This window comes from Gallinula chloropus, assembly GCF_964237585.1.
Source record: "Gallinula chloropus genome assembly, chromosome: 4".
Lineage (NCBI taxonomy): Eukaryota > Metazoa > Chordata > Aves > Gruiformes > Rallidae > Gallinula > Gallinula chloropus.
The window spans coordinates 39096028-39373544 of record NC_140088.1 but is presented as its reverse complement, the minus strand read 5'-3'; the positions used below and the strand labels follow the sequence as shown (position 1 = coordinate 39373544).

Genomic DNA, 277517 nt, shown 5'->3' with positions numbered 1-277517 from the left:
GCTTTGTTGTGGGTGAGGGCTCTGCCCGCTGCGCTGGGAGGTGGCCCGTGGGCTGAGAAGTACCAGGCAGGGCAGGTGGCCCCAGGGGGCAGCAGCGGGATCCCTAAAACCGCCTTTCCTTAGGCACCGCTTTTCCAGCAGCTTCCCCGCTGGGAGAGCTCAATGAAGCTGCTGGCATCGCAGCCGGCACCAGGCTCGGCCAAATCTGGAGCTGGTGCTGGAAGGGCCTGATGAGCCACTGTCGCCCATGCCATCCCCACTGGGGACACCAGTCTGGCCCTGCTGGGGGATGCTGGAGCTGGCTGATGGTGTTGGCTCGGCAGCAAAATGCCAGAGGGTTTTGTTTCTCTGGCAGTGGCTGAGCTGTGGCCGTGGGTGTCGTGCGGGGACCACGAGGAGCTGGGCCAGGTGCTGGAGCCCCAAGTGCTGCTGGTGGAGTACAGGCAGGTCCCCGCTTTTAGGGGAGCAGCCTTGGTACTGGGGTTAGGTGCTGGCTGGGGGGGTGCAAAGGCCTTGGACAGTGTCCGAGGTGGAGGGAGTGAATGTCAGCCCAGAGCTGTAGGGCTGCCCAGCTGTGGGGTTGAGCAAGGGGTCCCGGGTGGGTGAGGATGGGAGGTTCCCCGATGCCTCTGGGCTGAGAACAGGCCAAGCATGACAGCAGTGGCCTGAGGGAGGGAGGGTGCTGTGCAGCCTCCTGCCCTTGGCTGGGCTTTGCCGGGGGGTCGCCTCTCGGCAGCCCCAGCAAGAACTGGGTGTGGAGCCGGGGCTGCGGGGCTGGTGGAAGCGATGGCCCCCAAACTGGTTTGGCCCGTTTGAAACGCTCCCTCTTGGCTTATCTGGCTTCAAAGGGCTCCTGCTCCATCCCACGCACACAAACATGCTCCCTGTGAACCCCTGGGGCCCATGGAGGCCCCCCTGCACCTCAAAACCCGCCCCCCCCCTCCCCTTTCCCAGCTCTGTCTCCCCTCCTTCGGCAACCCCAAAACACACCTTGTTGCACCTATGGGTGCCCCATGCCAGAGGGGGGTTCAAGGTGAGGTGGGGATAGGACACGTTGGACCACAGCAGTGGTGGGGGGGGACGGGCTGTGGGGTTTTGTGGAGCATTGCTGAGATGTGGCTCCATGACCTGAGTGGGAGCAGGCAGGACCCCTCGGCACCCCGCCAGCATCTCAGCCGTGCCGAGGCTTTTCACGGAGCTGCCGCAAGCCCCGAAAGCTCCAACTTGGCTGCGAGGCAAGCGGGTTTCGAGCGCACATGCAAAACAACGGCGAAGAGACTGGTTGGGTAAGCTCCTGGGGCGGGCCGCGCCGTGGCCCCACACCCGCTGCAGACGGCATCGCCCACCCTGTGCCGGGGCACCCGGCACCCGTGGAGCACCCAGGGGTGCACCCGCCTGCCCGAGAGGATGCTGGAGGGCAACGGCCCTCCGGGGCCGCCCCATAAGGTACGTGCCGGCCGGTCCCGCGCCTGTCAGTGTGGCTGTCCCCAATGCAGTTCTCCAGGGAATGCTGGTGGCACCCGTCCCCACACGCCAGGTGGAGAGGGACAGCGGGGATGCTGGGGTCTGGCAGCTGCCTGCTCCTGCCTGCCTTTGGCCAAGAAGCTTTTTTTCTTCCTTTCCTCGTGCCTCAGTTTCCCCAGCGTGGCTCTTGGCACACGTGCGCTGTGGCCAGGTTGTGTGGTGCCGCGACGGCCACTCCCTGCTTGAAACGCCGATGGCACCGGCACCCATGGGCTTCCCCAGGGACCTGGTTTTGGGGATGGATGGTTGGTGGTGCTGAGGGAGTGGGAGAGGACGAGGCGCACCCGGGAGCTGGGGTCCCTGCCTCTGTCACTCCACGGAAGGAGGGATATGAGTGCCTCCAGGCTGAGTAGGAGGGGGCTCAGTGATGGTTTTAGGGATCCCACCCAAGTTTGTTGAACCCCACATTGCCCTGACGGTGGCTGGATCCTCTGTGGATCCCCCATTTTCCTCCAAATTTGGGGTTTTTTTGTATGATTAACTGCTTTTGAAACGTCCCCGCTCATCCCCACTCCCACGCAACCCTTTCCCCTATTAACCAGCTGGTTTTAGAGGCTGTTTTTTGCTTCAAACCTGCCTCAAACCCTCCCCCCCAAGACCCCTGGTTCCATCCTTCAGCCGCAGGGCAGTGTCATGCCAGGGGGACAGGGATGTGGAGGGGAGGCAGAGCCCGGGGGAAGGTGGCTGCCAGTGAGCTTGGGGATGGCCCTGGGGACAGATGGGCTCCCAGGGACAGAGAGGCTCTCAGGGGTGTCCCCAAGCCCCTGTGTGCCTGGTGCAGGGAAGGTGGGCAAGTGTTGGCTTGCACAGGGAGCAAACCGCCCTCCCCGCCTGCTCCCCGGGGGGGGAACCCGTGATTCATATGGGCTTGGAGGGTTGGGAGCGCCCCACTGTGCTCTGCCAAATTTGGTGCACCCACTGACGCTCCCTGCGTGGGTGGCGCCAAGGTGGGAGAAGGGGGGTGAGGGGCCCTGGGGTTATCCTTGGGTGCCGTACCCCAAAAAGGTCAGGTGCGACCCCTAAGCGAGGAGGGGGCTGCCGGTGAACTTAGGAAGTCCCTAAGCACCCCCAGAGCAGGGAAAGTGGGTGTTTCCTCCCTGCATCGGGCGATGGTGGCACCAGGGTTTGGGGAGGCCATCGGAGCAGAGACCGTCACCCCAAAACGCTCTCCTCCAGCTCCCACCACCCCGCCCTGGCCTCAGCTGATGCTCCTGCTGACGGCGGTGCATTCCTCTGGGACATCCACCCTCTCCAACACCTATGCAAGCACTATATCCCTCCTGGCATTGTCATCGCCGTTCCGGTATTGTCATACTGGGTGGCGTAAGGCCAGGCCAGCTCACCGGCCAGCAAAGCCCGTGATGCTTCTGCCGGACAGGTTGGGAGCGGCGACGCCGAGTGCTGAGCCAGGGCTCACCACGGAGCCCGGGCCGCGTCGCCACGCTCACCTTCAAACAACCACCGCCAGCGCCGGCTTCCAAGCGCCGATGCGCTGACACCGCGGGCCGAACGCCCCATACCCCCGAGTGGGGGGCTGAGCCCAGGCAGGGCTGAGAAAGGCACAACTCATTTCAGGAGTGAGCAGCTCAGTTAGTGAGCCAGGGGCCAAGGCAGAGTGGCATGAGAGGGCACAGCGGGGATTTTAGGAACTGTTCTAGAGCACACCGGGGCTGGGGTGGGGGGGTAAGTGGCGTCCTCCGCCCCGGCCATGCTGGAGTGGGTTGGCCAGGGCGGCTGCGCGGGTGGGGCGAGGTTAATTGGTACCTGTGCAGTGACAGCAGCTGAGTCACCCCGTGTTCATCGCTGCCGGGCCGGCTGGCGCTGTGCTGCCCTCCTTTTTCTTTTTTTTCTTTTTTCTTTTTCTCTTTTCTCTTTTCTCTTTTCTCTTTTCTCTTTTTTCTTTTCTCTTTTTCTTTTTCTTTTTCTTTTTTCTTTTTCTCTTGTTTTTTTTTTAATTTATTATTATTATTGTTGCTTTTAATTCCCTGGCTGATTTGAAAAGCAAAGCAGGGAGGGCCCACCAGTGATTGCTCCCAGTTAGCCCCCGCTCTGGCCCTTTGGTGGGTTGGCCCCCCGCACCAGAGGGGTTTGCTGGCCGGGGTGGTGGGTAGCCCTGGGGGCTTAGGGAGGGGACGACTCCCGCTGGGGTCCAAGGCTCTCCCAAGAACAGGCTCAAGAGTCTGGGGCACCCTGGGGAGGGCACCTGGGCTTGCTGGTGGGGCAATGTGGGGGTCTGGGGCTGGCTGAGGGGCTTGCCTAAGGGGTCTGGTGCTTTTTGGGAACCATGTGGGGGAGCTGCGGGGCGCTCCTGGGAACGATGAGGGGGGCTCCGGGGCACTCCTGGGAGGTTGCTCGAGGGTCCTGGGCTCAGTGGAGGGACACTGCAGGGGTTTGGGGCTCAGTGGCAGTGCCACGGGGATCTCTGGGGGTCAATGCAGAGGCTTCCCCAGGATCTGAGGCTCTCTGGTGGGTCCATGTTGTAGGGCTCCAGGGCTCTCCAGAGCAGCCACTGCTAGGCCTGGGGCTCCCTAGCGTGGCTGCCCATGACTCGGGGGGATCATGATGGGCCTGCCTGCGAGGCTTTGGCTCTTAGGGCGGTGTCTGCAGGTACGACCACTCCAAGGCACCCTGGTCCCCGTGAGATCGCCCCGTGACTGCGGCGGCGAGGCCCGTTGTGATCCCCTCCCTCCCACCGGTGGGAGCGACCGAGGCGTGGCAGCAGCGGCGGGGCGGGACGGGTGCCTCCCTACAGCTCAGGGGAGCAGCCACCGCGCTCACCTGCGCAGGGCGGCCTGGCTCGCCTCAGCCTCCGCGCTATGGCCACCATGCAGGAAACTAACACCTTCCTGCTGTCGGCCCTGCAGCCCGAGGCCGGCGTCTGCTCTCTGGCCTTGCCCTCGGACCGGCAGCTGGACGGCAGGAGCCGGGAGACGGCTGAGGCCCAGCGGCTGCGCAGCGCCCGTGTCCAGGAGCAGGTCCGCATCCGCATGATGCTGCGGGGCCAAGCAGCCACCCGCCCTGAGGGCCTCAACCACACCGACGGTGGCAGAGGTAGGAGATCCCCCCCGCGCCTCTCTGGCGTGCACGTTGAAACGGGCGTCGGGAGTCCCTTGGCTAGCACTGGCCTTTGGCCATGCCCTGGCTAGGAGGGGTGCCCCCCATCCCAGCTGAGACCCCCCCAAGCATCCTGCTGCACCACCAGCACTGGGGATGGGAGGGTATGGCCCAAGCATGGGCTCGTTTCACCCCACTCAGGGGTCGTGCCTCAGTTTCCCCACCTGCCTCCTGGGGAATTTGCACTGGGGAGTGGTGGTCCCTGCCACCCTGCTTTGGGCTGGGGGGAGGCTTTTCTCGTCCTGGCAGATTCCCCCCGTCCCCGTCAGCCTTCAAGCAGCACTGCTGGCTGGGCTCCAAGCTCCTCCATTTAATGTCTGCGCTCGTGGTCTCCGCCCTGCCACTGCGCCTGGCACCAGTTTCTCCTGAACGCCCCCCCCCGATCCTGGGGTTCTGGTGGACCCTGGCAGTGGGGAGAGAACCCCTTCTATCGGCACCCGGCGGGCTGCCCTGGGTACCACCGGGTGTGAGTCATGCTTGGTCGGTTGGGGCTGGGCGTCCTGCCCATCCCCGCCGGCGGCCCTGGGGCGGTGGCGAGGCAGGAGGGCAGCATGGGGTGCGGTGGGGCAACCAGGTCCCTCAGTGCTCCTGGCCCAGGCATGTGGAGCTGGGTCTGGTTTGGGGGGGGACACCTGGGCTGCCCCTCTGGGTGCCATGGAGGGGAGTGAGCTGAGCTGCCACGTCCCCTCCGAGGTGGGGATTACTCCCCGTGCCATCAGGTGATGTAAGGCAGGGAGGCCGCTCTCAGTGCCGCCATTCCCGGCTCCCCCTTGCCGGAAGCAGGTGAAAGCTCTGTCCTCCTACTCCCTCAGCCCCCTCAACACTGCTGGGGGGGTCCCCCAGGATGAGTTGGGGGAATCTTTGGTCCCCAGGACACCCCATTTGTCCCTGCAGTGCTCCTGTTGATCCTTCAATCTTCATCCTGCAGGTGCCCCTTATGGTGTGAACCTGCAGTCCTTCAGCTCGCGCTCCCAGGGCAATGGCCTGGACTCCAAAGCCTCGGTACGTAATGGGGGGACTGTCCCCCAGCCTGTGCTGGCGCTCATAGCCATGGATGCTGGGGACCCGGCTGCTGGCTGGGGCATTGGTTGTGCCAAGGGAGGCTCTTGGTTCTGTCCTCTCCTTTGCCCGCAGCTGGCAGATGGGCTCGAGGGCATCTCTAACCCCTCGCCTTCCCCTGCAGCTCTACCAGCCACTGGCCAAGAAGGATTTCGGCACGTTGAAGGGCAGCGGCTGGTCCTCGCGCTCAGCAGTGGACCTCACACCGCATAAGCGGATGGCGACCATCAGCAATGGGGGCGTGGCAAAGGGCCGGGGCTACAACGCCGGCTATGCCATGTCACAGGCTGCCAACACCTCGCCACGGCCCACCTCCTACCACGAGCGCAACTACCGATCCCGGCAGAACTTCGACACCCTCTCACTGCGCTCCCTACGCCTGGGTGATGGGCCGCTCCCGCCGACCGCCGTCGCGGACGACCGCTATAGTGTCATCTCTGAGCAGCTGGACCCCGTGGGGCACCGTCCCCTCTACAAAAGCCAAGGCAACGGCGGCTTCACCCGCTCCTACACCTTTGAGAGGCAAATGAGCACCGGCTCTGCCGCCAAGGCCGCTTCCGACTGGCTGGACGGCAGCGAGGTGCCTCAGAGCCGCACCATCCGGGCGCCCGCCATGCGCACCCTCCAGCGCTTCCAGAGCAACAACCGGTCACGGCTCAGCACTGGCTCCTTCAGCAGCATCCAGGCGGCCTCGCAGGCGGGTGTCGGGAGCTCCTACATGGGTATGGTGGAGCACAGCTCCCGTGCGCCCTCCGTGCGCAGCCTGGCCGAGTCCAGCCACCGCCTCGCCGACCAGCGCGCCATGGAGATGTACAACGGGCACAGCACGCTGCTCAGCCACCAGTCGGGGGGGTGAGTGCCAGCAGGACCTGGGTGGCACCGCTTAGTCCTTGTCCCACCTCTGTTTTTGTGGCCAGCTGAGGGCATCCTCTGCAGGGATGGGGGTAGGATCTGGCCCCCTCCACCCCCAGTGACAGTTGATCTCCTCAATTCCTTAGCTTCTCTCAGGGATGTGTCCTGAGAGATGAGGGTGAGAGATGCTCAGCCCAGCCGGGTCTGCAGGCCTGTGCCCTGAGAGCGGGGTTGGCGGGGGAGTGATACACTGACAGATCTCCTCCGAGGCGCACGATGCGCTGGGGTGCAGGGCTGGGGGACTCCTTGTGGAATGCTCTGCTTGGGCTCCTCACCACCTGCCTGTGGCTTCCAGGTTTGATGACATCGACCTGCCCTCCGCAGTGAAATACCTGATAGCCAGCGACCCCAACCTGCAGGTCCTAGGTGCTGCCTACCTCCAGCACAAATGCTACAGCGACAGCAATGCCAAGAAGCAGGTGAGCACCCAGGAGCCAAAGGGGAAGGGGCTGTCCACAGCCCCTCTGCCACGGTGGGGCACCCCCGGGAGGGTGGAGGAGGTGGAGGGAGCCCCAGCCCCCAACTGAATGGGAGTGTGGCTGGGTATCTCAACCCGCTGGCTCTTCCCTCTCAGGCCCGCAGCCTCCAGGCCATGCCCAAGCTGGTGAAGCTGTTCAACAGCCCCAACCAGGAGGTGCAGCGCCATGCCACGGGTGCCATGCGCAACCTCATCTATGACAACGCCGAGAACAAGCTGGCGCTGGTGGAGGAGAATGGCATCTACGAGCTCATGCGGACACTACGGGAGCCCGATGATGAGCTCCGCAAGAACGTCACAGGTTGGGCATGGTGGCAGGGGCGGGCAGGGGTCCTCCTCCCCCAGGGTGGCATGTGTTCCCCCCCCCCCCCATGAGTGAAGCTTGGGTGGCACTTCACAGAGGTTATGTGCCCTGTGCCATGGCCACGGGTGGTCGGCACAGAGGTGGGCTGGGGTGGATGCGGTCCGGTCCCCAGTAGTCCCCAGGACTGAGGATCCCCCTCCTTGCAGGGATCCTGTGGAATCTCTCCTCCAGTGATAACCTGAAGGATCGCCTGGCCCGGGACACGCTGGATCAGCTGACAGATCTGGTCCTGGTGCCCCTTTCTGGGCTGGGGGGCTCAGGTGTCATCCAGCAGAACCCCTCAGAGGCTGAGATCTTCTACAACTCCACAGGCTTCCTTAGGTACCTGTGCTGGGCTGGCTCCGGCTCTCCCACTGTGGGTAACGATTGAGGTGGAGGAAGAAATGCTGTCTGGGTGGTGTACAGAGGGAGCGAGGTCCCCAGGGCTTGTGTCTGGGGTCCCCCACCCCTTGCTGCAAAGCCTGGTCAACCCTGTGGGAAAGATGTCAGCTGCCCTTCCCGATGTGGGGCGTGCTGGAGCAGGAGGGGATGGCTGGGAGACACCTCTTCTTGTTGTGATGTACCCATGTTCCCCACGTAGGAATCTGAGCTCTGCCAGCCAGCAGACCAGACAGAAGATGCGCGAGTGCCACGGGCTGGTGGACTCCATGATCCACTATGTGAACAGCTCCCTGGAAGTGGGCAAGTCAGAGGACAAGGTAAGCCCCAGGAGGGTTTGTGTGGCCTCAGATGGGATGCTGCTCCCCCTCCCTCCCTCCCAGCAGCCACTTTAGCCATCATGGTGCAAAGGCGCGTTTTGATGTGATGGTGGGAAAACCAGCCTGGGTCAGTCTGAGCTTACTGGGCACCTCTGGTTTCATTGGGCTGACCACCGGCAGAGCCTCATGGGATCAGTCCTGGGGGCTGCACCAGTGGGAGACAGCTGGCAGGCAACACAAGGACTGATGCTCATGTGCTCTGTCTCACCCTGCAGAGTGTGGAGAACGCTGTTTGCGTCCTGCGCAACCTCTCCTACCGCCTGTACGACGAAATGCCCCCATCCTCCCTCCAGCGCCTGGAAGGCCACAGGAGGAACAACAGCAGCATGGTGACAGGGGAGCTGGTAGGCTGCTTCAGCCCCCAGAGCAAGAAAGCTCGAGAGGTCAGTGGCTGGGAAGCAGTGGGCAGCGTGACGGCCATGTCATCTGGGGCGGGGTTGGTGCCGAGGTGCAGCTGGCAGCAGAGGTGACGCCGGGGTGGAGGTGGACGCCGGCCTCAGCTGATGGGTGGGACATGTGGGTGAGCTCAGCGGAGGGTGAATCTGGTGTGTAGGGTGAATCAGGGTGCCGAACCCCTATTCTGCCGTGCCATGGAGCATGACACAGCTGGGGTGGCCTACCTGGGTCAGCGCCAGCTGGGAGCTGCCCAAGCGTTGAGGTCAGGCATGCAGGGAGAAGACGCCAGCAAGGGATGCTGCAGAGGGGAGGTCCCCTCTGCGTCTAACAGTGCCACCCCTATCCCTGCAGCAGTACCTGAATGCGGACATTGTCACCTTCACGGAGGTCTCCAAGGACCCCAAGGGCATGGAGTGGCTCTGGAACCCGCAGATCGTAGGCATCTATAACCGGCTGCTGCAGCGCTGCGAGCTCAACAAGCACACGACGGAGGCAGCCTCGGGCGCCCTGCAGAACATCACGGCTGGGGACCGCAGGGTGAGGGCATGGGAGGAGAATGTCCTCTGGGTTGTCCCCCCACCTGGTTGTCCCTACTGCTTGGCTGGTTATGGTTCTGCCCAGGGAGGGGATGCACCTCTCCGTGGGTGGGTACCAGCCTTTCCTGGGTGGGGGACGTGGCCATCACACTGCTCGGTGCCTGGGCACAGACCACCCCTGCCTGGCCCTGCTGAGCAGGAGGAGGAGGAGGTAGCAGGGTCCCCGATGGGTGTCTCTAAGCAGGTATTTGCCTCTGCAGTGGGCAGGAGTGCTGAGCCGGCTGGCCCTGGAGCAGGAGCGCATCCTGAACCCCGTGCTGGACCGCGTCCGCACCGCCGACCATCACCAGCTGCGCTCCCTGACTGGGCTCATCCGCAACCTGTCCCGCCACGCCCGCAACAAGGATGAGATGTGTGAGTGCTGGGGTGGGGCTGGCAGGGCTGGGGTTGCAGGGAGGAGCCTGATGAACGCCCTCCACCCTCTTCCTCCTCCTCCTCTGGCTGTCCCTCAGCTCCCTCCCACCACACCTTGGCACCTTCCTGCTTGCTGTGTCCCGGCTCACAGCTGGGTGTGCGGTGGATCCCCAGAAGCTGAACACCCCCCGTTGTGCTCTGCCCCAACCCCACTGTCTCGCTTGGCTTGTTCCCCGACTCCTCTCCCAGATGCCAAAGAGTCTCAGCAGAGACTCTAGAGAGAAAAGGGCTTGGAGACATCCCTGGTGCTGCCCTGCAGGTCCTTGTCTGGACCCTCTGCCCCTTGTTGGCCCGGGGAGGCTCTGAGGTTCATCCCCAGGCTGTCACCTGTCCCCTGGGTGTGGGCACCAGCCCTGAAATGATGTCTTTGCCCACCAGCAACCAAGGTGGTCAGTCACCTGATCGAGAAGCTGCCAGGGAGTGTTGGGGACAAGGCACCACCTGCCGATGTTATTGTGAACATCATCGCGGTTCTCAACAACCTGGTGGTGGAAAGCCCCATGGCTGCCCGCGACATCGTCTACTTTGATGGCCTCAGGAAACTTTTCTTCGTCAAGAAGAGAAGGGACAGGTGGGACATCCTTGGCTGCTCTGGTCACACCTGGGGTTTGGTCCTGCTCTCCCCTCCCTCCCCTGGTCTAGCAAGGTGGAAGAGGGTCATAACCAGTTTCCTTTCCCAAAGCGTGGGGTTGGGAGTCCCTGATCATCAGCCTCATAGCCACCTTCCAGCTCTTTGCCACCTCCCCACCACAGGGCTGCCCATCGCTGCAGCCGCCTCCTTCCCATCAGCTGCTCCTGGTCGCTCTTGCCAGAGACACTTGCCACCCTGCCCAGTGCTGTGGTCTTCCGCCTCTTCCCAGCAGCATTAGGTCCTCAGCTCCTCTGGGCCTTCTGGGGTGGTATCCTTGGGCTGGTGGGCACTGTCCCCTGCCTGGCAGTACCCAACGCTCATTATGTCCTGTCCCTGTCCCAGCTCAGACAACGAGAAGTCTTCCAGAGCAGCAGCCAGCCTCCTGGGCAACATGTGGCAATACACCAAGCTCCACCGGGACTTCAAGATGGTACGTACCCGCCTCCAGTGCCTTCTCCAGGTGGTGGGATCCTGGGATGGATCCTGAGGGTGGATCCTGAGGGTAGATCCCAAGGGAATCAGGGAAAGCCGTACCACCCAAATGCTCCCAGGCATACAATGGGCCCCAGCTCCATGCCACCCCCTCCTGAAGAGGTGGGTATGTACCTGAGCATCATCCCTATGGTGGCGTCTGCACCAGTGGGGTGGGGACAGCCACCTGCTGTGGGTGGGGACAGAGTGGCCCCGTCAGTGCTGGCATGGAGTGGGTTTGTGTTCGCATTCCCACTGCCCAGTGAGGTGTGGGCAGAGGTCTCCTCAGTCAGGAGCGGTGACCATGCCGGTGTCCCGCTGTGTGACGGATGGCCTGTCTCCTTACAGAAGGGGTACCGGAAGGAGGATTTCCTCAGCCTGTGAGGACGACTCTGGAGCCAGACTGCCCAGCCCCAGCTCTTCCCGCCAGGATGGTCCCTGCTGCTGGCTGTGCCCCAAGGAGGCTGCTCGCCACCGGACCCTGCTCCATAGCGTAATCCCTGACATCCCTTGTGCCTCCTCCCTGGGCTGAGTGCCCATTCCCTGGGCAGGGGGACACTTGTCTTCCCTCCTGCCTCAGCCTTAAACCCAGCGACTGCTTTTGGCTCTGCTGTGGGGCCCCGCTGGGACCCCAGTTATTGGGGGGACCACTCTATGGCTCCCAAGGGACCCTCTCTGCTCCTGGGGAGCCGGCTGCACAGCTCAGCTTGTCTCGCAGCTCAGCAGAGGGGCAGGAGCTACAGGGCTTGGAGGGGGGCCTCATGCAAAGCAATGCTGTTGGGGAGCAGGCTTCTGGGGGGTACCCTGCACCAGCTCCCTGAATCACCGTGCACTGGGGGCTGGGAGGGTGTTGCCACGCCGGCGCAAGGGACGCTATGGGTGCAGGTGCACTACCCTGGCTGGGTGGGAACGGGGCTTTGCGTAGCTCAGGGCATAGGTGCAAGGTCCGGGGCGGCTTCCCAAATGTCTACAGGGTGGCACCACGGCCACATCAGAAACGAGGGCTGGGTCTCCCCTCTGCTGGGATGCGGGGAGCTGTGCTTCAGGCTGTCCCTGCCTGTGCCGTGGGAAGCAGGGGGCTCTCTGAGCTGTGCCACCCCGGGGTGACTGGCCTTGTGCGTGCGGAGTGGCTGCTGCCACTCCTCGCCGACTGCTCTGTTCGGGGCCCGGCCCGGCCGATGCTGCATAAGCAGGATTTGGGCAGGGCCAGCCGGCTTGTGTTTGCTGGGCGGCGTCTCCCCGCAGGGTGGGGAGATGTCCGCTGTGCCCGGCGCGGCTGGCGCAGGTGGGGCAGCGGGTCCAAAGCTCTCCCTGTCGTGGCGGCATCCAGGCCGAGGCATGTGCGGGAGGGCTGTGGGGTGGCTTCAGTCTGCCAGCGGGTTTGGGGCTGCATGGGGAGACCCTGCTGCTGTGCTTGGGTGTGTTGCGCACCCCAGTTAGGAAATGAGGTAGAGTAGGTACGGGGGGTGGGAGGGTGGGGGAGAGCAGGCAGTGCTGCCAGGAGGGGCTGCAGCTGGGGCTGATGTGGTCCTGCCGGCAGCTGGGGTGGTCCGGGCTGGGGTGTCAGGGTGCGTTTGGCTCCCCAGCTCCCCATGTACGAGCTCCCTGAGCCCTGTGTATCCCCAAAATAAAGGCCTTGAATGGTGCCCATTTGTCCCCCTGCTTGGCCACTGTGCGGGGGGATCTGAGCATCCCACAGGACGCTGGCACGTGGGAGAGCTGCGGTGCCACCCTGCACACTGTAGCCAGATGTTGCTTGGAATCAGCATGGTGGGGATGCTGACACCTAGACTGGATGCAGCACAGGTACAGGACGTGGTACGGTGCTGCCTGCCCGTGGTGGGGAGAAATGTGCCTGTGCACCCCTGCAGATGGACGAGACCCACTCAGTGCAGCAGCATTTTATTGCCATGGAGGTTTCTGTTGGAGAAAAGGTGCTGCAGCCGCCCCCATCAGGTGTTTCCCAGCCACTGGGAGTGGGGCACGTGTCTCCTCAGAGAACATCACCTATCCCAACAATGTCCATGACATAGGAAAAATGTCCCTGCTGCCTATGGTGAGGGAGGGGGGGGTCCTGCACCCAAGGGTGCCAGACACTACGGGCAGGGGTGTCCCTTGGTGATGGCTTTCCACCATGGAGCACACTGCCTGAGGGAGTTGGCTTCTGTCTTTCCCACCAAGACCTTGCCTTTGGTCCCATCACAAAGTCCGGGCTCATCTGGTGTGATCTGGGTCCGGCGGCGCAGCAGGGAAGGGGCAATGCCACTGTTGCTGGCTGTGGCCCTGCTCAGATGTCATCCTCTGTCACCAGGCAGTAGAAGTCTGTGCGGGCACCGTAGTTGCGCAATCCCAAGTCCGAGACATCAAGGTCAGGTCTCTGGCTGTCCCGCGGTTGCGTGGCCTCTGTCACACCGGCAGCTGAAGCCATGGGGCCGCCGGGGCCGCCGATGCGGGGGGGCAGGGGGCTTCCGAAAATGCGCCCTCGGAGGCCTGGAAGGGGCAAGGAGATGGGTTTTAGGCAGTGGGGAAGGGGCTAGACCCAGTCCCCTGCTATGGGAGGGTGAAGCAAAGCCCAAAGGTGACCTGCGGTGCACATCACGCCCTCCCAGCCCCCCAACCCCCAGGAGAAGCAGTGGGGGACAAGGACCTGTACCAAGGTCCCCATCTGGGTGTAGGTCTCCACCACTGTCCAGGTAGGTGCTGTGCAGGATCAGCATAGGGTCCTTGTCCTCCTGCAGCTGAGTCTGTGGGTCCCCCATGGTCCCCTGGAAGGTCACCTTGCGGGGCAGGGCCAGGCACAGCTCTTTCCAGAAGTCTGATGACGGGGTCTGCGTGAGGCAGGGTGGAAATGAGTTGCATCGGGACCATCGCAAAGCCAAGCCCAGCCCCGCATGGTGCCTGGGGAAGGGGGACTTTGCAGGGCTTGGCTCGCTCTTCATGGCGCTGGGAGCTCAGCTGAGGCACAGGCTGTGCTCCCAGCGTGGCAGTGTGCCCAGACACCACTGGAGAAACCGGCTGGACCTGCTGAAATGCTCCCAAGGGCCCCAGCTCTACCAGCCTGGCCCGGGGACAGCTGGAGCAGCCACCTTGGCCAAAGCTTCACTCTGAGCCCTGCAGCTTCAGGCTGGCGCCGTGGCTGGGGCAGACCCCCAAGCAGCACAGGGAGCTGGGGATGGAAACAGGGGTGCTGGCAGGATGGGGTCCTGCTCGGCTCTCACCATGGAGCCAGCTCGCCACACCAGCAAGGTCACGGCACTCCGGTGCTGCTTCAGCAGGCTAATGGCAGGGTGGGTGATCTCCCGGTACTGGCTCTCAAAGACTATGAAGATGGGTTTCTTGGAAAGCTCCAGCAGTCTCCAAAGCCCTTCCCTGTGAGACAGGCACATGGCAGGGGGGCAAAGGACACCCCCAGCTCCTCTCCCCAGTAGCAGGCAGGAGCCACTCCTACCTAAAGCTGCTGTTGCACCAGTCCTGCTCAAGGTATGCAAGGGAGAGGACCACGATGAGACGCCGGCACCGGCTCACGTTCATGATCAGGTCGGCCGAGGGCTCTGCAGACAGAGGGATTTCAAGCCCCTGGGTGCCAGTGTGGCCCCTCTGCCTAACCCCGCGCCAGTCCAGTGCCTACCTGAGTTGGGCAGGATGGTTTGCTCGTCCAGGAAGAGCTTATAGCCATAGCGGTTCTCCAACTGTGGCTTCATGATGAAGTGGACAAACTTTCGGTCATCCGGCGCGGCAGCATGGGAGATGTAGGCATCGTACAGCTTCCCATCTGGGGAGAGACACGGGAAACAGTGGGGTGTAATGGCAGGGAGGGCTGTGCTTGTTGGTGAGCCCCTGGCCCAGGGAAGGCTATTCCCCACCTCTATGCCCTTCTCACCGTTGATCTCCAGCTCGCCATAGCGGTCCCGGTACCAGAGGAGCACGCTCAGGCGGCATCGGACATAGAGCCCAGCCAGAAGCATGAGCAGCGCCAGGACGAGGAGGGCTGCCAGCACCGCGGGTACGTGCCCTGCTGCCTCTACAAGGACAGGGAAGAGTACAGCGAGGGTGGCTGGTGGCCCCCAGCCCAGGTTCTCTGGGTTTGGGGTGGGGTTGCACCTTGATGAACTCCAAGGAGCAGCCGTTCCTGCCCCTTTTCTGTCCCCAACTTGTCCCTACCTGCTCGTCGCAGGGTGAAGGTGGCAGTGGTGTTGCTGACCCAGCAGGCAAACACCCCGAAGTCAGCATCATGTGTGAGGTTGAGCTGCAGGACACTGGCGAGGAGCCGCTCTGAGGCATTTTGGCCAAACCTGGGGAGAAATGGCACCCCCGTAGTTTGGGTCATGCAGCGACCCACACCAACAGACAGACAGACAGCTGGACATAGCCCCAGGCAGGCTCCTTACCAGGCAGTGTCCTGGCTGCTCTCACTGCCCAGCCACTGCCCATCTTTGGTCCAGACAGGGACAGGATCGCAGTGCTCGGCAGCCGCCCAGCGCACAGTGCAGTTCAGCACTATTTGGCTCCCCAGCACCAGATCCAGTGTCTCGTTGGAAGCCGGAACGAGGATTTCAGGGGGCACGCTGCAAAGGTCTAGGGGCACAGTGGGAAGAGGGTGTCAGATGGGAAAGCTGATCCAGCTCCCGGCTGGGCAGGCAACTCCTGTAGCCATCCCGGCTTCCCCGGAAAAACAAGCTCTGCCGCGGGGGGCTGGCAGCAAGTGGTGCTCACGGCTGTTTCGGAACAGGCCGAGCTGGTTTTTGGGGCTGGGACAGACCCTCACCCACCCTATGCACTGAAGCTGAGACAGCGAGCAGGACCCCCTCTGCAGATGAAACCTTGATTTCGCAGCCTACCTGCCATGGCGTGCTCAGGCGATGCGCGGGGCAGCGGCTGCCGGCATCGCCAGCCAGCCAGCTGCTACAGGACAGTCCCCACAGTGCACGTCTTCCGGGGGTGACAAAGTCCAACTGCCACCGCCACAGGGCCGGCTGTGCCTGGAATAGATGAGAAATGGCGTTGTGAGCACGGGCCATTCTGGGACAGGCTGGCACAGGCAGCGCCCTGGCCATCCCCCTCGCTCCGCGCAGCCATTCAGGCTGGGGGGCAGCTGGTCCCGTGCTGGGGTGAAGCCAAAGCTGTGTCCCAGTCACAGCTCGGTGGCTGTTGGGCCACCTGCCCTCCCTGTGCAGCCTGGCTTTCCTGACCGTGAATTAATGGGCGGGAGGCGATTAATGTCCAACCAGGGGTTGCGGGCCGTTAAAACCATGGCTTTGGCTCAAACCAGAGTCTAGTGAGGGGAAACAAGTCCTGGCTCAACTGTGGGGCATGCAACCCTAGCGAGCTGTCCCCACAGCTGCATCTGGGATGTGTCAGCAGGACCCCTTCATGCTATCAGCACCCCATCCTGGCTGCAGTGCCGCTCCCAGCCTGGCGTGCCCGTTGAAGTTGCCAATTAAACAGCGGGGTGATTATTTACACCACGGTGAGTGAGTGGCTTGTCTCCAAGCCAGGCGGGCGCAGCGCTCCCCTCCCCTTGGGAGCCTCGGCGCGTTGCTGCCCTGCGGCTGCACCCAGGCAGAGAGGTACCCACAGGACATGCGCCAGGACCAGGGGTGGGGGGCATGGCGCAGCTGGCAGCAGCGCCACTGCAATAGCTCCACGGGGAAAGAGGGACTGAGGAGGACACCCCGCACCCCACCGATAGGTCACAGTGGTGCAAAGGAGCACTGGGAGCAAACGGAAGCAGAGGTCCGTCACCAAGCGCCCACAGAGCCCCTGGTGCAGGTGGCGCGTCAGCCAGGGCTGATGTGGGAATAATAAGGACGTCATGTTTCTAAATGCATCCAGGGTAACTGCTGGGGCCAGGAGGGATGGAAGTCCCTCTCGGCTGCCCCTTTGCCCCAGAGCTTCGCTGTTCTTGGTTGCGAAGTGGTTTTTGGGTCGCAGCAGGGCTGCCGAGGCTGGGCTTGCCCCCAGGGAGACCATGTCTCTGCTGTTGGTCTGAAGCAGGAACAGGGATCCGCTGTGCTGTGAACAGGGAGGCACGTTGCTTCCCTGGCAGAGGAGCCCTGGCACCCGGCGTGGGGAGATCTGCGGGTCAAGGGACATGAGGGATGGGGAAAGGCACGGGGGTGTTACACCAGGGTGGCAGGAGGCTTCCTCTGCTGCTCTGGCTCTGCTTGGTCCTGCCCGGGTGGATCGCTTGTAGGACACTGAAGGCTGGAAGTGAGGAAGCCCTGACAAGGTGCAGGGTGCCGGGGGAGCTTGGGGAGGCCCTGAGCACCTGCCTGGCCCCCCTGAAAGGCACATACGGCCACAGCCCCGCTGCTCTGGGGCACGGAATGCCCAAAGGGGAGGGAGGAGAAGAGGTTAACGGGCAGCAGCAGCACATTCCCATTCCCCACATCTCGGGGCTGGGGGCACTCTGTTTGTGGCACTCCAGGTGCGGCAGAGGACCGTGCGGATGCCATGCAGTGGTGGGCAATGGTTGGGCTGTGGCACCCTCTGGGAGCTCGGCCATGGGAAAGCGAGGAGGGCAGGGCGGCATGGCAGCAGGGCAGCCGCAGGGCTGGGTGCAGCGGGGAGCGAGTGGGGCTGCAGAGCTGGAGGGGCTGCGGGGCGAGAGGGCAAAGCCCTGCTGGCCCTCAAGATGGACAGGACACAGGAAGGGAGGTGAAGGAGTGCTGCATTTACCTTCGGAGCTTCCCCCGGTGCCCTGGCCACAGGCGTCCTGCCAGCCGCCTCCCTCAAGCGCTGCTCCAGCTGCCTGGACCTGCCAGTTTGGTGCTTGGATTTTTAATTTTTTCTTTTTTGTGTAAAAAAAAAAATCTCTCTAGTTCCCCCTTCCCTGGTTCAGCCCCTGCCCTTCGCCAGGCTCTCCCATCCCCCCAATCACTGGGCGCCAGGCCTGCAGGAGGGGTTGGCCGTCCCTCCCTCCTGCTGCTCCACCTCCATCTCCACCTGAACCTGTAGGGAAAAAAAAATAAAAAAATAAATAATTATGGCTTTAGGGGAGGGGAAAAGGACAAAATAGAGAGGAAGAACAAGGAGGAAGGCAACCCACCCAGCCTGCTGTCCCAGCAGCCTCAGGGAGCCCAAGGGAAACCCCCTGTCTTTCCACAGCTTGGAAAAGACCTGTGGAAGTGTCGGGACAAGATGAAACCTGCATCCAGCGTCCGCTGCCACCTGTAATGCTGGCTGCCTGGGCCACGGCACAGCGGGGGGGCTTGCACTGGAGCACGCCTGGGGAATCTGGGGGTCTCTGCTGAGGGTAAGAGCCTGCATTGTGGGAGCCCCAATTTGCTGAGCACCAGCAGACTCGATACTCTCAGGCTGCGTGAAGGTGAGTTAGCAACAGGGGGAGGCGAGGCAGATGGTGCCTGTGCCTGCGGGTGCCTGAGGGTCCATTTCCTTCTCCTCCGTGGTTTTAAAATCCTCCTTGGAAGTCAAACCAGCACCGCGGGGCAACTCCTCCGGCCGGTGCTGGCTGTGGAGAGCCAGGCCACGGCCGCTGGTGACCAGCAGCTGATGGCTTGTGGTCATTATGGAGAAGGAGATGGTGCAGAGCCCAGCCATGGGCTGTGTCCATAGCTGCGGCACTGCTTGGCACTGCAGCCAGCCTCGGTGCCCAGGAGAAACACTGGCTTGACCCACAGCCACTGAGCAGCCAGAGCATCGTGCAGCACATGCTCCAGGGGCAAGGAGCAGAGGGACAAGGCAGCTTTGCTCCTGCGAAGCCCTGGCTCGAGCAGGATCAGAGGCCGGGGGGTCGTGCCAGCATCTTGGTGTTACAGTCACCCTAATAAAATCGCTTGAACTCTAGGTTATTTTGGGCTTAGTTTAGAATATTATTTTGATTTTAAAGGAGTTGGAGCAGCTATGAGAATATAAAGGCATGTTAAGGCCCATAGGAATAAGTAACTAGGACATTGTGTGTCTGGATCACTATTGGAATTGTTATGGGCTCTGAATCAAAACAGTGGGTACTGGTTATGGACCTTGAGTCACAGAATCACCAGGTTGGAAAAGACCTTTAAGATCATCGAGTCCAACTGTTCCTGTCCTATGCTAAACCATCCCTGAACACCTCATCTATCCAGGGATGGTGACTCAACTCCCTCCCTGGGCAGCCTGTTCCAGGCTCCAACAACTCTTTCAGGGAAGAACTTTTCCCTAACATCTGATCTGACCCTGCCCTGGCACAGCTCAGCGCCATTTCCCCTTGTCCCATCTCCTGTCACCGGCTGAAGAGACCATCGCCCACCTCTCTGCACCCTCCTGTCAGCTCGGTGTAGGCAGTGATGAGGTCTCCCCTCTGCCTCCTCTTCTCCAGGCTGAACATCCCCAGCTCCCTCAGCTGCTCCTCATATGATTTGCCCTCCAGTCCCTTCCCCAGCCTGGCTGCCCTTCTCTGGACACGCTCCAGGACCTCAATGTCCTTCTTGTAGTGAGTCAAAACAACAAGTACCAGAGCAGACTGCTTGTGGTTTGGGAGATCAGCCAAAGGTGAAACAAGCGTGCGCAAGGATGCGGTTCCATCAGTGAGAAGGGAGGGAAATCCTGATTAAAGTGCAGTCTGCTAAGAAGGGAGGGGTAGGGGGTGGTGCTTTCTGGCCGCACTTCTTATCACCCGACTCTGGTGTCACTGGGGGTGCAGGGCAGTGCCATCAATCAGAGTTTTCTGCCCTTTATTCCACGTTGAGTCTGTTCTGCCTGTGACGCTGATTGTGGAATGATATCTCCCCCTGTCCTTATCTCCACTCCTGAGCCTCGCAATACCTGTTTTCTCCCCTGTCCAGCTGAGAAGGGGAGTGACAGATCGGCTTGGGGGGTGGTGGGGGGGGTGTGCCTGGCCTCCAGCCGGGGCCAGACCACCACACCCGTGCCGGAACGAAGCGGCGCCTGCTCATCTGCTTCACGGAGGGAAGCTCTTCGCCGTTGCGGGCATTGGCGCCTCCCCGCCGCGGGGCCGGGACGGTGAGCGGCCGACAGGGAAGGGGTCCCACGGCTCCCCACGGCCCCCGGCCCGACACAAGAACGGGTCTGACCCCCCCCCGCTGTAAACGCGACAGAAGGAACGGGCGGAGCTACCGGGCCCGGGCAAGGCGGGCCCAGGCGCCTCCCACCCCGACCGGCCAGCCTCGGACCGCTCCTCGCTGCCCTGCGCGGCGGGGCTGGGGTCCCGGCGACCCCGTTTCGGGACGGCGGTCAGCAGCCCGTCCTTCTGGCACCGCGGTCCGGCAGCCCCCGACTCAGGCCCGAGGCCGCGCTGTTCCCATGGCAACCGGCGAGGCCGCCGCGCGGGGCACGCCGGGCTCTGTAGTTCCTCCCGCCGCTCCCAGCACGCCCCGCGCCGCGCAAGATGGCGGCGCCCGCGGGGACGTGGGCGGGGCTCGGGCAGTGGGGCCTTGGCGCCGGGTGGGGAGCTGCCGGGGTTAACCCCGGGCGCGGACACGGTGGGGGACGATGGGCGCCGGGGGCTGGATAACGGCGGGGATGGGGGACTGGATGCCGGGGACCCGATAACGGGGGCTGGATAGCGGGTGCTGGATAACGGGGACCGGATACCGGGGGCTGGATACCGGGAGCTGGATAACGGGGACCGGATACCGGGGGCTGGATAATAGCGGGGATGGGAGACGGGGACCGGGAGCTGGTTAATGCCGACCAGGGACTGGTAACTGGTGAGCGGGGGCTGGATAATGGGGTCCGGAGACTGGGGACCGGATACTGGGGACCAGGGGCTGGATAACAGCAGGGATGGGCGACAGGAACCGGGGGCTGGGTACCGGGGGCCAGATACCGGGGACCAGGGTCTGGATAACCGTGGAGATGGGGAATAGAGACTGGGGGCTGGATACCAGGGGCTGGATAATGGGGACCAGGGGCTGGGGTTGGATACTGGGGACGGATGTTGGATAAAGGGAGGGACGGGACATGGACACAGGGACTGGATAACGGCAGGGATGGGGGATGGGGACCTGGAGCTGGCTAATGGCAGAGGGAAACAGGACAGGGACCTGGGACTGGATAACGGTGGAGGGGATAGGACAGGGACTGAGGGCTGTATACATCTGCCTCACACCCTGATGGGAAAGCCTGGGGATGGGGGAGGACAGCGCTCGGTCCAGCTCTGTGCGTCTCGACCAGGCTTTGTGTCCTGGGCAGAGTGTGAGGAGGTGTTTTTCTGCATGGGCCCAGGTTAATGTGGAGAAACATGCTCTGCTCCAGCTCTTTAGTGTTTGTTCTGTCGAACATTGGTGACATTGTCCTGTCCGGGGGCCGGAGGGTCAGAGGGCTGGTGCTCTGGGAACAGCCCCTTGGCCCTGTGCCCTCGGCAAGGCAGCTGTTTGCATGTTCCAGGTGGCAGCTATTTAAGCAGCTCTTTTGGGGAGGGCTTCTCTGCTGTCAGCTACACTGTGGTCATGTTGATGCCTGGGCTGCAAAAGCCAGCATAGACCAGTTGGCTTGGTGGGATGATAAAGGACCACAAGGATCAGGCCCAGATCCTGAGGATGGTGAGGGTGCGAAGAGTCTCGGTTGCAAACTGGGAGCCGATAAAACTGTTCTTGTCCATTGGAGTTATTCCTGGGGGTAGCAAGAAGGAGCAGAGGTCTCAGTCACTGTGGCAAAAGGACAGAAGCTGGAGGAGGCTTGTTTCAGTTCCTGCCAGCTACTCTGCAGCTTTCCACATCCTTGGGAGCGAAGTGTTGAGGCGCAGTTAACCCTGGTGCCTGTCTCTGTGGTACGGGCTTGGGAAAGTCACCACTGGGACAATCACTTGTGGTCATCTCTGGCTTTCACCCACCACTGCCTGGAAGAGCAGGACCCTGGAGATGCTGATGGCATTATGGGCTGTGACCCTGCCCTTGCTTCAACAGGGTGGACAGCAGCCATCAGCAGCATGGCCGGGCTGTCCTCTGGCTCTGTGTCTGAGTACCCCATCAAAATCCTCTCAAGCTGCGGCTGTCGCCTTCAGACCCCGTACCACTCTGGGGCTCCTGAAGTCAGTCTGGCCTGCTGACATCCATTCTGCCACACCCCAGCCCGAGGTGAGTGTGTGCTGCTGGGGCAGAAATTGTTCCCTGCAAACTAGCGGAGGAATGAAGATGCCTGTGCAGTGTGAGCTCACTGAGAGCCTGTTCTAGATGCATTTAACAGCTTGAGCCTAATTAGATTTAAGCTGCTTAGAGCCACCAGGCGATGGTGTTCCAAGGCCATCGATGCTGTATGAAACTAGGCGTTGCTTCCGAGTCCCAGAAACAGGAATGTGGCTACAGGATGAGGTGCCATCTAGAAAGAGACTTTCAGTCACAGTCACTGCTCTGACGGTGCTGGCTTTGTGCTATTAAGCCGGGGCTGCTCTGACCCTTTGAGCAGTGAAGGAGAGAAAGTGGCGTGGCCTCTCGTGACACGTGCGGTGCTCACAGCGCTTTGTTCCCGCTGTAATTACAGGAAGAAGCATCGCTGTGTGGGCTTCTGTACAGCGGCCTGGCTCTAGCCACGGCAGGGACTCGGACTGGTCTGACCGTTAATTAACAGAACGAGGCACATCAGCCCTAATGAAATCCTTGTTCCTGACCTGTGGTGCTTGTGCTTGTCTGCGCCTTTCAGGGTTGGTGGGGCGGCTGTCACAGCCGTTACATGAGCACACACACGTGTCACGCCGTGGCACCCTTGTCCCTCCTGCGTGTCATCCTGTTTATCTCCCGACACAGTGAGGCAGCTATTGCTGCTTTAGAGAGGAGGGCATGAAAGGGCACAGCTCCAGGTTCAACTTACAAACTAGCCAAAAGTTTCCGATTCTTAGAGAGAAAAAAGATTGGAAAGCTTTGGAACACTCTAGTGGATTTGCCCTGGAGTTTACAAGGACTGTAAGAAAGTTGGAAATGGAGCTGCAGTCACCTGTCCCCCCCTGCTCCTGCCCTCCTCATTAGTGGAGATTGGGAAAAATTAAGCATAAAGCTATTTCCCCCTGCATTTGTGAACCCAGCTTGGCACGGCTTTGAGGACCAGAGGTAAGGTGTGAGGAATCATGGGGCATCAAAGGGCTGTTTGGGCGGTCGGTGCCCATGAAGAGTCATGTCTTTTGAGGGCACATTTTCATTCCTGGGCATTTGTTCCCTGAGCACAGATAACCGACTTGAGTCAGTGAGTCGCTTAAAGGTAGACCTGCAGAGAGGGAAACTGGGAGTGCAGGGTGGCAGTGGGGTGCGAGCCCCACTGCCTGCTCAGGCAAATGCCTTCTGTTCACGGTTGGGGTGCCCAGCCTGGCTGTGGCTGTAAGGGGAGAGGTGCGGAGATACCGGGCTGGCAGGGCTGGATTTAGGCTTGTGTTTCGGCGTGAGAGCTTGCCTGGCTAGCCATACTACTCAGGGTTTCTTGTAGCTCGGTATTCCCATTACCCTGGCACACTTCACAGCCAGTTTTCCTACCGTGCATAGTCGAAGTGCCAACCTCTTCTACATGTCTCACCAGCCAAGACCCACATCTGCCCCAGCTCCAGGCTACACATGGACACTTTGGCTCCAGCCTTTTGTTGCTATCCATGCTGGGACAAAAAATGGTGTCGGGGGGGTGATTTCTGGGGGTGATGTGGGTGGGAAAGGTGGGAGGCAGGAATGATAGCGGTGTGAATGCAGTGACTCAGCAGCAGCTGGAGATCTGGCTGCTCAGGTCTGTGACTTACCTCATGTTTTTAATAACATTTTTATTTCCCATTTTGTTCATGGTAGTTGAGCTGGGCACAACTGTTGAGGTGCTTAGGGCAGACACTGGGGCTTGTCTGAGCCCAGAGCGAAGTGCGGCAGGCTAACGACTGCATTTTCCCAGTGTCCGTGAGAAGGGTGGGTTGGAGCTGCAGCCGTGCCGCAGCCGTGCCGAGAGGAAGATTGTGCTGGCTGTGGTGAAAGAGCAAGGACTCGAGTTTCTCGGCTGTGCAAGAGCAGGAAGGTCACTGAAGACAAAGGGAAAAAGGGGCCAAAGTGCAGAAAAAGAGCCAGGGAGGAGGGAACCGGCTTTTCCCGTGACGCACGTCAAGGCCGTGACTGATGAGGAGGTGAGGCTGTCTGCAGACCAGCATCGCACTTGACGGCAGCTGGATGCTGCACCGTGGTTTGTCTCTGTTCCAAAGCGCTTTGCCAGCTCCTTGGTGGACTGGGAAGGCACCATCCCCAGCTCTGCTGTGACTTCCTTCCTCCTTACAGCCCTGCAAGCCGGAAAGCATCCCACTCCTGCGAAGCCACCGTCATGTTGTCGCTTCCCAGGCTCAGTAACCACCAGGGCACGTGGCCTGTCTCTGTGGTGGTTCATCCCACGTCCGTCGCACTGCCAGGCTGAGGAGGGTGGGGGGGCTTAAGTCCATGTTTCTCATTCTTCTCAGTGAGTGGTGGCTACACCTCGGTGGAGCATGCCATCATGCTGGGGGAGAAAGGAGAGGAGTGTCACAGGAGGGAACTGTCTGAATTGGGAAGCGATGGGGAGGTGCGGGAAAACATTGAGAGTGGGAACAGGGCCTTTTGCCAAAAATAAATGGAGAAAGAATGACCCAGTTTGTGGGAAATCCCAGTTTGTGGGACATCCCAGTCTGTGGTACATCACTCGGGCAGTGGGGCTCAGGCCATGAAGGACAGCAGCATCAGGGCAGCCCAGCCTGTGGCTCTCGGCTACACGGGTTCTGTTTCCAGCTGAAATACTCCATTAGAAAAATTATTTTAAACAAAGGTTAAATGGAAAATGTGGGCAAAATCAATCCTTGTTCTAACTCAGAGCTTTTCTTTTTCCAAAGGAAAACCCAGACCCAAGCACACCCTGTTTCTGGTCTGCTCTAGTACTGAATTGCCCAAGGTGGAACCCATTTCGCTGGCCTAAAAGCCGGGCACAGGGTCAGCATGTGAGGCCACAGGCACGGGGGGGGTGGGGATCCTCATTTAGAGAGGTGCCCCAGCACCTCCTGGGGCATCACCCACCTCAGCTCTCTCCGAAGGTTGCTGTGCTTTCTGTTCAGGAACGTGTTCTTGACTGACTGGGGGACATCAGGGACGTACCAGGCCGCGATCAGTTTGACGCACAGAGCTACGTGCTGCGGAGAGCAGAGGGAGCCATTGAGGGCGGTGAGGCCTGGCCTGGGTGAGCAGCACGCACCCAGCCCGTTTCCCTTTGCCACCATACCTGCCTCCCCCCAGTCTCCCCGGGCACTCACCTCAAAGAGGATGAGGAAGGCGAGCCGGGCTGCGAAGATGTGCCAGAACTGGGCGGTGTAGCTGTAGTCGTCAGCGTTTCTGTAATCCCGGTACCTGCGGGGCAAGGCTCTGTCAGTGCCAGCCCAGGCTCCCCCCATGCCAGGCGTCCCACCCTCCCTCACTGGGGTCCGAGGGACTCTCTGGGACCGGCTCTCCCACCTGCCCGTTCCCTGACTACGGGCTGGATATCATGGTGAGGGGCTTGGAACGGGGGACTGCTACTGAGCAGTGACCACAGGCTGCTGTTACCTGCATTCCGTGATCTCGTCCGTGGCGAAGTCTGGCAGCATTTTGGGCACCTCGGTGTGCGGCTCAAAGTCCTTGATGTGAAAGATGGACAGGCTGTGGTTGATGTACCCAGTCGAGCAGCTGTGGGGGGGAAAGATGGTGTCTGCACAGATAGGTGAAGGGCTCCTGGCTGTGCTGGGGGCTTGTGGCACGTGCAGCTCCTTTGCAGGGGATGGGATGTCCTCCAATTGTTGCAAAGCCTCTCTGCCTGCAGCTTTCGTTCCTAAGGTCTTCCCCAACGTGTGGATTCTCCAGTGACTGGTCGTATGGGTGAGCACAGACTGGATCCTCCAGCTTTGGGGAAGCCAGCACCTGTCTGGGGCTCTCCCTCCCCTCCCTTGCTACTGGTTTTCACAAACCCTGGGGGAAATGAATGCCCAAGCCTTCTGCTTGGTTTGACTGAACTTGGCCAGGGAGCCCAGGCTTAGAGGAGCCCAGGCTTAGAGGAAAGATGGGAACCCAGGAGATGGCACCCAGGCAGTCCCGCAGCTCTGCAGTGTTGTGCGGTGCTCCTTCCATGTTGGGGGACAAGTTTACCCACCGTGGGGGTGATGTGAGTAGGGGAACAGCTGGGAAACCCTTCCCTGTGTCCCTTTCCTCCCACCCTGCTGTGGGGGACCCTTCAGCTGCCTCATGCCTCTGTGCTGGTGGCACTGGGGCAGGCAAGGATGCTGCAGACAGAGCAGTAAGCAGCCAGCCATGGCACTCACTCCACGCTGGTGCTGTTTTCCATCGCGCAGGGGCTGTACATGTACTTGTAGACCTGCATGGGAATGAAGTCGGAGGTGATGGCGATCACCAGTCCATTGCCGATGACAGCCAGGATGCCAATGGCTTCTAGGACCTGCAGCCAGATTCCTGCAGGAGAGAAGCATTGGTGAGGCCCCTCTGACAACTCATGGCTGCCGTGCCAGGGGTGCAGACCAAGCCCCAGTGCAAGGACGGATTGGGCATGGGTAGAAGATGCCAGGGAAGGAGACCTCCAAGCTGCCCCTCAGCCTCTGCAGGTCTGAAATGGCTTCTCCTTGCCCAGCTGTCAGCTCTCCCTGTGCTCTCCCAACTCGGTGGCGAGGCAATACCAGTCCCTGGCACAGGGGATGCTCAAGGGCTTCGCACCGGGGAAGGGGCTTGACGCGCAAGCAGCAGCGCTGGGAGGAGGGTGCTCATCCGGCCCCGTCTCACCAATGTCGTTGGCCTTCCTGGGCACCATGCGCCGGGACAGCCGCAGCATCTTGATGGCATCCAGGCGGATCTCAAAGAGGTTGTTGAGGAACGCCAGCAGCGGGGCGAGGGGAAAGGCAGCGACAAAAATGGTGGTGAAGCTGTACTGGATCACTGGGGAGGAGGAAAATGATGGGTGATGGTGTGAGGTCATCACAGAGGGGATGTCCCACAGGGTCCTGACCACTACCTGGGTTTATCCTGCCCCTTGGAGGGGCCTTGCAGGAGTGAAAGGGGAGACAGATCTGTCTGGGGGATCCCACGCCTCCCAAGGAGACACCCACTGCTCATGGGGCTGTCAGGAGGGGGATCTGCTTGGGACCACTTGGGATTACAGCCATCGTGTGGATGATCCTGGGAGGGGAGGAAGGCCCCAGGGCCAGCATGGTGGCCTGCTCTCCCTTGTTTTGGTGTGCTGGAGCTCTTGGAGCTGAGCTAGGCATGGGGCTGGGTCTCAGAGCTCTCCCTTGCCCACAAGGGTGCTCCCCAGCAGTGGGCTCTGTCCAGCCAAGGAGGATGCGTGGCTCTGCGCCCAGCACCCCTCCTCGCTTAACCCCCTGCCCTACGTACCCATCTCCAGGAACTCATCAAACAAGCTGAAGACGTTGACCTTCCTGAGTTGATGGTTGCTCAGCCACTGGTTTTTGCAGGGGTCCTCAACCTCCTCCTCCTCTCCCACCATCATGCTCCTCTTCTTGGGGCACTGGGGCCTCTTGTGTACCTTGTGGGATATCCAGCTGCAAGGGGAGGAGGGAGCGAGTTGCATAGCTGTTTGCAGAGGACAGCGGACTGAACTGCTGCCAGGGACAGCCCTGGAGACCCGAAGAAGGAACGGGAGGGAATCCTGGCCCAAACTCCGGGGTTACTCTCTGTACGAGCTGTCCCGTGTGTGCAGGAGCAGGGGTGAGCGCTCCAGGGCTGGAGGAGAGCTTACGGAATGAGGTACTCGACCACGTTGCTGATGGTCTGCTTGAGCATCATGATGATGCCCATCTGGATGAAGAGGTCAGTGATGCAGCCGCTGGGGTGGCACTGCGAAGGGGCGAGAGGAGAGGTGTTGGGCCCTGCAAGCAGGGCAGTGTGGCCATGGCAGGCGGAGGAGGCTCAGGTTCCCAGAGCCTTGCTGGGTAGCAGGGGAAAGGAGAGCAGGAGTTGTGGTGTGGGCCCAGAGAGCTGCATAGCAAGTCCCTCACCTCCTCCAGCCTCCACTTGCCAGCAATGCGCACGTAGTTCCCTGGGTGGCCGTTGATCCTGAACAAGGAAGTAACAGAAGGGATGTTGCTGAGTCTCACTGCTGATCCCTGTGCAATGACCACCCAGGAGCAGGAAGGAGAGCATCATTCTTGGGGCACTGGGGGAGAGGTGAGGGGTTTTTCCCACCCACCATACCCACGGGGAGAAGTTGTGGCCTTCCTGAGGTCCCAAATGGGCTCTCTGTGCCTGGTGGGCAAGATGGAGGGCTGGGCTGTCCCTAGACCCTGGGGAGCATTGGGGAAGTGTGCCTCCAGCCCAGGCTGCTCTCTGCTCCCCCATGGGCTCCCCAGCCACCACTCACCGTCCCAGGAAAAAGGCGATGTAGATGAGTGATGAGAAGTGTGTGAAGAACTGGAAGGTGAAGAACTTCACAGTGAAATTGTTCTCGTGGTGGGAGAAGGTCCGTGGTTTCTCTGGGGAAGGGAGCAAGGCCCAGGGGCTTGGTCACTGAGCAGTGGGACCTTGCCCTGCTCACCCTTGGATGCAACAGCAGCTCTTTGAAGGTTGGCAGGGTGTCTCTGCCCCTCATGGAACCTTCTCAGTCCTTGGACAGGGCTGAGCCCAGCTAAGCAAGAGGGGTCCCTCAGAGCCATGAGCTGGGGGAGAAGGGGCCCTTCAGCTGGGGGCAACCATGTTGTGAGCTCTCATGCAACCAAGATGGGCTCTGCTCATGCCAGGTCTCAGCCCCAGGGTGATGGCCCTTCCAAAGCCCACTGGCAGCATATGTGTGAGGGTGCAGTGGGGATTTGTGTGGCAGGACCTGCCCAGTGGATGCTCTGTGAGGGTAGAAGAGGGGATGGGGCCAAGATCCCTGCTGTTTTGGGGACCAAGGGGTGCTGTGCTGACCAGCCAGTCCCTAGGTACTGCTGTGGGGTGTGGGTCACCTTACCCAGGTCACAGAGGAAGAGGGCCACTTGCTTGTTGACCTGCAGCAGAGGTATAAATAAAGGGTCGATGGTGGAAAAGTAGGAAGACCCACTGCCCACCCTGTGTCTCACTCCACACCTTGGTCATGATGACAATGGTGATGTAGTGCAGCACGGCGCCTGTGATCACGGCTATGGTGTTGGCCTGCTCGCGGACGAACTCCACTTCGCTCTGGGTGAACAGAGCCATCGCTACCACCCGGTAAATGACGAGCGCGTGTGCGGTGCCGATCAGCACGGCAATCTGTGGGGGAGCAACGGGGTGGTGAGAAGCTGTGAGTGGAGGGCATGGACTCCATCCCACCCAAGGACCACCAGCCCTTCGAACTCCGGCTCCCTTCACCAGAGCTCATCTGGACATGCCCTCAAATGCTAGCCTCAAATGCTGGTCTTCAGCTAGGGCCAAGAGGTCCTGAAGGTAGATGTCCCCATGGGAACTACTCATCTAGACCCTCTCTGTTGGCCCCAGGGGAGAAAAGAGGGCATCAAGTCTTTGCCTCTTCCTAGCCTCTGTGTTGCTGCTTTTATCCTTGCTGCCTGTCACTGCCAGAGCAAAGCCTTCAGCCCCGATCCCCAAAGGGTGGTTGGTCTCTCCCATCAGCACAGCAAGCTGTGAGAGCAGAGAGGCCCGTGGTTCCTTGTGATGGGCACAGACCTGCGCTGACAACCTGGTTTCTGCCTTTGCCCCAGCAGTAGGACACAGTGAGGTGCTGGTCTTGCAGCAGAGTAGGGTGGGAAGGGGGAAAGCCCATGTTCCCTTAAACCAGATCTTCCTGTGGTCACCCTGGTACTTACCATCACCAGAACCATGAGGAGTACGATGGTGCTGCGTAAGTAGGAGTGCTGGTACTTCTGGGGTTCGTGCTGCAAGTTATTGATCAGCTCCAGAGCCAGCTCCTCCTTAAAAAAAAGAATTTAAAAGAAAGTCAGAAAATGGGGAAGAAAGGATCCAGCAGAGCTGTACCTGGCTGGTGGGAAGTCCTGGGATCGTTGAGCTAATGGGCATATAGGATGAGCAGCACCAGAGAAAGATGGGGGTGGACACCCAACCCAACCCACCACAGCATGGCTAATCACAGAATCGTAGGGGTTGGAAGGGACCTCCAGAGACCCTTGAGTCCAACCCCCCTGCCAAAGCAGGGTCCCTAGGACAGGTCGCACAGGTTGGTGTCCAGACGGGGCTTGGATATCTCCAGAGAAGGAGACTCCACACACCCCTGGACAGCCTGTCCCAGGGCTCTGTCACCCTCATTGGGAAGAAATTCTTCCACATATCGGTGTGGAACTTCGTGTGCTCCAGCTTGAAGCCATATGCTCCTGATTGGGTTCATGGCCTTGTGTAGCCAGAGAGGTGACTAGCTGTGTGGAGAGGTGACTTGTATCCGCTCGCCTCTCTGGAGGGGCTCTGCCTCTCCCAGGGCTCCCCCAGGCCTGACAGGTGTTGGCTTTGCTGCTCACTGAAGGGTCCCCATCAGACATTTACACATGCAGAGCACTGAGCTGGGTGGGGGGCTGTGTGATGAACTTTTCTTTAGGTCATAGGTCCAAGGGACCACTGCCCTGAGGGGGAGGCACAAGGGAAGATGGCATCCTCACCTCTTCCTCATCCCATCTGTACAGGTCCCAGTTGGTGACCACGGTGGCTCTCTTCCTCTTCCACAGCTCTAGGAACACGGTGGCTGTGGGGAAAAGGAGGGATCACAGTGATGCTCGGGGAAAAGCTCTGGAGATGAAGTCACCCCTCCATCCCACGGGACCATCCAGCCTGGCAGCCAAGCAACCCGGACTGCCCATGAGGGACCTGCAGCCATGCGAGCGGCCCTGGGTGTGCAGCTGCCAGGCAAGCCTGGCCAGAGCAGGAGGTGGGGGCTCTGCAGGAGGGTGTGCTGGGGAAGGAGTAGAAGCTCTCAGGCAGGGTAGGTAAGGAGCGTTTGGGGAGCTGAAGGGGGCTGTTAGGGGGGATTTTGTCTGGAAGAGGAGACGAGTGGGACTGAGGAGCCCCTGAAGGGTGAAGTTGTGTGGTGTCCTGTTCCCTCCACCCACCCGCACCCCCCCCCGCCAAGCTGCAGCAGGCTGCCCCCCTCATCCAAGCTGCCATTCCTGGTACCAGGATGTTGCCACCTACCCCAGATCGCCATGAACATGGCAAACAAAACTGTCCCCTCGTTGTCAATCATGTGAGTGATCTGGAGAAGACCAAGGAAGAGCGTGATGGGGCTGTGGGTTATGGGGGCTGCAGCACCCCAGGGGTCTGGGGAGAGGTCTCAGCGGTCCTCTCGCCACCCTGGTCCCCCCACCCTGAGGTGGGTGAAGAGGCTGCAGGATGCAAAGTGTGTGAAGGGGACAGACTTTGGCCTTGAATTCCTCAGCGGTGATGGAGACCCGTGATCTGGCTGGGCCCCACACACATGATACAGGTTAGTGGGGGTTTCCCCAGTTTGCTGGGGTGGGAGCAGCACAGGTTGGGGGGTGTCTCCCCGTCCTTTGCTTTGAGGGTCTCGGAAAGGGCTGCCTACCTTGGCGTAGGTGCAGGTATCAGAGAGCAGCCAGAACGGGCACTTCTGGTCGCAGAGCGGGCACATGATGGTGGTTTTGGCCTCACAGATCTCCTTGCTAGAGTGGGGTGCAGAGGGGAGCGGAGGGGAGTGCCTGGCTCAGAGCCGCCTGCGTAGCAGAGGCTCAGGAAGGGGATGTGTACATGTGGCGTTCCCAGCTGGCGCTCCTTACCTCACCTGGCCGGAGCTGAAAACAGTAATCCCAGCTATGAAGACCACCAGTCCGGCCACCGCGGCGATGGCCAGCAGGCAGGTGTACCAGCCCAGCCAGGCGAAGTACAGGGCCACCTTCTCGCCGAAATAGCACCTGAAGGGAAGGTGAGAGGCGACGTGGGGTTGGGGGGGACCCCTCGGTAGGGAGCACTGGAAGATGCTCTTCCAGCCCCCAAGGGATATCGGCTGCAGGAGAAGCCCCCATGTGTTGGGGGCTCATTTGGCATCGGATTGCCCAGCCAGATGGAGCAGAGGGTCTGGGGGAACCACCACTGTGCAGCATTTCCCAGGGGATGCTGGCAATGGGATGCTGGCAGTGGGATGCACAGGGGGTCATGGCTGGCTCTGACCGCACAGCACGTGCATTGACCACACAGCACATTGTGGGCATTGCTGTGGGACCACGTGGCAAAAACATGCTGAGGGTGCAGCTCGGGCTGAGGGGTGGGCACGGGATGGGGAGCAATGGGGGCTGTTGGGGGGGGGCTGGCTTGCTTGGGGTAACGTCGGGCACTCTGTCCTGTGGGGGCTTCTCCTGTTCTTGTGGTGGCTGATGCAAACTACAGAGAGAGATTTGTATTTCTGTTTTGGCCTGCCCCCCCTGCTACCCCCTTGGCTGACACACCACAGGGAGAGCAGGTCCTGTGGATACCCACATCGTATGACCAGTCCCAAAGCACCGCTGCTGCTGCTCTGCTGAGGGACCCCGGGGTCTCACTTGAGTAGAGCTGCCTGTCTAGTCAGGGTGACGTGCAGCAGCTCAGAGGGCTGGGAAGGGTGGGGAGACCGAGCTGCCACCCACGTCTTACCGAGCGGTTTGAGACATGCCAAGCTTGGGGTGGGGTTGAAAATGAAACGGGGTAATTAAGCCCCGTGCCAGTGCGGGGGCTGTTTCGTGATGCCAAAGAGGCAGATGCTGCGGGGACAGCCCTTGGTAAGGGCCTTGCAGGCTTCGGAAGCAGCCTGGTGCTTGCGAGAAGAGCCAGGTTGGAGCTAATGATTTAGAAGGAAGCACAGGATCCTGGCGACCCGTATAAATGGGGGGTTGGACCTGATGATCTCTTGAGGTCCCTCCCAACCCCTATGATTCTGTGATTCTGTAAAGCCCTCGGCGATTCAGGAGGGGCCTCTTGGTTAGAGGGATCTGATGTGCCTCATCTGCCCGCATTACCTGATGTCCTCAATCGGCTGGGAGTGAAATATGTCCCTCCATTGAGCCCAGTTCTTGTCTAGGTTCTCCCAGACCCCTTCTTTCTGGAAAGCAGAGAGAGGTTGGTTGGGCGGAGGGTGTTTGGGCAGCCCTGATGCCCAGCTGAGCTCTGTCCATAGAGATCCCGGTGCAGACCCAATCACCCAAAGCTCTCCCCCCACCCTGTCTTGCTCTTCTTTTCCTCCTGACACTCATAATCTCGGCCTCACCTCGTGCAGGGGAAATGCTGCCCTGAAGACTTTCTTCTTGATCAGGTCTGGCAGCTTCTCTGGTGGCAGAGCAGAATGGAGGAGATTAGTGACTGGTGAGGATTAGTGGTTAGTGAGGATTGCTCGTGCTCCCTGACAGCCAGAATCACCCCAAACCTTTTCTGGAGCCTTTTTTTTTTTTTTTTTTGGGAGGGGGGGGGGGGAGTGGGGGTGGGGTGGGGGAGGAACCCAAACCAAAAATCCCTGCCTGGGAGAGGCTGAGCTGTAGGAAAGGGATCAGTGTTAATCCCTGCGGCTCTGCTGGCTGCCGCAGGCTGCCTTGCGGCTGGCCCTGGGAGCCAGCCAGCTGGGCTTGACTTTGGAGACAGCTAGAATCATGGACAGGTTTGGTGGGAAGGGCCCTCAGACCCACCAATGGCACCCCTGCCAAGGGCAGGGACAACCCCCCAGCCTGGGGTGCCCAGAGCCCCATCCAACCTGGCTTTGAACCCTGCCAGGGATCCTGTGGCAGCCCCAGCTTCTCCCACACCCCGTGCCAGGGCCTCCCTCCTCCCCAGGAAGGGTCCTACTAAAACCTGATCTGAAAAGCTGGCACACCACGCTGCCCTGCTCCTCCTGGGGTGTCACAGAGGGATGAGCTCTCCTGGGGACACAGGACAGCAGCAGGCAGCTGTGGTCAGGGGGCTGGGGACGGGGAGTGGAGGGCTGGTCCTTGCAGTCCCAATCTCCCCAGCAGCAAACTTCCTTGTCTGAGCTGCTCCCTGGCTTTCTCCCCACTTCTGCATCCTCCCCAGGGTGGTAAGATGCTGGGACACCCGTGCCCACCACAGGGCAGGAGCCTTGTTGCAGGTCCAGGCTGAGCATCATCCCTCCTGGCCCTGTTCCCTTACCTAGGTCGGGCGTTGTTGTGTTCTGCAGGATGAAGTTCACAATCCGTATCCTGAGCAAGGAGAAACTGTGGTTACAGGCTGCTCTGGGGATCCAGGTCTGTGTGGTGTGGCCCTGGGAAGCAGGGGAGGGAAGGAAGGGAGGAGGTGTGCACTGAAATCTGGAGAAGGAAGGGGGGAAGGAATGGGGAACAGGCTGGGAACAACAGGGAGCTGTTAACTTTGCACGAGGTGGAGCAGAGAACAGGGAGTGTGTGATGCTGGAAGTCAGCAGCCTGGCTCAGCACCCACCGGGTGGTCACTGGAATGTCCTGATGGTTGTCAGGGTTCTGTGGCCTGCTGTCAGGGTTCCTCAGGAGCCACTGGTACTTCTGGAAGATCTCTTTTGGGGCACGGACTCCATAATATAGCCGTTTGTCCTCAATTTTCTAGTGGGTAGAAAAGAAGGGCTGTTAGAGGGACACTGACAGAGCCAGAGGGCAGGGAAGGGCCATGAGCTACATGAATCCCAGGGCCACACGAATCCTGGGGCTGGGGTCTTCCCTGGCTGCACAAGCAACTTATTTCCCAGCACTGACAGCGTGATCAGCTCATTGTCCAGGTCTCTCCCATCTCCTGGGATGCAGGAGCCCAGACCAGGCTGGGCATCACAGGACAGCCAAGCATCCTCTGCCTTTTCATGCTCCAGCCCCTCACCTTGATGGTGAAGCCCTTCTTGCTCAGCTCGTCCAGGAACTTCTTCCTCTTGATCTCCTTCCAGCAGCCCATTTCATGGATGTTGCTTACCAGGACAAAATCCCACTTCTCTTCAGCCTGACCAGGGAAAATACCAGGGAATTTAAGGGGGTGGCAAACCAAGAGCTCCCCACCCTGGCTCCAAGCTCTCAGAGGTTTGGACCTTTGTCGTGACTGTGCAGAGGGTCGCTGGAAACTGCCGCTTACCCGGGGCGCAGCTGTGTCTGCATCTTCCTCCCGCCAGGGAGTCAACAGAATTTCATCCTGTGGAAGGCAAAAACCAGCAAAGGCTTCAGCAGGCTCACTGGGAGATCCCACATCCGGGCATGGATGCACGGAGCAAACCTCTCCCTGCAAACATTTGCATGGAGCCCATGTAGATAAAACCACGTCACAACGAAAGGTTGGGATCCAGCTGGCCTGGATCTCCCCTTCCAGCAGCCACAGAGAGATGCCAGGGAGCTGGATGTCTGAAGCCTTCTTCCGTGTGCTCCTGGTCCCAGCTCGGGTCTTGCCAAGCCAAGGTATGTCTCTGGGATCTGGGGGGAGACTGTGGCTCCTTGAGCATGTGCAGCCTCCTCAGGAGCTCCGGTAAAATGCCCTGTTTATGGGATGCGGGGGTTGCGTATGGGAGGGGGGAAACCTGGTTGTTCCTTGCAGCTCGGTGCTGTTGGCTTTTCATTGAGGGCAGGGAAGGGAGAAGGGGGGCACAGGCAGTCCTGCAGCAAAGTAGGGGAAAAGTGAGTACTTGGAAAGCACTTTGGGTGCCAAGGGACAGAGCGGGGACGATGAGCCACTGGCACTTGGCTTCTGCCTGGTCCCCTCCTGGGCACTACTGGTAGGCACCAAAGAGAGGGGCTGCACAGGGTGACCGCCATGGCTCCCCTTTGCTGTTTCATCCCGGTTACCCTCAGATGCTGCAGCCGTGCCACTCCAGGGCTGCGCAAAGTGATGAGGGGTCTGTGCAGAAGCAGCTGCCCTCTGCCCGCTGTGATTTCCCACAGTGAGCACCCTTGGGTGGCCTGGGCCCAGTGGGTACCCAGAATTGGAGCAGGTTGGTGTCAAACCACGTTGTCCCTGTCCTCTGTACCCAGCACCCCTGATGTGGTTGCAGCCTATAGAGGGGATTAGTCTGGCCAGTCTCCGGAGGGATGGCCAGGAGTGTGCTGGGCCTCACGTGCCAGCAGACATGACTTGAACACAGCCTTCAGTGCTGCTGGCCATGCTGTGATGGGGCAAGGAACAGATCCTGTCTTTAACCCAGCATTTTGGGGAGGTTTCTTGCAGTTCTCTGATGCACCTTGGGGCGCAGCCCCACAGAGAGTTATGCTGCCATTCCTGAGGGCATGGTGACACAGCCCAGGAGTGGGACGGAGCTGCCAGGGCATGGGGATATTGTCAGTCAGTATTGCCACCAAAGATGATGTGACCCGAAACAGTGGCCGGCCAGACAAGTTCATCCAGGTGTAATCTTGGGAGCAGAGCGACGGCGGTGCTGCAACCATGCCCTGATGTAAGATCTGGATCCCAAGCTTTCCCTGAGGGATGGGGCCAGCGAAGCAGGAGGGATCAGGGTGAGGAGAGGGCTGAATGCTCTGCCAGATCCTCCTGCACGGAGCTGCGGTCTGGCTCCCCCTGAAGCAAAAGGGCCATGGGGAGAGAGACCCCAGGAAGCCAAAGCACGAAGGCTTGAGCAGAGGGTTGCTTTCCCTGGGATGCTGTCATGGGGAGGACTGGCACCTCCCACTGCTGTGGTGTCCCACATTGGTCTAAGGGGAACAGAGGGGTTGTGGTGCTGTGCCCTACCCCATCAAAGCCCTGAGCAGTGGGCTCAGGGTGGGCAAGCGACTCGCTGGTGCTGGCCTGCTCACCGGCAGAGAACCCCTCTCTGGGAGCGAGGAGGGAGCAGGTGTCCCGTCGGGCCTCTGCCCGTTGTGATGCCCTGATGCTGGCACGTGGCTCAGCTGGCACCTCCTCTGTGCAGGTCGTGTCATCCCAGACAAGGTTGCCTGCTGGGGAGGGGCTGCCGGCCTCAGTGACCCCCACAGAGCTCAGGGTAAGAGGAATGGACCTGCCAGCATCACCACTAGTGTTCCCAGGCACTCCCCTCCCCTCTGTCTGTAGGCACAGTCCCCTGCACAGCACCCTCAGCATCCCAACCAGCATGTGCTGGGGAGGAAGCTGATGGGATGGCCAAGGCCCACTCTCAAGTGGGACCTACCCAGCTGTGGGGCTTGGGCTAGGTGGCTGGAGTATCAGAAGCCCCCAGACCCCTGCATATGCCTCAGAACCTCCACCTCACAGAGGGCTTGGGACTGAGCCTGCAGTGCTTCAGCAGAGCATCCTCCCCCACCAGCACGCCCAGTTGCAGCATTACTGGTCTCAGCCCCATGTGGCTGGATCCTGCCTATGGAACAGCAAGCACCAGTTTTGGGCCTGGGAGGCACTCTTTGCTTTCTCATCCTCCAACCAGGTTCCCCAGAGCAGTGGGGATGCTCCTCAGCCACCCACACGGCGCACTCCACAAGGATGCTGGCTACCGTGGTGGCAGGCTCTGGCTTTTCTCTGTGTTCCCATGGCGATGGAATTTACCGCCAGTACCCGCTCTTGCAGGCACAGTGAGCACCTCTGCATCGGGCCAAAAAGCAGGGAGGAATTAATTTGGGAATTATTTGCCGATTAGCACAGCCTGCTCCCAGTCTGGAGCAGCAACAGATGAAGATTGCTTTCAGCTGGAGAGGGGGATTTGCAAGCCCATGACGGTGGAAGAGCGGCGATTCGGCAGGTTTCGCTCATGGCTGGGGCCATTGGCATCCTCGCCAGGCTTTAAGTCCCGGCCACTGGCTCCGTGCTGCAGGAGCCCAGCCTGCTTTGGGGGCTGGATGTGGCTCATGCTCAGGGACAGCTGCAGAAGGCAGTGGCTTCAGGTCACACCTGTGTTTTTTTTGTCCCGGGAACTAGCGACGCCATCCGGCTACGCCTGCTTTACTCTGGCAGCATGAGGCAGTCGGAGCGGCCACCTTGGCTCTGTGGCCTAAACCCTGGACTCTAATCCCTGCTATCAAGGAGGATGATGCCTGTTCAGCTCTTTCCTGCTCCAGAGCCAGAGTGGAGTCAGGCTGTGCTGTGCCAAGGTGAAGGACGAGTAACCCACACAAGGAGAAGCGGTAATTTCAGTGTGAAACAGAGCTGTGTGCCCCAGAGTGCACCTCTCCCCCATTGTGAGCTGTGCCCTGTGCAAGGTTTCTGGGTCCTTTGGAGCAGTGGTGAGAGACCCTCGGGCTGGGGATGTAGTCATTTGTGTGAGTAACTCAGGCACGGGACCCGGATAGGATCCGGCATCCTTGTTTTCCTTTCTAATCATGGACTGGTGAGGGCTTGGGTGGTTCCCATCACCCACACTGAGATGATCAAACTGCTCTTATCTGGAGGATGTTTCTGTTGAACGCTTCCCTTGGAGCTCTTCCACTTGCCTCCCAGTTTCCTAAGAAGTGCAACTGCCTGTGATCGAGCAGGTAATGGACACCTGTTCATCTCCTGGCCGGCCCAATCCTGAGCATCTGCCTGGCTTGTCGAGTGACAGAGAACCACATCTTTTCTTCCAAGCTAGAGAAACCAATGCTCAGAGACACACACTCCCCCCCCCCCTCCCCTGAGCCCATCACTGACCTTCAAGTGCTGCTGAAACCCCTAGGGCTTCCCCTGGGAGTGATAAGCCCTGCTTCCTGGGTTTATGCATTAGAAAGACCTGGTCTCTGCCTAAACTAAAACATCCTTCTCTGGTCTGTGCCCTGGCACCTTTGAACTCCAGTGCTGGCATCTAGGGCCACACATGCTCCCCCATGGCCGGACCCTGCTGCACCTCGGGGTGGTACCCGGGGCTCTGCTCTGCCTTGCTGCCCAGCTGCAGGGAACTGTGGAGCCAGCAGCACTGCTGCTTTCCCAGCTGCACCTTTGTGGCAGGAATGGGGTGGCTGGCTGGGAAGAGGAACTGGGGTGCTGGGGGACGTCTGAGTGCTACAAGGGCTGAAAGCGCCCGAGCAGTAGAGCTCAGAGCAAGGAGCGTCCTGTGTCTCTGCAGGTGGCTCAGGGGTGCTGAAAAGTCGCCTCTGGGAAGCCGTTTCTGTTTCCTACCTGCATGGTGAGCCTTTCTCTGCCCTCCTGGCGCTCCTCCGGGCAGGTCTCCGAGGAGCCGTCCCTGGGGCAGGTGGCGAAGCCGAGGCTGCGGGCGGGACGAGCTGCAAGGCTCCGGGCTGTCTCGCTGAGTGTGGTTTTCCTTCCCCAGCTCCTTTGCCTGAGGTCTCGTGTGAACGGAGCAGGGACTTGACTTCCGTGTGGGACGCTCGCCTGCCCCGGGGAGGGAGCTGCCTCTGCCTGGCAGCGGGCAGATAGCGAGGAGGAGGTGAGGAAGCTGCCCTTCACCCTCTCTCCGAGGAGCGGCAAGCCCAGCACCGCCCAGCAGCGTTAGCAGCAGGTAACCCCAACGAGTTCCTCCTGCCAGCTCCTCTGCCCTACCGCCCTCGGCCTCCTCCTCCACGCCTCCCGGTGCCAGCACTGCTTGCTGTGCCCCATGGCCATCCCCAAAGAGGTGTCACGGACAGGGGACGAGAGGAGGAAGGAAGTGTTAGCAGAAGCTCCAGAAAGCGTTAAACTCTTTCTTACAAGGAGGAGGAAAGCAATCAACTGAAAAAGAGACAGTAAAGCCAAGCACTGTGGCACCAGCCTGGTTCTGGGGGGTCTGGGCTAGTGGGAGAGGCAGGAGATGGGAACAGCATGGCCTTTGACAGTGGATAGGATGGCATGAGGTTGTTAACAGTTGGGATGGGGAAAAGAAGCAAGGCGGGAGCTTCCCAAAAAGCATGCAGGCTCCGCTCCATGTTTCCCCCTCTTGAACGCAGCCCCCTCACTCCCTGGAACAGGGGCCTGGTTTGCTCTCCACCTCGTTGGTTTCTCTACATGACCTTCAGAAACCTTGCTGACAGAACCAGCTGGCCTGGAAGGCCTGGGCAGAGGCAGAGAACTCCTTTCTTCCCACCTCGCGATGCAGCAGCGGGAGTCGTGCACTGCTCCTCCATGCGCCACAGTGCTGTTGCATGAGGGTCAGCAGGGTTTGGTGGCACCGACTACAGGCATGGTGGTAAGGACCAGTGTCACCTCCCTCCCGGGCTACCATCAGCATGTGTCTGAGTGTCCCTCCGAAGTGCAGAGCCCTCCTGCTCCTGCCTCCCCTGCTCAGTTGTAAGCAGATGTGATTTCCTGCGGAGCGGTTAGAGCTTCAGCTGCTGCTTTCCCGACGGTGCGTATCGGGATGTGCAGTCATGATTGTAACTAAATCCCAGTTTAGTTATGGGAGACTGTCACTAAATCTGAGGTCTGCCTTTCTTTCATTCTCTAAGGCTCTATTCGTCCGGACCTGTGCCTGGGAGTGGAGTGTACCCCTCTCTGCAGAAAGGGTGATGAGAAGGTGGCTATCTGCCCTGTGGGGCTGACAGCTCCCTGGGCAGCTGTTTTCCTGGAGGGGGAGGTGGTGGTGTTGCTTTTGTTCTCTAGATAAGAAGAGCTGCCTTTCCCAGTGTTCTGAGGGGCTGTGGCCACTGCATTTCCTTGCAGTGGGTTGCTCTGAGATGATCCTGTGGAGTGATGCGGATGCATTTGGCAGGACCGGCAGCCGGTACTTCTAGAGTGGGGATCCCAGCAAGCCAGCATCACTCTGTGGCTTTGCCAGGTGCCTTCCACAGGCTCTGAATGGGCTCGCAAATTAAAAAAAGAAAAAAAGTATCAACTCCCAACTTCCCTGCTGCATGTGAAGTAGAAAGCAGAGCTGGGGCTGGAGCTCCCCGAGGAGACCCAGAGGAGGGAAAACTGTCCCCCAGCTCTTGTGGGCATTGGGGAATGTGGGTGTATTTACCTGGGGAGAGAGCGAAGCCTGGTGACAGGATCCACAGAGCTTTCTGTGGCTCCTGACAGGAGACAGAGGATCTCTGCACTGTGAGTGCTGCTGGGTTCAATGGAAACAGGGTTATAAGTAGGTTGGATGGTCATGCCATGTCTGTCTCATCCTCTGAGGAGGACTGGGAGTACTTTACTCTCCAGATGGGCCAGCTCATCGAAAGAAGGCATCCAGCAGCAGTCCCAAACACTCAAGGGCTGTACTAGCCTGGGGGGAAAACAGGCCTGAGCTTGCAGATTGGCTTTGTCCGAGGTGTCCAACCCCCTGCACCTCTTGTGGCACTCGGATAGGACAGTTGGCTTTTTTCTCTTCTGTTGTGGGGCCCTTGGCTTTGCCAGAGCAAGCCTTGTCCCCCTTGGCAGTGTGGCTGGTGACCAAACTGATGGGATCCTCTTGCATTTCTTTCCTTCCCGGACCCCGTCCCACAACCCACCGTCTCAGTGTTTATTGTTTGGGGGGGCCAGCGCTGACAGCAGCAGGGAAACCTAAATCGGGGAGGGAGATGATGTACCACCCAGTCTGCTGGTGGAAAATCGGCTTAAGAGGTGGAGCGTCGCGCAGCCCTGGCTCACACGTGTGTATTGCGACCGCAATGAGTGGCTGGAGTTATTTAGGATGTTATCACCCTCTGCTGTTCGTTGCCATCCTAATCCACCCATCGCAGCATCGCATCAGCCTGAGAGGCCCCAGACACTCCAGGCAGGGGTTTGACCTGCTAGGAGCATGTTGGCATGGAAGCTTTCCAGGTGCCCTTGAGAAAAGGTGGTTAAGAGGGGATCTTATTAATGTTTATAAATATCTGAAGTGTGGGACACAGGGAAAATGGCCAGCCTCTTCTCAGTGGGCTGTGGGGACAGGACAAGGGGCGATGGCCTCAAGCTGGAGCACAGGGAGTTCCATACCAATATGCAGAAGAACTTCTTCACAGTGAGGGTGAGGGAGCCCTCGGACAGGCTGCCCAGGGGGTGTGGAGTCTCCTCCTCTGGAGATATTCAAGCCCCGTCTGGACACCGACCTGTGCGACCTGTCCTAGGGATCCTGCTTTGGCAGGGGGTTGGACTCAACGATCTCTGGAGGTCCCTTCCAGCCCTGACAGTTCTGTGATTCTGACCTGGAGCCTTTGACCTGTTGTTAATCCTGGCTGGATATGGAAGTGGTCATTTCATGGTAACACTTTCCTGTACCAAACCACTTCACTTGGTGTTTCTGGACTGGGAGCTGCTCCTCCAAGTGCATGGAGGCTGCCTTGTCCTGCACACAAGCAACCCTGGTTGAGGATGGGGCTCAAATACTTACCTGCTCCTTTTGATCCTCAGGGCCTTGGATTCTATTTGATGGGAGAAGAGTTTAAAGGGTATTGCCTTCCTGTGTCTCTAGCTGGAAGGACATAAAAGAAGTCCTTCGGGAGAGGTTGTTTGGGTGTTTTTTTGGCAGCAAAACACAGTTTTCTGGTGAGTGGGGCTGCGTTTCCCTGAAGCACCTCTGTGTCATGGACTGAGCTGAGCCAAAGCAGAGGTCCTTCATCCTGCCCAGGTACGTTGTTGCTGCAGTGAAGGAGCTGGCTGCTTGTTCCTGTGAGAGCCTGGCACTAAGGATGTCCTTAGGGACCACAGAGAATGGCTGTTCAGTTTGTGTAAGGAGTGGGGAAAATAAATAAAATAAAATAGAAAAGAAAAAAGAGAAGAGAAGAGAAGAGAAGAGAAGAGAAGAGAAGAGAAGAGAAGAGAAGAGAAGAGAAGAGAAGAGAAGAGAAGAGAAGAGAAGAGAAGAGAAGAGAAGAGAGAAGAGAAAAAGAAGGGAGAAAAACATGTAGTCCTTTTTGTGTCTTGATTTTGAAGGTATCTGTCAAAAGGGAGATAGAAGTGTCCAGGGAAAATGAAATGGGTGGAGGAAAATGTGTGTAAGGCTTGAACACTACCTGCTACTGGGAAAGGAGAGGGAAGGCAAGCTCTGACAGCAGGCAGAGCTGCTGGATCAGTGTTGGCAGCCTGATGAACCTGTCAAACGTTAGGGCTGAGTCCTGTGCGTGCGTTTCTTGCCAGGCAGTGGTAATCCTAATTGTGGTGGTTTCTCCTGGCTGGAGGCCAACACCCACCAAAGTCAGTCTATCACTCTCCTTTTCAGCTGGACAGGGGAGAAAATAGATATTGAGAGGTTCAGGAGTGGAGATAAGGACAGGGAGAGATCATTCCACAATCAGCGTCATGGGCAGAACAGACTCAGTATGGAATAAAGGACAGAAAACTCTGATTGATGGCACTGCCCTGCACCCCTAGTGACACCAGAGTCGTGTGATGAGAAGGGCGACCAGATCTTAAAGCACCTTCCCCCCACTCCTCACTTCTTAGCAGATTGCTCTTTAGTTCGGATTTTGCTCCCTTCTTCCCCCCATTGTGGCACAGGGAGGGGCAGGAGGGAGTGCTCTGGTGTGTAGCTGTTCCCCGGCAATGCAATGCTGCTCTGGTTAAAGGGATGGGGGCTTTGCTTCACACACCCCACACACCCCCTCCCCAAGCCATAGAAACTTGAAGATCTGTTGGAAGGGGACCCTGAAGGTCTCCATCCAACCCGCAGCTCAAAGTGGGGGAATCTCCACTGCTGGGGACACGTTCCCCCCTTCCCTGGGTGACCTGGCAGTCCTGTACAACCCTCCTCAGGAAGAAGCTTCTCCGTGAGTCCCAACAGCTTGTGGCCTCTGCCACAGCCATTTGGCGTAGAGTTGAGCAATGGCGTGCTCCTCTGCGTTCTCCCAGAAAAATGGGGGGCTTCCAGCTGAGTCCCAGTCTGCTTGGACCTGTCAGCATCCCTGGAGCTGCAGCCCAGGCGTTGCAGCAGAGGATGCAGTTTGGGGTGAAGCCCTGCTTGTATGGGGGCTTGGGAGAGCAAATGTCCTTCCGAGCTGGAGGAAAAGACCTTCTATTGCTGCCACCTGCTCATGCAGGAGGCTCCGAGACCTTGGGGACCGCTCTTGTGTCCTGGTGCTTCACCCCCACTGCAGAAGCTCCTCAGGGCTCACCCCAACTCATAGTTTGTGAGGGATCTGTGGTTCCCACCCTGGGGACTGCCTACTTGTCCTGCAGGCCCAAACCCTGGCAGCATCTCACCACCTTCAGGGTGAAGAACATCTTCCTCATGTCTCATCTAACCCTGCCCTGCTCCAGTTTAAACCATCGCCCCTCGTCCCATCGCTCCCTGCCCTTACAAACAGCCCTGCCCAGCTTTCCTGTAGGTCCCTCAGGGACTGGAAGGGGCTCGGAGGTCTCCCTGGAGCCTTCCCTTCTCCAGGCTGAACCAGAGCAACTGTCTCAGCCTGTCTTTGTAGGAGAGGTGCTCCAGCCCTCAGATCATCCCTGTGGCCTCCTCTGGACCTGCTCCAAGAGGTCCATGTCCTTCTTATGCTGAGGGCTCCAGAACTGGACGCAGCACTGCAGGGGGGGGTCTCCCCAGAGCAGAGCAGAGCAGAGCAGAGCAGAGCAGAGGGGACAATCCCCTCTCCCAGTCTGCTGGCCACACTTCGTGTGATGCAGCCCAGGATGCCATCGGTCTTCTGGGCTGTGAGTGCATGTTCATGGCTTTTGTCCAGCCTTGCATCCATCAGCACCCCCAAGTCCTTTTCCACAGGGCTTCTGTCATCACATCACCCCCTGCCTGTGCTGGTAGGTGGAAAGCATGACCTAGATACTGGGAAGCTGGGAAGAGCATTTGTCCCCAAATAACTCGAGGCCTGTGTGTGAAATGAAGCCATTTTCTTTAATTATTGTTCTGTGGTTACTTTTGCCAAAAGATTTAGAGTTTTGATCAGTTTGCAAGTGCCAGGTTTACATGCTCACAGCACAACAGTACCATGTCACGGCTGAAGGACTGTTGTCCCATCACCTCCCTTCCCTCATTTTCTGGGGAAGAGAACAGCATCCCTCCACGTGTTTCTGCAACAGCCAAAGCCAGTGCCCACCGCCCCCCATGAAGGGATTTCCAGGGTTCACACTCCTCCATGCTCAGCACCCACCTGGGCCCTAGGCAGCCCCCACACCGTGGGCACCCACTGGCGGGATGCCGCGGCCTGGTGGGAGCAGTGATGCTGCGGATGCTCTTCCTCGGGGCTGGGACTGTGCCCCCGGGGGGCTTTCACGGCGGCTCAGGGTGGGACCGGGCAACGGGAGGCCACGGGGTCCATGCAGGGCAGAAAGCCGAGAGAGGCGGCTGCGTCTTGAGGGAGGGTGGCGGCCTGTGTCATGGACAGGGGACGTGGGACGGCCGGGTCGCTGCCGAGGGACAGGGGACGGCCAGGCCCCCTCCGTGGGACAGGGGAACGGCGGGGATCACTCCTGAGGGACAGGGGACGGCTGGGTCCCTCCCTGGGACAGGGGCACGGCAGGGATCTCTCCCGAGGGATGGCCGGGTCCGCCCCCGGCCGCGGCGGGCTGAGGGCAGGCGGAGCGGGCGGGCGGTTGGTTACCACGGCAACGGGAGACGCCCTCCCTCCCTCCCTCCCTCCTGCCCGTCCCGGGGGGGGAGCGCTCTGCGCTTGCGCCGGGCCCGCAAGGGAGGTGCGCGCTCTGAGCCTACGTGAGGTCGCGTCGGGGAGGGGGTGGGGGGGCGTGTCCCGTCTTCTCGCCTCGCCCCGCCCCCCCACGCCACGAGTCCGGCGGCGGGGCGCGAGCGTGGGGCTGCCTCGCGCGCCCTCTCTCCCCTCCCCCCCCTCCCCTCCCCGCGTGCGTGGCCGGTGCCGCCATGAAGCGCGGCGAGCGGCGGGGCCCCGGCGGGGCGCCGGGCAAGGCCGCCCTGGAGGAGCAGCCGCCGCCGCCGCCGCCGCCTCCGCAGCCCAACGGCGGCGCCCCCGGCGTGGCGGTGGAGCGGCCCCCGCCGCCCGGCGCCGAGAGGGACAGCCCGGGCCTGCGCCGCAGCACCGAGTCCGAGGTGTACGACGACGGCACCAACACCTTCTTCTGGTGAGAGCCGCCGCCTCGCGCCCAGGCCCGGCCGGGGCCCTGCGCCGCCCGCCCGGCTCCGCGCCGTGCCCAACGGGCCTCCGCCCCGAGCTGCCGTTTGCCCCCCGCGCCGGGCGTTTAACTCCTCCGGCGGGACGCGCCGCTTGTCCGGCAGCTCCGCGGGGAGCGGGCGGGCGGCTTGAGGGGTGGAGGGAAAGGGAGAGTTGCCGGCGGTTCGCCTGCCTGCGGCTCCGCGGCGGGAGATAGCGGTGCCGGCGTTGCAAAACCCTGGGCTGCGCCTGAAGGTGTTTTTCTGGTGTCGCCGTGCCGCTAGTCACCGTGCCCCGGCACTTCGGCAGAGGTTGGGGCAGGCTGGTGGCGGCGGGACGCTCTTCCCGCCCTCGCCGTTAGCCCGCACGTCGTGTCTCGCCGGCTGGGCGCTTGGGAGGGGGACCCACCGTCCCTCGGCTGGCTTTCCTCATCCTGGTGGGTCTGTCTTTTATGTGAACGCCACCTGCTTCTTCTCCCTCCCTCCTAGGACAGGCCTTTTCTGTCCGTGCTCTGCCCTGTGATCCTGAGCTGGAGTTGTTATCCCACAGTTCTGCTGGTCAGGTATTTCCCAGGGCTTTGGTCTGGGTCATTGGCGCAGAAAACCCTGGTGGTCTGTGCTGGGCCAGTGGGGACGGTCAGTCTTCTGTTAAATTTGGTCCTGCTGGGAGAAGGTATGTTTGTACCTAGAAAAGTGCTTCTGAATCCTGTCTTTGCTGGAGTTGGTCCAGAAATCCGCTTGAGCAGACACGTGCGTACATCCTCTGTGTGTTAAACGCACGTTCTGTTTGATTAAGGAAGTCGAGCTGACATTGAAGTCCCTTGTTTGGAATATGAGCCGAGGACGATATGATTTGGCTTGAGTTTGACATTAAGGAGTAGAAGAGGGAGGGCGCTTGGCTCGCACCCTGCCAATCTGGGTGGCAGTGGAGCAGGGGGGTGTTGATCTTGATGTCGCTGACTCTAGGTGATATTTCTGCCAGTCCATGCTGCAGAGAGACCCTCAGGTGCTGCTGGATCGCAGGGTGGTCCCTGCGGAAGCCTGACGTCGCGGCGGCATCTTGAGGGCAAGAGGTATTTCCCTGGAGAGCACATCAGCATTGCCACATGTAGGCTGACGGAGCAAGGAGAACTGGACCCTGCCGAGGTCTGCGGAGAAGTGCTGCCTTATAAATGGAAAATGGGTAAAACTGTTGCTTTCTTGCTGTCTAGCTAAGGTGGCTCTTGCTGGGTGCTTTGTGATGCCTTAAAAATCACCTAGTGCTGTTTTTATTGCATAACCTCACCGTGTCACACCGTTTTCCTGAGGCAGGGCCAGTGTGTCGTCCGCTGCTGGTACGGGATCATCAGCCCGCAGCATGGCTCTATCCATAGTTTATTTGTCCAGGGCAGTTGTTCTTTTGAAAGTCCAATTGTGCCACCGTTCTTGTAAGGGGCTTTGTCTCTGTCAGCTCGTCCCTTCGGGGAGTGCAGCGCAGACAAGTTTTCACTGACCTATTGGTTTTATTTTCCCTTGTAGTCTGTCGCTTGCACCGGTAGCCAAGAATTTATATGCTTGTTAAAGTTTGAAGGCTTTTCCTACCTTTACTTTTGACCTGCGTGTGACAAGCTTGAGTGTGTTAGTGTATCCCTTGGTAATGACTCAGTTCTTAGCAGCGGCCAAGAATAAAGATTATACAGTGGAAAGATTTTCTTCCCGTGACCCTTGGTACTCTCCTTGGACTGTCTGTTACAGAGGTGGTCACAGAAAATGGAAATGTAAGAGAGCAGGTGCCCTCTGTCTTTGCCCATGTGGAAAAGAGGAAAGTAGCTTTTCTCCTTGATGTTCAGGAGTGAGTGGATAAGGTTACCCCTGTGACCTGCTCGGTTTGGGGGAAGTCGGGAGTTTGGGACATGTAGACACAGTCCAGAAGTAAAGTAGTTCCATTTGCAAAGGTGACTTCACCACTGTAAATGCAATCCTTGGTCGCTCTTTCTAGTTGCCTGACTGCTTTTTGTACATCTTCTAAAAACTGTGAAAACCAAGTTACGTGCTGTCTAATACCCCGATGCTTATCCAGTCTCAGCAACTTGAAGCTGGAAAATGCTTTAGTTTAATTATGCTGTGCAACCTGCTCAGTCAGTACCCTGACAGCTCTTTTTGTCATTGGGAAATGTCAAGGAAAGGAAACGGGAAGAAGCTTTATGAAACAGTTTGGCGGCCTCTGTGTCTTTTATCCCCAAACTGATTTCAAACCACCCGTGACTACTTGGGAGAGCTGGGAATAGCCAGGCCTGCCTGGCAAGCTGCTGTTCTAGCCAGCACGGTCGCTGTTGTTTCCAGCACCTTTGATTGTTTCTTGCCCGTCTGCTCACAGAATTAGCTTTCTGAATACAAACAAAACACTCTTTGTGGCCAAGGTTTTGACTTTGATTTTTTTTTTTTTACAGTGTGTAGCGCAGTGAATCTGATATTTTTACTGAGCCAGCAGTAAAACCACCAGGTTTGCTTGGTTTAGTGTGTAATCCCCATGTAGAGCTTTCCACAATGCCTCTGTGGCTTCGCTGCTGTGGCCTGCAGAAGAGCCGGTGCTGATGTGTCGTTGTTTTGTGTGCATCTGACAAGCTAGGCTTTGTTACCTGTGAGCAGTAACCCTTCCTGATGCTTGAGGAGACTTAAAGCTGGAAAAAGAGGACATGGGTGTCTTTCTATGGGGGAGCAAAAAAGCCAAGTGAAACTGTATAATTGGTTTCCCCTAAATAAAAGAAATAATAAATGGTAGGTGTAGGGGTGTGCAACAGTTATTTTTTAAAAGTAAATGCCCCTCTTCCTCCTGGTAGCTGGTGAAAGGCAGTGGAAGGTGGTGTGGTGGTGGTTTCGTGCCAGCCCAGTCTTGGATTACTAGTTTGGGATCATCTGGTTAGATCTTGTGTATGATCTCCTAAAATTATAGAGCTAGCCCTGATTTCTGTAACTATCTCTAGCTGTATTTCACCATATCTTCTAGGAAAGCATCCACTTTAGATTTGAAGGTGTTGGGAGGTGCCAGATAAATCTTTGCCACCATATTACTTTGTGACTTCATGGTTTAATTGCTTTTACTAACCCTTACTTTAATTTGAATTTAATTAGCTTTAATGTCCTGTGTTGGCTGTTGATGTTTTTTTTTCTCTCATGCTAAATAATTCTATAGTGCCATCATGTGAATATGATGTTAGTTATTGAGGTCACAGTAGCAGCAGGAATCTGTGGAGCTCAGGAAGTTTAAAAAGGAAAAAGAATAGGAAAAAAAAAAAGTGAGATAGAAGACTCAGTGGGCTAATACAGCTCATGTAGGAATTTATTCAACCTGTTTGGTGCAAAAAGCAGAGAAATTGCAGCAAAAGAAGGCAGCCTGTGGATGCCTCTGCCTGGATGTTCCTCTCTTATTTGGAAATACAGGATTGGTGTTGACAGTATCATGTAACCGCTCCTTGCACGTGGTTTTTATCTCTCATAAACTCACCATGCGGCAGCGGGGGATTTTCTGAAGGGCTGTCTGGAGGAAGCGATGGTGACTTATCTCCAGAGAGGTTGGGGTGACAGATCTCTGCATCAACAAGAAGCTTTTTCTGTACCCTCTCTGAGGGCTGGTGGCACCACTTTCAAGGTGACATTCCTCAGGTGTGTTGGAAACTTAATCATAGAATCCCAGAATCTCCTGAGCTGGAAGGGACCCATAAGGACCATCAGTCCAACTCCTGGCTCCACACAGGCCCAGCCAATCAGAGTGTGGGACTGAGGGCATCGTCCAGACTCTTCTTGCCCTCAGCCCAGCTCGGGGCTGTGGCCCTTTCCCTGGGGAGCCTGTGCCAGTGCCTGACCCCCTTTCTCAGTACAGAATCTCTTCCTGACATCCAGTCTAAACCTCCCCTGGAGCAGCTTCACACTGTTCCCTCGGGTTCTATCCTTGGTCCCCAAAGAGAGAAGAGAGATCGGTGCTGCCCCTTCGCTCCCCCAGGCAGGAAGCCACAGACCACCTCAGTCTCCTCCAGGCTGGACAACCCCAGGGCCTTCAGCCTCTCCCCATAAGCCTTCCTCTCCAGACTCTTTCCCATCCTCACTACTTTCCTGTGGACAGTCTTCAGTAGTTTTATGGCCCTCTTGTCCTGTGGTGCCCAAAATTGCCCCCAGAACTTGAGGTGAGGCTGCACCGTTTGCTGGCTGGGGTTTTTTTCACACTATAAAAGCTTGCTGCTTTCAGGTGGGCCCTGGTGAGATCCTGTATTTCCGGATCTGCTCTTCTGATTCTCTACCTGCTCAGAACTGACCAGGTTTAAGTGCATTGCTTAACTTAAGCAGAGGAATCTTGCATCAGGCAACCGCTGTGTCACCCAGCCTGTGCTTTTGCGGTGTGTGGGTATGCCCTGGCAGTGTCCGGTTGCTTGAACATGCAGGAGGCGGTTGTGCAACCCTGTCTGGGCACGTTAACTGGGGTCACAGATGGGGGTGGGGAGGTGTGGGGGCTCTCCTGAGAATCACCTTTCCTGGAAGGAAGGATTACACAGTTCCTTCAAATAAGCTGGAAGTGTAGAGAAACATCTTTATGCAGAGACCTGGTGCTCCATGTGGGCTTTAGGCTTAGTTTTAATTCTCTGTATCTCCCATTTTTTGTGGGTGGGTTTTTTTTTTTCCTTTCTTTTTTTGAACATGCTCCAGGAGTTTTAAGGAGAATGAGGGGAAATTGTGGTGGACTCAGCTTAGGGTGCCTTGGGAGTGCAAAGACAGGTCCCTGCTACCACAAGCAACAGGAGTGAGGGCTCAGTATCTGGTGCAATCAAAAGCTCAGCATGCCAGGAGCACGTGGGATTAGTTTCACCCTGGGGAAATCACTTCCCATGTAATGGTGTGTCCTGTGCACAGGAGTTTGTGAGCATATGGGGATGGTAGGAGGTCTCTGCAGACTGCTTCTTCTGTGCAGGCACTCCAGGGAAGCTCATCAGAGCTGGAGCTTTGCAGCAGCTTAGGAAACAAATCTTCAATCCGAAAAACAGCTCCATGCTTTCATGTGGTTAAACCTGGCATAAGGGCACCTTCTTCCCTTTCCCGTTTACTGCTGTTGTTTTGAAAGACCCATTAAAAGTGTGTGTTACCTGTAAAGCTAAGTCACGCTGTCTCAGTGGAACTATTTGAACCCAAAACCTGGAACGAGGATTTCAATAGGCTTACATGTATAAAAATGTATATAATATTTAAACCAGACCATTTTGGGAACTCTGAGCTTGTGAACTTGGTGGAACTGATGGATGGAGACTCTGTCTTTTCTGCCTTCTTATTTGAAGGAACTCGACTCACTTGCTGAAACTTTGCTTTTTCGTCCTTTGTTTGGGCTTCTCTGCCATTCTCTGTCATTGTACTTTGCCTTCGGAGTGACTGTCTTGTGAGAGGCACCGACTTAGGGCAAGGAAAACAAACGTTACTATTTTGGAGCGTCCCAAGTATGTACAGAAATTTAATCAGTGTCGTGTACCTTTATAGATGTGCTGGAGACTTGTTGCTGCTCTAAGAATAGGTACTTTTTTATTATCTCCCAGGGTTTCAACAGATTTTCAAACGCAGCCTGCAGTGTAGAGCAGAGAGCCATGTTTCTGTGCGTTACAGAGGTAGCACTTGGAGCTTTCAGACAGCATCACCTATGGAGTACATACTTCGGTTTGGTTGCCACTGGTTATTTTTCTGTGACCTAGGTGGATGGGAGAGATGTTATTTCACAGACAGGCAGTTAAGCTCTCAGTTCTGAGGTGTTGAGGCCTGAGTGCTTGCTTTGGCCCTTTGCAACCAGAACATCTCAGTTTTGTGTCTCTGATCTTGGCTGTGTTATCAAGATTATGACCAAGGTTGTATTTTTGTTGAGGGTTTCTAAAAGCTCCAAATAGGATTGTTTCCCTGTTAGTTATGGTTTTGAATGTCAAAATATTGATCTGGTTTAAATTGTTACTCACTTTTGTTATATTTTTCCTGTACCTTATTCTTTACAAGAACTCAAATACTGCTGTTGAAATAGTAGATTTGTTGTACTTTTTGTCGTATTTTCTTATAATTCCCAGCATGTGTCAGGTGCTGTGTTGGCATATTGAGGGTAGGGAGCACTGCCATTCATTCATCTCTTCAGATCTCTTTTAGAAACACTTTTATGACTCTACCAATACTTGGAATCAAGAAAAAGAGATGCCTCTGAAAAAGGGATGGCAGGCTGAGATGGGACTGGGTGGTTTTGCAGACAGATTCTTTCCCTGGCAGTATAACTTTTTAAACCAAAGAGGCAAATTTTGCTGGCTGTTCTCAGGAATCTTGTTGTGCTTCAAGAACTGACAATAAGGTTACTAAATAAAACTTCTGTGTGGTGTTCCCATTGATTGTTATTGTTCTTCATGCAGTTATTGCATCATTTGTGACAAACAAGAAGGCTAATGCAAAGCAGTGGATGCTGAGGGTGTGGTCCTGTTCACTTGTGCTGGAGATTGAAGGAGGCCATTGCCCGCCTACTCTGCTGGGCTATCGCTGCCTCCCTCCCTCCCTTCCTTCCAGGGAGCAGATCTAGCTGAATCTTCCCTAAAAAGAGATGCTTCAAAGCTCTCCTGAGGTTATTTCTGTCATATATTTTGTTTGGAAAAGAAAAGCTCTGATAGTAATTTACTTGAAAAACCCACAGTTTGTAAGTGTGGTAGAAGATGAAATTGCCTGGATGAGAGAAGCTCAGTTGGAACACAGTCCTGTTCCCTGGAAAAGCCCTGGTCCCACTGGGGAGGTGTCCTGCCCAATGCTGCCTGTGGGGCTGCCTCAACTGCTGTCACTCAGTGCTTTGCTACATTAGCAGGGCGAGTATTTTTATACCAACAAAACTTGAATCATTTCCCTTAAATGCCATGGTATTTAGGCAGGGAAGGAGCTAGATGTAAGATTAGAAAGACTGAAAAATGCTAGTGGAGAAGAATAAGCTACTTAATGTTGCAGCTTTGTTGTGGTTTGGGATTTGTTATGAGTTCTCTTTGACCTTCCTGGCCTTGTGTGTGTGTAATCGTATACCTTTAGGCACTGCTTCTGATATAAATGCTCCTGGAACTGGCTATAGTCGGTCCCCCTCCTGTAGTGCCCAAACCCTTGTGTCTGTCCAGGGGAAGAGACCCGTCTGCTTTGCTTCACTCTGCTCAGGCTCCAGGCTGGGAGAACTTAAGCCTTTCTGCCTAATTCCTGTGTTGCTTACCTTGCCAGGGATGTTCTTAGCTCTGTTGTCTTCTTCTTGCTGTATTAACTTTAAAGCATATGTGGAGACTGAAATAATCCCTCTTTATGCAGTTGAATTCATCCTGACCAACTTCACCTCTTATAAGTACTTCTGTATGCTGTTTGGTTTTCTGGCTGCTGTGAATGCTTAACGTTTTGTTGTGTTAAATCTTTGTGGAGCTCCATTTTATTGTTTTGGCTTTCCACTCTCAAGCTATGGGAAGATACAATGTGTATCTGTGTGTGCTTCATTTTTCTTTGCTTGGACAGGTAGTTTTGCATGATGCTCTGCTACCCCTAACAGCTGTCACCGCTTTGTCGCCACATGCAGTTTTCTGCTTAGAGCTGCAAATCTGCTCTTTCCAGAAGACAAACCGATCTGGGAAGTCTTTCATCCTGGTTTCTGGATTTCATGCTAGACCAAAAATATGTTTACATGACTAACCGTCTTCAGAATGTGCTACGAGAGGGTCTGGCTTCAGTTGGCAAGGAAAACTGAGCTAAAAGGGAAACGATGAGATATCCAGCCTCTCATTTCTCATTAAATGGGGGAGCTTGTTGGATTTCAAGTTGATGATGCGGCACAAGAACTGACTGGTAAACGGGGTGTGTGAAGCTCTCAAACACCTGCCCTTTACTTTGCTGCAGACTCCCTGTGGGGATGAATGAAACTAGACCTTGCTGTAGTAGAGGAGTTTCCCAATGTGTTTATCGTCATGGGGACACACCAATACAATTTTTTGGCAATTTACGAGACAGAAAGTTAAAAAGCCTAGTTGATGTCATAGAGGTGTTGAGCTGGTAAGATGAAGACATGGATTCTGGTAGCCTCTTAGATACTCTTTTCGTGAAAATAAGGAATAAAACAAGGCATAAAATATAATGTGTAGCCTTGCAGTAAACGTAACCTTTCTCTGTGATCAACCTGTAGGCTGGTTTTGCATTGATTTTGTACGTCCATAAATGCAGTGAACAAGAGCGTGGTCTGATGTAAGTGAACGAAGCATTGAATTGGGTCCCCTACTGTACTGCCTCCTTCGAGAGGGCCGTATTTAGTTTTTTCAACTCCTGTAGGTTACAAAACAGGCCCGGAGTCACGTGGCTGTTAAATGAACGTTAAGTATGGGATGTCTGAATCACCTCTTATTTGGCATCCTGGGAGGCAAGTCCGAGAGAAAATGCATCTGTCGAGCAGGAAGCTTGCTGCTGCGAAGCCTCTGTGTATTAATTTTTGGTTTTTAAAGTGTTGATTCCTTGCTAATTTTGAGAATACTCGTGGGTCCTTCTCTTTTTTTAAATTTTTTTATTTCCCCCTCCCCGGAGCTGGTTAGTCTGTGTCCTGTGGACTGCAAGGAAGGATAGTGTTAAATGCCAGACACCTTTTTAGCAGTGGCAGAAGAGGATTGCATCTGCTTATGAGGTATTGCATGTATTTTCCTGTGGGATTAAAAGGATGCTGAGAGAAGTGGCGGTGTTCTGGATTGGGATGAAATTCTAGTTTAAAATAAGGCTTACCTTTGCTTTCAGGGCAATTTTAGGTAGGTTACTGGGTCTGATGTTTAAAGGTAGCTCAGTGGACTTGGAAATCCTCAGTGATCTCCGGTTCATTGTACAGTACACTAGACTTGAATATTTACAGACTTTGGCCTTTTGTTGTAAGATGGACAAGTAATGCTAGCTAGTATTGTGGTGTAGTATAGAAAGAAAATGTGAAGAAGGCCATTACTTGTCACATACAGTAATTTTCAGTCACAGTTTTTCTGTTCTCTAAGCTTGATTGCTTTGTTGCCTGTGTGATGTTGTTTGTGTTGAGGGGTTTTTTTTAGTTCTCTCAGCCAGAACTTTGTGACAATTTGCTCTCAAATGGCCACGCTTGCCGTGCTCTGAGCTGAGGTCAGATGAGTTTTACGCTGAAAACAATAAATGGCTTCTCACTAGGAAAGGAATTTTCAACTTTAATTTAAAAAATAATGCAGGTGGGGTAATGTAAGCGTATTACATGTCATAATCAGTAGGTGTTATGTGTATGCCTGTCAATGAGCTGCAGTAAGGTTGTCTCTTAACTCCCGGGCCTGGATGTGTGCTTGGCCCTGGTGCTTCACCTCCGTCACAATAAGCAGGAGGACTCAGGTGGATGGGGGAGCAAGGAGTTGGGTCTCCATGTATACTGTCAGTGCTTGGCCTGGACCAGTGCATCATGCCAGCAAGGTCACATGTTGTAGCAGCAGAGAACAGCCACCGAGCCTTACTGCAGAGCTTTGTTGGCATGGGTGTCCCAGGAGAAGCCCCTTGTGTAGACACAAACCTCTAGCAGTCTCTGCCTGCTCTCCAGGTCCCCGATGAAACCAAACTGAAGAATTGCTGGAAATACGGCATCTGGAGGCAACGTTGTAATTTTTACAATTGCAGCCTTTGTGAATTATTTTAATGACCAGTGTTTCTTGTAATGTGTAATTGCCATGTCTGGCGTGAATTCCCCTCTGTTTGGTCTTAAGGGTCTGTTTGGTCTGCTGCAGTTGTTATTAATAGGCTTTGCAAGAGAGCTTTGGGGCTCCACCATCACGGATATACCTGACAAACCAGGCGGGAAGTCTGGAGTGTTTCACATCTAGGTGTCAGCAGAGTTGGTGTCAGTTTTATTTTCAAGTTGCTGTTGTTCACTTGGTGTTTGCCCAGAGCTTCCTTATCAACAAGCGCCGGGTGGAGCATGAGGCAGACCCGTTCTTGTGGCAGGTTTCTGTCCTGTGCTGGCACGCAGTGGACCCGTAACTAAATTCAGTGCCAACGTAAATGCTGTTTTCTCTGCTGCACAATACATAAGACTTCTTTAGTATTCTTGATTGCTGTCTGTATCAGGCTTACTGAGAGGTGAAGATGCAAGTTTTACTGCTTTCTGATGTCAGCTTTCTCTCTTCTGAATTTTAGGAGAGCTCATACCTTAACAGTCTTGTTCATCCTCACATGTGCGCTGGGCTACGTAACCTTGCTTGAAGAAACACCACAAGATACAGCCTACAATACGAAGAGGTAAATATTTGAGAAAGCGTTTCTATAAGGTGTGTATTAAGAAAGGGTGGTTGTGTGAACAGGATAACCAGACACACTTAGACCTTGTGGTTAAACCGCCTCAAACGACCTTTGCATTCACTTGGTTAAATGCCTGAACCCTTAGAAAGTGACAAAACAGAGCATAAGTCTGAAAGCTCCTTTAATGCTGGTCGCTGAATTAAATTTCTAATCGGTTTAATGTCACTTGCTGTCACACCTGATGGCTGCTGTGCCTGTGATGTGAAAGAAACTCTTTCTAAAGTATCAAAGTATGGGCTCTGTTTCTTTGGTGATGACTTTGCCTCTTTTTCTTAAAATAACCTAACTTGGGAAATGATGGCAGCTGTGACTAAATTTTTCTGACTCAAGTGCTTTTTGTAAAATTATGTCCGAGTTTTCAGTACAGATTGTTATTTGTTGTTGGAAATGAACAGGAGAACTGGTAACCTAAAGGGAAACTTGGAAAATCAGAATGAGTATTAAGTGTGTAGTCCATTTCTACCATAATTTAAAGGGATTAAATGTAGTTGAACGTATCTTCTTTTAATTAGTAGGGACCACTATCTGTATATAACACTATAGTAGGGAACAAAAAGAGGGAAGAAAAGCAGTCTTTAAAAAAATCTAAGTATGTTTTAAAAATGGAGTGCTTACAGACTACAAAGCATCCCTTCCGTAAACATGACAGTCATTTGGGTTTCTACCAGTTTCTTAACTCTAGCTTGCTTTTCCCCCTTGCTGTTAAAGGGTTTCTTCCTAATTTTTTATTTTTTTTCATTTTTGCAGTGACTCAGGATATAGTATTCATAGTCATGGAGATGCAGGAATTGGGGGGTTTCCTGAGACAAACTTGGTTGTTATTTGGACAGTTACACAATCACTGTAGCGATATGATTCTGAGGTGTGCCCAGCTGAGGTCTGTGTCACTGCGTGGGGGTGAAATGAGTGGCTTGGGACACAGCAGTGCTCTGGCTGGAGCTGAGAGACTTTCTTAAAGGTTTTGGTGTGAACAAATGCTGTTCTATTCCAGTTATGACAACTGGGTCTAGGGAACGGATGGAGGCATGGCATTCTCTGGAATGGTGGTTCAAAATAAAGAAGAGGAAAACCTGAAAGAGAAGTGATGACATATCATTAGGGAGTAATACAGAATTAAGGTGACTCAGTGGAATATCGTATTATTGAGATTAGAGCCTTTACTGCTTCAATAAAAACAAAACCAGAGAAGATTAATCAGCAGATTAACCTTTCTTTCATGAAACAGAAGTTGCTTTCTACGTGTTCATGGCAGGGAATAATGTGCCCAGTTGTTGAAATCAATGTAACAGCATTGTTCCAGGCAAAGGGTAGCGAATGTTCTCTTATCACCTCTGCATCTCTGATTGTGGAATACTGCCTGCAATATCTAGATGCAGAAATACTTGAAAAGCAGTAAGCATCCTGGGAACTGTATACGGTCTTCTAAACTCTGGAGTTTGTTACCGGTTTTGAGGGGTACAGTTGTCTTTCCACTCATGCTGCACCCTTATGCTGTTGCCACAGTCATTCAAGCTCCACACCAAGTCCTGAGCTAACACAGGCAAATCCTTACGTTCTCCAAGCTAGAGATCAGTGCAGGCAAAATGCAAGAGTCCCGTGCACCTCTCCTGAGCTGTAACCTCTGTTGCCTTGGCTCCGGTGTACAGAAGAGATGGAGGTGCCTGTGTTGTTCAGCACACTGCTTATGCTGAGTCAATCAGTGGTGAACTCCTATCCGGTCTCAATTAAATCTCTTTCTAAGGCCTTTGAGGTAAGCGCTGTGCCAAGTTTAGCATCGCTAAGCATGGAGGATTCCAGGTCGATTCGTGTCCCAGCCGCTGCTCTTACCTTCCTTAGTGTCCGTGTGCCTGCTGTGCTCTTACATCTCACTGCTCCTGCCCGATTTCACCTGCCGGTTTAAGTGTATATTTGAATAAAAAGGGGTGTTTCAGAGCAAGAGGAAGATGCTCACAACATGTGTAGGTGTATCTGTACCCCAAATTTTTGCTTTTGTTTTTTTCTTCCATACCTTAAAATACCTTTTCCTACCCCGAGATCTTTCTCGATCTGATGTAGAGCTGTCAGGTGTTTTGATCTAAAATCTTGGTCCGCGCGAGGCTCTCACTGTGTGCAGATACTTCATGGGAACACTTGCCTGCTTAATGAACAGAAGTAGCTTTATTAACAGTGAGCAGTGCCTTGAGCTGTCATGCTTTCTTATTTCCAACTGCTGCACAACGACAGTGGAGCAGTGTTTCAGTGCCTAGGTGCACAGTCTAAATACGTGTTTGCAAACACTTCAACCTCCCCTGTTTCTGAGCTCTTGCCCAGAGTGCCTGTGAGCAGCATTAAGTGCTCGGACAGAACGCTCAGTCGAAGCAAAGTGTGCCAGCTGCTGTGCTGGCTGCTGCTGCTCTGGTTCCTGGGCTAGCTAAAGCCACGGGCAGTCAGCTGAGGCTCCTGTCTGCTTCCTTGTAAACGTCCTTCATCTAGGCACGTCCAGCAGCAGCTCAGGGCAGGGTTCATGCAGTAAGTCATCAGGAGAAATGATGGGCAAAACCAAATTAGAGCATGAACCTGTGAGATCATGGGGTGTGGTATCTATAGCTGAGATTTCTATTTGCATCTGTTTACGTGCTGGCATTTGAGTCCCATTTTCCTTCCAAGCAACATGCTAGAGCACTTAAAAGAGGGTTATTTTTTAAGGTACAATTTATAAAAATGTTTTATTAATCTAGTCCAAGTTCATTAGGATCCTACGTACAGATCATAGAATCACAGAATCATTAAAGTTGGAAAAGACCTCCAGGATCATCTAGTCCAATCATTCTCCTACCACCTATATTACTCACTAAACCATGTCCCTAAGTACCTCATCCAACCTTTCATTGAACACCCTGAGGGACGGTTGACTCCATCACCTCCCTGGGCAACCCGTTCCAATGCTCAACCACTCTTACTGAAAAGAAATGTCTCCTGATTTCTAACTTGAACCTCCCCTGGCACAGCTTGCAGCCATTCCCCCTCGTCTTATGTTGGTGTGATTGTGTGATGTGTGTGATCGGACTGCCTATGTTGTAAAGACAGTTGAAAATTTACTTTGTTAGCCAAAGAGCTGTTGTGCTGCAAAGCCTGTCTGATTGATGAGACTTTTTATTCACCCGGTTCCTGCAGCGTTCAAAGCGAAGCAGTATGTCCTGTCTGACAAGCGTCGGCTTCTCCTTGTCTCTTAAGCACCCAGGAGGAGCTGATGGGACTGAGCTCCAGCTCAGGATAGCCGAATAAATATTCAGGACCCTCCTTTGTGTAGAATGGCTGTGGAAGAAATCCACATCTCCTCAGTACTGTGGAAGCTGAGCAGGGGTTCTCTGGGAAGAAAGTTACCATTTTTTCCATATGAAAAGTACATTGAAGATTAAAAAGTCCTTTACACATCAGGGTCATATGTTGAGTTTCAATCCATGAACCGGTCTCTCTCCTAAGATGCCTTTGCGTGCTAGTTCTTGGCAGTAAGTGATCGCTGCTCAGCCAAGGTGACGTAGCTAGGTGTATGTCTATTCGCCTGCAGAGAAGCCACGGTGGCAGGGAGGGTAGAGCTCCATCTGCCACCTGACTCCACCGAGGGCACTGCACCAGCCAGCCCACTGTAGATACAGCCAGAGAAGGGACAGGGAGCTGGAGCTGTCTTGTTAAAAGCCTAGAACAAAGGACGATATACAGATACTCATAGACAAGCTTCATTGTCTCGCGTCTCTGAATCGACTCATAAAATAACGCAGACAATAGCTTGTTTGTGTCAGTGAAACTGTTGCTGTTTTCTCCTTTTCTTACTTGGTTAAATGCTAAGATTATTTTTGTAGGCCCACTTAACTATTTAGTATCTTTCTGATGTGCTGCTCAAGAAAATAAAATAGATTAGTTTAGGGAAATCGTTGGCCATGTCTCTCCAGACTGGGTGCGTGATGGTTTGAAGACACCCCTCAAATCCTGGAGAAGTCCTTCCCTCAAGCTGTGGGAAGCTAGTAGGCCAAGTGCTGGGCAGGCTTTAAAAGCTTTGTAAGAAGGCAGCGCGATGATGTTAAGGGGAGAATTTTAGCTTCTTTAGGGGGAAAAAAATAATGGAGCCAGCACGGTGGTCATACAGATCTGTGATTTTCTTCAAAACTTCCCATGGTGAACTTGAAGTAAAATGATCTCGCTGGAACTTCAGCTTACTTTGGTGCAGCTGCTGCACCCACAGTTTGGCTGGGAGTTGATTGTAGGGAAGGGGACATCACTAAGGTCCCACAGAGATAGAGATTCAGGTGGGGAAACACCCTCCCAAGGCCTGCAGCAGTGACCTTGGGCACCTTGGTCTGTAGCTGAGCAGAGCGGCAGCAAAGAGAGATGTGTAGTCTTATGTGGTACAGAATGCAGACTGGTCTCTGGAAACACAACTTTGTGGTCCTGGTATTTTAGAGACTAGTGACTCAAAAGGCAGATTATCATCATTATTTGAGATCAGCTGAGAACTTTCTTAGCATCTTTGTCTTTGAAAATCGTGATGGACTCTCTCTTTGCTGTTCCATTCAGCAGCTAATTCTGTTGTGCTTCCCGTTGTCATAAAACACGCAAAATAACTGGGTTACATCTGCCAGGTAAACCCCACTTTTATTTCCAAGAAGTGCAGACTTTTTATTCTCAGAGGTGAATGTCACAAAATAGTTTTCATAAATCCTCTTGGTTTTCTATTTTGAAATGTTTGAAGCATGAATAGTCTGCTATTGCTTCTGGTATGTAACGTTTCCTCAATAAAAGCAAAATGATGAGGTAATATCTCTGGCTCCTGCTAACAGCCGCTTTATTTACAATCAAGAGTTGCATCATTTACGGCAAGCATGGCCTACACTTACCCTGCAGAGTGGTGAGGTATTTCTCAATTATCTGCTCTTAAACTGGTAATATGAGAAAGCGTGGAAGTTCTGCTGGGAGCTTGGATGTAGAAAAAAAGCGGTTTTGGATTGCTTCAGACAATTTCATCCATTAGTACCTAAGGAGCACACCCAAAACAGAGACATGGCCCCTAGGTCTGCATGACAAACAAGTGGCGTCCCCTGGAAAAGGCTGGTTTGTGCACTGGTTTAAAGTCTCAGGAGGATTTTAAGTTCAGGCCTTTGAAGCCCAGTGCCAGACCTCACCCATCCTCCTCTTGGTCTCTGGGATGTGAAGCTGTGGTGTTCCCGGCAGCAAGGGTCGGGCATTCCCACATGAGGATTTGCTGATTCTCAGTTTTCTCTTACATGCAACCCAAAACTTTACTGAAGAACATACCACATCTAATTAGCAGGTTTCAAATCCCAGATCTCCGGTGCTGCCTGCTTAGTCTGACGTTTGATCAGTAAGCATCTCTTCCTGGAGCTTCTGGCTGCGCTCAAGGGCTCGTTTCCATATCTGCTTAAGCTGACAGCTTAGTCTTCATGGGAGCTGTGGTGCCCCTTCCCTGTGAGAGCTGAGCTGGGCCAGCTGGATATGAGCTGGGTTTTCCCTAGGCTAGCTTTCTGCGGGGTCAGTGGGTGATGTGCAGGAACGCTGCTGTGCCCTGGGAGGAGGCAGGTGCGGGGCAGGGGCAGTCCTGAGTTAGGTCTTTCCTTGCCAAGGTCTGGGCATGGGGGTTTGGAATGAAGTTGTGGGTCTTTCGGATACTTGGACTCATGGTCTAATAACTTTTTGGGTTTTACTTTTTCTTTCATGTTCTCTTCCGTTAGACTCTGTGTTATAGTTCCAGCTGCTGAAATAGCAGCAGTGCTGGTTTGGTCTTAGAAGCTTCTCTTTGTCTTTAGTTGACTAAGTAAATTTGTTTTGGAGTAGTGACAAGTTCAGCAGTTCATTTCTCAATTCCATGGGCGTTTTACTGGAGTAGTGTGAAGGTCTCTAACCCGAGAGCTTCCTCACTGCTGAACTTTGTGTTTCTGACAAAGTGACCATAAAAGCCTTTCAAGCTTTGTGCACCTCCTGATCACCTGCTAGCTAAGGCCCATCCTCTGGCCCAAGGAGCGGCTCGTTTCACTTGGGTTTTGCTGGATGAGTTCTCAGCCTGGCGAGGCTCCTCACCTCCCAGCAAAATGGGAGGAAGCCTGCAGCTGGTGGGGAGGGGAAGGGTGAACTTTAAGGGTTGGGGCGGTCTGTGAGGAAACTGTGTTGTAAAAGTGTGGGGAATTTATACCCCTTCCTCTGACATACAGTCTCCAAAAGGTGACTGATTATGATGGGCATCCTTAGTAGTTAAAAAACAAAGACCAGACGTGTTTTATTTTTTTTCTTACATCAAAGGATATAACTTGCAGTCTGATTAGGATATAAACAGTTTGTTCTGTTGTTTCACTTTCAGAGGTATTGTTGCCAGTATTTTGGTTTTCCTATGTTTTGGAGTTACACAAGCTAAAGATGGACCATTTTCAAGACCCCATCCAGGTAATTCACATTGCGTGGTTCATGGTGAATGTAAATATTTGTGTTACTTGTAGCAAAGGTAAGTTGTAATTTCAATAATGATAACATAGGTTCATTAACACCGTGTGCTTATTGCATAGCCTCCCAGCTTCCACCCAGCCTCTGAGCATAGGGTCTATTTTTTGTGTTTATCTCCTTGGTTTGGCTTCCTGTTGATAGGAAAAAGCTTTGTGTGGACTGCCACGTTCTTGAAACCTTAACTTCCCCTGTTCACCCCTTTCTTAATTACTATTTTTAACCTCCTTTCTGCAGTGGGACTGTGCTCCTGCCCATGTGTCCAATTGCTGGAGCACCATGCTCCCTTTTCTGTGTGTTGGTTACCCACAATAACTGGTAGATTTTGAAGCCCTCGGTTATGATTATGAAGATTTCTGGTAGGATTGTAAACCTTGAGAGCATTTGGAAGCATAGCACAAAACCTCTCCCATGTAAGGTTATACCAGGTAACATGGGAAGCTATTCATATATCTTCAATCTTTTGCCTATTTTTAGATGTGAGTTATTGAGAAATAAATTCCCTTAATTCTATAGGCTTACATAATACTGCTGAAAGCATCAGAGTCTCTACAGTTAAATAAAACTGTGAGTATTTATTATGCCAGAAATTTAACCTTCCAGTTCAGGAATGCTGTTCTGTGTTTGAAACAGCAGACATGTTAAAAACCTTGACTAAAGCAGGTAATGTTCCAGAGCAGTGCCCACAGCACACTGCTGCAAGCTTAAGGGCTTTTCAGAAGTTTTTTATTTCTTAGGTCTTATTAAATAGTGGGTTTTAGCTTTTCCTTTCTGTTCCAGTTAATTCTGGTTCCTCCTATGAGACAAATTACTCCTTTAAGGACACCAGTGATATTTGGGTGCTTTCAGCTTCACAATATCCAGGGGTTTTCTCTGGGACAGAAGTCATTTTTATTCCCTTGAACAAAGTGGTACAAACTGGATGGGTCAGAGCTCTCTGCAGCACACTTCTAGGGTAGGCTGAGCTGATGTCTGCCACCTCTGTACACTCCTGTCCCATAAACAGTTGGGACTGGGTATCTTTCAGCAGAATCAAGTTGTCCATGAACAGGGTGGTTGAAGAAGCTCCCGTGTGTTCAGTCACTCCAATAGTGAGTGCATTCACTTCTTTGGTTTTATAACTTCACCTAGCTTGTTTAATGGGATGATCTTCTGAAGAGTGGTTTTCAGGGGCTGTGTCAGGATAGTGAATACTTCCACAGTCACAAGATGACATTTAGGTGCCTGTTTAGAGCAGAATGGTGGTCCTTCCCTGTACCTGCCCCGTGGGGCAGCCCTTGCAGGCAGCAGAGGACACGGCACTGCACCTAGTGAAAGTCAGGTCTCCAGTTACGGGAGATGTGTTGGGAAGCTCCCATCAGGCAGTCGAGTCTCTGACCTTAGCCTCGTGCTGCTGTTCCAGGAGAAAGATCTCATCCCAAAGGAACTGCAGCGCAGGGCGCTGGTGCGCGCTGCTTCCATTTATAGGGCAGAAGGAAGCCTTCAGCTCCGTCGGGTCACTGCGGTCACACGTAGCCCCATCGGATCTGTTACGTGAACTCTCCAAGCTGTGTCTTAGAGGAACTAGGTTTTATACCCTGCTTATGTGGGGGGCTTTGGACCCCTGTTGTTCAGCATATGCGTGCCAATTTATGACCAGCTCAGAGGCGTTTTATATTTCTGTTTGCTTTTTGTGGCTAGTGGTGTTGTTCTATTTAAATAGCTGCTCTTAGGAGGTGTTTATCCCCCTGATGTATTTATACACAGCTCATGTTTGTCAACACACCATTGGTTTTGTAGAGCAAACAAATTTTGCTGACGCAACAAGTTTGGCTTTCAGTCTCCCCACTCAGTCTAAGTCTGCTTTCCCTGTAACGTTTCTCTTCCTGTGTCTTGCTCTGACTTTTCTTCTTGAAAGTATCTGTCCAGAGCTGTGTGGGGCACTGCAGATGTGAGAGTGCTTCTGGTTTTTGTGGCAGTGTTGATGCTTGCTGATGCCCCTCTGGCAGCACCCCATTGGCCAGCTCTGTATCGTAACCTTCCTGTTTCTGAACTGTGAAACAGCTCTTCTAGTCTGGTCCTTTGAGATCATCTGATTTTCTCTTTGCTGTCCCTGCCTTCCCTGCTTTGAGTTATTAACCTACTTTTCACTAAGGCCATTAGGGAAACTGATCTTTGCTGCTACAGAAGTGGTATCCATCCAAGATGGTTATTTTTTAGGGGGTTTTGGCCTTCCTTTCAGTATTATGGGCAATGACAGCTCTAGCCAATACCTCATCCAGTGTTACCAGTTTTCTATTGATTTCACAGTTCCCCCAGTTCAGCTGATAATTTACTACAGGGACCTACACCAGTTGCCTTGCTGTAATTCCAACTAGTAGAACTATCATGAAAATAAGTGTGTATGATTATTTAGGCAAGACTTCTGTGCAAACTTAGCCTGCTTTTTATGTCACTTGCTGTTTCCTTTCTGTAAAGCATTGCCTTCAAGGCCTCCATCCAAACCTAGCAAAGCAGGAACGCTGCCTAATCCCAAGGAACAATATTTTACAGGGGAGAAGTCTTACCCCCTCTGCTTGAGGGTCCATTTATTGGTGGGTAAGTGCCCACATTTGAGGAGCGTGATGCACATCATGGATTGAGTCTGCAGTCAGCATGCTAACACTTTCAGTAGTTGCAAATAAAATATGTTCTTAATTTTTACTGTCAAATCTTATTATGGAGCCTTGAACATGCCAATAGCCTGGTTTTGTAAGAGGTCAGTGATGCTGTATTGTCTTTGTCAAGGTAACATGCCCATGTTGTAACTGAAAATAAATTTTCCATGAGTTATTAACGCCATGAGAAATAGCTTTTAATATTCCCAGCCTTTCCCAGCAGTTGTTTTGCAGTAATGCACCGTGTGTGACAGCACAGAGCCATTTGGAGAGCAAACCATGAAGTTCTCAACTAGCCCATAGGCCAGAGGGCTGAGGGGCTGGAAACGAGCTGGCATGAGCTGGAGGTCTTCTGCCAATTCCTGGGGAGGAGGCATGGGCAGAACAGGCTGCTGGAGAAGCTGGATGGAACAGCTGGCTGTCTTGTAATTCTGTAAAGAAGAAATCCTTTTGTCAGAACTTTTTCCAGGGAATGCTGTATGATCTGCACCTTCCTGACAACTCATTTAGCAGTTTGGCAGTTTGGATCATCACCACTAGGTTTGCATAAATGTATTGGTCTATTGGGATAGTAATATTAATTGACAGCTTTTTCCCTGGCTGGGGGCAATAAATAACTATTTAAGGGTTGGACGAGCTGAGCTTGCAGCTCATATTTTTCTGTCCTGACATAGCATTTGACATGTCCTGGCGTCACATTTAGAAATACAGAAGTGCCAACACAGAGCTAGGACCAGCCTGAAGGACCCTCCTGCCACTCTTACTCTCAGTTGTCCCACCTCCTGGTCGTTGCAACTCGGAGGTCACAGGTGAAGCTTCTGAACCTGAGTGTGCAATGGAAAAACCTTGTACTCTGGGGTGGTAATCTGAGCAGGCCTGTGCCAACCCAGGCGTGTGCCAGCCCAGGCTCCTGCTGCTGTGCACGCCAGACAGTTCTCCCTGTCGTGTCCTGTGTGACTTCTGATCAGTGTGTTGCAGCTTCCACCCACTTAGCAGCTCTAAGAGAAGCACTTTGCTTGGGCACATAGCTTCTTTCTTTCCTCATGTAGCCTTTCAGGTGGTGTAGGTCAGACTCGACCCTCAGTTGGTAACTTGAGATAAGGGGCTGGTTGTGCGCTTGACACACTGGAAGAACAGGATGTCATCCAGAGGGACCTGGAGAAGTGGGCCCATGTGAACCTCATGAGGTTCAACAAGGACAAATGCAAGGTCCTGCACCCGGGTCGTGGCAGTGCTCATCATCGGTACAGGCTGGGAGATGGTGTGATAGAGAGCAGCCCTGCAGAGAAGGACTTGGGGGTTCTGGTGGCTGAGAAGCTCAACATGAGCCAACAATGCACACTCACAGCCCAGAAGGTCAACCATATCCTGGGCTGCATCAAAAGGAGCGTGGCCAGCAGGTCGAGGGAGGGGATTCTGCCCTCTGCTCTTGTGAGACCCCACCTGGAGCACAGTGTCCAGTTCTGGAGTCCCCAACATAAGAAGGACATGGAGCTGTTGGAACAGGTCCAAAGGAGGCCACAAAGATGACTGGAGGCCAGGAGCACCTCTCCTATGAAGACAGGCTAAGAGAATGGTTTAGGTGGGTCAGCCTGGAGGAGAAAAGGCTCCAAGGAGATCTTATAGCACCTTCCAGTCCCTGAAGGGGCCTACAAAAAAGCTGAAGGGGGCATTTTAGAAGGGCAGGGAGTGATAGGATGAGGGGCAATGGGTTTAAATTAGGACGGGGTAGATTTAGGTTGGATATTAGGAAGAAATTCTTCACTACGAGGGGGGTGAGACACTGGAACAGGGTGCCCAGGGAAGTGGTGGCTGCCCCCTCCCTGGAGGTGTTCAAGGCCGGGTTGGATGGGCCCTTGAGCACCCTGCTTTGGTGAGGGGTGTCCCTGCCCATGGCAGTTGGGTGGAAGTAGATGATCTTAGAGGTCCCTTTCAGCCCAAACCATTCTATCATTCTGTGAAGTGTTTGGCTTCTGGCTCCTGGCAATGGCAACAGTTTAGTGTTTGAGCACAGTGATCACTAAGCTATCAGGTATGTAGATGATCAGTTGAAGCCTGCTTAATCAGAAAGATCATCCTAATTTGAGAGAGGATCATAGTGACAGTGCGTTTAAGGAAAACAAGTATTAGAGGTATGCCAAGAATAACTTTATAACTAATGCTGAGGCCAGTGCAGGAAGAGAGAGAACACAATGTTAGTACAGCTTTGAAAGCATCTTGTTCCTGCTGTATGTGTACAAAGTAGTCTTTAAAACCTCTGGGGTACTTGTGTCAGATGGGGAGAAAGCTTGCTAGATTATAACCACATCTTATTTTTTTTTTGTTAGGAAGTAGTGCTGAGCATACTGTGTGGCTGCAGGTCATCTGTGGCCAGAACGTTGTGTATATGGGGGAGGAAAAGCTTGGAGAAAGATTTTAGATTTCTCTTCTATCTGAACTAGTCACATTTGTGTCTGTGAGTAATGTAAAATCTGTCACTAAGGCTTTACAGCTCAGAAAAACCTCAGCATTTTCAAGGCTCCTAGTCTGAAGGTGATGTCTTAAGGAAGCAATGTGCAGTTCTTTTTGGAGAAGTGCTTTAATGAAAGGTTATTTCTTCCTTCTGGCTTGAACGTAATGCTCGCTCTTCAAGGTATGCAGTCACTATAGGATGGGATAGGAAACACCTTATCAAATGCAAACCAGTTTTTCTAAACACTTAGAAATGCAGTGGTGGCTTTTTTTATGCTGCAGACTCCCAGTCAAAAGCCTGAAGTATTTTTTGGCAGCATGGTGGTGCTGGTTTGGGGAAAAGGTTCCTCTCTTCCAAATAATCCTTTACTGATGGAGGGGTGTTTTGCTTGGGCTTTTTTTTTTCCCTCTAAGCTGCACTCTAGAAAGACAGGATCATGCTCTTGTCACTCCTTCAATTGAAATTTGCCTCTGGATTTAAAAGTTTAATCAAACCTGAAGGAAATCCTGAAGTCCCAAGTCATGCTTTCTACAAGGTGTGTGTAAGGGCAGCAGCACAGGAGGCATTAGCTCTTGCCTCCCCAAGCAGAGGGTGGGCTCAGCTCCGCTTTCCCTTCCTCCAGGGAGACCAAGGGGCAAAACCACCTCGTAAGGTGTGTTCAGAGGGTTCTTTGGGTTTCCTAACGACTGACCCCTAAGAAGGCACTTCATTGTATTGCATAAAGAAATGACAACTTGATTTGTAGACTTTAAGTAGCTTAAAAGTTCCAAATTTCCAGTGAAAGCTGCTACAGAACTTCCTGTTACCCAGCCACAGCTGCCTTTCTTCTTTCACCTTTTTTCCCTGGAAGTGTAAAGTAGGCTGTTTTGATGAAATTAATTTAGCAGCTTTGCTGAAAAAAAGTCATACCTTCTCACTTCTCAGTCTATTTTAATGATGGTGTCAGAAGCAGGCTGTTAGATACTTCTTTTTAAAATGTGGAATTTTTAAAAATTTTTTTTTTCTTCCCTGAGGCTGAACTGGGCCAAGGTGACGTGTGGTTTTGTTTTGGGGGGTTAACAAGGGTCCGTGAAGCTTTGCAACACCGCGGCTAGTTGGTTTCAGGTTCTGACCTGATAAGTATAGTTTGCAAGCCTGGAGTTTGTGTTTAGTTCTTTCATTGTTCATGTCATGGTCCTGCTTTTAAACATTGACATACCTACATCGCCTTGGAGTTCAGATGGAGATAAATGCCCAAATTGTGTCTGAAGGTTCTGGGTCTGATGGCAAACCCTGTCCGTGCTCGCCGTGTCCTCAGCCATTCGGCTGTCCTGACCCAATGCTAACTATCTCCTGGACGCAAGCGTGAAAGGAGAGCTCTGCTTCGTAAGGGTAAACAGGAAACACCTGAAGGAAAGTCTATTAAAGTCATTCCAGAGCGATTAGTACGTGATGTTATGGAGGGATTGAAGTGCCCACTTGGAATGAGTCAAGCTGTGCCGAACTACCTCGTGTGAACTCTTGGATGTGGGGAGGCAGAAATGCTGGAGCGCTCTGTCTGTACATGCACTGGCTCTGCGTTGCTTCCTCTGCAGGAGCTTACAGAGGCACTGGATGAGATTGCAGAGCCCCCAGCTTGCTGTATGGCGTGAAGGCCAAACCAGTCTCTGGGTGGAGCAGGGTGAACCGGGGACAGTAATACAGCCTGTGGGCCACAGAGCTTGTGCCCAGGACAGTCAGAGCCCATTGCTGGAGGCGGTGGCAGAGATGGAAGTGTACAGAGGCTTCATCGGTGTACCCTTTAGGTTCAGGTGTTGCTTCTGGTGTACCAAGAGCTGCACTCACACTTCTGGGGAGGGTGAAAGGTGACTGCAGGCTCTGAAACAGCTGAGTTTTGTGTGATGTCTCTCTTACTCGGAGGAGTTTCGGATGATCTCATAGGTGTTGTCTAGCACCTGCTAAACCTTTGGTACTTTGTTTTTTTTTTTTAAATAACTAGTAAAAGTGAAAAGGTTTCCATATTTGGGAATGCTTTCTGCCCCTTGTGGAAGCGACCTTGTCTTCAGGAGAAAAAGATGTGCTCACAAAGTAAAAGTGAGAGGCTCCTCCTGCCCATCTTGGTCTTGCCTGTCACAGCAGTGCCTAGGCAGGAGCTGCACAGTGCTGTGGCCATGATAGGGCTGGGGATAAAACCAAAGGGGCAGGTCAGGTCACGTGAGATCATGGAGAAAGTAAGTATATTGGTTCAGGAAAGGTGTAATTCTGTTCCAAGGGCTGCAGGTGGCAGATATTGTTACCTCCCAGTTCTGAAAGATTGAGTTTGTTGGGTTGAAGCATACTTGTGGATCCTGCTCTGCTCTTACAGATCCTGGTCGTTTCCTGAGCAGTCCTGGCAAATGCTTGTAGCAGCCTGGCTGGGAGTCAAAGAGCCTTTCTGGGCGTACCCCTCTGGAAGGGTGGTGAATGCTTTACAGAGCGTTGGCTTATAATCTCTTGGTGGGAACATCCCTTCAACTGTTAGTTATATTACAGTAAATTAATCGTTGCTGTTCAGCTTGAGAGTTTGCTAACATCCCATTTGTCTGTTTCTGTAGCGTACTGGAGGTTTTGGCTGTGTGTCAGCGTTGTGTACGAGCTCTTCCTCATCTTTATACTCTTTCAGGTAAGTGGCTTAGACCTCTAGTCACTAAACACTAGTTCAGTGTGGGTACAGAGTGGTGGTCTTCAGGATTCTACGGGAGATGCTCTGCATTTCTGTGCAAGTGAATCATTGTGCTATTTAACAAGACCTCTAGGTTGGGGAAAAATTACAATGTTATAAAACTATTTCACCTTGTCTGACATCCATTTAGTCTCAGCCTAGGTTAGACACCTCAGTGAGCATTCTTAAATGAGTCCATAAGAAGGCAAGAGTTTTTCTAGGTTAGATGACCAGGAATTGGTGCTTCTTGTGTTTGTTCTCAGCTCTATTGGACTCAGGCCGAGAAGGACCTGGGGGTGTTGGGTGACTGAAGGCTAAATATGAGCCAGCATTGTGCCTGGGTGGCCAGGAAGGCCAATGGCATCCTGGCTTGTGTCAGACACAGCATGGCCACCAGGTCTGGGGAGAGGATTGTGCCCCCTGTACTTGGCGCTGGTGAGGCCGCACCTTGAGTGCTGGGTCCAGTTCTGGGCTCCTCACCATAAGAAGGACATTGAGGTCCTCGAGCGAGTGCAGTGAAGGGCAACCAGGCTGGTGAAGGGGCTGGAGGGCAAATCATATGAGGAACAGCTGAGGAGTTGGGGCTGTTTAGCTTGGAGAAGAGGAGGCTGAGGGGAGACCTTATCACCACCTACAACTACCTGAAGGGAGGTTGTGGAGAGGTGGGCGATGGTCTCTTCAGGCAGGTGACAGAAGATAGAACAAGTGGAAATGGCATGAAGCTGTGCCAGGGCAGGTTTAGACTGGACATTAGAAAAATTTTTTTTACTGAAAGAGTTGTCAGGGCCTGGAACAGGCTGCCCAGGGAGGTGGTTGAGTCACCTTCCCTGGATGTGTTTAAAAAAAGGGTACATGAGGTACTTAGGGATATGGTTTAGCTTAGGATGGGATTGGTTGGACTTGATGATCTTCAAAGGTCTTTTCCAACCTTGTGATTCTGTGACTCGTTGAAGTTGGCTACCAGCTGTTTGTTTCTCAGAGCCATGGATTATGGGGGAAATTCCTCTTGTTCAACTTTCTGCAGAAGTAGGGCTAGAATTCAGGGGTGTCAAGGTCTGTCATCTGTTGGAGTAGGGTGTTTGCTTTGTAAACAAGTTTTTAATATTGATAAAACTGTTCCAGCTAATCAAAGATTTCCTTTGGTTCCAGCACTACTACTTCTGCTTGGCTTTCCTAGAGCCTCCCTGAAAGTCAGTGCCAAGCTCTTCTAAGAACACAAAACTGTCCTTTTGTTTTCTTTTTTTTTTTTTAAGTCTTTTTTGTGCCTGGCTCATTGTTTCAGTGGGCAGCTGGAATGTGTTCTCAGTAGCATCAGTAAACAACCATGTGAGTTTCTGTCCCATTCTGTAACTTAGGGGTTCAGTGTAAACCCTTACGCAGGGCCCTAGTGTCTCGTTAGGATTTCTTTCAGGCTGCCTGTTGTGCTTGGAAGGGAGTGGAGTTCTGACCCTTTCCCATGCACGAGCAGCTCTGTCTTGCCTTTTTTTGTTGTTATTCCTCACCTCTGAGGAATCAACAACAAAACTCAGTTGAAGTTTATTCTTATGTTCTTACTGTTTGATGACACCCCACGCTTACTTTTTTCCCCGGTATCTTTGTAAACAATGCTCCTGACTAGCTGCAGTCAGACTGAACAATATGCTTTATTTTTATGTGCCAGCACTGTTGTAGTTCTGAATTTTAACAGAAAAGCCTGGACCTGCTTTGCTTTCCTCTGGCCGCGTGTTATGGGCCAGGATTTGGTTGTTAAGGACGCTCACTAGCTGTGGCTCAGCTCCCCTAAAACGATGGGATTACTTACACGGGTTTAAATGAGGTTACAGTCACGCTGATTCTGTACATGATTAAACTTCCATAAAAGTAAACCCAAGCTCGCTCAGTTAAACTTGTCTTACAGTTATATGTGACTTTAGTGGGCTTATTCTATAGTTTTATTATTGTTGCTATTAAGAAACTTTGGCCTTGCCCCATTTCTACTGTCTGCTAGTCTGATGTAGATGTCCCATTACTTGTGTTGTAAAACACTGACCACAGCAGTGAGCAATCTCTTTGAGAAATACTTACTCAGTGCGTGTGTGTGTGCCTGAGTTCCTAGTAAACTGCTGCAAGTTATGGTCGCTGTTTAGAACTAATATTTTGCTAATTTTTTTCCTTGCTGTTTCCTTCAAGTTTATTAGGGGTGCTGTCAGTGGGACCTCATTTGAAATGGCTGTTTATTCCTTGAGCTGCACCAGCATTTTTCTGCCATGAAACACAGTGTGTTGTTGGCTTGGATGGGGGCTGAGCACCCACAGGCGCTGCCCCTGCTAATGGTGCACCCCATCATCATGCTCAGCCCGCAGGAGTTGGCGTGCACTGAAACAAGGAGGTCCATACCACAGGGGAAGAAGGTGTTAATTGGGTCCTTTCCTGAGATGCAGCCTGCTCTTCCTTTACCCGAGCTCAAGGAGGGGAGAAGGGCATGAGGGTCAGCAGGAAGGACAAAGTGTTTGCCAGTTTGAGTGCTAAGCTTTGGGGAAGGAGGAGGTAGAGGAGTGGGTTAGAAAGCAGAGTTCAAGAACTCTCATTTTTCATCTTTAAGAAATCTTAAGGTCATTCTCTGGTCATTTGTTGCCTTAGCATTTTGCATCAGATGCCCAGGAAGTCAGGCGTATATGCTGTGTGATGCGCCGAGGTCTGGATGTTGTGCTGCAATACATCTAAAAAAAACCCCACACCCGCTTGAGGATACAAGGTTGATCTTAGTTATCTTCGTAGGGTCCTGTACATTAGTGCTTAATGAGGGAAACATGGGGTTTTGTTCCTTTTGCAGACTGTGCAGGATGGCAGACAGTTTATGAAGTACATCGATCCGCATTTAGGTGTTCCTTTGCCGGAAAGAGACTACGGTGGCAACTGCCTTATTTATGATCCTGGCAATGAAACAGATCCATTTCACAACATCTGGGTAAGAGACCAATAAAGTTCCTTGCTAATGAGGCTGATGTTTTTTTGGTGAAAGGTTGCTTAATTGAACTCTTCCAAGTGCAGTCATGAGTCTTTCTGAGCTGGGAATGAGGTCATGACTGACTCGTTAGCTTTCTTGTCCTCTTGATCAGATAGAGATGTGTCTCTCTGCACCCTAATTACATTGCCCAGGAGAGAGGGTGAACCCTTCCACAATCCTTGTTTCCCAGACTGCTGGTGTGGACCTTTTCCCTAGAAGTCTGGGTTTGTGTCCTTAACAGATCTCGCACTCGCAGCCACCTTGAGACACGCAGTTCAAAAGTTGTGTGTCGCCAAGCAAACTGTAAGTTGTACTTTTCAAATACCAGAAATGGTCAGGTTATTGTTTCTGGTTAGCAAACAGATCACTTGAAGTCATTTGGGTTACTTACAACTCGCTGACTGTTAGCGCTTGTGTAGCAAGGAGCACTGAAGCCTTGGGGTCTACCATGTAAGTCGTTGGTGCATCAGGAATAGCTTGAGAGCAATTACAGCTGTCCTTTCCTACCTAGCACCACAAGTAGGAAGAGACAAGACATGCTTTGCCCAGGGCTTTGTGGCAGCAGGGCTGGTGAGATTAAACGGCTCTGCAAGGTACAAGGTGGGAATCTGATGAAGGAATGTATGATCTTGCTCCAGCTTAGACCTGCTCTGCTTCTGTCCCCTTGGGAGGTGACACTGAGCATTGACAATCCTGATTCCAGTTTCTGCCCCTTACACTTTTTTACTTGGCTTTGAAGATAGCTTGTTTGTTCAATGAGAACAAAGAAACTCAAAAATGTTTCTATTATTTATATGAGGAACAATGGAAGTTTGTCGCTGCATTTTCTAGGGGAAAAAGTAAGGGTGAGTGGTTGTAGTGCATAGTGACCAATGTTCTCTTCTTGGTTTATAGGACAAACTGGATGGATTTGTTCCTGCTCACTTTTTTGGCTGGTACCTGAAAGTAAGAATGGGTCTTCTGTTACATTTCTGTTACAGTGCTATTCTGTTGTTAAAGCTTGACTGCTTCTTTTTCAGTAATGCCAGTCCTTGCGATCAATTATAGTAGGCAGTCATCTGTGAACTAGACCAAGTGTTTGTAATATGTGAAAGGCTTGTTTTTCCCCTCCTGACCACGTTAGGTCACCTCATTTCTCTCCAAAGGTACCTTGACGGGCTCCCTTTTCCACCCTAAGTCCTGAGCTCAGGTCAGTGCAAGTAATGATCTTTGCTCCCGTGGCAATGTGAATGCTTGAATGACCTTTGAACGTAGAGCATAGGGAAGATGGTGTTTGAAGGCAGCAGTGAAACTGCCACCACCCTGATGGCAGGGCATGGTGACACACTGCTGCTGTTCCAAGGCAGGCTTTTCCCAGTGGCATCTGAATCTGGATTTTAAATCATTAAATGTGTAGCACTTTCATGCTCGTTACTCTTGAGTTGGTACCAACCAACTGTGGAAGGAACTCCAGTTGTGCTTATCTCTGGCAGAACACATTCAGCACATGTTTTTCTGATTACTTTGGGCTGGATATTGGCCTTTTTGAGCCTTAGGAAACTTACTAGCTAAGTTTCTTTTGCCCTGCTTATCTTGGTGGGGTTTTTTTACCCCCTACAAGACCACCGTTATATATAATAAACTGAAAAAGCTCAGGCCAGTTTAAAAATAACCTAGAGCTGTTGTTTTGCTTTTCCTTTTCAAAAGCACAGATGACATTTATTTTCTCCCTTTCTGTAGACATTGATGATTCGAGACTGGTGGATGTGTATGATCATCAGTGTCATGTTTGAATTTCTGGAGTACAGCCTGGAACATCAGCTGCCGAACTTCAGTGAATGTTGGTGGGATCATGTATGTACTGCGTAGATTGTAATATATTTGCCTAAAGGGAAGTCTGTGCTTTAAAGGGAGAGGGTAGGAAGTGGTGAGAACTACGTTATATTGTGTGTGTGTGGCCTAGGAAGTGTGTGACTGCTGCAGTTCAGGAGCATTCTGCTTCTCCAGGCTGAATTTGTAATATCTGTGTTGCTGTTAGTATAATTTTGTGGGTTTTCAAACTATTGCATGGGATTAAATGTTGGGTTTGGTTCATTTTGCACCAGAGAAAGAATCTAAAGCTTTACCTGAACATTTTCAAATGTTTAGTGATGGTGCAAACCATAAAATCTGAAATTAAGAGAAAGGTAAAACTTTCTGTATGAAGTTTTGGATGGTGATTTTTCTTACCTGTTTAAATAAAAGCCCAGCCAGACTCGGTGCAATCTGTGTCCAGCTCTTCCTCCTGTGCAAACCTATCTTCCCTGTTTTCAGAAAACAGCACACGTTACTGTGTTTGGAATTTCTGGTGTAGTTTATAAAAGGGTTTTAAAAGATAAAGGTTTGGTTTATTGAAAAGCTGCGTGGTCTTTGCACGTGACAGTCAGTAACTGTTCTTGCCCTAAAATACTGCTTTTGTCTGTTTTTTCAAGCCAGAGGGACTACTGTGATCTAGTTTCTCTGGAAAAAAAAAAAAGCGAGTTCTGTAGCTTAGTGACACACTTTCTGCTCTTTTTTTTTAATTATTTTTTTGTGTTTTGCTATGAAATGTAAATTGGTTACCCGAGCAATCAGTTATCTGCATTCAGGGCACACAGCTATGGGTCTTACATTATTTTGGCTTGGCTTTATTCTTACAGTACAAGCTCTTTCCCAAGCTTGTAATGATTTGCTACATGGTTGTATTTATAAAAGTAAATGCATTATGTATGAAGACATCAAGCAAAGCTGTTTTGCCTTCAAAGAAGCTTCTTAAGAAATTAACAATGTGCTCTGCTGCTTTGAATGTGGAGGGCAGCTAATTTTTCTCCAGCTCAAGAGCTCCATCTCCAGAACTAATGCTTGGCAGTAACAGCATGGGGAGAAATCTCTTGTTTAATTTCATATCTTGGGCCTGGAGAGAAGTCATTTATTCAGTGGGCAACCCAAAGCTTATAGAGAGTATTTATTGAGCATCATAAAACCCAATCCAAAGGAACATGTTCTCTTGTGTGTGTTTCTGAAGTTCTCCCTTGAAGGAGTGGAGCTTGATAGTGGGAATAGGTCTGTTCTGTAACACATTAATACAGCAAAAGAGAATCTGTGGCCATCGTCTGTGGAACACTTTTACATTACTTGAATAGACTTGGGCAGCTGAGACTGTTTCTCCTGACAGCTCATGACCTCTTCTCTGGGAATGCTCTGTCCTTGTGACAGAGTGTTTGTGTGTACATGTACCTATAGTATCTTCCTTAGTGTTTCTTCTCCAGCATCACAGTGGTTTTCTCCTTTCAGTGGATAATGGATGTGATCTTATGTAATGGATTAGGAATTTACTGCGGGATGAAGACTCTGTCTTGGCTTTCTCTGAAAACTTACAAATGGCAAGGACTCTGGAACATTCCAACGTACAAGTAAGTTGGTGTCGAAAGTAACTCCACAACTGGTAGTACAGCACAAAGGTTGGGCCTGTCTTGGTTGTTGGAGGGTTGTCCTGTTAGGGGTACTGTGAATTAAAGAATTCATCTGCATTTAGGGGACCTGAGGTTCTTATTGCAGCGTGGAAGCTTGTCTGTGAGAGTTTTATTTAACTTGCAAATGAGATGGTTGGAAATACACCTGCCTGTCGGGAGCATTGCCTGATGCCTGGGAATAAGGGCATCTGGTGGAAATGAGCTTATTTAATGAACTTCTTAAAGGACATGTGGGAATCCGCACTGGGCTCATACTCTTTTATTCACAGCAAGGATCCATTTGGTCCTTGTGCAAATAATGCTTTCCCTACTAACCAGAACGTTGTAGTAATTGGGACACTGAAACTTGGAACTGTGATAAATCCCTTGTAGTCTTGTACGAGTAATGGACTACGCTTTTCTGCAGTGTGTCTCTGCTGAGCAAGGCAGAACTGGGGAACTGCTTACTCCAGTGGGTGTAGAGCATTAAAGTGTAACATGATAGCCCAAATAACAGGCTTCTCTCTAACTCAGAATGTTATTCTCGTTAAGTAGTAATTTTAATGGAGTAAATGGAGGCATTTTGTGTATGTGAATTGGCGTCTCAGATGGAAATGTTAGTAGATGTCTCTTATGTGCTGTTTCTTAAAGTTGCAAGAACATGTTCTGCTTTTTTTTGTTTTTCCAGAGGTAAAATGAAGAGAATTGTCTTCCAGTTCACTCCATATAGCTGGGTCAAATTTGAGTGGAAGCCAGCATCCAGCTTGCGCAGATGGCTAGCAGTTTGTGGCATCATCTTTGTAGTAAGGAAACTTCTATCTTTGCTATATCATTTGATTTGATGTTTTGTAGCACTGGAGCAACACTGCAAATGGTGCCTTAGGCTGGAACTCTGGTGTCTCAATTGAGGCTGAGTTCTGAGTCCTGCAGAAAAGGTGTCTGTTTCCGTGTCTCTGGTATGCTTGACAGACTCCTTGTGTAAATATTTGTTCTTGCTTGCTGAACAATGTTGATTGGCATGATGTACCCATAATTCAGCAGGTAACAGCTGCTATCAAAAACATTGGCTGCAGATGGAAGTGGTGTGTTTCTCTACTTGTGAGCAGACCCATCACAGCTGGAGAGGAGCTCAGGACTCTGCATCGTAGCCCTGAGCAACACAGCTCTGAAACACACAGTTTTCCCTCAGATAATATTTTTATACAGACTTAAATTTAGGTATTATAGGTTTTTTGGGGTCTTGTTTCACTGAACATGTAGCACTTGATAGTGTCAACAGTTTCCAGCCTGACCAGTTCAGGTAAAGTAGCCTCGCCCCTACAGACAGAAGAGAAAGTTGCCTTCTGGAGTCTTGGCAGTCTGGCTCCTCCCCCCAGCCATCTGCGTGGCTGACTTCATATTGTGGCAGCGTGTCATCTTGAATTCATAACACATTTTGCAGTCACAGGTATAGCACCCATGACACTGACATGGAGGATAAACCGGGCAGTTTCAGTGCTTTTTCCCCTCTCCTGCCTCTTGTCAGTGGGGAATTTGGCCTTTGTGGTGTCTGTGGGATGTCGCTCAGCTCTGTGCTGAGCAGTTTGGGTTTGTGTTGGTTCAACGTCTCTGGAGTTTAACCAGAAGACCCCCTGTGACACTTCTACTGATGCCAGAGACAATGGGCATTAACCAGTTGCTGTGGTACCGCTGCAGTGTGGTACCGCTGTGGTACCGCTGCAGTGCAGGATGTAGCTGTGTGTCTAACAGCTGCTAGAACAGTGTACCTTTAAACATCTCTGAACACGAGGAATAGGAAATCTGGCAGTGGTTTGTTTTGGGGTCTGTCCAGTGAAGTTCCCTGTTACGGTTTGCTGAGTGGGACACATTTTCAGCTTGGCAAGCCCCCACCGCCCCCCTCCCTCGCTCATAGTGACATTTGGACTTGTCCCGATGTCCAGTGGCTGACCCGAGCGTGCTTCAGGAACAATGCACTGCCTGTGGGCAAGCAAGCAGCATATGGCCATGCCAGCAACCACTGCCAGGCAGTTTGCAAGCTCAGTTCATACATGTTCACATCACCTGATTCCTGCTACATAAAGCATTTGCCATGTTCACATCCCACATCGGACTCTCTGAGGTTCCTGTAGTTTATGGGAGAAGCAAAGTAAATGTGCCCACGTAGAGAAGTACGTGTTTCTCCGAACAGTTACTGTGTCCATGCTCCCAGCTTCTGGCACCCTAAAGGAACCAAGTGTTTCTGGAACAGATTTTTGCAGCTCAGATTCCATTGAATTTATACTAGTTTTTGGTAGAACAATGTTTCCTTCAGCAAAGCCTAACTTCAGCTGGCAGTTTATAAGCAGCTTCAGGTATTGGCTCACTCTTTTGGATTAAACAAGACTTTATGCTGTTATTTCCTTTGAAGTGAGAAACGTGGGTCTACTAGCTCACCAAATCATGTTGCCAGGGCAGAATATTTTGTTGTACATGTATAACCAATTCTCCTAAGTTGGCTTTGGCACTGACATTTACATAACTGCATTAAAAAAAACCCCGAAACTGGGACCAAACAGAAACCATGGGATGTACTGCTTATGCCTCTTGTTATTTTGAGCTTCCCTCAGTCGTGTTTTAAGTGATAGTGACAGGACAAGTTGTTGCTTCTAGGATTTGTTACATTTATTCTGCAGGCCCTTCAAAGTCCTGATAAACTTGTTCATAATTAGAGGCAGTGCTTGTCCAGGTTTCTGTTGTGGGTTTTTTAATACCTCTTTCCAACACAGAAAATTTTTTGAAATCCAACTGTTCTTGGACATGATTGCAAACTGATGATGGTGCACCCAGTCATACTGAGTTGGAGAAACAGTGGGGGGAGTTGTGCAGGGTGAGAGGGAGATTCCAGGCTTCATTCAGTGTGAAGTCTTCTGAATGTAATTAAAATGTCTTTTTTTTTCAGTTTTTATTGGCAGAGATGAACACATTTTACTTGAAGTTTGTCCTCTGGATGCCACCAGAACACTACTTGGTCCTGTTACGACTTGTCTTTTTTGTCAATGTGGGAGGTGTGGCTATGAGGGAGATCTACGACTTCATGGACGACCCGTAAGCCAGTCCTCTTGTGTATATACCATGTCAAGCTTCACGTGCTTTATTTTGAATTTGCTCCAGCTTGTCGGCATCCATCCCAGGGCAGTAGTTCAGCTTGTCAGGGACAAAAAGACCTAATCCCAAAGCATCTGCTTTGTGTTCTTTTGTTTTGGAGGTAAAATGCTGACTAGTCCTGGTTAGAGAACGGCTGTTGTTAAGGGCATTCTGTGTGTGCTGTTTTTAACCTCGGTTTGTAATAAACCATCGCTCTTTTGAGAATGTCATGTGGAAATTAGCTGGGGGGCCACTGGTGTGTGGGCAGAGGCGTACTGAACTCCACTCTGAGATTGATCGCCAGGAACTACAGTCCATAGATGTGCTTTCTAAGGACAGCAGGGCCCAAACTCAAAAAAAAGTGTTTCTTAAAGGCGTTTCTTTTCTTGAGCTATCTTCCAAATGGTCCCTGGTCCTCTGGAGCTCTCACAGCACCCTCTTGCAGATCAGAGGACCCTTTATAGCGAAGTGCTCCCATACACCATAGTGCATGCACTTTCAGACTGTTCCTACTTAAGCATCATATTTGTCCTCACTGCTTTTGTTTCTGCAGACCATGTAAGACCTGAGAAAGCTTTGTTCTCAAAATCACATTTTAAGTTTTAGTAGTAATGTCACAAATTGCCTGAGCCCACATCTTAAGTCTAAGACAACATCTGGCTTCAAATTGTCTGTCACTGACCAACACAAAAAGTGTCTGTGTTCAGAATTCAGGGGTCCAACACTCTATGAAGATCAGTTTCCCTTGCAAGGCTTTGACTCCTAGACCTGAGAAGAAGGGTCAACCCACATTGCTTAGTCGGATTTCAGGACATCCTGCAGTGGCAGGCTGCCCCTGCCTTTGGTGTCGGACCTACTGGTTTGGGACCCGCCTCCAACTCAAAGGTAAGAAGAGGTCTCTGCCTCTCACTGGTGAGCTCCTCTCCTTAGCACCATTCACAATCTTCTGGTCCTTGTGTTTGGGTTGGAAAAACTCCTTTACCCTCTGTTCAACCGCACGATGTGGCATGGAAATTTAGGAGAATCATCAGTCACCGGTGCCTCATTGTTGGTTTGGTTTGTTGCTGTTCTTTCCATGAGCTGGAGAAGTTCATCCAGCAAGTGCTTATCCCGATCTACAAGTCTTCATCATCACCACCAGGACCTACTGTTCTGTTTTTTCTTGGTGGATAAGGTGATTTGCACCCTCACTTGAGAGGTTTATGGCTCTGCTTGATGTGCCACAGAGCTGGCCTCATCAGATTGTTCGTGCACAACAGCAGCACCTAGTATCTGGTCTTACCTGATACCTTCTCTGAGCAGGCTTTTGCATCTGGACTTCAATCACTTTGTGCATTTCGGGTCATCCAAGCAGAGATGATCTGCCCCCATTTTAGCAACTTAACTGGGCGTATTCTCACTTGCACATTGCTTTGAACCAACGAACCAGTTTGGATTCTTTCTGTTGCATTGCAGAGAGATGCTACTGGGGAAGAGCAGGCTGTACCAGAGGCTCACAGCACATGAGAAACCTTCCTGATGTTTCCCTTTTGAAAAGTCACTCAACTTAATGGACAGGGGTTGAGATAATCCATTGACGTTCCTTGTCAGAAACATGGCTCGTTGCCTTCTCTGTAGTGGCAGGGTTGCCTGAGATTAGCTGAAAAGATCCAGTCAGTTTACCTTGCAATGTTTAGAAAGTAGTGAAGTGCAAATATAGAGAGACTTGTTTGCCTCATTCAGGATTCTTAATACCTGCAGATGGCTTCTAGGGCTTTACTTTCAGGAATGTGGTCTGAGTGCGGTGACAAAGTATCTAGAATTGAAATACTCCAAGAAGAGGAGTGGTTCTTGAAGGCATTCTCCAGCTCTTCCATAATGCGACCCTATCATGACTGACACGCTGTTTGAGTTCTCGAGGACTGGCTATGTGAAATGTTCCTGACCAGAAATACCTTGATGCCAGAGTTTGTAGCATTTGACCTTTGTCACATCTTCCTGGTTTCTAGCCTTCAGGTCTCTTCCAAGGAGTCTGCATTGAGGCCATGAATTTTAATCTCACTCATCAAATAAGAAAAGGACTTTTCTTTAAAACCTTCCATGAGTAGAAGGGCAGGAAACCACCTCTCTTCCTTGGCAGCTTTAGGTTCTGGTGGGATTACCTTTAATTCTTTTTTGTCAGTGTGCTGTCATAGGCAAGTGAAAGAAAACGACAGCAAATGAGGAAGCAGATCAGCAAAGCCGAAAGCCGAGCTAGTCATCTGCACAGCTTGAGCTCACGAGCTCACAGGGAGAGCCACTGCTTCGCCTCTCCTCGCTCTCCCTTTCCACCCAGGTAATCTGTCACGGCAGATGAACCACCCGGAGCGGTTTCTGGAGTCCTTCTGTCTGAGCAGGTCTAGGCAGCGTTTCGTCTTAAAGTGGAATGCACTCATCCTGTCTGCATCAGCAGTGACCTACCCTTGATTTACTGCCTCATGTTTTATTCCAGTGTATTTGGATGATTTTGTGTAGTTTGAACTTGTGCACTTGTGTCAAATACGACTCTCTGACCTCACGTTTACAAAACTGGTTTGTGTGCTTGACTTGTGATGACTCCCCTGGGCTTGGTGGGGGGGCAGAAGAAGAGCAGCTCTGTTTGCTCTCTGCACTTGGACTCCTTCCCAGGTACCCAGAGTCCAAGGGGATGCAGCAGAGCAGATACTCCCAAGCAGTGGGAACACACCTGCTAAAGGAAGGATGCTCTCCCCAGTGTGGCTGCTGGTGTTTGAGGAGAAACTTGGGGGCAAATGTGCAGTTGCAGCTTGCTCTGCTGCAGCGCTTCTTGGGGTGCTCGGGGCCTGTTGTGATGTCAGGGGACTGGGCAGCATTCTGGCTGGAGGTGCAGGGTGTCAGGCAGGCTTGTTTCTCTGCCTCATAGAGGGATGTGTTAGCAAAGCAGCCCCTCTCCGAGGAAATCCCCATCGGGGGGTTGGCAGGTGGCTTCTCTTTCATCCCATGCATAGCAAAACCAGTGATATAAAGTGGCCCCAAGAGCTTACGTGGCTGCTGACCGACAGCTTTCATTCAGTAGGCCAATGCAGGACAGGAGGCAGTGCATCACAGCAGGATGGGACTTTCCCCCGGCTGCAATGCCCTGGCAGTACTGTAGAGGTCACCTCAACACTTGCTGTGCTCCCCATCTCCCTCTGGCCTCGGTAGTTTTGCTACTTTATGCTGTATTCTTCTGGGTGTGTGTCACTTCACACCTTATGGGGTGGCAGGAATGGAGCCACGCAGTAAGCTGAGCAAAAATGAAAGGATTTGGTAGGAAAATATACTTCAGAATGCCCTGTGGATAAGGGAGAGGACAAGGCCCCTGCCACATAGGTGCTCTGTGCAATTGAAGCAGAGACGTGCAGAGCAGAGGCAGGTTAAGGAGCAATTGAAGGCGAAGAGAAAAGTCGTGTTCAGTTTTGCTGGTGGTGTGTCTGTTGGCGTGGCTTACCTCGGGCGTCCTCAGAGCCCTGATAATACCTTGGTAAGGTAGTAGGCTTAGGGCTAACAGGAAAGTGCACTGAAATGCATGGGTTTTGAGTAAAAGATACTATCCAAAGGCTGTTGAGGAAAGTGAGTGGTGTGTGCTTGCTAGAGGAACAGTTGGTGACTGGGGTGGTTGAGGGTGTTGCTCTTCTCAGGTTGGTTCATCCCTGATTCTAATTAGTTGGATTTACAGAAAGATTTAATTGTGACATCTCTGGAAAACAAAAAAAAAAACCCAAAGAAAAGAAGGGGGGGAACACCTGCAACTCCTAGTAGCTTTCTCTTGGTTCTTCCCTGTCATGGGAATAAAATCCCATTTTACATGCAGAAGATGTGTGGTAGAAGAATAAAACCATGGCCCTACCAGGCAGGAGTGATGTGCTTGACTCTGTGCTGCTGGATAGCAGAGCTGTATGCAGTAGTACTGCTGGGGCAGGCAGGGCTCCAGTCGATCCAGCACATAAAAAAGGGCTCATTCCGTTGCCTCAACAGAACCCCCCTTGGTTATTGCCCTGTGAATCATCTGGTGTGTCAGGTGGACAAGCTGTAAAAATGTCAGGTCTGGGAAGGGTGGGAACAGACAAGGTCAAGAAGCAGAGGGTCTGGCTGGTTTAGGTCGAGCATCTCAGCCAGGTTTGTAGGAACACACTATTAAGTGATGAGGGTAACGAGGTTTCCTGGACGGCAGCGTGTACGTGTCTTGGGATTCTGTATTTCCCATGCAGTGATATGGGAAAAGTTTCCAGTCTCTCCTCCTGCAAGTAGAGCCTCTGAATAGATGTCTTGGTTCTGCAGTTTAATTTCAGGTAATCCTGATTGATGAGTCCTTCCCTTGACGGGTACACAGTGCTGCAGCTCCTTGTCTGGGCCTGCTTAGAGACAAACCCGGGGCTTAGATGTTAATCACCTATTTGCCCTAAGGTTGTGTTGTCCTAGAAGCAAAACACCCTCCTTGTGTCTTCCAGGATCTTGCCTGTTTGTTATTAAGCTTTTTTCTTCTAAAATCTGTTCAGAAATCATGACAGCTCACTGAATACCTTTTTGAGAAGAGACTTAAGTTTCAGAATGCAGTTGTACAGGGCTTAAAAATTATTCCAGCCGTGTGACTTGACATTTGCCAAGGAAATCTAGGCATAGAGCTGTTGCTTACTGTACCCTGAATCTCAGCGGATCTCAAGCTGGTCAGATAACTGTCTTATGTGGATTTACCCATACCCTGGAAATGGGGATGCTTCCTTGCATCATGTGATGATGAAGTTGAACTTTCTGTGCGTTTTCAGAGCCTCTGAGAGGGAACTTAAGTAACACCAACATGGAAGTTGTCAGCCTGTGTAGGCTTAGTACAATACATAGTCCAAATGAGGCTTTTAGAGTTGTGCAAAGCTGAAGGACATTATTACCTCTTGTCTTATGAATATTTCTCTGGATGTTTAATTATATAGCAATACCTTGGGGTTTTCTGTGTGTTTATTTTGCAGGAAGTTCCATAAGAAATTGGGTCAGCAGGCATGGCTGGTTGCTGCTATTACTGCCACGGAGTTTCTGATTGTTGTGAAGTATGATCCCTACACACTCACGCTTTCTCTTCCTTTCTACATTACCCAGTGCTGGACCTTGGGAATTATACTGGTGCTCACCTGGACAGCCTGGCGCTTCTTCATACGGTGAGCAGTGTTTGATGTGCTGCGTCCAGGTCTGGCCTGGCTCTTACGGGGTGGCTCGTCCTGGGCACCGTTCAGTGGTATGTCTGCAAATCTGTGCTGACATTGGCCTCCTGTGCATCCTGAAGAGATTGCAACTCCTCTGGGTGGCTAGGGCTGCAGTGGTTTTGTGTAAGAGTTACTAAAAAAATGTTGAGCTTTCAGCGCATGATCCTGGGCAGTTTTCTTTCTGAATCAAGCCTCTGGCAGCTTCAGTCTTTGGGGGCTGCTACTTGTGTTAGCACTTGCCTCTCTGAGTGATGACAGCAAATGCGATCAGCGTTTTGTTTCTCCTGTGCTCCAGGTTAGACTAAGATGTTTTGCAGCTTCAGGTGCCTATAATAAGAAAACTGGGGAAGAACTGTTACCAAGGGCATGGAGCGCTAGGATGAGGGATGATGGCTTTAAATTAGAAGAGGGGAGATTTAGGTTGGGTATTAGGAAAAAGCTCTTCACTATGAGGGTGGTGGATCACTGACACAGGTTGCCCAGAGAGGTGGTGGAGGCCCCATTCCTGGAGACATTCAATGTCAGGCTTGATGGGGCTCCAAGCGACCTGATCTAGTGAAGATGTCCCTGCTCACTGTAGGGGGTTGGGCTAGATGGCCTCTAAAGGTCCCTTCCAACCCATTGCAGTGAAAAATGGGGGTGTTCCCCAAGGGCACTTGTGTCCAGAATTGGCTGGTCTTACTGGTTGTGTTGTATCTTGATGCTGTTTGCTCACATGGTAGCTCACATCTGTTTGTGCTTCTTTGCAGTGACATCACCTTGCGGTATAAGGAGATAAGGAGACAGAAGCAGGAGCACAAATACGAAAAGGACAGATGCTTGAGCAACGGTGAAGGACACTCATCGATACTGGACGAAAAAATGGGAACAAACTAAGGGAGAGGAAACTTTGAGCAACAGACCAAGGGCTAGAAGGAACTCGTAGTGCTCAAGTTGGCCTGGTGGACAGTTTCAACCTTATCCTACCTAACGTGTAATTCTCATTGTTAGCTTTCCAATGTGTGAAAATCCTCTCGGGGAAAAGATGTCACTTTGACATACACACCCGTTCTCCTCGTGTACACCTAGTCAGAGCCGGAGAAAGTCTGTGTAGAGGGAAGTCAGAACCAACACCATTGCAACAAGGTGCGATCATCGCTCAAGCGTGTTGTACGTCTTCCTTGAGAACAAGGTTTGGAGACAAGGGGCTGTGAAACAAAGCGCAAAGGGAATCTAGCCAATCTGTTTCCAGTTAACTCTGAGATTGCCATTTTGATGTTTGGGCATTAGGAACACTTGTTCTGGAGTGTTACAGGTACCAGGCACAGGAAACGAATTAGGGTTGGTTGTTTTTTTTTGTTTTTCCTGCTGAAACTACCTTGAGCTGTGGAGTGAGAGTGTGTAAAGCGTTGGGCCATGGTTGACAGAACTGCAGCGGGATAAGCGTAGATACACTGAAGCTCATGAACAAATTGCGTAACTTGCACAGAACGTGATGCAGTACACTACTGTTCCAGCCCCTGCAATCCAGGGGCTATTGCCTTTCTCTAAACTGACTTTCAACATCCTGGAATAGCCTACACTAGTTTTATGTTGTATCACAGCTCTAGGGAGACAGGCAACTTCTCCTTAGTTCTTTTTTAATGTTTATTTTTATTTTCTTTTAGTCTTGGTCATCTCTTAAATGTAACGGAAGGTTAAACAAGAAAGGTCAACCTGCCTTTCCTTCACTTTGTGGAGTAAAACATACTACAAGCAGAAAAGTGGGAGTTCCTCTATCAGTCTTAAATTATTTGCCTTATTCTCAGCTCCTTTAGTTTGCTTACCAAGAGCATTTTGTTCTTGGTGTCTGCCACATGGGGCACATCCGGTTCCAGCACCCTCCAGAGCTGCCCCATTCCTCTCCAGGTAACTCAGACCAAGCACCCTCCCAGTCTAACTGGGACCGGTGATCTCTCTGGTCGGTCACGCACAAGCCAGCTGTCCCTGCCAAAAGAACCAACTGAGGCAAAGCACGTTGTTCTTCCCTGAGCTCTGCATAGCCACGGAGGTCCACAGGCCAAGCCACATCGCGCTTTTACTGGTGACTCAGCATCTGGGAAAAGAAATTGGAAACCTGGCTCGTGGAGGGTGTTTAAGGTTGTTATTCCAAAATGTAAGTGCCGCACTAAGCATCGATTTTGTAACCTCTGCTGTAAGCCTTCCATTGGCATCTCAGGCACTGACGTAATGGTAACCATATCACTTTTCAATCTGGCCAGTAAAAGGGATTTTTTCAGGCAAGTGTTTGTCCAGAAGAGAATGACGTAAACGCCACCAGTAAAACTTCAGGAGTGCAACCCCAAACTTTTGAAGTGGCTGGAGACTTGCAGAGCTGATGACTAGCAAACACCTGTGGGGTTTTGATCCCTTTTGGTCTTGTACCTGAATGACAACCAAGACCTGCGTTTCTCCCGTGTTTACAGAGTGACCCACATGCTCTCCGCCCCTGCGGAACGGGTGCTTAGCACTGGGGTGGTCCTTGGCTAACCCAGGACACCTCAGCTCGACAACCAAAGCAGGGTTTTTGGGCTGGGGCACTGCTCTGGTTGCTCATCAGACGCAGGGTGGCCAGTACAAGAGGTGTAGCTACCGGCTTCTTTCTCGGGTATGTACAACGTGCGGTGGAGAGATGCTCAACGGCTGCTCTTAGATGGTAGCGTTTGCCGCAGCGAGGTAGTGAAGGATGTTATGGCCGTGTGACAAGCTTGTAAATAGGCAGAGAGGGCCAAGTTGAGCCTCAAGTCTTTATTTTTATGCCTTTCCACCTGGAGTCGTTCTAGTTCCAGCTTTAGACCAGTCTTAGGAACTATAAACTGATCGTTTGGTAGCTCGTACCAGTGTGTTGTGCTTGTGTAGTCCCAGGTCCAGTGTATGTCCATCCTGTCTGTGCTGGTTAATGCTGTGTCCCCCGTCTCCGGGCTCTGTGATCCCACCTCCTGGTCTGTCTTGTGACCTGGGCGGTTGCAGGTACACATGGGGAGGGTCTGTCGCTTTACCCCATCCCTCCCTCCCCACCCAAGTCCCACTTACGTACACTTGAAACGACTGGTGAAGAAAACCTGTTCCCTGGTAACGATTCTGGAGCTTTGCCCTAATAAGTGAAACACTGATTTGTCTGTCTACATCTGTCTAAACAGCTTCCATGGTTAGTCTGGAAAACTGAACCGGTGTAATAAAGCCGTGTTTACTGGTGTGTTCTTTGGTACAACACATGTGTTGGCCTCGCTTCATGTCCTCGATGGCAAATTGAGGCACTCAGGGGACTTGGGCCAAGTTCCCCTCCTGGATGAAGGCTCCTGGCAGTGTGTTGGTGCTGGGCCTGAAGGTATGGAGCTTGTCCAAGTTTCTGGGGAGATGGGTGTTACGAGCTCTTGCTCCACTGCTGTAATTCGGAAATGCTTCCTACAGTGCACTTGCAAGGATCATCTTTCCACTGTGGACTTGGGCTGTGTGTAACCTGGTGAGTAACTTCCTCATTTCAGCAGTTTCCTTACGGAACAGTGTCCGGTGTTGCAGGTGGGCTCAGCCATTGCAATCTGGCTAGAGTCTGGGAGCCTTTTGATCCTCTCTTGGAGAGGTACTGGGAAGCAGCCTTGCGGGGAAAGAGAGGACAGCTGCTGAACCTCATGTAAGGAGCACGTGGGGTGGTGTAAAGCGAGGCTGTCAGTGGAGCTGAGAGGCAGCAGTGCCCTGCTCTGGTGCACATCTCTGTCTCCCTGTTCCATTGTCAGAAAACTGAGACCTTCCTCAGTTTCAGTTTGCCTTGAGGTCTAGAGGGGTGGTGTGTGTCCCCCAGCCTGTTTACGTGGACTGTCAGGCTGGTGAAGTCACAGCTTGAGGTGGTGGTCTCGAGTTGTTTACCCTTTGGTGGCTGCAGCTCTGAGTCTGGCCTGGTGATGCCATAGCACTGCCCACCCTGAGAGCCCAGGCGTTCCCATCCCAGGTCCCTAGCCAGAGGGGCTGCATGGAGGAGGAGCGGACCCTGTGGAGGTGGGTGAGGCGTCAAGGGGAACTGCTGCTCTGAGCATCTCGCATTGGCTTCGCTGAGTTGCGCAGTCGGACCTGCTGTGAGATCCAATAGCCTGGGTGGTGGGAGCGTGGCTTGGTGTGGTCCCTGTACCCTGCAGGACAGAGCTGTGATTCCCACCCATTCCTGGGACCATTGTGCTTCCTGCAGATGCAGCAGCTGGCTGGGCGACGTGAACATTTCCCACCCTGTGCTTGCCAGCCCGACACAGTCCATCCTTCAGCTCCAAGTGACACCTTTTGGCTTCTGTGTTTGCTTGGGGCTTTTCTAAAGATACAGGGTCTTCTAAAATTAATTTTGGATGTAAAAGGCTGCAGAGTGCTGGTCTAGATGGTGTTCCCTGCACCAATTCAGACTGGGGAAGGGAAAGGAAGTTGGGAGAAGGGAGCGTGGCTGAGGCAGGGGAAGAGCTGCCTACTGTCCATGCCAAGTGAGACACTTCCAGGGGGGTTTAGCCCTTTGGGAAAGGCCAGCCAGGCAGCCAGGCTGCTGCTGGGCAGCTTTTTCAGCAGTGTTTTGTCCAAGAACATACAGCTTTTTCCTGTGCAGGAGCCAGTGGAGATAGAAAACCATCTCTGCTGCATCGCCGTGGAGGTAAAAACCCAACGACCACCCAAAACCCCTTGAGGGGTGTGCGAGCCACCTTGCTGCCATCTCAACTTGTGTCTTGCTCTTTGGAAGGGTTTGTTTCTCACCCTGTGTCATCACGCTGCTGCTGTTTAATTACAGTTGCCTAAGGCCTGGCCCCCGCACGGGGTGATCACAGACTCATGCCATCTGTTAGCGGTGTTAGCCAATGTGTAACAGTGAGGTGGCATCTCTGTGAGCCTGGGCACATCGGGTGCCCAGTGGGGCCTTTGGAGATGACCAAGGCTCAGCCCAGCCCGGTCCCGTTTCAAACGGCTCTTGGGTTGGCTGCACCTGTCTTTGCCTGAGGCTGAAGCTGTGGGTGGGCCCTGAGGTGGCCCTGCAAAGGTGCTGGTGCCCCGTGAGGGTGCTGGTGCTGGACATGCCAAGCCCTTTGGGGACGCAACTTCTCATGTCCTGTAGATGGGTTTGGGGGACTGGGGAAGGAAGCCGTGGCTTGCTCTTTTTCCAACTGGATTTTACGCACCTTGAGCAAGAGCCACGTTTTGGGAAAGCCAGATTTGGGTGGTCTGGGGAGCCTACTGCTCTTGGGAAGAACCTTGCCTGCAGGATGAGGCTCTTCTCCCACACATGGAGCGTTTCTGGGTTATGGTCAGAATTCGGTCTGTCTCCCAGAAGATGAATTCCCTGCCAGGAAGACTGTGGAACTGTCTCGGGATCTCTGTGGCACGGGAGCCCTGCGGCAGAGCAGCAAGTACGTGCACTGGCTCTGCTGCACCATGGTGGGCTCTGTGGGGAAGAGAGGAGTTCTGGGCTGTCAGCTGCTCTGGGCCCACAAAGACCCCCTGTGCATCAGGGGTACTGGGTGGGGTCCTTCACCAACTTGGTTTTTCCAAGCCAAACACGTCCCTTGCCATGTGAGGTAGCGGTGGGTGGCAGCTGGGGCAGGGTGCCTAATGCCACGGTTGGGAAGCCAGGGTGAGGAAGAGGATGGTGTCCATCGCTGCCACAGCAGCAGTGTCGTCCAGCACGCTCCAAGCTGGTGGCCCCCAAGCTCCAGCAAGGGCTTTTTGGGCTGAGTCTTGGGCAAGTGTCACCGGTGCTGGGAGATGCAGCTTTCCCAGGAGAGCTGATGGGCAAAGCCCAGCCCTCTGTGGGGGCAGCCCCTGGGCCCCCCAGTGCTGGCCCCAGAGAGGTAGGATGGGGGGAGGGTGTGGGGGTGTGCACTGCCCTTCCCTCGGTGAGGGACAGTGGGCGGACCTTCAGCCCCCACCTGCCTCTAGGGCAGGAGAGCAGGCCCGGGGAGGAGAGGGGGGGGGACACGATGGTCCTGGGTCCTGGTTCTGGGTGAGCAGGAGGTGCTGCAAGGGGCGGCACTGGCTGGCCGCAGCCACCGCGCCGCAGGATGCTGATACTGTGAAGCCGGAACCCCAAACTGGGGGACGGGGGGGAAGGCGGAGGCCGTCCCCGCTTCACCCCGACGTGGGGGGGAGGGGGTGCCGGCGGGGCGGAGCGCTCCCATCCCCCCTCACCCCCAGTCCCGGGAGCCCGGGGAGGCACCGCCCGCAGTCCCCGCTCCGGCGGCCGCGTCCCCCGTGTCGTCCCCCCCGCCATCGGCCGGAAAATGCACGGTTTTCCCCAAAAAGAACGGTGAGTGGCAGCCTGTGGAGCGCCCGCCGGCCCGGGGTGTGTGTGGGGGTGACTGCCCAGGGAGGAAGGGGACAAGGGGTAGAACCCCCGGTCGTGATCCAGCCCCGGGGGCTGTGACACGGGTGACAGCGTGTGGAGGGGCGGGGGGGGGGGGGGGTGGTGCAGGCTGCCGGGGTTCGCCTTGGGGGGCCAGGGCTGCCCGCACGCAGCCGTGGGTCTTGGGGGGGGGGAGTGGGGGGCGTCTGGCAGCGTCCCTCCTCTCCGTTTTGGGGGGCTTGGTTTTGGTCGGTTGTTTTTTTCACGGCAACTTCCCAAGGGAAGTCTCCACCCAGGGGAGCCCAAGCAGAGCGGAGCCCCCTGTACCCCCTCCCCCGGCCCGCGAAACGCTCCCCGCACCCACCTTGCCTGCTCCAGCGGGACGGGGGTGGGGGGGCTTCTCCTCCCCCGCTTTGCCCAGGGTTTTTTGGGCCGGGTTGGAGCCTTCAGGGAGGTCTGGCCAGCCCGGAGGACGTGCCTCTCTCGGAGGGTGCAGAGACCGCCCAGCTCATCGCACAGGTGAGCAGGAGCTGCAGCCGCAGCCGGCGCTCGGAGGGGACGGAGTCGGATCCCGAATCTCCAACCTCCTGCGGCGGAGCATCCCGGCCTGTCCCCACCGGAGCGGGGGGGTGCGGGGGCTCTTCGGATCCAGTAGAGCGGAGCTGCACCCCCGAGACGCCGCCGCGCAGTCCCCCCAACCGTTCCCCCTCGGGGTTAGCTCGGAGGTTGCTGCATCCCCACCACCCCCCCCCCGGAACGGCTGGGGAGCGACTGGGCTGCTGCTCGTCTGATGCCGGAGGGTGCCGGGGGGGAGGGACACGGACACCGCGCTCTTCTGTGGGGAGCCCCAGGGACTGTGTTTTTCCTGCCCGCCGTGATTTTTACCCGCTCAGGTGAAATGCAGCGATCGGCGCTGGGAAGGAGCCGGGGGGGGGGGGGGGCGCGGGGGGGGGGGCGGGCGGGAGGGGGAGCAGGAGGGCGCGGGAGATGCAGGATGCTGGAGGTCCTGGTCTTTGGGTGCAAACCGGGTGGGATCGGTGCACTCACTGCTTCATCTTTTGCGGCTCCAGCGGCAGGATGGAGTAGGGGGGTGGGGGCGTGGGGGGAAACGGGTGAACGAGTTCGGGACCAAGCCCGGAGAAGAACCGACCCCCCCCTGCTGCATTCTGCCGGTCCGGGATGGGGGTTGCTGTGGCAGAGGTGCCAGCAGCGAGCTCGGTCTCGCTTCTCTGCGAGGCCAGGCTGGCACCCCCCAGGATGGAGGAGGGTGTGAAGGATGGAGAAGGGATCGGAGCCTTGGTCGGAGCCCCCTCGGCTGGGTGGGTGCCAGAGAGCAGCCGGGAGTTGCTGGAGGGCTGAGCTCACCAGTGAGAAGAGTTTAGCCTGGTCTCGGGTGCACAGCACAGCCGGGAGTTAGTGCCTGGGCTGGGCAAGGAGGAAGGGATGAAAGAGGAGATCGCTGCTGTGGTTTATCCCTCGGACTGTGAAGTGTGGGAGGTGCAGTGTTTGTGTGGCATGGGGCTGTGCCCGTGGTGGTCCAGGTGCTCAGGGACCAGGACCCTGGGCTGGCTTCTGGGAAAGCTGTTTCAGGCCTCAGATGGTGACGCCACCAAAACAGCAGCCAGGTGTCAACCCCCCCAGTCTGGGGGTAGCCCTCACCCCCCCTCTTCCAAAGGTGACCCGTGGCTTCATCCCCACATAGAGCCACGTTATCATCCCCCCCAAGCAGGAGAAGGTATTCTCAGCTCGGCAGCAGCTCCCAAGGGACACGGAGCTGCCCAATCCCTCAGCAGAGGGATGCTGCAGTGGGTTGGGGAGGGGGTTCTGCACCCCCTGAGCTGGGGAAGAGCCAGTTATCAGCAGTGGGGGAACTGTGCCTGTACCTTCTTCATCCCTCTGGTTCGATTTCCCACACAGGGATTTGAGAGGCAGGTTGAGGGACAGCGGCACCTTAGTGAAACGCTTGTGGGGAAGAGCTTAGTTAACGTAAAATACAACAAATCCCTTCCTGGAGCAGCTTGTGCCTCCGTTCGCTCGCTCAGGAGAGGCTGATGTTATTTTGCTAAGAGGAAAAATGCTCCCTAATTTAATTCCCGTGCTGAGTGCTGCAGTCAGTTCCTGGCTCTCTGGGTGATGCCTTGGAAATCTGCTTAAGTCGCTGCTCAGAGCTCGTTAGAAAAGGATGTGGGTTTTTTGGGGGGAAAGAGCTCTGAAAGATATGGAAAATGGGAAATTTCCGAAAGCAATTGGAGGGGCTTGTGAGGAATGGTCACCCTTCTGCAGGGAAAGTTGGTCTGGAAAACTTTGTGTTAAAACTTCAATGTTAAAAAGGAGAAACATCAGGAGAACCAGAGCCTCCTCACCGGGCATGGTAGTTTTTAAGGACATAAAAAGAGGCTGTCTTGGGGAAATCTCTGTAGTGTTGCACCATTAAGGTGTTAGCATGGATTTCCAGCACTAAACAGCAAGCTGTCCCTTATGCAGAGCTCAGCCCACCAGCGACACGACTTTCACACATTCTCAGCCAGGATTTCATCCAGGGTTTTATCCCTTGCATGCAGAGGTTTATGTCTGCAGAAGGAGCTTGAGGACAGGATGGGCAGCTCCCAGCCCCACTCTCATTTTTTGGGTTAGTGACTCAATTTCTTTGCAAAGAAACACTCTTCCTGCTGGTACCCAAAGGCAGGGGAGGGGCACATAGCCCTTGCAGAGGGGGTTCCCCAATGTGACTGATGTTTGATGCTGTGATGCACTGCAGCTTCCACCTTTGCCTATTAAAATCCTGGGCTGGATGAAGGGGAGAGGAGGGGAGCGGGATGCTTTTCCTCCCGTGTGATAAATGGGCTTTGGGGCAGGGTGAGTTTTGCGGGTCTGCAGGGCTCCAATAGGAGTTGGGAGATTTTTAGTGAAGACACATTGCTGGGCTTTGGGGTGCAGGGGTTGCAGTCTGTGGGCTCGCACTGGCAGACGGTGATCTGCTGGCACAGCCTGGGAGGGGGTGGGGGGAGGGGTGCAGGCCTGGGTCCCCTGGGATTTGCTCGTTGGGTGTTTGCAGGGGATCCCAAAGCCCATTTGCAGAGTGGGGGATACCTGGCTGGGAGAAATCCCCTCCAGCACCACGCAATGCCTTCCCTGGGGTCCCAGAGGAGCAGCCGCCTCTCCTGATGGATCTCACACACCACTCAACCTCTTCACAGAGGAAGGCAGATGAACTTCCCCGCTGCAGGAATCCATTCCTGGGGGGGAGAGCACCGGTGCCCTGAAGCCACCCCGAAATCAGGCTGCTCCTTTTGCACGTGGCCACTGCAGGGCGCAAAGGCAAGGTGCAAACCTCAAGGGGCAAAGGGGGTTAGAAAAGCAGCGGAGGGCCTGGAGGGCTGGAGGGGAGATGTCCATGCAAAGAGATAGTGAAAATGCCTCTTGATAAATACTCCTGAGGTGAACTGTGTAGCTCTGCATCTCGGTGTGGCCGTTCTCCCAGATCCTGTGGGAGGTTCAGTCCCTCCTTTAGCTCCTTTGCGTTGTGCCTGGAAGAGGAGCAGAGGGTAGGAGTGATGGTATGGGGGGAGCAGCTGTTTGGCACCCCTGCTAAAAAAGTCACAGTGGCAGCTCTTGTTTTATCCCCATCCCCCCCCCTTGATTCTAACTCAGTGTCTCACACGTTGCAGGCTCTCTGGCTAGCAGGGGGGGCTTTGCCATGGACGACGGTCACAGTGGCAGATTCCGCTTGAGCGGTGAGTACGTCCGAGTGAGCCCTGGGGAGGGGGTTTGGGGGCAGAGCTGCTCTTGGGGAGGGGGATGAGGGTGAGGGGACTGCTGAGCCTGGCTGCTTTCTCCAGGATGAACCCTTGCTGCACAAGCTGGGGTGGGGGGCTGTTTCTGATGCAAACCCCCAAGTGTTCCAATATTGGGCACTGTGTCCTAGAAAACAGGCGGGTATGAGTTGGAAGCTGGTTTCCAGGAGAGCTGGGATTTGTGCCTGGAATTATTCAGAAGTGGGAGCTAGTAAAGGGTTATTTCGCCCCAGTTTTGCACCCTCCCTGTGTAGCAGTGGCACCAAAAGCCTCTTGAGTGCCCCAGGGGAGCTGTGGCACTTCCTCCAGCACCCTCAGCCGGGATGCAGGGGTTAAATCCCATCCCCTGGCAGGTCATAAGGGGTTTGAGCTGTGTGGGAGGCGAGCAGGACCTGGCTCCCACCTGGAAGCTTTAACCCATGACATCCCCCTGGGCTGCTCAGGACCCTCGGCAGGGACTAAAATCAGGTGCTTTGGGTGGGAATAGTCAGCGCCTTTGGATAAATCCCTTTGCTGGCTGCTGCTGGAGGAGGTTTGGGGCGGGAGGGGAAGCAGCAGGTTGTCCTTCTGCTCGGATGTGCAGTGGGAATAAGCCCAGCGTGGGCTATTTCTGGCTCTGGAGCTGCTGCTGAAGGAAGGAGCGCCGCGGCGTGACGCGGGAGGACTCCCTGGCACCGCTCGCTAACGAGAAATCTCTCTGTTTTCCCCCCATTTTCGTGTGTTACACGGAGCGACCGGTGGCGGTTCAGCCGCCAGCGCGATGGAGGCTGGTGCAATGCAGCAGCAGCCGCTCAGCGCGTACCATCGCAGGGCTGCGGCGGCTGCCCGGCTGTGCAGCCGCAAGCCCGGGCTCCCTCCTCCCCAGAGCACAGCAGCAGTGGCTGAAGGGTTTCCCCCCCGGTTTCCAAAAGCTTTTTGGTGGGTCAGTTTGGTTTTGGGCTGGTGGGTTCGTTTTTTTTTCCTGTTTCTGGGATTTCTTGGCATCCCCAGCCGGCGGGAATGCAGGGAACAGTGCGGGGTCGTGGCAGACAGGGAGATGCAGACGTGTGCTGGGCACATCTGCGAATGGGATGGGTCTGGAGCTGGTGGAAGGATGCAGCAGCTGCAGGTCCCACAATCGCTGGTGCTGCGAAGGATGTGGCAGGCCACTGTTTTCCCTCCTTTATGGGGAACGGGGGTGAAGTGAGGACCATGATTTTTATTCTTTTGGCTTGTGAAGCTGCTGCCTGACCCCATCCCTGCCTGCACCAGTGGGATGTTGGAGTTTATCCCCTTCCTCAGGCCGAAACTTGGAGCTGAGTTCCCAGTATGGAAGCAGCAGGGGGTGAAACCTCTGCTTCGGGGAGGCAGGCAGCTGACGGTGCCTCTCTTCCCCCATCGCAGTCGCCACGAGCCCACCTCGGTGGGAGATCGGCATCTATGCTGCTGGCGCCTTGGCACTGCTGGGGATTGCAGCCATCAACCTCTGGAAGCTCTGGCGCTCTGGCAGCTACCCAGCACCGTCCCCCTTCCCCAACTACGACTACCGGTACCTGGAGCAGAAGTATGGGGTGGCGTATTCGGATGTCAAGCACAAGGTGAGAGGGTGGAAAGTTTGGCTCACCTCCTTTCCCTCTGCAACGTCAGCTGCCCGAGGGGCAGAGGTTTCTGTCTGGGGGCTGGGAGGGAAAAGCTGTCCGTGGCTATGTGATGCTGCTGGAGAGTTTGGGGGAGCAGCATGGGCCTGTGAATGGGGCTGGGGAGGTGCTGGCTCTGCTGCCGTGGCAGCTTGCGAACAACCTGGGGCTGTAATGCTTCCAAAATGGCACCGGCGAATCCCAGCTATCCCTGGGATTTGCCGGGGGGGGGTGGGGGACATGACACAACAACATGGGATTGCATCACTAGGTCTTTCCTTTCCCTGTTGGCAGCGAGGGCTGGCCCCGGGTTCGCAGAAGGCACTGGAGAAGACGTCGCCCATCCGCAAGCCCAGCCTGCGGTCTGACGACACCTTTGAGAGCATTAACGAGCTGGGGAGCCTGGAGCTGATGAGCAAAGACCTGGGCTTGTCCCACTATGGCCCCCTGAAGAAATCCATCTCTGCCGACTCCCTCAGCTCTGTCTCCTCCATCGGGAACAACTTTGGGCAGGACATCACGGTGGGGCAGGTGGAGGTCTCCATGGAGTATGATGGGAAGGCGGCCGCCTTGCACGTGACGCTGCTGCAGGGCAAGGACCTGCTGGAGAAGGAGGATGCTCGCTTCGAGTCCTGCTTCATGCGCATCAGCCTGCTCCCAGCCGAGCAGATCGTCGGCATCTCCCGGGTGAGACGCTTGACCACCACCCCCCCACCTCCCCACCCCAAATCCCTGCATGGGGAACCCCTCCTGCATGGGGCATCACTCACCACCATGTGCGTGTTGCAGCCTTTGCTTTCGGGTTGTGGATCCCTTGGCCGAGTGCCCCGAGTCAGTGGTGGGGCCCTGGGGGGGACAGGAGTCTCAGCCTTCTGCAGCGTAGAGGGGTCCCGACCAGGTCTGTTCATCAGGGACCTGGCAGAGGCAGGAATTTGGTCCTCTGGACTGGGATGTGTGATGACTCTGTCATCTCTGAGTGTGGCTTGTGGCAAGTTTTCCTGCTCCACTTCCTGGATCCGGGGGCTGGGGATGAAGGTGGAGGAAGAAGTGGTCTGGGGAGTGTTTTGGGCATGTGCTGCCAGCGCTGGGCTGTGTCCCCTCGTGCTCAATTCACCTGGCAAAGCCCGAGAGCGATGCCATGGTCACCACGCTTTCCCTCCCCATGCAGGACGTGGCAGCCGAAGATCTGGGTGGCTGCATGGGAACGGCCAGTACCAGCGGCATTTTGGGGTGAACATTCCCCCCCCACACACACCTTTTTAAGCACCCCAAAAGCTGTCATGGGGAAGCAGGAGCCTTGGTTTTCTTCCAGCAGTTGCTTGTTGCAAAGCTCAGGACCAGCCAGTTTGATGTAATCCAGATATTCCTGAAAGGAGCGGAAAGCTCCATCCCCTACAGAACCTTTCCCTGGGGGTGGGGACACCTCTCCAGCAGCACAAACCTGCTGCTTTTCCAGTGTTTCCACAGACTGATTTTTCCATCCAAAGATCAGGGTCTTTATTAATACTCTGGAGCTATTTATTATTTAGCATCACTATTTATAATTCACCAGCGCTGTTGACTCTCGGTTCTGTCCCAAGACAGGCCGTAAGGACACACTCAGTTCTCCTCCCTTAATGCTTTACAGCACTTACTGCCCGTCTGGCTTGAAATAGCAGCTACTGTCTCTGCTGCGCCTTTCCTCCAGAGATCCCAAAGCACAATGATGGGGGCAGCCAGTCAGTCATCAGCGCTGCAAAGCAGAGCGCTGCCCAGATGCATTCCCTTGGGATCCTTTGATCCCCTGTGCTTGGAAGAGATGAGGAAAGGACACCCCCCTCCCCCCCCCCCCCCCCCCCCCCGTGAGTGGCTTCACATCCTTCATCCCAGGGATGGAGCGTGGCCAGGAGCAGACTGACAGACAGATGTGATAAAGTCTTTGGGGAGAATTGAATCATCTCCCTCATCCTGCTGGGGAGCCCAGCAGGTCTTGGGGTGATGGAGGCCAGCAGGTCCAGGGCTGAGCCCCCTGTTCCACAGCAGGATCCCTTCCCACCGCCGTGCCTGGCTTTGGGTGGGTGGGAGGGAGCTGGGGACTCCACTCTACTGGAACAGGGGAGAAGCAGCACCCAAATCCATGCTCTCAGAGCAGTTTTGCCCCCCCTTCCCTGGGACTGGGCAGCAACCAGTACCCCGCAGGATGGGGCCCCACAGAGTTGCTGCTGTGTTCAGTCCAAGCAAATGATGTGATGTAGAGGCAACGCCTGGCCAAGAGTGGTTGGCATGCTTTGGGCTGGTGAAGCCCTTTGGGTCCAGATGGAGAGGGGCTGGGAGGGGGGAGGTTTCACCCCTTTGGCCAAACCCTGTAGCCAAACCCAAGCTGCCAGGGTGCGGGCATGCCCGGCTCTTGTCTGAGAGCACCAGACCAACTTTACATTGTACATTCAACCAACGGTGAGGCGATGGGGCAGGCTGCAGCCACGCCTTTCTACCCCAACTCATCGTGGAGCCGCCGCTGGGGTTGGAGGCTGGAACCCCCCAGCTCCCCCGGGATTTGGGTGCCCTTCCCTGCTACTCCAAAGCCACACGCTCCTCCACTTTCCATGAGAGAAGTGGGGCAGATGTCAGACGTGGCTGCAAATCCCAGTGGGTATCAAGGCCGTCCCCACCCCCTTCCCTGCGGCAGATCCAGCGGAGCGCCTACGCCGTGGCCTTCGACGAGCGCTTCTCCATCCCGCTGGACCCGGCGGCGCTGGAGGAGAACAGCCTGCGCTTCTCCGTCTTCGGCATCGACGAGGACGAGCGGAACGTCAGCACCGGCGTGGCTGAGCTCAAGCTCTCCGACCTGGACCTGGCTGCGCGTCCCTTCAACGCCTGGCTCTACCTGCAGGACATGAACAAGGCGAGCGGGGCGGGGTGCTCAGTCTCCCGCCCGGGGGTTTGGAGGGGTTTCCCCTCCCCGGGGGCTGGGCTCGATGGGTGACGGTGCGTCGTGTCCCGCAGGCGGTGGACACGGTTGGGGAGATCCTGCTCTCCCTGAGCTATTTGCCCACAGCTGAGCGCCTGACAGTGGTGGTGGTCAAAGCCAAGAACCTCGTGTGGTCCAACAGCAAAGCGACTGCAGGTGGGTGAGCGGGGGGTGCTGGGTGGGCGTAGGGGTCCCTCAGTCTTCTGCATGCTGGAGGGAGGTGGGGTTTCCTCATCCTTTATTCTATGGGGATATTTATCAGTGGTTCCCACTGACAGCCCCTAAAAGGAAGGTCCCCAGGGGTGGTACCCCCACCCCCACCCCCAGCTCTGTACAATGGGGGGCAAGGCATGACTAACCCTGGGGCTTTTCTCTCCCCTCCCGCCATGCAGATCCCTTTGTCAAGGTGTACCTGCTGCAGGATGGGAGGAAGATCAGCAAGAAGAAGACGGCGGTGAAGAGGGATGACACCAACCCTGTGTTCAATGAGGCCATGATTTTCTCAGTGCCCGCCATCGTGCTTCAGGTCTGTCCCAGCTCGGGGGGCATGTCCCTGCCTTTGGGGGGGAAGCGACACATCCCTTTGCTCCTTGAGATCCCCAAATCTCTGCGCTAGTGAGGACTCCCTGGGGTGGGGATAGGGGATTTTGGGGAGATTCAGGGGGCTGGGGGCCACCTGTCTGCACATATGGTCTGGGGGGGCGTAGCCATGGGGCAGGGGGATGCTTATATATGGGGGGTATGTACGGGGGGTTATGGCTGTTGGAGGGTTCCTATATACGGGGGTTTGGTATGGGGGGAGTATGGCTGTTGGTGTGGGCATGGAGGGCTGCACAGGTATGGATGTGTAGTTATGGGGTGAGGGATGCAGGGGGTGTATGCGGGGTCTGTCCATACGGGTCGTCAGCGACTGTGCCGTGCTGGGCCACGGTGATGTCCTTGTGCTGCCCTGCCAGGAGCTGTCCCTGCGGGTGACGGTGGCCGAGTGCGGCGAGGATGGCCGCACCGACAACACAGGTCACGTCCTGATCGGCCCGGCGGCCAGCGGGATGGGCATCACGCACTGGAACCAGATGCTGGCCACGCTGAGGAAGCCCGTCTCCATGTGGCACCCGCTCCGGAGAAACTAGGCTGCTGGCAGGGAGAGCCCACCGCGCCCTGGGTCCTGCACCCCGGCATCGGCTCTGCCCTGGGGACGGTGGGCAGAGGCGGGGTCTGCCCGGCCGGGGGGCTTGGCTGAGAGCCTCCGCGACACGGCATCTGCATCCAGGCAGGGGCTGGGTGAGACCCTGCGGCGCCGAAGAGGCAGAGCTGCCAACGCACCTGGGCCGGAGCATCTCGCTGCTGAAACGTTTGGAGGATGGAGTAACGCCCGGCTGTGGCTCCCCTCACCTGGGTCACCCTCGCATGCGCTGGGGGCTGAGAATGGACCCACCGAAATTGGAGCCCTCCCTTGGAATGGACCAAAACCTCCCCAAACCGCCGCATCCTGATGCTCCTGAGCATCCCGCATGCTCCCCAAAATTGATGGCGTCCTCAGGCGAGGACCCCGAGGGCTCCTGGGGAGCGGGTGGGTTTCTTTGGAAGACTTTTTTTTTTGGGCAAACAAGGGCAAAATGGAGGAGGGGGGCTGATAAAGTGCTGTCACAGTGTGGTTTCTCCAGGCGTCTGTGGTTTTTCTGTTGGGTTTTGAGGGATTTTGGCATGCTGCTCTGAGGTTGAAATGGAGTAAGAATGGAAAAATGGAGAAGAGTGAGCAGAAAGAGAAACTCTTACCACAGATGGCTTTCCCTTCCATCTTTTCCAAGCAGAAAGGCGGGTGTCTGGACTTGGGCAGTTTTGCAGACTTTTTGGGGTTGGATTTTTCCCTCCCTGGCCCCTTTTCCCAGGGGCTGCTCATAACAGCACGGCAAATTCCTGCTCACTCAATGCAAATCTTGTGTCCAGGATGTTTTTTTTACAGCCCCTGGAGTCATGCTTTGACCTGCTCATCCCAAGGCTGGCTCATTTTTACTGAAATCTGGGTGCAGGCATGAGAGCTCCCTAATTTCCTAACTCTGAAGCTGAACTTCTGTTCCAGAAGGAGGGGAAAAAAGCTCTTTAGATCCTGTCTGCTTACTGGCCCAAGCACCAGCCTTTGGGTGAGAGTTGGGGGGGCAATGACCGCTCTGTTTTTTTGGAGGGTGATGGAGGTAGGGCTCTGACAGAGCTGGTGGGCAAAGGATGCTCTGGGGATGTATCCATCCCGCGCTTGTGCCGGAGCCTTGGCTTTCCTGAGCCTGCCGAGCGCTGGCGGAAAGGCAGGCTGGGAGATCTGGGGGTGTTTGGGGCTGGGTGCCAAACAGTGTGCCGCAGGGCGAAGCACGGTCAGGATGCGGTTGCTTGAATGATTTGAGCAGGAAAAAAAGTGTGAATGAGCCATTTATCCCTGATTAAAGACAACGCTGTGGTGGCACCCTGAGCTGGCAGCCACTTCCCTCTCTGCTCATCTGTCTGTTCTGCCCGACCTTGGTTTTAGGACGAGGCTGTGATTTAGTTCTCCCCCTCCGCAGCCGCCGCTCTGGCTCTCCCCCCCCCACCTGCCATACACCCGTCACTGCTCACACAGATCTTCATCTCCCACGCTCGTCTCTTGCTCCACCCCACCATTCCCTCCAGGAGCCCCGGTGTCCCATCTGCTGCCATGCCAGCCGGTGCCATCCCTCTGTGGGCTGACGCATGGCCGGCCACAGGGACAGAGACGAGAGCCAAGGCGACGCTCGCAGCTGAGGGAGGTGTGGGCAGGATGGGTTTGCCCAGACTGGAGCTGCAAATGGAGGGGGTTTGCTGAAGGAGGAGATTTGCTGAAGGATGAGGACAGTTTTTGGAGGGCGTTCCCAGCCTGTGCCAACAGGCACTGAGATCTGGGGGCAAATTTGCTGATCTGCCTCATCTGGCAGAGAGACACAAAAACACTTGGCTAATGCTCAGCTGTCTTGTGGTCCCTGAGCCTTTGGCCAGGATGAGGTGAGTGCCTTCTGCTGGTGGTGAAACCACAGATGGGCAAGATAGGTGACACTGAGGCCCAAAATGATGGGCCATGTCTGGTTTGGGGCTTTTCTCTGTGCCTCTCTCCAGCTGTTCCTCTGTGGAGGCATCTCAGCACCTTCTCCGTCATGCTGGGCCCGCAGGTGCTACCCTGGGGACCAGGCGTGGCGGCCTGAGCTATTCCTGGGGAGGGTGGTGAACCTGTGGGATGCATCAGTGCCTGCTCGGACCTACTGTGGAGAGGGGACAGGGCACAGGCTGTCGGTGGATGGAGATGCTGTGGTGCTGAGGCTCAAGAGGCAGAAGGCAAGGGTGGGGGATGGGTTACTGTCGGGGGGACAGGAGCAGGGAAGGGGTTTGGGAGTGAGGGGCAATGTCTGAAGCTCGCAGGGCCGGCCTCTTTCACAGCTGATATCAGCTGTCAAGGAGCTGTGTGGGAAGGGCAGGACAAGGAAAGCGTCTCCTTGGTGGGTCTGGGACGCATACAGCAGAGGGACAGACCTCACCATGCTGCCCAGATGGAGAGCCACTGAAGGCAGGGGATGGTGGCTCCCCCAGAGCAGGGGGCTAGGTGTTTCAGAGCAGCTCACTGTGGTGCCAGCAAGGTAAGTGCTTGCTGCCTTGTGGGCCGTATCCCACAGTGGTGCACAGCTTGCACCTGGAGCCCCTCTGCACGGCGGGGATGGGACACAGCCCAGCTCTGCCTCCACCTGGACAGCAGCTCCGGGCTTTGGGTCTTGCTGGCTGCTGCATGGATGCACCAGTCCACTCCAACTGGAGCCGAGCTGCAGGGATCACCAGACTGGGAGAACGGAGCCAAAGGCATCTGTATTCCTCATCCCCCTCCCTGGGAAAGAGGGTCACTGGGACTCTCAGTCCTTCCCACGAGCCGTCTCACAGACACTTATCCCTCTGCTGCAGCAGGGACAGACGTCACAGTGACAGGCGACTGCTTTAGGTGTTTTAATACCCATCCTTCCTGGTGCTCCCAGCCTCTCTGTGCACACTCATTACGTTACCGATACGATCACGGGGACAGATAAAGCTTCTCTCCTTCCTGTTGGAGCCCTGTGCTTCAGGAGGCTCAGCACTGGTTTGCTGAGGCACGCTGGCTCTGTGCTGTCTGACCCCCAAAGCGAGAGCTCCTGCTTTGCCCTCCAGCACAGCGCAGCCCCGCAGCTTTAACAGCATCTTTGGTTTAGGTGGTCTGACCTGCAACTGCAGGGGTAAGGACAAGTTATCCGGTTTCATTTCTCCTTCTCTTTCTTCTTGCTCTTCCTCTGGTTGGTCAGTTCGTTCAGCTTCTTGTCCAGGCACCGTTGGAGATGGGCCCTCCTAGCTGGGTCCAGGGACTTGGTTTTGGAGCCGCTCCCGGGATAGAGAACCCCTTCTCTGCTGATCCTCTGCCGCGCGTGGGCCTTGGCCTTCTCCCCACAGCCGTGAACCTGGCGGAGAGAGAACGGACACGGGTGGCAGGCGGGACACCGACCTACATGGGAATTGGGTAATTATATTCCCAGAGCCTGGAATTCCTTGTCTGCCTGCTTTGCACCCACCCTAAAACCATCTCCCATTTGCTCAGAGCTCCTCTCTCAGGGAACAAAAGATAATTCCTCTCCTTTAGGAACTGGCACAGCCCATCAATCATCCTTTTGGATGATTGAACCGTCTCATTCCCAAACTCCAAACTGGTCTGGGGGGAACTCACACTCGCCTCCTGACCAGCTGGATCTCTTACGGCTCTCACAGGAGAGCTAGAAATGAACCCGAGCTCCCAGTTCCTAATGGTTTCCGCTAATACAGCACAGCTCAGGGGGGGAAAGGAGTGAGACAGGAAGGGTGACACAGGAAACAAGACCTTTTCAGCCACGTCTCTGCCTCTTCAGAGCCATCAGAGCTGTCTTCTGCCTCGGAGCAGTGCTGATTCTGCACAGGCAAACCTTCTCCAGAGCAAGTCGGTGCTGAAGCCCACACTGTGTTTCAGGTGTGTTCAACCCCATCTTGACTTATTTCTACCAGGTCTAACTTAAAGATCCTACAAATTTACCCCTTCTGCCCGGTACATCCCAAAGTTACCTGATGTTTCCATGCAGGTGAGCTGAGCTGAGGACCTCAGCCGTTCTTTCAGGGTTGTGCCAAGCCCTCCTATCCCTGCTAGCCCTGCTGGAGCAGGCTGCTGAAGGCCGGGAATAGCCACGCACAGCACCTGGCACACGGCTCCCAGCCAGGACTGGGATTTCTGAGCCAGCACTGGGATTTCTGACCCTGGTCTGAACCAGCCATGGCTACCAGACCCTCTGGACCAACTTCAAAACAGGCAGTAAGCTCTGCACCAGCAGGTCCAGGAGCGCAAGCTGACCATCATTCAATGGAGGCTGCTAAAGGGGAATGTGAGCTCCCCCTGAATGGGGTCTCCAGCCCCCCCGAGGGGCTCCAGGTACACGCTACCCCCCCAATCCCCACCCTGCCCACCCCCCCGGGCCAGGCAGGGTAGGAGGTCCTAGGCTATTCCAGAACATCTCAAACAAGGGCTCAGCTTTGAAGAGGAAGAAAAACTCGTTGATGTGGATTTTACCCTTCTGCTTGTTTCTCATTACAATTCAGCAGGGAGAGGCGATTCTGCAGGAAATAAATTTATATCCCAACCCGATTGTGAATGACCATAAATACCACCATTCTTTGCCATGGAAACAGATAACACTTGACAAGCGGAAAATCTATGCTGAGGATTTATAGGTCAGCTCACTAAACGTTGCTAAGCTCTGGGAGGCTCCGTGCAGCAGAGAGCTGTGCCTCGGGGATGAGGGGCACAGGAGGCTGCAGCTAACTGGAACATCGTCACCCCTCATCCTGTGTTCTCATCACAGCCACCACCCAGCCACGTCAGCTCTGCCCCCAAGGTGCAAACCCTGAGGCCAGCTCTCCATGAAGCATGCCAAACTCCCTTGCCAGCCCTGGAGGTTTACATTTCCCTGACCACCTCTGCACCTGAGAAAAAACAAGGAAAGACAAAGCCTGACACCAATTTAATCTTAGTTTCCTTCCTTCTCAGATCTGGGGGGAGAAAAAGGACTGTTGAGCAGCCACAGAAAAGCAGTGAGGTAGAAGCTGATGGGAGGAATAAGATGGTGGAGGGTTTTGTAGATGCCTGCTCAAGGGTCCTTCCACCACAAAGAAGCAGAGAGATTTGGCTGAGGGACCCCTGTCAGGTGGGTACAGATGGGAGCCAAAGCTGAGGCTGCACAGTGTGGTGCAAGCCCCACGCCACGCAAGGCACGTAAGGAAAAGCCCAATGGCTCCCCAGGCACACATGCTGCTCCACACAGATTCAGGCCTTGGCTCGTCCTCAGGGTTGCAAAGGGAATCTGCGAAGAGCCTGGTGTTGAGTGTCCAGGTGTCACTGCCTTCAGCCCAAGCCTCTCTGCTTCTCCTCTCTGCCTTGTTTTGCCTGCACGACTGTCCTGGTTTTGGTCAGGATGGAGTTAACTTCTTTTGTAGCAGCGGATGGAATGCTGTGTTTGGGTGTTAAAATGGGAGCAGTGCTGATAACACCCTGATGTTGTTAGTTGTTGTCAAGCAGTCAAGGACTTTTTCAGTTCTTCATATTTCTCTATTCATGAGAAAGGAGGGGATGAAGCCAGAACAGGTGACCCAGACTGGCCAAAGCAGGTGTTCCATGCCAATTCCGTCCTGCTCAGTATAAAGGGGGGCTGGGGGGAGGAGGAGCAGGGCGACTCCAGGGTGCGCAGTTTTTGGGGGACAGTCAGGTTCCGGGACGGCTCTGGGTGGCAGGGCCTGAGTTGTGGGTTTGGTGAGAAACTGCATTGTGTATCAACAGCTTCATATATTTTTTGCTCTAAAGTCCTGTTAGCATTGTTATATTGTATCTTTCTGCTATCTTAGTAAACTGTCCTTATCCCAACCCATGGGCTTTTGGTTTCTTGGTTTTGGGTTGTTATTTTCCCCTTCCTTTTCCCTTCCCTTCCCTCACTGCCTCCCCCCCCCGCCCCCCCCCACCCCCGCCACTTCTCCCCCTCCTCTTTTCCTTTAAGGAGCAGGCAGCTGCATGGATCTCGGCTCTCAGCCAGGGTAAAACCACGACAGTCTATTTTGGTGCCCAAAAGGTGGAAATGAACCACTCTGTCGCTAGACAGCTACAGGTTTGAAGCCTGCACCCCAGACCACTGAGGGTCATCCGGGCTGCCTGGGTAAAAACCAGGAATCCTAATGGGTTTCTCCATGGGCTGCAGGGGCATCTTTCTCTCTGGCACCTGGGCTGCCTCCTCCCCCGCCCTTCTCCGGCCTTGGTGTCTGCACAGCTCGTTACATCTTCTCACTCCCTTTTCTGGTGGCAAAATGCTGCTGCTTCTGGGTTGTTTTCTCCTATATGTGATTCTCAGAGGTGCTGTGACTGTCTCTCGGGCCTCGACTTTGGCCTTGAATTGTTCGTTATGCATAGTTTAGGCTGGCAGAAAACTCTAAGTGCTGCTTAAAGAAACCGTCTCAGCAGCACAGCCTCACAAAACTGCAACAACAACCTAGGAGTTTAAATGCCAGAGAATGGAAAAGAAGAGCACAAAGCAAGGGGGGAGAAGGAAAAGCTCTCGGGAGGAGGTGTGCAGAGCCCACGTGTCAATGCCTGGCAGCCCTTTCTACCTGCAGCTCTAGCAAAAACTCTGACAGCGAGGGCTCTGCTTTAAACTCCTTGTGAGGAAATCCTGCCTGGGGAGCTCAACAGGGAAAATTCCCATGTTAAACCCACACTGCTTGGCACATCCCACTCCTCTCCAGCCCCTTGAGCGCTCAGAGCCCTGGGCAGGCTGCCCAGCCCTGCGTGTACCTCTGGGATGTGGTGGCTGAGGCAGTACTGCCTGCTGCAGTGGAGGCAAAGCTGTCCCAGGGTCGTAACGCTGGCTTTGCAGTGGGGGAAGCTGCAGGTGCTGTCAGCTTTAATGGCAGCAGAAATCAGGGCGTCGATATCTTCTTCTGCCACACCGCTTGCTCCGCTCGGAACCGCTGCCTTTCCTGGGGAGAAGAGTGGGGGAGAGACCATTTAACCACTGCTCAGAACCTGAGAATGGTACCAAGAGACCCACAGCCATGGCCCCGGCTAGTGAGGAGCAGCACAGGTCTGGGGAGTCACCGCTAGCAGCGGCTGGGATTTCAGCCCCGTGCGACCTGCCGTGCCTGTGTCAAAGGCCCCACCTCAGCATGCCTGGGTGCTGAAAGGGGGCTGGGGAAGAGGAAGGGACCATGTCTGGCAGGGCAGATGGCAGCTCCTGGGTCTGTTTCCCCTGTCTCTGTGTTCAGGAAGTGGCTATGTCCTTCTGTGCAGGCAGGTACTCCTCTTACCTCCTCTCCCTGCTTTTGGGAGTTGGGAGTCTCCAATCTAACTCCCGTGCCTCTCTTCCTGGGAAATGGTCCCCAATTTAAGAAAGGCATCCCAAATCCTTCTGCCCAGATGCTGCAGCCAACTGCTGCACTCCTGCCAGTTCTCTCATCTCTGTGGTGACAAGCACTTAGGAGCTCTCCAAGAGCCACAGCCCACGCTCCATGCATGCATACAAATCCCCAAGGCCTGGAGGCAAAACCATGGGGATTAAGCAGCATGGGCCATTCAAGGCAGACCATTAATGGTGCTGGCTACAAAGAGAGTGACCTACCTTTGGCATCACTTTTGTCTTTCTTCCTGCTGCTGCCCTGAAGGGCGGCTCTGGCCTCCTCCCTCCTGGCTTTCTCCCTCTGAACTCTCTCTAGGTGCAGTGTTTTCAGGTCCACCTTCCCTGAGTCCTTGCTGCTTCCTCCCGGCTCAGCGGGGACGGGCATTTCCCTGCTGGGGTGTTGGGGCTGAGGGAGTGGGGGCTGCTTGCTAGGAGTGGGGGCTGCGGGTAGCGAAGGCTCGGCAGGCTGTTTCTTGCGAACGCTGATGTACCGGTTCCTCCCTTCCCCGGTGCTGACGTGCTGCAGCCCGTGCTCCTCCGCCATGAGGTGAACCAGCATCCGATCGTGAGAATTGAGGGACGGGGGGAAATCCAACTGCACCTCACTGCTCTCCAGGAAGGCCACCAGCATGGCCTTGAATTTGTCAGCACCGTCTTTTGTCCCTGGGCTCTCTCCCCCAGGGCTGCTCGTGTTCGGGGAGAAACGCGCTTCTGGCTTCTGACGCGGTGCTTTGGTTGCTGCTGCTTTGAGTTTCCTCCCCGGGGGCAGCTGTGGTTTGGGGGCAGAGGCCGTGGGGAGCTTCGCACCCTGTGGCTTGCTGTGGGCCTCCTGAGTGTAGTTTTCGGGCACGAGGCTGTCGAGGTACTCGAAGGCTGTGCGCACCTCCCCGTGCTGGCTGAAATACTCCACCAGCCGCTTGAGAAAGGCGTGGTTGCTGACGGTGCGGGTGTCGCAGACGACAGCCACGTGGCGCCGGGCACGGGTCACCGCTACGTTTATCCGCCGGTCTTCTGCAAGGAAGCCCACCTCCCCTGTGAGAAAGAAACCAAGGGGTTTAGGGCCATCAGTGGGTGCAGCATTGGCTCCAGGTCCAGATTTGGCCCGAATGATTGACAGGTTGCTCGGTTGATGAAGGGGAGTCGGTGTTTACTGGGCTCTGGTCCCTGACTCACGCTGTTCCCTTCCACCACCTGCAAGGCAGAGCTAGGGTAGCTTCCCCCTTAGCTCCTAGGGTCAGGAGGAGGATGGATGGCATGTGGAGAGGAGAAACATTCTCCTGGGTGGCTCACGACACAAGGTCAGGCTGGGACCTGGGAGCAAACACAATCCAGAGCACCCTGTCCTGCAGACCCGTCCCCACCTGCCCCCAGACTCGACAGGGTCAGAGTGACAGCCGTCTGGGCAACGCTGCGAGGTTTGCTTCTGCTCCCTGGCCATTTTCTCAAAGAAAAGCACTAATGATGCCAACATGACTCAGTGAGGATCAGCTAGCAAGGAGGGTAGCGTGGGCGGCTTGTGAGCTTCCAGCTCCTGGGGATAAAGAGGAGGCCAGTCGGGAAGAAGTGAATGTCTCTGGCAGTGCAGTGACCAGCCTGACTCTGCGCCCGCCTTGCCCCGCTGGGGCTGAGCAGCCTGCTTTGAGCTGCCTTTGAGGAACGGGGGGTGGGGGATGCCCCCTCCATACTCTGCAGCTTAGAGAACAGTTCCCAGTTTCTCTGATGTTTTTTTTCCTGACTGCAGGGGCAAGCCAACTCCTCTGATCATGCAAGAGGGTTTGTTGCTGGATCAGGAATGGCTGCAGAGGGACAGGCACCGCCAGTCAAGGTCCCTGGCTGCTTCAGAGCTAGAAATGCAGCTCTGAGAGGGGTACAGATTGCTCCCACATGTCTCAGAGTGCACTAACACCACCTCCTGCGCAGACCAGGGCCATGCCCAGACACCGTGAGAAGCTGCCTCATGCCCCCCCTGCCCTGGAAAGCGAGTGACTCTTGCACCATGTCTGAGCTCTGGCTGCTAGTTGCACCCAGGCTGGGTACGGGGGTTGCATGTCTTCACAGGGGGCACCAGCTCCCACTGAGCAACAGCGAGGTGAGTCACTCATGAATAAGGTCTATTCTTAGTGCTGTCCCCCACCTCCGTTCTCCCCCAACACTGCTTTTCTTGCTCTAAGCCTCCTCCCTCCACACATCCTTTCCCCCTTTTTTCCCTTCCAGACATCAGCACTCACAGCACATTCCCAGCGTCTGGGTGCCAGCAGCAAAGGGAGTGCAGCAAGAGCTGTGTCTCACTGTGGGTTTGGAAGGGGCAGTGATCCATGGAGAGGAGAAAGGTGGCTCGTGGAGAGGTGCCACTTGTGCCCTCTGCTCAAGCTGGCTGGTACAAAACCCTTCAGCACAGGCGATGGCTCCACCAAAGGAGCCTCACGCTCCAGGGCAGCAGCTTTTTTCCAGCTATTAACTTTCGCTGCAGTCAATTTTCTGCTCTAGATTTTGCTCCCAAAAGCAGCATTTTCTGTGCATAACTTGGAATGCCAGCTCTTCCAGCTTGCTTTCTTGGGGAAGTGACCCAAAATGGGCTTCAAACCCAAGAAATAAGCTCCCGTCCCAGTTTTCACCTTTAGCAGAAAGTGCTTGGCTCTCCAGTAAATGTGGTGCTAACGTGACAAATACCATTCTTAGGACCCTGGTTTAAATACTTTCTGAGGCCTCAGGAGCCAGGAGACCCTCAAAGTAAGCACTGCTGGCTTTACCCGCTGCCTTCAGCCGGAGCCTTCCTCTGCTACCCTGGGAGCAAATGCATTCCTTCATTAAGAAAAAGGCTACAAAGGAAAGTTCTTGCCAGTAAATTCAGTCAGAGGAAAGCGCTGGAGGCTGTCAGAGCTGCAATTAAACCACAGCACTTGGAGCACGACCTTGGAGGAGTCACACAGCTCCCACTCCTTCCCAGTTCCCCAGAGAGGAACTCTGGAGCGGCAGGCTCTCACCTTTCCTGTTGGATCTCACAAATGACAGGATCACTGCCTCTTTCTCTCTTCCTTGGAAACCATCAACTGATTTGATTTCCAGCTCTGGGTACCTGTGGCAAAGGTGCTCTCTTAGCATGTCCACCTGAAAAAGATGCAAAAGAGACCTTGGAAAGAGAAGCACAGGGTGGAAATGATTAAAATGGCGCTGTTTTGGTAAAGTCCCCAAGGATGAGCACTCACATCTCCCACAGGACAAGCCCTGAAGCTGGGAGTGGAAAATATCTGCCTAACGTCTCTTCCCTCCATGGCCTCAAGCTGCTCAAATGTGGAGAAGCTGGCTGCAACTGCTGGTTGTGCAGTTTGGTTCTGTTGACTTCCACTTTCATCCCTCTGAAAATGGTCTGACACCACTCCTGAAGATGTCAAGGCTTGGATCCACCTCTGTGCTCTTGCTTCACATGCATGCAGAGAGAGATGCTGTGAGAGGGTCATCTCACCTGGAGGTTGTAGGGGGCTACAACAGCGATGTCTCGGGCCTTCACACCAGCTCCCACCAAGGCTTGGATGTGCAAACCGGCCAGCTCCACCTCCCCTAGGGCAGAGAGAAGGGGCAGGGATGGGAACAGGTGGGCAGAGGCTGAAGCTGACAGCTTGGACAGGCCGCAGCTTGGAGAAATTTGCCCACCTCCCCTCCAATGGGATGGAAAGGTGAAGGAAAGTCCTGCCTGCAGCCCAGCATTGTGTGGGGCAACGATTCCCAACCTGGCTTGCTTGGCTGGATGGCAATGTGATCCCCAAGTTACCTCAGGGAAGCCCTTCTCTGTTCTTGCTGACTGCTTTCTGGGCTAAAATCTCTCCATAACACTTTTAGCAGAGCTATCTCTGTAACAGCCTTGGGATATGTGGCTTGTCAGACAAAGCACCGGATTTTGGACAGCCCGTATGCCCCACATCCCAGTGAAGACCCAGCAAGCTGGTGCTGAGGTGCCAGACTAAATCTAGAGGAGCACAAGCAGCATCCTCGCACAGCAAGTCACCACCACTCGCCCTACTGCAGATGCCAGGACACAAAGGAGGCAGCATCACTGTTTTCTAGGTTCTCCCACTTGACTGGAATGGCTGTGGTGCCTGACTTTAGTTTCCTTACAGAGACCAAATACATTTTTGAAGTAAAAAACTGGTAGGAAACTCAATGTCTTAGGAAAAGCCATAGAGCAGAGCCACACAGGGCTTGATGAAAGGAGCAGGGGACTGGGAGGCAGTTCTGAAGCACAGCTACAGCCCTCTAAAATAGGCTTGTGGTCTGCTCAGTATCATTTTCCCTGCTGAGGTGCATAAGGCATCGTAGGGATCCTCTACCCTGTCCTAGTGCACAGCATGGAGAAATGTCTATGTGAAGGAACCAGGCAGCCAGTGTGACCACCTGCAAGCTGCACGCTGTCATCATGGCCCTGGGGCCACCCCACTCCAGCTCGGAGTCCTTTGGGCATGAAGATTTACAGAAGAAATGATCTCTCAAGCAGACAAGGCTCCCTGGGGACCACACCTCCCCCAGCCCACTACCTGCTCTGGAGGGGATGTCTCTGGGATGTGGCTCAGCCGGTGCAGTGACCAAGCCCGCGGCAGCCAGAGGACCTCAGACCATCAGTTCTGAACAATGGTACCTGGATTCCCCTTGGACTGTTCATCTTCTACTTCCAGCTCAAACAGGCCACAGCCAGCAGTGTCTATGAGCAGCAAGGGAATTGTGGTCTCTTCGGTAGAGGTGACGCCCGGCAGGTCCCTGCAGAAGGCATTTGGGAAAGGGCCAGTCAGCAGCACTGAAATGACACCACACAGATGAGTGGTTGTGATGTGGCTCACTCGGCCCAACAACACTGAAAGGACAGAGGGAAAACGAAGCCAGGTATTGCTTCTGAAGAGTTTGGGGCCCTGGTGAGTCCTCAGAGGGAGCAGCTAGCAGAGCTGAGAATGTTCTCACTGCGCCTGCTGGCAGCAATACCCAAGCGCTGCAAGGGGAGGGTACAGCACGAGGGTGCCAAGTGTCTTGTTTAAAGGGCTTCAAACAGGAAAGATATGCAGACCTAGGGAGATGTGGCAGCTGCTTTCTGGTTTTCACGGTATCGAGAGGGAGGAGGAGTGCCTGAAGTATCACAGAGATTTGACAGCAGTGCTGTTGGGCAAGAGAAGAAAGTGCAGCACAAGGAACCACAGAGGAACTGGGATTTCACATCATTTCTACATCTGAAGCTGCTGCATTTAAAAGAAAATGAATGAATAAACCATACTTTAACAGGCAAGGAAGTTGCTAGCTGAATTCACAGGCTAGGAAGAGGATGGGTGATGGAAGGCTGGAAGGGAAAGCCTGGAAACAGCAGGATTGCTCCAAGACACAAGGTGATACTGTACAGCTGTGCCGGGTCTGGCTGCGGGAGAGTTAATTTGCTTCCGAGTAGCTGCTGTGGGGCTGGGGTTTGGGCTTGTGCTGGAAAAAGTGCTGATACCACAGGGATGTTTTGTTCCTGCTGAGCAGCGCCTACCCAGAGCTGAGGCCTTTCTGCTCCTCATCTCACCCTACCTGCAAGTAGGTGGGGGTGCACAGGGAGTTGCGGGGGGGTGGACACGGCTGGAACAGCTGACGCTCCCCATGAGCAAAGGGACATCCCAGACTATGTGGTGTCTGCTCAGCACATACAGCTGGCAGAAAAGGAAGGAATGAAGGGACACTGGGAGTGATGGTGTTTGTCTGCCAAGTCTCCATAGACAGGATGGAGCCTGCTGTCCTGGGATGAGCCTGCCTGGGGAGTGGGGATGAATTCCTTGTGTGCGCAGCTTGCGCTTTACCTATCCAACTCTCCGCAGCGCAACCCCAGAGCTTCCTCACTTCTACCCGTTGGCTTCTCCCTCCCCTCATCCCACCTGGTGGGACAGAGTGGCGGCTGCGTGGGGTTTCAATGCCAGCTGGGGTTAAACCACGAGAGCATGACAGAGATCAGTGACTCCAGAGAGCCTGTGAACAAACCAGGCAGACCAAGCCATCACAAAGGAGGATTGCTTCCGAATGACAGGCAGGGGAGTGGGGGTAAAGGAAGTTTCCAGTGCAAGACGAGCCCCCAGCTCAGACACCCAGCACTTCACAGCTGATCCTCTGCATTCACATGCCAGGGACTAGCCTTACTTCCTGGGACTCTGGACATTACTCGCTCCATTGGCAACAAAGGTCGTCTCCCTTGACTGAAACTCATTTTTCTCCTGAGGCTCAAAGGACTTTCCCCACTTCCATGGACCACAGGGACCAACGACCAACTCTATTTTCCATGATCCCCTGTGGAATGGGGCCTCCCCCAGTCCCTCCTCTGAGGAGGGTACTGCGGGTTTACCTCCCTCTCTCTGTAACACTGAGCCTAACAGGCTTCCCATCTCCTTTACACCAGTCCTGCTCACTGTCCTAGCGCTGTCCGTGTCTCTGTGGACCAAAGGCTTGGAGCAGAAGCCAGGTTCTCCATGTAGATAACACACAGTGGCCACAGAAAGCCCTTGCAGCATCTCTCAACAATAGGAAAAAGCTCAACCCTGGGAATGTGCTTCGGAGGAGTGATCGTCTATGTGAATCTTTCAGGTGAGAGAAGGAGAATTCAGTCTGGCTTCCAAGGATCTTCCAGCTCGCCCACTGCTGGGGGCGGGGTTTCCCTCATATTCCCCATCAGTGAGGGGGTGTTAGCCCAAAAAGATGTGCCAAGGGAAGGGACACCTGACACTGTACTTGGATAAAAACTGACAGCAGAAACAGCTGGTGATTTTCAAACCATCTTCTCATGCACTGAGTCACATTTTGAATGTAAAAATATAGCTTGCAGCATCCTTGACTTAACTCTGGAGATGCGTGGGGGTTTCTGATGTGCTTTGTCACCCTTTTCAGAAAGAAAGGAGATCTTGGGAGAAGGTTTTGCTCCCTTGGAAATACTCTGCCCCTGAAAAGATACCGCAGCAAACTAAAGTTTCCTTTTTAAGAGAAAAGATGGTGCTGCAGAACTCTCTAACAGACCACAGACCAAGCGCTCCCGAGGGCCTTCAGTGTCAGAATCAGTCAGTACAGGAATGTGAAGTCATTTGGAGCAGACCTGCACGTTTTCCAAGGACCAATCTTGTGCTCCAGGTAATGGAGATGAGACTTTCGCTGACAACGGTGTTCAAGGAAAGGCTGTGGTGGGAGCACAGATATTGGGTGGGGACTGTACCCTAGGGGAGTGGTCCTGGAGAAAGCCCCCAGGTTACATGGTCAGCAACCCCAGAAACTCCCTGCCACAAGCTGCAGCACAAGGTGTTTGCACCTTGCAATACATCTTGAGACTGGGACGTGATTCTTCACGCTTCCCCAAGGCCATTGTAAATCCAAGGCTGGGGTAGAGTCCTGTAGGCTGGCTTTGCCAGTGTTAGAGGTGTGGTGGGGGCTGTGGTCCAGATCACTCCAGCCAGATCAAAGGAAGACTTCAGAAGGCTTTCAGCAGAGATGTGATCCTGCTCCTTGCACTGTGCTCCAGGACCCTTCAGATTTCTTGTCCATCCACCACCAGCCCTCAGGAAGGAGGTAAGGAAATGCTGCAGACTGGGTATGTGTCAAGTGCTGTTACTGCAGTTGCAGCCCCAACTCTGGCTGCTCACCAATATGAGCAGGTAACTCCTGTGGGCACTCGCCAGCTGACCACTTCCCTGGGCTGCTTCTTGTGTAAGAGATCTTGTTCTGCAGCCCTCAGAGAGTAAAACTTGCTTCTTCCTCAGGTAAAGTGTTAAGCAAATCATTTGGCTTAAGCCAACCAAAGACAGGGGATGCTCAGAAAGGGACGAATGAATCAGGAAATTAAAGAAGGAATTTGTACTTGCAACCTAAACACAAGCTGATCCCAGTCCACTGTCAAGCCCCTGCATTACCAGCTCTTCTCTAGAGGCACAGAAGCTTCACACAGTCCGGTGCCTGGACAGAGGATGGCTGTGCTTGTGTGGTGTGCCAGGAGGGCTGGGGACTGGCAGATTCGATTACAGGGTTAGACACCAGCATCTGCAGGAAAAGGTGATGAGCAGGGGGCCAAGCTGCACTGTAGACTGGAAGAAAAACAATCCCTCCTTCACCAGCTATAAAAAGAAACCAGCTCACCAGGGGAACAAAGGGACCTAAGTTCAACTTTTTGATGGATTTCATATTTTAACAGTTTCAAAGCATTTTGCCTGGGGTTCTTCACTAGTTGTTATTGTTAATTTGCAAAGTTAAACAGGAAGAAAAGAACCAGAACAAACAAGAGGGATTTGTACAGGAATTAGATCCATGTGGCTAAAACACCGCTGAATAAGTCCTGTCCATCTCAGCTGAGCTCATCCCGGCCCCCAGGACCCAGCCTTGCCTTCCGACAGAACCCACCCCACTCCTCGGCAGCATCATATCCGTATGTACAGACACGTTTAACCTAAGCCCAAGGTCAGCACAGCTTCACTGCTGCAAGCTCAGCTGAAGCCCTGAAGCCTCAACACCAAGCGCGCTGACCCAGGGGGAAACCCCTGTGCTGGCTGCTGGATGTTGGTGAGGGTGCTGGGGCTGGCTCGGACGCGCCGCTTACTCTGCCCACCCAGGCAGTATCTCTCTGTCTGTTCACAAGCCAGACCACTTCAAAACAAGTAGGATAAAATGTCATCTCCAGCTTGCTCTGTGCAAAGCTGGACCTATGATGAAATGGAGATGTTCTAGGGGAACATTAATTTTTTCGACTCCTAAATATTTGCATTTAAACCCAAGTATTTCTAAAAATACAAGAGCACCACGCAGAGAAGCACTGTGGGGTTTTTTTTTTATGCTTCTCCAAGTCCAACAGAGAGAATTAATGTTTTCCCATCCACCGCCCAGAACCGCACTGACTGCAATTTTAAAAAGCTGCAATTATTGACAGTCACAGTGTGTGTTGGCAAACAACTGCCTGTCCCAGAGCGCGATGGAAATGAAACACTGCTCACTTCCCTTAAATTACCAAAAAAAAAGGGGAAACTGCTGCAGATGAGGAATGGATCCGATTCCATCAGACCTGCCTTGGTGCTGTTCTGGCAGTGAAACTACCCAAGCTGGAATGGGAATCTTGTTTTCTGATCTTTCTGAAGTCAGTGTTGGGACCAAAGACAGGACACAGGCTAGCCCTCATAATCATGTGGCACACGGGAGCACACTGAAAGTCTGGCATCTGTTCTGACCCTTCAAGAAAGCCTGAGATAGAGAAACTCAGCTTGGGGTATGCCTGCTGTGTCAGGCCCATGTGTTGTCACCAGGTGCAAGGGGATTTTATTCCACTTCTTACCACACTGAAGAGGAAAGAGAAAGTAACTCTGCATGGCTTCTTGTTACACAGGAAAAAGGACAACCCTCCCCACAACTACCGTTTCCTTGCTGAAGTAACAGATGAAACAAACGTGATCCCAGGACTGGGAGCAATGGAAAGCCCCACTGCAGAGGAGGGACAAGCTCTGCGTGTGGTAGGATGAAGAAGACATCTCTGCTCATATACCAATGAAGAGCAAATCACTTACTTGAGCAAATGCTGGGCTACTGATGGGTGAGCAGTGAGCCTGCCACTGTACATCTCTGAGGAAGCCCACTGCATGATGGCCTGGTGCATCCGGTACTGCACCGTCAGCATCTTCACAACCTTGTCCCCGTACCTCTCGGTGAGACGCTCCATCAGGCTGAGTGAAAGGCCCTTGGCAGCAGCCCTGCATGGGAAAAGCAAGTCAGAAGTGAAGTCTGGATGGTCTGCTCTGAAGCAACAACCCAAGTTGTGGATGTCACCCTCTTTGGACCAAGGAATCAATCGGCACCACACTACACACGCAGCCCTGGCAGTGCTGCAGCTGGGGTTGGTGTGTGTTGGTGCTAGTGAGGTTCAGTTGCTCCATTGGAGCATCCCCGATATCTGCTGTGGACCTTGCTGAGCACTGTGTGGCTCTGCTGGGATGGCATTACCTCCCTGGCCTTCCCACTCTGCTTCACTTGGGTACCAGTGGAAAGGGAGCAGAAGGCTGCAGGTTCCCCAACAGCGTGAAGACCCTCAGGGACAAACTTTTTCCTTGTATGGAGATTAGACCACCCTGAACACATCAGGGTGGAGAGATGCCTGCTTCCCTTTGCTGTAGGGAAATACTCTGGGGTGTTCCCTCTGTAACACAAGAAATGCAAGTGAAATCAGCTGCCCCTGCCTGCAGCAGCCACTTCTCAGATCCAGGTCTGCTCAGCATGGTTGGAGTATGATGAGTGGGGATGCACAAAACTCTGCCTGGGGAAACAGCTCAGAACAGAAGCCTCCTAACCTGCAAGCTCATTTCACCAACATCCTTAGTCATGCTGCTCATAACGAGCAGCATGGCATCTCAATATGGCATCTGTCAGCACAACATTATGCTCACATTACTGCAAGCTCAGCAACAGCATCACAACCACCTAATGCATTAGTCTTGGAGCACGACCCCCATGTTGAAATGCTTGGTGTCAACACAGCCAGACCTTGCTAATGTTTTATCAAGACACTTGCTGCTCAAGCATCCTCATTACTTGTTGGCCGCTCACCTCAGACTAATGCTTTTCAGTGCTTATTGCTTTATTAGCCATTAAGAAAACCAATGCTCCATCACTTCTGGCAAAGGTCCTGTGCTTGTATCTGTGACACAAATTAATAGAGCTTCTAATGAAATAAGCCTTTCAGGAGCCTAATAGCTTTCTCCTTGCCATACAGAAGGGGTCTGTTGGAAGCATCACCTAACAGGACTGTCTGAGGAAGAAGGACAAGAATGGCTGCACTTTTGTTTTGGGTTTTGAGCATTTCAGAGCATAAAGGGTTTTTCCATCCTGTGCGCCCAGTGCCTCGCCCAGCACTGTGGCTCCTGGTGAGGGGGTCTGGTTGCTACCAGAACACAATGAACGAGCACAATGGGGATGCAGTGATGATAGAAAACAGCTTGGGAACATTATTTCTGTCAAGGCTAAGGGGCACAGCACGCATCCAATTACTGCTGTGGGAAGCATTACATTGCTACACGGCACCACAGCAAGTGCCTCGTTTGCTGCACTGGCCAGCCCTGTCACGGTAACAACAGGGCGTTCAGTAAATACAACCAGAGACTGCAAAGTCATTAAAGCTGCAGAAGAGAAAATTGAGGGTAGATCTTTCCGAGAAGTCAAGTCTCATTAGCCCTCCTTCTTGCTTAAATCACAGAATGCAGCACACGGGCAGAAAATGGGTCATAAACTCTGAACGGCCGCGACCGCGGGACTCGGGAGGCAGCGCTGCTTTTTCCAAGGCTGTTGTAACGTTACCGAGCGCTGAACAACACACCCGGGTGCAGAGGCCAGGTGGAGGTCAGCAGGGTTGTAGTAAGGCTATTGTGCTTTACAGCGCAGGGGTTTCCAGCTGTGGCACGCATTGTGCTGCTGAGCATGATTTGCACTGCCTTGGCTGTGAAGCCAACAGCTCCCTGGCCCCAGCGCTGCTAGCGCCATGGCACAGAGGCAGAATCACAGAGCTGGTTAGGTTGGAAAGGACCCTTAAGGTCACTAAGTCCCACCATTAACCCAGCATGGACAAGCCCACCACTAACCCATGTCCTGAAGCACCGTGTCTGCACAGCTTTTGCATTCTGCAGGGACAGAGAAAGCAGCAATTCCCTGGGCTTGACGGTCTCTGGGGGAAGACACCTCCCCAACCTCCCATCAAAACCCAAAGCTGTGCAGACAGAGGTCCTGCAAACTGACAACAGGGGAGAAAAGCAAAGCGTGGGTGAAACAGGAGTGCCTCAGAGGTTGCCTGGCTTTTGGGGAGGGGAAGACAATTAGGTGGGGTGAGGAGAAAAGCAGGATGTGAGGCTGGGGAGCTCATTCCAGTTGTCAGGAATTGGCTTTCTTCCTTACGGGCTCAAACTGAGAGGGCACTGACAGCCTGAGGCTGAGATCTCCCCCTTCCTCTGGATACTGTGGATTTTTTTAATCCTTGCAAATACAATGGAGGAGGGCAGCTTGTTCCTCCCAGCTGTGGGGGGCTGCCGAAGACACCCAAACACTTGTTCTTTGGTGACCAAGCAAAAGCAAAGCCATTTTGACATGACATCAGCAAACTACTGAGCACCGAGGATGAGCACGTGGATTAGGGATGGTGGAGAGGACCAGCCTGACTGCTAACAAACAAGATGGCAAAATATTTCCATGCTTGCCTAAGAAACCAGTGGAGAGCAAGGGGTCTGACAAGTATCTGAAGAGTGTGAAAACAAACTAATACATCAAATTCCTGATGTGGAGAAAAATTAATTTGGATGTCAGAAAAGGATGGAATGAGGACTGAAATGAAAACAAGGGAAAGAAAGATAATGCCCCCTGGGACAGGCCAAAACCCAGCAGGAAGCTTAAAACTGATGCCTGTGGGCTTTGGAGCAGGCATTTCTCATCACTGTGAGGTCTTTCAGAAGGAAAACACACAGAGACAAGCAGAAAGGTGAGTGGGTCCCGTATGGTGCCTGTGTGAAAGCCCTCTGCACCCTGAGAGAACTCCATGTATGTCAAAGAGCAAGAGCGAGCAGCATCCCTTAGCCTCCCCAGCAAAGCTCCCTTAGCCTCAAGGGGAAAAGCCCTGATGGTAATAACTGAGACACACTGAATCACTGGAGGAACAGGCAGATGCCAAGAAGGGAGTCCCACCAGCTGGGGCCTGGGGGCTCCCCAAGAAACAGGAGCTGTTGGGAAGCCTAGCTGTCTGATCGCACTCGCAGCACGGCTCCTGCAAAGGACCAGAGTATTCCTGTTTAACAGAGGCTTCCTGCTGAAGCGGGACTGACTTCACATACAGTAGTAACAGACGACCCTTCTGTCAGCGCAGATCATCCCAGCTAACTTTAGACCCTTCACTGAGGCCCCCAAAATAGGAGTCCACCCACTTCAGGTCTGCTGTCATCAATGGAGGAGAGGGGAAAGTGGGTGGAAGGGTTTGAGTCCTCTGCATGAATCATCCCTGGAAATAGCTTATGTTTTTCATTAGCCACAGAGAAGCCGGCAGGAGATTTGGTGCCTTCATTCCATCTCTGGAAACACCTAACAAGATTCAGGTAGAAGGAACCTGCCTTTGTGTTGCATCTTGCAGCCTGAGGGACTGCGAAAAGCACGAAGCGGAGCTCCCCAGCGTCTGCTGTATTTGCATCATGCAGGGGGATGGTGCTGTAAAGAAGAAAGCTCTGTTAGCTGCCTCGTTCGATAAAGCAAGTGCTTTTACTTGGGCAGCAATTAAAAACAAGGCCAGAGTTCAGATCTGTAAGGAAAAAAGCTAATAATGTTTTTACTGCGTTTATCTGAAAAGTAATTGGATTTCTCAAAATAAGCTGTTCTAACTGATGAAGATTTGTTTTCATTAGGAGGCTCCAGCTGGTGCTCAGTGCACGTCTCCATCGCATGCTGGCTGGGGGTTTCACAACAACAGCCTGAAAGAAACTCTTCTCTTTCAGCATCAGGCAGTTTTGTTCTCTACCAGGAAAACACATCTCATCCCAGGTTGTTGCTATAGGACGAATACTCTGCACCGTGCTCCTTAACCCTGCTGCTTATTCAAGAGGTCTGCCCGAGGGCCCTCTGCTCTACAAGCCAGCAGAGCTGAGGGACATGGGAAGACTCCAGATCAGTGCCTGCCCTATGAGCTCCCCCTCTAATTTCTGTGTGTGCAACCAGCCTCTACCAGTGTGCCCATCTGCAGTTAACCCCGTGGGGCTGCTAATGAAAGGTAGATCCGGAAATAGCTCCGAAAGCTTGATTTTCCACTCATTCTCCTGCATGCTCAGCCTTCCAACCCTCGGCCACTTGAGCAAGGGGCAAAGCTTGAAAAGACCCAGTTTTAAGTAATTTTTCTTAATGAAATGTCAGCCTTTAGAAGTGAGGAGAAAGACAGGAAAGATGACTTGCCATGCAAACACCAGGCTGGGGTTCAAGACATCCTCCTCAGCGCCACCAGGTTCCCTCTATGATGTAGGGTGAAATGGGGAGAGTAATCCTCCCTGCCCCTTCACACTCTTTATACACTCCACAGCAGGGACCGTCCCTCATTAGATACACCATGCCTCTAGCACAAGGGGCCACATGCTGCAGTGCTTCGCTAACATGCTTCAACAATAAACACAGAGAGCTGGTTCCTCTGGTTCTCTCCTGTGTGGCTTCTACAGCTGAGTTCATGTGCTGCCTTTTCCCTGTGCACAGGATCAAACTCAGGTCTCACTCTGTTACTTGTTTTTATGGAGCTGAAGACGTCCCAGACTTCCACAATTTGACGGATTTGCTTCACGTCAGCTAATAGGTTCTGAGAGCTCCTCAGGGAACTTAGAGATGGGTTGGCACAGGCAGCAGCATCTGTGTCTTTAACCCACAGAGACCTGCCTGGAGAGCAGCTGCATTTGAAAGCACAGCCCCTAATCCTTCCAAGTATGCTGGAGGCAGCTTGGCTCCCTGCATTTTATCTTCTGAAAGGTGGTTATCCGTCTGTGAGGCTGGGCTCTGCTGACTGGTGCCTTGTCTGACCAGCACTTAAGTCGTGGTGCCTTGAGCAATAATTTTCTTTAATGCAGCAAGTTTTTCGGTTCATAATTGACTGATAAGGCAGGGCGAGATATAAATCTGTTAACACTATTGATTCAGATGCACAGCCTCTGTTGCTCTGCTTTATTTATCTATTGATCTTTAGGAAGGGCACAGAATGACACAGGTTTCAACATCCTAAGGCTTCTCGTCCAAAACGGATTACCCCACCAGGGATGGCAGCCAAGCTAACACCTGACTTCCCTGCACAACTGGTAACCCACCAAGGTTGAGGAGCCAGATCTGACTTCTACCCACTCTCTTCATTTACAAAGCCCAGGCCACATCTCCGCTCCTGCACAGACAAGAACCTCACAGGCAAGATGCACACGCCTTTGAGAACTCCCAGCAACTCCAGAGCGGGGCTGGAGGCTGCCTGGCACACAGCTCTCCCTGCCTGCAAACACAAACCCCCTGCAAGCCCCGGAGCAGTCGCCCAGCAGCACCCAGCAGCACAGAAGGCGACTCCAGCGCCAGGCTGGCTACACACACTCGGCTATTACATGGCTCAGTCAGCAGCCAGTAAAACAACCACCTGTCATGTCCCGGTGCAAGGAGCGAGCTGGCTCAGGTGGAGCCGCTGTCAACTCTAAGCGGTGGCTATCGGTAAAGGAGAGTTGATGCAGTTCTGGCGGTGTGAGCAAACCCAGCTCATGGGGGACACCAATTAATCACCCATGTTAATGAAATGTCTCGACACTTGAGGCATTCAGAGGCACTTGGCTGCATAAACAGCAGGAGGCACCATGACCGCAAACCGCTCCTTACTTGTGAGAGATGATGGTGGGGGGAAGCTGCTTGTGATCCCCAGCCAGGATGCACTTGGGAGCCTTCAGCAGAGGTATCCAGCAGCTGGCTTCCAGGGCCTGAGCACACTCGTCTATCACCACCAGATCAAAGTGGTTTTCAGGAAGCAGCTTCAGAGGGCCATCGGAGGAGGCACCTAATCAAAGCAGAAGTGCACAGCTTAGCAGGGAAGCACAGAAGAGCGAGTTGCTTTAACTGCGACTGAGGGAGGCAGAGATTTAGAAAGTCAGCTCTACAAAACATGCTAAACACTTACAGCTTTATACCTACATGTCAGAATCGGTTTTGCCAATTTCTGTTTGTTGTTTTTTTGCCCTGGTATCCAGGCCCAAAAGCTTCCAAGCATCTTTGAAAGCTACAGTGCAACCCTGATGACAAACAGAACAATATGCTCAAATACTTCACCCAGAGCAGAAGCAGAGCAAGAGCGCTAATGAACACCCACTTCCCTTCTGCCCTGAAACGCAAACAAAACCTCTCACCAACCTATTTTATGAGGAAAGGCTGAATGAAATGGGGCTGTTCAGCCTGGAGAAAGGAATACTGAGAGGGGATCTGATCAATGGTTATAAATATCTCAAGTGTGGGACATGGGGGAAAATGGCCAGCCTCTTCTCAGTGGGCTGTGGGGACAGGACCAAGCCTCAAGCTGGAGCACAGGAAGTTCCGCATCAATATGCAGAAGAACTTCTTCACAGTGAGGGAGCCCTGGGACAGGCTGCCCAGGGGGGTGTGGAGTCTCCTTCTCTGGAGATATTCAAGACCTGTCTGGATGCTGACCTGTGCGACCTGTCCTAGGGACCTGCTTTGGCAGGGGGTTCAACTCCATGATCTCTGGAGATCCCTTCCAACTCCTACAATTCTGTGAATCTGTGGATTATGGGCATGAGATTTGCTTTGCTTGATCCACTGAGGGACACCCTGAGAGGGATAAATTGTGGCTCGGACACCTCTGCCTGCCAACCTGGCTGTGCTGCTCTCTCCTTTCTCGTGGCAGTAGGAGAAGGAAAAGTATGTGAGAGTCTAATTGAACAGCCACAGCGAGGGCTGAGTTTTCCCATCCAACGTCCATTTGTAATGTCAGCCAAGAAACCCTTATGCAGGCCCTGCTACTATCCAGACAGGAACCCACCTGGATCCACACACTGATCAGAGCTGTGAACCTCAGAGGCACCAAAAATGTCCTTGCGATTCGTGAGAAAAAGGGATACAAAAGGAGGAGAGGAGGATTAAGAAGCTGGCATGTCAGGCAAGGAGAGCTCTGTTTGTGGTGTTCACAGAGATGTTTTTCAAAAGCTCCTGTGTGACTGCAGTGCAGCCCTGCAAGCAGCTCTGCTCAGGGGGGTTTTGCTTTGCTGCTCTGTGTATCTTGCTGCCTCTGCAGCTTTGCTTCCGCTCACTTGTTACAGTCTGTCAAACAAGACACCACGTTTTCCTCCAGAAATTTTTCCAGCCTGTATGAATCAGCTCTGGTAACAAGGGGCACATAGCTTCAACTTGACTATGGCAATTTTGCTATTTCTGTCCAAAAAAGATACCAACATGGCAGGCAGCAGTGCGGATAGGCTTCCTCCCTTACCACCTCATAGCTCAACTTGAGTTTATCGAACTCCCATTAAGTAAAGGTCACTGGTGTCCCTGTGTGTTGCCATGATTAAATTCTCTCTCTGCTGAACCTAGCAACAGAGCAGTTAGGCTTGTGTAAATAATACTTCCCATCAAACTACGTGGTTTCAGCCAAACACTGAGATTGTCTAAATGGGAAAAGCACAAAACCCATCCCTTGTTTGTCCACCGCCTTTTGCTGAAGCAGAATCACACAGACCTCCACGCAGGCTGCAGAGCCCCTGAGTCGTGGGAGAAAATCACGTTGGATTGACACAAGGGTCAGCACAAAATACCAGTTTTATTGACAAAAGGAAACCCCCACCCTGATTTTTCAGGCAATGCTAAAAGAAGCAAGGGACCAATCCCCAGCAAGTAATGAACTGGCAGGATTTCTCTTTCCTTTAACCTTTGCACTGGTACCTTGTGAATGCTCCAGGAGGTTTCTTTTTACGACCTGAAATTACTGAGGGAGTATTTTCCCTCCGGCAAATACTCCCTCAGCAGCCACATCAGAAGATGACAAGTGGGCCCTGGAGTATTATCCATCTCATCCAAAAAGGCACTCGAGCACATGTTAAATCTTTAAGCACCAGTGGCCCCCCTCAATCACAAGGGCATTACTGTCCTACCTGTAGACATTGATGTGCCTGCACATGCTGCCTGGACAGTTCCTGGATCTGTTCCCTAAATCCCCAGCTACTGACATCCCTTGGGTGACTTACAGAGCTAACCAAATACAGCCAGAGACCACGCTATGGAAACGTGTGCTGTATCCCATCAGTCACGGAAATTATCCAAGCTGGAAAGCAGCTCCATGTGATGAAATCAATAAGCAGATTGCACACCTCTGAGGGCACTTATTTACTCACTGAAAGTTCACTGCCTACTCACAACAAACACGGATGGGCCAGGCTGGCTCCCACCAAAGGCCCTGTCAGACCCACGCTCCTTGGTAAACAACAACCTCACGAGCCAGAGAGTAAGCTGAGCAGGGAGAATCCCCCTGTGGAGGACTTCAAGACCTTGCAGTAAACTTGACTGAGCTCGCTGGAGCTTGGAGCAGGAAGACTGTCCTGGTTCTGGCCAGGCCAGAGTCAACCTCCCCAATCACTCACCACAGGTGAGTTGAGTTTTCCACACCACCTGACATCACTCCCTCATTAAAGGGGCTGGCTGGGGAGGGCCAGTGCTTTGGGTGTCTCCAGAGCAGCTTGAATGTGGCTGGGGTGTTGGGTTGGTCTGTGTGTGGTGCAGTGCTCTGTAATCATCAGGTTGGTAAGGTACTCTGTGTTATCACTGGGTGTGAGTGTAATTGGCTGTTATTGTTCTCCTTTCACAGTGCTTCTGTCAGTAAACTGTCCTTATCCCAACCATGGAGGCTCTGTCTTTTACTCCTCTGGGAGTTAAGTGGTGTGTGGTGCTCAGACACTGTTCGGGGCTGAATCACCACAAAGACTAAGCCTCCTGGCAGGATGCTGTCCTGTAGGGCATGGGGCTTATATGAGTCCTGGCCAGTGAGGAAAAGCAGTGCAAAGAAAGAGAGGGTCTCGCACCTGTATTTGTAGCAAGGATAACACTGGCATTGGTAAGGGCTGCAGCCATGGCGGTTTCTTCTCGCTCCTTCAGCTCCTTCCTCAGTGCCTTAATCTCACTGAGAAAATGGCTTCGCTCTCCCTTGTCCTGAGCCTTTCTTGTTTTTGCCTATAAAACAGAAAAATTGAGATAGAACAAGCTGGTTTTGGTCCTGGGGATATGCTCAGCTTCTTGAACATAGAGAACCTGGTTACAGCAGGGCTTCTCTAGGTCCACCATCACACGCTGTCTCATCATGCCCTTTCCCCAGCCAGTGTTGCTTGGAGAACTAAGAGTGTTTCTGTCCATGCAAGAGCTGATCTGTTATCAATAAAACCCCAGGATCTGAGCATGAAGCAGCAAAATGAGCACATGGCTGCCCATCGGACTGTGCAGGAGCAGCAGGGAACACCAGCCATCAGTTGGGATCCAGAGAGCAATTCCCTCCTCAGACTTAGCTGGTCTACACCTAGACTCCTCTGGCTGCACATTTTCATAGTCTTGAAATGCAAGCATGAAGTGTTGAAGAGGAACTTTCTGTCTGCAAACCCTCTGGTCAGCCCTTCCTGCTCTCCCTATGCTTTCCCGACACCCCAAAGACCAGCAGGGAGGTCAGAGTCTTCAGTCCATCCCATGGATAAGACCACACACCAATCAAAGCATCTGGGCACAGAGCAGGGACTACCATACAACGGTGATTAGGCTTGGTGGGAGGAAGGTCTTGTGCCTCTGCTGGGTTAGGAACCTGGACTTCCTATCTCATTCTGCTGTGTTGCTCAGGGGAAGCAGGGACCCTCTGGCTCCAAGTGACCTTGAAGCAGAGGAGGTTCCCCAAGTTGATCATGCTATGTCCAGCCAAAGCAGCAGCTTTGCATTTTTAAAGAGGTGTCTCTGAGTTGCTGCAAATGATTCCAAGCAATGACTTGACAGGCTCATGGCTATTTTTAGCAATCCCTATTAAATATATCTAACACCTCAAATCATCACCACTGGTTGCTAGTGCTTCCCCAGCTACAGACCAGCAGCTATGAGACAACAATAAAGCTATCGTTCACTGCAAGTCACCTTGAGATGGGAATCTGGACTGTTTCCTTGGAGGCAAAGCTGAAGACTTGAGAAAGCTGAAAAAGCTGCAGAAAGAACCTTTTACAAGCAACCAAACCAGTAAGACCTGATGGTTCCCATAACCAGCCTCTCTATGGGTGGATTCTCCAGTGTCCACTGCGGTTCAGCCCATACTGCAGCCTTTCCCCATGGAAAGACATTCATGTGTCTCACTCCTCTACTCAGACGGCTGTTCTGGTTAAACCTGTAGGTATTTACTACCTGTGAGACCCCTACACATCTGTCAAGTGTAGTCAAACTTGGCTGATGGGCTCAGAAATTACATGGGAGGGATCCCAGGCTGATAACATCATTGAGCAGGCTTCTTTTCCTTTGCTTGATCTAAAGGGCCAGCACCAGCCCTGAGATTCACTGAGCTGAAGGGACAAAGCAGATTACTGTCCACCTCATCTGAGAAACAGAGGGAGATCAGCAAGCAAAACTGATGGTGCCACTGAGACTCTGTTTAATGTCTGCTCTGCAAAAAAAAATCTGGTTATAAACTAGTAACAGCAACTGCTCTCTGGTGTTGGCTGGTGACATTATGACCCAAACATCAAGCTGGCTCTGAGAGCAGCAGAGGGAGCAGAGCCAGTCCAGAGGTAACAGCTCCAAGGACAGCACTTGGCACACTGTGAGCTGGGTCCACCATCTACTGGCAGGCAGAGGGCAAGATGGGCCAGGACCTCGGAGGTGAGCTCTCTGCAGCACAGTGAGAGGAAAGTATGCTCAGGAACATCTTTGGCAATAGACCTGATCAGGGCAGCTCAGATCATTGCTATGCAGGCTGAGCTGCACCTGTATGTTAGCTCTTGGGTTTCTGTTTGGCACTGCAGGGCAGAACAAACCTTGGTGGCCAGTTACTGCCTTCTGTTGCTCCATACCCTTTCCACGAGGGAGGAAACAGATGGAGACCTTAGTGCTGAAGCTTTGCTTTCTCTTAACTTCCCTTCTGCTATGGAAAACCAATAATGAAATCAAACTCCCTCTCATCTTTCAAGGTGCCTCCCAAGGAGAGGAAAGGGAAAATTAACTAGTAGTGAGAGAAGCAAAATTAAATTAGAAGTAAAAAAGACAGTGTAGAGCTGTGACTACAACCAGGCCTCCATCCCAGCATGCAAGAGCATGCCCTTTGTGAACTCGGTTACAAGGATGTTACCCAGCCCACATGTGCCCTCTCCTTCCCTTCCTTCATGGGCAAGGAAATTGTGTGCCAAATGCCTTCCCCAGCTACTTGGCAACCAACGCTGGGCGATGTGTGACCCTGTCTGAGGAAGCCACAGCTGCTGCCATAGCAGTGGCTGCAGCTTCCTGTGACGCTGCACGTGTGCAGGGGTATGGCAGTGTCCTGCTGCCTCTCTGATCCAGAGGGGATCTTTCCTGAGCTGGATACAGCTGCAGAAAGGCTCCTGGACAATGCTGCCACCAGAAGGGGGAGGGAGAAATCTATTTAGTATTGAAACCTATCATCTCAAGTAAAAGAGCTACTTTGTAAATGAAGTTGAGGGAAATTAGGTTGTGACAGAAGAAATTAAGGATGCATTTCTGTCACGTACTCTGCTTTCTACTTGGGGTGGCTGAGAGTGGGAGGGAGTGTCAGGACAGCCAGACATCTTGCTAGGAAGTGAATTAATGATGTGAGCATTTCTCTCGCTCTCTGGCGAAGAGGACTGCATCAACAACGCCAGCTAGATAATTTGGAGAGCAGGGCACTGCAGCATCCCCTATGCAGCAGTAGTGATTGATTCTGCCACCCCAATGAGGCATTTGGTTAGGAGGAGTTCTGTCCTAACCTTCATCCTGCAGCAGATGAAGACAAGTACTCATGGCCGGTCACCAAGGGGGCTCAGGCAGCCCCTGGGAGAGGCTTTCTGAAATACCTCTTCAGCCTGGAAGTCTTCCCGGGCTCTAAAACCTACAGGCCTGCACCCTGGTTCTTTTCCTCTGAGGCCAGGCTAAACGTCTCCCTGTCAGAGTAAGCAGGATCAGCCCAGGCCACGCACGTGTCCTACTGTTGTTGTTCATGTTTCTCCCCTGCCTGTACACAGTAAGATCCACAGTGGGGGCTCACGGCACTCTGGACCCACAAATATGAGGTTCAACCAGGGTACAGGCTGGCTGCACACTGCTCGTGTGGTTTATCAGGACTAGTCATTGTGACTTGCCTCTGTCTGCTGATCTTGGGGCAACCCAGAGCACCTGCCTGTCTTCTAAGAGCATGCCAGAAGTGGCAGTGCTGTTCCTTAGCTTTGCAGCCAGAGTGGCTTGCCGGGTTAGATCAGGTACTGCTAATCTGGAGAGCTGGTGTTGGGGTAACTCACACGGGGCGCGTGGCAGGGACACGTACACAGGCCTGGTCGATGTCCTTCCTGATGTCTGCCACGATCTGGGCATTGTCGCCACGGGCCAAGACGGCGTCCAAGGAATGCTGCTGGATGGGCTCCAGCAGGCGAGCGGGGTGTCCCAGCCGCAGGACGCGGGCTTTGCAGCCAGCCAGCCTCTCCACCAGGTTATCCACTGCCACGTTGGAAGGGGCACAGCACAGGACCTGCACGGGGAGGAACCAAGCACCTGTTACTGCTCTGGACAGCACAACGCTGGAGCAAGTGTGCAAGCAGGAAGATGCTCAGCAGAGAGAAGGAGACCAACACCCATTTGTTAGGAAGAAACTACCAAGATCTCCACAACCTCCAGATGCCAAAGGCAATTTCTCTGAAGCGCCAGGGCAAGGTCTTTAATAAATACCAAATCTGGGCTTTGAAGCTTCTACTAGTACCAAACTTCAGCTGGCTGGAGAAGCTCCCTGGTCCTAGTAAGGCAAGCCAGCCACTGCTGTGACACACAGCTGCTGCTGGATCTGCTCCAGCTGTCCTGAAGCTCAATGAGTTGGCAAAATAAGCCAAGGTGATCCCTGTCACTCCAGTCCTGCCACTGGTACTCACTTTCAGGCCTTGCTGTACAGCTTGCAAGATGATCTCTACTAGAGTTGTGGTCTTCCCTGTGCCAGGTGGTCCATGGACAATGGCAAGCTCCCTCTGTGCCAGTGAGAAGGAGACAGCTTCCCTCTGTGAAGCATCCAGTGAGTCGTTGTAAAGCTTGAGAGGCTCTGGGGAGACAGCAGAGAGTCACTTGGTCAGGCCTAATGTGGGCACTTGCTGAGAAGCACAAATCCATGAATACAAAGAAGAAGCTCTCATTAGTTGTCCCAAATGACAACAATGTACCTGGGGAGGAAAGTACACTGTGTACCCCCCCAGTGGCTAAAAGAGCCTGGATTGGTAAAAGCAGGCTCGTTATGCTTTCAAAATGAACCAACTGCCCACCCTGCAGCTGTGTCTTCCCCCTTCCCTCTCCTACCCCTGTTGTGCAGAAGGAGCAAGCATTCAGCTGTGAACACAACTTGTCAGCATTTAAAGAGGCATTTACCTGCTCTAGCACCAAACATGCCAGATACCCTGGGTGTGGAGGGAGCTCTGGGCTTATTTCAAAGGCCCCCAATAAAAAGAGGGGAGAAAGCAGCTGATTTTGCAAACAAATCACCCCCATTGCAGTTAACAAACCCAACCTGGCACTAGCAAAAAAAGCAGCAGAAAAACCTACAGCATCTGTGGGCAGAAAAGAGCAGCTCTGTGGTGCTCAACAAGGACCGAAGAGCCTGGCAGGGAAAAGATACAAACTGGCAATATAAATGATTAAAGCTAAAATTACTTTGGGCTTTAATGATCAGAAAGGGGAGAGGAATACGCAAATTGCACTACAAGAGAATTGGTTTCACTGATGAAGACCAAACTCTCACAAGCTGCTCTTTACCTCCTGGATTTATCCAATTTAAACCTGTATTTATTCTCATCTCACATAATCCTGCTGCTAATCTCCTTGTTTATTATGGAAGTTAATTACAGCAGAGATGATGACTCATTACACTGAGGTTTACCAAAAATAATGCTCCCATGAAAGCTTACATAAGACAAATCTCTGGGCATCATTCCTTGCTGGGCATCATGTGGTTTATCTCTACCTTTGCATTAAGGGCTTGATTAGGAGCACTAAAGTTTCTTCTGGTTTAGGGCAGGTTGAGTTCCTTATGACTCACAGGTAACCTCCAGCACAGACCTGAAAGCAGCACAGCTAAATGGGGTGCATGGGTTAAATGGTACCTATTGAAAGACGTTTGGTGAGGAGGAGAGGAATGGCACTACTGGTGCTTTCCCCTGTTAACCTGCCTCGTGCTTTACACAGCATCTTTGAGTTAGCATGCTAATGACTAAGAGAAGGCTAGGAAGTGTCCCATGGGCTGGGGAAAAGAGAGAATAGCTTAAAAACTGGGAGGCGTTTCCCACGATGAGGAACAGCCGGGATGTGGGAGTCATTGATATTTCCTTGCTCAAGGAATGAGATCAGAAACAGGCTTCTCCAAAAGCATGCACACCCTCTTCCCTTTTAATCACATGCTGCCAAAAGTCGCTGTGTGGGCAGGCTGGGAAATGTGCCTGGCTGGGCTGGGCACACTGGTGGTGAGGAGGAGGGACACTGTCTCCTGTAAAGCTGGCTCCAGCCACCAGCTGGGCTCTGCATGGCTCCCTTGCAGAAATGTAGCTCACCCAGGTGGCAGGGCTAGCCCAAAAGCTCCTTACAGGCAGTTCTAGAACTTGCACAGGTGGTCCCAGAAGATGTCCCTTCACCCAGCTCTAGCCCTGTGTCAGCAGCTCTGTGCTGCTGCTTCCTGCTCTGCCCAAGGCTGGCCATCTCAGCCCCCAAGGCAGAGAAAGAACGTCAATCTGCATCCTTGGGGCTGTCAGGGATGGGTCTTGCTGCTGGTCAGGTAATTCAGGCTCTGATGCACTACTTGATTTAGGACTGCAGCACTGTAAAAAGAGGTAATAAATCACCTTGGCCATCAAGGTTGGTCCTCCAACAACAGTTCCAGTAACCAAGATGCTCTCCTGCACCGTGCCAGCAGTTCAGGTGAAGAAGTGGAGGATGATACTCATGGCCAGGAAAGGGGGGGGATCTGCACCATGTACGAGAGGGAATGGTCCCTCTCCTGGAAGAGCCCTGGTTCTCCAGAGCTGGGAGGTCTCTTGCTTCCAAAGTATATTCCTCACCATCAGTGTGTTTGGGCACCAAGAGCAAACTGGACGCCGTGGCCAGCTCCTCTACACTATAACCAACTGCAGCCCAATGCTGCTGGACAGAATCCTTGTGGGCAATTCAGCTGAAGCAAGGAACCTTCCCAGCTCTCTGTATGAAGCATTTGGCAGCTGAGTTGTCCACGCTGCTTCATTTTCCCCAAAGATCTCAAGAGCCCCCTCACTGCCTCTGTGAGGATGAGAGGCAGAGGGACAAGGAGTGTTTAAGTGACTTGTCGCTTGTGCCGAGGAACTTTTGCCAGAAACCCTCAGTGCTTCCCCAGGGCTCAGCCTGCTGGGTGGGCCTTACTGGGAACACCCCTGCCTTTGAACTGGGCTTTTTTCTTTCTTCCTTTTGCTTTCCAAATTTTTAGAGCAATGGGCATCATTAGATATGAAGCATGCCTTCTGTGCTCCCCATGACCCCACGAGCCAGCCAGTGCCTGGGCAGAGAGATAAACACCCCCTTGCTTTTTCTAGACCAGGACTAAAGGAGAGAGCTGGAAGCTGTTGGTGATCTCATAGGACTGTGCCTAGGTAAGACGTAACCATATTTCTGAAAGAAGAGAAGCACAGAGCAGTGCTGTGCTGGCCTCTGCTGGCAAGCAGAGCCTCTGTACACCCACCGCAGCATACAGGCGTGGGGGTCCCTGTGGACCTGCTGTGAGCTGGGAAAGGTTCCTTCTAGGGAACTTCTGGTGTGGAAGCTCTGAGTGCTTCTGGACTGTGAGTGCAGGTTGAAGTGCAAGAGCCAAGTGCAGCATTGCTGATGGATAGGTGGCCGGGGTCTGCTTCCCAGAGTTTGCCAATCAGGAATCCTCTGCAGTTCAGGGTTTGCCTTTTAGAAGGCTCATCCTCCCACTCAGAACTTTCTGGAGGCAGCAAGGTAAGGGTCAGAAATATCCTGAATCCCAGTTGTAGCTGCAGATCCCATCTACCCACCGGTGACGCCTTTGTACGCTCCTTTTGACATCTCCATAGAGTATTCTTCCTGTAGCCTACCTAGTGTTCCCATGCCATGCCAAGGATGTTCATTCTGAGCTGTGCTTGTGTTTTGACAGGACCTGGGCTTTGTGTGGTGCTACAGGCAGTGTCTCATCCTATGTTCCATCCCAGCAGCTCAGAAGGAGAGCTGGAAAGCTGAGATTCAGAGCATGACTTCAGCAAATACCATCCTGGCCATGTAAAGTGTGTGGGTTTGCGAGGGTGCACTGGCATTTTCCTGCTCTCTAGCAGCATTTCAGCTCTGCCCCCTGTGTAAGAGACCCTCCAACATACCCTTGTCCCTCCTGGATCAACATGGAGCTGCCACTTCCCTGAATCCAACCTAAAAGTCCTGGCTGGCCCTTGCAGTTCAGCTCCTAAAGCATTTATCAGCTCTGAGCCCTGACACATTCCTGGCTAGACCCAGACAGGCAACCCGAGCATCCTTGCAGGAGCAGTGGTGTAAGAACCTTCTAGCTGTGAGATCTCCTCTTGCCTGTGAAGACCACAGGATGAGCAGGCTGGTACAAACTACCTTCGGGCTTCTCAGGGGCAAAAGCCTGGAATTTTTTCCCCATGGTTACTGACAACCATCTTACACAAGCCCACTCCCAAAAATGTGGACCAGAACACTGTTCCGTCTGGAATTACGGCTGTACCTGTTACTACTGGGAGGGATTCAGGCCCGGAGCAGTGAGCAGGATTTTCCTGACACCGTGGGAAATGGCTGTGTGCAAAGTACTGCAGCAGCAGCAGCAACTCTGCCCATTATTGGGAGTCAGGTAAAAGGGTGCTGAACTGGTTTTGTCACTATTACCCTTCGGCACACACAGACTGAGTTTTCCTGTGCTGGTGGGACACCCAAGGCCACTAACCACTTCAAACCCATGTTTCTATTGGCCTTATCAGACTCCTCACCCTTATCAGCTGCCCACTAGATCCAGGCCCCCTCCTGGGACAACACGTGCTCCTCCAGGCACGGCACTCGGCAGCCTGCTCTCCCCCAAGGTAACCCAGGCAGCTGCGCTCCGCTCACGATGCATCACAGAAACAACAACTAACTAAAAGCTACGTACCAGACAGGCCATGAAGCTCTATTTGGGGATGCCCAACAGGGAGCCCGTACAAGCAGCCTTTTGAGGGAATAAAGCCCATACGCTTTTCCCTTTTCCCTCCGGGTTACAAGGCTCCCTGCTGGGAGAGAGCCACCAGCAGAAAGCACCTGTGGAGCAGAGAATGGCATCGAGACTCCGCTGGCTTTGCTGCCGGACACAACGGCCACGTCTTGCGTCTGTCGGTGAAACTGGTGGGCATTCTGTGTGTCAGCTCCATGTTGCACACTGCAGACCAGATAACTACCACCCCACTTTCTCCTTAGGGTCTACCTGTGGTCCTTTCAGTTTGCATCCCTGTAACACTTGAACCTGCTGAGCACTTTCTAACCAATTCGGTACCACGCCCCTGCATGCTTTATGAAAATGCAGTGGTATCAGCACCCACCTAAACCCCCCAAAACTCCTGTGCTTGAAAAACAAGGCTTCTAATTTGTTCCCCATCCTTTAAAAATACTGTTTAGGATTCTGTTTCTGCACACATCACTTGCTGGAACCTATTTTGCCCTTGGGAGAACATCCATGAACATCCAGGCACAGAGCTGGTGCTTACAATTTCCACTGACCCTTTTCCTTCTTGATTTCCTTCTAATTTGGTTTTTCCCCACGGTTTGTATAGAAAAAAGTGACGAATGCTTTCCCTCTAGGTATGGATGTCATCTGCTCCAGGCCTTCCTCCTCTCTTCCTGCATAAGTGTCAGCACCAGCTCTCTATTTGTACGGTCTCACTTCTAGCCTGGCTTTCTGGGCTTCTGGCTTATCTTGCATCCTGGGATGCCATTAATGTAGAGGTGTGTCTAGATATCCAGTTTTGAGATGTACAGAGCTTAACTCAGACTCCTAAGGGGTTGGTTTGAAATTGGGTAGTGGGTGGGATGAGGCAGATACAGGAAAACATCTCCTTGAGAACCAGGCTACAAGATGCCAGGTCCTGGAAGGAGCAGCACTCTGAAATACTGTGAGGTTTTTCCAGCCTTACATGTTGGGAGATGCTTCTGGGAAACACTTGCTGCCTTTTGCAGACAGCCCAAGTGTCTGTGAGTTCCTGTACATCCCTGTGTCCTAAGGTGTGTAGGACAGCTGGGGAACTGCATGTCCCGTCATATACCCATGAGACGGGATTTATCCAGCCAGCTGCTGAGGGCCCTCCCCTCCACCTCGTGGAGGCTGGCAGTTCAAGGCACCTTGCAGCACCATTTAAAGTTAGCTGTTGTTGTTTAATTCCTGGCTAGTGTAACATCTTTCCAGTTAGGAGAAAGAAATTATATGCTGACAAGGTAAATGGAAGAGCTTTCTGCTCTGCCAGAGCATTTTGCTGTTCCCAGGTGATATGCTGCCTTCTCATATTGCATCTACCCTGCCTGTGGTGCCTCAATGTTTCTATGGATCAACATTCTCAGCGCTGGGGAGATGTAGAATTCATCTCTCTGCTTAGTCTGGCACACCTGAGACATTTGGTGGAAAGCATTTTTCTTCATGAGAAGCAGTTCTGCTATCACAAGGGGAAAAGCAGAGTTGAAGTTGCTAAGAAAGTTAGCTCATTAAAATTTTAATTATTTCATCTAATATTAAAAACCTGAATACACCAAGGTAGGCAAGAGGCTAAGAGGTTTGACTCAGACTAAGCTTGGTGCTTAGAGCTACGGCCATATGACTCTGACTAGCACTGACTTCTCATCCTTGGTATGCCGTAGCGGAATCCTGGCCTGAAGGTACACTGATGGGGAACAGGAGGGCACAGGAAGGAGGCAAAGTGTGGCAGACAGGTGACTAGAGGGAGCAAAGCAAGAGGAAAGCCACTACAGCCAGCACGGAGTGTGCCGAGCTGCAGTGGGTGGAAATGGAGCAGAGCCCCAGCTGTCAAGGAACCAGGCAGGGATGGATGGTGTCGCCCACGGCGTGCTGCTCAGAGGTGAGAGGAGACCGACCTCTCTATAGGTCTTAGTAGGTACAGACTGCCCACCCCATGCTGCTAGGCACCTTACCCAACCCTTCACCTTCATTTCTCAGTTGGTAGCTCAGATGATGTTTCCCTTCTGCCACAGTATAATATCCATCAGCACTTGGACAGGCTGCCGATCAGAGGCTCTGGTTTCCCCCCTGTTTCTCTGATGGGGTAAGCCGTGTAATTTCACCTTTCTTTTTTTTTTTCCCCCAAGACTCACATCAGAAAAGATCCCAATAAAGGGGAATTCTACTTATATGCAATTTTTGGACAGCTGTTGGTAAACCCAAGTTATGAGGTTTTAAGTATTTGACGAAACTGAAGCAGCCTGCACATCTCCACCTTGACTGAACACAATCAGAGGGCTGTAAAAATAAAAATACAAGTGTTCCTATGCTGCTTTAAACTTCAGTATTTCCACAGTCACGTAACTTCCACAAAGGCAGTGTTACTGGATTTTCAATATAGAAGCAGCGCTGGCAGCTTCTGATCTTTAAAGTTTATGGATGGGGTTGGGGCAGGAAGCAAATAAGAAATGCCTCAAACTCAACTCAATTTCAAACTCACAAACGTGTGCAAATTTCCCCCAACACAAATCCTGTCTGTTTTATGCCAGAATTCAGCTTTACCTGGTACACTCTGGGAAAAGTGAGCACTAGCTTGCTGCACAGCCTCTCTCCCAGTGATGAGAAGGGCCCTTCCATGAGCCAAGTGTGTCTGGCGACCCATACACCAGTATGAAAAGGAAGCGTTCAGTGCTGCCGGCTGCAACACCACTCACTGCTCATATTCAGGGCTGGGGTCTTTCCTGCAGCAAAGCAAGCAGTGTGTTTGGACAACACCTTCCCAAAGGTCAGAGTTACTTGTGTTCCCATGGGTAATTTCAAAGAGCAGGTCTTGAGCTGAGAGACCAGGAGCACCCCTTGGCTGGTCAGGTCCTGAGGTGGGACTCAGACTGAGGGAGGAGCGATGGCAGCACAGGTGCTGCTCAGGGCTCGGCTCTTTGCCTCTGTTACATGTGACAGATCTGACCCCAAAGATGAGAAAATTTCTCTAGAAAGATCAATACAGCATCTGCCATCAGTCTGGTAAGAATTACAAAGAAGCATCCTTACTTGTCTCGCTGAATGCACGTGGATCAGAAGAAAAGAAGAGGACGTCGATCAGATCAGAGGCTGGACCGCCGTGGTGCTGCTTTAGCGCCTGCAGAGCCCTGTCAGAGAAGCAAACAGCCAGGTCAGGTGCACAGCACGAATTCCCTCAGAGGTCCCTGCACACCCCCTGGGGCAGTGATGAGACTGTGGGCACAGGTTCAAGTCTTCCAAAGCTGAAAAATGGCACAGCACAACAGACCAATCCTACCTCACCACTGCATCCCCCTGCCCTCACCACCCCCCTCAATGCTGCCCAGACTTCCACTTCCTACTAGTGCTCCAGTTTGGTAGAGCCAGACACTGGGCCGAGCCTTTCTGGCACATTAATTCAGCAATGAGCTCCTCACTTCTCCTGCTGGGATGGAAAAGGTTTTACACAGAATCCAGTGAGTACCAGAGGTGGTGCAGCACACCATCAAAATACGTAGCTCAGCATGGGGTTGAGGGGTGGGAGAAGAGGAAAGAGCAGGACCAGCCAGCAGGGAGGTGAATTTAGGTTGCTGTGACATGGAAGCATAATGTATCCAACAGAGTGCTCTCAGTATGGGTTCCCTCAGCAGTGAAGAGAAAAAGGAGGGCACATTCAAGGGGTGGGTACCTCCCCTAAGTGGGGCTGCTACAAGAGTCAATCCCGGACTGGTTTGGCTGGGAAGGGCCTCCAGACCACCCTAGTGCCCCCCCAGCCATGGGCAGGGACACCCACCCCCCCAGTCTAGGGTGCCCAAAGCCCCATCCAACCTGGCCTTGAGCCCTGCCAGAGATCCAGTGGCAGCCCCAGCTCCTCTGGGCACCCTGTGCCAGGGCCTCCCCCCTCCCCAGGAAGGATTTCTGCTTCCCAGCTCCTCTCCAGCTGCCCTCCTACAGCTGAAGGCCATTCCCCTGGGCCTGGCCCTCCCTGCCCTGTGTACCTTTGTGTTTCTTAGACAGTCTCGAACCTGATCTTCTCCCACAGTGGGCAGTTTTTTGTTCTCCCTGTCCTGCCTTGACCTTCTGAGGCTCAGGCTGTGTGGCTGAAGCACTGGCTGGTGAAGACTGAGGCAAAAAGTTGCGGAGTACCTCAGCTTTCTCCATATCCTGAGTAACCAGGTCTCACATTCCCTTCTGGAGGGGACCCACCTCATCTTCCTTTTCTCTCTGACATACCCAGAGAAGTTTTTCTTGTTGCCTGTGACGTCCCTGGCCAGACTTAACTCTATCGGGCCTTTACCTTTCCTAATCTGGTCCCTGGCTGCTCAGAGTTTCTCTACTGCCCCCAGGCTACTGGCCCTCACTTCCAGCCTCCATCTGCTTATCAAGGGCTTTGTCTGCTCGGGTGGCAGACCCCTACAATATGTGTCCCCTATTGTCCCTTTAATCCTGACTGGAAAGCTCTCCTCGCTCCTTGCCCATCCCCAGGTAGAGCTCCATTCACTCCAGCTGGTCACTCACACAGAGGGATAAGACAGGGAAAAGAGAAATGAAACCAAGTGATCTAAACTGAGATCGGACTCAGAAGAGCTTTTCCAGAATAAATTTGGCAATGCCTAAGGTGCTTTTGCTCTCCTGAGCAGTGACCATGGGTGAACTGCAACTCGGTGGCGCTTACTTTTTCAGCCTGTTGTAGGTGACGTCGTTGGCTACCTTCAGCAGGCGGTAGGAGCTCTCTCTGTCCAAGCTCAGCATGCCATCTCGAGACTCCTCGAAGGCAACAGTCACTGCTTTGGAGGTGACACGTGTGACGATGCCGGTGGAGAGCGGATCACCCTGGCCAGACGAATCGTAAAGGCCCACGATGTCCCCTGACAAGACAAGTCTGAAGTGAGTGTGAGGTGGGGCAACCACTTGGAAGAGAAGTTCTTCTGGGAGACCAGGCATGGTCCCGTGCAGACAGCACAACCACCTACACCAACTGCAGCTCTAGCACTGTGTTTCCTGCTGAGGTCAGAACTTGTGTCAAGCCCACAAACAAAGGAGAATATCCCTCTCTTAGCTGATAGAGCACATGGCAGGAGGCAGAACGACCTCGGGGTGGAGAGCAGTGCTGTTCCCTGTAGCCAGAGCTGCTCAGAAAGTGCTTTCACACAGCCCTTGGGAGAACCTGACTTCTCTGAACTCTCAAACCATTTTACATCCATTTTGCCTTTTAATAATAGACAAGGAGTCTGCATGACAATAGGTGGGTGACTGCTATCTAAGAACCAGAGATTCTGAAGGACTTGCTACAGTTTTTCACTGTCACTGTGAGAAGATGGAAAAGCAGAATTACAGAGTGTAATGCTGAAATGGGGATACTGAGCAGGAAGTTCAACTAAGTTTGTGGCTCAGCCGGGGCTCACATTCACTGTGGATTAAATTTCATGTTCACAAACTATGGGAAGTTCTCCTCCCTAAGGTCCTCCAGCTCTTACATCAAAATCCTGGTGTCCCAGGAATAACTTACTGCTACGGCAATGTCATTTCTTTTTGAAGAGCCACCAGCAGATGCTCTCAAGGCTGAGACCCCAATCTATAACGAATCATTTTAATTTCAAAGGTCAGCAGCTCAGAGGCCGGTGTGACAGAGAATGCATCAACTGCCATGCAAGCAGGGTCCAAAATGGTCTGGTTCCCTGATGCTTAGCAAGCTCAATGATGTAGCAAACAAAACCAAGAGCAAAACTAACCCAGCAAATTACATGGTGCAGCCAGCTCCTCTCTCATGGACCAGTTTTGGAGAGTTCAAGGCAAAACCCTCACTGCCTAAGGAAAAGAGAAGGGTGTCTGCATGGGTAAAAGAGAGGGACGACTTCTTTGGAGCTGCTTCACAGTCAAACCCAAGTTCTTCTGAGGGGTAAACTCGCATCACAGCATGGCAGGCAGTGTCCTCACCCTCCTTGGGTACCAGCAATGGAGGCAACAGTTCAGCTCTGACAACCCTGGTTGTGTTTCTATGGAAGTGCTGGCAGAGGGCACTAGTGAAAAGGGCACTAGCTGGTGTGTGGTGAGGCTGCATTTCTCTGGTGTCTTTATTCCCACAGAAATCCAGGTGTGTCAACTAATAACGGTACGTACTTCACCTCTTCCTCGCCAACACAGGGAAGGGCAGAAGTACGGCAGCTCAGGAAGGAAAAGAGAATCCACTTTCCATTTCACAATGCAAGTGTGACAAAAGCTTCTTACCTACTGCAAGATATAAGCTCAAACACTTTGGCTTGTACAAGGAATACCAGGAAATCTTTAGTCACAAGAGACCGAGGCTTTGCTTTCGTGGATTCAAGAGGAGGAAAGCCAGCTCTTTAATCACCGGCACCACCTCCTAGTGCAGCACACACGTCTGTAAAGAGAGGCTGCTTTTCTCTACATCCATCCTGTAGCCATAACATTTTCTCCCTTCCCCTTTTGCCTTAATTTCTCAGTCTTTACAAATATTATGTTAGGAAGATGTGCTGGTCATTTCTCACTTCACCTGCTTCACGCTGACAGGAACATCACTTACCAGGCCCCAAACTGTTATAGGGCAGCTCAGCGTCCGAATCGTATTTTCTTGGCTGAAACGTCACGAGCAGCCGTCCATAGAGGCCTGTTCTCTGGTTGGCAGCTTGGAGCTTTAGCAGGCAGACGCCTCTGCGCTGCAGTTCTTTCAGGGAGACGCTTTCCTGCCATGCCCTGCGAAGCACACACAAAATCCATTTGCTGGACTGAAGCCGAGATTCAAAACTTCAGATGACAAAACTGGATGAGACAAGGGGAGGAGATGGAAAAGAAGGGGAAGGATGGTGGCAATAGACGTATCAGCTTGTTGGAGTGTTGGCTTACGTGATCGTTTTGTAGTGATGTAACTAGATAGGGTCCCACCAGCTTACCTTGGGAAACAGGGCAACGCTCACAGACCCCGCAGCTGAGCTAACATCTCTTTATGTGTTGTCCCTTCTCCTGTCTGGGTGTGAAAAGGAAGGACCCGCCCCCTCAGAGAATAACTGGAATTTTCTCCTATCACATATAAGCACTAAAAGGGAAGAGTTGTTGTTTTTTCCTTGATGTCATGCTAACTTCTGCAGATGGCTGCACAGGGAAGGGGAGCAGGTGCTGGCACAGGCTTGCAGGCTACAAGTGAGTGTGGCACAAAAGGCAGGCATGGCTTTGCAGAATGCTGTCCTGTGGGGCCGGCCTGCCACAGCAGCTGTTTGTGCTCCACGGGCTCAGCTGTCAGGGGGTGGAGACCGCACAGATCAAAACAAAAAAGAAAAATCCCCCCGGTTTATTCTCCTGGGTCCCCCAGTTTGTCCAGCGTCCTGCAGGTCGGTCTGTGGGGAGTGCCGGGGAGCTTCAGGCAGCTGTGGAATGACCCTGTCCTGCCTCCTGGCACCCTCTGTCCTTGAGGCTGGCCCCAGAAGTGGGGGTGCCAGCACCCCTGAAATGGCCCCACACAATGGGGGTACCCGGTGACGTCCCTGCCCTCCCTGGCACCTCGACTCCTTCCGAGTCCGACGGGATTCGGTTTCGACTCCAGCCTCAGGGCAGGAGAGCAGAGCTGGGGGGGCTGCAGGGTCCAGCACCCCCTGCGGCCTGGCGGGGGGAAGGGGAGTGCGGCGGCGTGGCTCGGGTCCTTCAGGTGACAGCGAGCCCCAGGGGAGGAGTCAGAGCGGGGTTCCTAGACCTGGCCCCACCGGGGTGACTCGGCGGGGGGGTTATACCGGCGTGAGCCAGCGGGGCTCCGGAGGCACAGCAAGGCAGAGCGCTGTGCCCGGCTCCAGGTCCCACAGGCCCTAAGTGAGGCCCAGCCAGTCCCCGCAAGGGCCAGCGGGCACCCGGGCCCGCTGCAGGTGACGGGCTCCCCGCCGTAGCCGGCGCGGTACCTGCTCTCGGCGAGCTCGGCTTCCCTCTCCTCCCGCAGCAGCTCCAGGTGCCGCTCCGCCGCCTCCGCCGCCATGGCCCCGCCCGCCTGCGGCCCCGGGTCCCTTCCGCTTCCGAGTCACAGCGCAGGGGGCACCGCGATGGCGGCGGCGGCGGTTCGGCGGCGGGCGGCAGGTGGGACGGGTCGAGTCGAGTTTCCAGTGTGACCTGCCGGGCCCGGGCGCTCCGCGGGCCCTGCAAGCCCCCCCGCCACAGCCTCCCCGCGCCGGGCGGGTGCTTCAGCCCCTCCGGCTCCCGGGCCTGGTTTATCCGCGCTGCGGAGCTCTCCCGGGAGGTGGGGAAGCAGCCGCAGGGCTGGGCGGAGCGGCCCGGGGCTGGTTCAGCCTTGGAGCCAGTAGAAGGCCCGGGGCAGGGGAGAAAAGCCATTAATGGAGAGGAGAGCTGGGGGCTGGAGAGCGCGGTGGGGCCCCCATCAGCCTGCTGGAGCTGGCCGGGCTGGGGGTTCCGTGGCCCTGCCTGCACGTTCGGCTTTGCTCTCCGGGCCCGGTGGTGTGGCCTTGGTGAGCCTCGGCTGGTGAGGTTATGGAGGGTGGTTTGAAGAGGTTCTTCCCAGTCCCTGGTGGAGGCCCAGCCTGGCTGGAGGTGGGAAGGATGACGTGCCCACACAGGAGCTGCACGCAAGCTGGTCTTTTGGCTAAGTGAATTGTACCAGAAAGTGCATGGTTATCCCTGAGGTAACGTGTTTTGCCCTGAGCGTGTTTCTAGGCCGTAGTCTCAGCTAATTAGCAGCTAATTAATTTGAAAGAGGCTGGAGCCACCCTAAAGTGTAATTTCAGTTGCAGTGGGCTACTCGTGCATCAGACCAGTAATGCAGCCTCGTGCTTTTGGTAACAGGTCAGCCAGCGTATACGTAGCTCTGGAAAGTGCAAATAGATTTTCTGGATTGCTGTGTCCCACTGCTGTTACTTGTTTTGCTCTATAGCCCCTCCCCTCCTCTTGCCTGGAAGAGGTGCATCTCAAACAGTGAAATCCCAGAGGCAGGAGCAGTAAACCTGGATCTGCTGAACCTGCCCCACTCTTCTGGTTCCCTGTGTTTCACTTGGCATCATGGTGTCATCTTGGGAGCTACATCGGCAATGTTCCGTGTCTTCCTTCCCACTTTTCTGGGTGGAAACCTTGTAAGGTTTAGTAGAATGAGCTGAGAGTCACCAGGTAGATGTGCAGTGGCTCCCCTCTCCTTTTGGGGGGACCCACAGAGCTAGAAAGGAGCCTTCAAGCAGCATTGGATATGCTCAGAGTTAAGAGACTGCACCACAACATCCTTCCACTGCTTGGCTGTCCCCTCTGCCTTTCAGCCATGTTGTTCGTGGGATGCTCTGAGTGAATCTGTGTCTAGCTGGGAACATCACTTAAAATAAGGGTGTTTGCAATGGGAGATCTTTCTTGTCCTCTTTGCAATGCTGTGCACAACTGGTGGGTGCCTTCTCATGGTGTGCGTCGTCTTGTGCTTCCACCTCTATCTTGTCCGGTCGTGACAAAGCTTTGGCAGGTGGAAAAACGGAACCATGAAGCCGACCGGTGCCATGCCCCTTCAGCCTTGCTGTAATGACACCTCACCAGGGACTAGAAGCCCAGCAGTTGCCACTTATTTTTAATTCTTTCTCCCTCTATCTCTTTTAGCCTTCTTGCTGTCACCTGCGGTTCGGCACTGGAGTTCCCAGAGCACGTCGCTGCAGCAAGGGTAATGTGAAATGACTTTCTGCTTTGCTTTCTGCCCCATGAAATGCCTCAGTGGGGGTGGGGAGGGTGGCTCATTCTTCCTGTGGAAAGGAGCCTTGTCTGACCCCTTTGCCAAGCTGTCGCTTCGCAGTGTTGCCAGAAGGATGCTTCTGATTTCTGTAGTAGGCAGCCGAGTCTGGAGATGGATAATTCAGCAGGTTTGCTGATGACACCAAGCTGGGTAGTGAGGTTAACGTGCTAGAGGGATGGGATGCTATCCAGAGGGACTTGAACAGGCTGGAGAAGTGGGCCCTGGGGAACCTCATGGGGTTGAACAAAGCCAAGTGCAGAGTCCTGCACTGGAGTTGGGACAATCCCCATTATCCGTACAAGTTAGGAGGTGATGTGCTGCAAAGCAGCCATGAGGAAAAGGACTTGGGGGTGATGGTGGATGAGAAGCTGGACATGAGCCACCAATTCTGCCCCTCTGCTCTTCTCTGGAGCACCTGGAATGCTGTGTCCAGCTCTGGAGCCCTTAGCACAAGAGAACTTGGACCAGTTGGAGTGTGTCCAGAGGAGACCATGAGGATGATCTGAGAGCTGGAGCACCTCTCCTGTGAAGCCATGCTGACAGAGTTGGGTTGTTCAGCCTGCAGAAGAAAAGGCTCCAGGGGGACCTTATAGGGGCCTTCCAGTCCCTGAAAGGTGCCTATAATAAGAAAGCTGGGGAAGAACTGTTCCCAAGGGCATGGAGCGATAGGACGAGGGGTGATGGGTTTAAACTAGAAAAGGGGAGGTTTAGGTTGGGTATTAGGAAAAAGTTCTTCACTCTGAGGGTGGTGGATCACTGACACAGATTGCCCAGAGAGGTGGTGGAGGCCTCATCCCTGGAGACATTCAGTGTCAGGCTTGATGGGGCTCTGAGTGACCTGGTCTAGTGAAGATGTCCCTGCTCACTGCAGGAGTGGGACTGGATTATTTTAAAGGTCCCTTCCAGCCCAACACATTCTGGGATTCGATGATTCTGTAATTAGATTCTCCACTGAGAAAAGAGCCGTGGTGTGGGCTCAGCCCATAGTAGACAGCAGAGAAACCACTCGAATCAAGCACTAAAGGGTGTTGCACACTTCTCAAGTGCTAAAGGGGCTTCAACCGACCTCATACCTCCTGGGCTGGACCCCCAGCATAGATACAGGCAGTCTGCCCCTCAGCAAGGTCTGTAGGTCTGTCTTTGCTCTCTGATAAACACCAGACACGCACGGCTGTCTTTATAAAATGTGACAGCCCAAGAGCTACAGAACATGAGCTGGGGAACCACAGGCTTCATCTGCACCTGGGGACACACTTTGGGTCTCTGCCTCTGTGGCACAACACCCAACGTTCTCACTAGACCTGGACAGCCTTGGTGCTTGGGGTTAACAGGCTTGCTTGCCAGTGTTTGAAGCTTCTGTGAAATTAAAGCCCTTGGAAAGGCATTGCTGAGCACTACAGAGTGAACTGCTCAATCCTGGCTGCTGGCGTGTTCGTTTTGCTGCCTTTCATTAGCATCTCATGTTCCTTCCTGAATATTTTACAGGGTTTGTACATCCTGGGTTATTTATGGAACGTGTGGATCTCAGAGCACGGGAAATTCTGAATTTCCCACTTGTGATGGAGACAGTACTGACCGAGCAGTGCCTTTCTCCTCAGACTCCAGAAACAGATTCAGGGAGGATCTCCCTCCTCTTGGTCTTAAGGTTGTCTTTGTGTATTGTAGATTCCTGCCTAGTAAGGAATCTGTTGCCTTTTGGACATGTGTCTATGAGTAAAGGCATCTGGCACCTCTTGGGATGCTCCCTGAATGTTGCAGGATGGACTTGAGCCTCCTTTCCCTGCCCACTGAGGTGCATGAGGCGAGCAGTGTGTGTGTGTGAAGTCCTGCACTGTTAGAGTGGTGCTTCTCTCTCCAGTTCTTTGGGAACAAATCAGAGTTTTTTGTAACTGTCTCTTCTGTGGGGATGTAACCAGTGGCCTCTGTGCCCCCTTGCTGTTGCTTCTTGTCCCGGAGATCCTGAAAACCAGCTGATTACAAGCCAGTGCCATTTGCATTTTTTCTGCTCAGGCTCACGCTGAGTTTCATGCAGTGCTTCATTTTTGAATTAACACCCCGTGGCACATTTGAGCAGTGTTAATTGTTGTTCAGCTCTGATGTTTTGAACGGGGTTCTCATGATGTGATGCCGAGAAAGGCAGCATGTGCTGAGTGTCCGGGGCTTGCAGCTGCCAGGAGCTCGTTTGGTTTTTGAGACAGAGAATCCCTCCCAGCAATGGACTTGAGAAAAGTAGGGAGAATCCACCTGGAAAGCTATTGGATGTGCTGCTGGCTGCTGTCCTGCTTCATCAGCCTTTGCCTGCTTGCCTGCAGCACGTTCACTGAGCCGAAGGGGGCCATGTCTTGAGCCAGCCACATTTTCAGCAGGTATGAGAGCAGCATTGCAGCACAGAAAGTAGCACAGGTTTTGGGTACGGTGTCTGCACAGCCTTTGTCATTCAGGCACTGGTGTGGTTTGAGCTGTGGTTGCTCCTGCGATTGTGTTGGTGCTGAGTGATCCTAAAGGGACGTGTCTGTGATGTGCAGGAGACCCCCGGGTCCTGAAACTGGAGAGGCTCTTGTCTCAGCTGCAGGGTGTTCGAAGACAGACGTTATGAGGGTGAGTCTCTGTCACCATGGTGGAAGCTGCCCTTGAGAAAGAAGGAGGATTTAATTTGGACCTTTTAGCAAAAAACCTTGGTGCTCAGAGTCGTGGTGAGGAATGATGCTTGCACTTGACTGGACAGGCATGGGACAGTGCACATGAGAAACAAGCCCAGAGGTTGTGTGGGATGTCTCCAGTCCCTCCCCAGCCAGGCACTGCCAACTGTGGGCAGAGGCAGTGATGGCCCGGGAGAGGCTTTTGGGCCAAACGCTCCTCTAGCGAGCTCTGAATCGCGCTGGGGGTGGGAGAGGCCGTTATTATTGCCATTCAGGGAATGCAGCTGTAAGTGACAAAAGCAGAGCAGCCTCGGAATGCTCCTGTAAAGAACCCAGCTGTGGTCTTAAGGCCCTCTCTAAACTATCTATTTAACAGAAAAGAGCTTCAAAAAATAGAGGGAAAAAGGACGCGTGTGAGTCATTCCCGTGTGGCGCTCAAGGCTTATTTAAGAACCTCATTAGCCCTTCTTCCCCATCAAAGCCTCGCTGCCTCCTCCCGGATGCTGCCCGCTGTCGGGTAATGGGGGGGCTTTGTACGTGGTGCTGAAGGCGGGTGAGAAGCGTCAATGGGCTCAGCTCAGGTGTGGTGGAGGTAACCTGAGTTTATACCTGGAAAAGCCGAACAAGAGCATTTCCTCTAAAACTTGGGTGCAAGCAAGGCTCGAGGCAGGTCTGTTTCCTTTAGAGCTGGTGACAAACATCCAGTCCTTAAAAAACAAGGCAGTGGAAAGTCACCAGTGGTTACTGAGCTTGATCACCATTAGCACATCCAGCTGCACATCTCAGCGTCAGGAGCAATCGATACCCTACCCTGGGTGAATTTTCAGTTAATTCTCAATCCGTTTCTTGGATTCAAACATTCTGAAGGTAAAAAAACCCAAAACAATTTCCACATCCCTGTACTGAATTTTACATGAGGATGGGAGGAAAGCAAATCACCCAGTGAGATATTTATCCCTTTTTCTTAAAGCTTGCTGCAGGACCTGGTGGATCTAAACGACATTAAGCCCTGACTGTGTTTGGTAGAGTATTTGCAGGCTGACTTCAGAAGTAAGACCAGGTGTTTTCTGGGTGGTTTTGAACAGCCTTGTGACATAGGCTGCAGTACTTCTGCAGCATTTCTTGTCCTACTAGAGGGCTTTTGCCAGGTCCAGGGACTTTGCCACATCAGTGGTCTCCATTGGATTAAGTCCTGGGGAGTTAATGTGGCTTTTGCCGTGCCTACCACCCTCTGTCTGTAATGGACTGGAAAGGAAAAGCTCACCTTGCTCACGAGCCACTACAAAGTGAACCGTGGCTGGTGGGAAGTTGCCTTCTTCTGGTCCAAGTGGGATTTAGGTTGTCTTCCGTACTGATACATCATTACGTCTCCTCCACAACTTCTGCTCTCTGAGCAGAAAACCACTTTCCACTCCATCTCCAGCTTGTTTTACCTTTTCTCCTCTCTCCGTGTTTTACATCTCTTGACAGTGCCTGTGTGCCACAAGTAAACCTTACCCTATCATTCACAGACTTGTTGCCAAAACATCTCTGACTTCTCCCCCATGGCCTGAAGTGAAGCTTCCAGACCCAGTGGAAGAAGCGAAGCATCATGCAGGTAAAGGTCTCAAGTCTCCAAGTGAAGACCAGCACTCGGGCATTGCCCTGTGTGGCCTGATTGAGCATAAATGCCTTCAGTGATGGGAGCCAGTGTTTGCTCTTGGCGCTTTTGCCTCATTTCTTGCATGTGCCAGTGCCACTGGACTTTGGCTCCAGCTGCTGGTATTGGAGATTTGGGTAGAATTTGACTTCTTAGTTTACAACAGCTTGGCCTTATCACCACCTACAACTACCTGAAGGGAGGTTGTAGAGAGGTGGGTGATGGTCTCTTCAGCCAGGTGACAGGAGATGGGACAAGGGGAAATGACCTCAAACTGTGCCAGGGCAGGGTCAGATCAGATGTTAGGGAAAAGCTCTTCCCTGAAAGAGTTGTGGGGATGTGGAACAGGCTGCCCAGGGAGGGGGCTGAGTCACCTTCCCTGGGTGTGTTTAAAAAAAACAGTAGATGAGGTACTTAGGGATATGGTTTAGCATAGGACAGGAACAGTTGGACTTGATGATCATAAAGGTCTTTTTCAACCTTGTGATTCTGTAACAGTCACGGAGGAATCTTGCCTGATGTGGGGTGTTGCTTTCCTAAAGCATTAAACAAGCCAGTCAGAGAGGAGAAAACAATTATTTTTCTTATAATGGAGCAATTGAAAAGCCAGAGCCAGCATAAGCAGTTGGATGGTGGGCATATCAGAGAGCTGGTGTATTTTAGCTCATGAACTACAACAAGAGAGCCAGCATAAGCAGGTGGATGGTGGGCACATGACAGAGCTGCAGAGGTGTGACATAAGGCAAGAAGCAGCTGGGAAGTGATGTAATGGCAGCGAACACATTCCTGTCCCCACATGTAGTCAGTACTGCTGAATGCAGGCAGTGGTGTCCCCGAACGCAGCACATGGGCTGTGCAGTGGTTGGCCTTCAAGGAGAGCGAGCCAGGTTCCCATAGCTGTTCAACCATCCTCCTTGTTTAACCTCACTAGAACATGTCAGGCTTCTGTCTGTCACCAGACCCGAGGTCCTCTGTCGGGGGGGATGTGAACGTCACGTGCAGAGAAGTGGCTCGCGTCTCTCTTCGCGTTGGCTGGGTGTGGCCATTGCCATCCAGACCCTGGTAGGGATGGCAGTGGGGGACCAGCCCGCAGGATACGAGCCCCAGTTCTCTTAGGGTCAGTGGCGAGCAGCAGCTGTGTGCTTCACGCAGGCAGTGAGCTCCTCACTGACAGGCAGGCTCGTGGCATTGGGCTCTGGGACATCTGAGAAGGGCACCTGACTGCTCTGCTTTGGGGAAGAGAGGCGAGCTGTGTCCACCTTTTGCAGATAGGCCCCTGTTCCCTGTCTGAAGTGTGTAATAACAGTGTGAGCGATGAGCTGTGGAGAGAGCCCACTGCTCCAGGTCTCTGGCTGTGCTTCATGCTGCTTCTTATCTCCTTTGCGCTCCTGGGATTGCTGAAGTGACAGATGAGTGTTCTGTTCCTGAGCATGATTTGACCCAGTGGTGAACCATAGAGTGCTGGCGTGATTTGCTGAAGCCCTGTGGTGAGCAGCGTCCCATGTTCCCCGCTTGATTCCCATGGGATCCTTGGGCTGCTGTGCTTTCCGTGCCTTCTAACCTCCTGCTGTTTATGAGCTTGCATCATTATCTCCTGGCTGTGCTTATCCAAAGCAAACGACAGCAAGAGCGTTTGAGTTCTGCCTTCTATTTTCCTGCTGGCTGTGGAAACAGCCTTGGATATTTCAGGAAGGGTTGCGCCACATGGTGCTGAGATACAAGCCATGCTACAGTCAAATGGTGCCGTCACTGGATGTTTCCTGTCACTAGAGCTGTTTGGAGTAGTTACCAACAACTTCAGAGCCCAAGTGCAGTGAAGGAAAAGTACCTGGTTTGGTTACAAAAAGATGAGAAAGCCCAGGTACAGAGGTGAAATTTGACAAGGAAATTACCCTGGTTAGAGCATGACTCTGCGTGGGGTTTGTTAAGAGAAAGCTGTAAGCCAGCATCTTGAAGATCTGGTTTTGACATGTTGGCCGCAGGACTACTGACGTTACCTCCATCTGCAGTTCAGAGCTGGGAGAAATTCATTGTACCCATTGTGCTGTTGAGGGCATAACAAAGAGAAGGGGCTTGTGGGTTTTTTATTCTGGGCTATTTGTAGTGGGGCCACTGTGAAAAGAGCACACAGGGGATTTTTTGCTTCTGGGGCAGTAGTTCCAGTACAGAGAAGCTAAACTCTTCATCATAGCAGGAGCTGTAGCCGCTACTGCCTTGCAAATAATTTCTCTTCTTACCCCTACCATTAGGAGTTTGCATCTGCTGGGTTGAAACTGGGACACTTTCAGAGTGTTCCTGTAAGGGCTGGGTTTGGTTTGACTGGCTGCTGAGTTCTTCTCTGTCCCAAATGGATGTTGCTTTGTTTACATTGCAAGAGAATATGATTCGGGCACTTTTGAGGACAATGAAGGAAATCTATTTTTGCAGTTATAGTGAAGTTTCTCTTTTTCTGAACAGCTCAGGAGGGTGGAAAGCTGCTGTGTGGCAAAGGAATGGCACTCATTAAGCAGTGCCTTCTGATGTTCCCATGAAAATTGGGTTTGGCGTCACTGCTCGGGAAGCTGGTCACAGCAAACAGTTTGTTCGTGTGCAGGACCTCATCCCTGGGGCTGCTCCTGGCAACTGCTCTGTGGGCATGTGTGCTGGAAAAGAGTGAGGAAAAGTCTCTTCCCTTTGCTGTAGGTACAGGTTCTCAAGCCAGGCTTTGTTAGCACGCTGGAGCCCTTTTTCCCCCATGTACTTTGCCAAACTCCCTGATGTTCCCATGTGCCTTACACTGGAATCGGAGCCCTGGGCTTTCTGATCTCACTTGGAGGCTGAGGGCAGTTCCCCCCCTGCAGTGTAGGAGGTGCAATGAGCGCTGTTCTCTGGAGTGTTTTATAACTGAATGTGGCACCTTTTGCAAGGCCTGAGAAACAGGCTGAGAAGTCAAGTCTTAGATCAGCCGCCCTGTGTCTATGTTAGGTGTTTACTTATGCAGCCTTGCAAGCAAATGAAATACAAACAAGTCATTAAGTTTATGACAGGCTGGCTCACGCCCTGTAGGAAGCAACATTGCTGTTGGTCCTTACTTAAAGATTCTCAGAAAAGAAGGTTGGGTGGGAGGGGGAGGTGTGGCTGAATTGGTTTTGGACAGCTCTTCATGCCTTGCTGGGCTTCCTACACTGATTCCTTCCCTGTTTGCCAACAGAAGTGGTACAGAAGGTGAACAACATGATCGCAACGGGGCAGTATGGAAGGCTCTTTGCTGTGGTCCACTTTGCCAGCAAGCAGTGGAAGATAACCAGTGAAGACTTGATTATGATGGACAATGTACTGGAGGCTGAATGCGGAGACCGAATCCGGATGGAAAAGGTGATGTGCCGTCCTTCCACAGTGCCTGTGATGCCCTGGTGTCTGTGGGGTTGGAGAAAATTGTGAGCAAAACCTGTAACCAGTTTTTAAGAGCGAGTCCTGAAGAGCTCCTGTCGCATCTCCTGCTCTCACCCCAGCCATTTGCTTTGCCTTCGTTTTGTTCCAATTTCAGTTACTCTGTTAGTGCTGTTACCATGATTTCTGTGGAGCAGTGTTGGACTGGGCTCTGTTAGGAGCCCGGTTTGTGTTGTACTGACTTCATCCAAAAAAAGAAAATTACAGTTGTTGTTTCTAGAGGCGGCAACTAAAAGCTGTGTTTACCTTGAGACTCCCAACACCCAAAATACTTGTGGTGCTCCCAGAGGGACTGTCACTGCTCAGGGCTTTGCCAAGATCCTTATCACGCCCAGTGTGTTGGGTGGAGGGAGGGGGATGGTGCCCGTAGGGGAGAACTGCCAGGATGCAATGCACTATCTTTATCCATAGCCTTGGTTAACTAGCAGGAACTTGTAGAGGCTTGTTAATCCGAATCTTAAATGAAGGATTATGAAAGGGGATTCTCTTGGCTTAATCTGAACCAAGCAAGCGGTTAGAGAGACATGAGCAGTCGTTCTTCTTATCCGTGGCCTTGAAACCCAGTTTGGAGGCAGGCTTTCAGGCAGGCTGTCCCCTGCATGCTGGTACGCAGCAGAGGAGTGGTTTGTGTGGAGTAGCCAGCTAGGAATGCAAAGGTCGGGGTGGGAGTGAAGAAGGTGAAAAGCTTGCCTAACCACCATAACCCTCTGGGGATTTAACTGGCAAGTTTCTGTCTGAAACCAAGATCTGAATGTCTCATGGCCCTTTTAACTGCGGCCGCACAACCTGTGTGGGGAAGGAGGTGGCCTGTAGGAAATGCTGCCTCCTCTCACCATCACCTCGCTCAGTCCTGCCTGGGCCTTCAGACAGACAAGTGAATGCAACACCCTGAAACAAGAGGCTTGTCCCTGGGGTGGCGAGATTCCCCCTGTGATGTTCATTCCTTCCTTGCCCGTATTGCAGCCTCATGGAGGAGAACGAGGCATGTGTTTACTGGGATACGCAGGATTGCTATAAAAACCCTGTGGTTTTAGGAGCTGCCATTCATTCAGATCCCACACAAGGCACATTTATTCTTCTTTCCCGTGCTGCTTTTTGTATCTTTTATAACTGTTGGTGAGCCAGAACAGAAAGGTTCAGTGTGTTCTGATCAGTGTGGAAGATACTTCTGAAGTGCGTCTTCGTGGGATCGGCTCGCCTTGCAGTCTGTCTGCTTAATGAACAGTGTCAGGATTGGGATGCGTAAAGACCTATTTTTAAGCAGTTTTACTCCTTTACTTTGACTGTAGAATTTGGAAGATGTCATTTGCGTTTCTGTTGGGACAATGAGCCAGTGACATATGCCTGATTTATTTTCCCTAGGTTTTGCTGGTTGGTGCTGACGACTTCACGCTTATTGGGAGGCCGATTCTGGGGTAAGAGGCAAAAATTATCAAGTGCAATTCTTGTAATTAATTCTAGCTCCAGAGCTCCTGCAGTTCCTGAAACTGAGAAACCTGGGTCTGTCAGCACTAGGTCCTTTCCCAGCCCCATGGCTTTTGAAAGAATTGTCAGTAAAACGAGCTCCTTGGCCTCTGCCAACTCTGACATTACCCTGGGCCAGGACAGAGCAGCAGTTCCCATTTCTAATGTAGTGGTACAGTATTCACCTCTGTTGGGCTGGAGCTTTTTCTCATGGTGTAAGCCTTGCACAAGCTAACAGTAAATCTTGCTCTTCTGATGTCTTTACTCCCTTACCTCAATTTCAGAGATCGATCATCCTCTTGGAATAACCCATAAATCCTTTCCCATCCCCTAATTTGACTTAGGGTTTTTAACCCATTCTCTTTTGCTTTTGTCTTAACCCAGCAGGCTTTAGTCTTAATTTTAAGAGTCCCTAACTTTCCCTTCCTCCTGGTCATGCAGTCCCACAGTCCCCAGAGTGGGAAGGAAGCGTTCGGCCCCTTGGCACCACCTCCATCCCTGTGCCTTAGGACTTGCCTTTGCAGAGCACCCAGTTCTTCAGCCTTTTCTGTACCAAAAGGAAGTGGTGTTTGGACCAGGTTTTATTGCTCAGCTCTTGCAGCACTGGCCCGAAGCAAAGTCATGAACTGCCATTTTCCCCAGGACAGGAGGTTTTAGTGGCAAAGATCAACTCACGATGAGGTTCTTGAGTTGATCTTTGCAAGTTCTGTAGGTATCTGGCAGCTAAACCACACACATAGGTTAGCCTGAACTGTACCACCCTTGGCAGAGGCTGCTCAGGTAAGGAGATGCTTGCACATCTGAGAATTATTTCTTGGTGGCTTGTGTAGCTTCAGGTCAGAAATAACATGTGGTTTCAGACTGATGTCACATCCATGGTACCAGGGAGTTGTAACAGGCTTGTGGGGTTGATGACAGGCTTCAGTCACGCTGGTGGTAATTGCCTTGGTTCCCTGTGTGGAACAGCAGGGCTTGTGGGCTGCGAGTCCTTTTAACAGGACTGCAAAGGGACCTGCCGTAGCACATCTGTGGGGTCTGAATTATGGCCAGATGTTGTGCTTGTGGAAGATCTTAGGAAGAGGTATCTTGTTATCAGGGCTAGGAATGGCATCTTGAAGAAATCCCAAGAGCCCCCGTTCTGCAGAGGGTGACACCATGTCAGGCAGCTTAGGACACCATGGTGGTCCTGAGTTGGTTCCTGGCAGCTCTCAGTTTGTGTGCTGGAGTTGACATGTGGCCCGAGACCCAGAACCTCTGGGACAGGAAGAAAACCACCTGTCTGGGCCCTGTAAGCACTCAAAGTGTGCCGAAAGCCTTGCCAGCTCCAACCACGCATCTGCTGGTGTTCGCCTCAACTACAGCAGCTTTGGGAGAGGAGGAGGTGACTGACCAAACAGGCAGAACGAGAGGCCGGTAGGGAAGGTGCCATCCTCCCGGTGAGCTGCAGAAAAGCTTCTCCGGTGCCCCTCTGGTGTACTGTGGACCACTGTTCCTTTGTTTAGTTTCCCAGTTGTGCCTAAACCACAGACCTTTTGGAGGGGAGATTAGAGCTGAGGGGTTTGGTTTTCTACAGTTTTAAAAATAAACCCGTCCATGAGTGCTTGCAGCAGTCCCTGTGTAAGATGGTTCATTACAGCTGCACTCCCTGTTCAGACTCGGAGGCGGGTAGGAACTTGTCCTGGTTTGGACAGATGGTCATGTTTTAATTTTCTGGAGCAGTCGGATGCCTCCCAAGATGACACTGCTCTGAAGCCTTAAAAAACAACAGCGCAACAAAACAGATCTGTGTGGCAGAGGCTATTCTGGGAACTTGTAGCTGGCTTCTGCTCTGGAATCTGTTGGGTTTTGTGTTTGTGCAAGTTACTTGCTGTCTGGTGGATTGGCATCAGGGTGCCAGGCAGTATGTGGTTGTACTTCGTTGAGCTGGATAAGACCAAAATTGTTGGGCACTGTGAAATCTGTGGTTAGAAGTGAATGTAGCCTTGGGCAAGTTTGCATTTTGGGCCATCAGTTAAGTGCCCTGAGCTATTTTAAACATGAGTGAAACCGATGGTGCCTCTGTTGGAAAGTTTAGCTTATTTCTAGACAAAGTCCAGCTGAGAGGGAATTTTTCCCTCCAGATGAACCCTGGTTTTTGTTCTGCTACCTGCCCCTTTCTACAGTGGCAATGACAAAGGGCCTTGGACCTGTTCTTCTCCTGCCCAGACAGGCTGGGAATCAGTTACCTTCTGCAGGGAGCGAGTGAGCCTGTCAGCAGAAATTACTGCTTCGAAGAGTTACAATCCTTTGGGGTTGTGGGTTGCCTGGATCTTTTTCACTATTTAATAGCTTTCAGCCCAACTTAGATCTATGAGATTTCAGTGTGAATTTCTCTCGCCTCCTACAAAAATCTGATAGCTGTGCTTTGTCAAAAACCATTTCGCTGCTGAAAGGAGCAGGGCTGACTGTTTCGGGCTCTGGGAAATGTGTGACCCCCTTCTTATTTTTATGGACATTCCAGTCATACCTAAAACACTTGATGAAGATTTTTTTTTCTTTTTTTTTATTTTTCCTCTTGAGCTCGATTTTGTTGAGAACTTTTCTGTTCATGTACACTTCACTGGTTTCTTTCTGCTGTGCTTCAGCCTTTCAACCAGCAGATCCCCCTGCTTTGTCTGTCAGAGAAGGGCTCCCTGGGGCCCCTTAGCCTTGAACTTTGACTTGCAGAGTGAAGCCATGCTTGGTTACTCCACTGCCTCAACAGACCCCTGAAAGATTTGCTTGAAAGCGTGTCGACATCTACGAGCGATGGAGCAGATGCTTCTCCCTTTGGCTGGGTACTGTCCGAGGCCTGGCACAGCCAGTGCGATCCCGTGGTGAGGGCTGTGTCAGGGCTGGCTTGGCTATGCTACAGCAAACCCTAGCTTCTGAGAGCAGCACAGAGGTTTTGGTGACTGGATCGCTTTATCTGGCCTGGCTGCTGTCCAGTCTTCCCATGTGAGAGCCATCAGTGACTTTCCGACGTGCCTTTAGATCTTGGGCCTGTGCAAAGGCAGCAGGAGCAGAGCTCTGTCTGCCTTCAGTGGGCAGGAATCGGACCTGGAAAGCATAACTCCCTGATGATAGCGGTAAAACACAGCCAGCCCCTGGAGAACAGCTCATTCCTTGGTTTCTTTCCTAGAGCTGTGCAGCTTGCCCTGTAGCTCAGCTGTGCTGTGGGTCCCGTCACTGGGCTGAGTCTGGAGAACATCTTTAGTGGGGATGTCGGGGTCACTCAGTGGTCTCTTCAAATCTCTGTTCTCTGACGTCTGTTTTCTTCTGGGCTAGGCACTAACTGCGGATACATCCATTTTCTCCTCTGGCTGTCTTTCCCTCCTCCCTCAAGGGTTCAATCTCTGCTGTATGTTACACCCCGCAGGGTACATGTTAGGAGAGATGGGAAATGTCTTCAAGCCTTCGGCCTCCCAGTGACCTTGCTGGAACAGGCTGGATGGGCTTCCCCCCTCCGCCCCCCATGAGCGCCGAGAGAGTCCTTTGTCAGGAGAATGTTCTTTAAATGTCTTCTGGCAGTGGAGTGAGCATGCTAATGAGTTTTTAATGGTATTCTGCAGTGATGCTGCATGAAAGAGTGTCTCTTCCTCCTCCGTTGTGGCTCTTGATTAAAACCACGCTTTCCAAAGCGTTAGTCTGGCTCTCGTCTAGCGGCACTTATCTTCCTGGAGAGGAGGAGTTGTGCAGACAGGTAGCTGGTCCTCCGGCGCATGCTTCATTCTGCTTTGTGTTCCAGCTCTGGTGTTTGTCAGGTAGCAGCTAGAGATCCCAGCACGCTTTTTCTAACTTCAGCTGGGACGACTTCTCCCAGAGCTCCACAGAATCCCTGGGTGGGCAGGATGTGTGTTTATGCGTGTCGGTAAGGTGATGTGGAGGGAGGAATCGCACCGTGGTTTTACTTGGCTGTGAACAAAGCGTGGGCCATATTCTTGTCTGTCCTGGGGGAGGGAGGAGGTTTGCTTGCTGAGAATTTCCATGTGTAGTAATAAGATCTAGAAATAATTTGAGTCTGAGTGGTCTTGCCACTCAAGCTGAGCTCCCCCAGCTGCGGGGTGGGCAGCAGACCTGAAATCCTCAGGGAGTGCCCATCTTCCCTTCCAATTTGGGGTAAACAAACAGGACAGACCAGGAGTGGGAGGCAGAAGAGGCACGTGGGAGGAGAAGTGACTTGCTCCAGCAGCCCGCTAGCTGTGCTTCCTGCTAGAAACAGCGGGCCAAACCTCTTTTCCTGAGCCCTTGCCAGGACTTCCCTAGGTAAGCTAGGGGAGAAGACTTTATTCCAGCTGTCCCTGGTGCTTTAAGAAGGAGGAAGGACCTCTGCATCGACCAGCATGACACCGGAGAAGGGGCCACAGTGCGTTTAACCTGTACTATAAGCAAAAGTAGTTCACATGAGATCATGTGAATGTGCCTTGCTGTAATCATACAAGTTCCTGCAGGTTAGTCGTACTCCTGCCTCCTTATCTGTTTCTGATCTTACCCACCGCGGGACAGAGAGCTGCTGCCCTGCCAAGTGTCACACCACTTGGCTCAACTACATACCACACCTTCAAGGCTTCGGTTTCCCAATGCAAAGCCAACAGCCTGACAGACTTCCCTCCTTCCGTGGGGACTCTGTCGTTCCTGTGGCTCTGAGCTCTGTAAGGCTGGAGCTGTTACCTGTGTGTCCCTTTTCCCCACAAAGCTGCTCACCGAGAGGAGGAGAATGTAAACAATTAAAAAGTGATACTTTGAAATTGTGTTTTTAAGGAAAGAACTCGTCCGGGTGGAGGCCACTGTGATCGAGAAGACAGAGTCATGGCCAAAGATTAACATGCGCTTTTGGAAGAGGCACAACTATCAAAGGAAGAAAAGTAAGATGATAAGTGTGCAGAGCTTCCTTCCCTGGTGGTTGTTTGCTGGATCTGGGAGGGGGGGTATTGTGACACAGGGGCAGAAGAAGGCTCATTCACTGTCTCCCCAGCACCTCTCTCCCAGCACAGCACCTCTCTCCCAGCCCACTGCCTGCTGTATTCAGAGCCCCATGACTTACCACTCCCTTGGCCCAGCACCTTTGATTAGGTAGCCTTCCAAAAAATCTCACTGAAAAATTTCCCTGGGCTGAGAAGTGAGCTCCTTCTCTTTCCAAACCCTTTGCAGTCGGATGTGTGATCACAGGTATTAACAAGCCTTGCTGGTGCACCGTGGCAGCCGTTGCGATTATCAAATAACAGCCCCGTCTCGGGTCTGACTGAGACACACGAACAATGAGCATTTTTTTATGGCCTGAATGCTAAAGCCTTGACCAGCCTGATGCAATCCCATGGGAACACTGCCTGGGTGTTGTGTCCATGTGTCTTGGTTCTGGATGGATCCAGGACACCGTGCCACACCTATAGTGCACGGCTGTCCCGCCAGTGCGGCAGCATCTGCCCACACACCCTTCCTGAAACCGTCACGCCTTGGCGTGCCTTGTGCTCGTGTAGTGAAGCCAGCAGGAGCCTTCCAGAGGTACACAACAGTTCTGTGCCAACAGCTGATCTTTCTTTTCATTTTTGCATTCTTTTTCAGTCATCATGAACCCACAGACTGTCCTCCGGATAAACACCATAGAAATTTTCCCCTGCTTGTCATGACTGATTGATCGGGGGTTGTGTGGCTGAGCTCTGTTATTACTTTAGGCAATTACAGAAATAAAACTGCCTTGTCACTGGAAAGTTCTGGACTTCTTACTGTTGCCAGAAATGGAAAATCTGTATGTGCTTTCTGTTGTAAAAAACCAAAATGAACTATTTTTTAAACTATTCTTTCCGTCTTGATGGTGTTTCTTTGTCAGGACTTTTGAACAACACAGGTCCTGTTGCCAGCTGGGGCTCCCTCTCTGCCTGCACCTCTCTGTGCTCAGGAATTCAGGCTCTCGCCTGTGCCTTGAAAACACCTGGGGCTTCTCCAGGTGTGGAAGAGAGGGGCTGTCCCGGTCTTGGGGTGAGGCTCAGCCTGGATGGCAGAACCTGTGTGTATGATTGTTCAGGGGAAGAGCCTGTTGCTGTGCTGAGCTATCTGTGTCCTTGCAAGGTTTCCGGGTGCGTGCCGAGAGGTGTGGGGTGAGCTGATGGCCCTGTGGAAGCACTGAACGAAGGGATGAGGTGCTTTTTAAACCCTGTAAAGTGTATTGTTGCTGCCTGCCTTTTTCTTCTGAAAAAAGCCCTGCTGCTCTCTTTGCTGATGTAATTCCTGGCATTGTAGGGCTTTGGGGAGCGTCCTGGGGTACAGACCCACAGCCAGTGTGTGGGGCTGAAGAGGGCAGTGAAACAAAGGGCATGACCCCAGATCTGCATCCAGATCATGGAAAGTGGTGAAAAACCCTTCTTGAAGAGTAGTGACGGGAGGTGCAGCTGGGAAATTGCCTTCTTAGAGGTGAGCGGAGATTGTCGCACAGCGATGAGCTCTCTTGTGTGTGTAGTACTGTTAAAATTGTGATACTGGTGGCTCAGGAGTCATTTCATGCCTGTTTCACAGATCTTGTGCTTGACCTACTGAGTGTATTTTCATGTCTGCATCTCAGTGTTTCTCTGTCCACTTTGTGAGTCGAGCGCCGGCACTGAGCAGCACATGGAAGGCCAGATTCAGCCTATTCAGCTGTGGGCTGCATGTGTTTGGACTGTAATGACAACGAGGACAAGTTCCATTGCCCAGAGCCTGCTGATGGTGCTTAGCTATTGCATTCCCTGCAGCTGCTGTGCAAAGGGATGCATGCTCACCAGGGCACTTTTCTGGGGAATGCCTTGCTTCAAATGAGTCGTGAGGAAAGTCAGCGCGCGGGTGTCCTTACGCACCCTGTGAACCCCTCATAGGTGCAAGGTTCCTCCAGCCCTGTCCTGGGGGAAGTACTGGCTTTGAATGTACCTGTAGCAGGGGCTTGTCCTGGCTATCGAATCTCCTGAGTCTGTATAAACCTTCAGGAGACAGCCTGAGGTGCCATACATGGCAAGCGTAACGGCTCAGGCTGTGTTTTCTTCTTGCTTGAGTTCACCTGGAGTGAGATCCAGGTGTTCCTGGGTTAAGCGAGTTCTTGAGTCGCTGCAGCGATGGTTGTCTGCAGAGGTTGACTCATCTCTTCCCCTTTGGCAGCATCTGGCACGAGCAGCCAATGGGAGATGCTGTTCCTTCTCTGTGGGCACTATAAGGAGCTTGCACACCTAGGCTTTGCACAGCTGGTGGTAACATGAAGGCGAGGACCTTTCTGCGTCCAGCTTTGATCCCCCAAGTCCCTGTTTCCACGATTTTACACCTGGGGGCACCTCTCTTCCAGAGCTCATCTCTTGGCTCTGTGCTGGGACCGCAGATCCCAGCAGCGGCAGCGAGTCGCAGTACACTGCCTGCTGGCACGAAGGCTGTTGCAGCCACTGCCTTTCCGTTACGGAGTGTTCCCAGTCCCCAGCGGAAGCAGCATTGCCAGCTGAAGCAGCTTCCCTGGGAGCCTCATGCTTCCTCTGTGTTTCTGAAGGCATGGGAGCGCTGGGGATAAGAAACAGCGTGCACTCCTGGCTTCAGGGGGATGGAGGAGGAGGAGGTGTCTGTCCTTCCCATTAACTGAGAAACACTTGAAAGTAAGGAGAGACTTCAGGGCTCAGAAAAGTGGAAGGAAGAGTCTGGCATTGATTCAAAAGCAAAAGAAAAAAATCTTAATTTGTAAAACTGGTGCCCTCCCCCCCAAAAGCCCTTAGAAATGTAATTCTGGTCCAAGGGAGGTACTACATTTTGGGGGAGAAAAATGCAAGAAGGGAAAATCCTATCTCAGGAAGTCCTGGGGTTTGTTTTGAAAACTTCATATTACAAAAATTGGAGCAAAGTATTCCAGCTTTATGGAAATGGTGCATTCAGAGTGAGTCAAAAGGGGGTAGGCTTTGACATTTTCTTCAGGGGAGAATGTTTTGGGGTCAGGGGTGTCACTTGTGATCCTCTTTCTGGCAGCTGAGTGGGGCTCGGTAGTGTACGAGCAGAGATGTCTGGCCAAGGCAGTCTTTTTCCTTTCTTCTTTTTTTTTTTTTTCTCCTTCCCTACGCCCTGATTCATGGTGGAAATTTATCTGTTAGGACAACGCAGCTCGTTGGACAGCACGTCAGCTCGGGGTGGAATCCGAGTGATGCTTTGCCCGGAGGCTCTGCAGACACGGCAATCGCGTGGGTCAGACGAGAGCCAGGCCTGAGCTGCTGTCCGCCCTCTGAAGCAGGACTGCAGCATTGCTGTGCCCATCACCTCCCCTCAGGGCTGTTTGTGTAAATAGGGGTCCGCTGCCCGGGGCGTGTAGTAGTCATCGAAAAGGCCAAGGTTGTTCTGAGCCCCCCGATGGGATACAATGGTCACGGCTGCTCGGACACGTCAGCAGGTTTGAGGTGCTTGGATTCGGGGTTTGCATCCCAGATGCCAAGGATGTGATGGAAGGGGGCACGGCCCACACCGGTCATCCTGCCACTTTCTGTGGTGAATCTCCAGAGCTCACTCTGGGCAAGTTTTTAATTACCTACACGATGAGGCTCCTCTTCCTCCACCAGCCCCCTCCCCCTGGGAAGTTGTTCTGTGCCCTAAAATAAGCTTCACAAGCAAAGCCATTTCTCACAGCGTGAAGGCTTCCTGTTGCTCACTTCTGTGTGCAGCCTAACGAAGTGTGATAGACATGGTGAGCATCAGGGCCCGTCCTTCCCGACGGCTGGCTTCTGGAGAAAATCCAGAGAGCACAAAACTTCCTCGTTGGGACCCAAAGGCCAGCAAAAGAGCTTTGGTGGCTGCATTAAGATACTGGGATCTGCTTCACATGCTCTGCTGTGTTGCCGTTATCCTGTGGCAAGGCAGCTTGAAAGGTTCTTGGGATGTGTCGCTTAGGGTCCCATGGTGGGAGGGAAATGCTCTTTGTGTGCCCCTTTGTTGTGGTTTTTTCCCTGCTGGTTTTGCGAAGGGGCTGTTGAACCTCTCACCTGGAGCCACGTTTATTTTTCTGGCGTGATCTGGCCACGTTTTGGCTCCATGTCAAAATCCACTTTAGCGGTTAGAAATGGGCAACAGACAGAACGTGATGCTGGGAAACTGCTCTGGTTTGATTCTCTTGGGCTAGAGGTTTTCTCATCTCTCGTGACCATAACCCAGCCCCTCCATTAAGACATGGAAAGGAACGCTTTGCTACTGGCTCTGGTCTGATGCAGAGGAGTCTGACCGTGGCCAGCCAGCCTGGGTGCGAGCGAGCGCTGGGCCTTGCTGTCTTTCATCTATTTTCTCACTCCCTATTTATAGCACATGAGAGAAGTGATGGACACCCATGTCCCTGCTCCTGCCACATCTCAGCCTGGCCACTAACTAATGCAGCGTGAGCGTGGCCGAAGCGAAGCCAGCGTTTGATTTCAGTAGGAACAGAGCAAGTCTGCAAAGCCACTGAGAAAGGAGAGGTCTGAGAGCGCTTCTTACTTGCATGCTGCCATCGCTGTAGCAACCAAAAATCTCTTTATTGACAGGGCAGTGGGATTTTCAATATGTTCTTGGAGAGCATTCCCCATCTGAAATGAATGCTTGAGGTGTGCAGGCAGCAACGCGTGCTGTCTCCGTAGGACCAGTGCTTGTACCGTCACTATTGAGTGACAGATGTGATACGAGAGCTGGAAACGTGGGGTTTGAGGCTTTTGAGCCATTGCTCAGGGGACATACTAAATGCTGTGGGACCGACGCCTTGAAATACCTCAGTCGGTGTTGGAAAGAGGGTGCAGGCTCCAAAGCTTAAGATCATGGTGGCTTTTGCATCCATCTTCAGCCCCGTATGATAATCTGATGGAGAGGAAAGGGACCTGTTTTGTTTTATCTTCCTTTTCTAAACAGCCCCCAAACATGCCACTTCTTGTTCTCTTGGATGCAGCAAAGCTCAAAGTTTTTGGGGAGGTTCCAAACCAGCCAGTGAGCCTGCAGGTCTGGGACTCGCCTGGTGCGAGGCCACGGCCTGAGCCCATGTGGTTCTTTCTTTGCTTTAGGACAGCGTTTTATTTCTGCTGGATTTTTGTTTGCGGGGTCATGATTCACGGGTGCCTTTGGCCCCTTTCCCGGTGCAGGCTCTGCACCTTTAAAAAGCTGCAAGTTTGGAATAGCCTGACCACAAATATTTCAACAGAAAGCAATATCCGCTCCACCTACTTTCATCTGGCTCCACCGCAGATGCTTCCTTGTGCTGGAGGTGGCTTATTCAGCGATTGCAGATGATGGAGTCGTGGTTCCATCAGTGTCCAGCTGAAAGATCCCAGCAAACGTGTGACCATGTTACACACTAGTGCTGAACACATGTGTGGGCAGACCTATGTGGCTTCCCACCATGCCAAGGAGAACCATGCCTGAGGGGAGCAGGAGTTTCTCTGTGTGGATCCCAGATGTACTCTCAGGGGTACTAACCCACCAGCTCTAGTGCCTAAGCCAACACCTTCCCAAAGAAGTTAAGGGTGCATTCTTCTGTGTTGTCTCTGAAGCAATTGGTGTTGGGTTGAAGGGTCCCATCTCCTCATCTTGGGAGGTGGCATGGAAGGGTTGGGAGCGTTTTCTGTCTGAGTGGTGCTTTTGGTTCCTCACCTTGACAGGAGGGTCTGCAGCAGTACATGGTTACCTCGGCATCCCCAGGGCCGGAGGGGAGTTTAACACGGGGAATTGTGGCACCCTTAGAGTTGTTGACTTAAATCAAGGATCAGAAAGAAACAAATTTAACCCAAGCTCTGGTCTAGGTCCATCAACCCCTCTCCCTGGTTCTGATATAAGTGAAACAACGCCGTGTTTTGGAGGGAGGGGAGGAAGGAAACTGGATGCAATCTGGCCGGAGACGTTTCTCCAGCACTCTGTGTTCCTCACTCTGCGCTTGGCTGGGTTTAAACACCACTGGGAAGAGTTACGGGTGGATTGCTGAATGCTCGTACTGTCCTGAAGGCTGAGAAGTCTAGAAGTTGATCTTAATGGAGACCCACCTCTCCCTCACTTGGTCTGTAGGCTGCAAATCAGCACTGTTTCCCTAACAATTCTGCATCCCAGAGCAGAAGACTCAGGGGTCTGTGATGTCCTCAATACCTGCAACTGGAAACAATGGTGGCCTGAGGCATGTCCATCCCTCTCTGTTCTGATGGAGATGTGTCTGGGAGCTGATGGGCGACCATGGTAATGGTTTTGCAGAAAAGCAGGGCAGGGGATGAAGTGGTTTTCCCAAGGACATGTTGGAAGTCCTAGGCAGGGCTGGCACACAACTGCAGCAATTCTGCTGCTGTGCAGGAGAAGGGGGTGAGTAATGAATTCCCCCGGGCTCTTCAGCCTTTCCTTCCTGGGTGCTTGTCCCCACATCCCTGCCGGGGATGCCCTTTAATGCGATCAAAGTTAAAGCAGGGAGGAACATGGAGGTGGGAACTGCTCAGCTCCCAGCACAGCACAATGTCACTGTTTGGCCAATTGCTTCACCAAGCTGTTGTAATTTTGCATGGCTGGGTTCTGATGGAGAAGGGGGGATGCAGGGGTGGCTGCTGCAAGAAGCAGCCAGAAGCTCTCTGCAGAACCCATAGCTCAAGGCCAGTGTCGCTGCTGACCAAGGCTGAGCCCATCAGTGATGGTCACAGAGCCTCTGGGAATCACAGTGAGGAGAAAAAACCCACAAGCAGCTGCTTTGTGCCCCCAGAAGAGGGAGTGAGAAGATGTGAGGAGCTGTGCAGGCACCAAGGGCAGAGAAGGCAAGAGAGAAAGATGCCCCTGCAGAAACCCATGGTGGAGTAGATGTCCACCCACCGCCCATGGAAAAGGCCAAGACCCCACCTGCAGCCCGTGGAGAGGCCCCACGCTGGAGCAGGGGGAGACAGACAGGAGATGCTGTGACCCATGTTGGGCAAGCCCCTGCCAGCACTTGCAGACGGTGGAGAGAGACAAACACACAGAGATGAGTGAGAGAGAGAGACCCACTCTGGAGCAGGTTTGCTGAGGGAACTTGTGACCCCATGGGGGAGCAGGCTGGAGCAGTCTGGGCCTGAGAGACTGAGAGACATTCTGTGATCTGACTGCACCCATAGCAGTGACCCACACTGGGGCAGCTGGGGAAGAGCTGAAGCCCCATGGTTTCCCACGGAGTCCTGTTGGAGAAGTTCACGGAGGACTGTCTGCCATGGGTGGGACCCCATGGTGCAGCAGGGGAAGGGGGTGGGTAATGAATCCCACCTGGCTAAGAAGGAAACCAACTGGTGAGGAACTGACCGAAACCCCCATTCCCCTATTCCCTGTCCCTCCCTGTGCCACAGTGGGGGGAAGAAGGGAGTGAAATCCTGACTTAAGTGCAGTCTGTTAAGAAGGGAGGGATGGGGGGAGGTGCTTTGAGATCTGGTCACACTTCTCATCACCCAACTCTGGTGTCACTGGGGGTGCAGAGAAGTGCCATCAACTAGAGAGTTTTCTGTCCTTTATTCCATGTTGAGTCTGTTCTGCCCGTGACGCTGATTGTGGAATGATCTCTCCCTGTCCTTATCTCCACCCCTGAGTCTCTCAACATCTATTTTCTCCCCTGTCCAGCTGAAAAGGGGAATGACAGAGCAGCTTTGGTGGGCACCTGGCCTCCAGCCAGGGCCAAAATACTACACAAGTGGCATGGGCAGCATGCTCTGCTGCAAGGGCTCTGCGCACGAGGATCCACAGCAGCCCCGGCAGCAGTGGGGATAGTTCCTGTGGGTCCCCCCAACCCAGGACCCCGCCTGACGAAGTGCAGGGGATGATTCATGTGAAATTTGACCTTTTTTTTTTTTGTCACAAAACTTGCAGGGGAAAAAAAAAATGTTTGTGGCTTCTCTGTTGCTGTCAGATTTGGCTGAAATCGAGCGATGCATTCAGAACCAGCATTGACGAGGGACAGGCAAGACAGAAGACTTGATTGCAGACATCTCATTTCCTTAGGAAATTGGGCTAAAAATAGGAAAGGAACATAGCAGAGGCTTCTTTTTCTTGAGACACCCCCCTCCTTCCCCAGCTGGGGATCTGCTTTTGTCCTGAAATCCGAGGTTTATTGCTCTTGCCTTCTGGGCTCCAGATGTAGTGAAGCCGTGAACGTGTCGCGGGAACATGGCTGTTGCGGTAGCTGATCCATGGGAAGACGCATGGGGAAGTATGCCCCAGCTTGCGATGGCAGGATGAGTTCCTAGGTGCTTGCTTTCCAAGGCTGGTTCTCCGGGCTTCCCAGGACAGCCCCTCTTTTACCCAGGGGCATTCACTCCTGGCAGAGCTTTGCCCTGGCATTGTTACCAGCTAGGGCTCTCCTGGCCTCAGCAGCAGTGCTTTAGATAATGCCTCTCCCCGTTCAAGGTGAGATGTCTGTTTAGGCGCTGGGTGTGTGCTGATGCCTTCTGTAGGCATCAGTGATGTTTCCTTTCAACACATGATACGGTCTATAAATATCGGGTGGGTTTCATGTTACCTTGAGCACTGTCCAAGGCGGCAAGCAAAGGCACCCGAGATGGTCAGGCATGGAGATGCCCGTGCCAGAGGGATGACTAAAGCTTTAGAAACAAGACTGAAGCCCCAGCGCGGGCGTTTGGCTGCTCTGTACCCTGGGTCAGGTCTCTTCTGCTGGCGTTGGTGGTGTCATCCATGCATCTGCGCCGCATGGGCAAGCTGTGTCCTGCAGTTTGCTGAAGGTAGTCGAGATGTTGCAGGTCTTTTCCCTTCTTCCCAGCACTCTGTGCAGCCACAACCCATATCCACACCCCTTCCCGCTGCTGCTCTGGGCAGCTTCCCGAGCCCATGCTTGTCTATACAGCCAGATGCAGTAACCCTTTGCTCTCAGGTACGCCCTTACGCTGTTATTTAGCAGCCTGGCGATGCTGCTGCACAAAAGCACGTACGTAGTTTGTTTCCAGGCCTGATGTAAAGTCTCAACTCTTTGAGATCGATGGCGATTGAGTCCTTGCCTTGTGCGGGGCCAGGATTTGCTCCATGCCTTGCTCGTGAGGGAGGCAGGGGCTGGGTGCTGGTGCTGCAGCAGCTGTGCGTGGTGAGGGCCACGCTGCCCCGAGGGACAAGACTGGGACTGGTGGCCAAGCCAACTTCTATTAACTCATCTTGGGCGGAGAAGTGGCTGAAGGTGAGAGCGTGATTTCGTGCTGGGATCGGAGTGGGGAGCAGCACCCTGCCTGCGATTCCCTGTCCGGGCTCTGTTCTTTCCAGGCCTTATCCCCCCGGGGTGAGAGCTCTCTGCCTTTTCCTTGGGAAGGGTCCCAGCCAGAGCCACTAGGGCCGGTGTCCGGAGCCCCCCACTCCCAGCTCCTCGGGATCAGGGGCCGGGGTCTGACCTCGGGGGGCAGCACGTCGTGGGAGGAGTAGGGGGAGGAAGGGGTGGGCACCAGTCAGATCCCGCCCGCAGCGAGCCCGGGGGCTGAGTCTGGCCCTCGGGGCGGAGCCGGCGGTGCAGCGCCCGGCGGAGCGGGGAGCGCGGCAGAGCCCCAACCCCGAGCCCCGGTCCCGGTATGAGCTTCCCGCGGCCCCTGCGCCGCTCCGTGAGCCTCAGCCCGGCCCGTACCCTGCGCCTCGTCGTGCTGGGGCAGAGCGCCGTGGGCAAGACAGGTAGGACGGGGCTCCCCCCCGCCGGCACCTCTCCCCGCGCCCCCGGGTCTCTCGCCCGGGAAGGGGGCTCGGGGTCCGGCCGGGCAGAGCAGCAGCCGGGGGCTGTCTCAGAAAGCCGGAATGGGGAATGAGCTTCTTGGGGGGCTGCGGCATTGCCCGCCCTGAGCCCCTTACGTCTAAGGGCACCGGGTGTCCCTCCCCACCCCCCACGCCGCCTTTGCAGCCCGGGCTCGTTCCGAGGGGGTTTCTGTGCTCCCCCAAGGGTCCCTGCCCGGGGCGGCGGGCCGGGGCTGCCCGGGGGGGCCCTCGGGACCGAAAGCCGAGCTCCGGTTTGCGCTTTACCGGATACGCGGAGTTCGCCGCTCGGCTCCAGCAGCGGCGCGGGGTTCGCAGAGCCTCGTGTTTCCCGGCAGGAAAACTCCTTCCCTGTGCTGCTCTCGGCGCTCGCCATCGCGGCTGCCGGGTGGGGATGGGATGGGGACGGGATGGGGTGGGGATGGGGATGGGGAAGCTGAGGGGGCACCCCAGCTCTCTACTTCACGCCACTCCTTCGCGAGATCCCCCTTCCACCCCTTCCCACTCCTCCCTCCCGGGCTGTGAGCCCCCGGGGGGCAAAGGGGCTCGGTTTCTGCACAGCATCCGGTGTGCCAGGAATGGAGTCGAGAGGCGCCGATCGCTGCCAAGGAAAGGTGCGTGTCCGTAGGGGGGGACAGGGGAGCAGCGATCCCCACAGCATCCTGCTGGTTTGGCGCTCCAGGAAAGGCACAACCTTTACAGACCCTTCTGCAGCAGTGGCACCTCTGCTTGGCTCCCAGCCAGCAGCTTCGGCTGGTGCCGTTCACGTTGCGTTTCCATATACAGTAACCGGTGAGGCTCTCGCCTCGCCAGCTGCGGGATCCTTTCGCCCAGCGTTAGGGGGAAACCGTGATTTCCCTGATGAAATTCAGGGAAAGGACTCCCAGCTCTCAGTTAGCAGCCCAGCACCAGGGAGCCGGAGCACAGGCATGGGGCTCAGTACTGGGTGTACCCAGAGCACCCGGGGGGCCCATGTGTGGTGTTTGGCCTCCAAGTCTCCATGAGCAGATGGAGCCACAAGTGATGGTTGTACAAAGCGTACGAAGCACTTTGGCTCTTCCCCCCCCACCCTGGCCTGAACATACGTGCTTCCCCCGCCGGCATTCATCCCACCCAGCATGGAGCGGGTTCCTGGGAGCTTTGGGCCCTTCCTACAAGCTGAGGGTCTTTAAAGCTTCCTCCAGCGGGTTCAGCCCTGGCACCCTCCTTGGTGGCTGCTGTGGCACGGTTGGGTGCTGGTCTGCAGGGTCTGCCTCATGACTCGGCTCCATGGGTGCCTGCAGCGGGGATGCTTTGCTGTCCTCACGGGCTGTGATGGAAACACAGGCCGTGGAACAGAGGCAGAGAGGGGTAATTGATACCTGGCTTGTGCAGAGGAAAGCATGCCAGGAGCTGTGAGCTGTCCCGGGAATGGCAGGCATGTGATGCCCCATAGCTGGCAGCTGCCCTGATGCGGAGTTGTCCTGTTCCTGTCCCCTTGGGTGCTGTCCTGCATGTCCTCTCCTGCCAAGGGACAACGTGTCTTCACTGGGTGCTGTGCCCAAGCTGCCGGATCCTGCCGCCTGCAAGTCCTCACACCAGATGGAAAAGAGGGCGAGGAAACCTCAAGGTGCTTTTCCTTGCCCGGCAGGGCTGTAACACACTGGGTAATGGACTGTGGGCATGGAAGGAGGGAAAAAGTGCTGGCATCATTGTTTGAGGTCCTGTGGGGCTGGGGAGGATGTGCTGCAGGAGGCGGTGGGGTGCTGGTCCCCAAGGCAGGGGAGAACCTGTGCTGCCCAAGCAGGCTGGGAAAGGAAGGAGCACAGTGCATGGGGATCCCCTGTTTTGGGGAGGGGAAGCTGGATGAGGGTGAAGGCAAATTTCATCCAAACCCATCCCTGAGCTGCCAGGCTCCTAGCCATGGTGGAGGGGAAGGCTGCGAGCGGTCCCCACGCCAGAGCGTTGCACGGGTGAGCTGGTGGCATCCACCCTGCTGGGGAGCAGCAGTGGGGTCAGGAGAGCTGGGGGGAGCCGAGCATCTGAACGATCTGGGGGGCAGCTGTGAAAGAGAAAAAAAACCCCAATTCTCAGTGAAAGAGTTTGGAAATCTTTACGATCTGCTGAGCTGTGGTCCTGGCTCCTCCAAGCAGGGACAGTTTGGGTGCAGACCCATGGCTGAACCCCGCCGGTAGTTTAAAGATTTGGTGGGGGCTGTGTAAATCACCTGTGGGAGGCTGTAAATCCAGCCTGGCCAGAGCCTGCATGGTCTTCTGTCTCCTGCTGTTGATGCTAGCCAGTGTAAACTTTGCCATACTTCAGAGAAAAGCTCTGCTTACAAAATGGAAGATGGATTGGTGCTGTGAGCCACAGCGCTCACAAGAGAGATGGGTTATGCAGCAGCATAAACAGAGCAGCACGTGGGCGCGCAGGGCTCGATGCGACCCCGGGTGTAACCAGCCGGTCCTCGCACCAGCAGGTTAATCACTCATCAAACCATCCCATAGTTACTCCTTGAGACCAAATTGAGTGTCAAATTAACCCTTCCTGCTTCGGGGCTGTCCGAGGGGAGCCCTTTCAGAGGTTACTTATGTTCAAGATGGGGAAAAAAGATATATATAAAAATTCCTTATAAGGCTGTGTGGATGTGCTGACGCCTTTCGCCTGCATCCACTCCTTCCGATTGGCAGCTTCACTTGTGCTCTTGCACTCCGGCCAATTTTTAATCAATTTAATTGGCTCCCCATCCAACACCATGCGCTCTGGCTTTGGGTGGCTGCCTAACATATGACACAGAATCAGGTGCTTTCTAGAAATCGAGCCTGGCTTGTCTCACTCTCCGTCCGATAATTTGGTCGCCTCTTTGAAGATGCTGATACGTGCCTCCTGCAGGGTCCTCTGCTATCTGTGCAGAGCAGTTTTGCTAAATTACATGCTTGTTCCATCAAATCTCTTCTCTGACAAGCAGGGTTTGAAACTCAGTGGTGGCTTGGAAGATGAGAGGGTGACGGACACCCCACACAGAGCTGGGCAGGCATAGGAGGGCAGGAGAAGCTGCTTGGGCAGAGAAGCTGGGGTGAAGAAGCACAAAGCCTGACATGGGTGGGAAGCCACGTTCCCGGCTGAACATACTGATCCAGAGTGGTGCAGGGTGGGTGTGTGGTTGGAAGATGTGGGGGACATTTCCCAACGGCGAGATGACAAACTGCCCCCAATTTTGCATCTGGAAAGCGAGCTCAATGTGTGGGTCCTGCTCGGTGATAGCTTCTCATCAGCGTCGGGCTGTTTTGAAGGGGTTTAACACCATGTTCTGGTGTTGATGAGGTCTATTCTCCCTTCACTCTGTTTGCTTCCTCTGACTGCGCTGGCACCTGGCGCCCAGCTTATCCCTCCTGTCCCTCCCAGGCTCCGCACCTCCTGCCTTGCTCTCGCAGGGACTTTTTTTTTCTTCCTCCATTCCCACTCATTCCCCACTAATTTCACTTTCTGCTCCTGTTGCCTTTCCAAGCCAGCTCTCAGCTTTCTCCTGCCTTTCACTCCCGTCCCTGCACAGCCTCTCCATCACCTTCATTAACACCTTGACAGGCTTAAGCATCACTTCCATTAGCCGTGCTCTTCTCTTAGGGCTCCGAACCACAGGCCCCTGTGTCTACACCAGGAAGTCCCATCCAGGCTTTGATGGCAGACTGTCAAAGCAGCTGCCTTGAAAAGCTGTTATGTACAAAAGGCCATGCAGAGGGCTTTGCTTTGCACTGGCATCTTTGCAGCATCAGGGGTGCGGATCGGCTCCTGGGCTCCAAGGCAGCCAGGGAGGTTGTTTGGGTCAGCTTAGACCTGGAGGACCACGTGAGGAGATTGGCCGTGCTGCCTTCTTCCCACAGGCAACAAGCAAGATGCTTCTGAAACAGCACCTGAGGGTGTTTGCACCACAGCTGAATTCTCTCCCCAAAATGCAGCTCTGTGGGGAAGGTCCAAGGGTGGGAGGAAAGCTTGCTCGCTCTGCAAGGGTGGAGAGCTGCTTTCGGAGAATCTGGTGCTTTCCAGTCCCCCCTGTTGCACCCTAAAGGCAGGTCCCTGCAGTGGGGTGTCCCACCAGTGGGGATGGAGATAGGCAAGCAGAAAAGTTTTGGCTTGGCCCACGGGACCTTTGCCGCAGAAGGGATCGCAGGAGGTGCAGTCGGTCACCCGCAGTGATCTCCTTCCCAGGCCGGTCACTTCTGCTGCTGATGTGAAAGACCCCCTGGTGCTGGGGGGTTTCACCGGATCCTGTGCCACTTCCTTTGATGTTTTCTGAGCAGAGGAGGTGTGACCTTTGAACTTCCCATTACATTTGCTCCGTCCCTTTTTCACCTGCAAGACCCAGAGCTGGGTTCCCATAGCACTTCCCTTACAGGGCTGCTCCTGAATCCTCCTCCCCTGTCATCTGGAGCTGCCAAGTTTCTCCTCGGTCCAAGACCCAGTGTGCAGACACATCCCCACCCACCTCCTCTGCGTGGCTGCGGGTCTCTGCCAAATCGCTGCCGACCGGTAATTATCCCATCCGGGTCGAGACGACCCGTTTCACCGCAGGCTCCGTACGGCTCTGTACCGAACAGCACCGCGGCTTTGCTGCTCTTCCCCGGGGCGACACTTGCTCCTGCAGCCCCGGGCTCCAAGCCGTGGGTTCCTTGCCGGGCAAAGGGCTCCTCTGGCCACGAGCCCCTGGCATCGCCTCACTGGTGAGTTCTCAGCAGCTGGTAAATGGATGGCGGCCAAGCAGCACCCACTCCTTCTCACATCCCCAGCGGTCTCCTTGCAGCAGCTCTCCTGGAGTGTTTTTATGGGGTGCTTCAGACCACAGATGTGAGAAGTCAAGTAAAAAGCGTGTTGGCTTTGCTTCAAAGCAAAACCATGTCTCCAGCCAGCGCCATGTTCCTGCATCTGCCCTTGAGACACCGCTCACCTCACTGCACCCTCCCTGAAAAGTAGGCGTGGTGGCATCTCTCTGCTTCTGCTCATTTCCACAAGCACCAGTGGCCTGGTGCCACCTCCCCATGCCAGCATGGGGACCGTGATGCTCCTGCCATGGACCCAGGGGTTAGGCAGTGCCAGGGGAGGCTTCTCTGTGTGCTGGCTCTGGAACAGGAGAGGGGATAAAACCCAACACTCAGCAGGGCAGGGACAGAGGCATTTTTGGGACCTGCCGGCCACATCAGGGATATCAGCCAAGCTTGATGCTCTGTCAGCAGGAGTGGCAGGGCAGCCTGTTCAGAGCAGTAGGTTTTCTGGCACCTCCAAATTGCTTTGTTACTTAGGAAGCATTTGCTTTGCCCCCTGCCCCCCATTCCTGGCCATTTTCCAGCTGAGCCTCAGCCCTGTCTGCTGTCCCTGCTCAGCCTCAGCCCTATCTGCTGTCCCCACTGCTGGAACACCCGGCTAGAGACCTGGGAAAGCTTTTGCCTCCCCTTACAGGAAAAAATAATGAGTGTCTGGATTCAGTTTTGCTTTTTTTTTTTGCAGTCCTCAGAGAGCCCACCTCGAGCAGCCCCTTGCTCTTGGAGCCAAGCTTGGTCTCCTTCAGCCTGGCTGGATGGGGGGATGATGAGAGGCGACACTTCTCCCCAGCGAGGAGAGAGCCCTTGCTGTATTTGATGGAGCTATCAGGCCAGGCTCCAGCGTCAGCAGACCTCTCCCCAGCCTGGCATTAGAGTGTAATTTGGGCTCCGCATCTCCCAGTCTCTGGTGCGGGGAGCTGTGCTAATCGGATAAGAGGGGTTTAATTGCCCGCACTGCCGTGCTGCGGCTGTTCCTGCCTTTCCTTGCCCTTGCAAGGAGGAAAAAATCGGGCCAAATGACTCCATCTCCATGTTGAGGCTGCGCCAGCAGGCAGAAGGAACAGGGGTGTTTTTGCGGTGGGGGGTTGCTTCATCCCCCTGCGTGCTGGAGAGCTGCCTGCAAGCAGGGCTCCTCGCAAGGGTGGAGCAGAGTCAGCGCCGCCACTTGCACCCAGGGATGCAAATTCCCGGGTGCAGGCATGGCTGGAGGGCAGTGTGTCGGCTCAGGGGTGGGCTGGTCCTGGGAGCATATGCACAGCCCTCGATCCCCAGCTCCTGATGCTGCTGGGCGCTTTGCAGGCTGTGGCCGGGGTAAGGAGAACCTCCCGCTTTACCGTGACAGGGATTCCTTCTTGATGAGTTTCATGAGATCAGGTGCTGACAGCTATTCTTCATCTGTGAGTGTGCCCAGGCCAGGCTAAACAAACAGCAGTGAAATACATGGGACCCATCCAGGCAGTTACGCTGTCAGCGCTGGTGATGTGGGGGTGCCCGGCCTGGCCCCGACTCGCCCCGTGTTGAGCTCACTGATGGAAAGCAGTTGGTTGGAGGGGATGGCTCGCCAGGCACAAAACTTAAGTCTGTGCCTAAATCTTTGCAGGATCAAGGCTGGAAAATGCACTTTTATTGATCCAAACGGTGCAGGGAAGGGAATGGTGTGTGCGTGTGCGGAGCTGCCACTCCCCTGCACGTCTGGCTGCATCCCTGGGTGCTTTGCCTGCTGCCTTCATCGGGCACCCAGGAAGGCAAGACATTGGATGTGCCAGCCTGGGGGGGCTGCTGCCAGCCTGGGTGGTGTTTCCCCTGGCATTGTGCTGCCTTGCATTGATGTGATGGGCGACTTGCTGCTGATGGCAAGCAGGTGGCCTTGGGCATAGGTGCTGGCCTGTCACTTGAGCAGCTGGGCACAGACCTCTTCCTCTGCCCTGCACATCCCATTGCCTGGTGGGTCTCTGTCCTTGATGAAAACGTGCAAAGGACATGCAAAACCCACCCAGCCTTTTCCCAGGGCTGCAGCAGGGTTATTTTGAGATGCCAAATGCCTGTGAGCTCTGGACATGCTTTAGGCTGCATAGGAGAGGTGAGGTGTGAGACCCATCTCAGTCCATGGGGCTCTTGCCTGCCTGGACATGCTTTACCCTGTGTACAGTGTGCATCAAGCAGCCAATGTTCCTCTGTCATTTGATCTGACAACCGTAACTGCATTTGTTGTGGGTTTTTTACAGCACTGACTGTCAGATTCATCACCAGGAGATTCATTGGAGACTACGACCCAACCCTTGGTAGGTAAAGTCTGTTTTCTTGTTGCTTTATGCTCAGCCTGGGGAATCTGGTGCACCCAGTGCTGCTCCCAGCAGAGCTGACGCTACTCCCAGCTCCCCTTATAGAATCATCGAATCAGACTCTTGGGTTTGCAGGGACCTTCAAAGCCATCCAGTCCCACCCATGCAGCAAGCAGCGACACCTTGAACCAAAGCAGGATGCTCAGCGCTTCATCCACCCTGACCCTGAATGTGTCCAGGGATAGGACCTCCCCCACCTCTCTGGGCAACCTGTGCCAGTGTCTCACCACCCTCAGAGTGAAGAACGTCTTCCTCCTGTCTCATCTCACCCTGTCCTGCTCTAGTTTAAACCATCGCCCCTCATCCCATCGCTCCCTGCCCTTACAAACAGCCCTGCCCAGCTTTTCTGTAGGTCCCTCAGGGACTGGAAGGGGCTCAGAGGTCTCCCTGCAGCCTTTTTCCAGGCTGAACCAGCCCAACTCTCTCAACCTGTCTCTGCAGCCCTTGGATCATCCCTGTGACCTCCTCTGGACCCACTCCAAGAGGTCCATGTCCTTCTCGTGCTGAGGGCTCCAGAGCTGGATGCAGCACTGCAGGGGGTCTCCCCAGAGCAGAGCAAAGGAGACAATCCCCTCTCCTGATCTGCTGGTCAGCTGGATTAAGAGCATGATCAGGGTCTCGAAATGGACCCCAGCTTTTCAAACCCTCCAGCTGAGCCCTTCTGGCTCTGCAGAAGCATCGCTCCATGACCCCTTTAATCCCCAGCATGTCACTCTTGGACTTCCAGCAAGGTGAAGGCTGTCCAGGTGCTGGCTGAGGTGCTGGCTGCCGTGGGCACAGGGCTGCCTTTCCCAGGTGTGAGGAGACAGCCTGAGGACCAGTTCAAGATGTAAACTAGAAACAGAGCGGGTGAAAATCGACCTCTCCATCACAGCTTGCGTGGAGGCTACCCTGGGGTGTCTGGGCACTCTTCTCACACATGCTTTCCTGTCTGTCCTCCTCCAGAAATGATTTACAGACACATGGCTGTCATCGATGGGGAGATGGTGCACTTCGAGATCCTCGATACAGCAGGACAGGTGAGCTGATGCCATTCCATAGCCGGCTGTCCTGGGGAAGTGCAAAGGCAACCCCTGCTCTTCCACCAGCCGGAATCTCTTGTATCTGAAACACATTTGTCTCGGGAAGAGGGTGTTTTGGAGAGTTTACGTCTCTCAATCACTGTGTGGCTTCAGCCAACTCTTCCCCTGGTCCTGTGCTGGTGTGCAGTGCAGCTCTGCTCCCCTCCTTGGTGGAGCATCCTGATGGCAGGGAGGGAGCTCGAGGGGGTGGGATCTGCCAAGCACAGGATCTGTGAGTGATGGAGAGCCCTGTGCTGGTTTCCCATCTGGCATCAGCCCTGCCTTTGCATACTCGCTTTAGCAGCACTAACTCTCCCCTGTCCACATCAGGATGGGGCTGATTTCTGTCTCCAGACATTGTTTTGCCCAGCCCATCAAATTCCTGCCCTGTGTTGTGTTCCATGTCACTGCTGTGTGCAAGCCCCGGGCTGGAAAATTTCAGGGAGGGCGGTGATGGGCCTCTTGGGAGGTGGGAAACCCCTTGGCTGGGAAGGGCTCGGGAGATGTTTGGGCTCCTGGCATTAATCCGAGCTTGTCTGTCCCGGCAGGAGGAGGATTCCCTGCAGATTGAGGAGAAGATCAAATGGGGTGATGGCTTTGCAGTGGTCTACTCGGTGACGGACAGGTGCAGCTTCGACGAGGTGATGCGACTGTGCTTCCTCATCAACCACATCCACTCGAGCCCCAAGCGGAGCAGCGGGAGCGACCAGCCCCCCGTGGTCATCGTGGGCAACAAGAAGGACTTGCAGTTCGACAGGATGGTGTCCACGGAGGATGGCGAAAACCTCTCCAAAGCCTTGAAGCTTCCTTTCTATGAGATCTCCACCCGGGACAGCTATGAAGAGACCGTGGTGGTGTTCAACACCCTTTACCAGGAGCTCATGAGACAGGGACATTTCTCCCCGGGCTCCTTCAAGAGGAGGACAGTGTCGAAGCTGATGGAGAAGATCCCCAAGATGCAAGGCAGTTCCACCCTGAACTCAGCAGGCAGGAGCCTCAGCTTTAACTCCTTCAGGGACTACATCCCTGAGTGAGAGGAGGCGGGAGTGACAGCCACGCAGGGACCAAGGGGCAGCTTATCCTCATGCCAGGGTGCCCACTGCTCCAGCCCCAGCATCGGGGGCAGCTCCTGGAGCTATGGGGAGGGTGGGATTTGGGTCCAACAACCCTTTACAAACGGCCTTTGTGTTGGCAGGGAAGATGCCCTTCGTCTGTCTTGCCCCTTTCTCCTCCTGCATGGCCCCTGGCAGTACCAAAGGGGGTTTGTGGTGACTTCAGTGGTGTTGGGTCAACTCATGTGGGCTCCGAAGCACGTTGGCAGGGATCAGAGCCCACATAGATGCCTCTGGCTCTGGGGCCTTGGGCAGCCATCCCTGTCCCAGGGGGAATGGCTGTCGCTTTTGCTGTTCCGGGGTGCCAGTGGGTGAAATCCCCAGGCTGTTGGAAACCTCTCTGGCCTGGCCAGCTGCACTGGGCGGGTGGGTGCTGCCCATCTCTGTCCTTTGGCACCCTCAGACCCACCCCCTGTGCGGGGTGCTGGGCAGTTGTGTCCTGCTCTGCCTTCACCATAGCCCTCCCCAAAGAGCCAGGCCAGCTGGTTTGCCTATCCACAGCCCCTGGTGTCTGTCTGTCGGAACCCTGGGGCTGTGTTTCCATCCCAGTTTTCCTCTGGGTTCGTGAAGTGAAACAAAGCCACTGTGGAGGGGAAGACCCTCCTCATCCCCCTCGGCAGGGTCCCGGCTCTGCTGGAGCCCTTCGCCCTCCCTGGCTGCTCTGGGGCTGCACCAAGGGTGCGTTAAACAGCAAACACACTGTTTACAGTGTAGGGGGGAAAAGCTCATTAATCCCTGGCTGTTATAAAACCCACTTTTTAACCTTTTGGGCTCCTTGGTGCACTCTACTTTAGTGACACTGTAAATAAGGTCCTGGGCAAAGGGCAGTGAAGGCGGCAGATGTTGCTGCTCCACAGCAGGCTGAAGGCTCCATGTGCTCGGTGCTTTGCCAGGGTTTCTGCCTGCGCCGAGTCTGCCCTTCGGTTTCTGTCTGTCTCGCCTGGGGCAGCTCAGTGCCAGGGGGAAGCGGCTCACATGGGCTGTGCTCCTTATGCACCTTGAAACCTGGGGCTCAGCTCATGCTTCTTCATCCCAGAGGAATCGTATTCCTGGGGCAGCTCCTCCTGTCAACGCCTTTGCCCTGCGCCTCAGCTGAGCATCGTGCGAGTGGAACCACGGGGTTGTGCTTTGAAGAAAAGGATGCACTGGAGCTGATAATGGGAGGTGCAGATGATGCTCCTTGCAGCAGCTCCCTTGTCTCCTTACTGACTGCCCCATCCCCAGTGGGAAAACTGCTGTGGGCTGGGAATCAGTCATTTACATGGAGATAGGGCAGGGACGGGAGCAGGAGGAGAGCTCAAAGCTGGCAGCATCCCCCTGCGGCATCGCTGCTGTCCCCCAGGTTTCCGTTGGAGGTGAGTGGGCTGGAAGACCTGTGGTGTAATGCCCCTGCATCCTCCCCAGTGCGACCTGTCGCATCTTCTGCTGCCACGTTCTGTGACAATAAAAGTCGAGTTAGTAGCCACCTGTGATAATGCTCTTGTGCCTGCGCGCGCGGGACGGGGTTCCCGTACCATGCTGTTTCCTTTTCAGGGAGACACACAAAGGGGTGCACAGTGGGGAGCACAGCCCATACATCAGGGCAAGCATCTCCTTCACCTCCTGCCCCAGCCCTACGTCTTCTCCTGGATCCCCTCATCTCTTCGCAATGGGGAAGGTGCAGGCAGGGATGTGTGCTCAGGGGTTGCAACCAGCGGGGCTTTCTCTGGAGCACTGAAGCCTGAGGAAATGGCTGCTCCTAGCCCCCTCCCTGCTCCCCACACCCCATGGACACCCCTTCCCCTCTCACAGCTCCCAGAGATGTCTCCCAGGGCCACTTGCGTCTTGCCAAGGGTTTTCTCCCCAAGGGGGTCATTAAACCTTTGTTCATATACCCACAGCCCTCCTGAGGGGCCTGGGCAGCACCTCAGGACTGCTCCTCTCCAGCACCCCAAGTAAAACCCTGAGTGCCAGCAGCTGGCAATGCTGCTGGGGGCTGCTGGCTTGCTCACGGTCTGTGTCCAGCAAGAGCAGAACTTGGGGCATTAAAGCCTTGGGGGTCTGGCCTGGGGGAAGCAAGGGCTGGGGCTTTTGTTTCCATTTTAGGGGGTTTTATGGCCTTCCCAAGGGAGCTGAATGCCATGAGCTGGGCTTGGGGTTTTGCGGTCTGGCAGATGGAGTGAGTGCTGGCTGCCGGGCTGCTTGGGGCTGGCTGGGAAAGAGCCGCTCTGGGAGGGCACTGAGTGGCTGCCACATGCAGGGACACGGGTGGGGACCCGGCGCAGGGAGCGAAGAGCCCAGGCACTGCGCGGCTGTAGCCTTCAGCCTCGTGCGCTGCTTGGGGCTGTGTTAACAGCCCAGCTCAAGCAGCAATAACAATCCATCGGGATGCTGAGTGCACACTCCAGCTTTTCGCTAGGCCAGGGAAGTTTTGGGCGTCTTCAAGCATGCCACTGAAGCCCCTGGTGTCCCCGAGCCCTGTCTTGCTCTGTTTCCTTGCTGGCTTGAGCCCCAGGCTGGCGCAATGCCGGGCGCAGCAGAAACCCACATTACTCCCCCTGAATCATTCAAGATGATGAATGGCAGGGAACCAGCTCTTGAGTGAGCAGAGAGCTCTGCCAGCCACCGGGAACAGCATCCTTCAGATCCCCCTGGTCTCTGGGAGCAGAGGAGCACAGCAGGGATCGCTGTCCTGAACTGACCCCGGTGCCTTTTTTATAGTGTGAGGAATCCAGAAAGGTTCTCAGCCAAAAGCTCCCTGTGGTCGCTGCCTGCAGCTCAACCCACAGCCCCCTCGCCAAGACCAGGAGGCAGCTTGGCCTTGCTTGCCTGCTATAATTAGCAAGAAACCTCATTAGTATCAGGCTCTGCTGCTTCCAGAGAGGCCAGGGGGAGCTTGTCAGGGTTGCTAATTACTGAAAGCCTTTAGTGGGTCTCCTCACCCGGGGGAGTTTCACCTCTCAGGTACAAAGCCTTGAGGGTGCCACACCTACTGTGGGGTGACAAGGTTGGGTGGGTAAGTCTCATAAATTTCAAGTCCTTGGGGTGGAGGCTCTGCAGGACTCAAACAAGAGGAGGAAGAAGAAGGTGGAGGAGGAAGTGGCTGTGGTCTGCCTTTCTCAGAGTGGAGAAGGAGGTATGGAGGTTTGAGGTGGTGGCTTCAAACTGGTCCCTGGGGAAGGAGTGCCCAGACCTGTGTGTTGCAGCTCCTTGGAGGTGCTTGATTTTGTAGCCTTCTGCTTGCTGAGAAGGGCAATGCCATCAAAATAGCATTTTAGGAGAATTTTGGGGCAGAATGAGGGCTGGGATTTGGTTTGCCTTGGAGACTTCAAAAAAACACCTATACCACTCCAAAAACCCAACCCTTGCCGAGGGCCAGGCTTGAGGGCTGCTTAATAATCCATGCAGGGTAGAGACTGGTGGAGTTGGATACCTGTGTGTTGTTGGAAGGTGTCATCACCATGTGGGTGTGCAGAGGGTAGTGTGGCACCTAGGGTCTGGGGCATGGAGAGAAGTTGGAGGGTCTTGTTCTCATCATCCAAAAGGCATCTCCAGGGCAGTGATTTAATTTGGTGAGCATGTGGGCTGCAAATCTGCTTACTGGACTTCTGGGAAGCTTGAAAGAGGCAGATGAAACAGAAATGTCCTTCCCAGGAGCTCCCTGGCCCACTGATGTCCACCAGCAGCTCCCCAGCATGCTCAGGCTCTGTGTTGTGTCCCCTTAACCCTGTCTGATTTTGGGGGAGGCATGGTGGCCTCATGGTGACCGGATCACAATGTGGGGAAAAGCTGCTTTTCCTCTGACACTGCAGCCTCTGGCATCAACTTTGTGTTGTGTTTTGTGTTCGTGGTTTTTTTTTTTTTAAATTAATGATGGGGGGGTTGTGTTTTCTGAAGGCTTTACCTGGAGGAGCAGTGTGCGGGTCCAGCCTTGCCACAACCCCAGACCAGCTCTTAGGGAAATGGGGACAGTGGAGCTGCTGGTGGCATCTTCCAGGCAGGTGCTGCTTTTGGGCACCCAGTAGAGGTGGCTTTCCTGGGGGCACTGGGCTCTTCTCTCCCAAATTAGCAGTTTTAGGTGACCCTTGTGCCGCATGTTGGATGCGTGGACTCAGTCCCTGACTCTCTGAGTGTCCCCTAAATACTGGGCTTTGCCTGGGGCACAAGGGGGGATGTTTCCATCCTGTCAGCACCGAACGGTGTTGACAGCCAGAGCCCACAACTCTCCAGCTGTGACACATCTGTGGATAATGTTGGGAAGCTGGATACCTGTGGGGTGCTCTGTGCCGCCCACCCTCTCTCCAAAAAACTGCCCTTTGATGTGAGGTCACGTGTGAAGCTCAGCTGGGGACGGATACAAACAGCTTCTTGTATCTGGGTGCTCCTGGTTCAGATGGACACAGGGGGAGGGGCAGGGGGCAACAGTCCTGCCTGGAGATTCCCAAAGGCTGTCACTATTTATAAACCCATGTTTTCAATGTGAGCCTTGCTGCACACTTTACTGCCTTTCAAAGCAGCAGAGAAGTTGCCTGGAAGCTCATGGCAATTCTGGATTTCTTTCTAGGGGAAAATCTGGGGTTTACTGAATGAGGTTTGATGTTTTCAGCAGCTATAGCACCGTTTTTTAGCTCTTTCAAAGCACTGGATAGCATAGCTCTCATCAGGAGCGTGAGGCTCCACGGGGTTCCGAGAGCTTCTGCACAGCCAAAGGCTTTTGCTGGCCCTGAAAGGAAGGGCTGGGAACTGCACCGAGAAGGGAAGGGAGGCACACACCACAGTGCATCTCCAGGCTTAGTCCAGAGCTGAATTTTTGGGGCATCACCTCCAGCAGACAGACTGGGCAAAAACCATGGGCAGAAGGATGGGGATATCCATCAGGCTTCAGGTAATCTGCCTTGGCTCGTTCCTGGATATTCTGGTTTGCATATAGGGTGGAAAAGTAGCTTTTGGGGTGTAAGCTAAAGAGATCAGCCCCCACAGAGAGAGCTTGGCCAGAGCCTGGGGGTGAGGCTGCTCCCCAGTGGGAAGAATTGAGGAAAGATGCCAAGTCCTGGATGCACTTGGCTGCGCCCACCAGTTTTCTTTTGTTCTAGGCCAACCCACACAACTCTCTCTTCTCTTTTAAAAAAAAAAATAATAATAATAAAGTTAAGAAATTCCCCAGTGTGGCTTGGGTGTGCTGGTGGGGAGCTGCAGCAATAGACACCAGTGCTTTGAGGCCATAGGAAAATATTGGTGGGAAGGGCTGGTCCTCTCGAGTGCATCCCTGTGTGCTCAGCTCTGCTCGTGGATGGGAAGTCACAGGGATGTTTGGGCTGTTGCTCAAGCTGGTCTGAAATACAACAGGGCAGTTTGGTGGCTTGGTTTTGGGTTGGTTTTTTTTTTTAAAGGATACCATGTGTGATGTACAGGGCTGCTTGTAGGGCTGCCGACCCCATGTGCTGATGGGGCAGGGGGGAAAGCCTTGTCCCTGGTTTTGGAGGGGTCTAACACTAAGCTGTGACTCCCAAGCTCTGCTTACTGATGCTGGTGGCTTAAATGTATTCCCAGCCACCCAACCACATCCCTTCCCCGGATACCAGCTGTATCCCACCTGCCCTCATGGTGGGGATGGTGGTGGTGTGTTGTGAATCAGAGCCCCTTTGGCAGATGCTCCTCAACATCCTGGGGCCTGGAGAGCCCCCGTGGGTATAAAACAGGAAACTTGAGGTCTCTTCAGACCTGCAAGATGGAGAAAAGGGAAGAGATGTCCTTTTGTGCCGAGAAGACTTAAAACATTAAAAAAAAAAACCCCAAACAACACCCCCCAACCCCCAAAAAACCCAAACCAAAACAAAAAACAAACCTCTAAAAAACCTCTGCAAGAGGAGGGACAAGCTGGCTTGCTGGAGACAAGGCAAGCTGCCCCAAAATGGTTTTGGTGGGTTTGTTTTTTCTGGGGGGTGGGGTGGTGGTTTTGGGGTGGTGGGGTTTCCCCCCCCCCCCCCGCGACTGGTGCAGAAGTGGTTTTCCTTGGCAGCTTGAGGAGGACTCAGCAGGGTGAAGTGAGGCTTCAAGCTGTTTGTGGGGGCTGGGTTGTGTGATTTGTGATGGGCAGGAGAATTGGTAAAACTCTTCCTCCACCCAATAAAAGCAAGAGTTGATGAGAGGGTGGGGAGGGAGCTCAGTCTGAAGTCTGCGCAGCCGCCCACTGCAGAGCTGGGGGGGGTGGTGGTGGATGACCCTAATTTGACAAAATACTGAGTTGGTGAACCCTCTCCCAGGATTTTTCCTGGGGGTGTGAGGAAGAGATTTGAGCTTCTCTCTTAAAGAGCCTTTAACCTGTGTCCCTGCTGTGTTACTCTCCCCGTGCCAGTAGCTTTTGGTCCATAACCCTTTTTGGGGGGTGTCCTGTGAGAGTTGTGACTTCTTCCTTCAGCACTTCACTCCCTCCAGCCCCTTTCAGGGGGCCATTGTTGTCCCCCATCTTACCTTCAAGCTTTCAGCCAGCTCCATCCTTTCCCTTTAGCCTGGGTCTGACCTCTTCTTCCTGCTCAAGCATTGCCAGTGGCAGGAGATGCTTCTCCTGGCATGACCAACCCATTTTGCCCCCTCCCCGGGGAGGATGATGATGGTGGGATGAGTGCATGGCATGCATGGGAAATCCCAGATTCCCAGTTTTCTGCACTGGTGGGGACTGTGAGGGACCCTCTGTGAGGGTGCTCTGCTTTTGGGTCCAGGCAGTGCCCCTCCCAGCAGCCCTGGGGCTGACCTGCAGGGAGCCCTGACAGACTGAGCTGTGCAAGAGAGAAACAGGGAGAGAATCCTCCAAAATGTAATAACAGGAATAAAACAAAACAAAAAATCAGTGGAATGAATGGGGAGGCTCTGCAGTGTCACAACTTTCCCCGTGTGTGGACTCATGGGCTCAACCTGAGCCACATCGACAGCTTTGCAAAAAGCCCCTTTAAAATTATCCCTGTATAAATAAATGATTTTTGTTTAATTTTCTTTTCAAATGCAGCTACCTGAGGATATCTGCAGCCTGCCAGGGAGCAGGGTGGGAGGGAGCATGGTGTCTCATCTTAGGTAACGCTCTTGGGTTTGCTTGGATCAAGTTGCCTCGGCTATAAAGGTCTCTGACACGGCCGGGAGGAAAAACTACCCTGGGGAAAGAGGAGAAAAACCTGCTGCCCATCCCAGCAGCAGGAAAACACTTGGGGCTTGCGTGCTGACACCGATGGCTGCTTTTGGGGACTGCTGAAGCATCCTGTCTTTAGGTAAAAGGGGGGGGTGGTGGTGGGATGGGTGGGTGTGCTGAGCGGGGTAGAGGCGGCACCCATCCCAGTAGTGCTGTCTCCCCAAAAGGCAGCTGGGCCAGATTGTGAGGAGAACTCGGTGCTGCAGTGGCCTGTGCCTGGTTGGAGCTCCTGGTGCCTATCCTCCAAGCACGGGCACAGATGGTGCTGCCGGACTATGCCATGGGTACCTCTTCTCCCCATGCATCCTCCCAACAGCCTCATAGGGGAGGGGGGTGGTGGAAAACTGGTGTTGTGCTCCCCTCTCTTTCTCCATCCACTGCTGCAATATCTTTTCCTCTTCCCCCCCTACCCCTGCCCCCAGCTACTTACTGCCACTTTGCAAACCAAGCAGCAAAGCTGCTCAGCTTCCCGAAGCAAACCCTGCAGAGGCTCGAGCGCTGCCCCGTTCCCCGCCGGCGGCTGCTCCTCTCTCCCCTCCCGTGGCGTTGGGCCACGCGTGTACTTCCCTGCGTCCCCAGACGGCGCCAGCGGCTGTGCCAAGGGGTTGAGCTGACAACCGGGATGGGGTTTTGTGGCTGAGCTGCTGTCACAGCCAGCCCCCGAGCCTGGCAGTGGGATTTGCTGTGCAGTGGTGAGCGAAGGAGGCAGCAGAGGAGATTTCTCACCTTTGGATCACAGCTGGGAGGAGAGTTGCAGCTTAATCTCTTTAAAACTTTTTTTTTTTTTTTAAATGTTCTTTTGGAGCAATACAAGAAAAGGGTTTTATTTCTTGTGCTGCTGCAGGAGGGGAGAGAAAGAGGAGCCGGAGCATCCTCCTGAGATCTCACCATGCCGCTCTCCCGCCCCACCGGCCAAATCTCTGAGGCCGCTTGGACCTTGGGCTTCAGGGAGATGACGGAGCCCTTGAAAGGTGCTGTTGGCTGCCTTGGCGTGGCCGTCTTCTTCGCCATGACCATAGGCATCATCTCCTGGCAGGCGCTGGAGCAGTCGCCAGAGGAGTGGGTGCTGCGGGGCCGCAGCAGCGGGATGCTGTGGGAGCGCCGCCGGGGGGCCCTGCTCCTGCGGGCGCTGCCGACGGGGCGGAAGGTGGTGGTGATCACGGTGGGCGGCGTGCCGGCTGCCGAGCCACCTCCGCCACGGGACAGCTGCTGGCACGACGGCGGGCAGTTCTGCTACGCGTGGGAGGAGGATGCCGAGCTCCGGCTCTCCCTTGAGCCCTCACCAGCCCCTGGCACCGAGTGCTTCAGCGTCCACTGGACCCCGCTGCGCCCCGACGTGATGCTGAAGGTAACAGGGACCCTGTGCCCTTGTGTCTGGGGTAATGCAAGCCAAGGAAGGGAGGATCTGGCCCAAACACATGGTTTCCCAGCATGGTTATGGGGTCGCACTATGGTTGGGGGCACCCCCTCTTCCAGCACCTCAATAGCTGGAGGGTCCCACATGGGAAAAGCCCCTTTGAAAGCCTTATGCCCTGATGCTGACGCCCCCCCGCCCCAAACACCAAGGGACTGTGGCTGCCTCCACCCAGTGTCATGTTGGTAACCCCAGGGTGGGCGAATAGTGTTTATATGGAGACTGAATAAATAAGCGCTGAAGATGATGTTGGGGAGGAGCTTGGAAAGGGCTTTTCCAGCTGCAGACACAATGTGGCAGATCCCTTGGGATGCATTCATCCCTGGCGGCTGCTGCAGGAACTTGTGGGGGGTTGTTTTTTTGTGTAGTGTCCTTCCTGGTTTTCTCCGTCAGTTCAATAAAAACAGGCTCTGAAAATGAGCCTCGGGGAGGGGAAGGGAAAACCCTGTCAGAGCAGTGCCCTGTTGGGGGGAAGCCCATGGGACAGGTGAGGCAGTGGGATGGAATCAGGCAGGGATGGGCATCTTCTTCCTTTGGCTGTAAATCACCTGCTGACATACTTTCGCGCCAGTGAAGGTGTTCCCTGGACACACATCTGCAGCTTGTGGGGTCAGTTTGGGGTGCCTGGGAGGATGAGCAAGGCAGAGTGGATTCCCTCCCTCCCCACCCCCTGCCCAGCTTTGGAAAACCACCACACCCCCCCAATTCACACCCCTCCACCCCCATTATTGGAAAACATGCTTCAGTGCAATTTGAGTTATGAACAGTGTTTTTTTGCCCCCTCCCCCAGGGTGTAACTAGTTCAGCTGACACCGCTAAAGCTATTCTGAGCCTCCAGGCTTTCCACTTTAATAATTCACATCCCTGCTCCCCACCCTTAGAGAGACTTAACCTCTCCCTGCTCCTGTGGCAGAAGCAAGCACAGGGCTCTGGGAGCACTGCTGCAGCCTTGGCACCGCATCAGGTGAATCAAAGGGTGTTGGGTTGAGTTGGGGGGGGAGGTCCTTGGGTCCCTCTCTGCCCATCCCAGTCTCCCTCCGCAACCCCAAATCCCCGGGTTTTCAGGGAAGCCTGTCCCCACATGGGAAGTCACGCGGGAGGATAAGTCCTGCTGATCCCCAGCTTTGGCATGAAGTTTTAGAGACTTTGGAGAAAAAAAAACCTTGATGGTTTCTGAAAGGAGGTGGGATAGGGAAGGGGGTGGCCCTCAGGACCTGCAGCTTTGGAGCTGGGTCATTGACCCGCTGCCCTGTCAAAGGGGTCCAGTCCCACCGAGGGAAGTACTTCTTATCCACCCTCAGAGCATGGAGGGGGCTTTGCCTTGAGAGAGAGCAAAAAAAACCCATGAGTTATTGTGGGGACACTGTGGTGCCAATGAGATGAGCCCTCGGGCAGGATTAAACATCTCCCTGCATGCACTGAGACCTGACATCCACCTTGTAAATTCACCCTGGAAACATGCCAGCAGCTAGGAAAGGTTTATTGCTTAACAAAACCAAACCAAAAACCCACTGCTGTTTTCAGAGACCTAGTTTGGAAGAATTATTTTAAAGCAAAGCATAACTTTTAAGGTATGGAGTGTTTATTCCCACAGGGGGATTTTCACGCTGCCCCACCAGACTGCATGTGGAGGGCAGCTGGGTAAGGGGCAAAGGAAGAAAAATAGTTTTCTTTGGTGTTAATTAGCAAATTAAGCCTTTTTCTGTTCCTGAAGATAAACAAAAGAAGCGTGTAACCTGCACAGTGGATGCTCCTGACTATTTTCTTTTCCTGCTCTTACATCCTGTGGTAACTTCAGTTAACCACAGGCTGAGAAGTCCAGTGTTCTGCCTGAATTTCAGCATTGGTTTTTGTACCTGGCACCCAGCTCTTGTGCTTCTGCAGGGGAATCTGGAACGCGAGCATCTCCTCCTGACTCAGATACGGAGCGCAACATGTACCCACCCCCTGATTTTTGCCTCAACCTCCAAATCTCATGGGGTAGGGGAAAGCCCTGTCCTGTGAGTGCTCCAACAGCACTGGAATAATGCACAGGGCTTCTGCCTCTCCGAACATGACCATTCGCGTGTCCATCCTCACCCGAGGTGTTTCTTACCAGCTGGTGATGCTCTCTTGGCTACAGGACTGTTTCTCCATGGCCAACATCTCCTGGTACGGAGGGGCGAGTGTCCGCAGCCAGCGCTGGCCGCTCAACAGCGCCGAGAGCCACGCGCAGCCCTTCGTCAGCGGCGACTTCAGCAAAAACCCTGCCGGCTACGGGCCTGTGGTGGAGAGATACTTCTTGGCCTCGACAGGTAAAGCGTGTCCTCCAGCGTCCTCCCGCTTTAATCACCGTGTTGCTCCATCCCTCCCCTCATCTCTAAAGCAACTCATATGAGCAGGGCAGGTGTCCCAGAGGTTAAAGCACTCTGCAAACGTAGTGGTGCCTGGCAGCAGGACATAAGGGACACAGGGGACTCATCCTGTGCTGCCTCCTCCCCCAGAAAAGGCCGCGATTAAGCCTTAGTGATAAACTGCCTTCACACATCAGTGCCTGAGAGGATGGGGTGGCCTGAGTCACTCCAATGAAGTCCCATGCTCTTGGTACATGGCATTTTTTTTTGGGGGGGGGGGGAATTGGTTGGTTTTGGGCTGTTTTGGGGTTTTTGAGATCTGTGTTCATTGCCACATCCTATGTCTCTGCTAGAGTGGCTTTGCCTGGTCCTGGGTCCCTGACACTGCTGTAGGATGTAGACATGAGTTCAGCTGTTGTTGTCATTTTTGGGTGGATATTTGGATTACTCTTCAGAACACCAAACTTCAGATATTCCCCCAGATAAATCAATTGATTTGAAACTGCCCTGCATTGATGAAGCTGCTGAATGCAGAGCAAAAAGACAAGAAATGGAATATACCCAGCCCTTGAAAGGTGTTTTGGAGGTGCAAAGGGAACAGAAGAAGCAGAGGGTCAGGATTTGTTTGCGTGGCTGGATCTGTGGCTGGGATTGGTCCAGGAGGTCCGGGTACCAGTTAGTCTCTGCCCTATGCATCCCTGTGCATCCCTGTCCCTGCGAACACTGGTGCGAGGACCGAGAAGGGCCAGGCGCCTGCCAAGGCACCATCTTCCTCTTCTCCTCCCTAAAGGAGTGACGGTGACAGTGGCACCCGATGTGCCCCTCTTTGTCTCACTGGAGAGTGACAGGCATTTCTGCCTGGGAACGCCGGCGGGGAGAGCGGTGACATCCCTGCGCTACCTCCTCTGCGTCAGTCCGGATGTTGCGGCTGCCCACCGGCACGTGGGCAGCCAGCTTGCGGGGCCAGCACGGGCACTGCCAGATATGGCCCTCCTGGGGTAAGCCCTCCTTCCCTCCTCCCGGTGCTGGGGCCGCTGTCCCAGCCCTTGTGCTGGTCACTGCCCCAAGGATCTTGTGCCAGCACAAAGTGCCACTCCCTGGCTCTCTGCTTCTCTCAGGTCTCCCATCTGGCGGTACTACGGTCCCGCGGGTTCAGCTGCCAAAATAAAGCGAGGTTTAAGGGCGCTGGCCAGGAGATTGAAGCGGCATCGTCTTCAGGAAGGGATCCTGGCCCTGGGGGAACACTGCACCACAACCCTTGCTGCTGCGGTACGTCCCACCCTGTCAACCTTTGGGCTTGGAAGGGAAGCAGAAAGCTGCCATCAGCCCCGCACTCAGCACTCTTAAATCCCTACATGTAGAACCAAATACAGCCTTCCCTGGGGTGGGGGCTGCCAGCCTCCCCTCTCTCAGAAGGGATGCTTGCTTTGCAGTGTCACCCCATGCAGGCGGTGGCATCGCACAGCCGGTGTTTGATGGCTTCGCTGCTCCTGCAAAGCACCTTTTTCTGCCTTTCCTCCCCGCAGGACCACGTGCCCACGGAGCGGAGGAAGAGGCACGACTCAGCCCGTGCCTGGGACCCTTCCCTGATTTCACCACTGCGGCTCTCCATCACACTGTCCCCATACGCCAGCATCGCCTCCCCGCTCTTCCTGCGCTCGCTGCAGGATGGTGAAGCGGCAAGCTACTGGCTGAGCCTGCAGCCCCGATTTGGGGGCTGCCCGGTATGAGACCTTCCTTCAATCCCTGGACCCGCTGCTCCACCAAAAATGAAAATTAAAGCTGAATAAGCAGCCGCAGAGGGGAACAACCTGATCCTCCCAGGTTGGGGACAACCCCTGTGGGTGCGAAGCAGTGCTGAGGGGAGCAACTGTTCTCCCAATGCCAGAGGAAGCAAAATTTCCACTTCCAAAAGATATTTTTAAAAGCTTCCAGTATTCAGCTTATCCCTACCCCCCGTTCCCTTTTTGCAGTCATTTTAGTGATATGCCAATTTGCCATCAACTCTGGGACATTTTTAGGGGGTTGTGTGTGTAAGAGGGGTTTCACACCCTTCTGCATGGCACTGCGGTGGTGCAAGTTGTGGAAGGGCAGGATGAGGATGGAGCAGGCATCCTCTAGCTTGGCACCCCAGGTCTGCAGGGTGTTCTCAGGGTTCGATGGCTATTTTTTCCTTCTGCTGCAGGTCCCACTGCTGACCACGTGGAGGGGGCAGCTTTGTGCCCGCCTGAACATCACCAGTGAGGCAGCGCTGACCTGGTACCTGGCACGTGTCCGAGGTCTGCGCCAGGCACTGGGGGCTGCATACGTGGTCTTTGAGGGTGCTGAGGGCAATGTCTTCCTGGAACAAGCTGTCCCACCTCCTGCCGAGCTAGTGGGTGACCAATACATTGGGGTGCTGGCAGCAGCGTTGGCGACACTGGGAAATGGCACCGTCATCAGTGCTGGTGCCAGGTGGGTACCAAAGAAATGCTTTGCTGGAGCTGCTTGGGAGGTGATCGAGGTGACACCTGAAACATGCCCTTGCAATGTCCGAGGCAGCGCTCAGCACCCAGGGCAACATGTATGGAGGCTTGAGTCTTGTCTATCCTCCTCCACTCTTTTTGGAGTGCGTTAATAACTCTTTTTAACATCTCTGACCATAAAAGTGCTTAGAAGCATTAGTGCCAGATGCAATGAAAATGCATCTTGTCATTTATGGCCATTCAAGCTTTTGGTCTCCAGCAGGAGGGGGAGGCTGAACCCTGGCTTCTTGGCCACATCCCTCTGCCAGTGGTGACACTTGTGTTGTCAAACTATTGCAGTTTGTCAACCTTTCATTCCTGCCAAGTCCTCAGCAGGGTTAATTTATTAATTAGCAGTTGTAATGTGCCTCATAGACCCTTTAGTTAAAGCTCTAGAAACTGTTATTTTCTCTTTCCCTGTTTTTATGTTTGGCAAATGGGACGAGGCACGCAGGGTGCTTGCAGAATTACTGATTTCATGTTTGGGAGGAGGCATTGATGGTAAATCGCCTGAGAAGGCAGCTTCAAAATAGTTTGTTTTCAAAGAAAAAGCCAAGTTTCCTATGCTGAGGTGGTGAGGATCTAGCAACTGATATGGATAGCTCTTACTCGTCTGCAAAACCTGAGTGTTGGGAACAGCCCCTTTTCTAACCATTTTTCAGCCTGGTAAGGACTGTACCTTTCTTGGTGGGCAGTTCCTGTACCAAAAAGGTTTCAGAAACCTTCACATCAGCCTTACCACCTCCTAAGATGAAACAAGTGTCCCTGGGAGACTTCTGGGGAGTCAGCAAGTGGGTGCAAGGTCAAGGAGGAAACCAAACATTAGGATCAGGCAGACTCTGGCCAAAACACCGCTTGGTTAGACGAGTTCCAGACCATTTTTCAAGCCGAAGTTCATCACGAATGTTTAGACCTGACCCTTTTTGGCCATCAGAAATGCTGTCTCCTGCAATGGGCTGCTTGATGATGTGACTCTCCACCTTGCCAAGTAGAGCCCCAGGCATAGGAATGCTACTGGGGGGCGGGGGTGATGAAGTGGGGAATGATGTTTTCCTTCAGCAGACAAGACAAAACTGCTGGCAGGAATGACAGCCACCCGATGTGAAACAGATGAGCACAAATGAAAGGCAGCAGGAGAAATTGTCCCTGCAGTATGTGCCACCCCAGGGCATCTGCATTGCAAGAGGGTTGGGGCTTTGGGGAACTGCACAGGCCCCGGGGCTGCAGGTGCTGTTGGGGTGTCCCAGCCAGTGTCATGGGAATGTTTTTTTCTGGGCATCTTCCCACCAGGCTCAATGCTGCCACATGAGAAGTAGGAAGGTGATGGCCACAACTTGGAGCTGTGCTGCTGTCAAGATGGGCCACCAAAGTGTGGTCCTCGGGATCCTGAACCCAGAGAAGGAAAGCTGTGACTAGGGGATGTGGGGAGAAGGAGGAGCATTGGGGTTGCCAAGTTGGAGAAACCTGTATCAGCCAAGCATTAGAGAGTTTTTGGTCATGCAAGCCGTCCATCCAAAACTGTTGGGTTTGCACTTGTCTCCCCAGGTCCAGCCATCTGCCACTCTTCGTCCAGATGAGCCCACTGTGCTCGGACTGGAGCCACGCTGGTCTAAAGGGGGTCATTCCCTCCGTGCTGCACTACAGCCTCTTGGGCTACAACTTCTTCATCCCCGACGCAGTCGGTAATGATTTCTTTTCTGCTTTACCCCCACCCCCCACCCACCCCCCATTTCTGCCTTTTCTGCAGCTATTGGGTATGGGGTTTTTTTGCAGCAGTTCTTCAGGTGAGAGGATCACTGAAGGTATGTTTGTACTGTCTGGCTTGGGTGTGCTACATGAAAGCACTTTGTTCCCAGCACCCAACTTTCCACCGTGTTGACTTGGCTGGGCTGAACGTTACTAGGGAATCAACTGAGGAATTGAAAACAAAAAAAGCCCAATGTCATAAATTTTAATAGGTGGCCCCAGAAGCAGCCAGGTCCCTGGGGTGCCCTTTGCAGAGCTCCCAACTGCAGAGCTGCCTGCTGCCCCTGGCAGCTTTGCTTGCACTAAAACCCACCCAGCAAAAGCAAGGAGGGAGCCTGCAGCCAGGAAACTGCCTGCCCAGGCTCCTGGCTGGGAAATAGATGTTCCTAAAACACCAGCAGCCCCGCTCCAAGTTTGTGTTTCTGCTCCAGAGCACAATGGCTTGAGAAATCCTTAAATTAAAATGTTATAAACCAATCCTTTAATCGGGGCCAAGCAGCTTGGGTTCTTCCCCCCTCTTTTCAGAGGTGACTGGGTTATTTGTGTATGAAATGTGCCCCAAACATGCAGAGGCTGCACGGGAAGCGTCAGACCCAGAGCACAGAGCTGCCAACAGCCCTGAAAAAGGGTGGGTTTGGGCAATTTGTCAATTTGGCCTCTACTTTTAGTCAGTTTTCTTTAGAAAACAATCTTGGGTAATTACAGCCTGCCCATTCCCCCCCTGCACAGGGGAGGTCAGGGCAGGTGGTGTTTGCTGCTGGGGTGTGTGGTCCCAGGGTTGCTTTACCACATCCACACGCAGGCATCCACTCCGGATGGGAAAACAGGGCTTTGGGGTGTTTTGTGCCGTTTCTAGGCAAGCTGTGCCAGGTTTTTGGAGCAAAGGCTCCAGGGGATGCTCCAGCCCCATGGGCTTTGGTTCCCTGTCCCATTCCCTCCTGTTCTTCCCAAGCCCCTCTCTGGTGTTTCAGAGGGCAACTGGGATCCCCTTCTGCTATGTGTTTCTGATTAATTAGTTAACAATGCTCTGCTGCTCTACTGCTTTTCACTATGAATTCGAAGGGATCCAAATAGCAGGAGTATTTTCCCATCTTTGCACAAATTGGCAGGAAAGCCCAGCGTCTTCCCAATGCTTTTCTCTGCAGGAGAGAAGTCTTTTTACAGGGTTCTGGTGAAATGTAGAAACTCCCAAGACTTCATGCCCAGCACGTCTGGGCCTAAACCGGCTGGGGATGGATGTCTAGTATTTACTGATGGTGATGTAGGAAGCAAAACACGGGTGGGGAAACGTTGTCCCCTTTTGCAGTGGGCTAACAAGTCCCACCCACGCGGAGAGCAGTCGCTTGGGACTTGTCCCACGATGCGATGCCCCTGAGCACTGACACTCAGCTCCTTGTCCCTGGCAGGAGGGAGCCTGCCGGGTGATGCCGCGGGGGACCCGGAGCTGTACGTGCGGTGGCTGCAGATTGTGACGTTTCTCCCCGCGATGACGTTCAGCGTGCCGCCCTGGCTCTGCTGTGACGCCTGGGTATGTACCCCCACGCCCAATTAAAGCACGATTAAAGTGAGGTTTTGTGGCTCTGTATTTCACAGCTACGTGCAACCTTGGGGATGGTATCAGCAGCACCAACACCAATTGTCATGTGCCTCTCTCTCCCTCCCTTCTGCTGTTGGAGTTGTTTAATTACAGTTTGATCAAATAGTTAATATCTACTGTAAAGCAAAGCCTGCAGGTTCACATTTAAGATATCTTTAAATGGTCGGAAGCATTTTCCCAGAGATGTCATGACTCTTACAATCAGGGGCACAGGGGGAAATGTCATTAAACCTCTTTGCCAGCAGCAAAAGACTTCATTGCATTGGTCAGAGATGCCAGCACCCTGCAGATATCACCTGCCAGCCCTTGGCCTTAGCTTTCCCATCCAAATGGGAATAAATCCTCTGTAGCATCCCTGTGTGCACCTTGTCAGCTGCCGTAACTCTGTCAGCCCACTGCAATTTGTCAATTTCTCTTCACAAGGGAGTATCTTAAACTTGTTTTAATGCTTTCTTTGCTATTAATTGGTTTCTTTCTCTTTCCTCCACCCTGAAGGTGCTGAATCTCACCCGGCAATGCATACAGAGGCACCGGGACTTTGTTGTGCCGCTCATCATAAAATACAGCGAGGAATGGCTTCGTTTGGGGTACCCCATCTTCCGCCCGGTGTGGTGGCTCAGTCCCACAGACCCAACCGCTTTTACTGTAGAGGATGAGTTCCTCATTGGGGATGAGGTAAGAAACATGGGGGCTGAACGTCCTCAAAGGGCAAGTGAGGTGCTCCCGTGCTTGTCCATCCACCTCTTTACATCCCACCCGAATACAGCACCTGTGCATGGTCTGCACAAAACCAAAGGAGTGATGGGACCCCATTGGCTCCTGGGGGTTTGCAATTTACTCAAAATGAAGAGTCAAGGAGACTGTTTCTTCTTTTGTTTTTTAATATCAGGGCCAGGGAGGGTTTCAGTTCTTTCTGATGGAAAGCCCCTCCTGATGAGCAGCACTTCTCATTTTCCCCCTCCTTTCAGGCTGTGAATCTCATTACTTGGTGCTGCAGCCTGCAATAAGCAAGGAACACCACAGTGTGCAGCTCCCTGGTTCTCTTCGGAGGCTCCTCCAGACGTGTTTTGGGGTCTTTTGGTTCTAATCATATCCAACCCTGAAACAGCGGGGAGCACAGAGCTGCCCTGGGTGCTAGGATAATCCTCATCACTGAGCACAAGAAGCTGCTCTTGGGGTGCTGATGAAGAGGACTTTGTGCTATTGCTGAAGCCCTCCCACTTCTGAGTTGTGCCCTTGGATTTTCTGGGGGGTGAGGCTGGGCTGTGAGGGCAGCCTTGCTTTGAAATCTGCATGGTCCCAGACTTCACCCATCCCATCCTCTTGGCAGCACACGTTTGGCCTGAATCAGCCCAGACCGATCTGCTGAATTATCCAGGGTGCCAAATAATCAGGTTTTAGGTCAGATTTTTGCTGGCTATGAAGGGAAATGAGTATCTGCTTGCTTTAAGCAGAGGGGACAGCACTGCTCGGGGGCTTGTGCAAGCATTTCTGGGACATGCTGGTGTGGGACTGCAGTGCTTGGGGTGGTTTTGATCCTGGATTAGAGGTCTTGAAACTGGATCTAACATTGCATAGCCATGTCCTGGCATTTCTTGTGAGCAGACTTCTGCAACTAGGAAAGGAACTGCTACTGAACCCTTCCAACAAAGCATGCTGACCTATAATAGCAGAGAGAAGTTGCACTGATTTGACAAAAAAACCCCAAGATGTTGTTGTGTGCTAGTTTGTAGTTGTGACACAGCATCACTGCTTGTCAGGACTATCTGCCTAGCAAAAGCGGCTGCTGCAAGAGGCTGGGAAGCCAGGTCTTGCTGCCAGATACAGTTATAAAGCCCATGAAGGTCTGCAAGTGTCACTCCATGTGTGCCAACCACCATGAAGTCTTTGTGAGCTGCCACAGCTGTGCAGCTCGAAGGGGCATCACAAGAGGTACAGGATGAATTCCCAGCACTTGATCTTTGCTGTTGACCGGGATCTCTGAAAATGGGGTTTAAGGACAAATCCATAAATTTCATATTTATTTGGGGTTTTTTTCCTCCTTTACTGGCCTTTCTAGAGTTTTTAATTCTCTTCTATCACCTCCTCTTTTTTATCATCAGGTGAACGCAGTTGTGCACAAACACAAATCAAAGCATCAGTTTTCAAACTGATGTAAATTGAAGCCAAAGCTTTTTCTTCTCAAAAAAAGGCTTTTCTTTTCCTGCAAAACTCTTATTTACAGTGCTGGAAACCTCTTTCAGGTTCTGAATTGAAATAATTTGTCAGGAATTAATATTCTCCAAATGTTGGAAACTGCTTTTCCCATAAAGCAAGGAGAAAAGGGCATGCTCTTTATTCCTCATGTCCAAATGGGACAGTTTTGTGACCCAAAAGCAAATATTTTAAAATGTTTTCATTTTTTAATATGCTTTTTAAAAGGCAGAGGGTATTGGGCAGCAAAATCCCTTGAATCTCAAGGGACTCAAATCAAATGTGGCTGGTGCTCGAGGGAATTTATATTGTATTGGAGTGGTGGTTTGGCCCTGGCTGAAGGCCAGACACCCACCAAAGCCACTCTGTCCCTCCCCTTTTCAGCTGGACAGGGGAGAAAACGGAGGCTCCACCTCTGGTGGAGAAGGATGTGCTGCAGGGGTGGCTTCTGCAAGAAGCAGCTAGAAGCTTCCAGGGAAAGATTCCCCTGCAGTTCCCCCTCCATCAGAACACGGCCACACAAACCCACAACAGTTGCATATTTTGAGTGTGAGTCTTAGAGCTCACGTAACCTGCATTAGGCTGAGGCTGAAATGCAAGGTGCAGGACAGGACAGCTGGGAAGGGAGGGTTAAGTTTCCTGGAGAGCAGCCCCAGCTGGGGAATTTCAAACCCTCTTTTTTTAGCATCCTGGTGCTAAAGCTTTTCTCCTACCCCTGTAACGTGTTCATTTCTCATTGAAATGTAAGTTTTGTTCTATGTTGGACATCATTGATTAAGTTGTATCAAGGAATTTGCCTGAAGATTTTCCCAAGCATGTGGTTATGGGAGGAAAGGGAATTCCACCTCTGACAGAACTTCCCTATGTGTCACAGGAATGTCTCTTGCCCTAATTCTGTGCCACTAATTCTCACTGCAATCCCATAAAACCCCCTCAGAAGCTGTTTTGTGTGAGCCTGAACTCCCCTCCTGTGCCTGGGATTTACTGGCCAGCTCATGCTGCTACTCTGTCCCCCTCAGCCTCCAAGCACAAACTTTGGTTTGCAGGAAACTCAGATTTCCAATGGTTCTCTCTTGTTCAGGTCTTCCAAAATATGAGCTGGATGGACTCTAGGGACTCCTGCAGGCAGGGGTGATCCCAGCCAAAAGAAGGGGACACTGCATCTAGGTGATGTCCAGAGGTGCCTTCCAACCCCTATGAATCCACGAATCATCTTTTCTCACTGCTAAGCCTCAATCTGCAAAATCTCTTTTTTTTTTTTTCTTTTTTCCCTCTTCTTTTTTTTTTGCTGCAGGTCTTGGTTGCCCCAATAACAGAAAAAGGGCAAACATGGAGAGATATCTTCCTGCCTGGAGAAGGTCATCTATGGATGGACACCAACACTGCCCACGTCTTTGATGGAGGCACCATCCTCAGGAATTACTCTGCCAGCCTTGCAGAGGTGCCGGTTTTTATAAAAACCTCCTAAATTTACAGACTGCTGCGACTTTTGGACAGTTGGCGTCCTTCAGAGCAGCGCTGGCCAAATGTGCTCGCTCTTCCTTGAGATGGTTTCAGCCTATTTGCACTTTTCCAAGAAATATTTTTTTTTATTATTATTTCAGCAGAAACTGACTCTTTTTATCATTAGCTGTCATTCCAAAATAGAGGAAATCCAGCTTTGGTACAAGCAAACACCCCTGCAGAATGTCAACCTCCATCTTTCCAGGGTCTTCCCGGTGAAATGTTTAGGTGGCACATCCAGCATCTCCAGGGCCCTGACACGCCACTCAAAGATGTGGCCATGTTCAGAGAGCAGCTTTTCCAGATTAGGAGATAAAGGAACATCAGTTTCTACTAAGATGGGATTTTAGGCATTTAAAGGAAAAAAAGATCTGTATGGGAAAACCTAAATATGATAGCTGTGTTCATGTGCACAAATGTCACTAAGTGTGCTAAGTGCTACCTGCTTCTTTCATCTGATGCTATGTATATGCTCCCCAGGAGACTCGGTGGTGGCAAGAGACTGATTTTGAGGATAAATGGAAAACTGGGTGACTTCCAGGGCTGTTGGAAATGTGTTTCTGTAGAACACCACCATGATCAAGCAAAGGAGTAGCTCTAATGGAGCCTGATGATTGCCCACCTTGGAATAAAAATATTGACCAGCATCCCTTACCCAAACACCAGTGTGCCCCAGCCACGGCTTTTCACCATTTCTTGGATATATCCCTTCCAAATTATTTCTTGCAGTGCAAGTGGGTTCCAGCGTGACCGTTCTTCTCCCATCCAGCCAAAACTGCACCCATGGGCAATGCAGGTGTCCTGCATGAGGAATATGTGTTTAGGGAGGTTATATTAGTGACTTGGATAACCCAGGTTAGGGATTAATGGGGCATTAAGGTGTGATCCTGGAGGCTAGCACCTGAGGTTTGTCTTAGTGGATAAATCACACTCCTGGGGGAGCCAAAGGGCTCTGCTTTGATTCACTCCTCACAGATCCCAATGAGCTGGATCTTGCTTTAGAGTAAACCCTCAAACCTTGCTATCTTTGGCTGGATGCCGAGGAGATGGATCGTGTGATTGCCTGAAGAGATGAAATCGCTCCAAATCCCGGACAGTGCTGGCAATTCTCTCCAGATCCTCCCTGAAGTCAAACTGATGCCAGGATCAGGTTTTGCTAAACTTGGCCTCCAGAAAAAGACACTACCTTTAACACAGATTTAGTGAGTGCCTGAAGATTTAAAAGGAAAAAAAAGTCTTTGTCCATTCATAGTGTGTATTTAAAAAAAAATTAACGATAGGATGTAAAAATCCCCTACCAACTTTCTTCTGTGCCTGTTCATAAGATACACCTAATTTTTACAGTAAACTTGCTTTGAGTTTCTTTCTGCAGTGGGGTTCATGTCAGTGTCATTGAGCTTTTTCAGGTTTACACCAGGCACTGTTGCCTTACGGCCAGCTAAAACCATGCTGGTAATGTTTTTCCTAGCATGGGCACAGTTGGAGCTTAAAGACTTTGTAGTTGTGAAAATGTTAATGAAGTGGTTGCTAATGTAGACTTGATGTGGTGGTTTGGCCTCGGCTGGAGGCCAGACACTCACCAAAGCCACTCTGTCCCTCCCCTTTTCAGCTGGACGGGGAGAAAAATAGATATTGTGAGGCTCAGGAGTGGAGATAAGGACAGGGAGAGATCATTCCACAATCAGCATCATGGGCAGAACAGACTCAGCACAGAATAAAGGAAAGAAAACTAATTGATGACACTGCCCTGCACCCCCAGTGACACCAGATTTGGGTGATGAGAAGTGTGGCCAGATCTTAAAGCACCTTCCCCCCACTCCTCCCTTCTTAGCAGACTGCGCTTTAGTCAGGATTTCATTCCCTTCTACCCCCCCCCACCCATTGCAGAATGGGGAGGGTCAGGGACTGGGGAATGGGGGCTTCAGTCAGTTCCTCACAAGTTGGTTTCCTTCTTAGCTGGGGCGGGGATTCATTCCTCACCCCCTTCCCCTGCTGCACCATGGGGTCCCACCCAGAACAGACAATTATCCACGAACTTCTCCAGCGTGAGTCCTTTCTCACAGGGCTTCAGCTCTTCCCCAGCTGCCCCAGCGTGGGTCACTGCTATGGGTGCAGTCATAAATCACAGAATGTCTCTCAGGCCCAGACTGCTCCAGCCTGGTCCCCCATGGGGTCACAAGCCCCCCTGCAACCAGCAAACCTGCTCCAGTGGGGCTCTTTCTCCCTTGCTCATCTGTGTCTCTGTCTCTCTCCACGGGCTGCAAGTGCTGGCAGGAGCTTACTCCAGCATGGGTCACACCATCTCCTGTAGGTCTCCCCCTGCTCCAGCGTGGGGCCTCAGCCTTTTCCATGGCCTGAGGGGTAGGGGACAACACCTGCTCCACCATGGGTTTCTCCATGAACTGCAGGAGCATCTTTTCTCTCCAGCACCTGGGATGCTTCCTCCCTGCCTTCCCTGCCCCTGGTGCCTGCACAGCTCCTCCCATCTTCTCACTCCCTTCTCTGGGGGCACAAAGCAGCTGCTTGTGGGTTTTTCTCCTGTGATTCCCAGAGGCTCTGTGACCATTGCTGCTGGGCTCGGCCTTGGTCAGCAGTGACTCCGGCCTTGAGCCCAGCTGGTGTTTGCTCTGTCGGTTCTGCAGAGAGCTTCTGGCTGCTTCTTGCAGCAGCCACCCTGCAGCCCCCCTTCTCCATCAGAACCCAGCTACACAAAACTACAATGCTTGATTTCAAGAATTGGCCCTTTGTCGGTGTCGATGTGTGCTAAGTTTGATGTGCTTTCCTTGCTTCCTTGACACCCACGTGGAAGAGCCATAAATGTGTTCCCTTGTTAAAGCAGCACTGGGAACTGAATAATCAGAGCTGATTTGTTTGAGTTGCCAGGAAAAAGTGGTTAAGAACCTTGCTTGTAACTCTAATTTTTTTTTCCCCATTATTTTAAGCTAATCTTCATGATTGTTTTTGAGGTGAGCAAAATGACTTATGTGTGAGTTTGAGATCTACAGATGCAGATGGGATTTCAACATGCGCTTAAGTAATGCCCTGAAATGGGAGTTCCATGGCTATGAACTCATAAATGCTTGCAAATTTGACAAACTATGATAACATAGTGAAAAAACAAAACAAAACCTCATCAAAACAACCCAAACCAGCACAAGCTCTTCTAATTGTTATTTTATGTGCGTTACTTTTATCTACTCCCTGTGCTATCTCTTTTTACTATGCAACAGGTGTATGTCTGCCTGTTTTCCAGGGGTATTTCTACATCTTCCAGGTTGGTGGAGCAGAAATCAGTGGTTTGGGCAGGTTTTATTGTAAGGAAGAGATTGCTGCAACATTGATGGATGATGCATGGTTATTGCTAGATAAAAGACTCTTTTCCCTGGCACATATTTTTAACCATTTAGGCAGCCGACAGCTGGGTTTACATACCTTTGGTATGTCTGCATGAATGGGGGTGGCAAAAATGCCTGACAGGTGCAGAGCTGTCTGAAATCTCAGTGTTTTGAAGTCCATCTTCATGCCTTTTTTTCCTCTTTCTCTTCCTCTCTTTTTTGTTTTCTTCCTTTTTTTACCTCTCTTTCTTTTTGTTCCTCTCATGGTACTTTTTTCTTTACGCCCCCCCCCCCCCTTTTTTTTTCTCTTTTCATCAGAGGAAAAAAAAAACCCAAGTTGGTTCTGCCTCTGTCATTCCTGTAGCACAGTGTGCTGTGCATGAGAAAGGAGCAGCAGGGCTGCAGGGTGTGATGCTGCCAGAGAGCTTGAGCTGGTAGTTCCCACACAGGGCTCAAAACTGTCTACACCAGAGACCACCAAAAGGACTTTGTCTCCTCATGTCAAAGGAAATGAGAGGTGTAGAGCTGGCGTAGAGATGTGTGGTGCCCTGCAGCTCCTGGCCAGGAAGGAGATGGTGGGCCATGGAGATGGACAAAAGGGATGGGGCTGGATGGGGAAACCAAGGCAGCCCAGGGAGACTAAGTCATTTAAAAAATGGGAAGGTTCCTAAGAAACATCTTGGACTGAAATACCAGAAGTTCCACCCCATGATTGTACAAAGCACCCATGATTGTACCAAGCATGTTTATTTAGGAGGAGGTCTAGCCCTGGAACAGGTGGCCTGGAGCGGTTCTGGAGGCCAACGTCCCAGAACCCCCAACCAAGGCTCATCTACCAAGCCTTGCGCCTGGCACGGCTGCGGGACCGGCGCCGGGATCGGCTCCTTGCCGCATACCTTTGTCTGGAGGGATTGCGGCCTCCCCGCTGGCGGCGTCCCCTTCTCCAGGAGGAAGCTGGGACATCCCGTTCCGGGCTGAGAGATCGCTCTCCATCCCAGTCCCTCCTCCTCTGCTGCTCCCGACATGGTCGTGCTCGGCCCCCAGAGCTGCGGGACCTCCACCGAGGTTGGTACCTTGCCGAGGAAGCCAGGACGTGCTGCTGGGCCCTTGGAGTTGGGCTTTCAGCACAACCCTGTCGGTCGCTGCGCTGGCCCCATGAGTGCTCCCATCTGGCTGGGCCTCGCCTTCTGCGCCGCCTCCGCCGGGGTCGCCTCCTTCTTGCACGACGGTCCCTGGAGAAATGCCAGCGTGCCTGCCAGCGGCGCTCGTTCCTCCATGGGGCTGCTGGGATGTCCCTTTGGGGTCTTGGAGCTCTGCTTACATTGCGGCCAGCATCCCGAGCCCTGGTCTGTGGCTGCCTCCTGCTTCTCCCAGAGTTGTATCCCCAGCCTTCCTGAGCCCTGCTGCGGCCGCCTTGTTGCCACCTCAGCGACCTGCGCTGGTCCCTCTCCAGTGCCCTGGCCTGGCCACTGCTGTGGGCTCTTCTGGAAGGGCCACCGTGCTGATGGCTTGAGGAATGATTCCACCCCCTGCTTCGAGATCTCCTCCTGTTGTCACAGCGCCTGATGTTGGACAACCCATGGTGCCGGGCTACCAGCTCTGGGAAGATGTGCTGAAAAGACCGCCGGCAGTGTGGACACACATTGTCATTGTGGGCCCACTCCTCTATGCAGGAAATGCAGAAACAGTGCCTGCACTGGCTCACGCAGGTCCCGGTGTTGGTGGGGCCCTGAGAATTTGGGCAGTTTGAGCTCTCAGAGGCCAGTGGTGCAGCCTGGGGCTCCTGGCTGGTGTCGCTGGCAGAAGAGGTGCTCCGTTCTGGCACATCCTCCTCCCGTGCCATCTCGAGCTGCAAAGCCAAGAGGCACAAAGCTGATGACCTGCCCTGGAGATGTGACCTGAGGAAGCAGCAAAGTTGCTGAAGAGGTGAGCGCTCGGCCCTGGGGCTGTGTTTGTGCTGCCACAAACTTTGGGGAGCGTCCCAAGCCAGACACCTGGGTGACACCAGGGCCGTCTGTGTGTGCTCCAGATCTCCGGGTAGGATGGGAACTCACCTCTCCGACACGACAGGCAGCGACTGGGAAGGCAGGAACGTGGTTCCTGGCCTCCTGTCAGGGGCAGCACAGATGCTGGGGCGCAGCAGGTCAGGTCTGGTGTCCCGGGCCTGACGATATCCCCATCAGAAAGATCCTCTCTCCACTTTTGGCAGGGAGCCTGCGGGGTGGGGGTCCTGTGTCCCCCCTCACCTGCAGACCCTTGCCTGCTGCATACGAGGACAACACTGAGCCCCGACAGAGCTGTCTGCGCTTATAAACTGGTGATGTCATAGAGGTCTCAGTGACTCTCTGGTGACATCACAGTTCTTCCGGGGACCACACCCAGCAGACAAAACCCCTGGTCCCTGGGGAACAAAACCCAGAACCCATTTGGCAAAAGTGCTCATCGCAGGGCGACCAGAGGCAGGACTTCTCTGACCTCCTGGTTTCCCCCTGGCACTGCCAGCCCGTCTGCATCATGTGTATCACTGACAGACTCTGCACCGTGAGCAACAGCACCTTCTTCTACTGCCTCGACATCCTGCTCTTGACTGCTGGGGTGTTCCTTATCGCCACCACTCTACACCAGCAGGTACAGGGGCACCTGGGGCCAAGGGGGCCACTCGAGGCAGCAGGGACAGGGGCTGGCCCTTGCTGGGTGCATACTATACTCTGCTTCTCTGCCCGCAGGTTGAGAGATTCAACCAGCAATGCCGGAGGTGGTGGCAGCGAGTGACAGCGCTGAAGCCCAGTAAGTCCCCTCAGGTCCACTCTGCGCCCTGGGTGTACCTGGGAATGTCCCCAGGGCAGGGCTTGGCCCCTGGAGCAGGCGGGGGGACAGTCTCTGGGGGGTATCGGTGTCCCCAGCTCCATAGCTCAGGCACCCCTCCCTGTCTTGCAGTTGGCAAAGTGCAGGCAGACCACCACTGCCCTCACTGTGGTGCGGCTACCCAGGAGTGGCAGCGACCAATGCTGTTGGCATGGCTCAGGTCATGGATTTCACCAGGCTCAGGCTCCTCGGCCACGCTGGACCCTCACATCCAGCAGCTGCCAAAGCAGAATCGGGAGAAGCGGGGATGCCTCTCCCGCCACACCTGCAACTCCATTTCATCTGGGAACCTCAGGACCACTGAGAACCAGGACAACATTGACCTGATCCTGGAGAGAGCAGCCCTCGTCGAGATGGAATCCGTCTGCTCGCTCGGACCCGTGCGTGCTGGCGCAGCCTGGTCAGCTCTCAAGATGCACGTGGCAAGGAAAAGACTGGAAGTGCAGCTGGGGGCCCTGCCCATGCCAGTGCAGCTGTCCCAGGAGCAAGCAGCGCAGCGGCAGGGCCGCCGCATCCTGCCAAAACTCATCCGTCCGGGACAGAGACAGCCCTTGCCACGGCACACACTGTGCCCCTCAATGCAGAGGAAGGCAGACGCCATCGCAGGTGTCATCAGAGCCAAGGAAGACCGAAGGCTGTGGAATGAACCCAGCCCCACTGAGGAGTCCCTGGCTCTGCTGGTGCCGTGCCCCCCAGCACTGCAGCTTCCCCAGGGATACAGGACATGGAGATTCCAGGCCGTGGGCCGGGCCAGCACAGCACAGCACCTTTCCAAGGAACAGCAGGAGTCTCACAGCCAGCGCAGCTCTCAGGAGGCTGCGTTTCCTCCTGCACCCGTGTGCAAGAAGACGACCGCCACACAGACGTCTGCCCCACACCTCTGTGCAAGCAACCAGCAGCTGGATGCTTCACTGGGTGCCAACACCAATGTCTGCTCCGACTGCCAACCACCAGTGCAGGGGATGATCATGCGTGACAGCATCCTTGCCAAGGGACAGCAGGAGTCTCACAGCCAGCGCAGCTCTCGGGAGGCTGTGCTTCCTCCTGCACCTGTGTGCAAGAAGACAACCGCCACGCACACGTCTGCCCTAGACCTCTGTGCAAGCAGCCAGCAGCTGGATGCTTTACTGGGTGCCAACACCAATGTCTGCTCCGACTGCCAACCACCAGTGCAGGGGATGATCATGCGTGACAGCATCCTTTGCCCCAGTGTGAGGCTACCACAGAGGCAGGGCTTCCCCTGGCTTCCTGCTTCATCCCTGGACAAGGAGGCATCGGAACCAGCAACGGGACCAGCAGCAGCTGCAGCTTCAGTCCCGCCAAATGAAGATGCTGGCTTTTGGACCACCTCCGCTACCACCCAAGGCAGGCCTGAGGTTGACCTGGCGGGCACAAACCGGCCTGATGCTGCAGCGCCTGACAGAATCTCCAGGCTGGAACTGAGCCCAGAGATCCACAGCAAACTCTTGGTGCACACCGCGAGGCGATGCCTGGAGGTTAGGCTGCAAAGTTTCCCTGTGGCAGTGCAATACTCCATGCAAATAGTGCATCAGTCACTGTCCAAAGGCCTGTCGACCAGCACTGGCTCCACATGGATGGGCCGTGCCAACGTCCGGCTCCTCAAATCCCAGCACCACTTTCAGCCAGACCAGGTTGCGCAGAAGCAGCGCAGGGCACCCCTCGCCTACCCGGTGGCCTCCACCCCATTGTCTTCAGGCCGGGCACCCACAAACTGCTACAGCCCCACGGCCAAGTTCGTGCCAGAGCCGCAGCAAGAGGCCCTGGGCATGCTCATGCGCGCCAGGAGGCTGCAGCGCTGCCTGGCCCTGCATGGCATGATGGGGCTCTCAGAGCGAGCAGTGCCCAAGAAGAAGCACCAGTGAGAGGAGGCCTCAAAGAGGCTCAGAGAGGGATACAGCTGGGAGGACAGCAGGGAGAAGAGGGACACAATTGGTAGGGTTTCTCCTACACTCCTGTTACCCTCTGGTTCTGCTGCACCGCAGGAGTCGCTCCTTGTCCCTGAAGGGACGGCCAACTCAGGGCAGGAGATGCCTGGAGGCCGGGGGGCAGCCAGGAGCAGGGTGTCCCCGTGGCAGGGCGCTGCTGGCTGCTGGGCTGTCCCTGTGGGTGACACCGGCTGCTGCCCCTCGCCATGGCCTCCTGCCCCTGCCTGCCAGAGCCTATGGGCTTTTCCTGGACTTTAATAAAGCCTTTTACACCATTTCCCACAGCGTTCTCCTAGAGAAGTTGGCTTCTCAAGGTCTGGTCGGGCCTAGGCTTTGCCGCAGAAAAACTGTCGGTGTGGCCAGGCCCAAAGAGTTGGGGTGACTGGAGTGAAATCCATTTGCCGGCCAGTCACAAGCAGTTTTCCCTAGGGCTTGGTACTGGGGCCAGCTCTCTTTCCTTTCTTGTTCAGCTAACTGGACGAGGGCAGCAGGAGTCCCCTCGGCCACTTTTGGAGTGTTGATCTGCTTGAGGACACGATGCCTCTAACGAGGGATCTGAAATGGTTGGATCTATGGGCCGAGGCAACTGTGGGAGGTTCAGCAAGGATCCTGACTGGGGCCTTCCTTGGGTCACAACCACCTCAGGCAGTTCTACAGGTTTGGGACAGAGTGGCTGGAAAGCTGCCTGGCAGAAACGGACCTGGGTGTGTTGGTTGACAGTTGATCCTGAGCCAGCAGTGTGCCCAGGTGGCCAAGAAGGTCAATGGCTGTTGCGGAAAATGCTGGGAAATGTTGCTTTTGCAAATTGAAAAAGGTTATTGTATTTTCTGTAGAAGAATTTAGGATATATAGAAACTCTTGATTAACTGAACAAAACTAAACTTTATTAGTTTACAACAATGGTAACCAGCCACAATCAAAAACAAAACCAAAATAACAGCAGCTCCTAACAGTGCATAAAATTCTATCATACAGCATCGTTCACGCATCGCCACAGCATCTGCAACCCTGCGACGAGAAGCATGGGCCCTCTGCTTAGAAGTAATAATAGAAAAGGAAAACCTTGATTCTTTCTAAACCAACTATCTGAGTTTGAAGAGACCTCTCAGTCTCAGTAACACACACCTCCCTGGTTGCTCCGGGAGGCAAAACTGCACTTGTTGGGTAGGCTGTGACGACCTGAAAGTCTAATGGCAGGGGAACAATACACCACTATAGCCATAGCAAGCACATTGTCCCTACTGCGCGGCTATAGTGCTGTGGAAAGGAAACCTTACCACTCCTGGAGTTGAAGGACAAGGTTCAGGGGAGGGATTTGGGGTCTCATCCTCACCAACGCCAGCCATTTTCTGCTGCTCCAGTGCATGTTCACCTAACTGTGTGCTTTTGGAAATGCACATGCGCAGTTTTCCCTCACAACCTCCCCAAAGAAAGTACTAGAAAAGGAAGCTCACGCATGCGTGAATCCAGTGAACCCAGGAGTTCCGCCATGATGATGGCGCATGACAAAAAAGAAGACTCCATCTGGTTTTGACCAGGCCTGGAGACCCACCTAAAGCTTAATTTGCTAAGTAATGGGTGACGGGGTGGGAAAACTGTGGACTTATGTCTCAACATTGCTGAAATATTGCATTAAGATGCTTGTAAAAGGTTAAGGAAGACTTGCTAACAGGATGGTTTGAAGTGCCATAGCGGTGACCTCCCATAAACAATGCCTGGCTTGAACAACTCTGCATCACTGATAAAGAAGAAACATCAATTGAGACATAAGTTTGAGTCTAACACCATCTTTTAAGTAAATTGAACACTCAAGGACTATGTGCTCTGTGGAAATGACTTCTTCGACAAGTTCCAGTACCCCCCTCCTCCTTATCTGTTTGATGAATTCCTTGCTTGTCTCTAGTTGGTCACAAATGCAGGCAAAGCATTTCAAGTTCAAGCTCCCCCTTGTCCTTGGAGATACACAAAACCTGCTGACACCGAACTTGTAGAGTCAAGGGGTAACTGACTGCGCAAAACAGAAGGTTACTTGCAGTGATGAAGAGGACCCATCCGACTTCATCCCCACGACCCTCAACGACCACCACCAAACAGCAGTGCGGGGGCGCAGTTGGGAGGAGTTTATGGAAATCACTTCTTAGAACTCATTTTAATATGAAGCGAGACAAGTTATGAATATGTTTAGGTATATGAGGTAACCTCATGATTTTTGAATAAGGATATGGTATTAAAGTGCTACAAACTCTGACCAAAGGTGTGCCTACTTTGTTAGGTCACCAGCTCTTGCAAGAATGTATAATAAATTACTGCTTCACTAATGTGTGTACCTAGAGTCCTTTCTTAGGACCAAGGGCATTTCTAACAGTCATGGCCATCAGGGCCATGACAGTGTCCTTCCCCCTGTCCTGGGCACTGGTGTGGCTGCCCCTTGAGTGCTTGGTTTGGGTTTGGGACGCTCACTACCAGAACATTGCAGAGCTGGAGTGGGTGCAGAGGACGGCGACAAAGTGGGGAAGGGGCTGGAGCACAAGTCTGAGGGGGAGCACTTGGGGTACCTGTGGCTATTTAGCCTGGGGAAGAGGAAAGAGGTTAAGGGCAGAGCTGCTCGCTCCCTACAACTCCCTGGCAGGCAGGTGAAGTAAGGTGAAGCTTATTCTCTTCTCCAAAGTAACCAGCAATGGGATGAGAACAAATGGTCCCAGGTTGCATCATGTGAGGTTTATACTGGGCATTAGGAATAATTTCTTCACTAAAAGAGCGGTCAGGCCTTGAACCAGGCTGTGCAGAGAGGTGGCGGGCCCTGGAGGGGTGAGAAATGTTCTAAGCACCGAGGGGTTCAAATCCCACAGACGGGGCGCTCTAGGACAAGGCTCGGTTGACGCGGTGATGTCAGGGCCGTTCCCAACCTCGCCCTTCCTTCTCCGAGGCAAAACTTCACACAAACCCGCCGTAACAACAGCGAAGGAAACCAGCGCTTCCCGCCCGGCCGCCGCCTGCCGCGCAAAGCCCTCCGGCATTTTCAGCCCCTGGGCCGCCCCACTGCAGCGGCCGCCGGAAAACTGCATCGCCCGGCGAACCCGCCGTACCCGCCGGCAGCGGCGCTGCAATTGCGCGGTGTCCTGGGCTATGGAGTCGGGCTCTCTCCGCCTTCCTCCGGGGCGGGGCAGGGCGGGCCCTTCGGAAAGGAGGAAGGAAGGGGTTAGGCGGCGAAATGGCGGTTGATAAGGACTTGCTGCAGCTGGATCTCTACGGCTTGCTGGGTGTTGGCGAGAAGGCGTCAGAGAAAGAGGTTAGGGTCGCGTCCCGGGGCCCTGGCGGGGCCGCGGGGAGGTTCGGACCGGGGCTTTATCTCTCCCCTCCCCTTCTCTGCTGTCTCCAGCCCTGTTCTTAGACCTCCGTTGCCTCAGCCCCGGGCTCGTGTTCCCCGCTCCCGAGGCGCTGGCTCCCAGTGCTATTGCGGCGCGGCATCGCTGCCGCCTGGTCTGTGGAGCTGTTAACAAGCGGGAAAGGCCCTTTTGTTCTGATGTTGGCTTTCTGTGCTCGCTGTCGTCCGCCCCCCCCGCCCCCCCCACTTTTTCGCCCCCTAAGCCTGTGGGGCGCGGCCTGGCTTTGTAAGAGGACGGTGTTGCTTGGAGGGGGCTGCCAAATTAGCCCCGGACGTTATTTGCCTCACCCTCGGAAGGAAGGGGCCTCCTGCATTTGCCGAAAGTGGGATGCTGGTGGTTGGTTTGGGTGCCATAGGTTTCCCAGCTTGTTAGTTCAGGGGGTTTGGAATTCCAGGTTTCCATGTTTTAGTTTAATGTAATTGGCAAGTCAATGCTGAAGGCAAGATGTGAAGGGCTGGGCTGGAAGGCGTACTTTTCTAAGGTTCCCTGAAAAACTATTGGCAGCTGAGCAAAGTTAAGCTTGATGGGAAAACTTTGACTTTTCTCCTTAGGCTTCCTCTTTGATTTCGTGGTTTGTCCTTTAGCAGTAAGCAGGGTAAGACTTGGAAGGGGCAGCCTGGGCTCAGCCACATCAGTTGTGGCTGAGGCTGCCTGGGTGTTCCACCTGCGTGAAGCGCAGAACAGGGGAACGAGACGAGTGCAACACAGGCGATTAGAAGAGGTGGAAGACTTTGGATGGCCCCGGCTCTGCTGCTCAGCTCGTCTCTGGGGGAAATGGAGGAGAAACTTATAGACTGCGTGTTAGGGTTAAATTTAAGAATTTGCAGTGCTGATCCTCGATGTAAAATCCTTGCAGCGACCTACAGACCCTTTGTATGCAGAGCAGCATGGCCCAAGGGCCCAAGCAAAGGGGAGCAAGACTGTTGAAGTAGTAGGACCTTACTGTTTACAGAAGCCTCACCTGAACTTGCCGCGTAGAGCAGGTATTGCAGTAGCTGTGGCTGCTGCACAGGGAGCAGGCCTGCCCCAGTCTCTTGGCTGGAGTCCTGCTGGAGCAGGAGATGGGATGTGGCCTGGCCCTCCCACCCTTAGCTGAGCTCTCTCTGGCCAAGAGCTGTCACCAGCAGGTGGTGCCGAGCCACCACTTGTCCCTCGCTTGAGTAAAGGACAGCTCGGCAGCGGAGCCCAGCAGCAGCTTTTCCTTCCCTTCCTTGCATGCACGTGCTTCCCTGACAAAGGGATCTCGGGTTGTTGAATGTGACTCTACTCAGACGGTTGTCAGTCTGTTTGAAGTGTGGAAAAGAATAAATGGTCTTTGGTCACAACGTCCTTGCCTTGCCAAGTCAGTTGTTGCACAGTAAATGGTACTTTATCTGTCCCAAAGCTACAGCTGCAAGGAATACTGTATCCCTCTGGCTAGAAACCTGCCACACTTGGCTTGGGTGATGGTGAGATTGGACTGTTGTAAGACAGTCCGTCTGGAGGTAAAAGTTTGGGCTTTGAGAAGCTCAGACTCGAGCAAAGCATGGTTGTCTGCCTGCATACTAAGTGTCTGGGGCTGAGATGCTTTTCCTTGTGGTGCAGTGTGTTTAAAAGATGGGATGCTGCCTTGAGGTTGAGAAGGGAGCTTTTCAGAGGTCTCCTGCTGTTCGAAGAGCCTGCTCTGCTTTTCATTGTGAGAGGGTAACGGAGCTATTGGCGCTCTGAAAAGGGTCTCTTGTTTTCTGTCAGGCCAGGGGGGCATCCAGTTGTGCAAATGAATGTTGGTTCAATCACAGCCCCCTTCGTGTGATTGGGAGGTGGTTTAAATTGAGCAAACCCAACAACTACTAGTTTTTTTCTTGTGCAGTGGTTGAGTTTTGGGATGTTTGTTTTCCCCAGGCTACTTTTCTCAGCACAGCTTAAACAATATGAACCAAACTGAGCCTGTCTCTTGCAGGTTAAGAAAGCGTACCGACAGAAGGCCCTGACTTGTCACCCGGATAAGAACCCAGACAATCCCCAAGCAGGTAGGATGGGGCTGTGCAGACCCAAGCAGCTCTTTGCCTTGGTTTCCATGTGTGCGGACTCCTGGAAGTGGCTCTGCTTAATTTCAGGCCTGTCTTTGCATATAATTAAGGGAATGCCTGGGTATATGTCATGTGAAGTATACGCATGTAGGGCTAAGCGTTATTTTCAGCACAATAGCTCTGTCATTCTGTGATTAGAGAGCTCTGTGTTTTATGGTTGGATGAATACAAGTTGATTTTGGAAACATTGCTACTAAGTCACTGCTGAAATTTTGTTTGCATCTCTCAGAGTCATCCCACACGGTACTCACATCCCAGACCTTTGGCCTTGCTGTCCCCAGCGATTACTGTCTGGTCGCTATTTTACTTCAGATACCTCTCAGTTGCAACTTCAGTCGCCAGCTGTAATGCCCATTTTTGTCAGTTAGAGGCAAGATCCCGACTCTCAGAGATGGAGTGTACCTAACCAGCGAGGGCTGGGTTCTGCAGCTACTCTTTTTAGGGTTTGTAGCTACAGGTAGAAGTGAACAGCAGTGGTAAGTAGAAGGATGCTGTTCATCAAGATGCCTCAAAATGAACATGGCTCTGTATCTTGCACTTTTCCAGTTTGATAGGTCTTATGGATTGAATGCTTATAACTGAGGTTTGTAGAGCAAATTAGCAGCAATGAGAGGAAAGCTGAGGGCGTTGGTGTCTGCAGGAGGTTGAGAAGTGATTTTAAGTGTGTAGGGAGGCATCCGGCTTGTAGGCGTAACTCTCCAGGAAGAAGGTCGGGGATATTGATGCAAAATGCAAAGCTGAAAATCTACTGGTATGAAAGGGAGGGTCCATTTGTAACAGTGTATTTCAGACTGACTGCAAGTTAAGTAAAACATTTCTGTAGGTGGGTTCTGCTGAACGCATTTTTTCAAGGGTTTGTTAAAATGAAACAGTCCCAGGTTTTGTTTCTTCGTTTACCATGACTTTTATGTGACAAAAATTGTCCTTGGAGTTGAGGTGATCCTGGCTCTAGGTTGGCTTACAAATGTTTTGGAAAGATTCTTCTTCTTTGTGATGTTCTGCAGGTCTCTTCCATAAGGGATTGTGTTTCCTGGTTCACCTCCAAGCCCATAGCATCTCACCCGTTTTTCTTCTAATCCCCAGCGGAAGTCTTCCACCAACTGTCTCAGGCCTTGGCTGTGCTAACAGATGCAGCAGCGAGGGTAAGGATGTCCCTCCCTGGGTGATGCTGGGGTTGGGTGGTGCTACTCTCTGCAAGCATGCTGGGGAAGTTTTGAAAGCTCTCTTCCTGTCTGTCCTGCTCTTTTCTCCGACTCTGATCTCGTGAATGCAAGTCTCATCTGCTACTCCCTGCAGTCCTCCATGAGATCACGTAGTAGGTGCCAGATAAGAACCTGGACAAATGTTCTGTTTCTGGTTTGGTGTGCTGGAGTAGCTCTGTCCATCTGCTGCAAGGGTGAGATAATGTCTTTAATAACGTGATAGATGGGAGCATATCCCATTAAAAAAAATAAATGACAACCTCCACTGATTTCATGACAACGGTGCATTTGCGGTTCCCTTGAAGTCAAGGCCTGACAAATTAATAATATCTGGATGTGATTGCTAAGGCTCAAAGCCTTTCTTTCTGTGGGGCCCAAGATGCTTGTAAACAGAAAAGCTGAATCATAGTCACGCTCTCTGTCCGTTCACTGCAGGAGCTTTGCAGGCTGACAGATGTAGTTTGGACCCTGCTCTCGCTGTGAGGAAGCAGCTGAGTGCCTGCTGCTCGAGAGCTGAAAGTAGTCTGGATGTGTGAAAGGAAAGAATAAAAACAAAACAAAAATGAGCAAGTAATTCTATCCAGATACTCATGAGAGAAGGCACAGTAAAATTTCAGATTATGTGATACAAAAACTTGAAATAACTCCTCTTTCCAAACACTGGCAAAGCTTACTGTCTCCCCTCTGAGGGGCAGTTACCCTTTTTGCATCCAAGAACTTTTTGCCTTCTATGTTTTAAAAAGGGAAGTGTTTAGCAAACCCTCCCCATGCAGGAAGGAAAAGTGCCAGCTCTGCTAGCTTATGGAACAAGAGCTCTGCCTTCCCATGCAAATATTCCACAAGGAATATCCGGATGTACGTGCCAGTCTGTGCTTTACTGACTACAGAAGGTCTGTTCATCAGCCTACATGGAGCCTACCAACTGGTTTAAAGATGCACCAGCAAAGGTGCCAGTGTGCCCCAGTTTTAAAATCTCTGTAGTGCTCAGTGAACATGCTGATGTATTGTTTGGGTGCTCTTGGATCAATTACATTCCTGTGAGTCAAATGTCAGTCTTGTGACTTGATCTTTCATAGAAAATAAACCTTCTGAATTGTAAAACTTTGCTCCAAACCAAACCTGATCTGTTACCAGTGCTCCATAAGCTACTTTGGGCATGTTCAGGGTACCAAAACATTCCTCCCACCTCTGAAAATGAGTCGGACACTCTCTCCAGTACACTTGGCGCTTATTCCTGGACCTCCTCACCCTTCAGGCTCCATCTAGAGATCCTTGGGCCTCTTCTCATATTTTCAAGATACTTGTGTTAACTTCCAACATTTTTAGGGGGGATGCTAGCAAGAAGTATAAAATGCTTCACCTCTGTTTAGAGTGAATATCTGATCTTGCCTTTATTCACTGCTCTCCATTTTGTCTCTTCTGCTTTATGTAGTTTCACACTATTTTGTTGGTTCTGTGGCAGGCGGCCTATGACAGAGTGAGGAAGGCGAAGAAGCAAGCTGCGGAAAGGACACGGAAACTTGACGAGAAGCGAAAGAAAGTAAAGCTTGGTAATGAAAGGAAAACTCTGTGTCTCTTGGCTTGAAGTCTTCATTAGCTGGGTGCTTGCACTTCTCTGGAATTCACTGTTGATCAATCCGCTGGGCATTTGTGTTGGCTCTGGTTTCTCTATGTCCAGTGCACTGCAGCAGCCATCTGAAATCTCCCAACATCGCAGCTGAGGATGGTCCTCCTCTGGGAAGGAGGCAGGGGGTTTAATGAGTGTTAAGACTGCTGATACGTTGATGTGCCTGGGCAAGGGAGATACAGCAGAGCTGTCAGGACTGTGCTTTGAAATTGATGTAGGTGTAGCCAGGTTTGTGATCCTTCCATCCACCTCTGATCAGCAGTGATAATGCTCTTTAGATGGTTGTATTTCTTTCTCTGCAGATCTTGAAGCCAGAGAACGAGAAGCCCAGACCCGTGAGAGCGAAGAGGAGGAGAACAGGATAACGAGATCATTAGAACAAGAGGTAATGATAAATTCTTAAATTCCTCTGCTGCCTTTGAGAAGCATTGCTGAAAGTCTTCACAGCTGTCATGAAAACCACGTGATGAGATGCAGCAAATCATGTATAGTGATCCTTTTAGATTAATGAGCTCTGGGAAAGAGGCACACGGAAGGGATCTTGTAGAAGCCTGGCAGATATGTCAGTGTTGGGGGTGCGGGTGGTGGTATTTTTTTGTCTGCCCTCTCACCCAGTAGACAATACCAGCAGCTAACTGGTTATATGCTGACTGGTAAGGGCTCTGTCACTATGAACAGAAGGGATCTGATTTTATTGGTAATGGAGCTGTAGCAGGGAGCCCAGCAAGAGGGTTGCTCCAGGATGTGAGTATAAGACTAAAGCTTCCTTGTTAGTCTTTAGCTGCTGTGAGCTAACCACGGAACTGTGCCCTCAGATATCTGTGCTGTCTTACCTCTGCTGTAGATAATACGGCTGCGTGAAGAAGGTTCCCGTCAGCTTGAGGAGCAGCAGAGGCTCATTCAAGAACAGATCCGGCTTGAAAGAGAGCAGCATGTCCGAGGTGAGAACAGATGAGGTTGGTGCCCTCTGCCAAACTACGTGCACGCGGGACTCCAGCTCTTCTCATCCTGTGCAGATGCAGCCTTCTCACTTGGTCACAGTGCCGTATATAGGATGCTGCTTGGCACCTTTTTCAGGGACAAGTTAAAAGAATAGTATTTCTGTGGGGTTGCTTCCTTACATGCAGCATGCTGCACTTCAACACCTTGTTGCTGCTTCTTTTCAGTAAATATTCTAAAGCTTGAGTTGAGATTGTCTGTGGAGCACCACAGTTATGCTGGAGGAAGGCTGAAGTCCTGCTTGTCTGTCACAATTAAAGCAGTGTAGCAGACCAATGATAGGGAATGGGGCAGGTTTGGAAGAAACAATAGTTGTCATTGGGTTACTACTTCTGTTTTGCCCTGAAAGTTCTCAGTACTTGTCACCCAAGAGAGACCCAACATAGAGAAAAAAGTTTTGATTAGTTTATGGATGCTGAGAACTTGATTCTCTGCTGTTCTTGGGGTGTATACAGTCTTCATCCCAGGTCAGGACAAAGACCAGCAACAAGCACGTCAGGCAAAGCACAACATACTGAACTGGAAAACGTCTGCATTCTGTGCTGCTGTATTTGACATTGTCTCTCTCAAATTCTCATGGGGTGCTCAGTAGCTGTAGTTCATCCCCTTTATACAAGAGGGGATGAGATACATCCAGAAGCCCAGAACCTCATCCTTGGGTGTTCCTGATCTTCGCTCCCATCTGCACATCTCTGTATTGGATTGTCTTTTCTAATATTCTGTATCTGTGGGCTTATGGTACAGTTTTATGTGTCTGAAAGTTCTGTTCTTTTCAAAACTAATTAGGGCGTTGTTTTCAGCTCAGTGGGGAGGTGTACTGTCTCTTGCTTCCTATCCCTTTTGTTCCAGCAGAGGATAAGATCTGTTGCTTTCTTACAGGGAAAAATATTGATCTAATAAGCTGAAACAAAAAACCCCATCAGAGATCAGGTGCAGAAACTCTTTTTGATCACCAGGGTTTTCCTGTACGACTGCAGAAAGTCATTCAGCCCACCCTAGCCTTTTTTAATGTAATTTCATGTGTTGGGAACTGAGGGGGATGTTGAGCATTTCCTTAGTGTAAAACACTTTGCAATGAGAGCACATTATTACAAAGTATTTAGTTGCAAGGCCAGATCAAATTCTTGGGCTGTGCTACCTTTCTTTTTTTTTTTTTTTTTTTTTTTTTGTCTACCCTTATTTTTTTCCCACATGTTCCCACCAGCACAACCCTCTTGCAGGGAAAATCATTGCAGAAGCTAACAGGTCTCATGCTTGTACTTTTGCTTAGATGTTTCTGGTCTTGATTGTGGCACATCACAGAAGGGGGAAGTGCTGACATGCGATATTTAGTCTGTACTGCAGCTTCTGGTGATACTGGTGCAGAAGACTTTTGGGCCTGTAACAGTCTATTGGAAATCCAAAAGTGCTTGCTATTGCCATATAGATATTGTCAGGGCAAATTCTGTGCTAAAAGCTTGTTACCCAAGGAGTTTTCCCCCATCTCCTTCCCATGTGTTTTGTTTTTTCTTTCCTTTCTCCTTTTCAGGCCATCAAGAAAGAAATGGAGCAGAAGGCAAAATAACTCCCAAACTCAAGGTAAAACACCGTTATAAAGCTGGATGCTTGTCAAAACTGATGGAACGTTATGCAGCTTTGGAAAACAGATATCCCTTAGTGCAATGGAGGGGAAGTTCCTCTGTTGAATGCACGTCACGCATGCAAACAGCCCCTGTCACTGCCATCGCCCTTTTCTGTACTGTCTTGTCTAGATTTTTGAGCCTGAAAATGAGTTGTCTGTGTTTTAGGCACAGGGAAGCATCTGCTTATTACCCTGATGCAGCCATTAGTATGCTTTGAAGGATTCTCTCTCTTATTTCAGTGAGCAGTGTTTCTCCCTGTTCCCCAAATAACATGTTCCCTTTGCACGTTCTGATGTTGAAATCTCTGTCTTGGCAATTGTGGGAGCGTCGCTGTAAATAGCAAACTTGATTATTGTGCAGGTGGCGGGAGCTGCACTGAGTGTGGCAACATGTGTTCAGATGGACAAAATTAACTTGTGTTTATTTCCAGCTAAAATGGAAATGCAGGAAAGATGATGAGACGGGAGGGGGATACTCGAAAGACGTTCTGCTGCGGATCCTACAAAAGGTCCTGTCTGACACTTTCCTACTTCTTGATCTTCCTCTGCTCTCAGTGGTATAAGAAAGGGTAGTAAATTCTGGGAAGCTACTTACAAACCAGAGTGACTCCTTTTTCCTCTCTGTTGTCCAGCTCTCACTCATGCCATTTTCAGAGACCAGCAGCATGACCTATATTAGCTGTGAGCCGCTCCCCAGTTAGTGCCTCTGTGTCATGCCTAGCAGGAACTCCTGTTGCAGCAGAGCACCTGCGAACCCTTCCCGCTGAACAGTTTGTGCCCCACACAGTCAGACTGGCTCTGTGGTTCTGGTGTGCTTTTGCCTTCACTTAAAGCACTATTTATTAGCTACTGTGGGGAGTTCAGAGACAGGAATGGACAAGCCTTCGATCTGATTAATCCCAGCTTTTGTTTCCCCTTCATGTGAGTATCTTTCATGGCTCTGACAGCTGAGCATCCTTTTGCATCAGGGTTTGTTAGAAGCAAATTGTGTGGCTCCATGCCTCCCCAGAATTATTTCCCAGAGGGGCAGAAATTATGACAGGTTGGGCTCACTGGAAGACAGGATGACAGCTCGAACTTCATGTCTGTGAAAACACATGTTTTCTCTGCCTGCCTTCCATAGATGAACTTGACTTCTGGGTCTATAATTAACTTTTTCTTTCTTTGTCTTAACAGTATGGTGATGTGCTCAATTTGCTGATCTCGAGTAGGAAGACTGGGAGCGCGGTTGTGGAATTTGCTACAGTTAAGGCTGCTGTAAGTTGGGCAGAGACCACAGGCACATGGGGTGGAGAGTGGGCAGGAAGGGGTGTTGCGGGAGGGCAGGGTTAGCAGCCTGATGGCCTGGGGATGCTGCCCTGTCATTAAGGCAGTGGAGAAGGGTAATGAGAGTCTGAAGGTACAGATGCACCAAGGGTGTGGCAAAGCTGGAGGCATAAGCCCAGAGCAGATCTTGCATGACACCAAACAGGCTGTACGTGGAAGAGGTTGAGGGAAGAGTCGCTGCTTTGAAAAGCAGGCTCTAAGCTGTTTATTCAGCCCTCACTGAAGGTGAACTGCATGTTGTGGAGATGGGTTCGGTGAGTTTCAAAGGCTGTATCAGGCATGTGCAGCTTAAAAGAAATCAAAAGTCCTCAACTCGCTATGATAATAAATAATGTGGCCATGGAAATAATCAGTTACCCTTAATTTTAGTACTTCCATCAACTTACGCGGTACAAGTCTCTATTTCTTGACAACTGTTGTTTCCCTCCTGCATCCAAATAATCAACCCCCCCAGAACTGACTATGACCTGTTTATCAAAAGCACCGGTGATGGTATGATCTCTTGATGCCGACATGGACCCTAAAGGGTCCTTCTTGTGTAGGGCAGCTCTCCCATCTTCATTGTTTGTGCCCTCCTTGTCATCGACGTCAGGCTGAGGCAGAAGAACTCTCCTGAGGGAGTGGGGTCCGGAATGCAGATGGTGATGGCACACTATTTTCCTTGTTAGGAAATGGCTATGAAGAATGAAGTTGGCCTGATAAATAATCCTCTAAAGATTTCCTGGCTGGAGGGGCAGCCCCGGCACAATCCCAGCCCTGTCCTTTCTGACAGCACCAGTCAGCCGAGGACGTCGCAGGTAAGGACACAGGGGCTGCTGTTACACAAACCTGTTCCTAAGGCAACTTCAATTTAACAATGTGCTTTGTGCTTACGGTAAGATACAGATTCCCAGCAAAACCAAGAAGCAGCTCTTAATGAAAGGCCTGGCTTTCTGATGAGCCTTTTTGTGCTGAAGCACTGTCTTTTTTAAAGGACCTTCTGCCTGAGTAGCAGCATGCTAAGGACACATGCTTTTTGGGTGATTGGACCTTTGCATAATCTCACCCCTTCAAGGGGATCCCTGGCTCAGCCTGAAGCCTCTCGTGCCATGCTGCTGGAATTTTGTTTTTCTAATATAGCTTGACTGTGGGAATCCTCTGGCTGGTAATTGTTTGAAGTGAGTCTCCTAGAAGGTTTCTTGAGTGAGTCTTGGTTACTGCATTCACACAGCAATGAAATTCTCAGTGCTAATGGGAAACCCATATTCTTAGGGTCTGCAGGAGGGAATAGAGAGCAATATCACATTAAACACCCTTGTAGAGACCTTACTGTCTGGTTTGGGTCCTCTTTACCAGTGCGGTTACTCTGAGTGCAAGGCATTTGTTACTCCCCTTAATTTCACCAGATAATAATCCCTCTGAAGCTGTTACACTTGCTATTCCAGAGCATCCCGCTCGCAAAGCATGTGAAGGCAGTGCACCGTGGGCTCTCTGGAGTGGGAGATGCAGCTGCTTCTTTTGAAGTGTAGCACAGAGTTTTCTTGTGGTCTGCACATCTGATCTCGTTATAATTCCTTGGCTGTGAAGGGACCTGAGATCCTCTGCTGCTTCCAGTTCAAGCTTCATGTGACACTTACTTTCCTTCTTTCCTGTGGTATAAAGATCAAAGATGTGGCTGCTGAGAGGACTCCTGCCTTGTGCTCTACAGGCACCCTGAGCCTGTGTGTCTATGTCTTGTCAGCCTTGTGTGTGTTCACTACCTACGTGTTTTAGCAGCTTGTGGGGTTGTTCGGTACATTTACTCTCCCAACTTTTTCTTAAGGACTTTATTTATAGTGGATGCATTTACACATTGGAATGCCTTGCTGCTATCCTAGTTTTGTGCAAGGTGGTGTGTTTTCACTTGGGATGCAAGTTTTTCTGTGAACAGCTAGGCCTGAGCAGCACGGCTTCCCAGGCAGAGGCAGCTGGGGCTTTATGCATAGCATAGAACCAGCCAAAGTCCTGCAGATGCCACAGGTTCATGGACGTGGCCTGAGCGTTGGAAGGCAGACTGAGGGGTTGAGGGGAAGCATGAATCAGTCCCAGTTTCTCTCTCGCTAGTAGAGTATGAGAACTGGCTCTGAAAAGCTCACTCCTACCTGAGAGATTGCTGGTGCAGGTGGTGCTGGGTTCTTGACCCTGTGAGTTCAAAAGCCCTAGTTTTTGACCGAGTTTGTCTTGGCTTGTTTCCACGGCCAGAGCCTGTCAGTGTGGAACTGCAGCGTCTGCCTGCTGCGAAGGATTAGTTTGGTGGAGCTGCGAGGGAGAGCAGGCTAAAGCAGCAAATGGTGCTCGTGCTGTGTGGAGGTGGTGACTCACTTCTGCCCAGCGCAGCCTGTTCAGTCCCGTATTAGCCACCAAAATGGTGAGGAAGTAGGGCCAGTGACTTGCATCCCTTCCCAAGAATTGTACTGCTCATTCCTGTCTGTCTTTTCTACTGCTTTTGCCTGTAAGCAGCTGCAGTGTCTTTGATGACATCGCAGTCTCACTGTCGGGGCTAAGATCTCTAAGCTGTTCTGGTTCCTACTTTTCCTAGTTCCTCTCCAGACCCTCCCCGAATCCTGTTGCTTCCACCAGGATGCTTCCAAAATCTGTAATGAGCTAATGACTTCTCTTGGCTGTACTGCTTCCAGATGATTTGTTCTTTCTCCTCAGCTCTTCAACTCTAGACTACGCAAAATAAGCTCTATCAGATATCTTTTGCCGCTGCCTCATCCTACTCATTGCCTCATCCTTTCATACTCAGTCTGGCTTCCCAGCCGTCAGGGTCCACATTCTTGCTTTCAAGCCGTGCTAATCTCATTCTGATTTAAGCTGCCCTCACTTCCCATTTGCTGCTCCCTCTGGGTTGCTCCTATTTTTGTCTGGATCCACCCCCGTGTTTGCTCCCACTCTGTGCAACCGCAGCTCCTTCCCTGCTCTGCTTCAGAGAACAGCCCAAGACCTGCAGCGTTCTCATGGCAACACGCTCGCTACTCATCTGCTTCAGAGCCATGTCTGCTCCCTGCCTGGGCTGGCCAGCCAGGAGCCCTGCACCAAAGCCTTCAGGTAAAAGACAGCCAGGCACTAACTAGCCCCGGGGAGCTTTGGAAGCAGTTCCTGGGTGAAAGCAAGACTGACTCTTGAGAAGTCACACTGTGAGGAGACAGTGAAGTGCAAGATACTTGCCCTCCCTGGTCTTGGTTAGCTTGTTTTCTTCTCCAGCACTGGGTGCGTGTTGTCCAGCAGTTTCTAGAGAGCTGCCAGAGACAAACAGGCAAGTTAGGCTTGAATTACAGAAGCTGTGGACTGGCCAGTGTTAGTGCAGGCTGTTTGGGGGCAATGACTGCTTGATTGCTGCAGCTCTGTGTGGTTCAAAGCACATGTCAGCTGTGCCACGTTGCGAGGAGTGTGTTTTGTCACCACAAGAGTGTGAAGCACTCGCTGCTTGGAAGGTCTTCCTTGCCCTTGAGTAGTGGGATCTCCCTGCCAGTGCTCCTCACTAATTTTGGGCTAATTTGCTCAACCTTTTTTAAGTTCTGAGAAAAGCCTGTCTGGCACTCTTGCATATTTTCTAAGCTCTTTTCAAGTTCCATAAAGTTTGTGTTACATTATAAGATAAAATCTTAACCTGCCAGATTCACATTAGGCTGTAAAGATAGAGCCATCTGTGTCTTCTCTGAAATGTGTCTGTGTGCTTTGCTGTAGCCAGCTTCCAGAGCTTAGGGTTACCTGAGTGCACAGAGGTTTTTCTTTTTAAAAAGAGCCCCAGTACCTCATCAAGCTATGAAAAAGGTAAGACTTGGAGACCCAGTCGTTTCTGCAGTGACCTTTACTTCCTAAAACATTCTCAGCCTGGCAAAGCCCCTCCCACTGTCCAACTCACGAGGTAAAAACTGCTCACTTCACGGACAGGTCTTGACCTGAGCTTCCTCCTTGGTGGAAGATAAAGTACTGGCAGCTCTGACCTTCTCCCAGCCCAGAAAAGCAAAGCCACACTGCTTCCCCACCCTCATAACAACCTGAAGAGCCACAGAAGATAGATCTTGGTCACCACAGATGAGGGATCTGTGCTTTTGGTACAAGCTTTTTCTGGCTTGCTACCAATGAAATGAGGCAACAAGAGGCTTCCAGTCACAGATACATTTATTCTTCCATATCTGTACAGCTGATAGATCAGTGCATGCTTCAAGCAGCAGTATCTAGAGAAATTTCTTCTCCTCCTGGTAGGATGGATAAACTGCTGCTGCTGTTTTATGAGACTACATGGACGCTTACCTGTTTCCAGGCTGGGAGTGCTGACTGCACTTTTGTTAGGGGAAAAGAAACCCACAAGAAGAAAAAAAGGAACGGCTTTGATTTTTCACATCCAGACGTAATGGGAGAGAAACCACCACTTTCTATCTCTTGACCCTTGCCACAGCTATGGCTTAGAGATGCGATGCTGTTGTCTCCTTGCAGGCTGCCTGCTTTCCCACCAGTGATGTATGCCAGATCCCTTTCTGTCCGCGTTCCGCAGTATCACAACCACATCCCCAAAATAACAAGTCTTTTGCCAAACAATGCTGTTCTTCCACGATGAGGAGACACACAGTCAAGAGTAGGAAATTCCCAATGTGGAGAAGGGAAACTTGCCTATGAGGTTCCAGCAGGCAGTGTTCTCATCTGAGCACGGAGCCTGCGAGCTCTGCCTCAAAGGACTCCGTGGCAAGGGCAGGGACAGTCTGCAGTGGGTCAGGCGAGAACAACAAAACGGCCACGCACAACAGGAGTGCTGCAGTATCCCTCTTCCTGCTACGACTAGAGACACTGGCAGCAGCAGTGAGTAAGTGTGGTATGTTCAATGGTAAATACCTTCAAATGGCGTAATCTCTTGGATTCTGTTTCCTGAGGGTCTGCAGAACATCCTCGAGAAGCGATAGCCCCAAATCCACTTTGAAGGACAGGAAGGGATCGGACAGGTCAGGAAGAGTGGTGCCATTCTGGGAACCTGTCTCTGAGGTCCCGCAGTCTGTAGCCTGGTCCTTGTGGAACTGAGTTTGAGTGGCTTTGTGGTATTGATGAGAAGCATCAGAAAAAGAGATGTCAGAGTGAGAATCGGTGTGATCAATGATGTTAGGGCAGCTAGAACTGTCCAGGTACAGCCGGGGAGGCTTGGGAGGTGCTTGTGCCTTGGCAAGGTTCTGCTCACTCTGACACGACAGGTAATCAGACTTGTCCTTCAGATCCCTCAAGCATTCCCTCTTCTGGCATTGCCCATCGCTGTCCAGAGTGTGGCTGTTCTGGTTCAAGATGATGACCTGGTTGCCCAGCTTTTTGTGTCTCCTGAGTGAGAAACGTCTGAAGAACGTTGTAGACTTGATGGACCCTCTCCGCCAAGTATCCATGCTGACGGAAGGTGATGGGGAGAAGGAAGCTGCTGACGCTTCGTGATCAGGTGTTGGACTTAAGTCGCAGGATCAGCAGCAAGCTGCCCAACAGGAACAACCTCTTCCTTCCCTGTTCCTGTAGCTGGAAGGAAAACAGAGAGGCTGGTATTGCAGGAAATGCAAACTTCACGCTATGTCCCTACGTTAGGGAGCAATCGGACTGTCTCAGGTATTAAGGAGTCGTCTCCTTCAGTGGAGAAGGAATGGCGGTGTCTGAGCTTGTTAAATCTGTGCCGCAGGAACAAGCTGGTGAAGAATAGCAAAGGCAGACAGTCACCATGAGAACAGATTTAATCTAGCATCTAGAACAGAAGGGCACTTTGGTACCATGGTAACCAGCCACCTTCGTGGTGAAGGGCACAGTATAAAAATCTTGGTGGGTGGGTAGGAAGGGAGACGGTGACTCAGTCGCGCTGAAGGAAACCGAAGAAATACAGTCATTTGGAAACTGAAAAAGCAACAAAACGCAGATGTGAAAGACAAACGTTAGGAAAATCGAATGCAAAACAGACTTACGGTGTGTTGGAGCCACAGTGGAGTCGTAACGGGCGGCAAGGAGAAACTGCTGAAGCACTCAAAGAACCGTGGCCACCACGTTCACCGCTGTGCTGGGATGTTGGAAGAAACAAGTCCAGGGACAATTCCTCCAGGTTGGACTCGGGACGCCAAAAATCCCCGGTGCCTCCTTCTCTTCATGTGCCTCCTGTCGCTGCTTCCCAGGCTGCAGTTCCCTGTGCGTATGTATTTGTTTTGAGCCAAGCCCTTGCTGAGTCAGCCACGTCAGAAACTGGGTTTTACACTATTGGTAATTGCCAGGATTGCAGGAAGGAGGTGTGTGGAGTGGCAAAGCATCGGCCCACACGCTGCCTGGGGAGAAAGCAGGCTCCCTCAGAGGCACCCGCCTTGCCTGAGAGCTGGCGATGCGAACGCCAACTTGGAGTCCATCTTGAGTCAGGCTGTTTCTTCTCTGGGTGCTCGCCCCTCTTCCACTTCCGACAGCTTCTTGTATGGGCAGGGCTTTCAAATGAGGCCGGAAATTCTCCCTCCTCTTTTTTAAGTTTAAGCCCAGAGAGTGAGGTAGTCATTCAGGTTTGTAGGTGATTCATCGGCGTGAGTCTCACGTAGGCTATTTCATTCAGCCAAGCAAATGAGAATCTAAGTATCTGTGGTTAGTGGACAGGAACTTTGAAGAACGTAGCTCTGCCGATGAAGGCTGATACCATCTAGTGCTTTCTCAGACACTGTGCACGTCAGTGCTGTGCAGCACTGGATAGTTTTCATTCATGCAGCTCCTAACGTACCAATTATGGCATATTAGTCTCTTAATTTCCTGGTCTAAGTTCCTTCTCTGTTGTGGGCTTCTCTCTTGCCCTTGCAGGTACACACTGCAGCTGGAGGAGGCCCTTTGCTGGATGCATGATAACAAATTTGTACTTGCCCCATTTTCATGCAGAATCTTACTTAGCTGTTCTATGGCCCAGTCATCCCTGGTATTTTCTATTTAAGATGCCTGGTATTTTCTATTTAAGATGTCCTTAAATCACCACTAAATCTAGTTCCTAGAGAACTGGATGCAAGAGAATCTTTTTTTTTTTTTTTTTAATTCACCTTCTGTCAAGACACTTTTATTTTCACCTGAACTGTCAAGCAAATGAGGTGGATGTTTCCAGGCAGCGCAGTGCTCTGAATACATCTGAAATAGGAAGGCCACCTACTAATGTTAAGTGCCTGTTGAAAGCAGAGTGCCAAAACCACCACTTTGTTTTGCGATAGCAGCTGTCATCTGCTGCCTACATTTATTAGGTAGAGTCTGCAATCACCACTTGGTTGACGTGACAGTTGCTGCTACACATGGCAGAAAAGCTCCAAGAGCTTTGGAGAACTGAAACACCCTTGTGTCAGGTTTGGGAACATGCCTGGTGGTTTTCTTTCTGCAGCCACTAAACCACAGAGAGGTTGGCATTTTTTTTTTTTAAATATTTTTAAATGGCTTTAGCCTTTGTAACGGGTAAAGCAGATGCTGGACTTTGTGCAGCGGTGTTATACTTGCAGAGCAAGCTTGTCACCCAAAATAAGCAGCCCCAGCAAGGGAACCCGTGCTTCCCTGTTCAACCTTGCAAGCAGGGAATAGCTCTGGTAGCAAGAGGGTAACTTGGGCTCCCTGTCTGTCCTGTCAGCAATGCTGGTAGGAAGCTGTGCGGTTCCTGCAGGCCAGAGGCTTTCACACCTTACCTGATTTCTCTGGGGTCTTGCTGCCATGAACCACCTTCCTGCATGCTGGGAGTGTGGTTTATGGAGAGTGGGGCTGGGGCAGGTACTCTCCTTGACGGATTGCATTTGTTTTCCGCTCCTAGGCATCGGTGGTGTCGGAGCGGGATTACGAGAGCCTGGTGATGATGCGGATGCGCCAAGCAGCAGAGAGGCAGCAGCTTATTGAACAGCTCCAGCGGGAAGATGAGGAAGAGTCTCATACCTAGTGTGAGCATATGGATTCTCCCCATTCCACCCTTCTTCCTTTCTAAAGCTGTTTCTTAAATTAAGTCAATAAATCTCCTTTTGTAAAATTGTTGTAGGACCATGAGCTCTTGGGGACTGGAAAGGCCCATAGCCCTTTCCAGAGCAGGGGAGGAGCAAGGGCTGCAGAATCATCAGAGTGAGCATGTCAGTGTGTGCTCGGAGCAGCTGCCTGCTCACATGGAGTTGGGGTATGAGAGGTGTGATCAGACACCAAACCTTGGCCCTGCCTTTAATACCTGAAAGCTTCTTCAGGAGCTGTGGATCTAGGCAGCTTTGGCAGCAACTGTTGAAAACAACCCACAGAAAGACACAGGTGTCTTTAGAGACATTTTATTGGCATTACCCCCCCTACAGCACAATCAGTACATGTCTCTGAACAATCCAACGTTGCAGGTTATGAGGTTACAGAGCCCATAGCTGAACTGGTCACAGGACACTTCTGTGCTGCTCTAAGGCTCTGTCAGGAGCCGTGTGTCAGGTGCTCTTGGGGCTGAAAGGCAGCAGCTGCCCAGGGTGGGAGAGAAACTGGCCTCAGGGCAGCCCTGAGGGATAGGCACATGGATGGGGCTGTGATTTGAGCTTCCCCAATGCATGTGAAATAGGTAATGATTAAAATGTCGAAAGCTGGTATTTGCCAGCCTACGGCTAGGAGGGAGGCAGAGAGCAGCCACCTGTTCCCTGTGCTGGTTCCTCTAGGCCAGGGCCTGCCTTCCTCCTGCTTTGGAACAGGTAGGCTGGGCGTATCTCTCTGGGGTCAGGCTGTGCCTCTATACTGCACCCCACACACACTCCCGAGTGCCTGGAGCCGGGGACAGAAAGGAATTAAGGGGAAAAGTTTGATGTCAGTCCCATGTGAAATGATTCCCCAGAAGGGTCTTGTCCAGGAGGAATGCAGAGGTCTTCCTTGCTATTCCTTGTGGAGGCACCAGACCAGCGTCTGGCCCACGCCTGTCATGCTCACCACCCGGTAACCGCAGCTCTCCAGCTTGTTCAAGACTACCCGCGGCGCGTCGTTCACGTAGTACTCCCAGCTGTGAGCAGGAAAGGGGAGAAGAAATAAACATGAGGTGGAGAAGGAGGTGACAAGAATTCCCTAAATGAATATAAGGCGCTGCAGCGAGGTGTCTGGTGTGTCTTGTGATGCAATGGTTAACTAGATGGGGAAGGCAAAACCCCACAGCCACCGAACCAAGGAGGAAGCCTGGCCAAAACTAAGGGGTCATGTTAAACAAGGATGTGGTTCAGGGCCCAACTGTCCAAAGCCAGGTGCTGCTGGGGTACCTGGGCCCACACGGCAGCAGGGAGGGAGCCTGAGCATTTGCAGTGGGCAGCCACGGAAGAGGAGGATGATCCATGCAAAGCAGGGCAGGACACTTTGGGTGTTTATCAGGAACAAAACCCCCCTGTTCTGCCTATGTAAGTTGGGTGCTTTTTGGAGCCTGTGCTTGAAATTTGGGGATTGGGAATTAAAAAAAACAAATGGTGCCTTTGGCCAAGCACTAAAACCTTTGGGAACTGAGAAGCTGTCAGCCCTGGCTGGAGCTGCCCCATACAGTGGAGCACAGGCTCCTCTAGCCCCCCAGATCAGAGCAGTTCCCTGCTGTGTGGCTGGCTGGGGCGTGACCCTTGGGACCTTGGTCCAGCCTTGGTCCCTCTCTGTTTTCTACTGGCTCTGTGGTGTGGGGCAGAAGCTCTCCTTCCCCTGCTGCTCTAGAAGCCTTGAGGGGCTGCAAGACGGCCCCCACAGAAAGCAGCAGACAGTGCCTGCCGGGTGGAAACAAGCACAATACGGAGGCAAACTGGGCTAAATTAGCTGGGGAGGTAGCAGAGCTGAAACTGGGTGCTGGATTTGGCAGCCTTTCTGTTCCTTTAATGTGTTCCTTCTGGACGCAGCGTTTATTCAAGCAGATGGGATAAGCTTCATAATAGTTCAGCTCTTGGATGACTCAGTGTGCCAGATAAGCTGCTAATGATGGGCTGCAGCATCCCTGCGATCTTGTTTGGGCACCTTAACAAAGCCTCTCCTGGTTTTCCTGCTAGGGACAATAAAAAGGGACCCAAAAGCTCTTCCAAAGTCGCTCTTGCCAAGGTTGCAAAATGTTAACGGAATGCTGAGTGCTTTTAAAGCGTGAAAGAACACCAAGATGTGAAAGCTGTTTTTTCAGTTTCTCAGGCCAGGTTGTACTTTGCTGTAATTATAGATGTGGTGTAAAGATAATATGTATTATTGTAGGTGCCTTTGAACTTACTGCTTTCTCCAAGAGGCTTACCACATACACTTCAGATTCACGTGTTGGAGTTGGTAAATATTATTCCCATGATGCAGAGGAAGGAGCTGAGGCGGGGAGTGTTTATTATTTGTAGGAACCTGAAAATCTGAGCGGCTGAGCTAAAAGCCAAAGGAAAGTTGAGCTGCCCAGGGCTCTAAACGTGACTCCCTGCTTAGTGGAACAAAAGATTGCATATGCCCTCATCTCCACGTGCAGCTGGTCTGGATCAGGATGGAGCGGCTGGGAGCGTTTGCAAAGCCTTTGCTGCGGGGAAATGCCAGCGGGAACCAGAAAAGTCACAAAAGTGGAGAGGACGTGGGCACACGGTTACGTGCCCCCCAGGAGCCCCAGCCATAGAGCCCGTCTGGGCTGAGGCAGGACCCTCCCCCGCCCAGGGGCGGGACAGACCCCCTCCTGGTGCCATCTACCCCACCGGCCTTTTAGCTTGTGCAGGGGTTTGGCTGTGCCCTGGGGAAGGGCTGAAGTACTATCAGGTGCCTCTAACCTCAACTCACGAAGCTTGGCAGAGGTGCATTGGTTTGCTCTGGAGCAAACCCAGAGCAAACCACTGCTCCTTTTTGTAACTGGGGCAGTGGGGGGGATGCTGGTGCCCAGCAGCCACCCATGTATGCCTCTTTTCCCTGGGTGGGCCCTGAAGAACCCCTTTTTCTGCAGTGGTCAAGGACCAGACTTTTCATCCTTGGCCCTACCAGGAAGGCGCAGGTGGGGGCAGAGCCCAGCTTCCCCCTACTAAAGCCCAAATGCCCCCAGGGTTCTGCCTCTGCACATCAGGGGAGTGATGGAGCTGCCCAACAGGATCTGTGCTCTCCCTTATTAGAGGTAATTAAGCAGCTCATCCGTACCTTCCCCGGCCCTGGACCTTTTCTAGCCAGCTCCTTCCAAGGTTGCCTTTAAGGTTTTGAAGCCTACGGCCCTTGGAAAGGGCAAGATCCACAGCTGGGGAAGCCTCATGGTCAGATGGGTCCTGCTCTGCAGCGATGCCAACACAGGAGCTTTCATTCCAGGTCGGGATTTGCGGCAGAGGTGGCCGGAGCTGACCCCGCTGGCATGCCGCCGAGCCCCTCGGGCTGTCAGCAGCCCCATTCCAGGCAGGTTATTTTCTCCACCCCTGTTGCTCAAGCGCCAACGGGGAAGACGTGCTGCGGGAACGCAGTGGAGTTACCCTGGGCACAACACAAGCCGCACCGAGGAGCAGGTGGGGCAAGAGGGAACTCAAAATGCTCCAGGCTGGGGGGAAGGAAGAGAGGTGATGAATCCACAGGGAGATCCCCAGCTTAGGTCCCTCCTCCCAAGCAAGCGCAATGCAGCACTCTGATTCCTTCTAACCTGGGGCAGACACCATGCAGATGTTTAGCCTTCCTTTGCCTTTCTGTTCCACTCGATGCCTAGGGATTTGTGACCCCCATCTCGGGAGCCAGCAGCACTTGCTCTGTGAAGCCTTCTCAGTCTGCCTGCGCCTGTTGCCTACCTCCCTGCTTGCTCCTGGGTGTGGAACTGGCACTGCTGCTGATCTCTTGGCCACACACAGCCTTGGCAAGACCTGCATGGAGACAGCTTGGCCTCCAACCCCCCCCCGGGCTGCCCATCACGGGGACGAAGCTCTGACTCCCCGTGTGTGTGTGTGTCCCCAAGGGCTGTGCGTTTGGGGGACAGCAAGGGGAGGACTCTGCCATCAGTCCTTTTGCCCCCTCAGGGAGCGGGAGCGACACAAGGCTGGGTTTGGAGGGGTTTCTCTAACGGACGGCCTTCAGTATTTGGGGTTTTGATCACTCTTTCTTTATGAGCTCCCATCCCACTCAGGTTTCCGAGGACCTCGATGCATGCCAGGCTGGTACTGAGAAAGTGGGTTTCCCAGCTCTGCCCATGGAAGTTTGAAAACATACTGGCACGGGGAGGCCCAGTTCTCCTCCTCTGCATGATGGTGCGAGCAGGCAGACTCAAGCAGAAAGGTAACGGCTCCTCTCTGCTGTCTCAATTTGCATTTGAGGTTCTGGTTTGCTTGGTGGTTTTTATTTTTCCCAAAGTAAAAACCAAGAAGCAAGAGAGAAAGTGGGGAAAAAAGGAAAGGAAAAAAAGGGGGCCAAGATGCGGAGAACATGCTGGTAATGTCTCCAAAGTACAGTTCTATGGAGTGGGCAGAGGGACAGGGACGTGGAGGGGCATCAAATATATATGGAGCTATGGGTTGGAGTCGGGGGTGGGGGGGAGGTTAGGGTTGGAAGCAGCTCCAGCACTGGGGCTCGGCAACCTGAGGAAAAGCCTCAGGAGCCACAGAGAGGGGCTGGCTTGGGTGCTCAGTAACAGGGAGGAACCACAAACTGCACTAGAGTGCAACAGGGTGGGATGGACAGCAGGTGAGTTGGGCACGAGAAACGGCCACAGCAGATTAAGACCGGGATGGGCACTGGGATGAGCATCTCAGGGCTGGACGTGGTAATAGGGTGGAGGAGGTCTGTCTCCCCTGACTAAGGTCAGGAGGCAGGTGAAGCAATGCAGAAAGATTCAAATGCTCCAGGTTTATTCTGGCCAGGGTAGGCATGGGATCACAGCAGGAGCATCCCCAGTGTGTGAGGGGGAGGTGGCCAGCTGCTGACATAGGGTCAGAGCAAGGAAGGAGAAAGGACTGAATGTATTGGGTATTGGGCAGCATTTCCTCAGGGCAGGGGCCTAGACATGTACGTGCCCTGTCAGCATCAAACTAGTCCTGAGATTAAACATGCAGCCAGAAGGGTCACGGTGAGTATGAGGAGTGAAAACACTCCTCATTCCCTTGGGAAATTCCCATCACCTGCCTCCATTTCCTTGGGAAAGTGAGGAGAGGGGAGAGCCAGAAGCTTGGCAGAGGAGGACTTACAAGTGGTTCCCCAGCATGTTCCTCTTCATGGCACCCAGGAAGCTCATCAGGCTGGGATCCGAGTGCTCATCTCCCACCATGGTGGGACCGACTTCCTGCAGGGAAAGGCAGCAGAGTAGGTGAGTGACTTGTGACTGCATCCCCTCCCCGCTCCCCAGCACAGCTCCAGTAAGAGCTTTGTTGAGAGGGGGATGATGGTGAGCCACCTGCCTGTCCCAGGAGAGGACCATGGTGGTTTTGCTCCTGGAGGGCCACCTGCTGGTGGGTGGCTCTGGTCCCCTGGGATCCACCACAGAAATCTGTGTGACAGTAACCAGGTGCCACCCATGTCCTCATCCTGCAGAACCAGCAGATCTGCGCGCTTCCCATGGGATAAAGAACCCGGGCCTGTCCTGTCAGAGGGCAGCTGTGGGAATGGCCCGGCTAACGAGGAAGGGTGAGAAGATGGGGGTGGGAAGGTGCCGCATGGTGCCAGGCAGACAATTGCACATGGGATGGGATTCCAGTTGCTCTCCCCAGAAGCAGTGGGAGACCAGAGGACCTGGGGGAGGCAGTCAGGGACAGGAGCTCTGTCCTCCTCCAGAGTGTGGTGGGCTTCCCGCACGGCATACAGGGGGTGAGCGACAGTCCTGCACAGCACCCAAAAGGTGTTTGATGAGACAGCCCTGGGCTGGAGGTTACCCAGACCTGAGTGTCAGGGTATGGCAGGTAACGACAGTGCTGATGTGACCTCGACAACAATCGCCCATCCCACCACCCACTCTGGCCCAGCTGGGGCACAGCTGGGGAGGGCAGTGCCCTGCAGCACCCAGGCTGCAAGAGCCAGGGAACACAGCCTGGAACGTTGTCCATATCCAGGGCTGGTGGGTGGGAGGGGCATCCAACACGTCATGGGAGCTCCAACTCCCTTGCTCAGCACTGATGGGGGTGCTAAGACCTTCATCAGTGCTCCAAAGCCCATCCCTGTGCCCTCTGGGCTACCCCTGCAAACAGGAGGTTTAAACTGATTTTAAGAGGTGGAGCGATCCTTTCGGTTTAGATCTCCTCCACGCTAGTTACGAAAAGCTTACAAGGTAAAACTGTTCTTCTGAGAGTAGTCCCCCACCCACAGGTAAGCTCACCACACACTTCACAGCACATAAAGGGACACTTAGCCCTAAATAACCTCAGAAACATTTCAAGTATCACCCAGACCCTGTTGGATCCCTCTTTTCTCCGTCACCCCTTGGGACAAGCAGGACAAGGGACCTGAGCCCCAGAGGTGCCACGCAGAGGTTTGCAGCCTGAACACTCCACTGGTGTGGTGCAGAGCCCTCGGTCCCATGAGCCAGTGCAGCAGGAGGGGAAGCCACACACCTTGACCCAACGGTGAGTTTAGCAGTGAAGTGGCTGGACAGTCCAACGGCAGTGAAAGCAGAGAATTTCTACCTGGCTGGGAGAGCTGAGATGGCTGGTTTGGGGAAAGTGGCTGGGTGAGGATGGGGTGTGGCAGAGGGTGATGTAAAGCCTTTGACACAATTTCTCACAGCATTCTGACTGAGAAACTGGCTGCCACTGGCCTGGACGGGTGGACCCTCAGCTGGGTTAAAAACTGACTGGATGGATGGGCCCAAAGGGTGGTGATAAATGGAACAAAATCCAGCTGGAGGCCGGTCACCAGTGGCATCCCCCAGGGCTCAGTCCTGGGTCCAGTCTTGTTCAACATCTTTATCAATGACCTGAAAGAAGGGATGGAATGTTCCCTCAGTAAGTTTGCTGATGACACTGAGCTGGGAGGACATGTCGATCTGCCTGCGGGTAGGGAGGCTCTTCAGAGGGACCTGAACAGACTGGACTGATGGGCTGAGACCAATGGGATGAGGTTTAACAACACCAAGTGCAGAGTCCTGCACATGGGGCATAACAACCCTGAGCAGCGCTACAGGCTTGGGGGAGACTGGCTGGAGAGCTGTCAGGCAGAGAAGAACATGGGGGTGTTGGGTGACTGGCAACTGAACATGAGCCAGCAGTATGCCCAGGTGGCCAGGAAGGCTAATGGCATCCTGGCTTGTGTCAGACACAGAATGGCCAGCAGGTCTGGGGAGAGGATTGTGCCCCTGTACTTGGCACTGGTGAGGCTGCACCTTGAGTACTGGGTCCAGTTCTGAGCTCCTCACCATAAGAATGACATCGAGGTCTTGGAGCTGGCCAGAGGAGGGCAACCAGGATGGGGAAGGGGCTGGAGGGCAAATCCTATGAGGACTGGAGAAGAGGAGGCTGAGGGGAGACCTTCTCACCACCTACACTGACCTGACAGGAGGGTGCAGGGAGGTGGGCGATGGTCTCTTCAGCCAGAGGACAGGGGATGGGACAAGGGGAAATGGCCTCAAGCTGCACCAGGGCAGGGTCAGATCAGATGTTAGGGAAAAGTTCTTCCCTGAAGGACTTGTGGGGATGTGGAACAGGCTGCTCAGGGAGGGGGTTGAGTCACTGCTCCTGGATGTGTTTAACAGGTGGGTAGATGAGGTACTTAGGGATATGGGTTAGCACAGGACAGGAATGGTTGGTCTCAATGATCTTAAAGGTCTTTTCCAACCTGCTGATTCTGGAATCCTTCCCTGACAGCATCCCCCCACAAACTGGCACTGGCAAATGCTACATAAATCGTGAACCTCAATGAGATCCCAACTAGAAGCACTTGCTCAGCACCAGTAATGAAATAGTTCAGTGATGAGCTGCGCAAACACGTGGCACGCTCTGCTGTCTGCAGCCCTGGCAAAGACAGACACCGAAGGGGAGCACAGGCCGCCTCTGCTTGCCACTCCCCTGCAGCCCCCTCCCCCCTCCCCATTCTGGTGCATCGGCAGGGACAGACCAATCCCTGCCCCGTCCCTGTCCTTGTCCCTGTCACAGCAGCGTTGAAAAAAGCAGCAACACCAACCAGCCCAGGATGGGCTGTTTCCAGCCATGGCTCAGTGCCAGGTTTCAGGTTGGGTATGTTTGCTTTGCCCTGCTAAAGAGCAGAGTTTCCAAAGTCCCCCAAGGGGGAATGGGCCAAGCTCCAATAACTCAGCCCGCCCTGCCGCGTGCCTTGCCCAAAAGTGCCACAGACCCCAACCATGCGGTACTTGCTGTATCTCAGTCCGTAATCCCTTAAATCAACTTGCAGGATGCTGAGTACCACTGCCCACAGATGCTGCGGCGCCGCAGGCTCCCCATGCATCCCCATTCTTGATTCACTGCTTGTTTGGTTTGAGATGCTCCTGTACCGGGATGTCTCCAGCGGCGGCACCTTTCACCAAACTCCTGACAGCTTGTTGATCTGCCTTTTTCACCATTGCCCCCTTCATACTGCAAACCCACACGGTTCTTAGCTTGGCTTCCAGCAGTGTCTCTCCCCTTTCTGCCGGGAAAGGAAAAACCACCCCCAGAGGCGTCTATCTGCTCCTGTGGCCCCACCAGCAGCAACCGCTCTGTGGGCTGTGGGTGCTGCAACCGTTAGGAAATAACGTTTCCTTTCATCTTTGTGTGAGGATAACGGGCTGTGCTTCCAGCCTGGGTCTCAGCCGGACACCCCTGCCGCTGCTCGGGCTGCAAATCCCGCTGCCGCCATGCCCTTCCCGATGGCTGCGGCTGCGTTTCCCGCCCGGACACGGCTCTTGGGTGTGGGAAAACCGAGCCGGTGGCCAGAGATGAGTTCCTCTGACGGTCACAGGGTCCCACGACAAGTTTCCCTGGTTCTGTCCTTGCTGTCCTGGGGGGAAGGAGCGGGGGACAGGCAACGCTGGAGCTCTCCTCCTGCCCGACACTTGCTGCCCCGGGCGAGGGGAGGAGGCTGTGCACGGCGTGGCCATGCCGGGCCCCGGGGGTCGCCCAGACCTGCGGGGCAGCCCTCCCACCCCCAGCTACAGGCGCTGCCCAGCCCAGGACAGCAGCAAGGGCGGCCGGAGCTGGCGGTACCCGGTGCAACCGAGGGCTGAGCGTGTCCCGCTGCTCCCGGCCATCCCGTCTCGTCTTGCCCCGTCCCGTCCTGCCGGCGGCTGCGCTCCCCCGCCGTCCCGTCCCTCCCCAGCCCCGGGAGGTCCCGGTGCCCGCTCGGGGCCGGGGGCAGCGGCGGGGCGGACTCACCATGCGGATCTGCGTGCTGATGAGGAGGTATGGCATAGCCCCGCTCCCGCTGCTACCGCCGCTGCTCCGGGGGAACCGTGCTCGGGGGCGGCCTCGAGTGTCGCGTCCCGTCCCGCCCCGCCGCGCCACCGCCCCCGGGCAGCGGGGTTCCGCCCGGCCCGTCTGCGGAGGGGTCCGGGGCCCGGGTGGGCTACTGGAAGGTCTCGGGGACTTGGGAAGGGCGGAGGTAAACCCCAGCGGCGGTATCGCTGCGCCTGAGGTCGGGGAGGGGGGCGACCCCGTCGGACACCCCCGGCCGGGGATCTCCCGCAGGGGTCTGGACTCGGCACCCCCGGCAAGGGTGAGCAGGCTGGAGGCGGAGATGGGCAGAGAGGGGATGGAGAGGGAATGATGAGCAGGGAGTGATGGGCAGGGAGGGGATGGAGAGGGAGGGAATGATGAGCAAGGAGGGATGGGCAGGGTGGGGAGGGAGAGGGAGATGGAGACAGAGGCAATGGCCAGGGAGGCAGAGGACAGGAGGGAATGGACAGGGAGGTGATGGACAGGGAGGTGATGGGCAAGGAGATGGTGAACAGGAGGCAATGGACAGGAGACAACGGACAGGGAGGCAATGGACAGGGAGGAGATGAACACGGAGAGGGAGATGATAGGCTGAGAGGGAGATGAATGGCCAGGAGACACTGAACAGGGAAATGCAGGACAGGGAGACCAAGGACCAGGAAATAGACAGGGAAGTGAGGGCTGGGAGGTGAAGGACCGGGAGCTGGGCAGGTGGGGAGCCCTGAGCCCTGCAGAGCACCCCAGGCACGGACTGGGGCCTTTCCCAAACATCCCCTGCAGCTGGGGGTTTGTCATGACCAGCATCTCATGGAAAAAAGTCCCTTTTTCTATGGGCTGTTGAGCTATAGTCTGGAAACACAGTGGCTTAAATCCCTTCAAAATTTGAGGATCAGCTCCTTGCCTGAGACCTGAGTTGCTTCATCTGTAGGTGCTGGTGGAGTAATTCCCTCCTCAAGTCCCAGCCTAGCAGTTTGCAAACCATACTTAAAGCGATGAGCAGCAAGGACTAGTTCCTTAGAAACCTCTCCATGCAGCTTGTCAGAAACTGTTAACAGGGTGTGATCAATTCCTAATTTTTCTAATACTCTTCAGAAATAAATGACTGCAGGAGGTGGCAGGAGGATGGTCCTGTGCCAAAGAGCCTGGGCCATGTCGTGTCCTTCCTGCATGACTTGGGGACAGTTTCTCTGCGTTACCCCGACCGGGTTAGTGATTAACTCCAACAGGGAGCAAGGGAGAAAGTTTCCATTTCTGTTTGCTGGGCGGAAGGAAACACACCGGCAAGGCCAATCATTAACTGTTACCATTAACGTTAGTATTCACATGTTGATTTGGTCTGGCACTATAAAAGGAAATAACCAACGAAGGCTGATGGTGTTGTCTTCCTAAAATGTGTTCCAAATACCCAATGTTTTCATTTTGACCCGTATGTGGGTTAAACATCAGCTCGTCTGGACCTCAACTGGGCGGTCTCACTGTAAGCGGGGTCCCACCATTACCCTCCCGCCGGCCACAGCACATCATGGGGACGTGAAATCCAGTCCCATCAGTCTATCCACAGACAGGCGGGGTTCTGGTGGCATGGCCGCCTGCCCAGCTTTTGCTCTCGCCTGTCTGGCTGGCTCATTGCGGCTCTCTATCTGGGGGGGAGGGTGGGTGGAAATGAAAACAGAGCGTGCATGTAAGATTTCAGTATTGAATTTCCTGGTGAGATACTGAAATCTGGGAGGCAGCCCGAGCGCTCAGCCCTGCGGTGGCGTAAGAACGAGCTATGAAGTACGGCATAATGCATCTCTGCGGTGCCATTCATCATCCGAAAGCTAGTTATTACCCTTTGGCACCGGCTCTGACCAGTCTGCTCACAGCCCTCGTTGGACATGGAGAGAAATGGGGGCTGGAGGGAGCTGCTGGCCTTGAATCTCCTCTCCCAAATAATTCAGAGAAAAGGAAAGAAAAAGGTTGTTTGGCTCTGCCAGAAGCTGCCACCCCATTACCTATGCTTACGAGAGGCAAGTGGCATGGGATGAGCTTTATTTTCCCCCTTCTAATGAACACCCTCTTCTTCCTGAAGCACCCAATTAATTCCCTTGCCCAGAACAGTCCTAATTGGATAGAGAGCAGTATGAACCGGAAGCATGGGGTTTGCTTCTCGGAGGTGAATCACACTGTGGAAGACGAGTGAGCTGCTGGTCACCGTGTCTGACAGTGGGGAGAAACCCCCATGAGGTCTCATTATGGAGCCAATTAAATGGTTCCATTCATTATCTGGGGCTTCAGCTGGGCACAGGGATAATGGGATATGGTTACTCCATCTTTTTAACCCATAGGGAATATCCTGCAGAAGGGGCTACTGGAATCACTAGTTTTCCTTCAGCTCCTCCAGAAAAAGACATTTCTGGGTTCAGCAATCCTGGTATAAGCAAGTTCTCACAAACTGCTGGCTTGGGGGTCGCACCAGAGGCAGAACTGCCCTCCACATTTGCTGTATTCACTGTGGGATGGAGACGGTTGAACCCAAAAGTCTCATCTGGTTCTCCAGCCACTCCCACCTTCTTCTATTTCCACTTAAATCTCTGTGCTCTCCACCCAAGGACTGGCCGTTCTTCCCATCCCCTGTGCCGTGACAAGTCTGACGGACAGTTTGCTCACCAAAATCACTGCTTTCCACTCTTGCTATATCACTCGGCAGCTCTGGGCTTTCCCAATTCCCAATCCCCAAGTCATCGTGGAGCTGCAGCTTCGGGTCTTTGCAACCCGTTGGCTTTGGCCCTGCTGTGAGGGCGAATCTGTGGGCTTGTGTCCCCAAGGGAACTATGATTTTTGTACCCCACTCTGATCCCGTGCAGGAGAAACACTTTCCCCCTATGCTGCTGAAGATCAAAAACCTCTGCAGCTCCCTTTTGCCTCTTGGGTCACGTGCCAGACAAGGCTGTGTATTGCTGGTCCCAGTGTCCCACCACTGCATCTGCTTTCAGAGACTCACAGCAGCCCAAGGTGGCCTCATAAAACCGAACCCCTGAGGGCATTTTGGGAAACGCAAAGCATTTAGAATTGAGAAAACACCTTCAGTCGGCCTCTCTGCGTGTTTTTGCACCCAGATCCCAAAACAATGGGGATTTCGGGTCCACTGCCCCAGCAGCTGTGGGGGTTTTCTGTGGACATGGAGGGGTTAAAAGGGAAAGAGCAAAGCACCTCTTCCTTCAGGGGATTATTTCTTTGGCTTTATTACTTTCATTTCTTCATTCCTGAAGAAGCGCGGCTGGGGCACAGGGCCGCTCAGATACCATCTTTAATATCCGCGGGAGCGGCCATTTGCACCGCCGGGAGCTGGGGGGCTGTACGTCATCGCCGCACAAAGAACTTCCGCCTGACCCCTCCCCCCAGGTTTTGTCACCCTGTGGCTGTCATACATCTGTCAGAGAGCTGGGGGACCTGTCACGAGGTGACGGCAGGCACAGAGCCAGCAGCAGTTGCGGTACTTGCCCCAACACCCCCAGAATGAAAGCCCAACGCCTCAGAGCGCTGGGCAGAACCACAACACCACAGCTGGGCTGGGGTGACAGCCACGGTACTGTGTGGTGGGGTGTGGCAGTTTCATGGGATGGCGGTGACACAGAGGGGCTGCGAGGCCATGAAGCAGCGCTCACGGTTGTGTTGGGGTGCTGGGGTGGAGCTGTGGGGGCTGGGAGAGAGTGGGGCGAGTGCAAGCAAAGGTGGATAGTCAGGTCTGGGTGGAAGCGCGGGTACAGAATCAAGGAAGGAACCACAGGCTGCGTTGGGTTCACAGGGACCTTCAAAGCGGTCCAGTCCCACCCCTGCAGTGAGCAGGGACACCCTGACCTAGAGCAGGCTGCTCAGAGCTTCATCCACCCAGACCCTGAATGTCTCCAGTAGATACAGGGTAGGGGTGGGGGTAGATGTACATGGAGGTGCAGGTGTAAATATAGATGCAGGTGTAGGTGTAGATGCAGGTGTAGGTGGTGTAGGTGTAGGTACAGGAGTAGGTGTCTGTAGGTGTAGGTGCAGGTGTACATGCAGGTGTAGATGTACATGCAGGTGTACATGCAGATGCAGGAGCAGGTGCAGGTGTACGTGTAGGTGCACATGCAGGTGCATGTGTAGGGACAGATGTAGGTGTACATGCAGGTGTAGGTGTCCATTCAGGGGCAGGAGCAGGTGTACGTGCAGAGGCAGAGGCAGGTGTAGGTCTATGTGCAGGGGCAAGTGTAGGGGCAGGTGCAGGTGTAGATGTACTCGCAGGTGTAGGTGCAGGGGCAGGTGTAGGTGCCCATGCAGGGGCAGGTGTACATGAGGACGTCCAAGCAGGGGCAGGTGTAAGTGTACGTGCACGTGCAGAGAGGGACTGGCCTCTCCACTCCCCTGAGCCGCAATAAACCCGCCTCTGGCGGTAGCGGCTCCGCTGACGTCACCCAAAGCCCGCCCCATCGCCGGGCCCGCTCCTCTCTCCTTAGGACGTGCAGTGATGACGCACGGCGTTGTCACTGAGCGCGCCCGTGTTACGTCACTCTCCAGCGCCGCGCGCTCGGCGGAGCTGCTCAGGGCGGCGATGGCGCGGCCTGGGCCCGCCCGGCTGGGGCTGGCGGTGGCGCTGGGCGCGGCGGCGGGAGCCGGCCTGGGCCTGGGCCTGGGTCTGCTCTGGGTGCTGCGGCGGCGGCGACGGCGGCGGGACAGCGGCCGGGAGGTGGAGGCGCGCCGGAGCCGGGGTAGGAGGGCAGCGCGGGGGCCGGGGCGGCGGGCGCTGCGTCCCTTCCCGTCCCATTCCCTGCCGCGCCCCCCCCTCCTGCAGTGCCCCCCCAGTCCCCCGCCGTGCCCACCTGCTGTCCCGCCCTGCCGTTCCCTTCTCCACCTTTCCCATCCCTTCCCAGGCGGTCCCCGCTCAGCCCCGGGCAGGGTGCTCCCCCAGTCGCTCCCCACCTTCCCGTACCCGTCGTGGGTCTCGAGGTCGTCCCGCACGGCCAGGCCAGCGAGCAGTGCCCGTGCTCCCCCGCGCTTCCCTGCCGTGGCTGGCGCTACGACCGCCCTGCTCGGCACCTGCCGCCCTGCTAAGAGCTGTGGTAAAGCTGTTGTAGATCTGCCCGCTCGCCACCCAGTACTGGTGGGGCTGGAGGTCTGCGCTTTTAGAGGTGTTGCTTCAGAAACCCAAGCTTGCCTTTGCTTATCCAAGCGTGTGTGAAATGGCAGGGGCACTGGGCCGTCGCCATTGCTCAGGCTTTAAACACAGACAGGCAGCACAGAGGGCTGAGTGAGCACCCGTGTTGCCCTATAGTTACGTGTCTTAGCTCTGCAGGCTTCAAAATAACCAGATTCACAGGGAAAACTTTAACTTAGGTGTCTTTCCTGGGGTATCCACAGGCTTCACTCCCATGCTGCACTGGGGCAGGAGTAGTTTGTGAACCGTCTTTTAATCTGTGGCGTTGCAGAGCCAGAGTTTAGACCCTTGTACTGTAATGCTTTCCTGCTTCCTGCACAGCCGCGTACCGTATGGGCGGTAACAGGAGAGGCAATGTGCACGTACGGCTTTGGTGGGCTGGTAACTGTTGCTGCAGTTGAGGTCTGCCCCGGTTGCTGACTGCGTCTCTTAGAAGGAATCAGCTCCTTCAGTTTTCCTGGGACTCTGTCCTGAAGCAGCAGGTCCTGAGCAGGACTGGGGAGCCCTGGAACCTGCTGATGGGATAAGGAGGGTGGTGAGAAGTGCTGCCAGAGGAGAGCAGTCAGGTTCTGTACAGCCCCTTCTTGAGGAAACAGCAAAGCAAGCATCGTTCCTGTGAAGCAAAGGAAGAGTAGGGAGAAGATCACAGAGCCACTTTGTTTAAGGGAATGTAGATTATTATCTCTGGGTTTCCGTGTGTTAGCGCACGGCACCCCGGAAGGCAAGCCCTTTATGGTCCCTTTTCTGAGAGCAGTTCTCTTTGGGGTGATGTTAATAGAAAAAAGTGTTCTTTTCTCAGTAATTGCCTTAACTGGTGGTGTATTTGTCTGTAATACTTATGAACGTTCAAGAAAACATATTTAAAATTCACCGATGTCATCTGTGCACACTGGTCGATCTGGCTGTATTGGTGAGAAGATTAGGGACAAGACAGACAGACAGAGGCTCTGGATGCTCACTAGAAGGCAGTGACACATTTTAGAAACTAAACTGCTACTTAAGGTCTGATGTCTCCCATTTGGGTTTCTGGTTTTCTTTTTTCTCTTGAGTAAGTGTAGAGGTTGGGTTTGGTTGGTTGTTTTGGGGATTTTGTTATTGACAGACGGGTTTTTTTGCTAAATTTGGCTTTCATTGTCCTCTGTTGGCTTGTGAACAGGTTGCTTTCCTGGCTGGTCACAGTTTAGGAGAAAAGCGGAGTGTAGTTTTTTGGCATGTTGTTAAGAGAAAAGGAATTAATTTCACTTGCAGTAAGGATTAAAAACCAAAACCAAACTCCACAACGCAGCACTTTCCTCCTCTGCAGAAGTCTGCGGAATGTCCAGTATGGATTTTGATCTTTCAGAAGAAAACTGACAAGGGGATTTTTGTGGAGGTGCGGGGAAAAGAGCTCTGATCACCCCAGTTGCTGCTGTGAACGATTCCTCGTGGCTATGTACCAGTGCTGGGAGAGGGAATGGTCAGCCAGTTGAAACCCCCCCCAGACCTCAGGCCAGGCTATGCTTGCAATCAAGCCTCATCTTCCAAAACCAACACCAGACAAATATTTCCACAGAGAATCCTTTCCCATTTTCACCTCATCAACTTTTTCTCCTCCTGTCTTGTTTACGCAGTACCCAGATCGCCGGTCCGTGGGGCGGCAGGGGATGCTGTGATGTACGTGCCGCCGCTGACACAGGATGAGCAGGTGCTGGAGCGCCTTGAGTTCGTGTTGAGAAACATTTCGGAGCTAAGAAGAGAAGTGGAGGAGCTACGAAACAGCCTGCAGCACTTAGCTGCCGAAATTGTTGGTGAAGTCAGGTATTGCCCTTTTCCATCCTTGTCTCCTGTTGCGCATTATTCCTGGCTCGGGATGGTTGTTCCTTTTCTCTTGTGGAGTATGAAGCAGTGACACTTGCTTCGTATTCGAGGCTGGGAAGGTTGGGAGTGCTCTAAGCGTTTGTCTCTCACTGCTGCCGTTTCCTCGCTGCTGCCAGCTGCAGGTGGCTTTTGGTACAACAGAATAAAAGGTCCTGTATCCTGCGAGGTGCTCCAGGCTTCCCTTGGCTTATTGGTTGAGGGAGTCAGAGGTGTGTGTGCCCCTTTGAATGTGGACTGCATCTTTGCATAAGCAAGAGCAGGTCACCTTGTGAATTCCTTGGATATAAAGTGAATTGGATAGAATCCCCTGCAGAGGAGGAGTGGAATCGCAGATGTTGCACTATCAAATGTTTATTTGTTTCTCTCTTTGCCTTCCTTGAAGGTCCTATCTGGAAGAAACCCAGAAAGTCACTCGCCGGAGGCGGTTCCCGTTTCCTCGAGAAAGAAGCGATTCCACGGGCTCCAGTTCCATCTACTTCACCGCCAGCTCGGGAGCCACCAACACGGACGACGGAGAAAGCGAGGGAGGGTAAGCAGAGCATGGGGTTAGAAGCAGCTCTCACGGGCTTTGGTGCCTGGCTGCTTATGTCTGAGTGGTTTGTAATGTAAAGGAAGGGATTTTTTCCCCAGCTTTATGCCTGTCATGCTGGTTTTACTTGCTTTTATTACAGTAAGTCTCCCGATCTGACCCTGGCGGTAGAAGTGCCATGATTCTGACTTACCGAGAAAGGAGGGAAACTAAAAAAAAAAGAAAAGCCATTTTTGCATGTTTTTTGAGCAGTGATTTGATTAGGGAACTTTGCAGGAAGAGGGGAATTAGAAATCCAGCCAGGGACTCAAGTGCAAGAGTTTATAAATAAAATTTCGGTACAGTAATATATTTTAGCACGTCTGGAAAACTTGAGAAAATAAAAAATACATGTCTTTGGCTAGGGAATTCCTTGCAGATCTTTCTCAGTGTGTCACACTGATCAGTTGTGTTGCTTGAATTCTTCAAACCAGGTGAAAGCTACAGGGTACTCTAAGAACAATGGTAAAATTGACTATGTAGACACAAGTATTGTGATATTAGATAGAAAGCAGGAGGTCTGCTGCATATGTCTGTGGCTGCTGCCTTTCTGATGTAGCGCTTCTCCTCTGTGCCTTACTTAGGGGAAACCTCTAGCTTCGGCGGTACAGGAGTATGTGCTGAAACACATGCCAAATGTGTGTGTTTTCCAATGGAAGTTGAGATGAAATGTAATTTAAAGAGAGAAGTTTGGACTCTGTGATGTGAAAGGTCTTTCCCAATTTAAATGATTCCATGATTTGAAGTTAATTATAGCACGGAGAACAAGGCAGGTGGAGTTGGGACATGACGTGCTGGTTGGTGGCACCTGACTGGCCAGGCAGGCAGTGCAATGTGACCCTTGGTAGTGCTGGGTGCCACAAGGGACAGTGTTTGTCAGTGAGTACAAGCTCTAGGTGTCATCTGATCACTAGAAAACTTTAAGTCATGATAGAGGCTGACAGTGATCCTGAGGTTCAGCGAAGACATTGTCCTCAGGGGCCTTGAGAGCTGTGGAGCAGGGATGTATTGTATGGCATCACCTCATTGCTTTAATTTGAGCCTAGTGCCAGTTGGGGGAGTTCTTACATCTTATTTAAACTCTGTAATTAGATTTAATGACCAGTGTGGAGAATTAGTGGGTAAGAGCTCTCACGTGTGTTAGTATATTGTGTGTCGCTCTGGTCTTTGTCCTGTACTGGCAGGTACAGTATTGGTCCGCTCAGGACCCACCAGCTGTCATATGCAGCATTGTCTTTTAGAGATGTAAGTGCCACTGTGTTCTAGCAGAAAGTCAGGGTAGGAAGTGTCAATTTTAGAAAAGACTATTTCAGCTTTTCAGCAGCCGCTGGGAGGAGGGATGTTGTATTATTTTAATGAAATTCAGAAAGAAAAACCGCATTTTGGCTTTATTTTGTAAGCCACATTGGCCATGTCTTCTCCGATGTCGTATACGATTTGCAAGAATCAACACGAGGTTTCAGGAGCCCAGGGGTCTCCGGCTGCTTCATTTCTTTGTATGGCTTTGGTGCTGCGTTTCTCTTGGGGGCTTCTTTGCCTCCTCTTCCCACATGCTGTTTGGTTCCAGATACTGTGTTTTCATTTTCCTTCAGGGTGTGCACTAGCCAGAGGCTCGACGTACGAAAGCATTTAAGAACTTTCCATCATCGTCAACTCAGGAAAACAGGCTGATAGCATCTGATTCCTTTGATCTTTATGAAAACTTGGGAGTTCGTGAAGTTATATGTGGTATTATGTGGTTTGTTTTTTTTTAAACTGGCAGCATCTTGTCTTGGAGAAAACACATTTTTATGGTGGAGAAAAGAAGTGTATCAGAGTCATCTGTTGCTGCCTATTTTTAAACACTGTGTCACGTTTCAGGAGCCTTCAGCGTGGAAAATGGTTTCCAGCCAAAGTACCGAGCTCTTGGCAGCTGCCAGTAACGTGCTGCGGTGAGACAGCACCACAGCTGTGCAGCCCATGGCTGTGCTGATAGTGGGTTAGGACGGGAAATAAGAGAATTTGAGGAGTTGGTGTTTAATTACCAACAATGAGGTAGTCTGGAGAACTCACAGTGTCATTGATCTTCAGAAAAAAAATGAGAAATGAAGCTTTTAATCTGAAATGGAGCCTGTGCTAGTGTCACCTTACCACCATGCTGCTACTTTATTCATTAGTTTAGTGCTGCCTCCATAATCTCCAGCTCATTGTGATAAGGCTGCTCTCACTGTGTTTCTTCCCTTAAAGTTGTCCTGTACGAAGCGCTGCATTCCCCAAAGTTATGGACGAGAGCTGGGGGCCCTGGTATTTAATTACCCTGCACCTAAGAGGGAAATGCTGGAGCATCATTGTCAGGTCTCAGGAAACTGAAGCTTCGATAGCCAAGCATGTCTTGTTATCTGCATGGGGCCAAAGTAGTAACTGCTTTCTTCAGATAGGGCTTGGGCCACGTATCTTTGTCCGCAGACAAAGCAGCTTAGCGCGCAGAGCGCTCCGCTCTCCCTCGGTGGGGAGAAAAGGGAGCCTGGCTGTAGTTACCCACTGCTGCTGCGCTGACTTCTAATTCGGCAGAAGAAGTTGGCCTGGGCACGGTTCAGTTAGGTAGCGATGGTGAACATCCCCTGGAATGAAGCATTCTTGGGATTTGAAGTAGCTTCCTTGTGGAAGGGAGGTTGCTAATCAGATAAATCATCAGCATCTAAATATAAACGGGCGTGTTCTTAAAGCGCGGCCCGGCTTGCGCTTGTTCTTCAGCAAAGAGCTTGCAGCTACACAGAGGCGGGGACAAGTGGAAAGTCTCTTAATTTAAAAGAACGTAGCTCTAAGTGGGCACCCCCCTGCAATGGTATCAGGTATAACACTGGTTTAAATTTCCAGCTGAGGTGCTTGTGTATGATTTGGAGGGGAGCTTAATTTTAGCCTTTTTCAGAAACTTTGATCTGAGCTTTATCCTGGTTTGTTTGACTGATGCAGCAGCTAATCGTGGTCTGGGGTTTTTGTACACATAGTGTCTTTTTCTGGCTCATCTGCTGTCTCCTTGATGGACTTCTTGCTCAGGCAAAGTAGTTTTGATTGCTCTCCTATTGTTTTGCACCTTTTCACTTGTCAATGTGAACAAGCTGTTTTGTATTTTACGCTCAGACAAGACAAGGGAGCTACTAGATGCTGCCAAAACATATCCTGTGTCTGAAGTTTCCTGAAGCAGGCTAAAAGCCTCAGGTTACATTTCCCATGTTGATGAGTGTGTCGGATTTTTGGTTGAACTTCTGTAATCCATACTGATTTAACTGGATTATCCTGGCTCTGTTTTGTGTTGTTTAATTCTCTTACGTTGAAGTTGGAAAGCTGAAGAGAAGCTGTTCGGATGGGCAGGTGAGATGGGAGGTGCTTGTGGCTGAGTTCTACTTAACTTTGGAGGCAGGGGGGCTTCTTTCTTCAGCTTTCACAGGTTATGTATGTGACATGAGAAATACCCACTGTGTGTTATTTGAGATCCTGCCTATCTGTGTAATGTGAGATAGGGAGCCTGCTTTGGCAGGGGGGTTGGACCCGATGATCTCTTGAGGTCCCTTCCAACCCCTAAGATTCTGTGATTCTGTGATCCTTGGATTGTACCATGTATTCCAGAATAAAAACTCCTCTTCCTCTGTTTTCTCTGTGCCATATGTATAGAAGTCTCGTAGGCTGCACCACATCTCCTCGAGCCAACTTTGCAATGTGTGGGCTTGTTTTTTTCCCCACAGGTACACCACAGCCAACGCTGAGTCTGATTACGACCGTGAGTCCGAGAGAGAGAGCGAAGAAGGGGAAGATGAAGTGAGCTGTGAAACGGTGCGGACGGCACGACGGGATTCCCTGGATCTTGTCAATGAGGATGAAACACATTTCGTCTTGGATTCCTCGCTGGAGGAAGGACTGGGTCAGCTACTGCAGCAGGCTGACCGCTTGCATACCGGAGATGAGCAGGAGAAAAGAGAGGGATTCCAGCTGCTGCTCAACAACAAACTGGCGGTAAAAGTTGCCTTTTTCTGTTTTCCAGCAGTGATCTGTGCTTTCAGCTAAGTAGCTGGGAACGAGGAAATTGCAAATCTTACCAGGGTCCAGGTCCTCCACGACCACAGGGACAGGTTCCTGTGGCGCTTTCCCCAGGAGCAGCTTGGGAGCGGGCTGGAGGCCAAGACTCTCTGGGCTACAGCAGCAGCCCCTTCCTGGTGGCTTTTTGTCTTGGAACTCTGTGTCTCATCATGTCATCGCGTTCCCTGAGTGAACGTGCTGTGCTTGTGTCAAGTACCAGCACCATGTGTCTGCAGGAAGCTGGGAAATTGTGACAATGCTCACCTTGTCGCATGCTCAGGGGCTCGGTCTGTATTCAGGAGACTTGTTCTTCCCGAGCACTGCCCAGCACATGCATGTGCGGTTCATGAAATAAGTTGTGTTCAAACAGGAGGGAGAGGCAATGCCTCAGTGTGTGCTAGTCGTGAGATGAAAACCCTGGATGGTGCAGCTGTTAAAGAATGTGTCTTTTTATATCAGCTTGGCCGTGTAAAACCCTTTCAGTTGGGGTTAGGTTTTATTTTCTTCCCACCAGGAAGAAATGACAGACCTGTTGGCTTCTGAACTCTCATGTGCTTCTCTGGTGATTCCCCCACTTTCCTTTATTTACATTACTATCACAGAAGAGACCAGGCTGTCAGGTGGTTGTGGTTTAATTTTCCACTCTTTTTAAGTAAGACTGAGTTTCTCAGTCCATCTCTTCTTCAGCTGTAGCAGTACACCTCCTGTACCGTCTTGGGGTTAAGAACAAGTCAGGCTGTGGAACTGTTTGAATGCAGACCGAGTAAAACTCAGTTTGTGAAGTTTAACGAAGCGGTGAGGTTTAGGGTGGTTTATTTTTTCACCTGGTGCTTTGAGGTCAGCAGAGACTGCTGAAGAGCTGCCCCCAGCGCAGCCTTTGGAGCGGAGGGGTTCCTTCTTTGAAGGCATCAACAATGAGACCTGTCCCAGTTGTGTAGTGCTGTAAGCTTAATTAGAAACTTCGCTACCAAAGTTGCTCTTCTGTGGCTCAGCTCTCGTAGAGAGCCCTTAAAAGGTTCAGAAAGCATCTGCGCAACTCCCAGTATATGCCTCTGCTTGGTTTTTCTTTCTCACGCTCTCTGTTGATGGCAGGAATGGCTCTTGATACACATGGCTTCTCTTTCCACCGCAGTACGCAGACCAGAAGGACTTTCTCTGGCGCCTGGCTCGAGCGCACAGCGATATGTGTGAAATTGCGGAAGACATAGACGAGAAGAGGTCGTACGCGTCCGATGGTAAGGACCTGTGTGCTTGAGGCTAGGCAATGTCAGAGCCTAGCTCTTCAGAGCTGACATTAACACTTTGTGTTTATACACCCTACGCCATCAAAATGTGCAGTGGGGGTTTTTTTTGGCCTTGTAAGCTCTTGCCAGGTGCAAGGTGTGAAGGTTTGGTTCTCAAACCAGTCGCCTGTATCTTGTGTGTTTGCTGTTATGCGTTTTAATTTTTTGTGTTGCTACCCCATGGAGATGTAAAAAAAAGAAATATATTTTCAAATGTGTGCTTGAGGGATTAGTTTGATTTTGTTCCCTCCTTCATCTTCGCTAACTTGGATATGGATTGTTTGCAAGATTGTCAGTGGGTCAGAATGAAATGACAAAACCCTCTGTTATGGTGAGGATGTGCAGCAGAACAGCAGATACTGTTCTAAATCGTTTCTGGTCCCTTCGTTGTACAAATGAATAAATTGAGTTAGTTAATACTGGAACTATCTACTATAATTATTATTTTCTGGAAGTCGGTGTAGCCATTTTAAACCATGACATTTAAAGTTAAATTTTAGTAGACCTTTTTGCCTTCATTAGGCATTTAGTTGTCAGCTTTTTGAAATTGCAGGGTCTTGGGAGGAATGGGGGGGAAGTGGGACAGGTCCTGGATCTGGGGCTGTGAAACATGTTGGAACAAAACTACTGTGGATTCTGATGACCTTCTCTTAAAGAGGGGTGGAAGAGGTTTTGTGATGGGCACCTGTCCCACAAAATGGGGTGAAACCACAGTGACAGGTCTGCGATCTGATCTCTTTGTGTGGTCTTGGCTGTCCATGTCATGGCAAGAGTATGAAATGAATTGTAGGATGTGTCAAAGGCAAACAGATTATAAAGTTAACAAATATGACTTCTGTGCCATTCTGACATTGTACTCCAACAGCCTCAGGGGAAAAAAATTGAGAGAGAAAGTGGCTGAATTTCTTACCTCTGACCATTTACTTGCAGGGAAAGAAGAGCTGGAAGTTGCCTTACAGAAATGGGATCGGAGTGCTGAGTGCCATCAGTGGTACGTAACCTCTTACTCCTTGTTTTTAAGCCACATAGGAAAAGGACTTGCAGTGAGATGAGCTGCACTTAAAAATGGAAAAAAAACCCTTACTTGCTTTTACTTGGAGGATACAGCGTTGATGTTGTCTGTAAGAAGCTGTTTCTAACAGTTCTGCCATGAGAAAAGAAGACTGAAAGGGGATTTTACTAATGTTTATAAATATCTTAATAGGGGGACACAGGGGAAATGGCCAGCCTCTTCTCAGTAGTCTGTGGAGACAGTACCAGGGGCAATGGCTTCAAGTTGGAGCACAGGTAGTTCCGCACCAATATGTGGAAGAACTGTGTCACGGTGAGGGTGACAGAGCCCTGGGACAGGCTGCCCAGGGGGGTGTGGAGTCTCCTTCTCTGGAGATACTCAAGCCTCATCTGGACTCTGACCTGTGCAACCTGTCCTAGGGACCTGCTTTGGCAGGGAGGTTGGACTCGATGAGCTCTGGAGGTCCCTTCCAACCCTGACAATTCTGTGAATCTGTCATCTGCGCGAGCTGTGGCTTGACAGATGGCAGGTTCGGTTGTGGTGACAATGATAAACTTTGCTTACGCCAATTTAATTAAGAGTTTCTCCCTGAGGTGAGATGAGATGGGCAGAAGAGTTCTCGAGCAAAAGCTCCCGAATAGAAGCAAAAACTTCTTTGTATACTGAGAACAGATTGTGTCAGGGCATTTGTGAGCGTGCACCTCATGATGGACTTCAGTGGTGGTAGTGAAGGATGAACTTCCAGAAGTGACTCGGAGAAAGGAGTTTGAGATGGATATATATGATGGGCTCCATTCTGTGCTCACCAGGCTGCGTGCAGCAGATGAAACTGTATACTTGGTGGGCTACTTGTGGCTTAAGGGTGTGTAGTTTGCAAAGGGGAAGGGAAATTTGTTGAGGAGCTTTCTGGGAACTGCAGCTTTCTTCTGGGAGGGAAGGTGTGTATACTGGGCAAGATGCTGCAGGGTCTTGGCACTGACCACCATCAGCAGTGCTTGGGGCTGCACAGACCCTGGTAAAACATGTATTGGTGCATCCCACTCTGTGCTGGGCGTAGGTGGGCTGCATGAGAGTGTCTTTAGTGCAGGGAGCTTGCAGGCAGCTAGCTCCTGGGTTTGAGCACTCAGCGTGGTGAGGCTCCATGTTCCCTCCCGAGCCCTTGGCCCCCCTCAGCCCCCGCAGAGGGACGTGTAAATCTGTCACCACCTCGCTCCCATCCAGCTGCATGGCTGTGAGGGCAAACTGCAGGCTTCCACATTACGTGTGAGGAGGCTTTTCCTTTGCATTCCCCCAGCGTTCTTACATTAAGCGTCAGTTTTCCCTCTGTTGATGACATCCCGGAAGCGCTCCGCTGCGCGGTGATGCTCACTTTGTGTCAGGAGGCAACACATTTGCCTCAGCAGCCAGGCCTGCGAGCGTGGGCTCAGAGCTGTGTCAGTGTCCTTCTGCTCACCTTAATTCTGGAGTACAAACATCATCATTGGCCTGGTGCTGCTGTGTTCTGCTCGTGGATGCTGCTCGTCGCTCTGCAAAGTGCTCTGGCTTTGAAATTAATCAAGACAGTGGCATATGGTGCCTTTTTTTCTTTTACAAAGGTATTTTATGTTTCTTTTTATAATAAAACATTAGATGAACTGCAGGTAGGTGAGTGAGGTGTTCTGTGTTTGTACGAATGCTGTAACAGGTTAGGATTTCAGGAAGGAGGTTGGCAAGAGGGATGGTACCTCAGTGAGCAGGCAGTGGTTGCAGCTTTTGTCTGGGATGGGAAGGATTCCTCTCCTTCTGCAAAAATGCACCCAATGGATTTGTAGAATGGCACAGGTAATTGTAGAGGTAAGGGAATAGGCTTTTCTGGTATTCTGGCAATGTCCTTGATGAGCAGCATTTATCTGCAGTTTCTTGGAGGGACTGACAGCGTCTAAAATAGAATAAAAGTTAAATGAATTTTTTGAAACGGAAGTAATTGGGAAAACGGAATGCTGAATATCTACTAAGCAAGATCTGTGCTCTTCTGAGATGAGTGAATTGCTTTGGAGGGCTGGTTTGGGCTACGGGCATTCAATTAAAGGGCTTTATCATCATTAAAAGACCGTGTACTTCAGGTCCTGGTAATGGATCACTCTTCTTCGTTAAATCTCGATATGGAGGAAAAATACTGGGACAGACAACATGCCTGATCTCTATCAGATCGTGGTGTTCGGCTTCATCTGCTGGTTTAAGGTCTCAAAGGAATGGCATTTCAGTTGCAGGTTGAGTCTTAAAGTTTATAAGCTGTTTTACAAAGCAAGGTTCTACTTCAGGGTATAACATCGAAAGCTTAGCTCTCTAGTTCTGAGTTTACACGTGCCGAAGTCGTGGCTGTGCCGTGATGTTTAGCCCTGGGTCTCCAGTAGCAAATCCAAAGCGATTTGTGCTGAGACATTCTGGGTGTTCCTGTGCCCACCCCTCCCCACAGCACGTTGGTGGAAGAGTGACAGGGCTCCTGTCCAACCTGTCACTTTTCCAAACAGGGGTGAGGCTTCTGCATGTCTGCATCTGGCTTTTAATTCTTGAGAGCAGCTGCAGAAAGCGCAGCTGGAGAAAGGAAATAGCAGAGCAGCATGTGGGAGGCATGGGATTTATCAGGAATGACTATGGAACTACCTTTATCAGTTACAGAAATAATTATTTTCCATCGTGGACAGAACAGGAAATTACTCCCTTTCCAGCTTGCTCTGTTTCCAAGCTGGTTTAATTGCAGGCTCTTTTTATGCTAATTATATTACCCTGAGAAAAAAATTATTCCTGATGAAATGATGCTTAATATGTGAAAAATGTTGGATAAAAGACAGCTCCAAAAGACAGCTCCAAAAGCCATTGCAGGATGGCTCCCCTTTCCTCAAGTAATGGGTGCATTGCTCAGAACTGCGCCTAGCTCATTGTCCTACCTGTGCCAATGTTTAGAAAAATAGAAGAAAGCCAAAAATGGCAAGAGTGTGGTGATGACTTTCCCTCAGCATGCTGTCTGTCCTTCCCTGTGGCAGGGAGAGGAGCAGAGGTAAGTTCCCAGCCCACGATGGAGCCGTCCTCCGTGAGCTCGTGTCATCTTGGTTTAGCCGCCCGGTTCCTTTAGTTTCCATGCCGTCCTCTGGTGCAGATCCCATCGTTCAACATGCTTTGCTAGGAAGAACCCTGCTTGCTCTGGTTGAAACTGCCTGGAGAGGTTTTAAAGCTTTGATTTGTTCTGGGTTTGATGAGCCCCTAGCTCTTATTTTAGGGGAGTGAACAAAGAATGATTCTTCACACTTTCTTCACAAAAGGTGGTTTTATTCTGTTGTGCTTCTCTCTTTAGTATCCGTTTCCCCTGCTGAAGACCCCTAATCTTTTATTAACTCTTTCCATAGGGAATCTTTTTATTATCTCTCATCACCCATGTTGTCTTTCCCATCTTACTCTCTCTGTACCCTATCTTTTTCCAGACAAAAGGAGGGATTCATTGCAGTCCACGAGCTGTGGGAGCCACGTGGATTTGTGCGCTGCTGATGCCACGGTCCCTTTCATTCTGTCTTCCCCAGGCAGCGGTCAGCATTGTCTTTGTCTTTTGGGATGTTTTAATAGAAACACTCCCAGTGATTGTAGTGTCTCCTGGGTGTGATACGGGCTGCATGACACCTGGGATTGTGCAGGGCTGTGTCTCTTCTGTGTGCGTTACTTCACGCTGACTTTTTTCTCTTATCAGTTGCCACGGTGCTTATGGATTGCTTAAAATGCAGTTGTGCTGGGGTTTGGAGCTGTTCTCTACATTGTATTATTTGCTTCTGTTGCACAAATCCTTCCCTGTTTTATTGCCTTTAAAGGTGTAAGGCTTGTCAACCGAGACAGAAAACTCTTTGCATACAATCATCAGTGCAAGTAAGACTTTTCCCCCTCCCTGAGCCAGTTGCAGTGATGACTGACATCTTAAAGCAACAAACATAGGAGACAACTGTGAATGTGAAGGGGTTTCTGAGTGCTGGCGAAGGCAGCGCTGCTCGGAGCGTGACTGGCTGCAGCTTGGGAGCAGTTTGGGGCTGCTGGTTTGAAGATTTGGCAGTGCGGCAGTAAGTGGTTTCTCAGGAATGATGGAGAAAGCAGTAAGTGTCTGGGACTGTCTGGACTAGCCTTGGGATCTGCCCAAAAATGAGGTAGTGTCCTTTCATGGATCTCTCGGGCCTTCTTGACATTAAACTTGGTACGGAGTTGTTGTTTCAGTTGCTTGCTCTTGGAAGTCAGCTGGTGCTGAGGGAGCAGAACTGGGTGAGATGCATCCGTGGCTGGATCAGGGCTGCACAGACCAGTCCGCCTTCGCACACGGGACTGGTCCCTGTGTCAGAGGCATGGGCAGGCTGAGAGCTGTGTGGGACAGCTGATGGGTTTCGTACCTGTGGGGCAGATTTGTGTGCTGTTGGCTGGTTGATATTGTACCAAGTGTTCTTAGTGCCTCTGCCTTATCGTTGCCTGATTCTTAGTTTTCATACAGAGATCAATGTCATCCTGTGCTTTAATTAATCTCTGAACAGACAGATATTAGTGTCCAACTAAACCCGTTACTCCCTTAGCTCATTTCAGGTCATGAGTGGGGGGTGGAGCAAGTTTGTATGTCTGCTCTAGCTTGCGTATGGGGAAGGGGAGGGATGAATAGATGGAAGAGGCATTGATCATGGCACAAACCTGTGCGATTTGCTGCTTAGTCATGAATATGTTGTGCTCTCCTCATTTGTGGCCTTGTTAGAATCCCCCATCCGTTTCAGTGAGGCTGTTCCCAGCCCAACTGCAGGCATGTAATGGCAGCTGTAGGGCTCAGGAGAGGATAGTGAGCTGTGTGTTTGCCTTGGCCTCCACTCCTGTTGTGAAGAGAAATGTTGGAAGTACAACCAGAGCAGCCAGGGATTTCAGAGGGCCATCTGGAAGCATTTTGCAGGTGCTGTATTACCAGCTTTGTTTGAATTGACTGTTTTGTGGTGGAAGTTAACCACGATTTGCTGAAAGCTGTTGCTGCAGAAGTAGTAATACACTTTGGCCTTCTTCAGGGTGTTATGAGTGTCCTGGAGAAACGGGAGGAGGATGCATTCTTGGGTTGGATGATCCCCCGCAATGTGCCCTCTGTTCTAAAGAGCCTCATGCTTTGGTGGAGTGTCTTGTGCACTTGGCAGACACTGAGTTGTATACCAGCCCTTTTGGAGCCTGTCAGTACATCTGGCTGGATGCTGGGTCTTCTGAGAAATGATGGTGTTCTGGATGTGACTTGAAGACAGCTTTAATTCTAACAATTGATAGTATTTCAGGATTTAACTCCGTGTGGATTGCTGCCCAGGTCTGGCCAAGGTACAGCTACATCTGTGCGGGAGCTGAGCTTTTCCCCTTCCCCAGGTGGATTAACCAGGGAAGTTACTGATGATACACGTTAGGGGCAGAAGCAATGATAGCAAATGGGAATGGGCGCCACAAGATGTTTCAGTACTTGGAGGAAGAAAAATAGAGCTGCCTGGTAGCACCCCTCACCCTCCCTGCATCAGGGGTCTCAGTACCCTGAAACACCTCCATGTCCTGAGCCACAGCTGCTCTGGGATGGGAGTCAAGGAAGAGAAAGTACTTAGAAGCATGAGCAGGGACAAAAGAAATCTCAGCAGGGGTCAGTATTCCCTCCTCCTCTTGGAAATTATGAAGGAACTTGACATTTACAGTCTGTTGGTTGTTTATTTGTTAGGCATAAAAAAAGGAAGCTCTGAGAACTGGGATCCTAAGAGAGTGACTATGTCAATAGAAAGCTCTCATGGCGCAGGTGGTAATGCTACAAAAGTGGAAAACAACTCGTGCTACAAAAGGCTTCATTTTGCAGCTCTTCTTGGCAGCGTTGATGCTGCTGACAGCTTCCTCAAAAGCTGTAGTAGTTCCTGCCATCTTTCTTTTTACAGTTCAAACGTCTCTCCCAGGTATATCCAGGTTCTTTGCCAGTAGCTCTTGTGAGGACAGCTGAAACTTCGGAGTTTCAGCCAATCTTCTGAGTCAAACCAGAAGTTTAAATAAACACCAGCTCACTCCATAAAAATCGTGTGTTCTACACAGCAAATACCATTTGTATCTTCAGACTTCGCTGGGGCCGGGTGCGATTTGTTGTACAGAGAGACACATGCGGCCTCCCCTGCCACCTCCCAAGGCAGGTGGGAGATCCTAGCAGGTAGAACCACCAGAGACACTGAACAAAACTGAAGCCGCACTTTGTGCCCCACTTGAGGTAGCTAATGGCTGTTTTAATTTTTAGGATTATGGAAAGGTAGAGAAGGGCATATTCCAGCCTGTCTTTTCTGTGGTGGTTGTATGAATTTTGCCTTAAATCTCGAATGGAGATGAACTTTGCTTTTAGCCATGAGCAGACTCTGGGGCTAGCTGACCCAGACAACGGGTTCCCAGATCTTCTTGGAGCCTGGATGCCATCGTAGGAATGTGAGTTAAGTGTGAAACGGAGCACTGACCCAGAGAAGCGGTTCGATCCTGGTGTTTCAGGAATGAAGAACACAGAGTTGGGAGGGACCTTCAGAAAGTCATCCCACTTACCCTCTTGCAGCGGTGTATGCCAGGTATGGCGAAACTGTCCGTAGAAACTTCTCATGGTGGGGCTTGGCTTTCCCCTTGTCTCCCTTTTCTCCTGTTTTATTAAGTAGTGCACTTAATTTTCTAAGGAAAAATTTGGCAGGGGGGTTGGACTCGATGATCTCTGGAGGCCCTTTCCAACCCCGACAATTCTGTGAATTTGTAATTATATATACATATTGTATAAAATGATACGAAATATATATAACTTTATAGGTTTTTTCTGATATCAGCCTAAGCTTTGATTCTACCTCTGCCCTCTCTAGACATAGAACAAAACATTTAACATGAGGGACCTGTTAGTAAGAGAGCACAGTAGTCGCTGCATTCATCCAGTGCTTTGATAGAGTGCAGATCTGCTCGTCCCAACCCTTCGGCATGGTGGTGTTCTGTAGACCTCCTCTTCTCCTTGTGCTCTGTGGGCTCTCTCCACCTTCTGCTCATTCTTTTTCAATTTATTACTCAGAAATTGTATATATATCACACTTTAGCCGGGGCTTGCTGGTACAGCATCAGATAATTGCCTTGGGCTGCTTCTGATCTACCCTGCCCTTTAAATTTGATTCTCTGCAGCCACAGAACTCCCTGTCAGCCGATGAGCTCTGTAGCGTGTGCTTGTCTGCAGCCTACTCAGATTGGATCTCTGCTATATTACCTGACTTCAGGGGTTATTTAGTGTTGCAGTCAGGGGGCTTTTTTGCCACTCCAGTGTCCATTTGTTCACAGTAATTTTCAAAGAATGGTTAAGGGTGGAAAAATCAGGGGTGAAGGAGACTTGGGTGATTCGGTCACTCCAAAGTGAAGTCATGTTCTTTCTGATTGTGCTTCTCAAATCAGATCAAACAGACCTCCAGCGACGAACCCCCGTGCAGTTCAGCCTGCAGTGAGCCTGCAGTTCAGCCTGCAGTGAGCTGCAGGTCAGCTTTGCACCCCATCCAGCCATGACACGTTCCCTCTGCACACAGGAATTCACAGAAGTGATGCTAGCCGTCCCGAAACTCACTGTGCATTGCTCGGTCTCTGGTCCTCAGTAATTTCTCTCCATGGGGGAGACTTAGGTCACTTTTGTTCTTGTCTCTCTTATCAGTGAGACTGGGCATTCAAATTGCTAGAAATGTCAGTATCCCATGTGTAATAAGGCTGGGGTTTGCTGGTTTGGGTGCTTGTTGGGGTCTTTTTGAGAGCTTGTTGCTAAGACATTGCTTCTGTGTTAACAGAGAATAATTAGTTGATAGTGGAGCACAGAAACAAAGACACCCCTAAGCTCCTGAGCAGATTTTTTTTGTCTCTGCCTGGAGTTGGTTTCAAGTGATTGTCTGAATTCATCCTGGGGCTGGGCTCCTCTGTCCTCCGGGTTGAGCATGATGCTGTTTTAGGGGATGCATGGCCTCACAGCCTTCGGGTTATACAGGAATTACTCATCTGTGTGTTGAGCTCTTGCTTTCGTCTTAGTGCATCTGGGTGAAATGAAGCAGCCAGTGCGGCCGGTGGCTTGTGCTGCAGAGGGTAAGGCGTGTGTGGAGGGACCAGAGTCGTCGTGAATTGATTCAGTAGTTGTGTTCTTGTCGGTTCTGCCACAGCAAAGTGACGAAGTTTGTTACTTGGCAGGTACAAGCCATGATCTGCATTGACTGTGCGTGTGTAGCAAAGCTAAAAACACAGTGTTGCCTCAATTTAAAAAGGTTAAAGTTGTTTTTCCTATAAAATAGCAGAGACCTTCGTATGAATATCTGGGCATTCAGGAATTTTACGACTTGGCAGTGGGATAACATTTGTACTGCTATAACTGTGGCTCTTGAGGATTCTACTGATGAGTCCAACTCAAATGAGGTCTCCTATGGATGTCTAAGTATTGCTGCAGCCATTCCCAGGCTGTCATCCAGAGCAGGCACAAGGAGCTGCCAGCAAGCCTTCTGCCTAGTTTTGCTCCCAGTGTGGTATGGTTCCAGCTAGGACTGTGTATTCCATTATTCCCACAGGTGTGCGATGGGGGGACAGCTGCTGAAAGATGAAAGGTTTAGAGCGGGTCTGTGGGAATTCAAGAAATGAGAGGGGTTTTTTTCCTCACTTTCCTACCACACACATGCATGTACCTACAAACACACTTTTGCAGTGAACAAAATACTACTGCAGGACTTAGTAAATCACTTGCATCCTTCTGCCTAGTTGTGTGCCATAAATACCTGGCTTGTTTTCTGCTGAGTGCGTTCGTGTGAAAATAAATGGTTCTGTTTCAGAGTGTGTGTAGTTAAATGTTTAGTCACGGAGTAGATTCACTTAGGTGGATATCCCTGGCTGTGGCCATGCAAGTAAAATCAATTTACTGGCCTGTAGATCAGGAGATACACAGTTTAAGTATGATGTATTGAGGTTCACACATGCAAGTAAAATATATTAGTCAAAAACCCCGAACCCAGCAAAGCAAAAAACCCAACAATGGGCATAAACAAGTCTGTAGCTTAGGAAAGGGGTATGTGTGTCTGTGTCTCAAGCTGTATACCAGTCAATTGACTTGCTGAGGCTCAGGGGGATTGACAGGCAGGCAGCTCAGGTTAGTTGTTACACCAGAGCTGCAGTCTGTGACTAACTCAGTGAGGGCTTAAGTAGTCTCAGCATCACACTCAGGGGATTGAAAAGTTGTTTACGTTAAGTATCTGGACTGTTCGGTTTTACAGTTCTCGGTACCTACAGCTTGCAGAGGACTGTGCAGGGTAATTTTTCACTTGAAAATGGGACTTAGCCTTGTGTGACATGGTGTTATGATGAATGTATCTCTAAAAGCTCTGCAGGGCTGTCCTCGCCTTCTCAAAGCAGGTACCGCAGAACTGCAGCGCTCCAAGATGCGCGACAAGGGACATCAGAAGCACCGATCAGCCTTCGTGCATGGACTTGGTGAATAAGTTTAGGACTTGTATCCCTCTCTGTCAGCTTTCCTCCAGCCTGGCAACTTATCTATACATCAGGCAGCAGAGAGGGGGAAGTGGGAATGCTTTCTTCCAAATCCAGAACTTGACGGCGTCAAATAAAGTTGCAAAATATCCACTTCAAACCAAACTGGCTTCCAAAAGGAAGTGGGCATGGAAAGAAAAAAATCAGACAATACCTGACCTATTGGAGGCTGGAAGAGTATTCTGAGGAGGGGTTGATATGTGCTTGCCCTTTCTTATGTTCTTATCTGCCAGTTTTCTGGAGAAAAGTTTGCTCCATGCTGCCTTTGCCTACATCTTGGCTTTATTTGACCTCAAGAAAAAAAGAAAAAAATAAGATAAAAGTGAGTAGCATGGAATTCTGCTGTGCCTCAAGGTACTAATCCCTAAATTAATGATTATTTTCCTTTTTGGTGTGTTTCACTGCAGTCTAAATGCCTGCACGCTACTTACCCACCTCCTTCCCTGGCTCCAGTGAAGAGTCTAACATAGATCTACTCAGTGTGCAGGAAGGTAAATAGCTGGTAATGTACTCTTAAAATACTGGGAAAACTAAATTCTTACTCAAAATATGTATTTTGGAGCTCTGTTTTCTCCAGAGCATTTACTTGATTAGAAAGGAGTTTGTTCCTCCAGCATTTACTTGACTGGCAACTGAAAGTTGAGCTCTGCCAAGGATTTTTATCTTCTTGTCTGTGGGTGATAAAACCTCCCTCTTGATTTACTAGCAGTGCTGCTGGAATGGCACAGAACGATTGTTCCGGACTAGTCTGCGTGTATGGGGTTCAGAGCTAATGCTGGTTGACTGGGAATATATTCGGGATTGATGGGAATATGTTCAGGGTTAACTGGGTATATATTCTAACTCACTGATGCGTGGGGCATTCTGATGAAAAATTAGTTAAATGCATCTGAAGCAAATAAAAAAATTAAAGGCAATCAAGAAAAGAAATAGGACTTTATCTCTTGGTGCTGTTGTCAGTGGCCAGACTTTCCTCTTTGGCTCATCTTGGGTGATAGAAAACACTCTGTTTCAGTTCTGTGAGACAGCTGCTTCTTCCCACATCTTTCTCCTCCTTTTCTTCCCCTTTGCCTCACCCTTCTTCCCTGTACCCATTACCTCCTGCGGAAAGGAGCACCGGCACGCTCAGCTTATGAGTCTCTGCAATGGGTGAGAGAGGTAGGAGATGGATTTGGGTTGGCAGACCAGCCTGGCCTTGGAGCGGGAGGTGCTGGGCTGCGAGAGCTGTATGTTTTGTGTGCGGGGCCAGGAGCCCCGCTTCCATGGAGTCAGCCAGAGTGCAGCGTCGGAACTGACGGCTCTGCAGAGCTGTGTGCTCTGAGCTCGGGGGTTTAAGCCGGAAAATCAGACAGTGTCTCATCTGGTAGTATCTGCTTCTACAGAGTTTATTTTTTAATAAATGGGGAAATCCTTACTGAGCCAAGATTCCCACGGGAACTTGTGGTTTGACTGGTGTCAGCAGCTTAATGAGCAGTTCTGGTTAATCATTGCTCGAGTGGTATCATAACATACAGTTTCGGTGACTGCCGAGATGTCGGTATGGAACTTCGTAAGCACTGCTCAGAGTGTCTGCAGAAGACAAAAATCCCCGTCCCCAGCTCAGGACCCTCAGCTTGGGGCAGGGCTGCCGATCAGTCCTCCCAGGTCAGGAGTGCCTCACGTCCCAGGGTGATTTGCAAAATGAACCAGAACAAATAGCTCCAGTGAGCCAAACTAAACAAGCAGAGGAGATAAAGGCAGACAACCACATTGGCACAAAGAAGGGAAGTTGGAATCTGGAGTCCTCCAGGACCCGAAATCTCAGCACTACAAAGTTTTGTATGTAAAGTCACTGGTGGCTCTGGACCTCGAGGCACAGCTGCAGTGAAAAACCAGTTCGGACATCTCATACCAACTGAGGCTTTTGAGTGTTTGGTTTGGGCGTTTTGTTTGTTTGTTTTGTTCATTTGCCATGACATGGAGATAGCACTGCTCTTTACTGCTTATTTAATGTAAGGTTTCACCAGGCTGTTAAAAACCCTAGTATTTGTATTCATTGGCAGCTGTGTATGGCCCCTGCTGATGGTGGAGGGATCAGAGCAAGCTAGCCAAGCATCCTATCGGGTTAATGCTGCTGTGCAGGGCTACTGAGGCTTTCCCAGGGAAGGACGGGGTGTTGGAAAGGGAGGGTACGTACCATGTCAGCTCCCATTTCTCAAGGCATGCTTTTTGCCCATTCTGTTGTGAATCCTTAAACCTGCCCTGACCGTATTTAACACCTGCCCATGTATTTGGGCACCTAAACAGTTTGGTTGTAAGAGCTTTGTTCTGGTAATTCCTAATGTCAGGGCTGCAGACCATGTGATTTATTGTGTAGGAGTACTTTTATCTCATGATCTTAGAAAATAAACCTTTTATTGGCTTGTATCTCTAAGCCCCACTCACATTGTGGTTGGGGATGTTTGTGAAACAAAGCAGGGAAGGTCATAAGCCCAGCTCATCCTCTGCAAGGGACGGGTGCTGGCAGGGCAGCTACAGACCTTTTCCGTGGGGTGAAAGGACTGTACCCAGTTAAGACATCGATCTGGTAATCAGTTCCATTACTATGAAAAATAAGAATTTCAGAACTGAAGCAGAGTGGCACTTTTTTCCCCCACCCCAAGACAATTGACACTTCAAAGGAATGAGATTTAATGACAACATTGGAAGTACTCGGGAGAGATGCAACTTCTTTGTATCACAACTCACAGACTGGAAGCTTAGTCTGGGTAAGAGCCATGAGGTGTAAGATGGTTTGTGGGCTCTTCCTGGCATCGAGGAAAGCATCCTTGGAGACTGAAAAGTCTGACAGATCCCTGCAGGCCCATGTGTTGCAGTTAAGCACTGGGGATGCTTTGGGATGTCAGGGAGTGAAATGAGACAGGGCATCCAGGAATGCTGGGATGTGGGGGTTGTAAAAGAAATCTCAAAGGGAGGCTTACTCCCCTCTTTCTTCTTTTCAGTTTTATATCTTTGAGTGGCTGAGACTTGTGTCGTTCATTTGTTCATCCGTCCCACCGTGTATGTTTTGAGCCACACTCGTGGAAGAGGGAGAAGCCTCTTCCATTCCCACATCTCTGGCCTGGGAGACCTGGCAGAGGTCAAAGACTGAACCAGTGTGGCTCAAGCTTGGTTTTGTGTGATCTGTTCAGCAGCAGTGCCCTTGTGCACCCCTGTGATGGGAGGTGATGCAGGGAGGGGGTTTGAGCCATGGTGGAGTGGGGAGGTGAGACCGGTCATGTGAATCCATGGGTAAGGAACCTTCCTTAACTTTTGCAGCTCACAGGAGAACTAATTTTGCTACGTAGCGTGCTTCTCAGCATCACAACTGGCCACCTCTTGTTAGACAAAACGAAATGCCTTTGCACTTGCAACACTGAAACCCTGTGATTTTATTTCCCAAGTTTGGGGGCCGTATTGGGATGCAGGACAGAGGTAGGTGCTCCCAAGATTTCCCCTCAAAGCAGATGACCCCCTGCGCTATAGATTGGGCATTGCCTATGGAAGACCACTGTGCACCTTAGTGTATTAGAGCTGCTCACAGCCCTGGCTTTCACTGCAGTAGCATTTATTCCTCCTTGCTCTGAGTTTTGGTACTGTTTTGTTGCTGGGTGAAGGAATTGGGGGTGTGGAAGCGTTTATGTAGAAGGAAGGCTTCATGGCCGTTGGAGCGATGTCCCCCGACGCATCCCCTGGAGTCCCTCCCGTTGACTTGCCAGCGTTCACAGCTAACACCTCCTCCCGCACCAGATGTTCTCTGCGTACATCCCTTCCCTATAAAGGTTCTACAGTGTTCCTTGCCTTCCCCAGCACGCTGCGAAGCTTTGATGCCTGTAGATGTCTTCCTTGGGCAGCCATCAACAGCCAGTGAGTCTGTGATCCAAAAGGTTTGGTTTCACGCGAATATCTCCTCTGTAGGTACGCTGTTCTTTGCGGGCAGTTATCAGAACATGAGAGCATTCAGAAGCGCATTCAGACTGGCTACATTTTTAAGGTGAGTAGAAAGGACGCACTAGTTCTAGTGTAAGTATTGCATGATACTTATTTCTACAGTAGCAAGATAGAAAAACAGGCTCCAGCTCTTACTAGGGAAGCAGTAGGTCCCAAAGAGATGCTGCAAGTGGGTGGTCAGGCTGAGAAAGGCGGTCCCAGCAATGCCTGCTGAGCGTGGTTGGTCTGGCTCCGCACTCTTGCGTGCAGTAATCTCAGGAAAAAAGGAGAGGTCTGGCAAATAAAATGTATGGATGTGATGAGACTGAGAACTTGAAGCATGGAATTTCCTTGTGTGAACAAGGCACAGCACCGCCTCTCCTTCAGTCACTGCCTGTGAGCGTGCTTGCGCCCTCCCAGAAACACAGAGCAGGAGTTACTCTGCTTCAGATCCCCTAACCCACCCTTCTTCCCAAGCAGGGATGTTTTTATGGTAGAAGGATGCAACTGGGTGGCTTACCGCAGAACAGGCCATGTGTAGCTGTTGCCTCCCTGATGGCACCAGGAATTTGGCTGTGGCAAAGCTCTGAAAAAGGGGTGCAATGAAATGCAGGGCAGCTCTTTTATAAACCTTGCTCCTTTTTGCCAGGTTACTTCTATCTTCTGAAATATTTTTGAATGGGAAGGTATGGTCTGAAACGTAGCTTGAACCATTTCCCTTTCTGAGGTTTGGACTGTGATGTTCAGAACCCGATACCTGCTGCTTTTAGTGAAATTATTTCCAGACACAACTGTCACAACAGTGACAGTTTTTAGCTGCTCAGCATTTACTGGGTCAGCTCATCAGCTGTGAGGCATTAAAATGGGTTTAAGCTGCTAGAGAGGAGCTGGGAGGCAGGAATCCTTCCTGGGGAGTGGGGAGGCCCTGGCACAGGGTGCTGAGAGAGGCTGGGGCTGCCCCTGGATCCCTGGCAGGGTTCAAGGCTGGCTTGGATGGGGCTTTGGGCACCCTGGGCTGGTGGGGGTATCCCTGTCCTGGCCGGGGGGAGGGAAGGGAAACAGGGTGGGGGGCGTTCTGAGGGCCCCTCCCACCCAAACCTGTCTCTGATTCTGTGTTTCACTTTTTGTGTGTCACAGCTCTTGTCTCCGAGGCTGATAAAACACCGGTTTTCTTTGTGACTGAAACAGTTTTAAGAAAATTCAGGATCTCTTTGTAGCTGTAATTTTATTGATCACTGACACTGAAATTGTGGATTTCTTCCTTTCCTTTTCCCACATGTGTTCCCCTGCTGCGGTGGATATTGCATTTGCTTATAACAAAACCGTATGTGTGCTGGTGATGATTTTCCACAGGAGCACATTGACAAAGCGATTGAACTGAAACCGGAGGATCCAAAGTCTTACTATCTTTTGGGCCGGTGGTGTTACCAGGTAAAATAGTTTATTAGCTGCTCATTGCTGTTTTCTTCCTCCTTGGGATTTAATGGCTGTTTGAACGAAGGATAGGTGAGTTCCTGCCACAAGGACTGAGGGTGTTCTCTTCAGCTGCTGAACTCGGGTGCTCTGTGGGAAGGCAGAGGGATGAAGACGTCCTGGTTGCTTGAAGGAGGAGTTCGAAAATTGCACTTGGGTGGCATCTGGGAACACTGAAACAGTGCTGAGAAGAATGAATACTACAAATGCATTGAATTCCAAAACCTGCTGTGATGTCAAAGCTCCTGTTCCCATACACGTAGCACCTTGGTGCTTTTAGCACAGTACTGATACATGCTGGGACATGGTGCCATGCAGAGCCTCCCCACTTTCCTCTAAGCCCTGTTGTTACCTGTAATCAAGAAGCTTTGGGCTGTCTTTCTCTCTCTCTCTTGCCACCTCTTACACCTCAGATGCATACCCTCACACCACCGTGACCTCGAAGCACTAGATTTTACATGGTGTGGGTTTTTAATAAGAAAGTGGTGAGAGCTTGATGGCACTGTGGGCATGGTGACGCTTTTCAAAGCGTGGAGAGTGCCATTCTGTACTGACCCTGTCACCTCCTATTGTAATGCTTTTGTCCCCGAATCAGTACAAGGCTTTAAGAGTGCTTGGCACACCTCAGCACAGCAGTAAAAGCTGCTGGGTTTTGCCGTTTCATTTATTATTGGCACTTCTCTGCTCTTCCTTCTTCCTGGTTTCTGTCTCTTTCCCAGAGGGAAGCTGTTTGCACCCAGTGTTACTTCTGAACTGCTCTGAGTTGGAGCTCTGAAGGGTTCAGGGCTCCGGTCACAATTTTTCGGTCCCTGCAGACAGCATGGGAGGTGAAATGGCAAAGGATGGATTAGGAAGGGCACTAGTGTGAACTAGCTTACCGTTCCTCATGCTTTACTTGATAAAAACAAGCTGCCTTCAATCCTTTAAGTACATATGGATGTGATCAAGGACATTTTAGGGCTGGCAAGAGCTTCTGCACACAGTATATCTGTATAATCCTTTGCATGTGTTTCCTCTGCCCTTGCTGCACAAAGTATTGGAGGTATTAGAAGAAGCGTGCCGGCTGCGTTATGTTTTTTGACAGGGGAAAGCTTGGAGTCAAATACCATAAATCAGATTTAGTGCCTATAAAAAGAAGTAAGAGTTTGCAATAACTATCTACTCCTTGGTTTATACGACTTTAAAGTGCTTTGCTCCTGTCAAGAATGAAGTCGTGTTGCAGAGATTGTAGCTGGGATAATTGACACCAGTAATTACAGAGGAGCCATGAGCTAAACTAGCGGAAGCTCAGAGCTCTTGACTCTGCCATGGGCTTTCTGCTCAGCCTTAGCGCTCCTGGAGCTGCTGACGCTCCGAACCAAAACCAGATGGATGTAGAAATGTGGTGGTGCTGTTGTTCTGCATTGTAAGAATCACACAATGTTAACAAAAGCAGATGCTATCATAAGTTACGGTCCCTGCGTCCTTTCCCCCACTGAAATTTCAGGGTATTTCTTATTAGAGGGAGAGGAACCGGGAGCAGGCGAGTAAGATTTCTTGGAAGAATTAGAATAGCTACCTTTCTCAAAGCATGAGTATCTGCTGGTGGGAAGGTTTAGCCTGCCTCTCTTGAGGGATCTTTGTATGGTGAGGACATGTTCTTGGGCAAGATGGGAAGGCTCCGTGTCCGCATTGCTCCCATGCAGAGTCGGGAGCAGCGGGACTGCTGTGCTTGGGATTTTGGACCACCCACGCTGTTGCGTGGCTCTGATGGTCAGGTGTAGAGATGGGGCTTGCTTTGAGCACTGTGTGCGTGGCAGCTGGTGTACAGGACTGCAAAAGCTGGCTTGGGACAGGGACTGGTTTAATTCTGTGGCCAGTCTTGAATGCTCATCCAGAATCTGGCGATGTTACCCAGGTCTTCAGCGTTCTCTCCAGTGTAGGAGCCAGCTACAAGAAACCACATAGCTCCTTGTCTGTGTACTCCTGCTTATGCTGTCTCTCTGCTGGTTTTCACAGTTGCATCTTGACTGTCTTGGCAGGTTTCCCACCTAGGATGGCTTGAAAAAAGGACTGCTGCTGCTTTGTTTGAAGCCCCCCCTACAGCCACCGTGCAGGACGCGCTGCAGAACTTCTTACGGGTAATGAAATCTGATAAGTCTGGGAATCACTGGCCTAACAAATGCAATCACAAATGTGGATCAGGAGTGCTTTGTACTCTGCTTAAACCCCTCGCTCCCCCAGTGTTCTGTAGTGCAGCTCCATGGACAGAAATCTCTAGAGGAAAAGTTGATGAAAGCAAAAAGAAATGTGGAGCCTCTGTTATAGAGTAGCCAGACAGAAAAACGTGATGTTGGAGATATCAGAACTAGACCCAGAGTGTTCAGAATTGTTTTTAAGGGCTTTGCTTTTCCTTTTAGAAGCGGCGTAGTGGAGCAATTCATTGCTTGATGCCAAACACATATTGTCTTGTCTCTGTCGGGATGTGTGAGATCGGTTTGAGCTCATCCCTGGGAGTGCTAGGGCAGATACACTCTGTCATTCTGATTTCTCTCAGAATATTTTATTAAAAGGCTCTCTGATTAGGTCAGACTCCTCCATTTTGTGCTTCCGAAGACAACTGCTTTAAGGCTTCAGGGGCATGTTGCGTATGTATTTCTAGAGAGATACTTCTAGGAGTGCTGCCTAGGATGTAAAAATCCTCCCCTCTGCATGGCTGTTTTCTTTTGTTCTCCCACTGATGAAGCTGTGCTCAGGACACGGCCTGAGTCGCATCTTTGGGCTCCTGTTGCAGGGCTCTTCCTGAGCTGAACGAGTTAAACAGACTGTCTTTGGCTCTGCCCGTGAGAACTACTCTTAAGCGCCTCTGATGAAGTGTCACAGAAACAAATTGCCTTCCCGCCCTGTAACTCATTGATGGGGCCAGCAGTTCTGCAGAGTGTCGGGGAGTATCGCGCTTACTTCCATTTCCTACCATCGTGCCAAAATGTGGTTGTTTGAGGGGGAAGTGCATGATCGGTATCAGCACCGGGCAATGTGCTGCAGCCAAAGTGGTTAAATCATTTCAGAGATCAGCGTGAGGCAGAGCCTTTGTCTCTTTGCGCGTCGCCCGGGTAGGTTAGAGCGGCGCTGGGGTTTGAAACAGGAACTTGTGTTCTCCTTCGGACAGATGTGGAGAGGTGTTGGAAAGGACACGTGAGCATCCCTCTGGAAGGTAGTTACCCCTGAACAAGTGCACTCCCTGTGCTCAACACGCTCCACGTCAGCTCTCTGCTGCAGTTAGTTACAAACCAAACTACCTCTAAGGCCAGGTGACAGGATTAAGTGGAGGGACGGTGTCTGTGGTGTGCTCTCCGTGCTGCCTCAGTACAGGTTGAATGCAGCAAGGATATGGGTCAAGCCAAGGGTTTGCAACAGGAACGTCCTGAACAGAGGTGCTCAGAGAGTGGTGACTGTAACCGAGGGGCATAGATGTGGGAAACTGGGAATTAGTAGCCAGGAAGGAGATGGTGAGAACTGGGGGAAGGTTGTCAAGGTTTGGCATTGGGATGTTGGGGAGGAGAGGTTGAAAATCAGTTCAGGAAGGTTAAAAAACATGCACATGGGGGTCATCAGGCTGATGCTGAGCTCCCCTTGGCTTCTGAGTGCCCATCATCACCACATCACTGTTGTGCCATGGCACTCGGTTTAGGTGAGAGTCTGGATGCTGAGTCACAGGCACTTCATGAGTTCCAGAGGACTTTGCTAACCCAGCCAGGAAAGCCTATGGGAAGCCTGTACACCAACTCATCCATTTACAGAAGTAGGGTTGAGTCACCTTTGGGGTTTTAAAGCTTTATTTTTTTTAAAGCAACGCCATAAGCCTGTGTCCTTTGCATGTCCTAATGTCTTCTCCACTCTGTCTCTCCCACCCTCTATTCTTTGTAGGTTGAGGAGCTGAGCCCAGGATTTTCCAAAGCTGGGAGAGTATACATTGCCAAGGTAACCAGCACTCACTGCTTGCTTTAATCATGTGCTTCTGGGATCAAAAATACTTGCATTAAAACCTTGCCTTTGGCTGTGGGGCGCTGAGCGCGTGTGCGTGACGCCACGCCAGCGCCAGATCTTCTACGACGAGCGCTTCTAGAGAAAGCCGGCTCGTCAGTGTGTTTCAGTTCTGGGGGGATTTTGGTTTGCTCTCATCTGGTGGAGCACCCTTCTTGGATTTTAACAGACCAAATCCTACGTGAAGTGGCACTGGAGAAGCTGCAGGCTGGAGGGTTGATCCCCCTCGTTGCTGGGGAGTGCTGTGGTGTATCCAGAAAGGGAGCTGTGAGAAGTAAAGGAGAAAGTCTGTCTCTTTTATCCATACAGATGAGAGTCTGGAGTGGCAATCCGAGGCACCTAGAGACCCTGGAGATCTTTTTGTTTGCATTGAGGGCAGGATCAGCTTAGATGTTTAAACTGCTGCCCAGTTACTCCAACCTTCGGTTGGAATCTATAAATGCTTAGAGCCCATAGAGCTTTAGGAATATTAGCCAGAGCAGGCATGATGGAGAGTAGCTGCAGTCATCCTCTGTGAAATTCCTGAATTTTCAGCATCCCCAGGAATGTGAATTTTATCAGGATAGCATGTGAGTTGTGGGACCTACTTGGTCTGGAGTTCATTAGTACTGCAATCTAGGTGCAGAATTAATTTCACAATAAGCACCTTGTTAAAGGAAAACAAAGGTGATAGTAGGGGGAGAGACACAGTGCGAGGTGTCGGAGCCTTCACCCCAGCTGGGTTTGCCTTTGCTGTACTGCAGCTCCCTGTGTGTATTTGTCAGGAGTGTGTTGGGAACGGGCAGCCAGGTATTGGGAAGCCAGCCAGCCACCTGCTTCTGGCTGTGCAGAAAATCCCTGCAATTAGGTTTTCCTAGTCAATGTAAAAAGTTGGGTTTGGTTGTGTGCAATCTGCATGGGCTGATACAATTTTATTGGGCTAAGAGTTTGACACATGTCTGGCAGATCCCATTGAGCTTCAGAAATAAGCTGCCAACACGAACTAGCACAGATGCTAAGAGGACTGCTTGGACCTGTTTCATTTTGGCTTGGGGTCATTGCCCCCCACCTCATCCCAGGCTCTGTCACTCTGGATCACATCCTTAATCACAACATTTTAAAAGTGCAGTTGGTATCTTCTTGTTTTGAAAGGGGTGGTGCTCTGGTGGGTCAAACATCAAAGAAAAGAATCATGTTTTATAGTCATCTCCTGACATTTTTACCCTGTCGCAGGGACACGGGCCTCGAGGATGTCCATCACTGTCTGCTCTGAGCTCACTGGCTGCAGAAAATTGACAGATAGTCCTCTTTCAGAACAGGAAAATCCCTAAAATACGCACATGCACTTACTGTGCATTTTGAGTCTGAAGTCAGAGCCTTCCAGGAGTTTAACTGCTGTCCTTACTCTGTCTGAGTGTTGGCTTTTTACAACAGCCACAGCGATGGTCTGCACTGCTGCGGGTTGGGGTGGTGGTTTTTTAGTAGCCACTTCCTTTTACCATGCTTATTTTGCCATCCCCAAATGCCCTCATGACTTAAGGCACTGAAACCCAGAGTGACGACTGTATCTCTGCTGTAGGAGAAGAGTTCCCCATGAATATTTCACACCTATTGTGAGACCTGAGGGACATGTGAATATCTGATGTTATGGTGCTTGCAGTTGAACCTCATTTTTAACAGCCTAGGGAACATAAGCTTTGTGCAATGATATGCCCTTGGGTTAGGGGTGGTGTGAGGAATAGTGCCTGTGTAAGTGAAAATAAAGCCAGAGCTTGGAAAATGGTAAAAATCCCAGGGAAACCTTAAAATCTCCAACCAGAAACCAGTCTCCTTGTCCAGACTAAAAAGGGAACCCAGTATTCCCTAATTTGAGGGTGATTATAATGCTTTGGGACTGAAGGGTGCCGCAGGAAATGTCAGAAGCCTGACACACTGCAGTGCAAGCGGTTAAGAGGCGGAAATTGCTCTTCTTGTCGGCTGCCAGGGTCCATAATTGCTCAGCTACATTAGCTGCCTGCTCTTTCCCATTTAACTCTTCTCACGTTGTCATTTTTTCTTCACAGTGTTACAGGGACCTGGGGAACAACTCTGCAGCTGCCCTCTGGATGAATCTCGCTTCAGAGCTGCCAGCTAATACAAAAGAGGTAGCAGTCTCAGCAAGCACTCCATCAGAAATAAAACAGTTATGGAGATAACTTTGTTTTCTAAAAGATGTTCCAGCTTGTAAGCCCAGGTTTTAAAGTATTCTGTTCCTTAGCTGGACTCTTTCCTTCTCTTATCCCAATGCCTAAAGCAGTCCAGCAAAGTAATGAAAAATCTGAAGGAGCTGAGGGTATGTCTGCCAGTGGGCTCAGCAGTCCAGCTGTGTGCCCTGTATGTATGCAGCGCACTTCCCAGCACCCCACTTTGGGGAAGGTTTGTTTGCCTGGGTCTTACCCGTGCCTGGTCAGCTCAGTGCGGATGGGGCTGAGCAATGGTTCTGGTGCTGAGGGATTGCTGTGGTACCTCTTCCAAGTACCCTATAGCTTGGGAGAAGCAGCCAGTGATTAACTCTGTGAGGGCCAGGCCAGCCTCTATGCCCCGCCCTGGGCTGGAGCAGACTCTGCTGAGCCATTCAGATGTTCGTGTGTGCAGCCCAGCATTTATTCCTTTTATTATTTTTTTTTAATATCTGGGATATATCAGCTCTTGAATTACATCTGCAGGGTTTAGGAGAGCAGACTGGGCTGTGTTCTAGAAGCTGCCACCCGGCAGCATTCCCCAGCTGGGAGCTCTTCTGCTCTCTCCTTTTCCTTTGCACTCTTCCTGTAACACAGAAACCACACCAAAGGTGCCCCCAGTTACTGCCAGTGAACAATTGGATAGAAAAATCAGTTGTTGCTGCTGATCTGATGTTCTTTGTGTCGCTGTGAAACATGTGGGTGACATAAACAAGGTCCTTTGGCTCTCACGGCTTCAGCTTTGGTCTGGTGGATAAATGTTCCGGGGCCGAAGGCAGAATTACAGAAATAAGCCACGTTTTCATGACACTCTGGTTTTAAGTAGCCTTTAGGTTACTGGAGCAATATTGTGTTGAGATTCCAGCCACAAGTATGCGGGAGATGTTGGCAGACTGTCTGGCAAGGAGCTGGTTTGGCTGTGCTTCTGCTTGCAGGGCACCATCCCGAATCGCACGAAATACCACAAACCAGTTGGCTGCTGCCAAATCTGGGGAGACGTGGGCATGAGGCAGAGCGAATCCCTTCTTGCTGCAGGGAACAGGCCAGCTCTGCCTGGTGAGGGGCTTTCTCACTGGGTGGAAATGTTCCTGTGTGGGGCATCTGACAAATAAAATGAGGGGTTTTTCCCCCAAAAGACCAAGAAATCTGTTGGAGGCGTAACAGTTTGACCAGAAAAGCATGGAGTTTGGGTAAGCCCAGGAGAGCTGCGGGCAGAAAAGACGTGAACAGTTAACTCTCTGTCCTGCTCTGAAATGAAAAGTGGGAGTCGAGCGAGGAATCCAATGTTTAAGTGGTTTTGTTAAGTCTTGGCAAATGTTAGTTCTCATCGTCAATCAAATGAGTTCCATGGTGTTGAGAAGGGAAAACAAGCATATGTCCAGACTGTGAAATTCGGTGAGGGAGCAAGAGGTTTGTATTCTGCCAGTCTGGCTGTCGGTTCTCGTCTCGCAAAAGGAAACATGGGAGAAACTCTCTTTGGTACTCAGAGAACTTAACTGGGCTTCAAAGGCGGTAGTGTCGAGAGGGAAGTACAGGGAGTGGGGAGAAGCATTAGGAGGGAAAGCGTAAGCGGGGGGGTTTACTTCAAGCCTGATGTGGGGCTGGAGAAGAAGAGGGAAATTCTCTCTTCTAACAGCTTCAGACGGGCTGTGTACTTATCTCTGCTTTTCTTGCATTTCAGGACGCAGAAAGCGAGAGGGAACTTGAAGAGATGCGCTTGGTCCGGCAGGAATAGAGGCTCATTCCACTTGATACTGCACAGACAGTAAAATTCTCGTTCAGGGGGTTTTGTGATCCTGACAACTTCAATTGCACTTTGTGGATAAGCCACAAGAGTTTACAGGAAAAACCACGCCACAGTCTCATCAGCACATCCAGGAAAAGACCTTAGAGGGGTTTGGTCATATAAAATGTGTTGGTTTTCCTCCTTACAGCACTGCATGTGGTTGGTGTTAATGTTCCAAACAAATGTCCCTTTCCTAAAACCAGGTGGGGGTCTGATAGGTACAGTTTGTGATGTAAAGGTCTTTGTGATTTTTTTTTTTTTATATATATATATATCATAGGTATATATGAGAGATACTTTGTGATATAAAATAGATACACAATATATATGTATTTATAGATACACACATGTATTTTATATCACAAACTACCAGCCTGATGATGGCACTTCAGGCCTGCCTGCGTGTGAGCCTCAGCCGATGCCTGAGAAGTCTTCGACTGACATTTTTTCCTCTATTAAGTGTTTCCTCTCTTCCTCACTGTCACGTGCCACTGGTTGTGCTGCCCGATGGCATGCCTTCCACAGGCGCTCTGGTGACACACGGCATTGAGCCGGGCACTCAGGCTGCCGCTGATTGTCACCAGCGTGGCGCACCGCAGGCAGTGGGACGTTCTCACAGCCTCAGCCCGCTGGTGCAGCACGCTGACGCTCTCACTTAGGGCAGCATCAGAAAAAGATGACCACGGTGGCTTACAAGGGTGAGTTGTGGGGTGCCCTGGGCTAGTGGAGGGTGTTCTTGCCAATGACTGGGGGGCTCTGAGGGCTCTCCCCACCCAAACTGGCCTGGGGTTCAGTGGTACTTCATTGCCGAGAAAAAATCAGTGATGGTGTCCAAAGCACCTCCTTGCCAGTCCCTCCCAGCTCTGCCTCAGCTACCATACTGGTTTTCCACTGGGGAAACCAGTGCTGCTCGTCCTAGAGTGTTATTGCCAGGGACCAATGTGATTTCCTTTGCAGTACAAGTACGTTACTCCTATGTGGGGCATTGCTGCTGTCGGAGAGGGGAGCACTAAGTTTCTAAACTTCACGACTTGGTCCCACTGGCATTACTCCCTTCCCTCCCATTGAAAAGTTCTCACATCCCTCTCAACTTGGCTGCTGTGGCTTGGGTGCAATATCTTCCTTTGAGAAGTGGCCGTTTACCAGTCAACACTGTCACAGCAATGGGATATCCTGCAGCGAAGTGCCACGTGGGTGCTGCTGCCAGCTGACGTTTGGTCCGATGGCTCACAGGTACTGGCGGAAGCTACGCTGCGCGCAGGCGGTGAGGCGCAAACTGACCTCTGAAGCATCCCAAATACCCAGCAAGGCTTTGCTGACAGCCCTTCCCCTTCCAGCTGGCAGCTAACTGGGTGCTGGGTTTGTAACGCTTGGTTACGTTCTGCCGCCATGCGTAGCGCTTGTGAAGCGCGGAGTGAAGAAGTGCTGGAGTAAAACACTCCCCATCACCCTTTTCAGTCCCTTGCTGAGGTGCGTTTAACTCCTGGGTTTTTACTTCACAACAGTAACACCAAAGGGGAAATGTGTACTAAACTCCAGCTTAACAACTCCCCGTGTCATGGGCTTGGTGCTCTTTAGCTTTATTTTTCTTTGATCATCCAAATTAAACTCTTAAGATGTTGGTGCTGAACAAATGCGAGGTCCAGGCAAGCGTGCAGTTAGCTTTGTTTGCTTGGCACGCTAAAACTGGATGCTTGGCGATGGAGAACAGGATGCTGACAGGCTGGGGCCGAGCCCCACATCCTGCAGAGCTCGACGGGTAACCCGGGACCAGTCTTTATTTCTGTGCTCTTCCTTGAGTTCTTCACTGTGATGGTGAAGCTGCCTTTATCCTTCCTTAGAATCTCCCTTGCTCTGAATGTTTCCCAGTGCAGGAGCATTTGTTTTCTTTTTCTTTTGAACGTCCACTCCTTAAATATTTGTACAAGGGTTGGGGTTTTTTTTCAGCTGTTTTCTTTTTGATTGCTTAAGCCGGGCTGGGAAGTCCACGGCAGTGATATCCCAAAGATGATGATCGGCAACTTGATTCTTTCAGGGAACATTTGCAGGGTTTGTTGTTGGGTTTTGGGTTGGTTGGGTTTCTTTCTGCAGAGAAATGATAATTGTTGAAGCAGTCACATAGCTCACCATGCTTGTGTTGCCTTTCCCTGCCAGCAAGTCCCGGAGTGATGTATTTAATCAGCGATGCTGGCTGCTCTGTGTGTTGCTTAAACCTTGCTGCCTTTCAAAAGGAGATGGTTTTGGGGAAAAGGAAATATTCATGCTCCCCAGAGCCTGCAGCTTTTATACCTGCAGCTCCTTCAGGGCTTCACCTGTAGTGACTTGTAAAAGCATGAACTGTGTTGAGGGGGCTTTAGGTCGTGGCTTTTCTGGAGACGGCTTTCTTTCCGCTTGTGCGGGCTGAAAGTCTCCTCTGGTGGTTTGGGGCTCCCGTTTTCAAAGCAGCAAGGGGCTGGAGAGATGCTGCATTGCTGTTCTGTTCATCTGGTGCTTCAGAGTCGGCCCTGCATGAAGTTTGAGTGTCTCGGTCCACGGGTGTTGGTTCACCCCTCTGAACTTCAGGAGGGTGATGACTGAGGAAACTGTTTCGCTCGTCTCTTAGTAGCCAGTGATGCCATATGGGCCGGCAGCACCTTGCCGGAGGAGCAGTCTCCATCCCAGCTCCGTGTAGGAGTGCCGCTGGAGGGATGCGGCTCCGCGTTACGGGCTGCAGCATGTTCAGATACGGGTACCCAGAGCCTCAGGTTTCTCACCTGATGCTGGGCTCATTTTCTTCTGCAGGGGCGGGGGGGTGGGGAAAGCATTTGGGGCAGGCGTGTGAGGCGTCGGGCTGCAACCAGAACTTCTACATTGGAGTGTAGAGACCTGCTTTCCTGGGGGGAAGAGATGAGGATGGCTGCTGAGGATGGTGCTTCGTCCCACTCTTCATCCTTGGTTGTTTCACGCAGTGCAGCCTTTCACTCTGTTTCAGCCCTTCAGTGAACGCTTTAAGCTTCCTGTGCAATTGACTGTGCTTGTGTGTTGGGTTGGGGAAGTGTTGTGGGAGATTTTTTTTCTTTAATAGACTTGAGTTTTGGCCTCGGAGCAGGGTCTGGCACCTGGCTCCCGTGTACCTGTTGTGCGTCAGGTCTGGTCCTTTCCTGTTGAGATCCAGAGCTGAGAAGTCCGTTAGTCCAGTTTTCTTAAAGGGAGGATTTCCTGCAGAGGCAGAGCTGCTGCTGCTGACAGCTGGGTGGATGTTTCTGTCCATCATGGTGTTTTTTCTAGTCTGCTGTATCTACTGGAACCTAATTAACATGTCTCTGACAAGGAAAGGCGATGTCAGGATGCGCAGGTCCTTTCTAACACAGACAAAAGCCATGTTTTGGCATTTTTCAGTCTCATCTCCCATGAGTTCTGACATAATGATCAAAGAATCTTTTAGTTTTCCCTTTTCCTGGCTTCTCCTGAATTGGAAGAACGTGACTGATTAGCGTAATTAACTCCAATAGGGTAGCTTGCAGGTTGATGTGGAGGTCGGGCACTAAAGCACATCCCCATGAACGATGCTCGGCGTCCGTTTATTGTCTTTAGCAGTAAACCATGCGGCCTGCCTTAGGCTCTCCCCATGCTGCCTGTGGGGAGGCAAAACCTGTTCCTCCTTTGGGAACTCTGGGACAATGTGGAAATCGAGACATTTTACCCAGGGTGAAGGGGAATCATGTCCTGGAGCTGCTCTTGTCTTAATTTACAAAGTCCCTACCATGGGTTAAACCGCGATACTAAAGAACTGAGGCTCTTACATTTCTTCTTGCTGTGCCGTTTTGTTAGAAATAAAGTGGGATGGGGGGGGAGGGGGGAATGATCCTGCTTTGTTACCTGTGCCGCTCTCCTGCTTTTTCTGCTGATGCACATGTGGGTGAAGAAGCCTGGCAGCCAGTTGGGGATCTTCTGCCTGGCGTCTGATGTAGTGACACTGGTTTTCAATAAAGGTGACTAATTTGTTGTGCCTCGGTGTGAGTATTCCATGACCTTCCTTATCCTTACAGCCGGTGTTGGCTTCCCCGGGCTGGGACCCCTGTGCAGAGCTTCCAGGGGCTGCCGGTGGTGTCTGCTCGGGGTGAAATACAGTCATTGTGAAGTGGGAATCGAGGTTTGGGCGCCCCGAGGGCAGCCCACGGCTGGGTAAGATCGCTCGTGTGCCAGCGCCTTGCAGACCTGACATCCCCATCCTTGGGTGATGGACGTGGGAGCTGCTGGGATGGAAGATGCCCTCGCTCAGAGGCACAGCACTTGGCTTCATCCTGCCCTGGAGCGGGAGCAGGGCTGGCTACGGCGTGTGACTCCTCTGCAATCCCTTCCCTTTTATTTCCACCCCGAGATAGAACCGTAGTGTCCTCTGGTGTGCTGGGCCGCCTCATAGAGAGTTTTGATTACCCAAGAGGAGGAGCCAGAGTCAATACAAGGGGTGTCCTGCTGAAATGTGCTGCTGGGGTGAGAAGGGGACCCCAGAAGCAAAAAAAGGGGTTGTGCCAGATGGGACCTGTGGCACAAGCTCAGCCAAGGTGCGATATGCCAAGGTCACTCAGTTGGGGATGGATGTGCCCTGGGTTTAGCGTGAATCTCTGATGCCTGGAACACCATCACCACCAGAAGTTTGGGAATGACTTTGGACAGGGACACCTCACAATACCTGAATGTTAACTTGGCGATCCAGGGAGCGGGGCTGGAGTGCGATTGGGAAAAGGGTTTTGAGAGCCTTGGAGATATCAGAGGGGAGAGGAGCGTTGACCCTATGGCTTGGGCCGGGGCAGCCTGTGCAGAAAGAGGGGTTTAAACACAAATTGAATTAGGGAGCTGGTTTCCAATGA

The 277517-nt window shown here is 52.6% G+C and overlaps 13 protein-coding genes across 14 annotated transcripts; 8 read left to right on the top strand and 5 right to left on the bottom strand.

Annotated features, from left to right (window-relative positions):
• Positions 1–1407: 1407 nt before the first annotated feature.
• On the top strand, positions 1408–11101 carry PKP3 (plakophilin 3; the record flags this gene model as incomplete). The annotated part of the gene is made up of 14 exons (XM_084263901.1): positions 1408–1446; positions 4389–4575; positions 5567–5640; positions 5822–6549; positions 6905–7028; positions 7184–7388; positions 7598–7772; positions 8032–8149; positions 8425–8592; positions 8957–9142; positions 9402–9555; positions 9994–10186; positions 10589–10676; positions 11066–11101. 14 exons carry the CDS (start codon positions 1408–1410, stop codon positions 11099–11101), a joined length of 2475 nt encoding a protein of 824 aa, XP_084120027.1.
• A 1502-nt stretch (positions 11102–12603) lies between these two features.
• Positions 12604–15630, bottom strand: SIGIRR (single Ig and TIR domain containing). Of its 2 annotated transcripts, none has more exons than XM_084263019.1 (9): positions 15556–15630; positions 15106–15292; positions 14879–15009; positions 14598–14738; positions 14346–14489; positions 14166–14268; positions 13936–14086; positions 13365–13545; positions 12604–13207 (listed from the first exon to the last, which is right to left on the bottom strand). In XM_084263019.1, exons 1-9 carry the CDS (start codon positions 15560–15562, stop codon positions 13005–13007), a joined length of 1248 nt encoding a protein of 415 aa, XP_084119145.1. In that variant the 5' UTR covers positions 15563–15630; the 3' UTR covers positions 12604–13004. The 2 variants fall into 2 exon arrangements, with proteins under 2 accessions (XP_084119145.1, XP_084119146.1); XM_084263020.1 differs by having other exon boundaries at positions 13371–13545.
• An 8463-nt stretch (positions 15631–24093) lies between these two features.
• On the bottom strand, positions 24094–37074 carry ANO9 (anoctamin 9; the record flags this gene model as incomplete). Its single annotated transcript, XM_084263231.1, has 24 exons — positions 24094–24121; positions 24670–24782; positions 24903–24996; positions 25192–25311; positions 25941–26088; positions 26413–26565; positions 27022–27188; positions 27386–27483; positions 27645–27702; positions 28007–28118; positions 28595–28631; positions 28711–28875; positions 29427–29531; positions 30228–30310; positions 30757–30817; positions 31148–31244; positions 31359–31493; positions 32571–32653; positions 32819–32877; positions 33709–33758; positions 33997–34133; positions 34402–34518; positions 34648–34704; positions 37033–37074. 24 exons carry the CDS (start codon positions 37072–37074, stop codon positions 24094–24096), a joined length of 2319 nt encoding a protein of 772 aa, XP_084119357.1.
• Positions 37075–45121: 8047 nt separating this feature from the next.
• Positions 45122–87938, top strand: PTDSS2 (phosphatidylserine synthase 2; the record flags this gene model as incomplete). Its single annotated transcript, XM_084262723.1, is given in 13 exon segments — positions 45122–45339; positions 55535–55636; positions 62043–62125; positions 69841–69908; positions 72760–72894; positions 73828–73878; positions 74653–74766; positions 76225–76343; positions 77071–77185; positions 79321–79466; positions 84485–84670; positions 85465–85571; positions 85574–87938. Coding segments are annotated over 13 exon segments (1479 nt in total). The 3' UTR covers positions 85609–87938.
• Positions 87939–94734: 6796 nt separating this feature from the next.
• SYT12 (synaptotagmin 12) lies at positions 94735–100524 on the top strand (the record flags this gene model as incomplete). The annotated part of the gene is made up of 7 exons (XM_084264099.1): positions 94735–94771; positions 96215–96408; positions 96742–97134; positions 99113–99328; positions 99430–99550; positions 99787–99920; positions 100351–100524. The coding sequence occupies 7 exons, from the start codon at positions 94735–94737 to the stop codon at positions 100522–100524; spliced, it is 1269 nt and encodes a 422-aa protein (XP_084120225.1).
• A 3009-nt stretch (positions 100525–103533) lies between these two features.
• On the bottom strand, positions 103534–142760 carry IGHMBP2 (immunoglobulin mu DNA binding protein 2; the record flags this gene model as incomplete). The annotated part of the gene is made up of 15 exons (XM_084263055.1): positions 103534–103866; positions 107262–107446; positions 108085–108894; positions 110847–110970; positions 111326–111420; positions 112493–112611; positions 117393–117575; positions 123226–123400; positions 126426–126573; positions 129896–130096; positions 130491–130654; positions 137834–137931; positions 139458–139650; positions 141327–141496; positions 142687–142760. 15 exons carry the CDS (start codon positions 142758–142760, stop codon positions 103669–103671), a joined length of 2937 nt encoding a protein of 978 aa, XP_084119181.1. The 3' UTR covers positions 103534–103668.
• Positions 142761–142815: 55 nt separating this feature from the next.
• On the top strand, positions 142816–159472 carry MRPL21 (mitochondrial ribosomal protein L21). The gene is made up of 7 exons (XM_084263828.1): positions 142816–142858; positions 144365–144425; positions 148645–148730; positions 151963–152126; positions 153564–153616; positions 158445–158548; positions 159246–159472. Exons 1-7 carry the CDS (start codon positions 142825–142827, stop codon positions 159308–159310), a joined length of 567 nt encoding a protein of 188 aa, XP_084119954.1. The 5' UTR covers positions 142816–142824; the 3' UTR covers positions 159311–159472.
• An 8703-nt stretch (positions 159473–168175) lies between these two features.
• On the top strand, positions 168176–177662 carry LOC311191894 (ras-related and estrogen-regulated growth inhibitor-like; the record flags this gene model as incomplete). The annotated part of the gene is made up of 4 exons (XM_084264216.1): positions 168176–168272; positions 175366–175422; positions 176428–176501; positions 177092–177662. The coding sequence occupies 4 exons, from the start codon at positions 168176–168178 to the stop codon at positions 177575–177577; spliced, it is 714 nt and encodes a 237-aa protein (XP_084120342.1). The 3' UTR covers positions 177578–177662.
• Positions 177663–185703: 8041 nt separating this feature from the next.
• Positions 185704–198124, top strand: LOC311190928 (SITS-binding protein-like; the record flags this gene model as incomplete). The annotated part of the gene is made up of 10 exons (XM_084262999.1): positions 185704–186162; positions 188351–188522; positions 189352–189559; positions 189680–189830; positions 190088–190285; positions 190747–191015; positions 192611–192747; positions 194218–194339; positions 194904–195083; positions 197896–198124. The coding sequence occupies 10 exons, from the start codon at positions 185704–185706 to the stop codon at positions 198067–198069; spliced, it is 2070 nt and encodes a 689-aa protein (XP_084119125.1). The 3' UTR covers positions 198070–198124.
• Positions 198125–209451: 11327 nt separating this feature from the next.
• Positions 209452–226464, top strand: DNAJC17 (DnaJ heat shock protein family (Hsp40) member C17). The gene is made up of 11 exons (XM_084262839.1): positions 209452–209539; positions 211576–211645; positions 212789–212847; positions 214370–214457; positions 214837–214919; positions 215379–215475; positions 217062–217111; positions 217586–217663; positions 218331–218411; positions 219149–219277; positions 226264–226464. Exons 1-11 carry the CDS (start codon positions 209462–209464, stop codon positions 226384–226386), a joined length of 936 nt encoding a protein of 311 aa, XP_084118965.1. The 5' UTR covers positions 209452–209461; the 3' UTR covers positions 226387–226464.
• LOC311190807 (uncharacterized protein C15orf62, mitochondrial) lies at positions 223124–223971 on the bottom strand. Its single transcript, XM_084262840.1, has one exon. It carries the CDS (start codon positions 223865–223867, stop codon positions 223337–223339), a length of 531 nt encoding a protein of 176 aa, XP_084118966.1. The 5' UTR covers positions 223868–223971; the 3' UTR covers positions 223124–223336.
• A 282-nt stretch (positions 226465–226746) lies between the features above and the next one.
• GCHFR (GTP cyclohydrolase I feedback regulator) lies at positions 226747–235759 on the bottom strand. The gene is made up of 3 exons (XM_084262987.1): positions 235679–235759; positions 231572–231666; positions 226747–227457 (listed from the first exon to the last, which is right to left on the bottom strand). The coding sequence occupies exons 1-3, from the start codon at positions 235712–235714 to the stop codon at positions 227334–227336; spliced, it is 255 nt and encodes an 84-aa protein (XP_084119113.1). The 5' UTR covers positions 235715–235759; the 3' UTR covers positions 226747–227333.
• A 4546-nt stretch (positions 235760–240305) lies between these two features.
• RMDN3 (regulator of microtubule dynamics 3) lies at positions 240306–272812 on the top strand (the record flags this gene model as incomplete). Its single annotated transcript, XM_084263331.1, has 12 exons — positions 240306–240462; positions 242519–242705; positions 243148–243294; positions 247056–247323; positions 248519–248621; positions 249600–249660; positions 263176–263251; positions 264541–264618; positions 266682–266780; positions 268567–268620; positions 270726–270806; positions 272563–272812. The coding sequence occupies 12 exons, from the start codon at positions 240306–240308 to the stop codon at positions 272614–272616; spliced, it is 1365 nt and encodes a 454-aa protein (XP_084119457.1). The 3' UTR covers positions 272617–272812.
• Between the last annotated feature and the right edge of the window lie 4705 nt (positions 272813–277517).

Excerpts from the sequence above, each read along its gene's own strand:
- SIGIRR (XM_084263019.1), bottom strand. Across the intron at positions 15,010-15,105 it reads AGCAGCCAGGACACTGCCTG|GTTTGGCCAAAATGCCTCAG; the intron begins GTAAGGAGCCTG and ends ATTTCTCCCCAG. Across the intron at positions 14,739-14,878 it reads CTTCACCCTGCGACGAGCAG|AGGCAGCAGGGCACGTACCC; the intron begins GTAGGGACAAGT and ends CTGTCCTTGTAG.
- MRPL21 (XM_084263828.1), top strand. The coding sequence starts at position 142,825 with ATGGCGGCGGCGGCGGTTCGGCGGCGGGCGGCAG. Across the intron at positions 142,859-144,364 it reads GGTTCGGCGGCGGGCGGCAG|CCTTCTTGCTGTCACCTGCG; the intron begins GTGGGACGGGTC and ends TATCTCTTTTAG. Across the intron at positions 144,426-148,644 it reads AGCACGTCGCTGCAGCAAGG|ACTTGTTGCCAAAACATCTC; the intron begins GTAATGTGAAAT and ends TATCATTCACAG.
- DNAJC17 (XM_084262839.1), top strand. The coding sequence starts at position 209,462 with ATGGCGGTTGATAAGGACTTGCTGCAGCTGGATCTCTACGGCTTGCTG. Across the intron at positions 214,920-215,378 it reads CGAGATCATTAGAACAAGAG|ATAATACGGCTGCGTGAAGA; the intron begins GTAATGATAAAT and ends CCTCTGCTGTAG. Across the intron at positions 215,476-217,061 it reads AAGAGAGCAGCATGTCCGAG|GCCATCAAGAAAGAAATGGA; the intron begins GTGAGAACAGAT and ends TCTCCTTTTCAG.
- LOC311190807 (XM_084262840.1), bottom strand. The coding sequence starts at position 223,867 with ATGGATACTTGGCGGAGAGGGTCCATCAAGTCTACAACGTTCTTCAGA.
- GCHFR (XM_084262987.1), bottom strand. The coding sequence starts at position 235,714 with ATGCCATACCTCCTCATCAGCACGCAGATCCGCATG. Across the intron at positions 231,667-235,678 it reads TCAGCACGCAGATCCGCATG|GAAGTCGGTCCCACCATGGT; the intron begins GTGAGTCCGCCC and ends CTTTCCCTGCAG. Across the intron at positions 227,458-231,571 it reads AACATGCTGGGGAACCACTT|CTGGGAGTACTACGTGAACG; the intron begins GTAAGTCCTCCT and ends TCCTGCTCACAG.